This window comes from Bos mutus, chromosome 17, assembly GCF_027580195.1.
Source record: "Bos mutus isolate GX-2022 chromosome 17, NWIPB_WYAK_1.1, whole genome shotgun sequence".
NCBI lineage: Eukaryota > Metazoa > Chordata > Mammalia > Artiodactyla > Bovidae > Bos > Bos mutus.
The window spans coordinates 2,506,015-2,716,151 of NC_091633.1; the positions used below are offsets into that span (position 1 = coordinate 2,506,015).

The 210,137-nt window shown below is 46.5% G+C and overlaps 4 protein-coding genes, 1 non-coding gene and 1 pseudogene across 10 annotated transcripts; 3 read left to right on the forward strand and 3 right to left on the reverse strand.

Annotated features, from left to right (window-relative positions):
• Positions 1–5,897: 5,897 nt before the first annotated feature.
• On the forward strand, positions 5,898–33,243 carry PISD (phosphatidylserine decarboxylase). Of its 4 annotated transcripts, XM_070385819.1 has the most exons (10): positions 5,898–6,036; positions 12,473–12,552; positions 15,789–15,964; positions 27,447–27,664; positions 29,128–29,293; positions 30,511–30,747; positions 30,890–31,028; positions 31,180–31,326; positions 31,503–31,663; positions 32,034–33,243. In XM_070385819.1, exons 1-10 carry the CDS (start codon positions 5,975–5,977, stop codon positions 32,256–32,258), a joined length of 1,611 nt encoding a protein of 536 aa, XP_070241920.1. In that variant the 5' UTR covers positions 5,898–5,974; the 3' UTR covers positions 32,259–33,243. The 4 variants fall into 4 exon arrangements, with proteins under 4 accessions (XP_070241920.1, XP_070241921.1, XP_005908568.2 ...); XM_005908506.3 differs by lacking the exon at positions 27,447–27,664 and having other exon boundaries at positions 5,976–6,036; XM_070385820.1 differs by lacking the exons at positions 27,447–27,664; positions 29,128–29,293 and having other exon boundaries at positions 5,900–6,036.
• Positions 33,207–121,947, reverse strand: SFI1 (SFI1 centrin binding protein). The gene is given in 33 exon segments (XM_070386707.1): positions 33,207–33,400; positions 33,469–33,580; positions 34,045–34,373; positions 35,415–35,594; positions 35,702–35,722; positions 35,725–35,806; positions 36,312–36,574; positions 36,655–36,831; positions 36,922–36,996; positions 37,477–37,551; positions 37,973–38,133; positions 42,715–42,811; positions 43,886–43,988; positions 44,737–44,813; positions 45,186–45,281; positions 45,787–45,862; positions 46,566–46,744; positions 47,068–47,149; positions 53,592–53,722; positions 58,389–58,455; positions 59,619–59,716; positions 61,744–61,836; positions 63,679–63,749; positions 65,510–65,671; positions 67,845–68,001; positions 79,591–79,693; positions 81,547–81,664; positions 84,223–84,317; positions 90,276–90,386; positions 108,757–108,828; positions 110,287–110,460; positions 119,894–120,023; positions 121,796–121,947. Coding segments are annotated over 32 exon segments (3,840 nt in total). The 5' UTR covers positions 119,992–120,023; positions 121,796–121,947; the 3' UTR covers positions 33,207–33,295.
• Positions 87,146–87,623, forward strand: LOC138991415 (NADH dehydrogenase [ubiquinone] 1 beta subcomplex subunit 3 pseudogene; annotated as a pseudogene).
• On the reverse strand, positions 106,805–106,909 carry LOC138991525 (small nucleolar RNA U13). The gene has a single exon (XR_011467505.1). It is a non-coding gene; the product is annotated as a small nucleolar RNA U13 (small nucleolar RNA).
• A 6,151-nt stretch (positions 121,948–128,098) lies between the features above and the next one.
• On the forward strand, positions 128,099–167,129 carry EIF4ENIF1 (eukaryotic translation initiation factor 4E nuclear import factor 1). The gene is given in 20 exon segments (XM_070385822.1): positions 128,099–128,244; positions 128,881–129,000; positions 141,523–141,596; positions 143,581–143,708; positions 144,753–145,039; positions 145,339–145,540; positions 148,897–149,072; positions 153,857–153,992; positions 154,207–154,386; positions 155,027–155,172; positions 155,174–155,260; positions 158,128–158,199; positions 158,655–158,838; positions 159,770–159,849; positions 160,186–160,328; positions 162,437–162,521; positions 163,788–163,920; positions 165,046–165,390; positions 165,635–165,799; positions 166,321–167,129. Coding segments are annotated over 19 exon segments (2,958 nt in total). The 5' UTR covers positions 128,099–128,244; positions 128,881–128,907; the 3' UTR covers positions 166,563–167,129.
• A 4,375-nt stretch (positions 167,130–171,504) lies between these two features.
• On the reverse strand, positions 171,505–186,372 carry DRG1 (developmentally regulated GTP binding protein 1). 3 transcript variants are annotated; one of them, XM_005908509.2, is made up of 9 exons: positions 186,213–186,372; positions 185,309–185,432; positions 184,231–184,406; positions 180,112–180,181; positions 177,661–177,830; positions 174,372–174,502; positions 173,135–173,302; positions 172,750–172,872; positions 171,505–171,817 (listed from the first exon to the last, which is right to left on the reverse strand). In XM_005908509.2, exons 1-9 carry the CDS (start codon positions 186,252–186,254, stop codon positions 171,718–171,720), a joined length of 1,104 nt encoding a protein of 367 aa, XP_005908571.1. In that variant the 5' UTR covers positions 186,255–186,372; the 3' UTR covers positions 171,505–171,717. The 3 variants fall into 3 exon arrangements, with proteins under 3 accessions (XP_005908571.1, XP_070241925.1, XP_070241926.1); XM_070385824.1 differs by having other exon boundaries at positions 185,309–185,472; positions 186,213–186,348; XM_070385825.1 differs by lacking the exon at positions 173,135–173,302.
• Positions 186,373–210,137: the final 23,765 nt, after the last annotated feature.

A 210,137-nucleotide genomic window follows, 5' to 3' on the forward strand; every position in this document is an offset into this window, starting at 1 on the left:
ACTTTTTCTGTGAAGGGTCAGACAGTAGCTATCTCAGGCTTTGCAAGCCATATGGCCTTTACTGCAGCTACTCAGCTCTGTGGTTGTAGCAGGAAAGCCGCTATAGATGCTATGTGAACAAATAGGGGTGACTGTATTCCAATAAAACTCGATTTACAGAACAGGAAGTGACACCTCATTTGCCAGCCTTCACTCTGGAGGATAAGCATCTCTACCTGGACTCAGGAAACTCCTCTCCCCTTGGATTTTACCCAGGGACTCACCAATACAATGTGTTTCTACAGAGATGACTTAAAGGAAAAATGAGATGAAACAAAATCTGACAACACATGAAATCGGTATAATTGTCCTGACCAGAGGAAACCATTGTCAACACATATTTGGAAGCTTCTAGTCCAGTGCATGTCAAAGGGTTGCTGGGAAGTAGCCAGGGGGGTCCGGAGCAGAGGGTTCCATCTGACCATGGTAAAGGTCCTCAAGTCTGTCCCAGGCAACTACAGTGTTTTTTCCTCCTTTTTATACCACCAGGACCTGGTGTGACAGTAGGTGGGGTCCTAGGAGAAGGGTCGTGTCTTTTACTGTACGTGGGGCCTGGGCAGGCCACAATGAAGACGGGAGATCCTGTGTACTGCAACTAAGACCTGGTGCAGCCAAATGCCTTTTTTTTAATGGAGCTAGAGATGAATCCATGTACCTTTGGACACCTTATCTGACAAAAGAGGCAAAAATATACAATGGAGAAAAGACAAACTCTTTAACAAGTGGTGCTGGGAAAACTGGTCAACCACATGTAAAAGAATGAAATTAGAACACTTTCTAATACCATACACAAAAATAAACTCAAAATGGATTAAAGATCTAAATGTAAAACCAGAAACTGTAAAACTCCTAGAGGAAAACATAGGCAGAACACTCTCTGACAATCGTGTCCAACTCTTTGTGACCCCATGGACTGCAACACACCAGGCTTTCCTGTCCTTCACCATCTCCGGGAGCTTGGTCAAACTTATGTCCATTGAGCCAGTGATGCCATCCAAACATCTTATCCTCTGTCGCCCCCTTCTCCTGCCTTCAATCTTTCCCAGCATCAGGGTCTTTTCTAATGAGTTGGCTCTTCGCATCAGGTGGCCAAAGTATTGAAGCTTCATCTTCAGCATCGGTCCTTCTAATGAATGTTCAGGATTGATTTCCTTTAGGATGGACTGGTTTGATCTCCTTGCAGTCCAAGGGACTCTCAAGAGTCTTCTCCACACCACAGTGCAAAAGCATCAATTCTTCAGCATTCAGCCTTCTGTATGGTCCAACTCTCACATCCATACATGACTACTAGAAAAACCATAGCTTTGAGTAGATGGACTTCTGTCGACAAAGTTATGTCTCTGCTTTTTAATATGCTGTCTATGTTTGTCATAGCTTTTCTCCAAGGAGTGTCTTTTAATTTCATGGCTACAGTCACCATCTGCAGTGATTTTGGAGCCCAAGAAAATACAGTCTGTCACTGTTTCCATCATTTCCCCATCTATTTATCATGAAATGATGGGACCAGATGCCATGATCTTCGTTTTTTGAATGTTCGGTTTTAAGCCAGCTTTTCACTCTCCTCTTTCACCTTCAAGAGGCTCTTTAGTTCTTCTTCACTTTCTGCCATAAGGGTGGTGTCATCTGCGTATCTGAGGTTATTGATATGCTCCAAAAATCTTGATTCCAGCTTGTGCTTCATCCAGCCTGGCTTTTTGCATGAGGTACTCTGCATATAAGTTAAATAAGCAGGGTGACAATATACAGCCTTGACGTACTTCTTTCCCAATTTTGAACCAGTCTGTTGTTCCATGTCTGACTCTAACTGCTGCTTTTTGACCAGCATACAGGTTTCACAGGAGGCCGGTAAGGTGGTCTGGTATTCCATCTTTTTAAGAATTTTCCAGTTTGTTTTGGTCGACACAGTCAAAGGTTTTAGCATAGTCAGTGAAGCAGAAGTAGATGTTTGTCTGGAATTCTCTTGCTTTTTCTGTGATCCAATGGATGTTGGCAATTTGATCTCTGGTTCCTCTGCCTTTTCTAAATGCAGCTTGAATATCTGGAAGTTCTCAGTTCACATACTGTTGAAGCCTGGCTTGGAGAATTTTCAGCATTACTTTGCTAGCATGTGAAATAAGTGCAATGTGTGGTAGTTTGAACATTCTTTGGCATTGCCCTTCTTTGGGATTGGGATGAAAACTGACCTTTTTGAGTCCTGTGGCCACTGCTGAGTTTTCCATATTTGCTGGCATATTGAGTGCAGCACTTCAACAGCATCATCTGTTAGGATTTGAACTAACTCAGCTGAAATTCCATCGCCTTCACTAGCTTTGTTCATAGTAATGCTTTCTGAGGCCCACTTGACTTTGCACTCCAAGATGTCTGTCTCTAAGTGAGTGACCATACCATCATGGTTATCTGGGTCATTAAGATCTTTTGTGTGTGTGTAGTTCTGTGTATTCTTGCCACCTCTTCTTAATATCTTCTGCTTCTGTGAGGTCCATATTGTTTCTGAGCCCCGGCTGAGCCACTGGGGAAACCCAATTAAACTATACAACTCAGCAATTCCACTCCTAGGTATATACAAAAGAGAAATGAAAATATATGCCTATACAGTAAACCATATATGAATGTTTATAGCAGTATTTTTCATAATTGCTAAAAGGTAGAAATGATTAACTGTGATTGGATAAAGAAATGCAGTCTATCTATATAATGGAATACTATTCAATCATTAAAATGTGGTACTGGTACATGTTCTAAAATGGACAAAGCATGAAAATATGCTAAGTGAGAGAAACCAGTTATGCAAATGCATATATTATATGATTTCATTCATATGAAAATGCCAAATAGGGAAATCTATAGAGACAAAAAGGAGATCATTTATTGCTTGCATGCTCAGTCACTTCAGTGATGTCTGACTCTTTGCCACCCCATGCACTGTAACCCACCAGGCTCCTCTTTCCATGGAGCTTTTCAGGCAAGGATACTGGAGTGGGTTCCATTTCCTCTTCCAGGGAACTTCTCAACCCAGGATCAAACAGGGGTCTCTTGAATTGGCAGGTGGATTCTTTACCACCAACGCCACCTTGGAAGCCCCCGTTCAAGAAATGGCAACCCACTCTAGTATTCTTGCCTGGAACATCCCACAGATAGAAGAGTCTGGTGGGCTGCAGTCCATGGGGTCGCAAACCAGTTGGACACAACTGAGCAACTAAACAGCAGCAAGCACTTCACATAAGTGGAATTAAACAATATGTGTCCTTTCGTGACTGGCTAATTTTACTTACCATAATGTTTTCAAAGTTTATTCCTGTTGTAGCATATATCAGTACTTCATACTTTTTTTTAATATTTACTTATTTTGCTGTATTGGGTCTTAGTTGCTGCTCACAGATCTTTTTTCCAGCATAGGAGGTCTTTCGAGTGGTGTCTGGGATTCTCTCTCTAGTTATGGCTTGGGGGTTCAGGGGTTCCAGACTGTGGATTTATTAATAGCTGCCCAATAGCATGTGGGATCCTTGTTCCCCAACCAGGGATTGAACCCATGACCCCTGGGTTGGAAGGAAGATTTTTAACCACTGGACCACTAGGGAAGTCCCTTCATACATGTTTTTATAGCTGAATAATATTCTATTACACAGACATATCACATTTTTATTTATTCATCTATTGAACCATTTTTTTTGGCTATTGTGAATAATGTTACTATGAACATTGGTGTACAAATTTCTGAGTCTCTGCTTCCATTCTTTTAGGTTATACCTGGGTGCTTGATTGGGGCTTCCCAGGTGCGCTAGTGGTAAAGAACTCAAGTTAGGAAGATCTCCTGGAGGAGGAAATGGCAACCCACTCCAGTATTCTTGCCTGGAGAACCCCATGGACAGAGAAGCCTGGTGGGCTACGGTCCATAGGGTTGCAAAGAGTCAGAGTGAGCACGCACACAGGTGCTGGATCATATGATAATTCTGTTTAACTTTTTGAGAAACCACCAAGTCATTTTGCATAGCAGCTGTACCATTTTACATTGTTACCAGCAATGCGTAAGTGTTCTGATTTTTCAAAATCCTAGCCAACACTTGTTATTTTCCTTTTTCTTTGATTATAGCCATTCTAATGGGTGTGAAGTTGATATCTCACTGTGCTTGTGATGTGCATTTCCCTAATGATCACTAACACTGAGCATCTTTTATTGGCCTTTGGTATATTATCATTGGAGAAATGTCTGTTCAAGTCCTTTGCCTATTTTTGAATTGGATTATTTGTTGTTGTTGTTGTTGTTGAGTTTTAGTAATTCTGTATATATTCTGGAGACCATACCCTTATCAGATGTGTTTGTTTGCAAATATTTTCTCCCATTCTCAGGGTTGTCTTTTCAATTTATTGACAGCGTCCTTTGATGCCCAAAACTTAAATTTTGATGAAATCCAACTTTTGTTATTTTGTTGTTGCCTATGCTTTTGGTGTAATATCTAAGAAATCACTGTTGAATTCAATGTCATGAAAATTTCCCTTGTTTTAAGAGTTTTATACAGATGTAGTTCTTGGCTTTAGGTCTTTGATCCATTCTGAGTTAATTTTTGTATATGGTATAAGTGTTAGTCGCTCAGTAGTGTCTGACGCTTTGCAACCCCATGGATTGTAGCCCGTCAGGCTCCTCTTTCCATGGAATTCTCCAGGCAAGAATACTGGAGTGGGTAGCCATTCCCTTTCTCCAGGGTATCTTCCTGACCCAGGGATTGAACCCAGGTCTCCAGCACTGCAGGCAGATTCTTTACCACCTGAGCCACCATGTGAATATTCAGTTTCCACAAATGCACTTCATTTTGAAATAATCTCCCTCTCCCACTTCTTTTTTTACCCTGGTTTTGAGTTACTACTCTCAATGAATAGTAAAATCCATTCTATACTCCCCACCTGCTTCAGACTTTTGAAAACCATAAAGGGAAATGTCTCCTCTTCAATAGGAAATCCGATTTCTGTTAGGCTCCCTTTAGAGCCTGGTTATGTCCTAATTGAGCATAACCAACCATGTAGAAATGTCAATAATTGCAGGCACCAGGCAAATATCAAATGCCTGGTGAAGACAAGTACAATTAGCAGCTTAGGGAGGAAAAAGCGGAGCTATATTCCTTTAGTTTGGGGACCCATATTCAGCCAGATTCTAGGCAAAGGGCTTAAAAAGAAGAATGTTTAGTTCATGGGTTTTGGAACTAGAGATGTATGTTCAAATTCTAGCTTTTCTCTTTTATAGCAGTATGCCCTTTAGCATTCTAGTGGTTAGCTTTCCTGAGCTCTGATTTCTCTATCTTTAAAATAAGAATAATTCTCAGAGCTAGCTGCCGAAGGCAGATACTATTAAGTCTATTTTCACTTAAACCTGAAGGTCAAGAAACTGCAGGAGCACTCGCTGTCACATCAGTTACCTCGTGCAACGACTAATTGCATTTCTAGGTGATCCAAGACCTCTGGTCTCTGGACTCCGTGATAGTACAGCGATGGGAAGTGAAGAATGAGACACCGTGCACGCTGAGTCATTAGCACAGAGCTTGGCACTTAAGAAGCGCTTACTCAACGGCAGCTGAGCTGTGGACGCTTTCAGATTCCCCACCCGTAAAATGAGCAATTTAGCTCAACTGATCCATTCTCAGACCTTGGGTGAGTCAGATTTTCCGGGCACATGCGGAAACGCACGTCAGAGGGAGGAAGGAGAACTGGCAACCCGGCGCCCAGGTCCAGGTTTAGCACAGTAGGCGCAGCCACCTTGCTTACCTACCCGACCCGGCTCTGCAGGTGCCTAAAGGGGCGGGCGAAGGACCTTAGACACATAGCCCCGCCCCCCACACGCTCTGCGTTCTTCATTGGGCCCGAGAGTTCGAGGCTCGTTACGTCACATGAGTGCGACCCGCGTATAAAAGAGGGGGGCGTGTCCCGCCGAGAAGGAGGAGACAAGATGGCGGCGTCCGTGGGGCAGGGATGTCTGAGGTGGCTGCCCGGGGTCGCGTGGCGGAACAGGTACAACTGTTTGGGGAGCCTGCCTCGGGGCGAGGGACGGCCCGAGCCAAACAGGGGTCTAGAGAGAGGAGTCGTTTCTCTGTCGCGGGCTCGCCCTGAGGAATGCTCGAGTGGAGACGGAGCCACTCACCTTCACCTAGAGCTCGGGCGCAGGTGCGACTGCCTCCGCCTAGGACGGTCCGAATCTGGCCTAAACCTCTCTCTTTGTCCTTTCCACTCCACAAGGGACAAAAATATAAACAAAAAGCACCCACTAAACCAGGTGAAATGGGCTGCGTGTCCGCCACTAGAGCCGAGGCAGGGCTGGACGCTTCTTTCTCTGGGAGTGGTATTGCTGGGAGGGGCGCCGAGATGTGGGAAGAGCACTGGAGCTGGAGTTGGGCGGCTTTCACTTTGGATTCTTGGACTCTGAAGTGAGAGGATAGGATTCCGTAATCTCAAAATCGTCCATGATGGAAATAGGGTCTCGGTTACCCTGGTGACTGTCAACTCTTAGATTGTTGGAGGGGTCATAAATCCAGCCCTTTCTTTTTGGCGAGGTCGAGGCCCTGATAGACGGAGGGACTTGCTCAGTTCCACCCAGCCAGGTAGCAGCAGAGCTGAGACTCCTTCCCAGGTACCTCTGTGTCTCACGCAGGGACCTTTCCTTCAGGCTGCCCACCGTGAGGACATTCATTATTCGAAGTAGCTTATGTAAGAGCTAGCATGGGAGCATTTGGACTCTGGGGAAATGGATTAAAATGTTGGTTGCTGTAACTTAGAATCTGTCGCTCGGTGTCATTTCGAAGAGCTAAGATTTGCGAGACCCGCAACTTTTGTGTTTCGGACTGGCTTCATTTTGTCAGCGTGGACGAGGGCTTGCGCTGTGATTTTGGGAAGTAGAGACACTGGTTTCGGACAGAGAGGGAACAGAAAATGCCATTGCCCTGGCTAGGAGAGCTTCCCTCTTCTATTATTAACTACTCAGAAGTGGTGTAACTTCTCAGGAGAGGGCTCCACAGTGTGGTGATAACTGTTAGGATTTGAAGAAGAGGGTCTCTGTGGTTTTAATGTTGTTACCAGGTGTGCTGTTTACGAGTCAGTAGTAAAATGTGTCATAAGTTGGAAAGACTAAAAAAATGACCCTCATGTTTGTTTGTTTGTTTGTTTTTGAAACGATGGTGAGGAAGGTGACTTCACCCACTATCTTTTAAAAAGGGAAAAAAGTCGAAACTTTAGTACCAGTATAGGTAGATACAACTGGATTTAGGGCCACTGGGTAGGAGAGGTGAGGATTTGGGTACAGTAATTCAGTTTTCAAAGCTGTTACATATCCAGGTGGAAACTATATTGAGATGCAAAAAACCCCCAAAAGATAACATTTCCATGATTTTTAAGTAAAGCAGTGTCTGTTTGAGAGACATATATTTGAAAGCCTCATACTGCAGAGTTTTCCAGTAACTGAGTGATATGTGACAGGTGAGAAATAGAGAAAGTAATTATAAGTGATAATTTAGGACCATGTTTCCTAAATTTGATAAAAGAATGGAGTGGGTGTTTATTAGTAAAAGAGGTTCCCAGGTATATCCCCACAATGCTGCCAAATTCAGGCTCAGTAGGTGTAGGTTGGGGCCCTTGCAACTGTATTTTTTATGGGTGCTCTGGACGATTCTTTGGTTCAGGCACATATGAACCTAGTGCCTAGGGGGTGCGTGGTTGTGCAAGACCTTCCTTCAGGAGTATTTATGACATTCCTGCCACTGTCAACTACAGTGCCAGGGATCGGGGTGAGGGGGGAGGGCAGGAGAAAAGAGAGGAATTAAAAGATACAGGCCTTGCGTTGAAAGAACTTTACAGTTTAGTGGAAGAGAGAGGGAATACGGCTAAATAATATGAGATAGAACATGGAATAAGGCCTTAAGAAACCTGCCAGTTCATTTTCAGGAGAACTTTTCACAGCTCTAAAAAGCAGGAGGGACATAAGGACTATAGTTAGTGTTACCACCAGAGGTGATGTTAAAAATATTTTCAAACTGGGCTTCCCTGGTGCCTCAGTGGTAAAGAATCTGCCTGCCAAAGCAGGAGACATGGGTTCGACCCCTCTTCTGGAAAGATCCCATATGCCGTGGAGCAATTAAGCTCACGTGCCATAGCTGTTGAGCTTGTGCTCTGGAGCCCGGAGAGCCGAAACTACCGAGTCTTAGAGCCTGTGCTCTGCAGCAAGAGGAGCCACTGCAATTGGAAGCTCGAGCACCACAACTAGAGAGTGGCTGTCACTCCCCACAGCTTGAGAACTTCGCAGCAGCAAAGACCCAGCACAGCCAAAAATAATAAGTAAATCATAAAATAGTTTAAAACTCTGACAGTGTGGACACAGACCAGTTAGGGTGAACAGTGGTCACAGTTGGTGCGGCCACCCCATGTGCCAGCTGAACCTCACTTGTGTTACTTTTGATAAGAGTGATATGTAGCTAGGTACCAGGGCCTGGGATTCAGGTTTTATGTGATTGTCTCATTTACTCCTAATGAGGTGGGTCCTATTTTTAGAGGTGGAGAAACTGAGGCTTAGAATTAGTTAACAAGTGGCGGAATGGAGATCTGAGCCCCAGGGTCAGACTTAAGTGCTTAATAGTGGGCTTTAATTGCCTGCTTGCAGGAGGTACACGTGGGTTTACCATACAGAAGGTACATGTGATTGAACCTAGCCGTTCATTTCTCTGATGCTTAATCTCGCTGTTGAGATTGAGGTCTAGGGGGAAGACAGACAAACCCCTGTGTTTGTGGACAAGTACAGACAGAAATACGTGAATATATATAAAATCAGTTCATTTCAGGTAGTGAGAAGAAAAATAAAGGAAGTTAATTAAGGAGTTAGTGCTCCAGAGAGAGAACTCTTGGGCTTGTGGTCAGGAGGAAGCATTTGAGCAGAGAATTGAGTGAGGAGGGACTGAGCTGGAGGGGTGTGCCCCCCGGAGCAGACAGCACATGCAGAGGCGTGGGTGTGCAAGGGGGTGGATGCATGAGGAGAGGGGAAGTAGCAGGAGGTCTGGGGTTCAGAGGGCCACTTCTGTAGGGTCTGTTTTGAAAAGGTCAGTCTGGATGTTCTGTGATGAATGGGACACGGAGGCCAAGCAGGGAGACCAGGCTAGTGCAGCTCTTCAGCAGAGACCCAGTGGCTCAGGCCAGAAGAGAAGTAGGCAGATGAGGGTGTACTTTGAAAGTGGGGGCTTCGCGCCTTGTCAGTGGATTGAATATGGACAGTGAGAAAGAAAGGACTTGCAAAGGAGTTCTGGGGTTTCAGCCTGTGCACTGGGGGAGTTGTGGTGCCTTTTTTCTGGGATGGTGTATTAATTATAGCAGTGTTGGTGTGGTAACAGGTAAATTCTAGCATCTTGGTGACTAACACAGTGAAAGTTTTTGTCTCTATCATATAAGCCCAGGCTGCTTTTCATCGTGAAGGCACCATGATTTGAGGGCCCATCTCTTGCCATCGTAACACATGGCTGCCCAGGATCTGCATGTTTGTCTCCATCTAACAGGCCAGGAAGGGACCTGGGAAGTCTGAATGGTTCTCACAGTGGTTAGAACTCACTTCTAGGAAATCTCATCTGTTGGGCAGAGGAAGTGGGTTTAATAACCGGCTGGCTAGTCTCTGCCACAGATGGACAGCTCTGGGGGATGGAGCTGTTGAAGGGGAGTGAGGGAGGGTTGGGAATTCTGTTTTGGACAAACTTAGTTTGAGGCGTTTCAAAGTGAGGATGTTGGGTAGCCAGGTTGAAATATGGTCTGGAGGTCTCTGAAGTAGCAGTGAGGAGAGTCCTCTGCATCTGGCTGTTTAAAACCAGACTGGGTGAACATCTCTAGGGCGACAGCCTGGACAAAGCAGGTGTCTGAGCCTTGGGCATGGCAGCTGTTTGAAGTTAGGGAGACTGGACAGACAGGAGGAAAATCAGGGCTCCAAAGGCTCTATGTGTTTCAAGAAGGGCAAGGTGTGAAGGCAGGCATTGAAAGAGACAAACTCCCAGTTAAAACCGCCTGAGTCCCAGACACGCACGGCACGGTGTGGGGACTGCAGCTCCTGGGACTGTCTTGTATATTTGAACGTTGCTAAGAGAGTACTTCTCATCACAAGAAAAATCTGCAAATACGTGTGGTGAGGGATGTTTAACTAGTTTTATTGTGGGCATCCTTCCTCAATATATACAAATAGGGAATAATATCCTCCACCTGAAACTAATAAATGTTACATTTCAGTTATACCTCAATTGGAGGGGGAAAAAAAAAGAAGGGGATCACCTGTGACAGATGCTGCTGAGAGGTCAAATAACACGATGTCCAAGAAATGTGAGTAGGGGTTGGCAGCGTGGAAGAGGTGACCTTGGCAGGAGACGATGTGGTGGGGACAAAAGCCCGGTTGAGTGGGATTAAGAGAGACAGGAAGGCGAGGAAGTGATGGCAGCGAACGTTGCTCTTTCTGCGCGCCCGCAGTGGCGTGGGCAGTGTTGTAAGATCAGAAAAAGTGTGGTGTTGATATGAGAATAAGAATGACCCAGGGATGAAAGACAATCTGATGCAACGAGCTATTTGCCAGGCACTTGTTCCAGGAGCTAGGGCTGCAGCAGTGGATGGCGAGACCTTGACATTGTTCTTGGGAAGATGTGAATGCAAATCAGCTACCTGGGTGCTGTGCATTGGGTTACAGTAGATAAACCACGATCTCCCACTTGTATCTCCCCTAACCAACGCCCCCCGCCCCGGGGGGAGGGAAGAAAAAGCCTTATTCAACAGTCTGCAAGCATTCTTTGAGTTGGGGGCTCAGCAGCAGTTCTGGAATGCACAGTGCAGCAGTGTGCGCCACGCAACAATGCAGCCTTCAGTCAGAACGTACAGCGCTGGCTCTAATTCCACTGGGAAGGCAGAGTCTCAGGCGCTTGCTTTTGCAGTGGGAGTATCCAGTCTGAGAGATGAGCATTGTGCACTCTGAAAGGACATTCACCTACTGCAACACTCCCTCCTTTGTGTCAGTAGCTGTCCGTCCATCTGGCCTCTGAGGGGGTGGTGATGGTCAAGGTCCCAGACTTGTTCTGCATGCAGATCTTGCTTGCCTGTAGGAGAATCAGAGTCACCCTGTTAGCACCAAGCTGCGAGAGTGTCATTAAGGAAATTTCACAGGAGTAAATGAAGGTGTTTAAATCTGATAATGTTCACAGGATATTTATGTAAGACATAACTACTAAGAATCCATGAATGTAAATATTACTGTATGAAAGTCATAAATGCCATTCTGTTTTCCACAAAAATAGCAGTTTAGACATTTATAATAGAGTAAATTTATACTTTCATAAAAGACTCCAAAGGAAAAAAAGAAACCCTTACTAACAAGGACGTAGTTTCTTTACTTTAGATTTCAGGTCAGTATTTGGGAGAACTGAAGTGCTATCTGAATTGAAGGTGGGTTGTTTGCTCTTTGATTAAGGAGAGAGCCGGTTGTTTACTAAAAATTCATTAATGCTTTCCTTGCTCGCACAGTCACTTACTGCACTGGGGATGTGTCCTATTTCCCTAGGTAAAGAGGAAATGAAGAGCGACGAAGAATAAAATACCATTTCCTTACAGCTTGAAGCCATGAAAATGGTCATATTTTTTCTCAGAATGCTTGAAAACCCTTTTACCCTGTGAAAGTAGCTTTTGTGGCAAGATAGCCACAAATAATAATTTAAAAATTCCAAACAAGTTGAGCCTTCCAGACTCAAAGTAGATTAGAGTAGCTCAGCCTGATTTGTTTGCGTCATTCTTTCCCCAGGGTAAACATATAAAGTTTAAAAATTCAGGGTATTCTCTGGTGGTCCTGTGGTTAGAACCCTGTGCTTGCACTGCTGGGGCACAGGTCCAGTCCTGCGGGCTTCGTGGCACAGCCCAAAAGCAAAACAGTTAAAATTTCAGCACTTTATTAGGTTCTTTAATTAATAGGAGTTAGAAGCTACAAGGCTGTGTACAGCTGTTCTTTTGTGGTGAAGAAACGTATGCTTTTTGTGTAAGTGCAGCTTGACTGCTTATTATGGTCTTAAGAGTAATTCTTTTGTGAAAAAGTTTTAGACTTCAGAAAAGATATGAAAATAGTACAGAGAATTTCCAAATACCCTGTGCTCTGACTCCCCTGTTCAGCTGTATCTGCTTTATCACTCCCCCTTCTCTCCCTCTGTCTCTTTCTGTGAGTGTGTATATGTGTACACTTTCTGCTGAGACACTTGGTGCCCCTTTCCCTTTAACTGTTTGAGCCCTTTTCCTATAAGGACATTTTCTTACAAAACGGCAGTCCTGTGCAGTGGTCACAACTGGTAGATTAAGTGGATGCAATAGTATTATTGACTCTATAGATTGTATTCAAATTTTGGCAGTTGATCCTCTAATTTTTAATTAAAAAAATGTTTAACGACTCCTTTTTGCTTGATTATAGGCGTCCTCACTGTGAAGATGCTGCCTTGAGCCACTTCCTTCAGTCCTTGAGGAAGCCACCTCTGAGAACCTTTTCCACAAGTAAGTAGCGATTTACTACTTACAAAAGATTGGACTTCGCAGGTGACACAGTGGTAAAGAATCTGCCTACCAATGCAGGAGGCTCAAGAGATGTGAGTTAGATCCCTGGGTGGGGAAGATCCTCTGGAGAAGGAAATGGCACTCACTCCAGTATTCTTGCCTGAAAAATTCCATGGACAGAGGAGCCTGGCGGGCTGCAGTCTGTGGGGCTGCAAAGAGTCGGACACGACTGAGCGACTAAGCACAGCACAAGTAGCACTTAGAGACGGCACCGGCCTCTTGGCTTCAGTTCACTCATCAGTAAATTCACACAAACACAGCACCTATTTCACAGGGCTGTCGTTAGGATCAGATGGAATTGTGCCTGTGAGGTGCTTAGAGTACCTGGCACATAGGTACCACTGAAGCTTTAGCTGCTGTTATCCGATTATTTTTACTGGGTGCATGTGTGGTGTTCCGTCACTTGACTGTACCGTTTAGTGTTGGACATTGAAGTTGCTTCTAGTCTTTTGAGCTGTGGTGTTGCAGAAGACGCTTGAGAGTCCCTTGGATGCAAGGAGATCCAACCAGTCCATCCTAAAGGAAATCAACCCTGAATACTTATTGGAAGGACTGATGTTGAAGCTGAAATTCCAATACTTTGGCCACCTGATGTGAAGAACTGAGTCATTGGAAAAGACCCTGATGCTGGGAAAGATTGAAGGCGGGAGGGGAAGGGGACGATAGAGGATGAGATGGTTGGATGGCATCACTGATTCAATGGACGTGAGTTTGAGTAAGCTCCGGGAGTTGGTGATGGACAGGGAGTTCTGGCGTGCTGCCGTTCATGGGGTCGCAAAGAGTTGTACATGACTGAGCAACTGAACTGAACTCTTTTTCTATTACAGACAGTTCTGTAGTAACATATCTTTATGCATCCTCAGGATAAATTTGGTGACTTAGAATTGCCGACTAAAAAGGTTTGTGTATTTTATAACTTGGTATTTAGACCAAATTGCTCTTCAGAGAGGGTTGTCCCAGTTTACACTCCTGAGCAGAAAAGGCTCATGAGTACATCGGTTCCCCACACCCACCTCAGCACTGGGTTGTGAACTTTTTGGATCTTTTAAGCAGCTGTTTAAATCTGTACAAAAATGTGCGTTGTTTTTATTATCTAGATACCCTTTTTATTCTGTTGTACCAAAAGCTGTTTTTGACTGCCAAGTAATCATACCTTGGGAATAAAATGAGATGGTTAATGAGAATAAAAACAAAAAGCTTATTATTAAGGTAGTTAAATAGGAGCACATCTGGGTGTTACTTAAGTAGGACTTGCGCGTGGGAACATGTAAGACTCACTTGAAGGATGGAGGGGAGCCTCAGAAATGAAGTCAGAATGTCGCAGATCTGCAGAAAAACTGCTTTTATGACATGACAAACACAGCGGGGAGGCATCAGGAGTGAAGGGCACCCTCTGCTTACTGCCTCCTGTTAGAGGAGTAAAGAAAGCCGGTAGAGAAAGAGACCTATAACTGAAGCAAGGACCGGTGTAGCCAAAGCGCCGAGGAGGGTGTGACCCGGCCAGCCCGGGCCGCTGGCTAAGTACCGTGAGGCTGCGTACAGCAGGTCTCTCCTCACCAGACAATCCAGAAAGAGGGAAAAAACTGTTTCTTGCTTTCTGACAAGTTTTTCTGGTCAGAGGTAGACTAGTTAGTTTAAGTAGTAAGGGTTCTTTAGGAATAATCAGAAGATGGAAGAGATGAATGACATCCATACTTGCTCATTAAAAAAAGAAACAGCAGGGAATTCCCTGGCGGTCCAGTGGTTAGGACTTGAAGCTGTCACTGCTAAGGGCCCAGGTTCAATCCCTTGTCTGGGAACTAAAACCCCACGAACCTCTCGGCATGGCCAGAAAAAAAGAAAAACAAACAAATCCAAACCCCTCTTCTCACTGTGCTGCAGTCTTCTTCACTTGCTGCCTTCACCTCGCTGCCCTTGTCTTCAGATGGTCTTCTCCCTGTATGCGTGTCTGTCTCCAGGTTTTCTCTTTCTGTAAGCGGACAAGTCATATTATTAGAGCCCACTGTGGGGACCTTATTTTAACCTGATTCCCTCTGTAGAGACCTTCTATCCAAGAAAGGTGACAGCGGCGCTGGGGCTGGGACTTCAGCATATGAGTTTTGTGTGTGTGCGCGCTCAGTCACCAAGTCGTCTCCGACTTTGTGGGCCCTGGACTGTAGCCCACAGGCTCCTCTGTCCATGGGGTTTCCCAGGCAAGAACACTGCAGTGGGTCGCCACTTCCAACTTTAGGGGATCTTCCCGACCCAGGGATTGAACTCAAGTCTCTTGTGGCTCCTACATTAGCAGGTGGATTCTTTACCATGGAGCCACCTGGTTTGGGGGTACATGATTCAACCCATAATGCATGTTGAGCATCTTTACATGTACTTTCTGGCCATTCCTATTGGAGAAACATCTGTTCATATCCATAGTATGTTTTTATTTTTTTGTTTACTCATTTTTGGCTGTGCCGGGTCTCTGTTGCTGCGTGAGCTTTTCTCTGGCTGTGGTGAGCACGGGCTTCTCACTGCGGTGGCGTCTTCCATCGTGGAGCACGGGCTCTGGGCTGGCAGGCTTCAGTTTTGGTTCTCAGGCTCTAGAGCAGAGGCTCAACAGTTGTGACGGACATGCTTAGTTGCTCCCTGGCATGTGGGATCTTCCCAGACCAGGGAGAGAACCTGTGTCTCCTACATGGGCAAGCAGATTCTTTACCACTGAGCCATGAAGAAAGCCCTTAGTATGTTTTTTAATTGGGCTATTTGTCTTTTATTGTTGAATTGTAAGAGCTTATGAGATTTTGCCTTTGAAAGAATACTGCTGTCCAGTCAGAACTGGGTCTGGGTCATAAAAGTGAGATCAGAGAGCCTGTCCCTGTCTGGTCCTGTGGGTAGCCAGCAGGGCACCCTGGGATACTTTCTTGATCTCTTTACATTTGACGTTTTCATCTTAAACTGTGTAGCTGTGGTGGCAGTCGAGGTACATCGTTGTTTCATGGGGAAGACGCGTGAGTCCCCAACTAGGTAGACTCTGGAGGCAGCAGCGTCTCCGCAGTGACTCAGGGCTGCTCCTGCTCGTCAGATCTCTGGGGTCCCGTCAGCTTTCCTGAGGGCTTGTCCCAGCCTTCCTGTTGGTGCTGTGTTTGCATGACTCAGTGCTGTCCCTTCTCCTGGCTCAACGTTTTCCTGTTTTTTTACAGATGCCAGGAAAGTCCACACGGCCCCTGCCCGCACCTCGTCCCTGCTGCGCCCCCTGCCCATTCTGGTCGCCACAGGTGGCGGGTATGCAGGGTACCGGCAGTACGAGAAGTACCGGGAGCGAGAGCTGGAGAAGCTGGGCTTGGACGTCCCGCCCAAGCTTGCTGGTCACTGGGAGGTAGGAACCGGGGAGCCGCCCTGTGTCCTCCCGGAGCACAGTTCCTGTCCCTCCGTAAATCACCCCGAAGTTAAGCCGTCTGAGAAAGCGGAATGTGCTTTCTTGGAGCTCATGTCTCCAGTGGGTTTGGGGCGATGTAGAAGTCGTGTCAGGCTTCCCTCTGTCTTCAGACTCAGCCCTGGTCTTCCCAAGGCCTCTTGAAATCTTGGGAGCTCATGCCTTCCCCTGGGGCTGGCGTCCTGGCCGTCATGCTTCCTCAGTCTGAGGGCGGGCCAGAAGAGTTGGACTTGTGTGATGTGGATACGTTCTCACCAGGAACCAGACTGCAACCGTCCAGTCTCTTTACCATTACTGCTCAAAAAGGTCCTGGGCTGGGAAGTGAGGGTGTGGTTGGGTGTCACAGAGTGACGGCTGCGGTCAAGGGACGCCTGATGAACTCAAGGCACCTGGGCTTCCCACAGCACAGCGTCGCTCCTGACTCCTAGTGGACGTTCCGTCAACGCTGAAATTGAGTATAAAGGTGTGAGTTTAAAAATTGGTTTCTTTTCACCCTTAATTTAACAAATGAAATACCTGCACTGTGAGTAGACCCTGACCTGGGAAAGCAGAGACTTGATGGTATTTGGGGTGATGTGTGTGGGTTTCCCTGTGAGCCTCCCCATATCATTAATCCGGCCCGGCTGCCCCTGGCAGCCAGGGTCTCAAGTCCTGAAGGCTGGTTCTGTCTGTGCGCCTTAGTAGCTGTGTGGATTCAGACAGATCACTTTCCAAGTTTTCTGTTTTGGGGTCACATACTCCAGACTCCTTTTGGTGAGGGGTCATTGTATAGTATGTTAGTCACACTTTTTAAGTATGCTGAACGCTGCGTATTTGTTGTTGGTGGTTTCCTGTGTAAACATATCCTTCTCCTTCCAACTAGTGAAATACTTGTGAGACTGTGACCCATGACCCCACTGGAGTGTTAGACTCACGCTTTCTTCCCTCTGACCCTGAGCATCTGTCAGGCTGAGCCACCCTGTGACCTGCTCACCTGCTTTCAGGAAATCCCCACTCATTTCCAAGGAATCCCGAGAGAATCTGCGTGTGGAAGAAATCTGCTTCCTCATTCACAAAAGACCAACGTCAGTGGTTTTTTTTAGCATCCATTGTTTGTATAACTGGAATTCCTGCCACCTGTGAGTCAGTACCTGAAAGACGATTGTCTGTAAAGAGGACAGGGTTGAATTAGCTCATAAGCTCTGGGCTCCGGACAGTGACGGGACATGGGGGCAGAGCGGCCCGGTGCGGCGAGAGGCCTGGAAGAGCTGGGCTGAAGTCAGTCCTCCTTGCGCTCTCTTCCTCTGTAAATTTGTTGTTGGCTGTGCGGGCTCTCCGTTGCGGTGAGTGGGGCGGCACTTGGGCTGCTCATCCTGGTCTCTCTTGTGGAGGAGCACCGGCTCTGGGTGTGCACAGCTGAGTGGCCCCATCGCGTGTGTCATCGAACCCCAGCCCCCTGCGTTGGGAGCATGGCGTCTCAACCGTTGGACCACAAGGGAGGTCTCTCTTCTAAGAATTTTACAGCTTTAGGTCTGATGTTTAGGTCTCTGATCCGTTTGGAGTTGTTTTTTGTGTCGTGTAAGTCAGTGTCTGACTTCATTCACGTGGATGTCCGGTGTGCTCAGCACTGTTGGTTGAAAAAGGCTGTCCTTTCCCGGTTGAGTGGTGGTGGCCCCTGTCTGTAAATCAGTCTCATTCTCTCGTAAATGACAGAGATGATGTTAATGCTCTGACAGAATGTTGGAAAACAGGGAGGACACTCTTGATTCCCCCTCCTTCTCACTAGATGACTTGTTGCGTAATCGTGGGCTTTAGTTTTCGTGTATTCACTTCCTGTCTATCTCTGTTTTTAAACGGATATACAGTTGACCCTTGAACAATGTAGAAATTGGAGGCACCAACCTCCGTCCCTGCAGCAGTCAGAAATGTGCATGTAACTTTACAGGCCACCCTTGGGGTACGTGGCTCCGTATCCTCCATTTGCATAGTTCTGTAGTGCGTATTTATTGAGAACACTGCTTATAAGTGGACCCGTGCAGTTCGTACCTGTGCCGTCCAGGGGCAGCTGCTCCTATTTTGTGTCTTTAGGTTGGTGCAAAAGTAAGTGTGGTTTCAGATCATGAATTTTAAATCATTATAATTAGATTCAAACACAATCTTTATTAATCAAAATAGGAACCATTACAATCAACACAATTTTGCCAATGAAAAATAAATTGATCTATTCCTGTAGTGTAAAAATCTGTGCTTCAGGATTTGATAAATTCTTGGAAAGCATTTTCTGCCTCCTGCTGGTCATGGAAACGTTTTCCTTGGAAAAAGTTGTTAAGATGATTGAAGTGGCGTTTGGTGAGAGGTCAGTGAATGTTCAAGAGGTCAGTGAATATTGCAGATGAGGCAAAACTTTAGCAAAATTCATTCAACTTTTGAAACGTTGGTTGTGCGAAATGTGGTCGGGCGTTGTCATGGAGAAGAATTGGGCCCTTTCTGTTGACCAGTGCCAGCTGCAGGCGTTGCAGTTTTGGGTGCATCTCATCGATTTGCTGAGTGTATTTCTCAGCACTGAGAGTCAGAAAGCTGTAGTCGATCAGATGGGCAGCAGACCACCAAATAGTGACCATGACTCTTTTCGGTGCAAGGTTGGCTTTGGAAGGTGCTTTGGAGCTTCCTGGTCCAACCACTGAGCTGCTTATCACTGGTTGTCATATAAAACCCACTTTTCGTCGCATGTCACAATCCTATCGAGAAATGGTTTGTCGTTGTTGCTTAGAATAAGAGAAGATGACACTTCAAAAGAATTTTTTAAATTTTCGGTCAGCTCATGAGGCACCCACTTATCCAGCTTTCTCACCTTTCCGGTTTGCTTCAAATGCCAAACGACTGTAGAATGGTCAATGTTAAGTTCTTTGGCAACTTCTCGCATAGTCATAAGGGGATCAGCTTCGATGATCCTCTCACTTGGTCATTGTCAACTTCCAATGTCTGCCCATTACAGTCCTAATCTTCAAGGCTGTCGTCTCCTTTGCAAAACTTTGAATCACCACTGCACTGTATGTATGTTAGCAGTTTCTGGGCAAATGCATTTTGTTGCGAGTGTTCTCCACTGCTTTAAGATCCATTTTGAACTCACATAAGAAAATCCCTCGAATTTACGTTTTGTCTAACATCATTTCCATAGTCCAAAATAAATGTAAACTAAACGGCAATAAGTCATTAGCACAAAAAACATAAAGCGAGAAATGCACGTTAAGATGTTGTATAACACAACCTCATTTAAGAATGTATTCCAGTATCAAACAGCAAATTTCAACAATGCAAAAACTGAAATTGCATTTGCACCAACCTAGTATGATGACTTTGCAGACTCCACGTAAGTACGAACTTTAAGTGACTCTGCTACTGTGGTGGATTCTGGTGCACTGGTGGTTTTCACTAGGGTTCAATGTTGAGCACGTCTTTGCACGTAGGCCTGTCCGCGGGCTGAGTGCTGGCTGTAGAGTTGCTGTCTGAAAGGGTGTGGGGACCTGCAGAGTTTGTGCTGTGTGTTTGGCATCTAAGCCTCTTGTAGCCGTCTGTGATAGGCATTGTCCATTAGGCATAGGCTCATCGTACATGAACCACAGTGGGTGTTAGTGAAACCATTGTCACAGCAAACATCATTCCTCTCGTGTTTACTCCATACAGCAAATCTTTGCGCTCTTTCATGTGCCAGGCCTTGTTGAGCTACAGGGGGTTCACTAGTGAAGAGAACCGGAGTTCCCATCCTCAGAGAGCTGCCCTTATTAGGGGCTAAGACAGACAAGAAACAGGGACACATGGGCATGTCGAGGTGTTGAAACGCCATGGAGGAAGCACAGACAGGTACAGGGCACAGTGTCTTGGGCTGGGCAGGACCAGGGAAGGAAGGAAGGCAGGCCCGCCCAGAGCCGTGTGGGCTCCCGCGGCATCTGAGGAGCGGCGAGAGCCGTCCAGGCAGATTGGACAGAGCGCGCTTGTCGCTGTTGATGGGGAACAAGAGGTCCTGTGGCTGGAGGCCCGGAGGGCGGGAGGACCCAGGGCGCCAGCTCTGCCTATCTTTTGAGTGCACCCTGAGTGATGTGGGTTCTGATCCGACTGTCCTGGCTGCCGTGGGGACAGGTTAGGGGACCTGTTGGGAGGCTCTGACAGGATCCCAGCAGGAGAGGTGGGGCCTGGATCAGAGTGGGAGCAGTGAGGAGGGGAAAGGCAGCCTATGCTGTTGTTTTATCGAAGTGTAATTAACGTAGAATGTAAGTTACAGGTGTACAGTACAGTGATTCACAAGTTTTAAGGTCATGCTCCATTTATAGTTCGTATAAACTGCTGACTGTATTTCCGCGTCATACAGTATATTCCTGTGGCTTCTTTTGTGCCTAATAGCTTGCCCCTCCTACCCCCAGCCCAGGGTCCCTCCCTCCGCCCCTGGCAACTGCTCTGCTGGTACCTGTCTGCTGTGCTTCTGTTAGCTGCGCCAGGTCATTGGATTTTGTAGACTGCACATTCGATTCTGGGTATGTTTTGAGGGGAGAGTGCACAGGATGCACTGCTGGGTTGGATGTGGGGTGGGAGTGGAAAACGCCTGGTGAGTTCTGACTTGAGCAGGTGGAGGGGAGGGAATGAAGAGCCTCCAGACTCACACTGTATTACGCTCTGTTGTCGGCTTTTCTCTGAGCATGAGTCCCCATCAACATTTCTCATGTGTTTATTCTCTGCCTGTATTGGCTCAGTGTACTTGTCAGCTTAACATTTCAGTCTGATTGGCACGGACTAAGGAGCCCACCCTCCTGCGGCCCCGGTTGGATCAAGACACCTGCCCTCAGAGCCAGAGCTGTGGCTAGGCGAGGCAAAGACTCTTCCCCAAGTGCCTTTTCAGGAACTCATGATGTCCTTCCTGGGAAAGCTTTGGGTTCAGGGTCAAAGAGCCTGATCATTTTGGGCTGCTCAGGCCTGGTATTTGGCCTCCAGGGGGAGGGTGGTCGCCCCGGGCCTCTGTGGTGAGGTGGCTTTGAGGGGACAGATCTGCCCGGGGCTGGAAGGCGCCCCCGCCCCCCGTGCCCAGAGTGTCGTGCGGTCTGTGTCTGTGTGGCGGCTCTGATTTCAGATATGCCCTGCTTGTGTCTCCGTAAGTGCAAAAGGGGAAACAGACCTTCGCAAGTGCTTCTTACCAAGAGGCTGAAAGGTGTGCCAGCAGGTGACGTGGGTGGCAGGTGTGTGGAGGGAGCACATAGGTGTGCCCACCCCGGGGTCTCCTGTCCCACGCAGGGTGGCATCTGGTGGCAGAAGCCTCCACCCCCAGGTTCTGGCACTTCTGAGGTGTCCCTTTCTGACCGGGCCTGAGGACAGGTGTGGTCATGTGGGCGGGGTGGAAAGGGTGGCCTTTGGGGCAGAAGCTGGCACGTGTCCTCCTCCTGCACCAAGGAGCTGACTCCATGGGGATGGGGCCCGAGGTGCAGGGTGGTGGTTGGCAGCTGCCTCTCCCACCAGGCAAGGAGCTGCTGTGTGGACAGAGAGGGGTTCTCAGGAGAGGCACCGTGTGCCAGCCTGGTCTGGGGCTTTTCTCCCCAGTAGTAGAATTTAGAGTTTTTCTGTGGCTTAAACACAGTCTTCCAGTTTTTTATTGTGAGCATTTGAATAAGGCAGAAAAGTTGAGAGAAGAGGTACCCACACAGACCACTGAGTTCATGGACATTAATGTTTCGCTGTATCTGCTTCATTTCTGCGTGCATTTGTGGACTCCCCTCAAAGCCAGTGAAAGAACATTGCAGATGTTGTAAAATGCAACTTCATCCCTCGACACTTCAGTCCACATCTGAGCATAGGATGCAGTTTGTTGTCTCAGCTTAGCCATGGGGTGTTCAGGGAGCGGTCCCTGTGTTAACATCGCTTCCTTGTTTCCGGCTCAGTTTAGTATTTTTAAAAGGAAGGTGCGGCATCCCAGCTGTGAAAAGAAAGAAAGCCGGATCAGCCTGTCGGTCTCCCACGTGGCCCGCCCCCACCCACCACCTGCACTTGGCGTCTCCTTCCCTCCGTGAGCCTGGACAGTGTGGAGCTTGTTTTACATGCTTTTAAACTTCCGGTAATTGTTGTAGCTTCTTTATTGTTCCTCTCTGTGAACAGGCTGCTTTTCAATGAGAATGACACAGGTATAAATACCTGGTCCCATGCTGGCAGGGGGTGGGTATTCAGTAAGTGCTATTCTGCTTCTTACCTCATAGGTGGTGAGAAGACAACTCTGGATGTTAAGATGGGCAGACAGTCCAGTTGGTGGGAAGCAGAGCTGTGGCAGCGCCTCCAGCCCTTCCTCTCCCCTAGCCTGGGGGGCACCTGTGCCTGGAGCCCTGAGGGGGCAGGGAATGGATGAGGCTGGGCTCCAGCCAGGAGGGAGCTTTCTGCTGGGCTTCCTTATCTTCTGCACCCTGTTTGCTCTCCAGGCAGCAGAGAAGTCATCGGGCTGGTGGGACTGCTGGTTAACACTGGAGAGCCCCACGGGAGAATTTGGCAGGGCTGTGAGAAGCCCTTGGATCAAGAAGTCACCCGAGGGCGCTCTGTGCTTGTCCCGGCTCCTGCCAGGCTGATGACCTGCTGCTGGCTCCCTGTGCCAGCCTTGGGACGCCGGCCATCACTTTTCTTCCTCAGGGGCCTCCACTAGCCCCGGGCAGTGAGAACTAACGGAGGACACCTGCCACTCCCTGGCCCCCTGGCCCAGCAGGGCACGGTGCTCAGGGTGTGGGGAGGGGCCGGCACCGTCCTCAGTGCTCTGGCCGAGTGGCTGGGGGCCTGCAGAACCTTGCGGTGGCGCTAGGTGGCACTCCCGCCCAGGGGAGTCCAGGCAAGGTGGAAATAGAGGCCCAAGTGTGGCTGGCCAGAGGGGCCTCACTCGGGGAAAGTGCACCTGCCGAGGGGTTTGTCAGTCCCAGAAACCATGTTGAGTTTTGTCTGGAATACGGTCCAGAAGGCATTTCCCTCCTGAGGTACGCGTGGTGGAGGGCAGGTTAGAAGGCGGGAGAGCCGGTCTCAGGGCTGGTTTATGAGTTTTCTAAGCACTGACCAGCCTGAGAGTTTCGAATGATTCCAGAGGAGCTCAGGTCCACGTGGAGCAGCCCAGTTGGTCCTTTCACGGTGGAGAGCAGCAGCGCTCCGGGGCGCTCGGAGGATGAAAAGCTGGGCTCTTGGGCCAGGTTTGTCACACACACCGCCCCCCCCCCGCCCTGCTCCTTCGGGTCTGGGTGCACTGCAGGCTTTGGGGAAGCCGCGATGGTCTCCCCAGGTTTCTGGGTCTGTGTTTTTCTTGTTAGGATTGTGTATCAGCATCTTCTGTGCTTTAACTCCTTGTCATCCCATCGTGAGTGGTGTTTGGTTGGCGCTCTAAGCTCAGAGGGGCCTGGAGACTCACTGAGAATGCCCATGCCCCCCCTGCCTCCCAGCTCCGCCCCGTCGGTGATGGGGGCCGTCCCTGAGGGAGGAGCCTCCGTCTTCTCCCTCCTCCCCGCTGAGATGCCCCAGGCTGTGGTTTGTTGGTGGATCCAGATGCCGGCAGGTGTGTGAGCTGTGTGTGCCACTGCGCCTTCTCTGCATCTGGCGCAGATGGCCTTGGCTCCCCTGCCATCTCCTCACAAGCCCTAAGGCTTCCTGAAGAGGAAGAGGCTCTTCTAAATGCTCTGGAAAGTGAATTCCCCATGGTCAGAAGATGCTGGGGTGGTACTGCGTGCTTTCTGTGACTGAGTCGTGGTGGCGGTGCACCCCTGAAAACTGGCTCATTCCATCCCATGTTGACCAAGTGTTTTTGGTGGGCATAGGGGTTAGGGTGCTGAAGCCTGCAGGCTGGGGCCCCACCATCCAGTGGGGCAGGAAGATAGGAGGAGAATCACCCCACAGGTCTTGATCCCTGCGAGGAAGCCTGCGTGCAGGGCTGGGCGGACCTTGCCCACTGGGCCTCCTGTGCTGGTCTGCACTGGGGGTTTATGTGTCAGGGTGTATCTGCCTGGAGAAGAGGGGTTGGGGAGGGGAAGCAGCCTTTGTCCTCAGGGTTGGGTGTGAGAAGGAGCGAGGGCTTCGCTGCCTTCTGTCAGCTCTGAGGGCTGGCTAGAAAAGGTGGCTGGAGGCTGAGGCCCGCACCGCGAGGAGGCCCGGCGGTGGGGAGGGGCGTGTGTGGGGCCGCGCGGCGCCCCCAGCCCCGGAGGCGGTCCCCTCTTCCTGCCGCTCCTCTGCCCCGCCCCGCCCCTTAAAGGGACCCTGGCCGGGGCGGGCGCGGCCGAGCCTGGTGTCCGGCCCCTGCCCCCGCCCCGGCGGCCTGAGTGGCTGCAGCCAGGCCCCCGCCCGCCCGCCCGCCCCCTGCTTCCGTGGAGCGGCGCCTCCCGGGAGTTCAGTCGCGCGGGCGGCGCGGACGCGAGCGGAGCCGACCACCTGCGGGTGAGTGAGCGCGGAGGCCCTCGCCTCCTGGGCTGTGGGTCGCCCCTTCCCACCGGGGATCTGAGGAGCACCCCGCTCCCTTCCCCGGTCCTCACCGAGCTGTGGCTTCCCTGGCCCCACGCGGTGGGTCACGGGGCCCGGCGGATGAGCTCACTTCCTCAGCGTCTTGTAGCATCTCTTCGCCCCACAGCCCGGAAAAGGGAAACCGGGCTGCTCGGGGTCTTTCCTGCGCCCAGTTTCCTCAGTGCTGCCGGGGGCTGGGAGTTGAGGGGAGGGAAGCGGGACCACGGGCCTGAGGGGGTGAAACCCGCCCTTCCCAGAACCCCACTCCCGGCTGGTGCCAAGGACTGTCCTGGAGAAGGTTGCTTTCCTTGAGGGGAGCTAAGAACGACTCCTGCCTCCTCCCTGTACCTCCCCTGAAAGAGGCGCATCTGGACCTTTCTTTTTGCTTCCTCCTCTTTCACCGGAGGCTTCCCCAAGATGGCTTACCCATTTCTCAGGGAGAATCCATTTTCTTGGTTCCCTACTTCTGACATTTTGTCACCTCTAGCCCTGGCACTCACGGAGGAATCGTTGGTGGCCCCACCTGGACACAGCTGCCCTGTGACTACCCCACAGAGCAGGCGTGTGCACCGCAAGTCAGGCCAGGGACACGTGGTTTGGGGGCACTGGGGGTCACCTGCCGAGGCTTCAGGCCGGGTGTCTGGCACCCAGGGAGCTTTCCATACGGAACACCCTCTGCCCCCTCTGCCCCAGGCTGACTTGTGCAGGGTGTGAGGGGTGGGCAGGGATGTTGCGGCAGGGCTAGGGTTCTGTGAACCCCAGAAGAGCTCATCCTGACAAAGGTGAGCCCCTCCAACTTGGTCTTCTTGAGCCCGCCCTTCCTGCTCACATCATTGCTGCCCTGGGGTTGGGGCTCCTCTGTCCGAACTGCCTCCTCCGCCCTGTTCCTTCCGTCTTCCCTGTGAGAGCAAACTTCTGTCCTCCCAGAGCGTGGGTCTGAAAGGGAGGGGGGCCTCAGGAGCCAGGACTGCGGGATGAGGCTGCGCTAAGCTTTTGGGGGGAATGGAGGCGTGGGGTTTCCAAGCCTCCAGACAGGTGACCAGGAGGAACAGTCCTTCCCCTTTCAGATGAGGGGACTGAGATCTAGACAGCGCCTGCGGCTCGCCTTTCCCAGCGTGCAGGGTGAGGGTGGCGGGGGCATCCAGGGTCACAGCCACCAGATGGTCCCCGTCCCCCACCAGACCAACTCTGTCCACATGTTCCGCATGGCTGGCTCTTAGGCTGCGCAATGACTTTGAACTCCTACTGGTCCCAGCCCCATCTCATCCCACGGAGTGTCCTTGGGACTCTAGGGAGAGAGGGAAGCTGTCTGTACTTCTGTGTTTCAGAGTGCCCTCCTTGCAGAGTCCACATTCAGGCCTGAGTGCCCCAAGTTGCACTCAGGGAGCCAGAGAGGGAGAGAAGGCTCTGGCTTGGCCTCCAAAGGCCACTGTAGGCACAGAGGGCAGGGGGGCTCTGAAGTGGGAACACCCTGAGTGAGAAGGGCGGACCTCTAGGGACCCATTCCCGCCAGTGTGCAGCTCCCAGCTGGTTGGTGCTTGAGGGTGCTGGCCCATTTCTTGGGGGACAGCTGAACTCATGCCTGCTTCCTGGGGGCCTTTGGGGGGTGCACCGATGGTGATTTAGAAGAAATCTGACCCTGGTCTCAGTGTTCCATTTTAGAGGAGGCAGCAGAGTAGTGGCCGAGACAGGACTGAGGCATGCAGATTTCGGGCTCCTCAGGGCAGTTCTGGAGTGACTCCAGGATAGCAGCTCCTTGGGCTGGTCCCCCCAGAGCCCCTGGACTTAAGGCTCTGGGAGAGGATGCAGCGCAAAGGCACACGTAGGGATCTGCTTTGAGGGCCTGACGTTTTGGAATGAGCTGGGTTGGTTTGTGGGCTCCTGAATGTGCCTGACAACATGCAGAAGCGGTCATGGTCCCGCCAGGAGGACAGTGAGGAAATCTGCCCCAAGGAAGTCTGGCTGCTATCCAGGCCCACAAGACTTCACCAGCCCCCACCATGAATCCAGTTTTCTAGAGGGGGGTGGGGCATGGCTGGTGAACCTGGTCCTGAAGCCTAGCTCCATGCTCAATCCCAACTGCCCATCTTCCCACTGGGCCTGCTTCTCTTGGGAGCCAGCAGGCAAGTTTGGGGCCTCAGGTGGGGCAGGCTTGCTCGTAGGTGGGCAGGACGTCAGCTCAGGCCTGGCCCTCGGGCAGAGGAAGTCTGGGTGGGCAGAGGAAGTCTGGGTGGGCACCCTCTGGCCACTCAGGAGGGTGGCCTGGGGAGATGGGTGTCCTGGTTTGAGATAGGGTAGAAATTCAGTTGACCATCCAGACCCTAGTCGGCCTGGTCCAGCCCCATGGCCGCGGACTTTCACCTTCAGCGAGGTGGGTTTGCCCTGGGCGGCAGACGTCCAGGTGGTCCTAGTTGGGGCCTCTTGCTCTGCCCTGCTCGGTAGCCTGGGCGGGAGCAGCCCTAGGCCCCCATGTGTCTTCCTGTAAAGATGCCACCAGGCTCGCGGGTCGGCAGTGTGCTGGGCAGACGAACTCGGGGCTGCGGAATGTTGCTCCCCTGCCCGCTAGCTGCGAGGCAGGCGCCCTCGCCCCACAGTGCCGCTCCTCCCCAGAGAGAGGGGAAGGCGGGGTGGCGGGCTTCCCCGAGGGCGCCCGGCTGCCCCTCTAATGAGGAGGAAGGGGTGGAGGCCGCGAGGAGAGCCACAGCAGGCCAGACGCCGGGTCCCAGCGCCGCGCCCACATCCCTCAGATGCTACTTTGTCACCTGAAAGGAAAAATGGGTCAGGTCCTGGTGAGGGAGGGGCGGCAGGGCCGACGCTGGGTGCCTGCCCGGAGCGCAGGGCTCAGATTCCCGCTTGGGCCCGGCGGCGCCGAGTCCCCTCCCTGCCGGGAGTGGGCAGGTGGCCAGGAACACAGCGGGCCGAGCAGGTCCGTGACCCGCGCCTGTCTCCGCAACAGCCCCGACTTCTCACCTGCGCCCCCGAGCCTTCGGACCGGACCGAGCCGGGGAGCGGTCCCCCCAGCCGCCACCTCGGGCCGAGGAGCGGTGACAGCGCCGACCCGGGGGGAAGGGAGGAAGGAGGAGAGACAAAGGCGCGCCGGCCCCGCCTCCTCGCGCCGCCCACCATGTGTCAGTCAGAGGCGCGGCGAGGACCCGAGCTCCGCGCGGCGAAATGGTGAGATGCCCACGGCCGCGTCCTAACCCCGCCGCACCCCGCCGCGACCTCCGGAAGGTCAGAGTTCACGTCCAGCGGCTCCGCGGTGGAGGTGGTGGCGGCGGCAGGGGGCTAGGGGACCAGCTTCCGCGGCTAGAGGGGCCCACTCCGGGGGGCCTGAGTCGGAGAGCCCGCTTCAGGTATTGGTGGGGGCCAGCGGGCTGGTGGTCCAGTGTCCACGCTGCGCCCCCGCCCCGCTTGGGCGCAGCTTCTCTGGGATTGGTCCCCGCACTCCTGCAGAGAGCAGGGTGGGCGGGAGGAACCTGGGGTAGAGGAGTGATGTGTCTGGCTTGGCTTGGCCCCTACCCATTTCGTGGACCTTTTTAAAGGGACGGGAGAGAATGATCGCAGAGGGTCTGGTGAGCAGTGCAGAGTCAGCAGCTTCAGGGCCACCGCTGAGCTGCAGGGCCCGGCCTTCGGCTGTTCTCCATCTTCTCTGCTTTCCTATCAGCTGTGCTGCCTTTGTTCCTTGGTTTGTTGAGCAGCTGGGGGCAGAGGACCGAGCTGCTCTGAGAGCAGAGGCGCAGATGGAGCCTGCTGCTCCAGCTGAGTGTAGTGTTTTTGATGAAACCGAGGCTCCAGGACATTCTCCGAGCGGGTAGTAGTGTGGTCTAAAGCCCACACTGGGGCCTTGAGAGCATCTAGGTCCTGGGTCTGTGGCACGGCGACCTGGGCCTCAGTGTCACGACTCAGGATAGAACTTACCCTGGTCTCTGGCTCCCCTGAAGCTGAGCCTTTGCTGACTGTACTGAATTGGGGCTGGTGGGGTCAGAGGAAGGCCCACCTACCTTTACTGGAAGGGGGGGGCCTGGGTCAGGTGTGTGTGGCCCCAGCAGGCCTGAGGGCCTGCCACCACCCTCTGGATTGTTGTGGAGAACCTGAGCTGACGTAGAAAAGACTGCAGGGGGGATGGAGCAGTAGCCGTGAGGGGTTTGTGTGTGTGCACCTGCGTGTGTATGTGTGATCTTACCAGGCCTGATCTCTTATCAGATGAGGAAGTAAGAGGCTTGGTCCATGGAGAGAGTTACCCAGATCTTATGCTGCCAGAGGCTTGGGGGCTCAGCCTAGCTCTCCTTGAAGCCCATGTGAACAGAGCTGGCCTCAGGCAGGCGGGGACCGCCCCGTGGGCTCTGTCTACACTGCCTCCTTGGTGCTCGGCCCCAAGGTCCGAGACAGGGCCCTCGCCAGGTTCAGAAGCTATTCTGAGCAGTCTCAGCTGACATGCAGGTAGAGAGACTGGGAGGTGAGCGCTGACAGAGGCAGCCCAGCCCCCCGACTCAGAGTGCGGTTAGTGTGAGGAGGTCTGGCCAGTGTCACCAAATCCATGGAGAGGCAGGCAAGCTTGCCGAGGGTGCGGCGGATGGGAAGGGTGGGGCCCCTGGTCCTCTGCTGACCTCGGCCGTGCGTGGACATGTGCCCTGCAGGTTGCACTTCCCTCAGCTGGCCCTGAGGCGGAGGCTGGGACAGCTGAGCTGCATGTCCAAACCTGCCCTGAAACTGCGCTCCTGGCCCCTGACGGTCCTCTACTACCTCCTGCCCCTCGGCGCCCTCAGGCCCCTCAGCCGGGTGGGATGGAGGCCTGTGAGCAGGGTAAGTGTGCGGGGGCTGCCAGCCCTGCCTCCCCGCAGCAGGCTGGAGGGGGGTGCCCAGTTATCTGGGCAGAGGTAGTGCTGTGGGGCCTGAGCCCTTCAACAGATGCTGTTGGAAGGCAAGTTGGTGGAGGGGCTGGGCTGGTCGGTGGCCATGTGGGCTGTGGACAGGTGACTGGAAAGGCCCATCATCCACGGGCTGCTCTCTCTGCCTGCATTCCTGCCGTGTAAGTGCTCTGTTTCTGGAAAGAACCCACATTGGGCATTCAGAAAATGGTGTCTGTTTCATCTCCTGTGTTCAGGCAGAAAAAAGCTTAGAGGTGATTTTGAGAAGAATCAAATTTCTGGACGCCAGAGGGCAGTTCATACACGCTAGAGCCTGTGTGGCCTCTTTGGGTAGGGATGCTTTTGAGGACCCAGGAGCCCCCAGCAGGGCCAGGTGAGGGCCCTGAGCAGCCCAATGGGTGTCACCAGGCTTGGAAGCTGAGGGTACCTATGGGGCACTGGGCATTAGGCCTAGGGTCATAGGGCAGCCCTGGGCCACCCCCACATGTGGGTATCAGCCGGGAGTGCAAAGAGCTGCTAACTCAGTGCCTCTTTAGAGGTGTTTAAAGTTGGGAGTGGAATTGCTTTTGCACCCTGGGGACTTGGTCTTGGCAGTGTTCAGCAAGCAGCAGCCACCAATTAAAGCAGGTCCTGCAGTGGCACCTGAGATTTAAGAGCTTGGGCTGGAGGGTCTGACTGAGGTGCGGAGTTCCCTCTCCTAGAGGAGCTTTGGGTGGGGACGGCTGTGTGGACTGCGAGGCCCTTGGAGTATAGGTGTCAGTGCCCGGTACTTCTGCCCGAAAGCCCCTATGCTCAGGGCAGGCTGAGCACGTGCACTTTGGGGTGTGGACTCGCCTGAGCACCGAGAGCCGATTGTTCCCGTGCTGGTCTGGGACGCTCGCAGCAGTGCCCACCACAGCCTGTGTGTGACCACATCCGATCCTCGTATGCCCGTCCCCATCCAAGAAACGGGGTGGGAATGCTGCAGGAAATGGGTGATACCTGAGCTACTGTGTAAAGACTTGGAAGCTCAGTCTGGTTCCTGGTGAGAAACCACCATGTCACAAAGCCCTCGAGGGTCCCAGCTGCTCGGGCCTCAGAGCTGGTCCCTGTGGGGGGGTCCTGGGGCTGCGTGCACGGCGTGGCACACTCACCTGCCCTTGGGGCCTGCAGGTGGCCTTGTACAAGTCGGTGCCAACGCGCTTGCTGTCGCGGGCCTGGGGCCGCCTCAACCAAGTGGAGCTGCCGCACTGGCTGCGCAGGCCCGTCTACAGCCTGTACATCTGGACTTTCGGGGTGAACATGAAGGAGGCCGCCGTGGAAGACCTGCACCACTACCGCAACCTCAGCGAGTTCTTCCGGCGCAAGCTGAAGCCGCAGGCCCGGCCCGTGTGCGGCCTGCACAGCGTGGTGAGGCCCAACCCACCTCCCGCCTCTGCACCTTTGGGCACACTGGGCCTGGTGGGCACTGCTTCCAAGCTGGACCTCCAGGGGGGCCATGGCCCTGTCCTCCACACCCTCCCCTGCAGCGAGCCTCTCCTGACCCTTCCAGATCAGCCCCTCGGATGGGAAGATCCTCAACTTCGGACAGGTGAAGAACTGTGAGGTGGAGCAGGTGAAGGGGGTCACCTACTCACTGGAGTCGTTCCTGGGACCCCGCACGCCCTCAGAGGACCTGCCCTTCCCCCCAGGTGGGTCCTGGCCCGCGGTGCTGGGTGCCAGCAGGTGGAGGGGCGGGAGGCCTGTGGACAGGAGACCCTCTGCCTGCAGCTCAGGCCTCCCTGGAGCCGGTGTCCAGGCGGTACAGAGGGCTCTGAGCAGCTGGCCCACGTCTGCCCGCAGCCACGCCCCACAGCTCCTTCAGGAGCCAGCTGGTCACGCGCGAAGGGAACGAGCTCTACCACTGCGTCATCTACCTGGCCCCCGGGGACTACCACTGCTTCCACTCCCCTACTGACTGGACCGTCTCCCACAGGCGCCACTTCCCAGGTAGGCCGGGCCCAGCTGCCCCCGGGGGCCTCGGACAAGCGCCTGGGCTTCTTCCTGTCAGAGGCCGTGGGCTCCAGAGTTGGGGGCAAAGCTGGGTGTGGGGATGCAGGTTGGGGTCCAGCCTGTTCTGCATCTGGAATGACAGGCCAGGCAGGGAGTACACGTCTGTCCCACAGGCTCCCTGATGTCCGTGAACCCTGGCATGGCCCGCTGGATCAAGGAGCTCTTCTGCCACAATGAGCGGGTGGTCCTGACTGGGGACTGGAAACACGGCTTCTTCTCACTGACGGCCGTGGGGGCCACCAACGTGGGCTCCATCCGCATCTACTTCGACCGGGTAAGCAGGTCCCACGGCCATTCTGGGCTCCCTGCACTGTCTCCTGTGTGGCCAGAGCTGCTGGGGCTGCGACTTCTAGGAAGGCGGGTCTCCCACCCCGGTCTAGAGGTGGCTGCAGGGGGAGGGAATTAATCTCCGTGCTTGGCACTTGTTTCTGCTGAAAACCCAAGGGGAGCCCTTGTGTGTGATGGGCACAGGTGAACAGGCAGGTCATGCCTCCTCCATTCCTTCCAGCCCCAGGTCACAGCAGGTCAGGGGCTCTCAGCTCAGACCTGGCCCCTGGCCTGAGCTGCTGTTCCCACTTCCCTTCCCAAGCAGGGTGGGGGGCAGGGTGTGTCCACGGCCCACATGCTCTGTCCCCACCTCCCAGGACCTGCACACAAACAGCCCGCGATACAGCAAAGGCTCCTACAACGACTTCAGCTTCGTGACACACGCCAACAAGGAGGGCATCCCCATGCGCAAGGGCGAGCACCTGGGCGAGTTCAACCTGGGCTCCACCATCGTGCTCATCTTCGAGGCCCCCAAGGACTTCAACTTCAGACTGCAGGCAGGACAGAAGATCCGATTTGGGGAGGCTTTGGGCTCCCTCTGAGCCTCCTGCATGGCCGTGGCTGCTGAGGGTCCTTTCAAGGGGACTGCAGGGTCTTACCAGGCAGGACCTGGGTGACTTCCGTCCCTGCTTCTGGGGTGCAGACAAGGTCGTCAGAGCCCGTCGTGCCCTAGACCGCCGTCACCCCCTCTCCCACCCGAAGAGAAAGTGTGGGCCAGGATGATGGAGTCCCTCTTGGAGACTTTTACGTCTCGTAAAAACTGGCTCTTTGACCTCCCGGCCAAGCGTTCGGTTGGTCCCGATTTCCGTTCTGAGATACGCGGTAGTTAAGGTACCTTCTTGCTGCTCGTCCTGTCACTGCTTTCTGGCCTCCGCCTCTGCTTCCCCTGCACAGGGTGAGGTGCCTCCTGGCACTGACTGTGGGCCCCACAGCGGGGCCGGTAACGCAGCTGCTTTCTGTCCGAGTTTGCTCCACCTTGCTTGTTGGGAAAGGCTGTCTTCTCTCTTTGCACATGTGGCTGAACACGTCACCTGCCGAGACTGTCAGCAGCTTCCAAGGGTGGCCTTTGGTGGCTCGGTGCTTTGCAGGCCGTGGCGAGTGACCTTTTGGAGCTGGTAGGATCTATTATCGACCCCCCTAGTGGTGGCCCAGCTGGGACCAGGGGCGAGCTTGTGTCCCCTCCCTACATCCAGGCCTGTGTAAATATGCAGAAGTTGCTGCTATTGATCAGGGGCTTACACTGGAAACAAAGGAGCCTTGTTGATGTCTTTGGTGTGTGACGGAGGTGGGTGTCAGTGCCTAGAAAACCTGTCCCCAAATAACAGATACTAACAAACAGGTACGAAGTCCTGAGGGAGCCACTGATGGGGGGCGGGGGGAGGGCCAAGTTTCATGTTTCCTGGGGATGCTGTGAATTTCTCCTGCAGGAGAAGCCATTTGAACTTTTTCAACTGTATCAGTAGCACAGTATTTTTGTATGAAAAGTGGGAGACTTCTGAACAGTGATTCATTTAATTGCAACATTTTGAAATAAACTAAAAAACATTGCTGCTCTGCATTCTGTTCCTGGACGTGGTGACTAGCACAGAGCCCGCCGCAGGGCCTGGACCCGAGCGATGCAGGTGTGGACGGGCTGGCGCCGGGCCTGCAGCTCATGGGCCAGCTGCTGGATCTGCACCTCCACCTGGGGGGACGGGGGGCCAGCTGAGAGGAAGCCCAGCCCAGGAGCCGTCCCAGCCGCCCGCGCCTCACCTTCTGCAGCTCCTCCTCAACCTGCTGCTCAGCTTCCTGGTCCTCAGCCCGGGGCTCCGCCCTGCTCAGCTCTAGCCACCGCCTCAGGCTGTGTGCTTGCCGCTGGCAGGACCTGAGGGTGTAAGGCAACTGCTGCCTGGCTTTGCCCAGGCAGAGCCTGCAGCCTGGAGACAAGTACACCCGCTTCTGCTGGCATGGACGGAGGCAGAGAGGCTCCCCCACCATCCTCAGCCTGTGCAGAGCAGGCCTTGGGGGACCCAAGCCCTTCCGTCTGATCAAGGCTGCTGCCCACGTGGAGGTGCCTGGGCGTGGGGGAGGCTGGCTGTGGACCAGAGCACACGCAGGGCACCATCCCGAATGAGTGACAATGTACCAGGCAGACCACCGGCTTCCAGGGGCACAGCTGGGTGTCAAGTTCTGCTCAGCTTTTCCTGAGCATTACGCCCTCAGGTCCCTGAAGGTGAGACCACCCTGGACCTGAGTGGGGAGCTGCTCTGCCTGCCTGCGGGGCTGTCCCCGGGGACACAGCGCCCCGGTCGGTCCCCCTGCTGGGTGGCACAAGTGCCGTGGTCTCACCTGAGGTTCTGCCTCGTGGTCTGGTAGTCCTGCAGCTGCTGCCGGATGCCCTCAAGCTCAGCCTCCAGGTCGCTGTGGCCAGTGCCCACAGGAGAATATGCTTCATTTCGGCCAGCCTCTTGGCTCAGTCCAGGATGAGCTAAGCTGCCAGGAGGGGTGCCCCCTCTCGAGGCACTGACAGGCCCCTGGTACACACCTTCAGGGTCAGAGCCAGGCCCAGGCCTGGTGCCCCTGAAGTCCCCAGGAAGGAGCAGACAGGGGCTGGGGACACCGGCCAGGGACGAACGGACCTGGGATGGAAGCCCAGGCGTCACCGGCTGGGCTGACAACTGTAAAGGAAAGATGAACACTGACCAGGGAAGCGGGAGGAAGGTGCGGAGCCGGGGTTCCCCACGCCTGCTCTGGCCTTGCCCTCCTACTTCCGCACCCGACCCCACCAGAGGGCCCCCACCACTGGAGCAGCCACTGCCAGCTGTACCAAGCTTTCACCCCTTCTAGCAAAGACCGACCATTTCCCTGAGAAAGGTGCTCCAGCCCTCCTTCCCTCCTCCTGGTGACACCAGCCCCTGGAGGGATGCGATGCTCCCACCCCCTCTCCACCCCCTCAGGTCGCAGCCCTTCGGGCACAAGCTCCTGCGGGGCCAGCCCAGGGCACAATTGTGCCTCCTCACTTCCCCGTCCCAGCTCCTTGACTCTCACATCACAGGCCCCAGAGTGGCAACCCCTCCTCCCTGTCACCCCTTCGGTTCTCAGGGGGTTACCTCCAACCTGTGCTGCGAACTGTCAACTTTGATCTGCAGCCCTGACCTCGTTCCTGGAGGCCAGGCTCCATCTGTTGCTTTACCTCAAACCTGACAGGTTCAGGACTCACTCTTTATGTGTCACCTGGGTCCCCAGCCACGTCTTCCCTCTCGCAGTAAAAGAACTCATTATTCCCCTCGTTGTTCAGGTTGGAAACCCAGGAGCCATCCTGGACTCCTTCCCTTCCTCTCGCCAAACCCATCAGAGCGAGCCCTGCCTGCTCTGCCTCCCATGGCGTCCACGCACCGCGGCCCAGCCACAGCACCTTCTGCTGGACCCGCGTCCACAGCCTCTCGTTCTCCTAAGTCCAGCTTCTCCCTGGGGCCTGCATGGCCCTCCCTGGTCCACAGCCTCTACCTCTGTCTGCGTGTGGGGTTTCCTTTGGTCTCCACCTCCGTGTAAGCGTCACGAGCACAGGCCTTGGGGGCCATTCCCTGCTGTGTCCCCAGGATAGTGGCCCCTACACTGGGTACGTCTCCCAAGGCAGCGGGCACAGCTTTGGCTACGGCACCGAGTATGCGAGAAAGCAGCAGCAAAGGCCAGACCAGAACACGCCCCAGGGGTCTTACCCAAACAGGTACTTGGGCCCCACGTGGCGCAAAGGAGGATGGAGGCAGCAGCTCTGGGCTGGGGTGTGCCACGGGTGGTAGCTTCAGGCCAGGGGCGCGTGGCAGGGGGCTACTTGAGTCCAGCACTGACCGGGCGGGGCCCACTGGCCGGACCTGGTGTGGGCCGCACTCCCACAGGGCCTGGGACCTGAGTGGCGGAGCGGCAGGAGCCGGTCAGGCAGTGCCCCCAGAGGAGCAGGAAGGAAGGGAGCCAGGCCCCCTTAAGGCACCAGGACTGCAGCACCTACCCCTGCCTGCTGAGGGGGCCGCACCCCAGGGGCGCCTGGCTCTGCAAGGGCTCCACCAGGAAGCTTGGGCGTCGCGGCTGCTTCCGTGCCCAGCGGGCAGCATTGCTGGGAAGAAACAGGCTGTTTCTCCAGGCTGCCCAGGGCCTGGGACCTTGTGGGTGCAGTCATCCAGCCCGTCCTCTGAAATCGCTCAGGGAGACTGGAGGCCGGGTGAGGAAGGCCCTCGCCCCAGCTGCCTTCCTGGACGAGCAACTCCAGGGGCCTGCTGCCTGTGGGCGCCCCACCCACGCATCTCACGGGAGCCAGGCACAGGCTGCAGCAGCACAGCGTGCAGGGCCAGTGTGTCCCAGAGGGCACCCGCTCCTGGCTGTGCCGGGAGAAGTGGGGTGACTACCAGGCCTGGTGAGGAGGGGCTACCAGGGGGCCCATCTGGGAGGAATAGCAGCTGAGCCCCCGGTTAGGGCCCCACAGGAGCGGGGGCAGGATTCTGCTGCACAGGGGGCTCCCAGTGGCTCAGCCGTGACCCCAGAGCCCAGTGTCCTTCCCATACTGTCCAAGCTCTGCCCCAGGAGGAAGCGAGGAGAAGGAGGTGAGGGACGGGGCTACTCACAGCTCCAGGAGCTGGGGGTCCCCAGGGGCTGACGCCAGGCCATCCAAAGCTCCCCAAAGCCCACGAGGAGCTGGTGGCCTTTTGGTCTCCAGGGGGGCATCGCCAGCCCCGGCGGCAACGTGGCTAAGAAGGGGACACTCAAACGTCACTCTTCTGCTGGGCTCAGTGGATGCAGGGGACTGCGGCTCCCTGCCCTGACCCAGCGCCTTCTGTTTCCAGAGCGTGGCACAGCGACGCACTGTGCGGTGGAGACAGTGGGCCGCCTGCAAACGGCCTCCGGTCAGGGCGGTGCTGTGCCGCCCATGCCCACGGGGCTGGGGGGATGGGGACACCCCAGACCCACCTGCACCTGCTGCTGGGCGTGCAGCTGCTGCCGGAAGGCCTTCATGCCGGCCGCAAAGCGCAGGAGGCGCTCAACGCCCTCCCTGAGGAGCTGCAGCTGGTAGACCTGCACCGCCTGCTCCTCCCGCGCCTTCTTCCTCCTCGCCTCCTGCACGAAGCCCCGCCAGGCGGCCCAGGCCTCCAGGGAGAGGAGCAGTGAGGCCCAGCCGTCCTTGCTGAGGCCCCCTCCCGCCGGCTGTGGCCTCTGCTGGGACGGGGAGCCCGTTACCTTCGCCTGCAGGGAGAAGGCCCAGAACCACAGGGCCCGTGCCGTGCGCTGCTGCTCGTGCCTCCTGTCCAGCAGCTGCGGGCCACAAAGGCAGTGTCCCCTTCAGGGAGCCCCCCTGCGCGGCCCCAGTCACCCTCAGATCCCTCTCCAGCTGGGTCCCGCCCTGCCTGCCCTGAGGCTGGGGATCGAGGAAGCTGCTCGGGAAAGAATGTCCAGGAGCTCTGGGGGCAGGACTCCGGGCTCCGGGGAGCAAAGGGACCGGACCCCTGAAGGGCCGCCAGGCGGGACACAGGACGCAGTCTGCCCGGTGTCTCCGCAAAGCCTCAGTAAAGACCTGAAGTGGGTTTCCTATCAATTTCTACACGTTACCCTGACGTGTTTTCAACAGGACACTGCAGGAAGGGACTTGGCCTTAGACAGGTTCCCAGGGAAGGAAGCTGGCAGTGCTGGGCAGTGGTTGGCGGGGATGGGGGGCCCCGGGAGGAGGGTGACACCAGCAGGAGCTGGAGGCAGGCCGGGAGGGGCAGGACGGGGGGGCTTCTCCAGGGCGCCCACCTGTCGTCCCCACCGGTGGAAGTAGGCCCGGCTGAGCGTCTGGGCCCGGAGTCGGGCGGCCTGCCTCTGCCGCAGCTGGGGAGAAAGCACGTAGTGGGCTGTGGGCCGTGTGCCTGGGGCCGGCAGGTGCCCACACGCAGAGCCCCCGAGGGCGTCGTGGGCTCCAGGCCCACCAGCACCTCCTCCCAAGGGCCTCCTGCACAGGTGGGGTGTCCAGATGGCTCTGCAGTTCACCCAGTGCTGACAGGCGTGCTTCAGACTGAATGGGTTCTCTGCAGAGCCACTGTCCATCCGGGGGACAGGCTCCCGAGGCTGCTTCCCCAGCCTTCACTCACCAACCAGAAAGGCAGCCTTGCACCCACAGGACCCCGGTCACCACCGTCCACACTGGCTGCTGGGAGCGCTTCAGCAAAGACCTTTCCTCGCCGGAACGCGGTCTCCTGGCCCAGACAGCCCAGCCGCGTTGGGGAGCTCGTGGAGCTGCCCCCCGCCTCACCCTCTTCCTGACGCAGCCCTGATGGTGCGCCTTCCACCGGGCCAGGGCCTCCTGCAGCAGCTTCCGGCAACAATGTCGCACTGCCCGCTCCATCTGCACCCTCTGCTGGGCAGCCCTCCGGCTTCGGTCCCGCCAGAGCCGAAACCAGGTCCTGAGACGGCCTGAGACAGACCGGAGTCAGTCAGCTCTCGTGGAGGACGCACATGGACCCCTAGTGCTGTGCGTGCTAAGTCGCTTCAGTCGTGTCTGACTCCACGACCCCATGGACTGTAGCCCACCAGGCTCCTCTCTGTCCATGGGATTCTCCAGGCAAGAACACTGGAGTGGGTTTCCAAGCCCTCCTCCAGGAGTTCTTCCCAACCCAGGGATCAAACCTGTGCCTCTTATGTCCCAGCACCGGTAGGCTCTTTACCACTAGCCTCACCTGGGAAGCCCTCACGGAGCAGCAGGCAACAGTGAAACTTAGAGGGTGGAGAACCTGGGTGAGACTACTGCGTGTGGACATGTCCTCCGTGAGGACAGCTCTGGCCACCTTCAGAGGCTGCGCACACCCTGACGGGAACCAGGGCTGTTGATCGCTGGGCCCCCCACCCCACCCGAGCCATAAGCCTGTGCACAGCAGCCGCAGGTGTGCCAAAACCCCTGCAGAGCCGCCTGCAAGCAGCTGCTGGGCTTGAGGCAATGGGAGGAAACCGAGGCTCAGTGGCCCAGGCAGCCTGAGCCAGGCACGGCGAAGCCCGGCTCTGCTGAGCGCATGCATCCTCTGACGGCCGGGCTCCGCAAGCAGGTGGGTCGGGGCCGCGCCCCACGTGTCTGTCACCAGACTCTCTCGAGGGACCAAGCACTCTGTTCTGGTGCTGCTTTCCCTTTTGGAGTTTTTCCTTTTCTGTAGCCTGGAGGTGTCACATTAAGTGCTGCTGTTCCCCGGGTCCTGCTTTACACACGGACGTGTGAGCCTCACTGGACCCCCACGACCACCTCCAGGGCAGGTACTACCATTCCCACACTCAGCCGGCACACCGAGGCTGAGAGGAGGCCCTGCCTGAGTTACGCAGCCATTGATGGGCATGAGTGCCCACGATCCCTTACCCCTGCTCCGTCCTCCTGCAGCCCCAGCTGAGCCCTGGACCACCAATGTGTGCCTGAGACTCAGAGGCTCACTTATGCCAAGAAACAGCCCCATGGGTATGGTGAGCACACGTGCTGCGTGCTGAGAACACGGCATGTCATCAACAGCCCCCAGCGCCCCGCACCAGCCCTAATGGGCACAGAAGCCGAGGGCCAGCCACGTGCCACCAGCCATCTGAGGAAAGACGCTGCCGGCAGGCCCACAAGGGAAGCAGCTTCAGCTGTGTGTCACCCCACTGCAGTCACCCAAACCGGTGCCCGTAGCACCAGTCAAAGTCCTGACAGCAGAGACGGGTGCGGGCTGACCTGCATCTTTCCTGGGAATGACTAGAAACACTTAGCCTTGGTTTCTAGGGTGAGGGGCAGCCGTCCCAGCAGAGACTGGGGGCGGGCTGAGTGCCGCATCTTTCCTGGGAATGACTAGAAACATTTACCTTGGTTTCTAGGGTGAGGGGCAGTCTGAGGTCACAGAGGAGCGTGCTGGACCCTGAGATTCTGTCCAGGAGAGCATGGAACTGTGTTCATTGACACAAGAACCAGTCAGAACCAAACCTGAGTGGATTAGCTTTTGTCTCAGAGCAAATGCTATTAAGCCAATTTAACAGCTTGATCCATTTTCTCTATGGTCTGATTTAAACCATTTCTCATTCATTCTAACCAGCAGCTGTCTCCTCAAAGTGTCAGACGTGCCCCTGCAGACCCAAGGGTCCCTGTTTTCACATCTCTCTCCAGCAGCGGTCCCCCCAGGCCATTGGAATGGCAGGTCATGGGACTGCCTGGGGCCAGCTGGACAGTCCCTGCTTCCCAAGCAGACTAGGAAGCAGGACCCTGACAGGGAGGGCCCAACCTGACAAGCAGCTGTCACGGGCAGAACGTCCCCATCAAACTGCCTCCAAGACCCCATTCCAGCTCCAGGTCTTTACTTCTCTGTAGATCTCAAGCCTGGGCCTTTTCATTAATGGCAACTGGCTGGGAAAAGGATGTGAAGATGGACCAGTTTACTCCTCCCAAGGTCACATCCACCCCAGAACCTGAGCTAATGGTGTGTGGAGCAACTGACATCTGGAGTGGGGTGTGCCCTTAACCCAGTTATGACTGGTCTCTTAAGAAGAGACACAGACACGGATGATGTCGTGAGGAACGATAAGGCCGGAGTGACAACATGTCTACAGCCTGAGGTGCAGCAAGGGTGCCCAGGAGCCACCAGAAGCCAGCTGAGCAGGGGAGGAGACCACCTCCCCACCACTGCAAAGCCTTTGGAGGGAGCACGGCCCTGCCAGCACCTTGAGTTTAATCTTCACAGGCCGCTCTTCAGCTTCCAGACTTTTGCCAAGAGAACGTACTGGTCACAACAAACACCCGCTTCCAACAACAGAAGAGACGACTCCACATGGACGTCACCAGACGGTCAACACCAGAATCAGACTGACTACATTCTCTGCAGCCAAAGATTGAGAAGCTCTATACAGTCAGCAACAACAGACCAGGAGCTGACTGTGGCTCAGATCGTGAACTAACTCCTTATTGCCAAATTCAGACTTAAATTGAAGAAAAATAGGGAGAAGCATTAGACCATTTAGGTATGACCTAAATTAAATCCCTTACGATTATACAGTGCAAGTGACCAATAGATTCAAGGGATCAGATCTGACAGACAGAATGCCTGAAGAACTATGGAGAGAGGTTTGTAACACTGTACAGGAGACAGTAATCAAAACCATCCCCAAGAAAAAGAAATGCAAAAGGCAAAATGGTCCAAGGAGGCCTTACAAATAGCTGAGAAAAGAAGAGAAACAAAGGCAAAGGAGAAAAGGAAAGATACACTCATCTGAATAGAGAGTTCCAAAGAATAGCAAGGAGAGATAAGAAAGCCTTCCTAAGTGATCAAGGCAAAGAAATAGAGGAAAATAACAGAATGGGAAAGACTACAGATCTCTTCAAGAAAATTAGAGATATCAAGGGAACATTTCAGGCAAAGATGGGCTTGATAAAGGACAGAAATGGCATGGACCTAACAGAAGCAGAAGATATTAAGAAAAGGTGGCAAGAATACACAGAAGAACTATACAAAAAAAAATGACCCAGATAACCACGATGGCGTGATCACTCATCTAGAGCCAGACATCCTGGAATGTGAAGTCAAGTGGGCCTTGGGAAGCATCACTATGAACAAAGCTAGTGGAGGTGACAGAAATTTCAAATCCTAAAAGATGATGCTGTTGAAGTGCTGCACTCAATATGCCAGCAAATTTAGAAAACTCAGCAGTGGCCACAGGACTGGAAAAGGTCAGTTTTCATTTCAATCCCAAAGAAGGACAATGCCAAAGAATGCTCAAACTACTGCACAATTGCACTCATTTCACACGCTAGCAAAGTAATGCTCAAAATTCTCCAAGTCAGGCTTCAACAGTACGTGAACTGAGAACTTCCAGATGTTCAAGCTGGATTTAGAAAAGGCAGAGAAAGGAGAGATCAAATTGCCAACATCTGCTGGATCATAGAAAAAGCAAGAGAGTTCCAGAAAAACACCTACTTCTGCTTCACTGACTTTGCTAAAACCTTTATTGTGTGGATCACAACAAACTGTGGAAAACCCTTAAAGAGATAGGAATACCAGATAACCTTACCTGCCTCCTGTGAAACCTGTTTGCAGGTCAAGAAGCAACAGTTAGAACCAGACATGAACAATGGACTAGTTCAAAATTGGGAAAGGAGTACATTAAGGCTGTATATTGTCACCTGCTTATTTAACTTATATGCAGAGTACATCATGAGAAATGCCGGGCTGGATGAAGCACAAGCTGGAATCAAGACTGCCAGGAGAAATATCAATAACTTCAGATATGCAGATGACACCACTCTTATGGCAGAAAGTGAAGACGAACTCAAGAGACTCTTGATGAAGGTGAAAGAAGAGAGTGAAAAAACTGGCTTAAAACTCAACATTCAAAAAAAGAAGATTATGGTATCCAGGACCATCATTTCATGGCAAATAGATGGGCAAACAGTAGAAACAGTGACAGACTTTATTTACTTGGGCTCCAAAGTCACTGCGGATGGTGACTGCAGCCATGAAATTAAAAGATGCTTGCTCCTTGGAAGAAACGCTATGACAAACCTAGACAGTCTATTAAAAGTAGAGACATCACTTTGCCAACAAAGGTCCGTCTAGTCAAAGCTATGGTTTTTCCAGTGGTCATGTATGGATGTGAAGAGTCTGACCACAAAGAAGGCTGAGTGCCAAAGAACTGATGCTTTTGAATTGTGTTGGAAAAGACTCTTGAGAGTCCCTTGGAACACAAAGAGATCAAACCAGTCAATCCTAAAGGAAATCAACCCTGAATGTTCATTGGAAGGACTGATGCTGAAACTAAACTTTTAATACTTTGGTCACCTGTTGAGAAGAGCCAACTTATCAGAAAAGGCTGGGAAAGACTGAAGGCAGGAGAAGGGGACGACAGAATGAGATGGTTGGATGGCCTCAATGACCATGAGTTTGAGCAAGCTCTGGGAGACAGTGAAGGACAGGGAAGCCTGGCGTGCTGCAGTCCATGGGGTCGCAAAGAGTCAGACATGACTGAACCACCACCATCTAGCTTCCGGGCCCCACTTACCTCTACTCAGCACCAGCTGGGCCTCCCTGACAGCCCCGTCCGCCTGCTCTCGGTAATACACCTGCACAGATGCTGCCTCCCGCCACTCAAGCAGGACCTGAGGGGCAGAAGCAGAAGAGTGTGGTCATGGCACGTCCCCACTTCCTGGGGTCAACCCGGCTCTGTGGGTGGCTCCTCATGGAGTGAACGGCATTCATGTGGGCTCCAGGAAGTGCCCGCGGTCCACACAGACCCAGGCCACCTTGCCCAGGCCCCTCGCAGGAAGCCCTGTGCCCCAGGCGATGGGCCCAGATGAGCTGAACTTCACACAGTGCCGTGAAGACATCAAGGCTCACTTGGGCTCCCATCCTGTGTGTTAAGTGGAAGCTTCATGTCACGTGCGACATACGTGAGGCACACGTGAAACCACAGTAACAGGACAGAGGGTGCCTGCCGCCTGCTCACCACACAGTCACGAACTCCACTCCCCAGAGGCCGCCTCCCCTCCGAGCCCCTGACCGTCCTTCCAGAGCAGGGCGCTCACGCCGGCCTGTGAACTTCCCCGAGAGCAGACTGGACCCTGACCACGTGGAACTGCTGTTTGTTCACAGAGGCCCCAGAGCTGCCAGGACAGCCTCGGGCTCCCAGCAAACTGCCTTCTTCTGAAATGCCCTCGAGTCGAGGACCACCTCCACCACGGCATGTGCGTCCTGTCACATGACGTGACTTGTTCCCATGCACCCCCAGCATGTGGAGCCAGGGCACCAATTCCTGCCAACTGTGACCAATGACCTCACTTTCCAGGAGGCTCTACGGAAAGCCCCCGAGGCCATGAATCCCGCAAGGCCAAAGAGCAGCAGGGGTCAGGGAGGCCTCCCCGTGATGATACGAGGAGACAGAGGCGTGGCGTCCCAAGGGAAGGTTCCACGTGTGTGGGCAACCCTGGTTCTGGGGAGAGCTGGTTCACAGTCAGTATACACCCTGCCTTTGTTTTACGGATGTTGGTTCAGAATTCAGTAAAAGGAGTGAGTACACAAGCCCGCCTGCTGGCCCAGCTGTGTATGTGCAGAAGGGCGCTGTCTCTTGTTCTGGGCTCCTCGTTCAGTTCACACCTCTGGAGGCACTTCCAGGCCGCCCCCTGCCAGGAACGCGGCCCCAGCCCCCCGGCGGCCAGCTGGCCCACAGGGCTCACCTTGGAGCACAGAGTCCTCCTGTAGTGAGCTGCCGCCCGGGACATCTTGTTTGCTTCGTCTGCTTGGGCCATGGCGTTCTCTCTCCAGTGACGTAACACATGCCTGCGGGCACACGGGGGGACAGGGTGACCTGGGGGTGGACAGTGCGAGGCTCTTCTGCTTGGTCGTGAATCGAGGTCTCCCCACACCCGAGCGTGTCCGTCGCACGGACGATTTACGTTGACTGCACACCCCGCACGCGGCTGAGCGGTGCCGTGGGAGCACCACGGGCACCACGGCCTCGTGCATTCAGGCGCCACGGGGAACACAGGGCTGCAACCCGGTGACGACGACAGAGGCGCTGCATCCACGGTGAGAGAGGTGCAGACGGGAAGACTGAGGAAGGCACGCACAGCCCGGAACAGCAGGTGCTGAGCAGACGGAGGCAGGGGAAGAGCACCGCGCGGCTGAGGGGCGTGAGCGAGCCCACGTGCGAGACGCAGACGGGCCCAGAGGCTAGAGAGAGGCCTAGAGCAGGGGTGGGGGAGGGCAGGAGGTGGGCCTGGGAGGGAGCAGAGGTGACAAGGTACCTCCCGCAGGTCTGAACGGTCAGGGAAAGGTACTCAGATGAACAAGACACGCGGGAGATGGCACAGGTGCCTCCCAGAGGCCCCGCTCAGCACACAGCGTGGGTTCAAGACACGTGAGGCCCCAGTGAACAGCACCAGCACTGGAAACACCGAAGCCTTGCTCTCAGCAGCAGGAGGCAGCCAGGCGTGACTGCCAGACCCTGGCTGGGGTCCCCCCAACCTGCCGCGGTCTGCAGCCTGCTCCCCGGTCCCTGGGCTGTGCCAGGGACGCGCGGACTCACCGCAGCAGCCGCCTCTTGTGCCGGCTCTCCCTGGCAGCCGCCTCCTGCAGCACGCTCCGCACCCGGCTCTGATACACCTGCAGATGACCAGGAGGACTGGAGGACCTGGGCCGCAGCACTTGTCACCCTGGGGCAGCCGCAGGGGTACAGGGCCTGTGATGCCCAGAGCAGGCAGCACAGAGGGTGGGGGGAGGCCAGGAGCCCACCCAGGAACAGCGAGAGGACCAGCTATGCCCTCACCTGGTGAGTCCAGCCCCCAGGCCCCTGGCCCCCGGGGAAGGACAGAGAACTAGCTCAGGGGTGTAAGACCCACTGGCCAGGGCACTTGCTCTGAGTCTTGTGGAATTACTACCTCGGGAGAGGCGGGAGGAACAAGGAAGGGGAACAAAGTCTTCGGAATCCCCCTCCCTGCCAGCCGAGGAGGTCTGGGGGACCACGGCATCGCGTACCCCCCAGGTCTGCAGCGCCCTGTGCAGCAAGCTGTGCTGGTGGTGCAGGTCGGCTCGCGCCAGCTTCCGCCACTCGGCACTGCGCAGGGCCCGGCGCTGCGGAGAGGAGAGAGCCGGCCGCCGCGGGCCCAGGGCTGAGGGGGGCTTGGCCGTGCCTCAGTCTCACTCTTGGTTTGGGGAAGCTCGGGTAAAGTGGTTATTAACCCCAAGCCCAGCATCCTCCTCTGTAAACACGCAGTTCTTAGAGGGCTGTGAGGATGACATGGGGCAAATGCCTCCTGCGGGTCAGTGCGAACCAGCAGCAGTGTGAACATTTTTCGCCCTGAAGAGGACGTCTGTGAACCGTTAGACCAGGAACTTTAGACTCAGAGCGTCCAGGAGGGACAGCCTGGCACCTGCCACAGCGGGGACCTATGCCCAGTCGTCTCATGAAACCAGCTGGGCACTCACCCCAGCTGCCGCCCGGCCTCCCGCACACACTCAGGGGAAGGTGGTTTCCGCGGGGCCATGGAGGAGACCCTGTGTTCGCCCTGAGTCACCCTGATGAGGCTCCACCCATCCACAGCCCCAGGCGGGCAGTGCCCATGTGCCAAGGCCTCACCTCCCGCCACCTGGTCCAGGCCCGGCGCAGAAGCCACGCCGCGTGGAACCGTGCAGCCCGCATAGTGCCCGTCCTCCTGCAGGGAGACAGCTGGCACTCAGCCCAGACCCTGTGAAGGCCCTCTCGAGGGTTACCCCACTGCAGCCGGGACCCTGCCCAGGGGGTCTTAAACATGCAGGGGAATCAAGACCTTTTGGGAACAGCTGACAAAGGATTTGGGCGTTCCACCCAGAACAGCACTCATGCAGCCCGATTTTTGTGGACAAATTCACAGGGCTCTGTGTTCGTGTGGGAACAGGTAACTGAGGAGGAGGTTCAATGTGGCCAGAGCTCCAGAAGTGAGAGACCCTCGGAGCACAAAGCAGATCAAGAGAGAACCCAGGGCGGGATGACGCCTGCCGGGCACACAGGGTTGTCTGCCCTGGTCCCTGACTACGGGGTGTGGTGAAACTGCCATAGTCTGCCCTGGCCATGGGTGCTTCAAGTGGCCCCAATCAGTGAGCAGGATGGAGCTGACGGGCGGGACCTCAGGTCCATAGGCCCTGCTGACCAGCCAAGGTCCTGAGCCCAGAGATCCATGAGCACCCCAGGAGCCTCCCACTGCAGCCCCAGTTTTGCTTAGACGGTTTCAAGTTGAATTTCCGGGACTTAAGACCAGAATCCAGGCTGACACGACCACCTCCCCACCCCCCGGCAGACGCTCAGAGCTAACAGTCTGCCACTACAGTCAAAGCTGCCCCGAGTGGGTAAGGGTTTCCAAGGCACGAGTAGCCACTCACTCTGTTCTGAGCCCTCGGGAGCCCTCCCTCCAGACACAGAAGGCCTTCCTGAGCCGCCCGAGGTGGTGGTGGGCACAGGCCAGTGCATGCTGCTGCTGCTCCAGGCGGTGTGCCGCTGCCTGCTGGCGCCACAAGGACCATGATTTCTGCAGAAGGTGCTGCTCTGCATGGAGCACAGCCTGTGGCAGGAGAGACTGGAAGGGTCACAGAGGCGGCGGTACGGAAGCCAGGAAAAGTCCAGGCCACGAACGATGACCAAGGCAGAAGAGCTGGACATGCAGGAGCTGGGTGGGCCCAGAAACCATCTGCAGAGTCCACTGACAGACAAGGAAACAGATGCCAGGCCCTGCCCTGGCCTCGTGAAGCCTGGCTGCAGGCGGGTCGCCCTGCAGCATGGGTCTGTGTCCAGCAGCATCCTCAGGGGCAAGGCGCCAGGTGGAGACCTGAAGCAGGCCCTGAGTGTCCCAGCACCTCCCTGGGGGGCCCCGGGGGAGCCACTCACCATCCTCTCTGCCAAGCGGTGTTCTCGATGCTGAGACATCTTCTGACACCAGATGGCAAACACCTGCTTCTCTAACACCTCCCTGAAAGAGTGAATAACAGGAGAGCACTTAACTCCACAAGAATGATACGTTTCCAAATGACTGGGTTTTTCTCTTATATTAAGAGCCAAATAAGCCCAGGTGGGGAGCAAGGAAAGCAGACAAAAGCCAAACCCCCCAAATGACCTGACACATTCCACACAGTTTCCGGCCTCACCCACACGGCGTGAAGACGATTCAGGCCTGGAGACCCTGTTTCTTCCTGCGCCCCACGCTCAATTACCCACAGTGCTCGACGGGCGCAGGGAAAGCCCTTCCAGTCCCTGCTGAGCAGCCAGGCTGCTGCTACCCACGTCCTTAGGGCAAGCAGTTAAAAACAGAAGCCGGAAAACCCAAAGCTGAGCTGGGCCCCAAGAAAAAGAAGTTCAAATAAGTATTTCAGGTGAAGTGGACAGAGAGATGGTCTGCACCTCTGCCCAGGCCTACCTGCACACCGTGAGTGAGTGAGTGAGTGAGTGAAGTCGCTCAGTTGTGTCCGACTCTTTGTGACCCCATAGACTGTAGCCTACCAGGCTCCTCAGTTCGCGGGATTTTCCAGGCAAGAGTACTGGAGTGGGTTGCCAGATCCAGAGGATCTTCCCAACCCAGGGATCGAACCCGGGTCTCCCGCACTGTAGGCAGACAGCTTACTGTCTGAGCCACCAGGGAAGCAGCACTGGGACAACTGGTCAACAGCCTGCAGGGGCTGTGCCTTGGCAAAGCCATTAGGACTGATGCTGGGGGACGGGAGACAGCGACCCTGGTGTTTAACCCGTCGGATACACCACTCAGAACAAAGAGCTGCACTTCCTGCCAGGACACAGCAACCCATCCGTCCACGTGGTACAAACTGGGACAAGATGCACGAAGTTACTGTTTCCAGGCACCGCAGGTGTGATCATCGGGGACAGGGAACGTGCAAGGTGAGCCCCATTTCGCCTGGGGGGCACCTTCTGGACACTGGGGTCAGGGGAGGGAGGCCGAGGAGAGCACGACAATCTCGCTGAGCTGAGGCAGAGACCGCAAATTATTTCTGGGAATCCCCAAATCACAAATTATCAAAGGAAAAAAAAAATCAAGGAATTGGATCGTACTGAAATTAAACACTCCCGCTCACAAAAAAATGAAAACAAAACACAGTTAATTCACGTCAGTACATATATAATCACCTACTTTGCTCTCAGTTAAAATAAATAGTTAGAAAATGAAAAAGCCAGCCACATCCTGGAAGAGAGTATTTTCAATACCGTAGTCCAACAAAGAGCTGGTATCCAGAAAATATTTTTAAAATCTTCTACAAATCAGTAAGAGTTTTTAAAAGACACACAATTCAATTCTCTTAAAAACTAGGAGAAAGACTTGAACGGACACCTCCCAAAAGGTATAAAGTGGTCAGTGAGCATGTGATAAAGGCCAAAAGGATCAAAACCTGTCTGGTATTCCAAGGATGAAAATCAGCTCAGACTGAAAAGCGTAAATGCAGCCCGACCATGCATCAGGTCTGGAGGACTCCCACACTTGATGAAGCCAACCACAAGCCAAGCCTGCTTCTCCCTTGGTGACGCGGCAGCTGTCAGACGCCACGAGGACCCCCTTGTCCTCAGCAGTGATGCCCAGATAAGCTCTGCTGTGACCACTCACTCCCGAGGACACTCACGATGACAATGCTCCCAAGTGAGTCCCCACCTCTCAACCCGCCCCATCTGGCCTCAGAAACAGCGATCCATCCAAAAAGGAACCCTCTTTCTCTTAGAGCCTCCTCGGTTACAAATTCCCTTCCCTCGTGTACAGAGAGCAGCACTCCAGAGCTCCCTCCTTCCTGGCAGTCAATCTGACTTGGTCAAATTACACATGTCCTGTTTCTGGCTCATGAGCTTTAAGGAAGAGACGTCACTTTGCCGACAAAGGTCTGATCAGTCAAGGCTGTGGGCTTCCCCGACAGCTCAGTTGGTAAAGACCCCGGTTTAATTCCTGGGTTGGGAAGATCCACTGGAGAAGGTAGGCTACTCACTCCAGTATTCTTGGGCTTCCCTGGTGGCTCAGCTGGTAAAGAATCCGCCTCCAATGTGGGAGACCTGGGTTCAATCTCTGGGTTGGGAAGATCCCCCGGAGAAAGGAAAGGCTACCCACTCCAGTATTCTGGTCTGGAGAATTCCATGGACTGTCAGTCCATGAGGTCATAAATAGTTGGACACGGCCGAGCGACTTTCATGGTTTTTCCAGCAGTCATGTAAGGATGTGAGAGTTTGACCATAAAGAAGGCTGAGTGCATCACCAACTCAATGGACACGAGTTTGGGCAAACTCCAGGAGATAGTGAAGGACAGCAAAGCCTGACGTGCTGCAGTCCACGGGGTCACAAAGAGTCGGACAAGCCTTAGCGAGTGAACAGCAACAATCAGGCTTTAAAGAAATGCTGTACATCATTAGTCCTCAGGAAAATGAAACTGCTCTCCACATACCCACTGAAACAGCAAAGCTGAAAAGACTTCGAGAGCAATGTTGGGGCTTCCCTGGCAGTCCAGTGGTTGAGAATCTGCCTTGCAATGCAAGGGACACAAGTTCGAGCCCTGACTTGGGAAGATCCCACATGCTGTGGAGCACCTAAGCCCATGCGCCGCAACTAATGAGCCTGTGCTTTAGAGCCCTTCAGCCCCAGCTACTGAAGCCTGCATGCCCTCGAGCCTGCGCTCAGCAGCGAGAAGCCACTGCAATAAGAAGCCCACACACCGCAACTAGAGAGCAGCCTCCACTCGCCACAAGTAGAGAAAAGCCCACGAAGCAACGAACACCTAACACAACCAAAAATAAATAAAAAAATATTCTAATGTTGGTGAGGATGCTGGAGCAACCAGAATCCTCAGGTTTTCTGGTTTGAGCAGAAAATGCTATAGCCACCTACAAGATTAAGCAGATGCCCACCCTCTGACCCAGAAGTCTATTTCAAGGTATCGACCCAAGAGAAGCGAAAATGTGTTCCACTAAAACAGTGTCCACAGTAGCCTTAGGTACGACGGCCTCAAACTGGAAAACAACTCCTATGTTAAAACAGATCGAAACAGTGTCTTAGACCCATACAATTGAATACTACTCAGCAAGTTAAAAACAGCTATAGATACATGCAATAACCTGGCTCAATCTCAAAAACATTAGGCTGAACTTTAAAAGACTCGAAGACACAATAGAGCAGGTACTATATGATCCCACTGTGCAAAGTTCAAAAGCACACAAAAACGAACCTAGAAGGGCAGAACGCAGAACAGGGATTACTCGTGCGGGTAGGAACTGACTGGAAAAGGGCAGGAAGGAACTCTCCGGGATGATGGAAGCATTCTGTATCTCAGGTGGGGTGCTAGTTATCCTGCAACGCAATCTGTAAAAATTCAATCTACTTGCTTAACATCTATACCTTTTAGTGTATGTAAATTTTAGCTCAATTAAAAAAAAAAAAGGCAAATGGTATCGCCTCATTCTCAGTATAATGTTTCACTGGCTGGTTAATAAAACTATTTAGTCATAATTCATGAGATTCCACCATGAATTCAGTTTATATTCCTGAAATATTTTTTTAAGTACCCCAAGAATTATGGAAAGATAGAACATATGCTTTTTTTTTTTGGAACTTTGATTTGCTAAACTCGAAACCAAACCCATGGACATCAATTTACCTTAAGAGCCACAAATCAGTTCCAGGGGATGGATTATCCTACTCAATGGTCATGGCAACCCTGTGGGATATTATCACTTCATCTCCATTTTACATTTGAGGAAACTGGGGCTCAGAGAGACTGAGTGACTTGCCCAGAGCCACAGAGCTGCCAAGCGTGCAGTGTGGTCTGCACTCAGTCGGGCCTGTCGGCTTCTAAGCCAGGTTCCCAATCACTCCGCCTCCTCGTGAACCAGGAAGGCAGGAACCTGAAAAACTGAGTTTTCTAAAAAGATCCAACTAAACCCAAAGAAGTAAAGTCTAGATCTTTTTCGCCAGCCTTCAAGCCTCCATCTGACTCCCTACCTTGATTCGCCCTCCACACTTTTGTCTCAAGTGATGGTTCTAAACTCGCCCAAGGCTGACGCCAATCACATCCCTTTTAGGAGCTCCTCTGGGCTGCTTTGAAGGTGCCCTCGATTTCTGGTCCTCATAACATCCCAAAATACAAACAAGCAAGCAACAGAACCAGCTCATTTGTAAAGGAAACGTGTGTTGTAGGTAGTGAAGCCATTTGCTGAATGCCTCTTACATTAGACCTCAGTACGGAAACTAAGGCAAAGCCCCTCTCTGCAGCAGAGGGGGCAGAGATAAGTGCCAGCCCACGCCAGCCTCTCTGCTTCGTGGCCACCCGCTAAAAGCACCTCCTTGAACTTAGTGTACGGAGTCCAGGATTCTGGCTGACCCTCTCACACCAGCGTTCGGCGCCTCCAAAGCCAAGTGCAGGTCCACTTCTCCCGGAGCTGGCCCCGCCGTGTGTGCCCTAAGTGATGCGCACCGCACTCAGGGCGACATCCAAAGTGTCACTACTTCCACGCACCTGCCAAACACCTGTCCGCGATCTACCTCCCGGAGCTGGTCCCCCGTGTGTGCCCTAAGTGATGCGCACTGCGCTCAGGGCGACATCCAAAGTGTCACTACTTCCACGCACCTGTCAAACACCTGTGCGCGATCTACCTGCAGGATCAGGCGGCCTCTCAGTCTGGCCCTCCTCATCCCACCATCCACTCTCCCCCACCCACAAAGCAAGCCTCCCCAGGCACACCCCTCAGCACCAGCTCTGAGCCCTGGAAGAACCTGTGTTGACACTGTGAAGACACAGATGGTCTGTTCTTTAGGACTGTTCTCCAACTGTCCCTTAAGCATCAGTCTCTCCTCCTCACCAAGACTGAAAGTTCCTACCAGGTCCTAGGGCTCCAAAACCACCGCAGATGGTGACTGCAGCCATGAAATTAAAAGATGCTTACTCCTTGGAAAGTTATGACCAACCTAGACAGCATACTAAAAAGCAGAGACATTACTTTGCCAACAAAGGTCCGTCTAGTCAAGGCTATGGTTTTTCCAGTGGTCATGTATGGATGTGAGAGTTGGACTGTGAAGAAAGCTGAGCACTGAAGAATTGATGCTTTTGAAATGTGGTGTTGGAGAAGACTCTTGAGAGTCCCTTGGACTGCAAGGAGATCCAACCAGTCCATCCTAAAGGAGACTAGTCCTGGGTGTTCATTGGAAGGTCTGATGTTGAAGCTGAAACTCCAATACTTTGGCTACCTGCTGCGAAGAGCTGAATTCATTTGAAAAGACCCTGATGCTGGGCAAGATTGAGGGCAGGAGGAGAAGGGGACAACAGAGGATGAGATGGTTGGATGGCATCACTGACTCGATAGACATGGGTTTGGGTGAACTCCAGGAGTTGTTGATGGACAGGGAGGCCTGGCGTGCTGCAGTCCATGGGGTTGCAGAGTCAGACACAACTGAGTGACTGGACTGAACCAAGTCATAAAAAGACCTTCCTCCTGATCCAGCAGCAAATGTTTGGACTTTGGAATCAGGAAGACCTGAATGTAAACACTGGCTGTTGTTACACGGTGAGTCATTTATCACTTTGAACCTGTTCTCTCCGGGCTGCTGTGAGAAGGAAATTATTAGTGGAGATGATGTCGTCACAGGCAAATGGGCTTCTGTATTTTCCATTCTCCCCTCGCACCACACCTACACCTCTGTGGCCGCCAGTTAGTCATTAATGACCTCTTCACTGTACTCCACTAATGGGTGGCGCAAACCTGCTCTCGGCAAGGCTGCCCCCACGGGAGCTAAAAGGATGGAGTTCTGTCCATCCTAACTTTGCTGACAATATTTTCAAGGCTTCAAAAAGTCAGGTTGAGGGACTTCCCTGGTGGCCTAGGAGTTAAGAGACCGCCTTCCAATGTGAGGGACACAGGTCCCCGGTTGGGGTTGACAAAGGTCCCAGGCTGATCCCTGGTTGGGGAACTAAGATCCCACATGCCACGGGGCAACTAAGCTCACACTGACCACAACTAAAGAAGCACCCCATGAAGACCGCATCCATCGAGAGGGAAAAGATGATCCAGCAGAAGAGGAGCCAGCATTTCAGGGAAATCACGCTCAGGAAAGCCAGCCAAGGTGACGCGACGTCCAGCCACACCCCGATCCGGGACGCTGATGGGCAGCTTTAAAGCAGCTCACCGCGGCTCGTGATGCGGGAAGGGATATAAAACCAGGGCAGTTCTCGAAGCACTTGTACACAGATGGGCAAATGTTTCCCCAGGGGAAACACGGGCTGTCTCTTCCGGGCAGACAAGCTCAGTGAGCCTACAGTGTTCAAAATCCAGGAAGAACCCGGGCCGACGGTGCCAACAGGCTGAGAAACGAAACAAAGGGCTGCATGGGCAGCAGCAGACCTGGACCCGAGACACGTGGCCGGAGAAGAGCCGCGGGGTACCTGTGAAAGCACGCTGCCCGGGCCTCGAGGGCTCGCTGCTGCTGGCGCCACCGCCAGAGTCTCCTCCACGCCTGGAAGGCTGCAGGCAGGGCTCTCTGCTGGAAGTGGCCGTCTGCTCTGGCCTGCAACAGCTGAGGGGAAGACTGTGAATGACCATTTGCACTTTACGTTAAAAACGAAAAAAGTCTTTCCAGGTCACATTCTCAAAGGAGGACTGCTTCCGGTACAAACACCTTTTAAAATGAAAAACATGACTTCCAATTTCTGCCAACATGACAGGTGAAAAATGAAATAATAGGTGGAAAACTTTGCCTTTCATTAAAAGTGAATTAAGCGTCTCTCCCTACATTTGACCCCATATGCGTGTGTATGTGTATCTATCTAACGTTTTGTCCTATGGCCCAAGTGTTCATCCTCATTGCCCAGTTTACTGACTGTCAGCATTTAACTCAGTGACATATACGGGTTTTTTGAACCTTAAATTTATTAGTCCTCTGTCGTGTGTGTTATCAATTTTTGTTTCCACCCTGTATCTTTTGATTTTATAATACTTTTTTGAAATACAGAGTCTTTAAATTTTTATGTAATTATAAAAGGCTACTTAATCTACTATAGGATCAGTAAAATCTACCATGTGACCCAGAAACCCCACTACTGGGCATATACCCTGAGAAAACTATCATCAAAAAGGACACATGTACCAATGTTCACAGCAGCACAGTTTACAACAGCCAGGACACGGAAGCAACCTAAATGTCCATCAGCAGATGAATGGAAAAAGAAGTTGTGGTACATATATCAGAATATCACTCAGCTGTAAAAAAGAATGAATGAGTCAGTTCTAGTGAGGTGGACGAACCTAGAGCCTGTTACAGAGTGCAGTGAATCAGAAAAACGAACATATGTATGCATATATATGGAATCTAAAAAAATGATACTATCTGCAGGGAAGGACTGGAGATACAGATGTGGAGGATGGGTTTGTGGACACAGTGGGGGAGGGAGCGAGTGGGAGAATGGGAAGTAGCTTCCGCATATGGACACCATCAGGTGTCAGACGGATGGCTGGGGAGAAGTGCTGTGTGGCACAGGGAGCCCCGTCTGGCCCTCTGTGATGACCTAGAGGGATGCAATCAGGGAGGGAAAGGGGGGATGTATGTATGATTATGGCTGATTTGCACTGTTGTATGGCAGAAGCCAACACAAATTAAAATAAAAAACATGTATATTTAAATAAAAAACAGGAAGAAAAAAAGGCAACTACTGTTCTGTCCAGTTTTAAGCTGGCTTAAACTTCAGGACATTCAGAAAACTAAGATCACGGCATCTGATCCCAACACTCCGTGGCAAATAGACGGAGGAAAAAATGGGAAGATTGACAGACTGTATTTTCCTGGGCTCCAAAATCGCTGAGGATGGGGACACAGCCATGGAATTAAAAGACACTTGCTCCTGGAAGAAAACTTTTGATAAACCTAGACAGAGTATTAAAAAGCAGAAACATCACTTTGCTGACGAAGGTCCATCTAGTCAAAGCTATGGTTTTTCCAGTAATCATGTACAGATCTGAGAGTTGGACCATAAAGAAGGCTGAGCGCCGAAGAACTGATGCTTTTGAATTGTGGTGCTAGAGAAGACTCTTGTGAGTCCCTTAGACAGCAAAGAGATCAAACCAGTCAATCCTAACGGAAATCAACCCTCAATATTCACTGGAAGGACTGATACTGAAGCTTCAATATTTGGGCCACCTGTTGCGAAGAGCTGACTCACTGGAAAAGACCCTGATGCTGGGAAAGATTGAGGGCAGGAGAAGAGGGTGACAGAGGGTGAAATGGTTGGATGGCATCACTGACTCAATGGACATGAGTTTGGGCAAACTCCAGGAGGTAGCGAAGGACAAGGAAGCCTGGTGTGCTGCAGCCTACAGGGCCACAAAGAGTTGGACACGGCTGAACAACTGACAAAAACTACTATTCTATGGCTATTCTATGGCTACATCAGTAGGAAGATGTACCACTGACAGAATGATACATATGCCTCCATGATACAAAATCCTGGGGTGGCGGGGAAGCATACACATGTGTGGCGGTTTTTAAGATAGGGCTGGCTGCAGGGAATTCCCTGTCAGTCCAGTGGCTAGGGCTTCCACCACTGGGGGGCACGGGTTCCATCCCTGGTTGGGGAACTAAAACCCCCATGCCTCAGCCAAAAACGGTAACAACAAATAAAACAAAACCAAAAAACAAGACTGCAAACTCTTTGATCTTCCTTTCCTTGAACCTGGGTGGACAGTGACTACTTTGACCAGTGGTGAAAGTGACACTAAGTGACCTCAAAGGCTGGGTCATAAAGAGCCACATAGCTCCTGTCCTGTTTGTGGGAACACTCTGGGAGCCCTAAGCTGCAACACAGGAAGTCTGCTACCCAGGGGCCGCCATGCTGAAAGGAAGCCCGAGCCTCTGGGGAAGGCCGTGCATAGGCTCTCTAGTTAACAGTCCCAGTGGAGCCCTGTCTTTGAGTCATTCCAGCCCCAGAACCAGGTGAGTGAGTGAGGAAACTAAGCTAAATGACTCCAACCCCCTGCCACTAGAATCATACCAGCAGAGGCCCCAGCAACACGGAGCAGAGACCAATCATCCTTGCTATGTCCTCTCTATTTTTGACACACAGAATTCTTAAAACATAATAAAGTGGTGGTTGTTTTAATCCACTGAATTTGGGGTGATTTTTTTTTACAGAGCAATAGAAAATTTTACAGCATGCCTACGTGTGTGTTTGTGAATATATGGGTACACACACTCCTACTCACACAGAGGAAAAAAACTATCAGGTTTACTCACCAAATGTCATCTTAGAGGCAGGATTATGGGTGTTTTTTTTCTTTTTTTATGTCTTTGTACACTTCTCAAATTTTCTGTGATGTCTACCTATTGCTTATGGGCATTTTCAAGTATACAAAAGAGTAGAAGCAATAATAAAACAAATCCCCAGACTTCTCACCCAGCTTCAACAACAAGCAAACATTCTCGCCATTCTTTGTAATATCACTTCTTAAATAGAAGGAAACGCATAATAAATTACATGTTTATCTTTTCTTAAAATAAAAGGCACTGATGTGTTCCTGGATATCTGAACCAAGCAATAATACCCAGATTGTTAGCTACAGGTTTTTTTAAAACACAACAGCTGAGCAGGGCTCTTACTATTTTTCAGACCGTCCATTGTGTGGGCTGCGCTGGAGGCCTGCAGAGATAAGGACTCAACCCTTGACCTTCTTCCAGTGCTGGGCCCCAGGGTCGAGGGGATCCCTCTTTTTCAGGGAGAAATTCAATGAGACCCTTTGCTTCTTTTCCACCTTGAATAAACATAACCTTTCAACTTGGTGGCTCATGTTCTTTTTCTAAAAAGACTCTTTCTTCATATTCTGTTGTGCTTGCAGTAAATGACCTTGAGAGACCAGGTGGCAATGTCTTTTCCAAAACAGCCACATAATCCAAAGGGATGTCAAAGAATGCACCAATTCTAAGCCTTTTCCAGGTGTGGAAGGCAAAGGTGACGCAGAATCGACCCAGGCCCTGATCAGTCCCAAACATCAAGCACTGGGGTGGTCTTTGGGGTAAAGTCTGAAGCAGTCACCAGCAGCTCATCTGTTTGTTCACCTGTGTCCCTCGCTCATCCAAACACAGTCAGGGCCTGCCCTCGGCCAACAGTTCAGGAGATGAACGGGGCAGGGCAGGCTCTGTGCTCAAGGAGCCTAGAGCCTGGTGGGGTGGACAGGGTGGGGGCAGCCAATGCTGGGTGATGAGAAGGCTGTGTGTGGCACAGGGGCAGGGGCCAGGGCTGACACCTGAGCTGAAAGGGCAGTGGGCAGACTGGGAAACAGAAGCAGGCAGAGAACACCCAGGAAGGACTGGCAGCTGGACTGTGCACAGCTATGAAGGGCAGAGTGGAAATAGGAACAGGGAGAAGAGCAGACAGGACCAGCTCCCAAGGGAGTCAGTATGATGTTCAAACCAAGCAACCAGCCAAGCTCCTTAGATCCATGTGCCAGACTCGAGCAGCAGATAGATGAGGAGGTGGAGAGGGCAGCAGCAAAATAACCAGGAGAAGCCTGGTTCGTGTCCCGCCCGTTTTCACCGGGGGAAGGCCAAGCAAAGAGCTGAGCAGCCCATGTCCTACTGCGAGGCCCTGCAGACATCACCAATTGAACACACACTCCCCTGAGCCTGATGTGGCCTGGAAACCCACCTTTCTCAGTTCAGCGATCAGCCATCATTAGAGGCCCTCCAGGGCTGAACTACAAGCCCCGTGAGAGTAGGAACCCTCTGTGCTTTGTATCATAGCTGCATTCTCAGGGCCTGGCTTGGTCTCAGGCATAGCAGCTGTTCGGTAAGCCTTTCTCCACCTGCCTCCTCCCACCACCGCGGGCACCTGTGTCTCACGTGGTTTAGCTCTGGGATATGGGACTCAGGCTCTCCACCTTCCCCGGCATCTCCCGAAGGTCCCACGGGATGAAGGGCTGGCTGAGGACAGTCAAGATGTGAACAGAATGGCTTATACGCTCATCGCCTTCATAGAGCAGCTGTGCTGTCAAAGCACATGGAGGCAGGGATGGGAGTCATGCAGACCTTGACACTCCTGGAGGGCCCTGGGGCAGAACCTTGAGCTTTTTAGCGCCCTTGCCTCCAAACCAGAACACCAGGCCTCCTGACACAGGCCTTCCCTAAGAATCTCTCCAACACCAGCAGATCCAAGAACGTGCGCCAGCCAAGCCCGCTGAGCTGAGGAACTCTGTACCTGCTGGGATCGCCTCTTCTGGGTGGACTGTGACCACAGCTGGAAACACTTGCGAAGCAATGTTATTCTGAAACGAAACACAACACAAGGGAGTCACCCTCCCACTTCCAGGCTTCTAAACTTTTGTTTTGACTTTAAGGAAGGTGAATCTGGGTGCAGGTACTTCGGATTTCTGACATGAAATCCACCAACCCCTGATTTTGGACTGTGGCCCGATCCCCAAAATTTAACAGCTTTCTTGTAAACCAAACTGGACCACCAAGGACAGTGGACTTGGAATTAGGTAACATGTATGAAATCCCCCCAGTATGCTGAGCTTTCTGGTTTTATGGCCAAACTCTGGGGTCTTTTAGGACCATGTTGGTCTGTGACATGCCTTCACATAATACCAAGATTGAGAACCACACTCAGCTTTGTAAAACAGGACTTATAATAGTAATATACCCTGGCAGCTCCGATATGAGTCGGCTAAATACTGGGATTCTCACTGACTCATTAAAAAGTGCTCCAAAATTGGACCCATAGCTATGCAAATTAAGTTATACTCTTGGGGGAGGGTTTATTGAACATGTCTTGCAGCAAGAAAGTGAATAAAAAGTAATAAAAAAATTTTTTAGAAAAGGGGATTCCCTGGCAATCCAGTGGTTAGGGTTCCACACTCACTGCTGAGGACCCTGGTTCAATCCCTGGTGGGGGAATTAAAAATCCCACAAGCCACGAGGGGCAGTCAAAAAAAAATAAAAAGTGAACAGCGGTTCCCTCTGAAAAATAAGACTAAGCCGTTGAAGGAAGGCGTCCAGGCAGTCGTTACTTTTTACTTTCTATTTCTTTTCTATACATTCTGAGTTTTCCCTGTGGACATGTGATGCTTTTATTTACTTAATCTAACTGAATGTTTAACTGAGGACATGCTTCACAACCTCCAAGACCAAGCCACAAACACCCGCCTGCCTGGGACGTCTCTGTAACACTAACGACGCCCGAATCCCAAGACAGAACGTCACCGACGCCTGAGGCCTGAGGCGCTGCTGGCCGAGCACCGGCACAAGCGCTCCGCATCCCACCTCCCACCTCATCGACCGAACGGAAGAGGCAGGCGCAGGAACCACGGGTCCATGGCAGGGCCTTTCCGAATCTGCACAGTAACGTGGGGAAGGGCGAGTGATGACTCCTAGAGACCAGCAAGCAAGTCACAGCGGGCCCTGGGGAGCCTGCAGGCCACGTCCCTACCTGCGGTGGTCCCAGGCAGCACGCAGGAAGGGCAGCTGCTCTCTTTCCTCCCTCTGCTCGAGCCGCGACTGCCAGAGGTTCCAGACCCTGTGAAGCAGCTGAAGTGAAACAAGAAGGAAATGGAAGTGCATTAATGCAAAACAATCTCTCCTGACCCATTAGGTAGCGAATCTGTAACTCCAGAAGATGCAGGAATTACCTCAATTTGGAACACCCGACATGTAACAGACTTGAAAAATAATTATGGCCAAACTATATGGAACTATTCTGGGCCAACATAAAAAACAAACTGCTGAATCTATCAGATCTGTGGAAATAAAAATGAAGAAGCTGTTCCTAATCGGGGCCTCATGGAGGCCAACACCATTTTAGAAATTAAAATTGATCTTATTACATATTACTACTTATGAATCTTTTGTGACCCCATGGACTGCAGCCCACCATGCTCCTCTGTCCATGGGACTTCCCAGGGAAGAATACTGGAGTGGGTTGCCATTTCTTACTCCAGGAGATCTTCCCAACGCAGGGACTGAACCTGGATCTCTTGCATCTCCTGCACTGGCAGGTAGATTCTTTACCCTGGTGAAGGAAGCTCACTGTCTACCAAGTAGTCTTGCCAAAAAACATTTAACTTCAATCTAGTCAAGCCCTTAGATCTAATTTCCAGTTCACAAGAGCTACATAGGAAAAAGGGAAATCAAATGACATCAAAAGTAAACAGAAAAATGGAGAATAGGAAGACTGTACAAAAAACTGGTCTTCCTTTTCAAAAAGCCAATGTCATTAAAAACACATATATATATTACGCTAAGTGAAATGATACCGTCACAAAAGGGCAAAGTTCTATAAATATGAGGTACCTGGAACAGTCAAATTCACAGAGACAGGAAGGAGAGTGGTGGTTGCCAGAGGCTGGGGGAGGTGGAGGAGACTGGGATTTACTGTTTTGGTTCTGCAAGATGAAAGGATTCTGGAGATGGGTGATGTACACAGTGATGTTAATGTTCTTAATGCCACTGAACTGTACACTTAGTGGTTAAGATGAAGTTTTGTGTGTTTTACCACAATTAAAAAATAAACATGTTAAACAAAAGAAATGGGGGTGGGGAAGCTTATTGATTTACTAGAGTCTTAAGAGACATACCCCAATGTAGTAAGTCATAAATTTTTAATTGAATCCTGGCTTGTAAAAAACAACTATAAACACATTTGGGTCTGGGGCAACTGAATTTGAATATGGAAATTTCAACATGTGCTCGGTATTGGTTAATACTGGGCTCCTCAGGTGGCACTAGTGGTAAAGAATCCTGCCGATGCAAGAGATACAGGTTCAGTGGGGAAGATCCCCTGGAGTAGAAATGGCAACCCACTCCAGTATTCTTGCCTGGAAAATCCCATGGACAGAGGAGCCTGGCAGGCTACAGTCCAAGGGGTTGCAAAGAGTTGGACATGACTGCGTGAGCACACACTGGTTAGTATTAGAGCATTACTATTCGTTTTGTTAGGAATGATAATGATATTGTGGTTATAGAGCAAAATGTCCTCATTTGGGGGCAATGCATACTCAAACGTTTAGATGTAAAGTGTCAAAACATCTGTAATTTACTTTGAAATGACTCAGGAAAAAAAAGCAATTGTTAACAACTGTTGAACTTAAATGGTAAACTGAGGTTTATTATACTATTTTTTATATTTTTTCTGTACATTTGAACACTTTCACAATTAGAAAACCCCCTTCTATGCCCAGAAGCACAACTGACAAATGAAGGTAGAATGCTGGTTACCCTCAGGAAAATTAACCACTGAAGACGACAGACACACGGTGCAAACGGTACCAAAGTCCCTGGAACGCACGACTTAAGACTATACTCCCCAGGTCAAGGCTGAATCCACAGTGCTTGACCTCTGATTCAATCACCAATTTTTTTTCTTAAGCAAACAGATAAAAAACGGCATTATATAAGAGAAAAAAGTTTCTCTATCCTGTGGTATGGATCACTGAAGAATATGGACCTGAAGGTTTTGGAGTCTCAAGATCTGAACAAACCTCTAAGCACAAAGGTTAAAAAAAAGAGAGAAAGAAGGGCCATCAGAAGAAATGCCTTGGTACAGAAGAGGGCCTCACCATGACATCATGCTGTTGGTGAGCAAGATTCCTTCTTATCCGTTGGAGACGGGCGTGGGTCACGTTGTCTTTCAGGGCTTTAAAGCAAAGATGCTGTGAAAAGAACAGACACAGTCAACAGTGTGCCTGTAACAGTAAGCTCGACACCGGAGAAGGTGGTGAGAAGCTCAGCCATGGCTGTTCACAGATGCTCCCGGGTCCCAGACAGTGTTTCTCTGCTTTGAGATTCAACTGGGAGTCTGATGCAAGCCAGCCCACACAGTAGGCACTTAATAAACACTCCCTGTTGCCCACAGGTACTGCACACACAAAAGTAAATCACCCTCACCCCTGACCAGGAGAAGTCCCTGTGACCCACACAGAAACACCAGACAAAGGTCAAAATATCACCACTGCCTCTCAGAGAAGAGACAGACTTTCAGATTATGGTGGGTTTATTTTTTTTTACCATGTGGGGTCAACGTGTATATTTGGTTCAGTTGCTAAGTCATGTTCGACTCTTTGTGACCCCATGACTGCAGCACACCAGGCTTCCCTGCCCTTCACTATCTCCCCCAGTTTGTTCAAACTCATGTCCACTGAGTCACTGATGCCATCCAACCATCTCATCCTCTGTCACCCACTTCTCCTCCTGCCTTCAATCTTTCTCAGTATCAGGGTCTTTTCCAATGAGTCAGTTCTTCGCATCATGTGGCTAAAGTATTCGAGCTTCAGCATTAGTCCTTCCAATGAATACTGAGGGTTGATTTCCTTTAGGATAGACTGGTTTGATCTCCCTGCAGTCCAAGGAACTCTCAAGAGTCTTCTCTAGCACCACGGTTCGAAAGCATCAATTCTTCGGTGCTCAGCCTTCTTTATGGTCCAACTGTCATATCTGTACATGACTACTGGAAAAACCAGAGGTTTGACTAGATGGACCTTTGTTGGCAAATTGATGTCTCTATTTTTTAATATGCTATCTCGGATTGTCAGCTTTTCTTAATACGTTATCTCTTTTCTTTAATACATTATCTCGATTGAAGATTTTTTTTAAAGGAGTAAGTGACTTTTAATTTCATGGCTGCAGTCACCAGCCACAGCGATTTTGGAACTCCCCCAAATAAAGTCTGTCACTGTTTCCATTGTTTCCCCATCTATTTGCCATGAAGTGATGGGATCAGATGCCACGATATTCGTTTTTTGAATGTTGAGTTTTAAGCCAGCTTTTTCACCCTCTTCTCTCACCTTCATCAGAAGGCTCTTTAGTTACTCTTTGCTTTCTGTCATCAGGGTGGTATCACCTGTATATCTGCAGTTGTTGCTATTCCTCTTGGCAATCCTGTATATTTACACAACCGCAAATGCAGTTTTGCAGAGTAGAACAGAAGGAAAAGAAGTAATCTTTGGTGACTGAGGTCGGGGGACAGGGGCAAGACATGCTGGCCTGGCTCCAGCTCCGTCCAAAATGCTTCACGGGTGACTAAGCAGAGCCCATGCTCCACAGGCTTGCTTCAGTTTTCTGAGACAGAGAAGAAGCACCTAGGGGTTTTCACAGAGTGATCTGTGGGCCCCCAGAGGCTCCTGACAGTGTCTGGAGGCCACCTCGTGCGGTGAGGGTGGGGGAGAGCAGCCGGCAAAATGGACACTATTCTAAGACCTGGCTTCATCCACGCACCTCAACTTGGATTCATTTGCAAGACTAGGCCTCCACCATTTAAAGAGGGGGCCTGAAGTGCTGATACCCCAGGACTAGATCGCTTCTAAGGCTCCTCTGCAGCTCCCAACCCTTCTGACCCCACACCATCGCCATCTCTGATCCAAAATTAAAATCAGGACATGACAATGAAGGGGGCTTCCATGACAAATGGCAACCACACAACCAGATGCACTTAAAGAGCATGACGAGGGTCGGGCCCCCCAAGGAGGGATGCCCGAGCACAGCCACGGCGCCCTTACCAGCAGGCCTCGCCTGTAGTGTTCTCCTGCCGCCTTCCACCGCTCAGCTTCCTCTGCGCACAGCAGCATGTCTGCCCGAGTCAAGGCTTCTCGTCTCGACAAGGCCCCACCCCAGCTTGGTGCGACCCCAGTGACCCGTCCCAAGGGTCCCGGCTGCAGGTGACGACAGGTGAGCCAGGAGGGCTGGTGTCTACCTCATCTCGCCTGATGACCCAGGGAAGAGAGGATTGAGGGGAACCACGATGTGAGTTATTTATCTGCCTTTCTCCCCCTGTGATGCCTACTTCATGAGGGGCAAAAATAGTCGAGATAAACTGCTACCAGTCAGAGTAAACATTTAAAAATCTCAGCAGAACCTGAGACTCCCGCACTCTCTGTTTTGGCAGCACAATCCGGTCAGATGTCTGAGCTTAAACCCTTGGAGTTATTTTCAGTCCTTTTCTCCTCCTACCCCTCCATCTCTCAGCTGCCAAGTCCATCTGCTCCCCTCCTTGTCTCTGCGTTCTGTCCCCACCCCCAGCACTGGGCCGTGCACCAGACTGGGTCCCCTGTGCCAGCTTCACTCCCACCATCGAGCCTCATCCTTCCCAAAGTACAGATCTGCTGCATCGCTTCTCAAAAACCTGCAGGGGATCCTCAGAGTCCCGGGATGAAGCCCAGATTCCTGACCACCCACACAAGGGCCCCACGAGCCAGGCCCCAGCCTGTATCTGCCTGCCCCTAACACCCCACAACGCAATGCAGACCCTGGTCACCACCCCTGGTGCCCTTTCTCATCCACACCTGCGTAAATGCCACTCCTTACACCCGAACCGCCTCTCCCGATTCCTGTCGGGAGAAGGTGTCAGCCCGCAAGGCTTAAATTCAGCTCAAACATCAATTACCTCCTCGGCTAGGTCTCCACAGCAGCTCTAGCAGGACTTAATACAAACCTTTATGATAGTACTTATCAGGCCACATTTACACAGACTGGTTTTCATGTCTATTTTCCCCCAGTTGACAATGAGCTACTGTTAAGTTTCTAGGTTTCCCTGTATTCAAGAACTTGGGCAGGGGTTTAAAACAAGAGTTCAGTGAACAAATGAAAACGTGAGTGAATATCCAGGGCAGTCCAAACCCCAAACCCGGGCACAGACTGTGGCAGGGGGAGGGATTAAGAAAGTGCACTGGAGTCAGAAGCCTGGCTCTGCCAATGAGACTGAAAATCACTTAGCACCCCCGACTCTGCTTCCTCATCTGTGAGATGGAGATGGCGACACCCACTCCACCGGGTTGCTATGAGGATTAAGGAGATAATCACAATGTCTGCACATAGCAGCAGCTCAAGGAACGGAAGCTGGGATCGTAACAACATGGCCGCCAAGGACAGAAGGCTTTCTGAAACAGAAGTGAACTGAAGCAAGTTTCTGAAGCAGAAACGGCATGGCTGTTTCCACCATCTAATGGGCAGGAAGAGAAGGATGAAATGGTAACATCTAATGGGCAGGAAGAGAAGGGTGAAATAGTAACAAAATCAGGGCAGTGGGAATGCTTCTGAGAGGGAGGAAAGGGAATAGTCAGGGAGGAGAGGACTGCGGTGTGTGCGATGTTCTACTGAGTTGTGCTCATTTTACTATTATTCTTTAAACTACAAATGTTTGTTATAGGCACTCTTTTGTATGAGTATTCCCAGAATGGAACAAAAATTTTTTTTTAACAAGCCGACCAGAGTTCAGGACTGTCCGAAATTGCTGGGTAACTGTTTCCCATGTCTCCTGACTGTCTTACAGGCTGCCGGGCTCTCCCCGTCTTGGCTGGGCCGGAGGACAGGCCTGAGGAATGCAAAGGATACAGTGTTCCCAGTGCGTCAGGGCCCTCCGCAGCAGCGTCCTCCTGGCCAGGCCCTCCACCCGCGCGCAGTGGGCATGCAGGCTCTCCCTCCGCGCCCAGGCCTGCCGCCAGGCAGAGAAGTGCGTCTGGAGCAGGGTGGCGCACTGGACTCGCTCGGCCATCTCTGCAACAGAGAAAGGAGCTTCAGTGCTTCCCCGTCAAGGCTGGGCCACAAGCTGGAGGCATCTCTAGGATGGGCTGAAACCCACCACTGGCACACAGCTGGGATTTAAGGCTGCTGCTCCACAGAGAACGTTGGAAAAAAGGGTTTTGAATAGGGGAGGGTTACTATGGATTCCTTAGCTACAGTTCTGCTCTCCGCAGAAAGAGAAAAGGATTCTGTCGAAGGACTGAAGCTCCTGGTTAGTGACCGAGGATAGCTGTTTCTAAAGAAAACCCCATTTTACTCCTGCCTCTTTACCAGCATTTTGGGACTTCAGGAACGAGTCAGTGACACACGACTCGGTCGACACGCTGGCAGAGGCTTCTGTGAGCCATCAGCCAGGCTGATACAGGCCGCCAGCTCCATCTCCTTTTAAGACTAATTAGCTAATGGCCTGATGAGCTTAAAGCCAGAGAGGGGAAGGGCACTGGTCCTGGGATGAGAATGCCTTAGGTGGAGGCATGTATTAGTCTGCAACTCATCATTAAGTAGCTTCATGCCTTCATTGAACTTCCAGGCTTGGGCATCCAGACAGTGGGTCCCTCATCACTATTTTCAAGTGGGCACATCAGCTCTCCCAAGAGACAGTGCTGGTAGGCTAGGAATCCTGCAGGGAGGCCTGGGGAAAGCAGGGGAGCCTAACCCTGCGGCCAGGACTTCTGTGTGGGCTCGAGAAACTGAAGGACAAAAAGTACTGGCCTTCATGACCAATTTGTCGTTACTTCTGACCTACTGTGGGAAAACTAAACCTTCAGGATAGTGCTCAGAAAACGCAACATCATAAATCATGCATCTGCATAACTAGGGACAAACAACCCAAATATCTGTTTTCTCTTTCTTTTTTTGGCCACACCACACAGCTTATGGGATTTTAGTTCCCCAATCAAGGATCAAGTCCTCGCCCTCAGCAGTGACAGCATGGAGTCCTAACACTGGACTGCCACAGATTCCCCCAAATATCTATTAATAGAAGAATGACTAAGTATATTAAGGTAAGCGCCCCGTGTAAAACAGTCATAAAAAAAAAAAAATTTATGGGATTTCCCTGGAGGTCCAGTGGTTCCGACTTCGTCTTCTGGATAGTTAGAAGTCTGGGATGGATATATACACACCACTGCGTTTTAAGTGGATAATCAACAAGGACCTACTGTATAACACAAGGAACTCTGCTCAATGTTACATGGCAGCCTGGATGGGAGGCGAGTTTGGGTGAGAATGGATATATGTGTATGTATGGCTGAGTTCCCATCTGAAACTATCATAATGTTGTTCATTAGGCTATACCCCATAATAAAATAAAAAGTTAAAAAAAAAAAAACAGACTTCACCTTTCCAAATCAGGGGATGTAGGTTCAATCCCTGGTCAGGAAACTAAGATCTCACATGCCTCATGGCCAAAAAAAACAAAACATAAAACAGAAGCGATACCATAACAAATTCAACCACTTTAAAAATGGTACACACACACACACACAAAATCTTATAAAAAGTAACTTAAAGACACAGGAAAGCATCGATTAGTTATATGGAAAAAAGCAAGATACAAAACTGTGTATCATACTAATCATAATAATTGCAGCGCTCATAGCGTAATTAAAATCCTACTGAATTAAATACATTGAATAGGAGCCCCTTCTGGAGAACGCCGGTCCCTTGAGGGGAAGAGGACACAAAACGCCACTTTAAAAACAAGTCAGACACAACAAATAGTGTACGAAGCCACCTATGCGTGGGATCTAAAAACACAACAGACTAGCGAATCCAGAAAAAAAAGAAGCAGACTCAGCTGTGTGGAGAACAAACTAATGGTTGCCAGCGGGGAGGGGGCTTGTTATGGGATTATACAAAATCACGTGTGCGCAACTTCTGAAAACTGTAAAGCTCTATAGGATGTAAAGAATCTTTCATTCAATAAAAAACAATAATAAAGTAAAAAAAATTGAATAAAATATTGAAAAAAAAAAAACACAGAAGGAAATAACTTAAACGTGAATTCAGGATGCTTTATTGTCCTCCTCAATCTTTTCTTTCAAAATCTGTGCTGTAACTGTTACTACCCCCCGTAAATTCATGGCCACCCCTGGCGGCAGTGGGCATGGCGACCCTCCCTCTACCCCTGGCGCCCGGGACTCACGGTTCCGCAGCCTCTTCTCTCTACGCAGCTGCAGGTACTCAAGCCAGGCCCTGAGGGCTCTCCACTGCTGCCGACGCTGAAGGTGTGTCAGTGCGGAGACCGTCTTCCATCTCTCCCTCTGGACAAAGAGGAGCTGCTCCTGCCACCGTGACCAAGCCTGGAAACCAGAGAAAAGACAACCATTAAGGGAGGCAGGAAACCAGAGGTGAAATACAGGTAAGGGAAAAGAGAAACCCACACACTGGAGAGGGTGAAGTCAGAAAACGAGGAAGTGGCGATTCCAAAGCAGGATCATAAGTGATGGGGATGTGGGGTGAGAGGATCTTTGAGAAGGGCATTCTGGGACTTCCCTGGAGGTCCGGGGGTAAAGAATCCACCTGCCAATGCGGGAGACACAGTTCGACCCCTGGCTGGGGAAGATTCCACACGCCTCAGGGAAACTAAGCCTGTGCACCACAAACACTGAACCTGTGCTCTCGAGCCCCGGAGCCCCAAGGACTGAAGGCTGTGTGCTGCAACTCCAGAGGCCCACAGGCCCGAGAGCCCAGCCTCCGCAACAAGAGAAGTCACCCAACTGAGTCCACGTGCTGTAACTGGGGAGTGGCCCCTGCTCAGCGCAACCAAAGAAAGCCCTTCTTTCCTGGATTAAGAGGGGGAAAAAAAGAAGAGGAATAATAAGCTGGGACAATCCAAGGGGTGGTATAATTAATTCAGATCTGGGACAGGTGAGGCTCTGTCTTTTCTTCCAAAGGGGGAGGAAGCCTACGGTTGAGGCCCTTTCTCAGCACGTGAGTCCCCAGGACATGGACCTACAGAAACCGAGGGTCTGCGGACGGATTCCCTTAAGATTATCCATCTAGGGTACCCTTGGGAAGGTCTTCATGCACACCCAGCAATACACCTGCCCTACTCTGAAGGAAACTGTCATAGATGACTTGATACCTTCTTTTATACCTTCATACCTCTGTAAACCTGTGACACCCCTTCTCCCTTCCTTCCTCTCATCTGAATACCATTTTTTCTATTTCACCAAGAAAATAAAAGCAATCAAAAGACAATTTTCTCAAGCTCCCACACATCCCCCAGGGGCTCTGCCTTCTCTCCACACTCCCAACAAAGGTCACCCCTACCCTGCCCATCTTCTCTCACCTTCTCAAGTTTATCACTCTGGCAATTACCCCCATTCCCTTCCTGTGTCATCAGCTTTCACTCTCTGCTAGATTTTTAAAATCAGCATTCAAACGTGCTGTTATTTCTCCCTTTGGGGATGTGACAACCAAAAGCAACAGGTGACCTCTGATTGGGCCCTGGATCTGACACTAAAAAGAGCAACAATATACAGCTGCAATACAAACTGTAGTCTCGATATTATCAGATCAACATTACACAGTGAGGATGTGGTTACATAAGAAAACGTTCTTGTTTTAGGAGATATAAGCTGAAGTATTCAGGGTGGGGGCTTCCCTGATAGCTCAGTTGGTAAAGAATTCACCTGCAATGCAGGAGACCCTGGTTCTATTCATGGGTCAGGAAGATCCTCTGGAGAAGGGATAGGCTACCCACTCCAGTATTCTGGCCTACAGAATTCCATAAACTGTATGAGTCCATGGGGTCACAAAGACTTGGACACGACTGAGTGACTTTCACTTTCACTCAGGCTTAAACTTGATGTCTGCAACTTTAAAGCGACTCAGAAAATACAAGAAATACACCGATACACTTGAGAAAGCAAACGTGGGAAGATGCTAAGGATGGGTTAACCTGGTGAAGAGAAGCCAGTATCCAGCTTTTCTGTGATCTGGTACTTGTCAAAATTAAAAAGTTGAGGGAAAAAACTGCAGCCTAGTGTGACACGAGACTTCACTCTTGGCCCAGTAATTAAGAATCTGCCTGCCAGTGCAGGGGACAAAGGTTTGATCCCTGGTTCAGGAAGCTACCACAAGCCTCGGGGAACTAAGCCCGTTCCTGGGCCCGCATGCCTAGGGCTCATGCTCTGCAACAAGAGAAGCCACCACAGCGGGAAGCCCGTGCACAGCAACGAGGGAGCTCGGGTGCAGCAAGGAAGACTTGTCCATAAATAAATAAAGTTTTAAAAGACTATGGTCACACAAGTACTTCCAGAAGCGAATAGATCAGTGATCCTCAAACCAACCACCAAACACCCCTCTCTAGACCACTCGGCCACCCACCAACACCCAAGTGCTCTCCTTTCCTTTCCAAACTCTTCAGCAGGGCTGTCTACTTTCTCACTTCTCTTCCCCCAATAAGCAGGGAGATCCTCTCCTCCTTGGGTTCACTGAAACTGCTCTTATCAAGGGCATCGATGACCTCCACGTTGTTCAATCCAAAGGCCAAACCGCAGTCCTTGCCTGCCAGAAGCGTCTGACACAGCTCAGCTTCCCCACCGGGCCTCCTTGCCTCCGCCTCTCCTTTCTCCCACCACCGATTCCCGTCTCTTCACTGGGCAGGCTCAGTGCCACTGGCTACACCCACTCCCTCTGTGCTTTCACCATCTCATGGCTCCAAATGAAACCTGTGTGCTGAGGACTCCCGAGTTTACCTCTCTGGTGTGGACTCAACACTCCACACACACCCACCCAGCTCCTCCCTGACAGCCCCTCAAGGTCATGTGAAAGGCCCATCAGGCTAAAGTTATGGAGCCCAGGATGCAGCTCCTCCCCGTCTTTCCCCACAAGCCTGCCTCTGCCCTCACCTTCCCTATCTCAGTAAACAGCAACTCCACTGGCCCAGTGACTCGGGCCGAAGCGCCTGGGAGTCCTCTCAGACTTTTTCTCTGAAGGTTCACACCTTATCTGTCCAGCAGCAAACCCTGCTGGCAATTCCTTCAAAACATATCCAGAATCCAACACCATCTTGCTCTCATCTTGGCCCAGAGTCTCGCCTGGAACTTTGTAATCGTTTCCTAACTGTCCTCCCTGCTTTTACTCTTGATTTTCCGTCGTCTGTTCTTAGCACCGCAGCCAGTGGTCCTTTTTCATTAGTTATGACTGCTTTGTAAGTTAAATCTCTCCATTTTGCTATTTATTTTTAAATAACTATTTTTTATTTGGCTGCACGAAGTCTTAGCTGTGGCACTCAGGATCTTCTATTAGGTTGGTGCAAAATGATTGTGGTTTTCCATTATTGAACTTTGCCACTTGATACTGGAATACATTCTTAAATGTGATTATGCTATATATCATTTTAATGTGCATTTCTTGCTTTATTTTTTTCCTAATGACCTATTACTTGCTGTTTATATTTATTTTGGACTATGGAAATGCTGTTAGACAAAAGACAAATTCGAGCAGTTTTCTTATTCAAGTTCAAAATGGGTCTCAAAGCAGTGGAGACAACTCGCAACATCAACAACGCATTTGGGTCAGGAGCTGCTAAGGAATGTACAGAGAAGTGGTGGTTCAAGAAGTTTTGCAAAGGAGACAAGAGCCTTGAAGATGAGGAGCACAGTGGCTGGCCATTGGAAGCTGACAACAACCAGCTGAGAGGATCCAGAGAAGGCAATGGCAACCCACTCCAGTACTCTTTCCTGGAGAATCCCAGGGACGGCGGAGCCTGGTGGGCTGCCATCTATGGGGTCGCACAGAGTTGGACACAACTGAAGCGACTTAGCAGCAGCAGTTGAGAGGATCATCGAAGCTGCTCTCTTACCACTATACAAGAAGCTGGCAAAGAACTCAACATCAACCATTCTAAATCAGTTATTTGGCATTTGAAGCAAACTGGAAAGGTGAAAAGGCTCGATTAAGTGGGTGCCTCATGAGCTGACCCAAAATCAAAAAACTCATCATTTTGAAGTGCTGTCTTCTCTTAATCCACGCAACAACAATGAACCACTTCTCAAAGGGATTGTGATGTACGACAAAAAATGGATTTTATATGACAACTGGTGATGACCAGCTCAGTGGCTGGAATGAGAAGCAGCTCCACAGGACTTCCCAAAGCCAAACCTGCATCAGAAAAGGGGTCATGGTCACTGTTTGGTGGTCTGCTGCCCATCTGATCCACTAAAGCTTTCTGAATCACAGTGAAACCATCACATCTGAGAAATACGCTCAGCAAATCGAGATGCACCGAAAACTGCAACGCCTGCAGCCGGCACTGGTCAACAGCAAGGGTCCAGTTCTTCTCAGCACCACCACCTGACTGCACGCCACACGATCAAGGCTTCAAAAGTTGAACAAACCGGGTCCTAAGTTCTGCCTCATCCGCCAGACTCACCTGACCTCTTGCCAATCAACTACCACTTCTTCAAGCATCTCAACCTTTTGCAGGGAAAATGCTTCCATAACCAGGAGGACACAGAAAATGCTTTCCAAGAGTTCATCAAATCCTGAAGTGTGGATTTTTATGCTATAAAACAAACTAATTTCTTGTTGGCAAAAATGTGTTGACTGTAAAGGTTCCTGTTTTAATTAATAAAGATGTATATGAGCCCAGGTATGATGATTTAAAATTCAGGGTCCAAAACCACTTACTGCTGCACCAACCTTAAAATCTTTATTGCAGCGTGCAGGATCTACTTCCCTGACCAGGTATCGAGTCCCTGCATTGGGAGCTTGGAGTCTTAGCCACTGGATCACCAGGGAAGTACCTAAATCTCTCCATTCTGATGACAATTTCCCTCTCTGCCTTTTTTCTCTTCATGCTACTAACCTGTTAAGGAGAAACCAGGCCACGTACCCTATAAACTGTTCCACGTCTTAGATTTGGCCAACTGTCTCCTCCTGGTGTCTTTAAACTGTCCCTCCGATTCCTGTGTTTCCCACGAACTGATAATAAGATTCACGTTAGGCTTGGCTGGAGTCGTGTTCAAATTTTAGTCAGGGACATGTTTCAAGTGCTGTGGATTCCTTCCTGTTACGGCAGCGTGGAAGGCTGCCGTAGCTTTAGCGACTGTTCAGTGCCAAGACTGTTCAGTGGCTTCAGATGGCATCAGTCTGACCCCTCCCTTATATTTCTCTGTTGTCTTTCCGCTGGGTGACTACTGCCCAGATCCATTTTCTCACTGGGAGGAAAAACAACAATTTTCTAATTCTAATACTCCTACATTTGTTTATTAACTGGAATTCTATTTTAAAAAAAAAAAAGCCTTATTCTCTCATTAACCCTCTCATTTCTCAGAGAGTAGTCTGTACAGGAAAGGCAGGATAAATGCTTGACTTTGGTCTTCATTAATTTTCAAAGAATAGAATGAAAGCTCTAACAACCCAAAATTGTGACCAATCAGCTCTTTTTTCCTCTAATGAATGCATGAATTTTTATATGCTTTGTATATTTTCAACCCACTATAGTCATTACGCTTTTTGATGCTCAAATTGTTCTTAAGCCTGCAGGAGGCCTGCGGACACAAGCCCATCAAGCTCTTTATTTCTTCACAGTCCTGCACACAATCTCCTAGGACTTAGGCTTACGATGTCTGCTGCTAAGTCGATTCAGTTGTGTCCGACTCTTTTCGACCCCATAGACGGCAGCCCACCAGGCTCCCCCGTCCCTGGGATTCTCCAGGCAAGAACACTGGAGTGGGTTGCCATTTCCTTCTCCAATGCATGAAAGTGAAAAGTGAAAGTCAAGTCGCTTAGTCATATTTGACCCTTAGCGACCCCATGGACTGCAGCCTACCAGGCTCCTCCATCCATGGGATTTTCCAGGCAAGAGTACTGGAGTGGGGTGCCATCGCCTTGATGCTAGTTCCTGCTCTATTCCTGGAATCAGTCATTTCCCAAAAAAACACCTCAGTTCCTTTAGTGGCAAATAAAAGGAAATAAGAGACCATAGCTTAGGCACTGGGGATGCTAACTGCTGTATTACTGCCACTGCCTCTAAGTCTTTTCAGTCAATAGTTAGAATTCCACTAATTCAGGTTAAAAAAATAAAATCATGGGTCCATATTGACACTGGCATTTCTAATTTCAGATTACAGGGCTTTTGTTTCTTTGATTTTATACCTGTAATCTTTCCTTTTATACTGAAAATCTGCTTCTTAATGACACTGCCATGGTTATTTGCTTTATCTTACAAAGCAGCTATAATAGTTCAAGGCAACAATCCAAACCTGCTACTAACAATAAGACCACTGAATGCAACTTTAGATCTCTTAGTTCTCTGTGTCCTTAGAATACTCCCAGCTAGGAATGAAGAGTCAAAGTATCATATTTTAAAGTAATTCTTTTCTCTTTGTAGTCATTGCTACAAACTTGATATATTTGTTTTCAGTGTGTTCTAAAATCCTAGGGCTTGGTTCTTTTACTTATTGATTTACTTTTCTTTTTTAATTATATAAAATATTTACATGGTTCCCAACTTAAAACTGTGTAACAAAGCAAATTCATTGAATTTTGTTCCTATATATTCCCTCCCTTCCCTCATAGGTAACAACTCTTCCGTTTTTGATTTATATTTCCATTATTTCTTCTTGAAAATATAAGAAAACACACACTCTCTCTTCCCTTTCTTCCTCAAAAGGCAGCACTCAATGAACCAGAGGGAGCCTGTTAAGAGGGAAGTGTGATCATAGCTCTTCTCGACACAAAGCCAGGAGCTTGCCCCTCCCCCTGGAAAAAGAGCCTGCAAAGCCTTTGCGGGCACAGCCTTACTCAGCCCGCCTCGTTACACCACAGCCTAACCTTTCCTACTCTCCCTCTCACACTTATCAATATATCATGAGCTACCTCAAGTTCACAGGTGGGGAGACTATCATAAACAACTTTCTCCAATCTAGTGTGAAAAGTCAGTATATTGCAATAAAAATCCAAGTAGGCTTTGTTGTGGAACTTGATGAGTTGACACTAAAAGAGTAAGGAAGAACTGCCATGGCAATTTTGAAAAAGAACAAGAGTAAATAAGATCTCTTTCCACATATGAAGACTTAAGAGCTACACAGTAAGATCAGTAGTAGTAATAAACAGTTAGCATTTACTGAGGATTCCATAGTCCAAGCATCATTCTAACCATACTACATGCCTCATCACACTTAATCCTCAACAGCCCTGTTAGGTCGTACCATTATTATTTGCATGCACGATCAGTCGCTCAGTCATGTCCAACTCTTTTCGACCCCATGGACTGTAGCCCGCCAGGCTCCTCTGGCCATGGGATTCTCCAGGCAAGGATACTGGAGTGGGTTGCCATTTCCTCTCCAGGGATCTTCCTGACACAGGGACTGAACCTACCTCTCCTGCACTGGTGGGCTGATTCCTTACCACCGGGCTGGGAAGCCAACACCATTATTTACTTATAAATAAGTAAGGTACGGTATAAGGAGATTAGATAACTCATTTAAAAAGGGCAGGAAGCTAACAGGTGATGGCAGCAGAACGTCCACCCAGGTATTCTGATGAGAGAACCTTTGTTCTTTCTTACCTGCTTCATTAAATCATAATTAAAACAGTGTGATGCTGGCTTAGAGACAGACAGCTACACCAATGGACCAGAGAGCCCAGAGAGGGTCAGAACAGACCCTCAAACAAATGGGACCTTGCCCCAGATGGAAGTGGACTAATAAGATCAGTATGCTGCTAAGTCACTTCAGTCGTGTCCGACTATGTGCGACCCCACAGACGGCAGCCCACCAGGCTCCCCTGTCCCTGGGATTCTCCAGGCAAGAACATTGGAGTGGGTTGCCATTTCCTTCTCCAAATAAGATCAGTATAAAAAAGATAAAAGATGAACTACTCAGTAAAGAGTGTTGTGGAAATTAATTACCCATAAGGAAAATGACAAACTAAGACCCTGTCTCACACAACTTATAAAAATATAAGTTAGGCTACAACGAAATTACCAGCACCTGTATGGGGGTCTTCCCTAGTGGCTCCGTGGTAAAGAAGCCACCTGCCAGTGCAGGAGACACAGGTTTGATCCCGGATCCAGGAGGATCCCTGTGCCATGGAGCAACTAAGCCCGTGCACCATGACTGCCGAGCCTGTGCTCTGGAGCCCGGGAGCCACAACTGCTGAAGGCCATGCTCCCGAGAGCCCATGCTCTGTAACAACAGAAGCCACAATGAGAAGCCTTTGCACCATAACTGGAGAAGAGCCCCTACTCACCACAACTAGAGAAAAGCCCACGCAGCAACGAACCCACATCATAGTAAAATAAATACATAGTTTAAGAAAACACTTGTATGAAAAAAAGGCAGCATATATAAAGCAAAAAAATAAATAAGTAAATAAACTATAGGCTAGAGGAAAATACCTAATAGTTAGTGTACCTAATAGTTCAAAAGATTAGTAAGCAGAATCTATGACAATGTGCACAGAGCAGAAAAAGCTAGATAACCCAACAGAAAAAAGGAGTGAGGGATGGTAACAAGCTCAAAACCAGAAACCCAACGACAATCAGGCATCAGAAAAGATACCGGGCTTCACTAGGAATCAGTGAAACGGAAATTAAACCAACAATGAAGAACCACCTCACACATATCACATTGGTGAAAATGACCCAGTCTGGCAATGCAAAGTGCTGATGAGTCCCAAAGAAACCAGAACAACAATTTTAGCATGTAAACTGGCACAGCGGTGGAGAGCAAACGGGTGATGTTGGATAAGGATGACGAGATGATACCCAAAGACCCAAGAGCTTCACTTCCAGGAACGAGAAACTCTCAGACTCTCACACAGGGATGTGTGTTTAAGAATGCTCTCCGAGGCGGCTTCCCTGGTGGCTCAATGGTAAAGAATTTGCCTGCTAATGCAAGAGATACGGGTTCAATCCTTAGTCTGGGGAGATCCCACATGCCACATAGCAACTAAACCCGCAAGCTACAACTGCTGACCCCACATGCTGCAATTACTGAAGCCCACACACCCTGGAGCCCATGGTCCACAACAAGAAAAACCACCGCCATCAGAAGCACACGCATGGAAACTCAGAGAGTAGCCCCCGCTCACCACTAGAGAAGCCTGCAAGCAGCAACAAAGCCCCAGCTCAACCAAAAGTAAGCTCATTTAAAAAAGAACGCTTTCTGCAACACTTTGTAATTGTTAAAAAAAAAAAAAATCAGGAAGAAATAACACTTTAGCAGCAGTGAGCAGATAAACTGAGTCTTACTCAGCAAAATGGCTGAATGTATGCAGTTAATAGATCTCTGTATCAACCTGAATAAACCTCAAAAATACACTGCTGCATTAAAAACAAAAAGCAGCAAGCTGCAAAGTAGAGTATGATGCCATTCATAAATTTCCTAACAACACAAAGCCAGAACATTTATTCTCTATGTACATGTATACATACACTTTTACAAGTGAAAAAGAATATAAGAGAATAAGGATTTCAACATCAGGGTGGAGTTATCTCTAAGAAGGCAAGGTGGCAGAAGGAAGGATGGATAGGGCTTGAAATGCGAATTTAACTACATTAAAATTACATCAAATTCTGGAGCAAGGATGGAAAAATGCTAACAGCTTTTAAATTTGTATGTTGGAGATATGGATATGTTAATTTTTTTTTAAATTTTTCTGTTGTGGGCCATTTTTAAAGTCTTCATTGAACTTGTTATAATGTTGCTTCAGTTTTATGTTTTGGATTTTTGGCTGTGAGGCCTGAGGGATCTTATCTCCTGGACCAGGGATTGGACCTGCACTGAAAAGCGAAATCTTAACCATTAGACAGCCAAGGAAGACTCCTGTTAATATTTTTAACAAGTGTTTCATATTTCATGTTTTTATGCTTAAACCTCATTTTTTATAATTTCACATATGTCATGATGTCTGTCCTGACTAGTTCAGAGATGTGAGGATTGAGAGGAATGACTTAAGGTTCTTGGTAAATCATACGTACCAGACACAAGGATTTTATTTATAATCTGCAGCATAAAATTTGTCTTAAGAGTCTCACAAAGCTTTTGGTCCATATCAGTGTTTTCTTATTGCTCATGTTTTTCATTGATTTGATTCTGAATGACTTGTGTCTTATAAGTTAAATCCAACCTCAAATCATGAAAACCTATCACTGAAGATAGTCATTCAAAGCCGCTGTTGCAAGCTCCGAGGGCAAAAGTCAAAAGGGAATTCTAAAAGCGTGCTGAGCAACAGTGACACCCGCAGAACGAGTGTGCAGGCTCTCAAAGTGGCTGCTGAGAGGGACGAGCACGCACACAGCCCGAGTCCCTCAGTGACGGAAAACCAGCCTCACTCCGTTCCTGTGCTTCAGCTTTTTCACCTGGACCCCTCTCCCTCCTGAGAGCACCAGTCCATGAGGATAAGGCAGCATGATGGTCAAGGGACGACTCTGCACTTTTCAGGCTGCTTGGGTTCAAATGCTGCCCCTGACCTTTGCCAGCTGCACGACAAAGGTCAGGGCCCAGGTATCGGAGTTATTTAACCTGTAATTATCAGTTCAGTTCAGTCGCTCAGTCGTGTCCGACTCTTTGCGACCCCATGGGCTGCAGCACGCCAGGCTTCCCTGTCCATCACCAACTCCTGGAGTTTGCTCAAACTCATGTCCATCGAGTTGGTGATGCCATCCCACCATCCCATCCTCTGTCGTCCCCTTCTCCTCCTGCCCTCAATCTTTCCCAGCAACAAGGTCTTTACCAAGGAGTCAGTTCTTCACATTAGGTGGCAAAGTATTGGAGGTTTAGCATCAGTTCTTCCAATGATTATTCAGGACTGATTTCCTTTAGGACTGGCTTGATCTCCTTGCAGTCCAAGGGACTCTCAAGAGTCTTCACCAACACCACAGTTCAAAAGCATCAATTCTTCAGCGTACAGCTTTCTTTATAGTTCAACTCTCACATGCATACATGACTACTGGAAAAACCATAGCTTTGAGTAGATGGACCTTTGTTGGCAAAGTAATAATATGGGCTTTTAAAAATAATTTTGAAAATTCTGGTAACACATGTAAGGGCCTTAGTCCAGCATTTAGGACAGTAAGACCACAAAAACACCATTACTGCTCCTACTGTTCTTGTTACCACATTATCACTGGTAACAACTAAGTCTACTTCCTTCCTATTGCTTCAGAAGACCTTGTGAATTCAGAGGTCAACAAATTTTTCTCTTAAAGGGTGAGATAGTAACTATTTTAGGCTTTGCAGACCATGTGGTCTCTGTTGCAACTACTCAATTCGCAGCCTAGACATGAATGGACAGGTGTAACTGCATCCCAGTAAAATTTTATAACAGGCAGCTGGCCAAACCTGATCTGTGGCCGAGTGTGCTGACCCCTGACCTATGCTGTTTGCACACGATCTCCATGTATTGCATATACTTGCAGAGATGATGCAAAATGTTGTCTAATAAAAAGCTACTGGGGCGGGGCAGGCTTCCCTGGTGGTTCAATGGTAGAAAATCCTGCCAATGCCGGGCACACAGGTTTGACCTGTGGTCTGGGAAGATTCCACATGCCACAGGGAGACTAAACTTATGCACCACAAATACTGAAGCCCCCACACTCTAGAGCTGTGCTCTGCAACAATAGAAGCCACCACAGCGAAACTAGAGAGTAGCCTTCGCTCACCACAACTAGAGAAAGCCCGCAGAGAGCAACAAAGATCCAGAGCAGCCAAAAACAAATTAACAACAAAAAGTCACATCTACTGTATCCTTCCAGCAGCCTCTCTGTTGAAGAGTCCAGCCTTCCACGCTGCTTGTGCCTCCCGCCCCTGGAGCCACATGGAGGGCCCAGCACAGGCAGCAGCACGACGCCAGAAGTCGGGCGCGTGCTCTGTGGGTGGGGGCCTGATGACATGCACAGAAGACCCCAAAGCCCGAGTCTGCACACTCACCTGTAGCTGGAGGCTCTGGGCCCGGCGCTTCACGGCTGTGGCCTGGAGGGCTCGGCCTAGGCGGACCTGGCCCAGTCGCCATCTCCACGCACTCCACCACACCCTGCCGGAGAGCAAATCAAAGACGGGACCAGTCAGAGCACGGTCAGCAAAAGAGCAGGGAAGTGAGGGCTGGGCCTCAGACCCCCGGCTCAGGTCCCTCTCCCTAAGACCAACACCATTAGATCTGCTGCCAGAAAAAGCAATCAAGGAACAGTTCTAGAGCTGCCAGCTAAGGGTTGGAAACTGATGGTCCCTAAGGTCAGACCCCCTGGGGGAGGGCACGCAACCCACTCCAGTATTCTTGCCTGGAGAATCCCATGGACAGAGGAGCCTGGCGGGCTACAGTTCGTGGAGTCACACAGAGTCAGACACAACCAGGGTGGCATAGCACACAAGGTCAGACCAGCCTTAGACAATTGAGACACACTCTGTTTGGCCAATGTGGGTTTAAAAAAAATCACTGCCATCTACTTCAGGAGATCCCACAGGATAAACTGCTAAACTACCGGTGTTTCTTTGCAGCACTCCACGCAGCACGTGTGATCTTGGTCCCCGACCAGGGACTGAGCCCTACCCCTAAGCAGTGGAAGAGAGGAGCTCTAGCCACTGGGCCCCAGGGGAGTCACCCAATGATGGCTTTCAGATTTCCAGGCTTCATGGGTCCCTGCCCTTCCTCCTGTCCTTGCCAGGTTTCACTCTAGCCTTGGGTTCCTTCCGACTTATTCTCTGATTTGTTGCAGAAAAGCAGTAATGTGGAAAAGAGCATCTGCAACTTCTGTTTTTACCCTGGTCACTCTAACTCACCAATATCTTCTTCCTCCTAACTTAAGCCATGCTTAGCTGTATCTCTTCAAAATCTCAACCTATCAGGCATTACTACTTATCTTTTTAAGCACTTAGAGAAATTATAAATTCCCTGAATGTAACCTCTGGACTCAATCAGAAACATTCTAAGCCTGTAACAGATACTGAATAAATAAAATTATGTAGAAATATCCTCCATAGACTCTAGAGAAACTATGTACTTACTAAGCATTTACAAATATCTGCTGAATAAAGTTTAAATAAGAAACATTTTAAATTACTTCTTTATGTCCAGTGATGGTCTGGACACTAGGCTAATACTTCACAAATACTACCTTATGTATTTCCCATGACAACCTGAAAAAGACACCTCACGGTGTGAGGAAAGTGAGGCCTGGAGAAGTGAAATGACCCAGTACTTGTGAGAAGAGGGGTTTGAACCCAAGTCAGTGTAGCTGCAAGGCTTCTGCTCTTACCCACGCTACACACAGGGCCCCGCTCTCTTGGCCAGAACTGAGCTTTCAGTGCGCTGCCATTCGGGACAGAGAACCGCTGGGAACAGTGCACAGAGGCATCAGTACCACTATAAAGCAGCTCACTGCTACACACTTTTGGCTTTCAAAGTGAACTGACTCAGGTGGTCTCTCCAATGGAGGACGGTGCTGCTGAGATGAAGTGCAGGGCAGCAGGTAAAAGTGTGAGCTGTGGCATCAGAAAGATGGGAGGGTGAGCCTTAGTTTCGCTAATTACGACTCATGCACAGTAGAAACGTTGAGTAATTTGCCTGAGCTCATGTATCTTAATCTGTGCAATAACAGTATTTATCTTACAGTTTATGGTAAGGAGTAAATGGGACACTTTACATTAAAAAATCAACATACTCAGAAACTTAACACAAGGCTTAACAGTAAATACTCAATTAGTGTTACTTATGATTTTGTGAAAACCTGATCTTAATGCTGAACAAGGTACCAATAAATATTTACTATGTATCAATTATATTCAAAATGTTGTTTTAAGGTGGGTTTTATGCTGGCTTTCCAGCAGCATAAAGCAATGATGAGGTAAAAACGAATGTTGCTGATCTGTAGGGCCGTGCAGCACACTCACCACAGAATACTCCGCTGCCTGAACTCCAGGGCAGTGGTCTGCATCTCAAGTTTGGTCCTACGGAAAACCACGTAGACCAACCAGGACTTCCAGGCCCGTCGCATATTTCGCTTTGCATCTAGATGCACCAAAAAGATTTCCAAGAAGGGGTTAGGAAAGGTGGATTACTCTGGCTTAAGACAAAAAAGCTCAGAGGCCCTCAGACAGGTCCCTCTGCTGAGTATCTAAATTCCTCCGGTCTTCCAGCGCCCTCTGCTGGAAAAGTTGTGAAGCTCTACAAACTTAATAAAGATGCAAGATGCAAAGAACAGTTACGTAAGTGATGACATTTACAAAACATTTAAAGGAAAACCAATGCACTGCACTGTTCAGATATCTCTAAAAGTCCTTATTTTTTATAGAGTTATATACTCTTCAATATCTACACATGAAATAACAAAGGAAGCAGGGAAGTGAATGGGGATACAGATGTAACAAGACTAGTGAGTTGATAACAACTGGAAGCTGGGTGATGGGTACACAGAAGTTCATTATTCTACCTTTCCATTTTGTGGATTTTTTAAATTTCCATTAATATAAGGTTAATGGAGTAGGAAATGGCACCCCATTCCAGTATTCTTGCCTAGAGTATCCCCACGGATAGAGGAGCCTGGTGGGCTACAGTCCATGGGGTCGCAAAGAGTCAGACACAACTGAAGCTACTTAGCAATATAAGGTTAAAAAAGAAGTCATATTATAAAATTTGCTGTTTGAAACAATATTTGTAAAGTAGAATAGGCAAGATAAAAAGGAAAGGATACTATCTGTATTTATTTGTGAGACAAAATAAAAAGGGCCAGTAATGATCCCAGAGCAAAGAGAATTTACTACATACAGGAAGGGCAAAGGTCCACGGGCCTCCCTTTATAGTAAATTCCATTTTCACTGTGAGAGTCACTACTGGTGAAGTTTTTTTTTTTTTTAAAGAACATAAAGGAGAAAATAAAAATATGTAAAACATTTTCAGCACATTCTCTAAAATGTGGACAGGAGGACTATAGCTTTACTGTGTATTTCATAGTTGTTGACAAATCACATCAAAAGATGAAAAAGAATTTAATATGTAGCTTCCTTGGGCTTCCCTGGTGGCTCAGAAGATAAAGAATCTGCCTGCAAAGCAGAAGACCCAGGTTCGATCCCTGGGTTGGGAAGATCCCCTGGAGATGGGAATGGCAAACCACTCTAGTATTCTTGCCTGGAGAATTCCACGGACTAGGTGAGCCTGGTGGGCAACAGGTCCATGGTGTTGCAAAGAGGCAGACACAACTGAGCGACTTTCACTTCACAGTTTTCTGTGGGCCCACCCCAGCTCCGGAATCAGCACATCTCAGGCAAGAAGGACCAGCATAGCACTGCGGTTTTAGAGCACAGGCTGCTGAGTAAGACAAGCTGGGCCTGAGTACTGTCCTTGTCACTTAGCTAAGTAACCCCACACAAGTTCCTCACCTGCAAAATGGTGCCTCCTTTAGAGGTACATTTGCAAACAGGGAGGCCTGGTGTGCTGCGGTTCATGGGTCGCAAAGAGTCGGACACGACTGAGCGACTGAACTGAACTGAAATGAGATTATCTATAAAAAGGAGAAAACAAATGAAAAAAGATGAAAGAAGAGGGCCTTATAACATTTACTACCAGGCAGTGACAAAGAAGAATGCAAGTGACAGCTCAGGGAGCCGTGCCCTAAGAGAAGACAGCTGAATGCTGTGGGCATGGGGAAGCCATTCCTAAGTGAGGTCTCTCTTAGCTACAGGAAGAGCAGGTCTACCCAGGGTGCAGTGGACAAGGCGTCCGAGGGACCTGCTGAGTCTGAGGGGCCTACAGGGCGTTCGTGGTTATGAGAAATAGCAGGAGGTGACATTATCATTCAATATTCGTTTTTCCCTTAGATTTACCCAAACGGGTTTCTGAGTTCAACTCACAGAGGAACCAGATACCAACCAGAGCTGAACTGTCACAAGATCACTAAGGGTCAACCTGGACCAAGAAGATCAGAAGCCAGCAGTGTGATCTGACACACAGTGGCAAGACAGACAGCAGCCCCATGTGCTGTGGGAGAAACACGGCCAGCACGCTGCACCAGCAGGGTGGGAACCTGGTGATTTGTTCACACAAACCATGCTGACGTGAGTTGTAGGTGCCCAAACCATGCCGCATGGAGATAAACCATGGGGATATGATCACAGGAGCTCCTGCTGAGAAATCACACATCCGGGAAAACAGGAAGGGGAGTCAATCAACTCTTCCCTTTGACTCAGAGTTATTCTCTCTCAAAGACAATGTACTTGTCCTTCACAGAAGCTTCTATGAAAGTAAATCTGGGCTCTCAGTAAACTAGGAAAAGGGAGGGGTTTTACTCCACTTGATAACGAATATCTACAAGAAGCCTATACCATACTTAATGGTGAGGAACTCAAAAGCTTTTCCACTAACCAAGTATACAGCAAGGATGACTCCTCACCACCTCTGCTCAACATCCCAAGTTTCCCAACCAAGGGACTGAACCCAGACCACAGCAGACAAAATGTCAAATCCTAACCATGACACCACCAGGGGACTCCCAATAAAGTCTTAATAAAGGGGGGGGGGGCAAAAACAAGTAAATGGAGGCATTTTCTTTAGCATGTACTTCCTCTTCTCACCATGATTCTCGGCTCTCAGGTACTTGCTCCTCATCTCCCGTTGCTGATACACGTAGGTCTTCCAGGTCTGGAACATCAGGCTGTACAAGTAATACCTGAGGAGCCACACAAGCAAGCAGTGTTTCTTTAAAACAAAACAACTCTTAATCTGACATACCCAGTCCGTTCTGAACACAGGAAAAATTAACAGAACACTTCTGACACAGAAAAACCAATCCATATCCTAAGCTGGGCTTCCCTGGTGGCTCAGAGGTAAAGAACCCACCTGCCAAGCAGGAGACGTGGGTTCAATCCCTGGATTGGGATGACCCCCTAGAGAAGGAAATGTCAACCCACTCCGGCATCCTTGCCTGGAAAATGCCTTGGACACAGGAGCCTGGAGGGCTACAGTCCATGGGGTCATAAAGAATGACTAAAAGCTTAATTTCCTACAATCACAGTGAAATGTGTCCTCCTTGACAGAGAGTTGTTCTCCGCACCTTATGTTATCACTAAGGGGAAAAAGGCATGAATTACCTGATCGTGACTTCATCTTCAGCATCCACAGAGCTGCAGCATTTGGAAAGACAGTCATTTCTTACTCACCCACGCCATGGAAAACACCAGCTCTCCTTTGCACTTAAAACATGGTCAGCGTCCTCCTTTGTCTTTTCCTCCTCAATACATACATTATCCACAGGACTGTCAGTCCCTCCATCTCTTCACTATCCCATTTCCTAAGACTTGATTTCACACTCTGCCAGCTTACTAGAACGATTCAACGTTGTCTATGTGAAAGTGAAAGTGAAAATCGCTCAGGTCGTGCCTGACTCTTTGCGACCCCATGGACTATATATATAGTCCATGGAATTCTCCAGGCCAGAATACTGGAGTGGGTAGCCTTTCCCTTCTCCAGGGGAACCCAGCTCTCCCGCATTGCAGGCAGATTCTTTAGCAGCTGAGCCACAAGGGAAGCCCAAGAATACTGGAGTGGGTAGCCTATCCCTTCTCCAGCGGATCCTCCCAATCTAGGAATCGAACTGGGGTCTCCTACAATGCAGGCAGATTCTTCACCAACTGAACCACCAGGGAAACCCCTAATAAAAACATTGTCTATACTTTATCTGAAATATCCATAAATCAGAAACCCTACCCCAGAGAGCCTAAAGACGTGATTACGAGTGAATACCATTTGGAAAAGATACAATATGTGAGATATATTAAGTTTTTACTTTTAAAAAAGGTATAGAAAATACGTATGTGATAGAATTCCCAATTTTTACTTTTTTCACATCCCTGGGAATACAAATGTCACGGATTAAGAGTTTCTTCTATCACTAAAAAATAAATAATTTTTTAAAGTTTTTTCTCTTTCTTTTCTATTTTCTTTTTTAATTTAAACATTATTTTATTTGGCTGTGTTGTGCAGCATGGAGGATCTTAGTTCCCTGACCAGGGACCAAACCCATGACCCTTGCAATTGAGAATATGGAGTCTTAACCACTGGACTGTCAGGGAGTCCCTCTTTTCTGTTTCCTTAAAGTTCTATATTGGGCATATACTTCTTCCGAAGCAATATAAATTAAAGTAACTCTACTGGTTTAGAAAACAGAATTAGAAATTATATAGCAATGGGAGCTGGTGAGGAAAAATCTATTCTAATCATTAACATGATCAGTACATAATGGTTTACCTGAATTAGAGGGTTACCTCTGTGTGTATAAGTTCACATGCATACAGTACTGTGCCCTGGGTTTAATTTAGGACTCTGATCTTGCTTACTCTAAAAAGAATTTGAAGAAAAACAGAAAATAATACAAAACTCTTCTTACAAGGATGGTCCAACCACCACAAACTCAATCGATATGACACACCACGTTAATAGAATGAAAAAAAAAAACAAAAGATCATCAGTGTCTCAATATAATAAATGCCACATATCATGAGCCCACATCTAGCACATACTCAATGGAGAAAGGCTGAAAGCTTTTCCTCTGAGTTCAGGAACAAGACAAGGCTGCCTACTCTCACCACTCCTACTCAACATAGTACTGGAAGTCCCAGCCAGAGCAAGTGGGCAAGAAAAAGAAATAAAAGGCATCAGAATTGGAAAGGAAGAAGTAAGACTGTCTCAATTTGCAGATGCCATGGTTTTATATATAGAAACTCCTGAAGACTCAACCAAAAAACTTTTAGATCTAATCAATGAACTCAGCAAAGCCATAGGATATAAAATTAATGTAAAATATAAGTAGCACTTCTCTACAGTAACAACAAATTATCTGAAAAAGAAAGAACTAAATCAATCCCATTTACAATCACATAAAAAAAAAAAACACAAAATATTTAAGAATAAATTTAACCAAGGAAGTGAAAGGTCTCTACTCTGAAAGCTACAAGACACTAATGAAAGAAATCAAAGAAGATACAGATAAACAGAAAGGTCGTCCATGTTCATGAACTGGGAAAATATTGTTAAAATGTCAATACTACCAAAAGTCATCTATAGATTCAATGCAACCCCAACCAAAATTCCAATCTCATCTTTACAGAAGTAGAAAAAAAAATCCCAAAAGTTATGTGGAACTACAAAAGACCTCAAATAGTCAAAGCTATCCTCAGGAAGAACAAAACAGGAGACATCACACTTCCTGTTTTCAAGCTATACTATAAAGCGGCAGTATACAATGTCACAGGCTTCCCTGGTGGCTCAGACAGTAAACAATCCACCTGCAATGCAGGAGATTCGGGTTCGATCCCTGGGTTGGGAAGATCCCCTGGAGGAGGGCATGGCAATCCACTCTAGAATTCTTGCCTGGAGAATCCCCCTGGACAGAGGATCCTGGCAGGCTACAGCCCATGAGGTTGCAAAGAGTCAGACACGACTGAGCAACTAAGCACAGCACATACAGTGTTATGGCATAAAAAACACAGAGACCAGAATCTTGAGTGTCCTGAGAGGTCAGATTGCTGTCAGACATGGCCCACGGACATGGACATAAACATGGTCCTAGTAAAATGGAACTTCCAGATTATAAACAATGGAAGATAGAAGGGACACCATTAGAAACTGTCCAAGAGAAACTGGCCGCACGAGGACTAAGGGATCCATGGGGCCGCAGTGAAGCTTGGAGATACATGGGTGGCTTTGCAAATAATGTTTCCTTTGTTGGAGCATTATTAAAAGGATTCAAGTGGGGATTTGCTGCATTTGTGATAGCTGTAGGGGCTGAATATTACCTGGAGTACCAGAAAAAAGATAAGAAACATCACTGAAGATAATACCTGGAAATATCTTTTAATGTCTTAACTTTCTTATAAAAAGATTTCTTCACTGTAGCCTACTCACCTGTGTGTTTATTCCTTAAGGAATACTAGTAAGATTTAATAAAATAAGAAAACATGTAAAAAAAAAAAAAAAACACACACACAGAGACCAATGGAACAGAATCCAGGGCCCCCAGATCAACCCAAATATATACAGTCAACTAATACTTGACAACAGAGCCAAGAATCAATGGGGGGAAACACAGTCTCTTCAATAAAGGGTGCTGAGAAAATTGGATAGTCACATGTAAAAGAATGAAACTAGACCCCTATCTAACACCACTCACAAAAATTAAATGGAAATGGATTAAAGACTTAAATGCAAGACCATGGAATTCCCAGGAGAAAACATAACACAAGAAAAAAGCTCCTCCACATAGGTCTTAGCAATGATTCTTTGGATATGATACCTAAAGCACAAGCAACAACATAAAAAATAAACAAGTAGGACTACAGTAAACCAAAAGGCTTATGCACAGCAAATACAGTCAATAAAGTGAAAAAGACAACCTACAAAATGGGAAAAAATATTTGCAACCCATATATCTGATAAGGGATTAATATCCAACTATATAAAGATATATATATATATCCAAATATATAATTTGGATATAAATATATATATCCAAATATATAAAATCAATAGCAAAAAATCAAATAATCCAATTTAAAAGTGGTCAAAGGTAAAAGATAAAAGACTGAAAAGTGAGGTTACTTTTTTAAATAGATAACAACAATTAAGCTCTTGGGGTGCTCAAAAGTCCTATGGTAGGAAAAATAAGAATATGTATTAAATGAAAGTAAATACTGTTCCAGAATCCCCAATGTTTTCATCTTTATCCAATCTAAAAATTATACAACTTCCTTTAACCATTCTTTTTCTAAATGAGCATTAATGCAACGCATGTGTTTAATATACTGCTGCTGCTAAGTCGCGTCAGTCGTGTCGGACTCTGTGCGACCCCATAGACGGAAGCCCACCAGGCTCCCCCATCCCTGGGATTCTCCAGGCAAGAACACTGGAGTGGGTTGCCATTTCCTTCTCCAATGCGTGAAAGTGAAAAGAGAAAGGGAAGTCGCTCAGTAGTGTCCAACTCCTAGCAACCCCATGGACTGCAGCCTACCAGGCTCCGCCATCCATGGGATTTTTCAGACAAGAGTACTGGAGTGGGGTGCCATTGCCTTCTCCATTTAACATACTAATTCTCAACAAAAATAAATAAAAATGGGCAAATGACTCAGACATTTTCTCAAAGTAGATACACAAACAGCCAACAGGTGCATGAAAAGATACTTAAAGATAACTAGTCATCAGGAAAATACAAATCAAAATCACAATGAGATATCACTTCACACCTCTAGGCCATTACCAAAAGGACAAGATAGAATAATAATGCTGTGCATCTGAAATTTATATAATGCTATAAACCAATTTTACTTTAATTTAAAAAAAAGTAGGAAATTAGGTCTCCCTAAAATAAGAGATTAAAAAAGAAAGATAAATGATTATGAAGATATAGAGAAAAGGGAACCTTGCGGTCTGCTGGTACGATTTGTAAATTGGTAATAGCCACTAAGGAAAACAGTATGCAGGCTCTTCAAAAAATTAAAAATAGAACTACCAGACAATCCAGAAATCCCACTTTTGGGAATATATCCAAAGGAAACAAAAACACTAACTTGAAAATATATCTGCATGACCATGTTCATAGCAGCATTATTTACAAAAGCCAAGACAGGGCAACAAACTAAGAGTCCACAGATGGATGAATGGGTGAAGTTGTATCCATTAGGTTGGTCAAAAAGCTCATTACAGAAAAAACAGAACGAGCTTTTTGGCCAACCCAAATACATAAAATGGAATCTATTCAGCCATTTAAAAATGAGGAAATTCCACAAAAACTATATATATATATACACACATATACATATATAAAAGAAGAAATCCTGTCATTTTTGACAACATGGATGGAATCTGAAGGCATTAAGCTAAGAGAAGTATGTCACAGAAAGACAAACATTGATCTCACATGTGCATTCTTTAAAAAAAAAAACAAAAAAACCTGAGAAAAAGATCAGATTTGTGGTTTACCAGAGGCATGGGGTTAGGGGAGTGGTCAAAAGGTACAAACTTCCAGGTATAACACTAATAAGTTCTGGGGATACAAGGTACAATATGATGACTACACTTACCACTGTGGTATGATATATATGACAGTTGTTAAGAGAATACATGATAATTGTTAAGAAAATAAATCCTGAAAGTTCTCATCACAAGGAGAAAATTTTTTCCTCATTGTTTTTTATTGCAGTTATATGAGATGATGAATGTTAACTAAATTTATTGTGGCAATCATTTTACAATATGTAAGTCAAATATTCTGTACACCTAAAAGTCATACAGTAATTCATATATGTCAATTATATTTCAACAAAACTAGAAAAAAAAAGACTTATCTTCCTTTGATCTAGGATCATGCCAACAAGTAATTATTTGATAATGTGTACCAGTAAAATTCCCGGGTGGAACAGCTGATAAAGAATCCGTCTGCAATGCGGGAGACCTGGGTTCGATCCCTGGGTTGGGAAGATCCCCTGGAGAAGGGAAAGGCTACCCACTCCAGTATTCTGGCCTGGAGAATTCCATGGACTGTATAGTCCATGGGGTCGCAAAGAGCTGGATACGACTGAGGAACTTTCACTTCACTTCACCAGTAAAATTAAAGTAATATAACATGAAATCTGACCTGTAGTGACAGTCAGCTCGAACACGGAGTTTCCACTCTCGATGGGAAACCCACCACTCTTCTTTCCACTCTTCAAAGACCTTTCGCAGAATTTTTTGTTCATAGTAAAGCCTACAGCAGTGAAAAATAAAAAATCAGAGAGACACACCTGATGATGTTGGAGCTGATATCTATTCCCAAATTACTGTTTCCTATGGTCATTGCTTTCTCACAGAAAACTGTGGCTCATTATTCGATAACACCAAAATATAGATTAAAAATACACATATTTAACTTTTTCAGGTCAAAATCTTAGCTCTACTTAAACTAGAAATAAAGCTAAAAAATTTTATACTCTAGTTCTTATCAATTCAAGAGGTGAAAGTAAAAACCTCTGACTTTTCAAATACAGTGAGTTGAGAATTAACATTCTCAATTTTTTTTTCGTTCACAGGACTGAAAAATATTTGATTAGTAAAAGACAGCAGCTCTACTTCTCATTTACATACCCAGGAGATTAAAAGTTGTAAACTGAGCAAATGCCTAATGGCAGTCCTAGGACTTAACAGAACAGAGTGCATGAGTTTAACTGAAATCTGGCCAGGGGATTTATAACAAGAGCAAAACAGAAGCAAGATAAAATAAGAAGGGAAAACCTACTAAGAAAACAGCAGGGCAGTGACAGCGTACTGATGTTAACAGCGTGGTCAAGAAGACCGGTTACTCGGGAACTCTGACCTGTCAGTCACTCCAAATCTTTCCCTGCTTCTGCAGGTTACCTCACTCAGTCATAGGTTTTAAAAAACTGGCTGGCAAAAATATACATTGAGAAATTAAACTCCCAGTGTTCACTGCAGCACTATTAACAATAGCCAGAACATGGAAGCAACCTAAATGTCCATCAACAGATAAACTGATAAAGAAGATATGGCACACACATATAATGGAATACTATTTGCCCATTAAAAAAATGATATAATGCCATTTGCAGCAACATGGATGGACTTGGAGATCATCATACTAAGTGAGGAGACAGAGAGAGACAAATGTCCTATGGTATCGCTTATAGGCAAAGTCTTTTGAAAAATGATACAAATGAATTTATCTACAAAACGGAAATAAGACTCACAAACTTAGAGAATGAACTTTAGGTCACCAGGAGGGAGGGAGGGAGGGGGTGGAGGGATAGACTGGGAGTTTGGGGTGGACATGTACACACTGCTATATTTAAAACAGATAATCAGCAATGACCTATTGTACAGCACAGGGAACTCTGCTCAATATTCTGCAATAGCATAAATGGAAAAAGAATTTGAAAAAGAATGGAAAAAAGAGAAAATAAAGAAATTCACCTATTTTCATAATAATAAATAAGAGAAAATCACCACAAATACCTATCAAAAGAGAACATCTTAAATTCTAATCAATGTCAAATTCAATCAACGATGCATAGTCATTTTTCTATAAATAGAACTAAACATACTGAAATGGAAGGTACTCCAGAAAATCTGCTGGATGAAAAAACAAAGCTTGAGGCTAGGAAGAGAAGGGGGAAACAAAGGATGACATGGTTGGATGGCATCATCAACTCAACGGACAAGAGTTTGAGCAAACCTGGGAGATGCGGAAGGACGGGGAAGCCTGGCCTGGCGTGCTGCAGCCCACGGGGTCTCAAAGAGGTGGACACGACTGAGCGACTGAACCACCACCACCACCACCACCTCATGGTAGGTAAAATATGATATGTGTAACTTAAAAAAAAAGTTATTAGTAACTTTTGTATTTCCAGTACCCATGTTAGAATATAATACATACCAAATAAATATGTACAAAATGTATGTATACATAAAAACATGTCCATATGCATGTATATATGTGTACATAAATTATTGTATTATATATATTAAAATCCTGAAAAGACCTCCAGAATACCAAACTGTTACTAGCGGTTCTCTCTCAGGGAGGCATTACAAGAGATTGGTGTTTCCTGTATTACAGATTTCTTTTGTTTGAAAAAATTTTGAACAGCTTTGTCCATAACTTTTAATGGAAAAGAATCACACCCCTCTGCACAAGTACTTCCTTCTACCATCGACTCTCCATCTATTTCCTTTCTTTCCAAAAACCTCACTAAAATAACAGCAAATACTTTAAAAAGGTGTAAGCCCACAAAGAAAGAGACAAGAGACAACGATGTTAAACAAGAGATGCCAACAAATCTTAGAGGACAGAAAGCAGGCAGGAGGGTGGCAACTGAATCAACAGGTGAGAGAGAGAGAACTCAGTTTCTGGGGGGCAAGAGGCAAGTGCATGGTGGCACAGACCCAAGAAAGGGGTGGGAATGAGCGGCATCAGGAAGTGCGGAGTCCTGGGTTGGGATGAAAACACAGGATTGTTTTGCAAGCCTGTAAGAAGAGGCTGGATCCCCCTGGACCGCATTATTCACACGGGCAGAGACTCAGGCTTATCTCTGGAGAGAATGAACCTGAGTGGCACTGGACTCTTCAAAACCAGGCAGAGCTCAAGAGATGGTCCTAAACCAAGAGTCTACATACCGAACAATGAGACCCACATTCCCCTCCTCCGCCTGCCGCCAAGTCTGTAACCGCCGCCTCCACTCCACTCCACCTCAACCCAGAAGGAGTTTGGAGGATTCTCTCCTCTGGGGAAAGCTCATCAGCCTAAGGGAAAAAGCCTTCCGATACTGAAAGATGGAGGTCTCCCAGTGAAACTGTCAAAAGCCTAAAGGGAAACCCTCAATTTACAAGTCCCTATGCATACAAATATAATAGACGTATCTATCTTCTAAATTTGAGTTTTAGCGCCTAACTCTTAAACGTGGGCTGACAATAAAAGGATCTCTCGACGACTGAGGAAAGGCTCTCACATGTGAACAAAGGCACACACAAAAAAGCAGCTTAGAAGAGAGGGCAGCAATCTTAAAAACGAATCACTATATTAACCTCAAAAAGTTACAAGCCTCGAGGATGTCATTATTATTATTTTTTGAATTTTTTGAATGTGTTACCATATTGCTTCTATTTCATGTTTTGAGTTTTTGGCTGCAAGGCATGTGGAATCTTAGCTCTCCGACCAGGTATCAAACCCACATTTCCTACACTGGAGGGTGAAGTCTTAACCAGTGGTCCACCAAGAAGTCCTTTTCTTTTCAAAGGAACAAACATCAGTTCAGTTGCTCAGTTGTGTCCGACTCTTTTCGACCCCATTAATCGCAGCACGCCAGGCCTCCCTGTCCATCACCAACTCCCGGAGTTCACTCAGACTCATGTCCATAGAGTCAATGATGCCATCCAGCCATCTCATCGTCTGTCATCCCCTTCTCCTCCTGCCCCCAATCCCTCCCAGCATCAGAGTCTTTTGCAATGAGTCAACTCTTGGCATGAGGTGGCCAAAGTACTGGAGTTTCAGCTTCAGCATCATTGCCTCCAAAGAAATCCCAGGGCTGATCTCCACAATGGACTGGTTGGATCTCCTTGCAGTCCAAGGGACTCTCAAGAGTCTTCTCCAACACCACAGTTCAAAAGCATCAATTCTTCGGCGCTCAGCGTTCTTCACAGTCCAACTCTCACATCCATACATGACCACAGGAAAAACCATAGCCTTGACTAGACGGACCTTTGTTGGCAAAGTAATGTCTCTGCTTTTGAATATGCTATCTAGGTTGGTCATAATTTTCCTTCCAAGGAGTAAGCATCTTTTAATTTCATGGCTGCAATCACCATCTGCAGTGATTTTGGAGCCCCCCAAAATAAAGTCTGACACTGTTTCCCCATCTATTTCCCATGAAGTGATGGGACCAGATGCCATGATCTTCGTTTTCTGAATGTTGAGCCAACTTTTTCACTCTCCACTTTCACTTTCATCAAGAGGCTTTTGAGTTCCTCTTCACTTTCTGCCATAAGGGTGGTGTCATCTGCATATCTGAGGTTATTGAATTTCTCCCGGCAATCTTGATTCCAGCTTGTGTTTCTTCCAGTCCAGCGTTTCTCATGATATACTCTGCATGTAAGTTAAATAAGCAGGGTGACAATATACAGCCTTGACAAACTCCTTTTCCTATTTGGAACCAGTCTGTTGTTCCATGTCCAGTTCTAACTGTTGCTTCCTGACCTGCATACAGATTTCTCAAGGGGCAAGTCAGGTGGTCTGGTATGCCCATCTCTTTCAGAAATGTCCACAGTTTATTGTGATCCACACAGTCAAAGGCTTTGGCATAGTCAATAAAGCTGAACTAGAAGTTTTTTCTGGAACTTTCTTGCTTTTTCCATGATCCAGCAGATGTTGGAAATTTGATCTCTGGTTCCTCTGCCTTTTCTAAAACCAGCTTGAACATCAGGAAGTTCACGGTTCATGTATTGCTGAAGCCTGGCTTAGAGAATTTTGAGCATTACTTTACTAGCATGTGAGATGAGTGCAATTGTGCGGTAGTTTGAGCATTCTTTGGCATTGCCTTTCTTTGGGATTGGAATGAAAACTGACCTTTTCCAGTCCTGTGGCCACTGCTGAGTTTTCCAAATTTGCTGGCATATTGAGTGCAGCACTTTCACAGCATCATCTTTCAGTATTTGAAATAGCTCAACTGGAATTCCATCACCTCCACTAGCTTTGTTTATAGTGATGCTTCTAAGGCCCACTTGACTTCATATTCCAGGATGTCTGGCTGTAGATGAGTGATCACACCATCGTGATTATCTGGGTCATGAAGATCTTTTTTGTACAGTTCTTCTGTGTATTCTTGCCATCTCTTAATATCTTCTGCTTCTGTTAGGTCCATATCATTTCTGTCTTTTATCAAGCCCATCTTTGCATGAAATGTTCCCTTGGTATCTCTAATTTTCTTGAAGAGATCTCTAGTCTTTCCCATTCTGTTGTTTTCCTCCATTTCTTTGCATTGATCGCTGAGGAAGGCTTTCTTCTATCTCTTCTTGCTATTCTTCGGAACTCTGCATTCAGATGCTTATATCTTTCCTTTTCTCCTTTGCTTTTCGCTTCTCTTCTTTTCACAGCTATTTGTAAGGCCTCCCCAGACAGCCATTTTGCTTTTTTGCATTTCTTTTCCATGGGGATGGTCTTGATCCCTGTCTCCTGTACAATGTCACGAACCTCATTCCATAGTTCATCAGGCGCTCTATCAGATCTAGGCCCTTAAATCTATTTCTCATTTCCACTGTATAATCATAAGGGATTTGATTTAGGTCATACCTGAGTGGTCTAGTGGTTTTCCCTACTTTCTTCAATTTAAGTCTGAATTTGGCAATCAGGAGTTCATGATCTGAGCCACAGTCAGCTCCTGGTCTTGTTCTTGCTGACTGTATAATAGAGCTTCTCCATCTTTGGCTGCAAAGAATATAATCAATCTGGTTTTGGTGTTGACCATCTGGTGATGTCCATGTGTAGAGTCTTCTCTTGTGTTGTTGGAAGAGGGTGTTTGCTATGACCAGTGCATTTTCTTGGCAAAACTCTATTAGTCTTTGCCCTGCTTCATTCTGTATTCCAAGGCCAAATTTGCCTGTTACTCCAGGTGTTTCTTGACTTCCTACTTTTGCATTCCAGTCCCCTATAATGAAAAGGACATCTTTTTTGGGTGTTAGTTCTAAAAGGTCTTGTAGGTCTTCATAGAACCGTTCAACTTCAGCTTCTTCAGCGTTACTGGTTGGGGCATAGGCTTGGATTACTGTGATACTGAATGGTTTGCCTTGGAAACGAACAGAGATCATTCTTTCGTTTTTGAGATTGCATCCAAGCACTGCATTTCAGACTCTTTTGTTGACCATGATGGCTACTCCATTTCTTCTGAGGGATTCCTGCCCGCAGTAGTAGATATAATGGTCATCTGAGTTAAATTCACCCATTCCAGTCCATTTTAGTTTGCCGATTCCTAGAATGTCTATATTCACTCTTGCCATCTCTTGTTTGACCACTTCCAATTTGCTTGATTCATGGACCTGACATTCCAGGTTCCTATGCAATACTGTTCTTTACAGCATCAGACCTTGCTTCTATCACCAGTTACATCCACAGCTGGGTATTGTTTTTGTTTTGGCTCCATCCCTTCATTCTTTCTGGAGTTATTTCTCCACTGATCTCCAGTAGCATATTGGGCACCTACTGACCTGGGGAGTTCCTCTTTCAGTATCCTACCATTTTGCCTTTTCATACTATTCATGGGGCTCTCAAGGCAAGAATACTGAAGTGGTTTACCATTCCCTTCTCTAGTGGAAGGAACATTCATAGAACAACAACAAAAAAAGAACTCTTGGAAATTAAAACTATAATGGCAGAAATGAAAAAAAAGCAAAGATCCACAAATAGTTAAAACAAAAAAAGGTGACTGGCCTGTAAGTCACAGTAAGGACTCTGGTTTTTACCGTCCATAGGATGGGAAACAGCCCCTGGCCTGTGTAAAGAGACTGACTAAGGACAAGACTGGAAGCAGGAGACCAGGGATGAGGCTCCTGGAGTCATTCAAGGGAGACACGATGATGGCCTGAACCACCATGGTGGCAACTGGAGGTGCTGAAAAGCGCTCAAGTCTGCATCTATTCTGAAGGCTGAATCAACATAATTTTGGCATTTGGTACCACAGTTGGGGTATGAAGGAGTAAGAGCTAGCAGGGAGGACTCCCAGGTTTCTGACCCAAGTCTCTGGAAGGACGGGTGTTTCCTTTACTAGAAAGGGGAAGACTCAGCAGGGAGGTCTGTGAGGAACATCCAGACTTTGGCTATGGACACGCTGAGCTGTGACGTCTAGCTGGTGCAGGCAGCAATGTCACGCGGGCAGCAGTCCAGGGTTCAAGGGAGAGGGCTGGGCGAGTGCATACCTCTGGGGATCACCTGGGATTTGATGAGACTGCCATGAGCGGGATGCAGACAGAGAGGCAGTGCAAGGACTAGGGGTGGGGACTTGGGTGAGGAGGGACCAGGAGAAGAAAGTGGGAGGAGCAGAGGCAGAGGAGTGAGAGGGTGGCCACCTGGGAGCTGGGAGAAGAATGGGCTTCTTAGAGGAGAGAATGGTGGGCTGGCCAATGCTCCCTGGTGAGGCAAGTGAGAGGAAATTCACAACTGACTTTAGCAGAAGTAGTGAACTTACTAAAATCAATGGTGAATTCTTCTGAAATGAACGAGGCAAAGAAATAGAGGAAAATAATAGAATGGGAAAGACTAGAGATCGCCTCACAGAAACTGGAGATATCAAGGGAACGTTTCATGCAAGGATAGGCATGATAAAGGACATAATCAGTAAGCATCTAACAGAAGCAGAAGAGATTAAGAAGAGGTGGCAAGAATACACAAAAGGACTGTACAAAAAAAGGTCTTAATGACCCACATAAACACAATGGTGTGGTCACTCACCTAGAGCCAGACATCCTGGAGTGTGAGGTGGGCCTTAGGAAGCATAACTACAAACAACGCTAGTAGAGGTGATGAAATTCCAGCTGAGCTATTTCAAATCCTAAAAGATGATGCTGTTAAAAATCTGCACTCAAAATGTCAGCAAATTTGGAAAACTCAGCAGTGGCCACAGGACTCAAAAAGGTCAGTTTTCATTCCAATTCCAAAGAAGGGCAAGGCCAACAAATGTTCAAACTACCATGAAATTGTGCTCATTTCACATGCTAGTAAGTTTACGCTCAAAACCCTTCAAGCTAGGTTTCAGCAACGTGTGAATCAAGAACTTCCAAATGTACAGATGGGCTTTGAAGAAGCAGAGGAAGCAGAGGTCAAATGGCCAAGATTCGCTGGATCGTGGAGAAAGCAAGAGAGTTCCAGAAAAACATCTACTTCCACCTTACTAACTACACTAAAGCCTATGACTATGTGCATCATAATAAACTATGGAAAAGTCTTAAAGACATGGGATACCAGAACACCTTACGTGCCTCCTGAGAAATCTGTATTCAGGTCAAGAAGCAACAAGCAGAACCAGACATGAAAAAAATGACTGGTTCAAAACTGGGAAAGGAGTACAACAAGGCTGTATATTGTCACCCTGCCTATTTAACATATGCAGAGTACATCATGCAAAATAGTAGCCTAGATGAAGCACAAGCTGGAATCAAGATTGCCGGGAGAGATATCAATAACCTCAGATATGCAGATGACACCATCCCTATGGAACAAAGCAAAGAGGAACTAAAGAGCGTTTTGATGAAAGTGAAAGAGGACAGTGAAAAAGCTGGCTTAAAACTCAACATTCCAAAAACTAAGATCATGGCATCCAGTCCCATTTCTTCATAGTAAGTACAAGGAGAAAAAGTGGAAGCAGTGGCAGATTTTATTTTTTTGGGCTAAAAAAATCACTGTGGATGGTGACTGCAGCCATGAAATTAAAAGACACTTGCTTTCTGGAAGAAAAGCTATAACAAACATAGACAGGGTATTAAAAAGTAGAGATGTCACTTTGCCAACAAAGGCCCATATAGTCAAAGCTATGGTTTTTCCAGTCATCATGTACAGATGTGAGTTGGATCATAAAGGAGGCTGAACGCCAAAGAATTAATGCTTTCTAACTGTGGTGCTGGAGAAGACTCTTGAGAGTCCCTTGGACTGTAAGGAGATCAAACCCATCAATCCTGAAGGAAATCAACCTTGAATATTCATTGGAAGGACAGATGCTGAAGCTCCAATACTCTAGCCATCTGATGCAAAGAGCCAACTCATTGGTAAAGACCCTGATGTAGAGAAAGACTGAAGGCAGGAGGAGGAGACAGCAGAGGATGAGATGGTTAGGCAGCATCACCAACTCAATGGACATGAGTTTGAGCACACTCCGGGAGGACAGGGGAGCCTGGAGTACTGCAGTCGCAAACAGTCAGACACAACTTAGTGACTGAACAACAACAAAGTGACCTCACAAAAGTAAAAACAGTTTTGGTGGCAAGGTGGAAAACGAAAGCCTCATGAGGTAAATTTGAGCCTACAAAAAGAGGTGCTATAGAGCCTGGAGATGTTCAGGAGATGAGAGCTGAAGGGCAGCAGAGAGACAGAGAACTGGCTGCAGGAGGAAGCAGCATCAAAGAGATTTTTTTTTTTTCAGGATAGGAAAATAATAGCATTATATGCTGGTGCAAATGATCCAGTAAAGAGGGAAAAATTAATACAGAAAAGAGAGGGGGGGAAAAAACTGCTAGTGTGGTGGCCTGGTATAAGCACCGGAAAGTGCAGCACCAGAAGATCTTGCCAGAGACAAGAACCTGGACAGTTTATCTGCCTCACGGTAGGGAAAGCAAGCCACGTGGTGACAGACGCTGGCCGTGGGGAGATGCAGTGATAGTCTCCTCTGTTACTTCTATTTTCTCAAGAAAATAGGAAGCAAGGCCTCGGTTAAGAATGAGGAATAAATATTGATAAACTAAATACTCTAAATGGAAGTGATGTTTTTATCTACTTCCCAAATTAGCTGAGTAATTTTGTTCAGATCTTCTCTTCAGAAAGAGAAGTGACTACTTCCTACCTAAGACGGCCTTACCTAAGGACCCATACTATATTATTTGTGCCCTTACTAATTCAGTGGTTACTCTGGTTCCATATATTAATGTGGCTAAGTCACTTCAGTCGTGTCCAACTCTGTGCGACCCCATAGACGGCAACCCACCAGGTTCCCCCATCCCTGGGATTCTCCAGACAAGAACACTGGAGTGGGTTGCCATTTCCTTCTCCAGTGCATGAAAGTGAAAAGTGAAAGGGAAGTCGCTCAGTCGTGTCTGACTCTTCGTGACCCCATGGACTGCAGCCCACCAGGCTCCTCCATCCATGGGATTTTCCAGGCAAGAGTACTGGAGTGGGTTGCCATTGCCTTCTCCAGTGCATGAAAGTGAAAAGTGAAAGGGAAGTCGCTCAGTCGTGTCTGACTCTGTGACCCCATGGACTGCAGCCCACCAGGCTCCTCCGTCCATGGGATTTTCCAGGCAAGAGCACTGGAGTGGGGCACCAAGTAAAACATAGAACAACTACGGTTTATAGACGTCAAAACATTCTCCAAGCACATAAAGGCATTATTCTCAAACTTCTGGTGTGATATCATTCTCTCCTAATGTTCCTGAAAGTGAGAAATAAATAATTCAGTATGGGAAAAGACCAAAAAAAAGGGGGGGGGGTCAATACACCCAACCTTGCCCAAAGTTATAACCCATTTGATCAAAAAAGAGATTGCAAGCTGAAAATACCCACTCCATCACAAATTTCAAAGTCAATGAAAACACAGTATCAGAATTATAATTCTGGTAGATGCTTAGAGAACAAACTTTCTCAATTTTACAATTTGAGAAACAGAGGCCCAGAGTTGTAACTTAATCCCAGATCAAGTGATTATCTAGGGTCTGGTTAAGAACCGAAACTCGGGTCTCCTAAAACCCAGCCCAGTATTCTTTCCTCGATCCCTGCCACCACTCAAGTGCAAAGGAAGGAACAAGAGTGCAACATGAATGCTCTGATGCAGAGAGGCAGACGTGGGTCGCAGATACCCCACACCCCATGCCCAGCCTCTACTTCCTCACTAGCATCCACTAGAAAGGCTGGGAAGGTTTTTGTTCCAGCCTCTTCTGTAGCTAAAGAGTCCCGTGACAGAGCTATAGCCTATGAGACAAAAGCAGAATGCAGGTGGGGGTTTTAGGCAAGTTTTGCCTTCCTGATAAACAGACAGGTCTAGCTGATACCAACCTTCCTTGCCCTTTTTGTGCAAAGCCAGAACAGTCATCTCTGAGGATAAAGGGCCAATATGCTCAGGATGGTAAACTGAAAAGTATCTAAAAGTCTGAGTCTCTGATGACATCCCCAAACAGCTGTTGTTCAGTCACTAAGTCATGTCCAACTCTATGCAACCCCATGGACTGCAGCACACCAGGATTCCTTGTCCTTCACTGTCTCCTGAAGTTTGCTTAAATTCACGTCCGTTGAGTTGGTGATGCCATCAAGCCCTCTCATCCTCTGCACCCCCTTCTCCTTTAGCCTTCAATCTTTCTCGGCATCAGCATCTTTTCCAACCAGGCTGTGAGAAAAACCAAATCCTGATTTGCATAAGCCATCTTCTGACTTTCTCTAACTTGGAGTCAAATGCATTTCTAACACAATTAGCATCTCCCAATACTTGGTATATAAATAGATATTATTTGAAGAGGTTTCCAGTTAAATGAGTCAAATTTAAGTTATAAAAAAATTAAGCAGGAAAAGGATTTGGGGAAGAGAGTGAAGGCAGCCACATAGTGTTTCAATCTCTGAACCCTTATAAAACACACAGAGAAACCATGCAGAAAAACCAAAAACTTATGTATCAACTACAACAAAACCAGGTGACAAGTTAACTCTAAAAACCCAAAATGCAAGCAGGTGAGGACAAATCACCCAAGTCAAAGGACCACCATTCGTAGAGAAGAAAAGTGGGGTCCTGGCCACAAGGCCTTTGTGTCCTTCATTTCTTTGATTGCAGGAAACAGCCTTCATTCAGCTCCATGATCTTCCCTGGGTTCCAATGGGCAGATTCAAGCAGCCGTTAATCAGGGAAGGGAGAGGATGGGAGGCCAAGGAGAAAAGAACAGCCTTGGGGCAGGGTCCTGTTTCCCCATCAAAGGACCCCCATCTCTGAGCTGCTCTGTGGATATTAAAACCCACTTCAGGCGGAAGAAGATAATGACTAATACACAGCATGCAGACCCCAGACCAGCTGGACCTGAAGGTTGATGATGTGGACTCCTACTTGCCGCACCACCAAGCCATCAGAAGAATGTCCACGAGCTGATCACACCCTCCTTGAACAATTATTATAAAACCTGTCACTGTCTTCCCCAAGTTGGGACACTTGGTTTTGTGGGATTAGCCCACTGTGTTCCTCTCTGCCTGGCAAAGCAATAGAGCTATCCTTTTCTGCTTCACCTGGAATTCTGTGTCCAAGATTTGATCCAGCACCAGAGTACAAAGAAGCTGAGCTTTCATCATTGAAAGGAGCAATGAAGGTGGTATCTGAGGAGCCTGAGGACAGGAGAACCTAAATCAGCCGGTGAGTAGTCACTGCAAAATGTGGAGGCACAATTTGAGACCAGCAGCTGAAATACAGAGGAGTTTGGTGCTCTCCAAAATCACGGCTCACGTGAGAGCTGAAGGTGCTGACCTCAAAATCAGATAGGGATTCATGCCAAGGAGGAACTGCTGGGAGCAGAGTAGATACTGAGCAGGAAAAGGACAAGGAGACAAGGAAACAGAGGATCAGACCAGGCGTGGTTAAGAGGAGCAAGCCTCCACACCTGTGGACACCACGAAAGGGACAGAAGAGGGAGCTCTGTGATATTCAGATCAGATCAGTCGCTCACTCGTGTCCGACTCTTTGCGAACCCATGAATCGCAGCACGCCAGGCCTCCTTGTCCATCACCAACTCCCAGAGTTCACTCAGACTCACGTCCATCGAGTCAATGATGCCATCCAGCCATCTCATCCTCTGTCGTCCCCTTCTCCCGCCCCCAATCCCTCCCAGCATCAGAGTCTTCTGCAATGAGTCAACTCTTAGCATGAGGTGGCCAAAGTACTGGCGTTTCAGCTTCAGCATCATTCCTTCCAAAGAAATCCCAGGGCTGATTTCCTTCAGAATGGACTGGTTGGATCTCCTTGCAGTCCAAGGGACTCTCAAGAGTCTTCTCCAACACCACAGTTCAAAAGCATCAATTCTTCGGCACTCAGCCTTCTTCACAGTCCAACTCTCACATCCATACATGACCACAGGAAAAACCATAGCCTTGACTAGACGGACCTTTGTTGGCAAAGTAATGTCTCTGCTTTTGAATATGCTATCTAGGTTGGTCATAACTTTCCTTCCAAGGAGTAAGCATCTTTTAATTTCATGGCTGCAGTCACCATCTGCAGTGATTTTGGAGCCAAGAAAAATAAAGTCTGACCCTGTTTCCACTGTTTCCCCATCTATTTCCCATGAAGTGGTGGGACCGGATGCCATGATCTTCGTTTTCTGAATGTTGAGCTTTAAGCCAACTTTTTCACTCTCCACTTTCACTTTCATCAAGAGGCTTTTGAGTTCCTCTTCACTTTCTGCCATAAGGGTGGTGTCATCTGCATATCTGAGGTTATTGAGATTTCTCCCGGCAATCTTGATTCCAGCTTGTGTTTCTTCCAGTCCAGCGTTTCTCATGATGTACTCTGCATGTAAGTTAAATAAACAGGGGGACAATATACAGCCTTGACGAACTTCTTTTCCTATTTGGAACCAGTCTGTTGTTCCATGTCCAGTTCTAACTGTTGCTTCCTGACCTGCATACAAATTTCTCAAAAGGCAGATCAGGTGGTCTGGTATTTCCATCTCTTTCAGAATTTTCCACAGTTTATTGTGATCCACACAAAGGCTTTGGCATAGTCAATAAAGCAGAAATAGATGTTTTTCTGGAACTCTCTTGCTTTTTTTATGATCCAGTGGATGTTGGCAATTTGATCCCTGGTTCCTCTGCCTTTTCTAAAACCAGCTTAAACATCAGGAAGTTCATGGTTCACATATTGCTGAAGCCTGGCTTGGAGAATTTTGAGCATTACTTTACTAGCGTGTGAGATGAGTGCAATTAGGAAGCTTAACTAAAGCTCACTTCACTGTAAAAGTCCACAAAAATTAATTTCACATAAAAAAGAGCAACAGAAAAGTAACTGAGGTCAAATTCTATACAAAGTTACTGTAGGAGAAAAGGAGAGTAACAGGCCTATGGACAAAAGATTCTTGACAGTCCCCTGGAAAGAAAGGAGATGAAACCAGTTAATCCTAAAGGAAATCAACCCTGAATCTTCACTGAAAGGACTGATACTGAAGCGGAAGCTCCAGTACTTTGGCCACCTGATGCGAAGAGATGCTTACTAGAAGAGATCCTGATGATGGGAAAGATTGAAGGCGGGAGGACAGAGGATGAGATGGTTGGATGGTATTATCGACTCAATGGACGTGAGTTTGAGCCAACTGCAGGAGATGGTGATGGACAGGAAAGCCTGGAGTTATGTGGGCCATGGTGTCACAGAGTCTGACATGACAGAGCGATTGAACAGCAACAATGGACAAAAAAATTGTTCCAGAAAGACATGCCACAAAATGGGGGAAAAAAAAACAAACAAGAAAACCACCAACCAAACCTATAACCTATCTCAAAATGAGCTAAAAGACTTAAAAAAAAAAAAAAAATCCACACCCAGGTATATCATATTAAATCTTCAAGAAATAAGACAAACACTGAATCTTCAAAAGATCAACAGCATGCAAATGCAAGTCATGAGACAATGGAGTATCTTCAAAGACTGGGGAGAAAACTGGTAACGCAGACTTCCTATAACCAGTGAGATATCTTTCAAAAATGAAAGCAAAGTAAAAACATTTTTAGACAAAATCTGAGAGGATTCATCACAAGCAGACCTACTTTTGGATCCCTGGTTGGGGGAACTAAAATCCCACATGCTGCATGATGCGGCCAAAAGAAAAAAAATATTGTTCTGAGGATTTTAAAATGTAAACTGAATTAAAATACCTTACAGTAGGGCACATAAATGGGGACAGCGACAGGCAGAATTAAAGTGATCAAAGGAACCTTGTTTGGGGACAGGGTAAAAAAACCAATTAACATTATACCTGAAAAAGTTAAACAAATCTGTTAGGGCAGTCAGGAAAAGAAGAATGAAAGAGTACACAACTTCTAAGCTAACACAGGGAAGATAAATAAAATATTCAACCGAGTTTAAAAAAAAAAGAAAGAAAAACAAAAGACTTCCTGTGTAAGCCTGATTAGTTCTCCCAGTGGCAACAAGAAAGACAGACACACACAAAAAGATTTCCTTGAAGGCTGAAGAGCTCCCCGGGCAGTGAAGGGCAGGGCCAGGTCCAAGGGAAGGAGGAGGAGCAGAGGTGGACTATGCCTTACCCCTGGGCTGGGAGGAGCGGCCACCCCGGGAGCTTCACTGGTAAAGACCCGGGGAGAAGACGGGAACAGCAGGGCCCTCCCACCAGGTATACAGGGAAAAGATTTCAGAGAACACAGACAAAAGCTGCATTTGTTCGAGAGACTCTGAATCAAGAGACCTTGGTTTTCCAGATCAGGAAAGCTATTCTGTCAGAAAAAGGAGAAGGCATAGCAAGGAGAGGGGGAAGGGGTGAGAACCCGTAACATTCCAGCTTTTAAAAACACATTATAGAACAGGAAAGACTAGCAATCTCTTCAAGAAAACTAGAGATACCAAGGAAACACTTTATGCAAAGATGGGCACAATAAAGGACAGGAAACACCATGGACCTAATGGAAACAGAGGATATTAAGAAGAGGTGGCAAGAATACACAGAAGAACTGTACAAAAAAGGTCTTAATGACATGGATGACCAGAATGGTGTCATCACTCACCTTAAGCCAGACACCCTGGAGTGTGAAGTCAAGTGGGTCTTAGGAAGCATTACTATGAACAAAGCTAGTGGAGGTGATGGAATTCCAGTTAACCTATTTCAAATCCTAAAAGATGATGCTGTGAAAGTGCTGCACTCAATATGCCAGCAAATTTGGAAAACTCAGCAATGGCCACAGGACTGGAAAAGGTCAGTTTTTATTCCAATCCCAAATGCCAAAGAATGTTCTAACTACTGTACAATTGCACTAATTTCACACGTTATCAAAGTAATGCTCAAAATCCTTCAAGCTAGGCTTCAACAGTACACTTCATTTCACTGAAGTAAACAATAGTTCACTTCAACAGTGAACCAAGAACTTCTAGACGTACAAGCTGGACTTAGAAAGGCAGAGGAATCAGAGATCAAACTGCCAACATCCGATGGGTCATAGAAAAAGCAAGAGAATACCAGAAAAACACCTACTTCATTGCCTATGCTAAAGCCTTTGACTCTGTGGATCACAACAAACTGTTGAAGATTCTTAAAGAGATGGGAATACCAGACCACCTTACCTCCCTCCTGAGAAACCTGCATGTGGGTCAAGAAGTAACATTTAGAACCCTACATGGAACAACTGACTGCTTATCAAATGCAAATCAAAGCCACAATGAGGTACCATCTCACGCTGGTCAGAATGGCTGCCATCAAAAAGTCTACAAACAATAAATGTGGAGAGGGTGTGGAGAAAAAGGAACCCTCTTACACTGTTGGTGGGACTGCAAACTAGTACAGCCACTATGGAGAACAGCGTGGAGATTCCTTAAAAAACTGGAAACAGAACTGCCTTATGACCCAGCAATCCCATTGCTGGGCATACAACCCGAGGAAACCAGAATTGAGAGAGACACGTGTACCCCAATGTTCATCGCAGCACTGTTTACAATAGCCAGGACATGGAAGCAACCTAGATGTCCATCAGCAGATGAATGGATAAGAAAGCTGTGGTACATATACACAATGGACTATTACTCAACTACAAAAAAGAATGCATTTGAGTCAGTTCTAATGAGGTGGATGAAATTGGAGCCTATTATACAGAGTGAAGTAAGTCAGAAAAAAAAACACCAATATAGTATATTAACACATATATATATGGAATTTATTTATTTATTTATTTATTTTTTTACACGTCAGACGGGTAATGTGCCGGTGTTGTAACAAGGTTTGCAGGGAGGCACATGTCACGCAGCAGCATGAACACCCAATCATCATGCTCATGAACTACAAAAGGATCTATATATATGGAATTTAAAAGATGGTAAAGACAACCCTATATGAAAGACACCAAGAGACACAGGTGTAAAGAACAGACATTTGGACTCTGTGAGAGAAGGCGAGGGTGGGGTGATTTGAGAGAATAGCACTGAAATATGTATATTATCATATGTGAAATAGATGACCAGTCCAAGTTCGATGCAGGAAGCAGGGCACTCAAAGCTGGTGTGCTGGGACAACCCAGAGGGATGGAATGGTGAGGGAGGTGGGAGGAGGGTTCAGGACGGGGGGACACATGTATACCCATGGCTGATTCACGTCAATGGACGGCAAAAACCACCACAACACTGTAAAGCAATTAGCCTCCAATTAAAATAAATAAATTTTTTTTAATCTAAAAAAAAATTGGGAAAGGAATACAACAAGGCTGTATACTGTAACCCTGCTTATTTAATTTATATGTAGAGTACATCATGTGAAATAGATGTACTCTGATGAATCACAAGCTGAAATCAAGATGGCTGGGAGAAATATCAAGAACCTCAGATATGCAGATTATCCCACCCTAATGGAAGAAATCAAAGAGGAACTAAAGAGCCTCTTGATGAAAGCGTAAAAGGAGAGTGAAAAAGCTGACTTAAAATTCAACAACAACAAAAAAAGATTAGAGCATCCGGTCCCATCACTTCAAGGCAAACAGATGGAGAAAAAAATGGAAACAGTGGCAGACTTCATTTTCTTGGGCTCCAAAATCACTGCGGATGGTGACTGCAGCCATGAAATTAAAAGACACTTGCTCGTTGGGAAAAAAGCTATGACAAACCTAGACAGCATATTAAAAAGCAGAGACATCACTTTACCAAAAAGGTCTGTCTTGTCAAAGTTATGGTTTTTCCAGTAGTCATGTATGGATGTTAGAATCGGACCATAAAGACAACTCAGTGCCAAAGAATTGATGTTTTTGAACTGTGGTGCTGGAGAAGACTCTTGAGAGTCCCTTGAACAGCAAGGAGATCAAACCAGTCAATCTTAAAGGAAATCAACCCTGAATGTTCACTGGAAGGAGTCATGCGGAAGCTGAAGCTCCAATACTTTGGCCACCTGAAGCAAAGAGCTGACTCGTTAGAAAAGACCCTGATGCTGGGAAAGATTGAAGGTGGGAGGAGACAGGGGCGACAGAGGACAAGATGCAAAGGATAGCATCACCGACACAACAGGCATGAGTTTGAGCAAGCTCTGGGAGATAGTGAAGGACAGGGAAGCCTGGTATGCTGCAGTCCACGAGGTCAAAAAGAGTTGGACATGATTTAGCAACAGAATAACAACAACAACATTCTCAATGGTTCTCAGTTCTCTGAAACATTCCCTACACTGGCCCCTCCTGCAGTGTCCTGACCCCAGTGTCTTCCCCGTGTGGTCCACTCTGGGCACTGCAGCCATAATGATCTTCACTAACACCCACAGCAGTAGGCGGCAGCCTAGACAAACTGAAGCTGTGGGACTTACACTTGACTATATTTCACGCCCCTTGACAGCGTCAACTTTTCCCTAGGTTCTGCCCCAGACCAAGTCAATCTGTTACTCTCAACAGGGACCTGAAAGAGCTCATTTGCTTCTCCAGGGCAAATACTTCTTCCCCGAGAGGGTCTTAGCTGTCCTAGTTTATTTGTGGTTCCTTTATAACATTCATTCAGTCAGACTAGTAAGTGTTAGGCTACCATTATATCATCCTCCCCTCCTGGCGGCCGGGGAGGAGCAGAGGGGGAATGAAACACACGCCAGGATGAAGGTTACACACGGGCTTCGTGCAAAACAGAAACCCAGGATGAAACTCAGGGAAGTCTGGTGTTCTGAGCTAATACTACCTGGCTTTAGAGGGAAACACTCTTCCAAAAGCCATGCGAATCCACAAATGAAAGTACTTTCTGGCCACGCATCTGAAAGAGGGAGAGAAAGGACATACACATTTAAGAACTCCATCTGGTTTGTATCATCAATTTTCTGGAAAGGAGACGGAAATTTAATGGTCTCAGGGGGTGGGATGCTAGCGTGAGTCGAAGGTGAATCATAGATAATCCTGCATCAGACAGAAAAAAGGGGAATTTGCTGTATGGTACAGGGAACTCAGCCTGGGGCTCTGTGACAATCTAGAGGGGTGGGATGGGATGGGGTGGGAGGCCGTAGGGAAGTTCAAGAGGGAGGTGATAATATGGACACCTGTGGCTGATTCATGTTGATATATGGCAGAAACCAACACAATATTGTAAAGCCAATTATTCTGCATTAATATAAATTTTTAAAAAATAGCACAAGATGGGACAGATTTTAAAAGCTAAAATTGAGCAGATTATTTTTTAAAAATACTATTAATATACTCTGTCCATAAAGACTTCAGAATTGAGGAACAGGAAGTATACGCTAGTGCTTTTCTTCACATTCTTCTTGCCCGAAACACCTGGCAAAGGCCTGGCAAATGCCCGCTTACCCAACAAGGTTCATCTTCAACGCTCACTCCTATGTGAAGCTTTCCTGGGCTCTCCCCAACCAAACAGAGCAAGGAGCTTGGTACTCTCAGCCCTGCTCCAGCCCCCAGAGTAATGTTATGATGCAGAATCCCAGGAAACCGCTCACAGGGTGCCCATCATTCCCTCTGCACTCTGAGCCTGAGAGCAGGGACCGTGGCTCACAGTACCCCTAGCACGCTACCTGGAGCACACAGGAAGGTGAGCGTGTCTTGGCCAGTTAACCTCCAGGTTCAGCCTGGAACACTCTCCTTCCTCCTGCCCTTTACCTGCCTTAATCTTACTTATCCTTCAGGACTCAGCTAAACTCCACCTCTCCAGGAAGTCACTGCTGGCAATGCCGGGCTAGTGCACTGTTCTCGCCCCATGGGCCTGGGGACCACATCCGCCCTCCTCACAGCACTTACCACACTTCACTGTTGTGGCTTGTCTGCCAAGCCTACTTGACTTTACACTTCCATGAGCTCTTGCACTAGGAATGTCATATTCACCTTATACGCTCAGCATCTAACACCACACCTGGCCAGGCAGGCACCTGATAACTTTTTGCTGAATAAACAAAAGGATGCCTTTCAAAGACCTAATCAAGAGTAGCAGAAAATGATCATTTTCTTGGATCACGTTCAGACTTTTTCTGGAAGACTCTTTATAGCTTACACATTGTGGGGCACAAGTGGAGACCATGAATGAAAACACTCAATGATGGCTTTTACATTTGCATATTCCCAAATATTCTGAACATTCCGTCATGGCGAACAGGCATTGCGGTCTCCAATTAACTGAGATAAGAGAATAAGACTCACCCCCTTGTTTTAACCAAAAAGGGGGAACAATGACCAAGTCCCTGAGGCAGGGAACCCCTGGCAAGCTCACCTGACATGCAGTTCTCTTAGCCGGCCCCTTCGGGTCCGGGCCTGTGAGGGATGGTATTTCACTGGGTGACTGGCCCTAGATACCTCACTCCGGCTCCCAGAGAATGCAGAGGGCTTCTTTGTGGACAGTATCTTTGGAGAATAAGGTTTCTTTACTGCACTGTCCCTAAAAGACCTCAAATTTGAGGAGAAAAGGAGAGAACCAAATTATCTCTGCACGTGATGCAAATATCTTTAAACATACAAGTGAAATTAAAAAGATAAGCTCATCGAGACAGAAAGGTAATAACTCTACTTCAAGGACAATAAACTGCCCAATCTCTGACAAAAACACCCACCCCCCAGGCTTCCCTGGGGCCTCAGTGGTAAAGAATCCGCCTGCCAATGCAGGAGACATGGGTTCGGTCCCTGGTCCGGGAAGATCTCACATGCTGCAGAGCAACTAAGTCTGTTGTGCTCTAAAGCCCAGGAGCCACAACTACTGAAGCCCAAGCACCCTAGAGCCCGTGCCTCACAAGAGAGGCCACTGCAAAGAGAAGGCTTTGCACCGCAATTACAGAATAGCCCTCACTCACAGCAACTAGAGAAAAGCTCGTGTGCATCAACAAAGACCCAGTGCAGCCAAAAAATAAATAAAATTATTAAAATAAACAAAAAAAAAAAAGAAATGCCCACCCCATCTGGAGGTGGGCACTACTAGATCAGCTCTAGGCAGAAGCTACAGAGCTGCAGGGCACCTTGGAGACCTCAGTCCTAACACATACTTCTTTAACGTGTCATTTAAGGGGAATCATTTTCAAGTTAGAAATAGGTTTCTTCATGCAGAAACAACTAGGAATGATTTCCAGGTTATGTGACTTTTACATCAATGTGAAACTACACACCTTGACCAAACACTAAATTTATGACTTTTAATCCCATTTTAGAAACATTAAGAGATTTTCTTATTGGTATGAACTCATGATTCTGGAAAATCCCATGGACAGAGGAGCCTGGAAGGCTGCAGTCCATGGGGTCGCGAAGAGTCGGACACGACTGAGCGACTTCCCTTTCACTTTTCACTTTCATGCATTGGAGAAGGAAATGGCAACCCACTCCAGTGTTGTTGCCTGGAGAATCCCAGGGACAGGGGAGCCTGGTGGGCTGCCGTCTACGGGGTCACACAGAGTCGGACACGACTAAAGCGACTTAGCAGCAGCAGCAGCAGCATGATTTTCAAAAACACGTGTCAGAGATCTGCCTGCAGGAAATATCTGGTGGCAACAACATCCCACCAGGAATGAGCAAACGTAGAGCTCAAATACTGTTCTAAAATGTCACTGCCTACTAAGAGGAAGTGGCAGTGCCTGGAAATACGGCTGACTTTCAGGTCTGAGACAAGAAAAATACAAGACAAGCTGCACTATCTTACTGGATCAGACAGTAAAGAAATGTTCAAAGAATGACAGGAGAATGTCGAAAGGACACAGGAACCAGCCGAAAAGGGCTCCCACTGGCCAAATCTGGGACAATTTTGGCAGTAACAGACTAAAACCCACTGAATAAAACAGGAATCCACAAATCCATACTGAAGTAAGTAAATGAGTAAATAAATAGATGAAGAAAAATGGGAAGCTCTACTCTGCAGTAGAATACAACTAATAAACTTTTAAGAACCATCACAGGAATAACTGACTCAGCTAAGAATCATCAATGGATGTAAAAACAAGTGGGTGCCAGTCTGATGAGAAATAGGCTATTAATGTAGTTTCAACGTATCTCCCCATAAAACACTTATTCACTTCTTTATAGTGGAGAAACCTGACAGATATTATCTATACCAAGTGATAAAAGTTAACATCAATGGTAATAGGACCAAATCTCCTGATATTGACGTACTGAGAACACAGCATCATTTCTGTGAAATTCTTGCCAAAAATACATAACTTGAATTCATCATGAAGAAACACTGAACAAATTCAAATATATGCATAAAAGGTAAGCTAAACTCTTCAAAAATGTTAGGTCATGGAAGATAAGGAAATATTGAGAAATATTTCCAAATTAAAGGGGACTAAAAAGACAAAATGAGGGACTTCCCTGGTGGTCCAGTGGCTAAGACTGTGCTCCTAATGCAGGGGGCCCAGGTTCAGACCCTGGTCAGGGAGTTAGATTCCACATGCTGCAACTAAGACCCAGCAGAGCCAAATAAATGAATCAATATTAAAAAGACAAAATGAAAAGGGAAGTTTTTCTTACATTTTGTTGTTTTCTTTCTGCTATAAATATCATTTTGGGGACAACTGACTTCAGTTTACTCACAAAGGGCCCAGGGGAGGGAGGAAACACATAGTTTGATTCTCATTGTTTGTGGTAAGTTCTATAAAGCCACCATAAGCGCTGAGCTAGTGAATATACCGAACCACTGTCCCTACAGGAGAACACATAGTTAGCTTCCTGCCAGTCTTTAAAAGCATTCTCATGGGGACTTCCCTGGCAGTCTAGTGGTCAAGGCTCCACGTTGCCACTGCAGGGGGCGTAGGTTTGATCCCTGGTAATGGAACTAAGATCCTGCACGCCAAAAAAATATCATCAACTAATCAATACGGAGCCTTGTTTTCTGTGTGCCTGTGTTTAAAGACACCATACTTAATACATATGGAGAGTCTTTAGCATTGAACTCACAGCCAACAGCCCTGTAACTCATGCTTGGACAAAGTGCATCTAACATACACTTTTTTAAAAAATTATTTCCGGCTGTGCTGGGTCTTCACTGCTGTGCATGGGCTTTCTCTAGTGGCAGCCAGCAGTGGCTCCTCTTCACTGCAGTGCACAGGCTTCTCCTAGCAGGGGTTTCTCTTATTATGGAGCACGGGCTCTAGAGCGTGGACTCAGTAGCTGGGGCGCACGGGCTTAGTCGCCCCGTGACACGTGGAATCTTCCCAGACTAGGATCGAATCCGTGGTCCCTGCACTGGCAGGCAGATTCTTAACCACTGGGCCACCAGGAAGGCCTACACTTTCTTTTTTATTTTTGGCCTCGTCTCAAGGCCTGATCTCAAGGCCACATCTCAAAGACCCTGATCCTGGCAAAGACTGAAGGCAGGAGGAGAAGGGGACGACAAGAGGATGAGATGGATGGATGGCATCACCGATTCAACGGACATGAGTTTGAGCAAACTCAAGGAGATGGTGAAAGACAGGGAAGCCTGGCGTGCTGCTGTCCATAGGGTCGCGAAGAGTCGGACACGACTGAGCAAATGGACAACAAACAAGGCATGCGGGATCTTAGTTTCCCAACCAGGGATTGAACCCGCACCCCCAGCACTGAGAGAGTGGAGTCTTAACCTCTGAACCGCCAAAGAAGTCCCCTACATTTTCTTCCTAAGGTACATCACAGTCTTCCTGTACCAAGGAACACTGGACAGAACTTCAGTGCTCTGATTAGGGGCCACTTTAAACAGCAAAACTGTCAACAGAAAGCACAAACTGTGAAAAGATGGCAGTACACAGACTGGAGAAGGGTCCTCACCTACAGTATGAGCTGAAACGAGAAGGCAGAGCGTGGCCGTGTTTGAGTCCAGCCAGAAGCATGTGTATCAGGGACTAACATGCTTTGCCCCTCTGCACGTGTCTATAAATGACACAAAAACACTGAGAGGAGACAGACAGACGACGGAGATGCGGGGAGGAGAGAGACAGAACCAGATGAATGTGGTAAAAATGTCAACAGGAAAACCTGGGATGAGAAAGATATATAGTTCTTTGTCCCAATCTTGCAATGTTTCTCTAAATTTGAAATTATTTCAAAATAAAACATTAACAAAAAATTTTAAAATGAGGCTTTCATCCCACTCCTTTTACCATAAAAATAAAAGAGGCTCTAAAAATGTTAAGAGCTTATGAAACAGCAAACTGACGGAAAAAGTGCTAGGTCAGTGCCCTTCTGAAGTCCTGTTACGTCATAAACAGGTCATCAGACGGGGAGGCCCACGCCTGAAGTCATCCCTGACCACTGCTCTCTCCTTTCATCAGACTCTGGGCTCCCCCTCACCAGCTAGTGAGTCAAGCAGCAATGAACTATTTGCAGCTCTGTAAGTTTAAAGATCATAAGGATACCAACTCTGGTGTAAGTGAAGTAGCCCCAGAAATCTAAGCTATTCTAACACCGAAAGGAAGAGATCACAAACTGAAGCCACAGATTTGTCTCCATACATATATGCCTGTTTCCCATCACAAGGCCTCATGATGAAAGGAACCACTTTTATCTGCTAATATATACTCAGCCCCTAACACACTGCCAGGCACTCACAGTAGGTAGACATATAAAATGTGTTCACTTATGGAACAAAGGAAAGGCAGAAGGAAAGAAAGATGAAACAGAAGGCACTTCAAAAACAATACCAGAAACCCAACAATCATGAGGAACAGGGAGGAGCCTGGTTTAATTCAGAACACAGGAATACAATTGCTTTTTTGAAAAAAAAAGTCAATGGGAGGATGATGATTAGCCAAGAAACACAGAAAAATAGAAGTGAGGAGACAGAATCTGAAAATGTTCATTCAAAAGGGACAAGAAGAAAAGACAAAAACTCTAATTCAAAAAGATACATGTACCCCAATGGTCAAAGCAGCAATATTTACAATAGCCAAGACATGAAAGAAGCCTAAATGGCCATCGACAGATGAATAGATAGACAAGATGTGGTACATATATACACAATGGAATATTAGTCATAAAAAATGAAATAATGCCATTTGCAGCAACATGGATGAACCTGGAGATTCTCATACTAAGTGAAGTGAGGCAGATAAAGAAATTATCATACAATATCACTCACATGGGGAATCTAAAATATGATATAAATGAACTTATTTACAAAACAGAAACAGATTCACAAATACAGAAAACTTGGTGTTACCAGAAGTGAAATGGATAAATTGCGAGTTTGGGAGTAACAGATACACACTACTATAAAATAAACAAGGACCCACTGTATATAGCACAGGGAACTATATTCAGTATCTTGTAATAACCTCCAATGGAAAAGAATATGAAAAAGAACATATGCATATGTGTAACTTGATCACTTTGCTGTACACCTGAAACACACACACCGCAAATCAACTATACTTTGACTTTTTTCGACTTTTTTAAAATTAAGAAAAATTTAAAAAACAAAACAGTGCCCAGGGGAAGGCATGCCCTGACCAATTCATTTAACTATTTACTTGGCAGGTGCGCCCTGCAGTGTTCGTTTATTCTCTCAGTATCAAGCACCTACTGTAATACGCTCAGCAACACAGTACAGCCTGGGGCTTGCTGTCGTTCACTCAGTCGTGTCCAACACTCTTCAACCCCATGGACTGCAGCACGCCAGGCTTCCCTGTCCTTCAACATCTCCTGGAGCTGCTCAAACTCATGTGCATTGAGTCAGTGGTGCCATCCAACCATCTCATCCTCTGTGGCCCCCTTCTCCTCCTGCCTTCAGTCTTTCCCAGCATCAGGGTCTTTTCTAATGAGTCAGCTCTTTGCATCAAGTGGTCAAAGTATTGGAGCTTCAGAATCAGTCCTTCCAATGAATATTCAGGGTTGATTTCCTTTAGGAATGACTGGTTTGATCTCCTTGCAGTCCAAGGGACTCTCAAGAGTCTTCTCCAATATCACCAAAAGCAGCAATTCTTCGATGCTCAGCCTTCTTTATGGTCCAACCCTCAAATCCATACATGACTACTGGAAAAACCATAGCTTTGACTATGTGGACCTTTGTCAGCAAAGTAATTTCTCAGTTTTTTAATATGCTACAAAGACAAATGTGTATTCAGTGTGTTTCTCATGTCTTACAATCAGAAAACAAGAATATCGACAGCTTACAGCAAGCATAGGACACTGACACGCTCCCAGTATTTATCCTCTACTTGGCTGCACACATGGCTGCCCAGAATAAGGGCTACATTTCTGAGGCTCCCCTACTCCTACCTTCTAAAATTAAGTTCTAAGAGGATGTATAGGGGCTCATCAGGTGGCAGGTTCCTACGATCTGCCTTAAGGGCCAGCCAATGTACACTTTGTCTTCCTATCTTGCTCCTACCTGCTGCTCGGAATGGCTGCACGCTTGAACCAGAAGGATGAGGACCTTTCAGAGATGGCGGTGCGGACGGGGTAAGGTCCTGGGTCCATAAGAACCTTACTGAACATAATCATCGTAACCACCTGCCTCCAGACTTCCTATGTGTGAAAGGAAAATCACTTCCATCTTGTTTAGCATCCATTACTTTGGATTTCGGGCTTCCCAGGTGGCTCAGGGTAAAGAATCAACCTGCCAATGCAGGAGACATAGGTTCAATCCCTGGGTCAGGAAGATCTCCTGGAGAAGGAAATGGCAATCTGATCCAGTATTCTTCCCTGGAGAATCCCATGGACAGAGAAACCTGGTGGGCAACAGTCCATGGGGTTGCAAAGAGTTGGACACGACTCAGCAACTAAACAATAACAACAACTCTGGATTTCTTGAACCTGACCCAAACAACAGAGCTGGACAGCTGCAAACAGAGTATGAGGCATAGAGTGGTGAGAAATGAGGCTAGAAAACGGTCTGTGGAGACGCCTTGAAGGCCAAGTAAAGGAGCATGGACTGGAGCCCAAAGGCAACAAGAGTCACTGGAAAGTTCTAAGTAGGGAGGGGTGACACAGTCAGATTTGAATACTCTGCACTCATCCTGGAGGTGATGTATCAACTATGTTCCCACACTGTGATTTCAAACTTCCTAAGAAAACTTCAGAATATAATATGGCTTCCTGCAGCAGGTAGGCATACACTGCTGGTTTCCCTAGTTATTTCTCATTGTAAACAAATTAACTGGTACTTCATGCACTGAAATGAATGGAAGTAATTGGCATGCTGACAGGTACATCAGTTTAGAAAGCACAAGCCCATCTCCAAAAGACTCAGGGCCCATTCTCTAAATTGAGGGTGTGGGTGAATCAGAAGTTCTACAGCCTTGTGAGAATTTACACTCTGGGTTCTAAGAGGGTCAGGGAATCATAAGCCTTACAACTGGTTTAAGGCGACTGTGGAATAGTAATACACCAAGGAGAATAACAAAGGGAAAAGCAAACCCTTTAGGAAGGAAGGCACCTTCATAAACCTAGAGACAGTCCTGTAATGTACCGGGTCCAGCACACAAAGAAGCTCGACTCCGCGTAAGGTAACAGAAACAACAGATCCACAAAGGCTTCAGATACTAAAGAGGTGTGTATCTGTGTATGCTATACATGTATATTCGCACACATACACATACACTTTTTATTCACTCAGAGAAAGTTTACTGGACACTTAAGAGTTTCTCAAGAGTTAATGGTGTATCAAGACGACAATGAGAATACCAATCATTAAATGCCACGAAAAAGGTAAACTTAGTGTGTTATGGGAACACCCACACTGGGTGCCTCATCCACACTGGTGGGGAGGGGGAACAGGGTGGGAAGAGGCTTCCTAGAGACGATACTGGACCTGAGTTTGGAAGTATGAGTAGAAACTAGTCGGGAGTTGGGAACTGGAAAGAGCTGGTGTGAATACGAGGTATGAGCAGTGTAGACGTTCAAGGAGAGTAAAGGAACATCAAGGAGTCCTGCAGGACTCACACGGTGGATCTCAGACTGCTTTACAGCAGAATACCTAGGGAATCGATTCTCCTATCAAAGCTTCCCATCCTAAAGCTGCAGACTATTTGAGGAAACAGAGTTTCAATTTAAGGCCATGGTTAATTTGTTTCAGAAGCTAAAGGCAGGCAGGCCTGACAAGCTCTCTACGGATCACTGCTAAACACTGTCAGGGCATGGATTCAGCTTTTGAGGATGGATCCCTCAAAAGCTGTGGGATCAGCAGGGGTAGGACCTCAGAAGCTGTGCTGGGAGCTCCATGACCCTACTCCAAGAAAAACTTGATTAGAGCAGGGGGAGAAATTTGACTTACGTTGGACCAACCAGATTCATTCTCCTAGAACTGAATTTTGAGCTGAGACACAGTCTGTACAGGACATGGGGGCTGAAGTACAAAGATGGCACTACTCAGGAGGAAGGGACCAAACGCTACTGAATAGGTCTCTCCAGCTACGCTCGCTTCCACCTTGCCCAAGACCTAGTAGATTCTATTTAAAAAAAAAAGAAAGAAAGAAACTTCTGTATGGGGATTTCCCTGGTGGTTCAGTGGCTAAGACTCTGTGCTACCAATGCAGGGGGCCCAAGTTCAATCCCTGGTAAGGGACTTGGATCCTACATGCTGCAACTAAGACCCAGCATAGCCAAATAAATAAACAAAAACCTTCTGCATGTTAGTTAGGATGCAAGGTTGCTTGCTCCTTGGAAGGAAAGCTATAACGAGCCCAGACAGTGTATTAAAAAGCAGAGACATCACTTTGCCAACCAAGGTCCATATAGTCAAAGCTATGGTTTTTCCAGCAGTCATGTACGGATGTGAGTACTGGACCATAAAGAAGGCTGAGTGCCAACGAATTGATGCTTTTGAATTGTGGTGCTGGAAAAGACTCTTAAGAATCCCTTGCACTGCAAGGAAATCAAACCAATCAATCTTAAAGGAAATCAACCCTGAATATTCATTGGAAGAACTGATGCTGAAGCTCCAATAGTTTGGCCACCTCATGCGAAGAGCCAACTCATTGGTAAAGACTATGATGCTGGGAAAGACTGAAGCCAAAAGGCATCTTGCAGGGAGGGAGCCAAGGGGATAAACAGTCTGGCCTCACTTTCCTCTCTCTCTCCTCACTATCTTCTACCAGGACCTCACTGGGTCAAATTCAGTGGAAAGCCCTGGGTTATACTGAAGATAGCCAGCACAAAGAGGTAAATCCCTAGCTCACATACTTCCGAAGTCTGAACATGAGCCTTAAGACTAGAACTGGCGGCTCAAATTGCCAACTCTTCCTGCTTCTCTCAGTGTGCTGACCTGCGTACAGGGTCCCAGCCTTTGCAACATGCAGACTGCAGCAGCTGCCACTATAACCTCAGCACCAGGTGGGTCTCACTCTTCAAAGCCTGTCCCAGCTTTAGAGGAAAACCTCTGATTGGCCCCATGCAGTCACATGCCCAGCCCTGAACCAGTCCCTCTGTCTTAAGGGGCAGGATACTCATGAAGGGCCAGGTGCAAGTCACCACTATGAATCTGAGATTTGTTAGTAAATTGTAGTCTCTTTCTTGTAAATTCCCTTTTTCCTTGGCTAGCCAGAACTGAAGTCTCTTATTTTCAATCAAAAGAACCTTAGTGCAGGCTGAAAGCAGCCACGATCCAAAGGAGGAGAAGGAGAAAGCCAGCCTCAATATAACTTCTCAGGAATATCATCCTTATTTCTGCTCAAAGTAAGAATTTTAATGATGGATATCTCCACACACCCAAAATGGATTCTGACTGTAACATAAAGTACAAAATGTGCATTATACTCTATACCCTAGATGAGAGACCCAAAATATCAACAAAAAACTGTTACTCACTACTCCTGATTTTAGGAAAAAACTACATTTTAAGAATTTATTATTTTCACACAAAAAATATTTACAAGCTTTTAAATAAGCCATAATTTCAGTTATCTTTTTTGTCAAGTCTCATCACTCACCTGGAGTCAACCTTCCTCTCCATTCTCTGCTTAATCTTTTTTTGCTGAAAATTCAACCAGTGGCTTGATGCACACTTTTCAGTAAGCAGATTCTTCATGAATCAAAAATTAGTGATCTGTGCATGGAATACTAGGAAAATAAGAAAATAAGACAAGCATTAATTCTCAGAAAAAATGATGATATACAAGAGAGGAAGAGTTGCAATAGTCCACTTGGTTCAGCATGCGCCTTCCCAGATGGCCCAGTGGTAAAGAATCCGCCTGCCAACGCAGGAGACTTGGGTTGCATCCCTAGGTTGGGAAGATCCCCTGGAGAAGGAAATGGCAACTCACTCCAGTACTCTGGCCTGGAAAATTCCATGGACAGAGGAGCCTGTCAAGCTACAGTCCACAGAGTTGCAAAGAGTCAGATACAACTGAGCAACTGAGGGCGTGCACAGGCACATACATTTGGTTCAACAGTGAATATTTGTTATTTAACGTAAACACTATTAACAACAAATTACCACATAACCACGTTGATGGGATGAGGAAAGAAAAACTGAGCTAAGTACTTATTTCCCATGAATAATGGTTGACACAAGGTGTAAATTTAACAAATCAAAAAATATCACCTATAAGGTTATTTACTTCCAATTTACAAGTAACATGAGGAAGAACAGTTAGAAGAATGGAAACTGGAACTGCAACCTGGAGACTATTTTCTAATATAAGCTTTCAATATTAATTTTCTTTTGGCCCTGCCAGGCGGCATATGGGATCTTAGTTCCTGGGCCAGGGAGGATGGAACCTGCACCCCGGAAACTGGAAACTCAGAATCTTAACCACTGGACTGCCAGGAAAGTCCCAATACTAATTTTTTAATACACATGTTAATTTGAAAAATGCAAATCCAAGAGTAACTTAAAGAAGTTTCTACAGTATTCTGCAGCTTCTAACAATAACTGAGAAATGAGATCTTGCTAAAAAAGCAAGGAAATACCTAAATTTATATGCCATGTTGCAGAATAAATTTCAACTACTTCTTCCAGGAAGCCTTCCATGAGACCTCCAAGCCTTATGCTTCTATGGCACTTAGGTGGGTACCATGCCACCTAGAAAGTCTAGATTAGAGTCAAAATAGCATTCATGGAGCGGGTACTCTGTCCCAGGTACAGTATCAATACTGAGCACGTTTCATTAACTAGTTGCTTTAACACAACCACCTCAGCAGATGGTAACCATCTTCATTTTATAGATGAAGGGCCCACATCATCACTAAGTGGTACAGCTGGGGCTGGTACACAGGGACCTAACACCATTCGCTCAACAAATATTTACTATAATCCAGAGGCTAACAATAAACCTGAACTGCCTCCCATCAGATAAAAACAGCACCACGAGGCTTCCCTGGTGGTCCAGTGGTTAAGAATCAGCGTCCCAATGCAGAGGACCTGGGTTCCATCCCTGGCCAGGGAACTAAGATACCACATGCCACCAGGCAACCATAGAAAGCTCGAGCGCTGCAACGAAGACTCAGTGCAAACAAAAATAAACAAGTAAATTAGTTTGAACTAAAAAAAAAAAAGCACTAATCTCCCACTTGCGGGTGTTCGCCCAATTGGCCCTCGGGGCTCTGGTGTGGCCCCTAAGTTCTGCAAACTCTCCCTGTTAGCTCGGCCACACAGCAGGGAATTCGAATTCGCGCGCACCAATGAGCCCAGCACCGACGCGGCACTCGTACCCGCCCGGGTTCACCTGACGCGCGAGGAGGACGCGGGGCGAGAAGCGACGACGCCGGGCGCCGTCCTGCGCGCCCTTTCCACTCGCCTACTCTCTCCCACTTCAGCCCTTCGGGGAGGCAGCATCACCTGCACTTCCAGAGGAGGAGGAAGCGGACGCGCCCACAGAGTAGTCACCGACCTGGCTCGGAGGGACGTGCGCTCGCCTCTAGGCTCCGGCCGCAGAGGCCGAGCCTTCCCGCCTCAGACAAGTCTCGGGAGATACGGCCCCAACCCCTCGGGCCGTCGCGGCCCGTGCCCGCCACCGCCTCGCTTCCCGCGCCTCAGGACGCAAGTCTCGCGCCGGCCCCGCCCCCCGTCTCCACGGCAACACTGCGTGCGTGAGGGACGCCCCGCCCGGGACCCGGAGTTCGCGCAGCCTCAGTGCGGCAGAGGACGCGCCCACCCCCACCCGCCAACGCCACCTCTCAGCATCCGAAATGCGAGTTAGCCGTGAGGTGCGTGGAGAGACGCACCTGCCTCGGGCGGCCCCACGGAGGCCTCGGTGCCTCTGTGGCTTGCTCGCTTCTCTCAGAGCTCAGCTTTCTACCGCTTTTGGACAGGAGCGGTGGGAGCTGTTTCACTTGCTTTACGACATCAATGTTGGTTTGAACCTGTTTTGAGTGGATTCCCGAGTTACACTTCGCGGGGCAGGCACTAGAGATGAGCGAAGCTCCTGCGTGGAGGCCGGCGGGGGGGGGGACCGAGGTCGTCCTTCAGCCACCTCCGGCCTCGCGCGTGATGGGCGGCACTGTTCCACGGTTCCCGGGGAGCAGTGAGCCGGTACCGAAGCGCGCGCGTGCGTGCAGTGGGGAGATTGTCAGCGAGGACTGCGTGGGTGAGGGCACATGGTTGCCCAGCCGGGGAATTGAGATTATCCCAGGTTGATATCGTCTCTTAACCATTACTTTTAAAACGTAACTAACAAGCATTAATTATTAGTATCCCATAAACAGCCGTTAATTTTAAAATTTCGGCCCACTCATTATCTTTTTAACATGGGGATGGGAGACGTTAGGTAGGGCATTATTTTTTAATTGAAGAATAGTTTATTTACAGTGTTAATAGTGTCAGGTGTACAGAGAAATGATTCAGGTATATATTTTCAGATTCTTTTTCATTATAGGTCATTAAGGTAGGGCATTTTTGAATCCTTTCCTTCTGTGTTTTGTAAAACATTTAAAGCACCTGAGATTTCTGGTGGAGCGCGAAAAACAAAGGCTAGCATTATGAATATAAATACTTGAGACATGTTACGTTAAAAACATGAGGAAAAATAAGTTGAGTGCTTTGGGATTAGAATCACAGGTAATTTGCATTTTTGCTCTATTTTCTACTTATGTCAGTTTTTGTAATTAAAAGTGTTTAAAAGGAGAAGGTCCACTTTAGCGGGACACGGGAAAATCTTTTTATCTGATGTGGCCAAGTACTTTTTAAAATAATTTAGTGACTTTCCAAAAATCTTAATTAACATGGTAACTAGTATTTACTTACTGTAAAGTTACTTTTATAAGTATAAATATTTATGTAAATAATGTTTATACAAATTACAACTATCCAGGAAGATAAATCAGTAAGTATGCTTTTTAAATGATTTACTAATATTTTTTCATATGCATTTACCACCGTTGGTTTTGACTGATTTATGAAGGAATTAAAGCCATTTCTATTTGAATTATAATAAAATAATTAGTCCTCTTGGGAAGGATTAATCAGAATAACAAGAGATAGTGCAACAGCACTTGGTGGTGTCAGACTCTTTTAAGTACTTTGCATATATAAAGTCAAAGATGTAAGGTGCCAGGAAGGGTTTGTTGCTGCTGCTGCTGCTGCTGCTAAGTTGCTTCAGTCGTGTCCAACTCTGTGCCACCCAATGGATGGCAGCCCACCAGCCTCCCCTGTCCCTGGGATTCTCCAGGCAAGAACACTGGAGTGGGTTGCCATTTCCTTCTCCAATGCATGAAAGTGAAAAGTGAAAGTGAAGTTGCTCAGTCGTATCTGACTCCTAGCGACCCCATGGACTGCAGCCTACCAGGCTCCTCTGTCCATGGGATTTTCCAGGCAAGAATACTGGAGTGGGGTGCCACTGCCTTCTCCAGGAAGGGTTTAGGCTCTGCAAATAACTTGCTGTATGGTCTTCCAGAAGTCCCTTAATAATGCCTTTGTAATCCCCGAGTACTACAAAATCACTGCAGATGGTGACTGCAGCCATGAAATAAAAAGACGCTTACTCCTTGGAAGAAAAGCTATGACCAACCTAGATAGCATATTGAAAAGCAGAGACATTACTTTGCCAACAAAGGTCCGTCTAGTCAAGGCTATGGTTTTTCCAGTGGTCATGTATGGATGTGAGAGTTGGACTGTGAAGAAAGCTGAGCGCTGAAGAATTGATGCTTTTGAACTGTGGTGTTGGAGAAGACTCTTGAGAGTCCCTTGGACTGCAAGGAGATCAACCAGTCCACCCTAAAGGAAAGCAGTCCTGAATGTTCATTGGAAGGACTGATGTTGAAGCTGAAACTCCAATACTTTGGTCACCTGATGCAGAGAGCTGACTCATTTGAAGAGACCCTGATGCTGGAAAAGATTGAAGGTGAGAGGAGAAGGGGACGACAGAGGATGAGATGGTTGGATGGCATCACCGACTCAATGGACATGAGTTTGAGTAGGCTCCAGGAGTTGGTGATGGACAGGGAGGCCTGGCATGCTGCAGTCCATGGGGTTGCAAAGAGTCGGACATGACTGAGCAACTGAACTGAATCCTTGAGTACATGATGCCACAGCTGTGAAACTGTTCAAATCCTATTTTCTTGGAACTAGGGAGTACCCTTGGAGACAGAAAAGCTGATTAGGAAAAAGCCCATTTAGAAAGGTGGAGAGCAGTGGAGATGTAATCCCAACTTTATGAGTTGAAGCTGCTCTCAAAATTTCTAGGTTTCTAATTTCCATTTGCTTTTGTGCTGTTCTTGAACTGCTCATTTCCCCAACGGACTATAAAACAAGAATTTGAACCTAAACCAAGATTTTACAAATAATCTATAAGTAGAATAAATCATTTATCTCTTTCTTACTCTCTCAAAGGGATTTCCCATACTGATGCTTGAAAATTCATTTTAGTTGTAAAGGAGGCATTTGGAATTACAAATTATCATTTCTGCCAAAGAGAATAGCATTCAAAAGCTACAATGAAACAAAGATTTGCAAGCATCTAGCTTTACGGGCGGAGAAGGCAATGGCACCCCACTCCAGTACTCTTGCCTGGAAAATCCCATGGATGGAGGAGCCTGGTAGGCTGCAGTCCATGGGGTCGCTAGGAGTCAGACACGACTGAGCGACTTCACTTTCACTTTTCACTTTCATGCATTGGAGAAGGAAATGGCAACCCACTCCAGTGTTCTTGCCTGGAGAATCCCAGGGACGGGGGAGCCTGGTGGGCTGCCGTCTTTGGGGTCGCACAGAGTCGGACTAAAGCGACTTAGCAGCAGCAGCTTTACATGACAGGTGAAAGGAGCTCACAGATGGCTCTCCTTTAGTAAAAGATTGCCTTTATTCCTAGGTAATAATTGTCTCCTTTAATAAGGATAAATTAAGGCTCTGAGAGGTAAAAAGTAAATTGAACAAGATTCTACAATACATTAAAGAAGAGCCTGGCGGAGGAAGAGTACATTCTCACTAGGATAGATCAGAGGGCCAGGCCTCTAGCATAATAGCTACCGTGCCTGGAGCACATTTCATATATGACTTGTAATATGCCTGCAAATTCTGTGACACTCTTCCTATATAAAGGTGTAGTCTAAGTCCTCTTCCCTTAAATACAGGCCTGGCTTAGTGACTCCTATCTAAAGACTAGAATGTGGGATGTGGGGACGTCTCTGGTTGTCCAGTGGTTACTACTTTGCCTTCCAATGCAGAGGTTAGTGGTTCAATCCCTGGTTGTGGAGCTAAGATCTCACATGCCTCTTGGCTAAAAAAAAAAAAAAAAATATATATATATATATAAAAGGAAGCAATACTGTAACAAAGTCAATGAAGCCTTTAAAAACAGTCCACATCAAAAATCTTAAAAAAAAAAAGACTGGTATGGGGCAGAACATAACAATGAGTGACTTGGAAGCTAGGCTAGACAGTTTACGACTGTCTGGCCCTCTCCTACCTGGACATTTGCTCTGGGAATCTAGCCAGTAGTGTGAGGGAGCTCAGGCCACGCAAGAGACCAGGTGTTAAGTGTTAGAGCCAATAGCTTCATTGGTTCCAGCTGACAGCCACCACCAACCGTCAACCACGTTAGTGAGCCATTTGATGTTCCTAGTGCCCAACCTCGGAGAAGGCAATGGCAACTCACTCCAGTACTCTTGCCTCGAAAATCCCATGGACGGAGGAGCCTGGTAGGCTGCAGTCCATGGGGTCGCTAAGAGTTGGACACGACTGAGCGACTTCACTTTCACTTTTCACTTTCATGCATTGGAGAAAGAAATGGCAACCCACTCCAATGTTCTTGCCTGGAGAATCCCAGGGACGGGGAGCCTGGTGGGCTGCCGTCTATGGGGTCGCAGAGAGTTGGATAGGACTGAAGCGACTTAGCAGCAGCAGTAGCAGTGCCCAACCTTACAGCTGAAGCCGAAGGGAGTAGAGACCAGCTGTCCCAGCTAGAACCACCCCAAATTGCAGATTTGGTGTAAATGTTGGTTTAAGCCACTGAATTCTGGGATTGTTTGTTAAACAGCAAAAGATAACCAGAAGAGTGTTTTTAATGTTATCTCTAATTCCCACTACAAGCCTGAAAAGTAGGTACTGCTATTTCTTTTTGATAGATGGGTAAACAGGTTCCAAAGGTAAAGTAACTATGGTTTCACACTGTGAGGGTCAGGATTTAAGAGCTTAAAAAAAAAAAAAAAAAAAGGCCTGCTCCACTTCTCCATAGTGGCTTGCGGATAGAAGACTGTAAAAAAACACATTTTACCCAATAGACAAAAATAAAAAGTTTTCATAATTGTTTTCTCTGCTAAGACTCAGGACGGGAACTCAAGAGCTCAGTCACTGCCCAATGGGCTGATTTCACAACTGAAGCTTAAAGAAAGCAGGCTCATTGAAAGATATGTAGATTTCGCTATCCTTCCACGAGAAAAATTACGTTTCCCTCCACAGTCACGTATCATTTCACGGTCCCACGAGGCAGAAACGAGCTCGTGAAATTCCTGCAGACCAGGCTCACACGCGATCTCCGTTAAACCTTTCCTCCCAGCACGGCAGTTACTCTCATTGCTCACAGATGAGGGGAATCATACTGATATTTTTGCCTCTCTGTGGCCCTGTCTGCCGGTTCCAGCACTACGTACTAAGCGCTTGACATCTGCAATCTCATTTTCAGCCAAAAGCTCTTGCACTTGCCCTTCCCGTGCAGACTAAGGAAAGATTCAGGTTACGGGGCGGGAAAGAACATTTCAATGAATGTGTCAGTCGCCCGTAGCTCATTCAGAAGCAACCGTGGCAGTTTTAACACGGCAACGTGTAATCTCGCTTATTCCTCACACACATACATCATTTACAGTAAGAAGAGCGGAACTCAGTCAGAGCTTTGCCCAACATCACACCACCAGTTAAAAAAAAAAAAGTCGAGGTTCGAACACACTCCGGAAGGCTCCAAGCCCCCAGGTTCGCCTAACACAGAATCCCGCTGCCGAAGCCCCAGGGTTCTCCGCCTAGAACGGATCCTGCAAACGCAGCAGCCGCCGCGTTCCCAGGTTGCGGCCCCCCGATCCACTTCCCGGCCCCAGTTGTCTTCCTCGGACGGCCGCCGGGCGGTGATGGTGGGCTCCAAGCTCCGCCCGTCCCGTCCTCCCCGGCCGCCCCGCCCCGAAGCGCGCGTGGGAACGCGGCGTCCTCCCCGGGGCTGCCCGCGACGACTGCCTGCGCGCATCCGGGAGGGCTCTCCCGGCCCCCGGCCGGGTCTCCACCCGCCGCCGCCATCGCTTCCCGGCCTCCGCCTCCCCGCCGCCGGGCGCACGCAGGGGCCGGCGCCCTGGGAGCGCGCCGCCGTGTTTCCCTTTTCCGGCCGGCACCGCCGCGGACACCTCACATCCGGGCGCGCGGCGGCGAAGGCGGTGCTGGGGCCCGGGTGCGTGGAGGGAGTTATTAAGGGGGAGGGGGCCGGGGAGGAGGGGCGGAGGGCTGGGCCGCGGTTACGGCGGCTGAAGGGAGACAGCCCGGGCGGGTGGGGGGGGCAAGAGCGAAGGCCGCGCGGAGCAGCTCTCGGGCCGGCGCGGGCGGCGGGGAGGGGAGCGGCGGCCGAGGCAACCAGTAAGGGCCGGGCGGCAGCGGCGGGGTCTGGGGCTCCGCGCGCCTGGGCCCGCGGGGAGAGAAGGGGCGCGGGCGCGCTGAGCCCCGGGGTCGCGTGCGTGAGCGCGAGCGCCGAGGCGCGCGCGGGGGGCGGGCAGGGACCAGAGGCCAGCGGGGCGGCTGGCGGGCAGCGGGCGGGCTGGCGGGGCCCGAGCCGCCGGGCCGGGGCGGACGGCGGCGGGCCTGCGCCGGCTCCAGCTTGGAGCACCGGGGCTGGGGGATTCGGCCCTCCTGCTCGCTCTGGCCCGCCTCCCCTCAGTGAGTACTGTCCCCGCCCTTCCTCCGAAGGCGGCTGCTGGGCCAGGGCCTGCGCGAGAGGCCGGGGGTTGGGGTCGCGGCCCCGGGAAGCCGAGTTTTGGATCTGAAGCCGGCGCTCGCCCCTTGGCACGGGCGCCCCTGACATGTCCACAGGTGCGGCGGGCCGGGCGAGGGGACCTGTGGCCCCGTCCCCAGTCCCCTGCCTCCGGTAACAAGGGGCAGCTGGCGCCGTCCATTGGCAAGTGACAGGCACTTTACCACTGCTCCGCTTTCCCGATCCCAGCCCGTCTCCTACCTGCCCCCACTTCGGGAAACTTCCCCACTCCGCCGGACGGCCCTCACGAGTGGCAGCGACCAGGCTTGGTTTCTTTTTATATTAAAGCTGCTTAGAGGCTGTCCCCTGATCTGGGCACGTTCCACTTCTGCTTTCCTTACCCTGTTGATGCTTAGAGCTCTTTAGAGATGCTTTATCTCTTTATAAGAGATATCCAAGTACCAGTGGTTTTGTTTCCAGTGGGTTCTGGTTTACAGAAAGAGTTTTTTAAAGGGAGTCCGAGATCATTTCAGTTTCTTAAACAGTGAGGACTCTTTAAAATTTATTGTTCTCGGTGACAGTTTTGTGCTGATTTCTTACAGGTGCAAAAAACTGTCAACCAAGGAGCCATGGATAGAAGTGTGGGTGAAACAGAAAATGGAGATGCTTTTCTCGACCTGAAGAAGCAACCCGCTTCCAGATCCCCCCATCGCTATACAAAAGTAGGCTTTGTTACTAATGAAATAGTGTTTCTTTATAGGTGAGGAGATAAGTAACATTGTGCAGAAACTTCATTAGTATTGTTTAAAGAGGTAGTCTCATTCTGACTATGTGGACTAAATATTAACTAGATTTAGTAAAACATTGCTTTGAACTTTTTTTCTGAAAGTACAAACACCCAGACTTTAAAATTTGCCCCTAAGTAGGCTTCCACTGAGGAGAAGGCAATGGCACCCCACTCCAGTACTCTTGCCTGGAAAATCCCATGGACGCAGGAGCCTGGAAAGCTGCAGTCCATGGGGTCGCTGAGCGTCCGACATGACTGAGCGACTTCACTTTCACTTTTCACTTTCATGCATTGGAGAAGGAAATGGCAACCCACTCCAGTGTTCTTGCCTGGAGAATCCCAGGGACCGGGGAGCCTAGTGGGCTGCTGTCTATGGGGTCGCACAGAGTCGGACACAACTGAAGTGACTTAGCAGCAGCAGCAGGCTTCCACTGAAGGCTCAGATCCTCCCTGTGTGAATTTGTGGATCGGAATATGTTGGCACTTCCCTGGTGACTCAGTGGTACAGAATCTGCCTGCCAACGCAGGAGACCAGGTTTCGATCCCTGAGTCGGAAAGATCCCCTGGAGAAGGAAATGGCAACCCACTCCAGTAATCTTGCCTGGATAATCCCATGGACAGAGGAGCCTGGCCAGCTACCATCCATGGGCTCTCGAAGAGTCGGACAGGACTTAGCAACTAAACAACAGCAACAAATGTGTTGGCGCACACTCTGTGTAACAGCTGTGCGACTGGTGCGTTACTACTGACTTACAGGCCGTAGAGTAAGGATTCCAGCTCTGCGATGCCTCACAGACATCAGTGTCCTCTGTTGATGTTTCATTGAGAGGTGAACTCACAGGAGTACTCTTTGGTGTGCCTTCCTAGGGTAACCAGATTTTTTAATTGTTTTTACGTGCTGTTATAAAATGGATATGGACTCAAGAAAGTAAGACTTTAATCATATTTCCCTTAGCTGAAGACTTGAGGTGATTTCAATTCCTTTAGATACCTGCTTTTCCTGAGGTGGTTGGGGGAGGAATCACCTCAAGGTCATGTGTTTATTGAAGCTATTGCTTCACTGTCCTGTGGACTACTGACCATTTCTGAAGCAGTTGACAAGAGCATTGAATTCTTTCCTAGTTCCCTGAAATGTGCTTGGGACTGTTGGTGGGAAGGGTTATGCCCCAGTTGGGCCTTGTATCTTACTTCCCTTGTATGAGCCCAATCAAGGACTCTAATGTGGTTGTTGTCCCAGGCTTCCCAGGATGCTGGCTGGTTCGTGTTTTAAACTGGGGCCTTCTGTGTGCACTGATTCTGCTTCTTTTAACCAGCTTGTGTGTGCAGTGATGCTGCTACTTTTAACTAGCTAATTTTAATTCTCTAAAAATGAATATTACTCCAGTAACACTGGGTACTTTAACTACTTGATAAAATACCCAATGTTATTGGAGTAACATTCATTTTTAGCATTTAAAAAAAAAAAAAACAAACTTGAGGACAAGAGTGTTTTCACTTGTTAAAGGTTTTTGGTCAGCTTCTATCTTAAGCCAGTCTGTTTTGGCATAACAGAATATGCAGCGATAGAAAGCACGTGACTTCTTCATTCAGGTTTGGTTTTCCCAAATATAGTTTGTCTCAAACCTAAGAGTGCTTGAGTAGTATTTCACAACTTAAACTCGTTACCTAAAATGTGGACAAGTGAAATCTGAATGGAGAAAGGCTTATTAAAAGAAAGGAAAGTGCTTTTATAAACTCAAGTGAATTCAGGTCTCCCGGTTCTTTTTGAGTGAAAGTTCTGACTGGTGCATTATGTTGTAGAATCCAGGCATAGAGGCTGTTGAATTACTTTCACACCCTGATTAGAGGGTAAGGTGTATATTTCATTTTTTAATGCATATCTATCTTTATGAATAAGTCATTTTTTAGGAAGATATTATTAATCTGTTAGTGTAGAACTTATGAATGTCTACAATGTCTACAGTAAAGATTAAGAAACTCAGTATTGCCTGTATTTGGCAGTCTAGCCTCAGAATTCTGCCTCAGTTAAATAAATGTGCCTTAAAGAAATTTTTTCGGTTCATGACCATTTAGATTCAACGGTCTCTACGCAGGTTAGTTAGAAATAGTTGTACTTTGCGGCTCATTTAAGAGTTTTTAGTTAATGACAATTACAGGGGCTTCCAGGTGGCGCTGGTGGTAAAGCATCTGCCTGCCGTTCAGAAGATGCAAGAGACATGTGTTCGATCCCTAGAGTAGGAAATGGCACCCCAGTCCAGTATTCTTGCCTGGAAAATTCCATGCACAGAGGAGCCTGGCAGGCTTTGCAGTCCATGGGGCTGCAGAGAGGTGGACAGGACTGAGCACACACACACACAGTTTTAGGGTCGCAACTGGGTATTGTCGGGGTGTTAGGTTAGTGTTTCCATGTACATGTTTCTCAACACTCTGGTAATTTCATGTGGGATTTGAGGCAAACTAAGCCTTTTTTCTTTTGAAGGAAGTTTAAAACAGTTCTGTGTTCTGAGCACTATAGTAAATGGTCTGTTGATTCTACTCCTGGAATGATATTTGAGCCATCCTCCTCCCTATCTACTTATTGGGACCAAACTGTTGGAATAAACAAAGCATTTAGTGATGTTTCTGCCTCTCTTTAACCAACTCTTTTAATGAGACTTTTTAACCAACTCTCAGGTGGGGCCCATTCTGCTGGCCCACTGACCATGCTTTGAGTAACAAGGCTCTCGTCTTCCGTGGGGAACTTGAAATGTGGTGTTGATGTTGTCAAGGGACTCAGGTGCATATTACTCCTCAGGGTTCAGTTACTGTCTGCTGTGCCTCTATGAATGTCTCAGGAACTCATGTAAGAGTCACACTGGGAATTTTCAGGCCTCCTCCTAAGCCTCAGTGATTATTAATTTGGATGGTTATAAGTAGACTTATTATATCACTTGCTATTTTAAGGGTTTTGAGCCCTTAATGTGTAAACCTACTGAGGTCCATTTTGCTAGATTGGCATTTTCCTAAGATCAAAAGCTATGATTTGGTAGTATTTAAATGGTGCTTTTTTTTTTTTTTTTTAGTGAGTGCATTATGTTTAAGGACTTTGGGAAGTTATAGAGTGGGATCCCACATCAAAAGTCATGGATTAAAAATAGTTTAGACAATGGTTCTCAAAGTGTGTTGCTTGAAGTAATGTTTAGTGAAAACTAAAAGTGTTAGCTGCTCAGTCATGTCTGACTCTTTGCCACCCCATGGACTTTAGCCTGTCAGGCTCCTCTATGGAATTCTCCAGGCAAGAATAATGGAGTGGGTAGCCATTTCCTTCTCTGGGGAATCTTCCCAACCCAGGGTTTGAACCTAGGTCTCCTGCATTGTAGGCAGATTCTCTGCCATCTGAGCCACCAGGGAAGCCATGGTTTAGTATCATCTGGTAAACTGTTAGAAATACAAAATCTCAGGCCCCATCTCATAGGCATTGAATCAAACTCTAGGGGTAGGGCCAGCCATGTCTGGCTGAATAACAAGCAATTCAGAGAATTCTGACTCAGATTCAGGTTTGAGAACCATCCGTTTAGAAAACAGGAGGTAGTGAGGCTCACGAGTGGGAAAAGCTGGGGACCCGTTAGCTGCTGCTTACCTTCTTCAGAGGCCCTTTTACCAGCTCTTGAGATGTAGTACCTGCTCTTCAGTTAGTGGTAGCATCTTTTGCCTGAAACACAGAATAGAAATGCTTGGGACTATCTCACTGTTCAGATCCTTGGTTTTTTTTTTTCTTCAGGTGAATAAACTGATTCTCTTAGATCGGAGTATTACACGCTTTGTACTATTCCTCTTTTGCTCCTGTAGCTTGCCACAGACTCCTTAGTGAATGCTGTCACCTGCCAGTTGGACAGGGAATAAAAGCAGAGGACACTTAGAATATTCAGCTTGATACTGACCAATGTTAAGCCTGCATGTTAAATCTACCACCTGAAAAATAAGTGTTGGATTATCTGAGTTTCCTGTGTGCTCTTCATTGCCTTGACTAGTTATAAACCGGCACCCTTTTGTCAGGGTAAGGATCCTTAAAGGGAACCACGCTGACCTGTGGCTGAGGGGCAGTTGGTTACGGTGCTACAGCCACGTTGATGTCTCTGTTTTGCGTTTTGCTCTGTTTGCTTCTGTGTGCGGTGCTGCAGCCGCGTTGATGTCTCTGTTTTGCGTTTTGCTCTGTTTGCTTCTGTGTCATGTGCGCGTTTGTCTTGCCATGCCGCATGGCTTGCAGGATATTAGTTTCCCAACCAGGGATTGAACCTGGGCCCCAGCAGTGAAAGTGCTGACTGCCAGGGAAAATCATTAAGAAAACAGACAAGCAACTGAAGTGGACTGCTTTGAGTAATCATTCTGGCCTTCTTAGAATCAGTTGCGAGACTTGAAGTCAAGCCTTTGAGAATACCGTTTGATTTAAAGTCTAGGTTGAAATCAGTAGTCAGATAGTCAAGTCTTTACTAGACCGAGATCTCGTTCAACAACTTCATGGGTGCCTCATAAATTGAGTTAATAGGTGGCATTTCAGTGAGGCACTAAGCTACAAACTTTTAAGCCAGCATAAAAATAGGGGTGCTTGTTTATATTGGGGAAGGCAGATTTACGGTACAAAAAAATCACGATACCATGTTAAAGTTTCTGCTGTCCAGAAAACCTAACTGGAAGTTCTTAGAGGGGGCTGACTGATACCACTGCAGACACTGTCTTGCTAGTGCTCTTTCCTACCTGTTCCAATTCTGAATCATCTGGAAAAAGTCAGGATTCACGGTTCCCTGCCCCCTTGGGTATCCTCTCCTTGCTCGTGGTGGGAACTTCTAGCTAGATAAGGAGCCAGTCATTTCACAATGGGAACTTGGGACATAGACATCTGTGGGCAGGGCCTTTGATTCAGGAAAGGTTCTCTGAGAGGAGCTGGCCCAGGGGAAGCCTGTGCAGGGAGCTGGCAGTTTGTTCAGGGCTCCTCGTGGTCTCAGTGGACGGAGACAAACCCAGCACTGATGACGGAGCTGCTGGGAGGGCTTGGGTGTCTTCCTTCATCCTCTGGGAGAATCAGTGGAGAGAACAGGGAGCCGCCAAAACCCGCTGCCTGGTTTGGTATCCCCACTCTGCCACTCACTTAACCTGTGTTGCCTTCAGCCATATTCTCACCTCTCTGACTCTCATCCTTGTCCTCTGTGAAATGCAGATAGAACAGTGTCTACCCCATAGGATTTTTGCAGAGAATAAATGAGAAAATGGATGTCAAGTGCTTAGAAAAGTGCCTGACACACAATAAGTGTTAGAAACAGCTTATGATATAATAAGGGTAGGGGGAAGCACTAAAAGGTAGCTTCTTCAGATACCGACTTCAGATCCACATGCTTGCTTTCTGTACGTCACAGTAACCATTTCCATTTTAATATGAAACCATAAAGCAGTATTGCAGATATAGTGCTTCTACCCTGAAAATGATTTTTGTAAGTTTCTTTCTGTACTTATTTACCAGCTTACTTCATGTTCTACATTGCTTTTATCAGTTGTATAAACATGTTTAAAAGCCAAGGTTTATTTTTATTGTATTGGTCAGATCAACAGAAAAAGCAGGCTCTCCTATTTTTTTCCCTATTTCCATTTTCTTATCTTCACATGAATTCTTTCAATAGAAGAAAGTGTGTGCATCAAATCAGCCACCATTAGAGGCTTGGGTTGAATCCAGGTGCTGCATCCTGCAGGATGCTACAGGATCTAGTTTGAACCCTGACCTGCTTGTAAGACCTGCTCTGAATGGTGCCCCTTCAGCAAACTTCATGAGTGGGGGATGGGGAAGTGCATCCCACACACCCTGTTGGTCATTTACCATTGCCTGGCTGTCATCTCTGGATGCCAGTACCCCTTTGCTATTTTTAAAAGCTTTCTAAGCCTTTCAGAAAAGTCATGTGACTCCTAGGTTGAGATATCAGGTCAGTCAGCAACCATTTGAGAGCCTCATGGGCGAAGCCCAAAGTTAATGGGTGTGTGGAGGGTGGGGACCAGGAGAGGAGGTCAAAGGGGAACCCAGCCCAAATGCTGTTCCAGGGACATCTGCCCTCTTCAGAAAGAGCAGGCACACAGGTGAGGTACTGGGTCATTTCCAGGGTGCTTAGACAACTAACAGTGAAATAGAAATGTAAAGGGTAATCATAAAAAAATCGGGCTTTGGGGACTTCCCTGGCAGTCCAGAGGTTGAAACCCCTCATCCCAAAGCCAGGGGCACGGATTTGATCCCTGGTTGGGAAAATAGGATCCCTGATGCTGCGGGGCACAGCCCCTGCCCCCCCCAAAAAAAGCCTGGCCGTCTTACTCGTAGGAATTAAACTCAGCTCACAGAAGTAAAGAACACCTCTCTAAGTGACTTGTGTGAAAGTCTATGTCAGATGGTCAACAGAATGCATAGGATTTCTGCAGAAACTGTGTAAGGCTTTAACTATTGCTTTGGGTTTCTGTCATTTGATTTCTACTTTAATTCTGATCACTGAAAGCGGTGTCCATGTTAGTAGTTCCCAGATAGATTGTTTGGGAAAGCTTGACACGTTTTCTTTAAGGAAGGCTGCTAAACCTAAGAAAATACGTTTACACTTCTGTGGGCGTGGGACTCTTAGCGAATTAGCAGCGTATTCTTGCCCAGTCAGGTTTTAGTCACTTATGCAAAAAAGCAAGGTCTCAGATAATAACTCTTCTCTTGACCAGATGATCGTTTCAGTAAATCTGTCCACGATGCAAGTTTCTGTAGGTTATCAGAACTCTACAAAAGGGTAATCTCCCATCCCCTCCTGAAGTACTCATAGCGAAGGAACATACTCAGTTCAAAATGAGCACTCTGAAGTATTCTGCTTTTCGCCAAACTTGAAGGTTTTCTTTGAAAGTATCCCAAAGAGATTCCTTTCCAGGAATAATTGCTGTTAAGAACTCCTGAGATGGCGAGTTCAAGAAGACGTCTCTTGAGAGATTGGAGAGCAGTGGGGCCAGGGACAACAGTCATCTGCCTGTGCTAGCCACTAAGCCTGGCACACAGGAAGTGTTCTGTGGACAGTTATGAAAGAGCAGATTTTGTGTTGACTTAGCTAATGGCTTCTCTCCTCCCCACTTACATGGGGGATCCTCTCAGGATGGAAAACCATCTTAAGCAACCTGAGACATTGCTGAAGGTTAACAGGTTTAACTCTCTAAACCCCACGAGGATCTCATTTTTCCCCAAATGTTGGGGTAGACGTTGGGCCACATTTTGAGAAACGTGATTGGTTTAAAGTGCTACTTCTTAACCTCTTAGGGTCCAGTGGAGGTCTTTGGATCGCCATTGGAGATGAACACTTATTGCAGAAATTGTACAAATTTGTTTATATGTGGTTTCCTTGATGCTGTGAAACTGATTTTAGAAGGCCTACTCTCAAGAACAGTGTATAGTTTGACCTAGATGTTTAAAGATGTTATTTCCAGCAATTATTACAATCCAAGAATTGTTTTGTTTTCCCAGTTCTTGGCCTGTTAATAAAGTAAATGACTCTTTATCCTCTGTAGACAGGTGGACTGTGTTTTGGCCATTGCATTTGGTCAGAGGCATACCCTGGCACGGATGGTGCTGCTGGCATGGTTGGTGCCCACGTGCACCGACCTTCGTGCCCGTAACTCCGTGCATGTAACTCCCCTCCGTGCTCTTACATGCCTGTCAAGTTTGTGCAGTCCCTTGAGCGTTCACACCTAGTACATGCCAAGCATATAGTCAACAGAGAAAACTGGACTAATACGGGAGAGAAACATAAAACATTTGTACCAATCTGAGCCTCTTTTCTGTATCTGAGAGTCGTTTGTGTTTATTAATCTGTAATTAGAGTGATAAATCTGTAAAAAGAGAGAGTAAAACATTAACTTTTGGTAACTGAACCTCTTAGTTTGCTTAAAGTTTTTTGTTCTTGAGATAGAATTCACATACCTAAAATTACCCCTTTTAAAATGTACCATTAGGGACTTCCCTGGTGGTCCAGTGGTTAAGACTCTGAGCTCCCGATGGAGGGAGCATGGGTTTGATCCCTGGTTGGGGAACTAAGATCCCACATGCGGTGTGTCCAATAAACATTAAAAATATATATATACCATTTAGTGGTTTTTAGTAAATTCAAAAAGTTGTACAGCCATCACTACTATCTAATTTGAGATTGTTTTCGTCTCCACAAACACAAACTCTACCCACTACTAGTCACCCCACAAAGTTCCCTTCCCCCAGCACCTGGCAACCATCAACCTACTTTCCCATGCTATGGATATGCCCAGTTTGAATGTTGCGTGTAGAGAGAATCCCACAGTATGTGGCCTCTTGTGTCTGACTTCTTTCACTTAACGTAGTGTTTTCAAGGCTTATATTGCATCAGAACTTATTCTGTATTATTGCTAACTATTGCGTTGTATAGGTTTATAATTTTTCAGTTCTCTTTGGTATGTAACTAGTGGGGGAATTGCTAGGTCATGTGTTTAACTTTTTGAGGAACTGCCACCATTTTCCACAATAGCTGCACAATTTTCCATTCCCATCAGCAATGATAGAAGTTTCCAGTTTCTCTACATCCTTGTCAATACTATTTTCTTTTCTTTTTTTTTTAAACAGTCGTCCTGGTAGACATGAAATGGTATCTCATTTCAGCAAACAGCGATAGTAATAATAGAGAACACCTATCACTTGGGCTCCCTGTTGTTTGGAGTTAAAACATTTCAAAGCCACACTGTTTAGAAACTTTGTGTATTGAGAATATACCTATTTAAGGATGAAGTACATTGCCCTTGGTTTAATAGTATCCTGGGGTTCTTAGTTTAATATTGGATTTGTGAATGGTGAAGTGAGGGGTGTGTACTCATCTTTGGGCTGCTTCAAATAGCAGAAAATTGCAGTGTTTTTTTCCTGTGGTATATGTATAAGTATTTCCTATATTGCAAGGTCCTTCCTGTTTTTACTGGAAAATGTTTTAAGCCCTCCTGTTCTTAGGATTTCGGTGTTGTTATATCTTCTGTCATCATAACTACTGTTGGTCATCCACCCCGCCCCTCCCTCACCACCAGGCTGTGTCACTCCTACCTTTCTGACGTCGTTCACCACGCAGATTCCACTGGACTCCACTCGCTACTGCCAGTTTGCAGTGGTATGTCAGTGCTTTGACAGTTTTTTTCAGAATTTTTAGTAGCCTCTAGACATTTTCTTATATTTGGGATTCTGTGTATCTCAACATTCCCAATTTTTCTAGGTATTTCTACCCAATTAATAAGACACAATTCATAAGTGAATCATAAATAAATGTAAATGCCTGATTGATATCGTGGTATTAAAAGTAAAATGTCTTCTGCTTCTCAGGCATTTTGCTATCATGGAGAAAACATCTAGGTACCTCAGGTGTATGACGACACTGAGTGATTTCACGGCATGCTTCTATGCAGTGATGCCTAAAGGCTAAGAGAGTAACTCTGCCCCTTCATATTCTCCCCAAGACAGGGGAAGCGGTGATCAGACAAGCAGCAAGTGTTCTGTTGTGAGGCCTGTGACAAGGGTGTTGGAGAGGCCCTGGCACAGTGGTATGTGCTTTTTTGCAAAGCAGTTGTAGCATTTTACTGGTACTGAAGGTTTGGGAATCGCTATTTTTAGTTTACTTGAAGATGTTTATATAAAAAGGCGGCAATGGTTCTGTGTATATGCATCTATATGAGCAGGTGCGTGTGTGTGTAACATCAGTTCAGTTGCTCAGTCGTGTCCGACTCTTTGCAACCTCGTGGACTGTAGCACACCAGGCTTCCCTGTCCATCATCAACTCCTGGAGCTTGCTCAAACTCATGTCAATAAAGTTGATGATGCCATCCAACCATCTCATCCTCTGTCGTCCCCTTCTCCTCCCGCTTTCAATCTTTCCCAGCATCAGGGTCTTTTCAAATGAGCCAGTTCTTCGCATCAGGTGGCCAAAGTATTGGAGCTTCAGCTTCCGCATCAGTCCTTCCACTGAATATTCAGGACTGATTTCCTTTAAGATGGACTGGTTGGATCTTCTTGCCATCCAAGGGACTCTCAAGAGTCTCCAACACCACAGTGCATCAGTTCTTTGGCACTCAGCTTTATTTATGGTCCATCTCTCACATCCATACATGACTACTGCAAAAACCATAACTTTGACTGGATGGACCTTTGTTGGCAAAGCAATGTCTCTGCTTTTTAATATGCTGTCTAGGTTGGTCATAGCTTTTCTTCCAAGGAGCAAGCGTCTTTTAATTTCATGGCTGCAGTCACCATCTGCAGTGATTTTGAAGCCCAAGAAAATAAAGTCTGTCACTGTTTCCATTGTTTCCTCATCTGTTTGCCATGAAGTGATGGGACCAGATGCCATAATTTTACTTTATTGAATGTTGAATTTTAAGCAAGCTTTTTCAATCCTCTTTCACCTTCATCAAGAAGCTCTTCAGTTCCTCTTCACTTTCTGCCGTAAGAGTGGTGTCATCTGCATATCTCAGGTTATTGATGTTTCTCCTGGCAATCTTGATTCCAGCTTGTGCTTCATCCAGCCTGGCATTTCATATGATGTACTCTGCATATAAGTTAAATAGGCAGGGTGACAGTATACAGCCTTGACGTACTTCTTTTCCAATTTGGAACCAATCTGTTGTTCGTGTCCGGTTCTAACTGTTGCTTCTTGACCTGCATACAAATTTCTCAGGAGGCAAGTAACGTGGTCTCATATTCCCATCTCTTTAAGAATTTTTCCAAATTTTGTTGTGATCCACACAGTCAAAGGCTTTGGCGTGGTCAGTCAAGCAGAAGTAGATGTTTTTCTGGAACTCCCTTGCTTTTTCTATGATCCAGCAGATGTTGGCAATTTGATCTCTCATTCCTCTGCCTTTTCTAAATGCAGCTTGAACATCTGGAAGTTCTCGGTTCACATACTGTTGAAGCCTGACTTGGAGAATTTTGAGCATTACTTGGTTAGAGTATGAGATGAGTGCAATTGTGCGGTAGTTTGAACATTCTTTGACATTGCCTTTCTTTGGGATTAGAATGAAAACTGATCTTTTCCAGTCCTGTGGCCACTGCTGAGTTTTCCAAATTTGCTGGCATATTTGAGTGCAGCACTTCAACAGCATCATCCTTTAGGACTTGAAATAACTCAGTTATTCCATCAGGAATTCCATAACTCTGGAATTCCATTACCTCCTAGCTTTGTTCATAGTGATGCTTCCTAAGGCCCACATGACTTTGGACTCCAGGATGTCTGGCTCTGCTGAGGGATCACACTATTGTGGTTATCTTAGTCATGAAGATCCTTTTTGTATAGTTCTTCTGTGTATTCGTGCCACCTTTTCTTAATATCTTCTGTTTCTGTTAGGTCCATACTATTTCTGTCCTTTATTGAGCCCATCTTTGCATGAAATGTTCCCTTGGTATCTCTAATTTTCATGAAGAGATCTCTAGTCTTTCCCATTCTATTGTTTTCCTCTATTTCTTTGCATTGACCACTGAGGAAGGTTTTCTTATCTCTCCTTGCTATTCTTTGGAAGTCTGCATTCAGATGGGTATATCTTTCCTCTTCTCCTTTGCCTTTTGCTTCTCTTTTGTCATTTTCCAGGTATGTAACATACCTGGAAGCAAATGAGGATACCGAGTTACCAAACCTCGAATTCTTACACCATTCTCACTTAAAGGAACTTGGATTTCTCAGAGAAATGGCTGACTCTAAGACTAGGACAGGATGGGTACATGTAATGCAGAAAGTAAAAACGTGCTTTTTTAAAAATAATGGGGGACTTGTCTGGTGGTCCAGTGGTTAAGACTCTGTGCTTCTACTGCAGGGGGTGCAGATCGATCCCTGGTTGGGGAATTAAGATCCTTCATGGCAGGCATCGCGGCTTAAATAAATAAAAATTTAAAATGATGGGGTGTGTCAAAAGGATACAGGAGCCAGTTTGAAGAGGCTCTCAGTTTGAGCACCAAAACAGTTAAGGAGAGGCATTGTGAATGTTAAGGACACGTACACCAGATAAGTGGTACATGGGTGTTTGGGACGCTTTTTTCCCTTGCAATTTCACTATTCAATGAAAAGAAAATCCGTCCCCTTGTACGTTGGATTCTGATGCATTTAAGACTAGTCAGGTTAGCTGAACGTTTTGTATCAGCCTGAAGCTACCATGCCTTATCAGCGTTCAGTGTGTGGAGTATATTATTGGATGGAAGTTTATGAGAGAATGTGTTTTAGCAGTAAACTGATCACTTACATCATTTGCCAATTACGCTTGAGTGCCTGTTGAGGACCTTGAGCCGACTTTGTCCTTTCAGGAGTAAGCCGGGGTGTAAGTAAATAAGAACTGTGTGAACTGCTTAAGGTAGACACTAAGTTACTGGTAACAAAAGTAAGTTGAAAGTATGTGACCCAAGAAATACTGTTCAAAATCACCATATGATTTCTCTTTCTAGGAGGAGCTCTTGGATATTAAAGAACGCCCTCATTCCAAACAGAGGCCTTCGTGCCTCTCTGAGAAATATGACAGGTATTTATGGGGGTCAGCTTCTTTTGGTATAATTTACTAAGTTATACCAAACTTAGTAAATTAAGAGTTGTATTGTTTTGCTAGAATTAACAAGTGGGGAGATTTCAGGGGTTTCCACACGGATACATTGCAAGTAAGCTTGAACAAAAGTGGCATCTCACTGCACTGTCTTCTTTATCAGCTTCATGATTGATTCGCTAAAGTTCAGAGATAGAAGCTGCGGGGAACTCCAGGGACAACTGAACCAGTTCCCTTTCAACTAACTGGTGTTGAAACTAAAACTAGAAAATGCCTTGGTCCGAGGCACACAGTCACAAAGCAGGGTTGACTTGAGCACAGGAGTCCCAGCCAGGGTCTTTTCTCTCTACCAGTGATGTTTTGCACATGCTTTTGAGGGTCCTTCTTCAAGGGCCTCGGGTAGGATGATCAGCAGAACTCTGAGCCTTTTATCAGCCCCCTCCCCACCAAACAGGAGAACCATTAGGCCAATCAGATTAGCCCTTTTGCATCTTGGGCTCCCTCCAAAGAAGTAGAAAGCTTTGGTTTGAGAAGGCCATAGCTACAATGGTCTGAAATTACAATAACCCTCCATTGCATTTCTTACGGTTATCTTAAGACTCTACGGTCACTTAAATATCAAGGTAAATACTTCATATTGGCCCACATTTTTTAAAGAATATAAAGTGTTTAATTGTTTGGTAAAATAGGACATGTTTTTTTTTTTAATTTTGTATATGGATGGTTCATGGGGTGCTGAATCTGGACTCCACGCCACTTACCCCCTGGTAAGGGTGATCCTTGAAAAACGGCTTTTCCAACTGGTTAGTATTTTTTGCTGAGTCTCAGATGAGCTTGAGTTTTGGTTTTTGGTTTTTTTTTTTTCTTCATTAAAGCTGTAATGGGTTTTTTATGCCTCAAGTTGAATTTTCTTGTTACAGCTATTCCTTGGCATAAAATAAAGTTACCATGGGCACACGTACTCGCTTTAATCCTGAAGTGGAGACATTGTGCCTAATAATATTGATAATGATGAAAAGAAGAGACAGAGGAAAGGGCTTCTCATTCTGCTATTTCTTTTCTCTCAGAGAATTAAGATTTATTGGGTTCTTACACTCCAGGTGATCCTTGATAGGTAATACCTCCTTTGTTAAAGGAGTTTGAGGCCCAGAAGGTCACTGACTGACTGAAGAGGCGTTGCACTGCTGCCCGCTGTGTGGCGAGTGCTGGGTGTCAGGTGCTGTTGAACACCGTGCTGTCATCCTGGACTGTGGGCCTGCGCCAGGGCACAGATGCTCCTGAGAGCCTGTCGTGCCCACCATCACGGGTTGTGGAGGGCAAGTGCAGGGTGCGGTGCTAGTGTGCAGCACAGCCTGGTCTGACCCGGGGGCGCAAAAGTCCTTTCTGGACAAGGCTAAAGGACATAGCTCAGTAAGGGGTCCGGAGGGCCCAGTCAGCGGTGGCAGAGCTGGAGTTTCGTACCAGATCATTAGGCTCCAGAGCTTCTGCTCGGCACACGGCACCGCCTGCCACCCCATCATTAGCATGGGAGTAACAATATCAGACCTAGACTACGCACCTTTGAGGGAAAACCCAAGACTGTCCATAGAGATTCTGGAAGAATATACACCAAGCATTCCAGGAGCTGCCTCTAGTGAGAAGATTAAGGGACTTTTTCCTCCCTGTACTTATCTTCAATAAACTGAGTAATCAATATTTAGGGAGCATTTGTTTGTATAGGACAGGGGTAGATACACTTCCTCTCAGACCACGGCTTTTCACGTCTGTTGCTGCTACATGAACAACAGCAAAGTACTGCAGAATTTGTTATTGTTTTTATTTTGAAAGAGGGAACCGTTCTGATGGCCACCATGAAGCTTTATAGTGCAAAGGCGTTTCCCTAACCTGGCACCTGCAGTAGTAGAAGGTAGACTACCTGTGTAGTTTGTGGTGCAGGAGCTGAACCATGGTGCCCTTTGACTTGCAGTGATGGTGTCTGGGACCCTGAGAAGTGGCACGCCTCCCTCTACCCAGCTTCAGGGCGGAGCTCACCGGTGGAAAGCCTGAAGAAAGAGCTGGACACGGACCGGCCTTCCCTGGTGCGCAGGATAGTAGGTAAGCAGTCTCCAAGAGGTGGGAGCCGCGATTTCAGAGGCAGTGCCCTTCGCTTCTGGCTTCATTCATAGCTGTGAGAGTTTTAGGCGTTGGGAGAAAGTACCATTATCAGAAAACTGACTGAACAGTTCATTTATGATTACCTGGCAAGTAAAATCATAGCCCTCCTGTGTGGCCATGGTGCATAGATTTGCTTTTGTCTTCTCTGAACAGTAACTTTAAAAGAGCAGAAGTTCTAGATTTTGATCAAACTCAGTTTATCATTTATTAAAGTAGATCGTGCTCTTGGTGTCAAAGCCTAAGAAAATTGTGCAAAGCCACTGTCATAGATTTCCTTCATATATTCTTCTAGAAGCTTTGTAGTTTTAAGGGTCACATTTATATCTGTGATCCACTTTGAGTTAATTTTTATATGTGATAGCAATGTGAAGATAAGGCTTTCTTGGCATATGGATAGTCAGCTGTTCAATACCATTTGTTGAAGAGAGACTTTAACTTTTAAAGTAGTTAGTTTCAAATACTGACACCTACTATAGTTTATTAATTGATGAAACATTTGCTAATAATTATACAGATAAGAATTTAGTTAAGGGACTTCCCTGGCAGTCCCGTGGTTAACACTCTGCGTTTCCCCTGCAGGGGGTGCATGTTTGATCCCTGGTCCGGGAAATCCCACGGACAGAGAAGCCTGGCAGGCTGTGGTCCAGGGGCTCACAAAGAGTTGGACACCACTGAGCAACTGAACACACACACCAGGACTAAGATCCTGCATCCCATGCTGTACAACCCCAAAAAAGAAAGAATTTAGTTAAAAGGACTGTGGAGATTAATCATGGAAAGTTACTGATTATGAAGTACATTTCTCCCTCCAGAGATGAAGCAAAAGGCCCACCCTTTGTTAAAAATATGTGAACTCTCTGGCTGTTTCAGTGGTGACTCTTTCCCAGGACCCCAGTGGCCACCAGTCACAGACACACCCCTACCCCAGGGAGGAGAACTACCCTTGCTGGTTCACCTGACTCTCTCTTTCTGGCATCTTTGCAGATCCACGAGAGCGTGTGAAGGAAGATGACTTAGATGTTGTTCTCAGCCCACAGAGACGCAGCTTTGGAGGGGGCTGCCACGTGACGGCGGCCGTCAGCTCCCGGCGCTCAGGAAGCCCGCTGGAGAAAGACGGCGACGGGCTCCGCCTGCTTGGCGGACGCAGGATCGGCAGCGGGAGGATCATCTCTGCTCGGACCTTTGAGAAGGATCACCGTCTTAGCGAGAAGGACCTGCGAGACTTGAGAGAGAGAGACCGCGAGAGGGACTACAAGGACAAGCGTTTCAGGGTTTGTCTCCTCGATCCTCTGGCACCTCGCGTGTGCACTTCATTTATACCAGTGTGCTGTGTGACGCTGGGTGGACACGGCCCATCTTAGTCTAGAGGGAGGAGCCGTGATGCTGGGTGAACACAGCCCATCCTAGTACAGAGGGAGGAGCCGAGAGCTGGGGTGGGGAGCAGCGTCAGGCCACCACAGAGCATCTTCATCGCGCTACCGAGCATCGCTTAACTCATCAAGACTTGGACTGAGGTAGAAATGCCTTGACTAGAATCTTACTTTTTATTTTGCATTGTGTACTTTTCCAGAGGGAGTTTGTGGATAGTAAGCGTGTCTTTGGTGAGCGTAGAAGAAACGATTCCTACACAGAAGAAGAACCAGAATGGTTCTCAGCTGGACCCACGAGTCAGTCCGAAACCATTGAGCTGACTGGCTTTGATGATAAGATCCTGGAAGAAGACCATAAGGGGAGAAAAAGAACGCGGCGACGAGCAGCCTCTGTGAAGGAAGGTCAGCAAGACCTCTGGGAGGGAAAGCTCACTCTTCTGAAATGAGACATGTTTATAGTTGGCTTAACTACACTTAGAGATAGGCAGCAGTGTTAGAAGTGGCATGTTTTGAACAGTGAAGCTGCTTCCTGTGCGTTAGTTCACTGTGTAGGCCGTACGTCTCCTCAACTTGTGTCCTGCCTGCAGGGCTAAACAGAGCAGTCTCCCCACCCAGTAAGAGCACTGTGTACACGAAAGGGCCCCCCAGAGGTAAGAGTATGTGATAGAAATAATAGGGGTCTCGTTTATTGAGCCTACGTATACTGGACATGCGATAAGCATTTTGTCTATATAATCCTACTTCTAACAACCCTGTGCGGTAGAGGCTGTTGTACCCATCTTAGAGCAAGTGGAGACATAGGTGGCTCCATAGGTGGACGTTGAGGAAGTGAGTAGTGAAGTTGAGCAAGGTGCTCGTGCTTCTGAGCCAGCCTCCCTCATTGTGGTGGTAGGCCTTCCTAGTCAGCTGTCACTTGGCTTCTCCCAAACTCACTTTTTCAGGCACCTCCCTGGCTAAACTAAAGAAGCCAGAGCTGAAGTATGAGGCATGCCTGCTGCAGGGTGGAGCTCATAGTCATGTTCAGGGCAGTGATCAGGCTGGTGGTCTTGGGAGGAAGCAGTGAAGAGGCAAGTGGGCAGCTTGAGAGACTTTGAAGTTAAACTGCCTTTGAGAGATGCTTTTGTCTTGTCTCAGTTAGGTGAAGGCAACGCCACCAAGTGTGATCTGTTCACCTGATTGTAAAGATCAGGCTTCTGGTGAGAAAAAGCCAATCTTTTTCTGAACTAAGATGAAATATGAATTTCAGCCATTGCTGTATCAACAAAGAAGGAACCAAAAGTAGCGAAATATATCAGTAGTGTCACCTCCTCAGCTCACAGATGCAAAAAGAGACAGGCCTGGAAAGAGGTGACAGCGGGGCCCCGGCCCCGTGGGTTGAACGGCAGAGCCTCAGGCAGCATCCAGGGCTCCTGGCTCTGTCACCGGCAGTGGTTAATTGCCCTACCAACCGTCTTTAGGATGAACGTGTCCTGTAGTTGCCTCTTGGCTGCAGGAATGAAAAGACAGGGAGGGCCGATGAGTGCCTTTGAGCCCATTTACAAGTGTATTTTAGCTTTCCATTGAACTCCATGTGTTGAGTTCCTTGCAGGCACATCACAGTGCTAGTATAGCCATCAACAAAACAGATGTGTTCTTTGCCTGCGTGGTTTTAACACAGTGTGTGTTGAGCACCTAGCATAGAGGGCCCAGTGCTAGGTATTGTATATATGGTGATGAATGAAAGTTTGAATATATATTGCACTTACAAACAGAAAAAAATTATCTGGAAGGAGGAAATGGTTAAAGCTCTCCATTGATAGAAAATTTTAATTTGTGTTCTCTCTAATGAAAAATCTGTATTCATTCTGTACTTCCCTGGCTGCCCAGTGGTTAAGACTCCTCCACACTTCCACTGCAGGGGGCATGGGTTCGATCCCTGGTCAGGGAACTGAGATAATCCCACATGCTGCACTGCAAGGCCAAAAAAAGAAAAGCATATGTTCATTCTGAAATATGATAAAACCTAACTTTAATTATCTTTCCTGGGTCCCTGGCTTTGGAGACCATCATAATAAATGGCCAGTTGTGTTCGTCTGCTAGAGCATATTCCTACCCACTCTCAGTTGTTAGACCCAGTTTGCTCTCAAGCTGGCATAAAATTACACACAGGGCACTTCTGCCGCTTGCAAAAGCCATTCATCTGTTAAGAGATGCTCTCATCTCCACACAGGAGAACAGGAGAATCACTAAAGCTTTTCTGTGAGCATTTGAACTAATTTCAGACTCTGCTGGCTCTCATTGTGAAGTAGGCAGACAGGTTCCAGTAGGTTCGATGAGTTAGAAGCTGCTCTAGTGGAAAAGAACACAGACTTGGCACTGATTAGGCTGTTGTTTGCCTTTTCTAGGGTTTGGTTTCTTTGTCTATAAAATGAGGAAACTACCTCCACCGAAGTAGTAGTTTTAGTTAAATGTCAGTCAGCCTCTGCTGTCTGGCAGTATGTGTGTGCTGACCCACTGCCTTGTCCGAGGCACAAAACGCCACCTCGCTGGGGCCTTAGGCCCTCAGGAGGCCCAGGCCCTGAGGGGGCGGGCACCTCTGCCGCCTGGGCACAGCACGGAGCACCACGTGGTGGAGCACTGCTGCCGCCCTGGCTGCCACCCCCGCCTGACAGTCATGACCTGGGTCATGACTCACCTGGGTGAGTGGGTCCCCCCACCTTTCAGTCGCTGTAGCCCCTGCCTTGCTGTCTAGCTTTCTGAAGTGTTGTTGGAACCAAAGCCGACGCTAGCACGTAGCCTCTCTTGGTCTAGAATATCCTGGCTGAGTGATAACGAGACTGCAGGCCTGTGGGGGCCTTTCGAGAGGGGATGGGCACTCTTGTTTCCCCCTAAGAGGACTTCGTGTCTGCTGTGATCTTGACACCATAAGCAGCTCTTCCAGAGGTGCTTTACAGGGAAGGGCTTTGGGAGCTCTGTCCTTCAGCTTAAAAGGTTGAGTTTCCTGCGTCTCTCAGTGCACTTATTTTAAAAGAAAAAAAAAGGGTTTGTTTTTATCTGAAGGATTTTGTTTTATGCCCCGTCCTCTGGCTAAAACTAAGATGTTAGCTTCCCTTATCTTCCCATCCTCACATCTGGACGTAACTGTGTTTTACACGTACCAGGCACTGCACAGTAAGGCAAAGCCGACGAGTCTCATCAGACTTTAATATAGTGTGGTATGTACTCTGAGGGATAGCACACATATTACAGAGAAGGCGGTGATTAATTTTCTGGTAGGGTAAAACTGGGTAGGCAGGACATACGGAATTCCCAGTGAAGGTTTGAACTTTGCCTTGAAGGATGAACTACAGTCAGTAGGCAAGTGAAAATTGCCCTTGGACTAGGTTTCACGTAACTACTCTAACTTAAAGTGTTAATGCAGGCGCATGGGTGAAAGCAGAGCCAAGTCAATTTGGTTCCACTCGTATAAGATATGCTTAAAGATTGTCCTTTTAAAAAAAAAATTAGAAGAAGATCCACTGCATTATGGACAATTTGAAGACGGGGCAGAGGAGGGACCATAGCCCTTGCTGAGTCAAGTTGGTGTTGTGGCTTGGTACTCAGGCTTTCTCCTGCCCTGGCCCCCGTAGGAGCCATACGTGGCAAGTGCTGCACCGGTACAGGAAGTCTGCTTTTAAAGTCACCCGCGGCTCTTCTGCATTCGTGATCGTGCCGAGGCCACCGAATACCTCTGGAGCAGTGTGCTTGATCAGACTGTCTTTGTCCGGTTTTGCTTTCAGGCATAGTCGAGTGCAATGGAGGAGTGGCTGAAGAGGATGAGGTGGAGGTCATCCTCGAACAGGAGCCTGCTGCTGATCAGGAAGTGCCAAGGGAGGCCGTCTTGCCCGAGCAGTCCCCGGGAGAATTTGACTTTAATGAATTCTTTAACCTTGATAAGGTGCCATGCTTGGCTTCGGTGAGTGTAGCAGCATGCTTATAATTAATCACAATTGGATCAGCCAATTGGGATTAAATTTGACCTGAATCTTTAAGATTCTATTTAAAAGTTTTGTTTTGCTAGATGATTGGGAGGTTTTTTTGACTTTTATTCTTAAATATTATTTGAATTTTTGTTGGCTTTGTTTTGAGAGGCTAAGTAGAAATGATTGAGTGAGGATTCTGTACCAGTTAACTCTTTCTCCAGGCTGTTAGCATTGGACTAAGAATTCTTCAGATGTTTAAGAACATTGCTTCTATTTTTAAATAGTCAAGTGTTTGTTGTAAAAAGTTACTGTGGAGGTGGATTTTTATAACTGGTGGTCAGTACCACACTGATCTGCATTCCTCGGGTATGGCTGGTTAGGTGGTACCTGTGTGATGTGATGGTTCTGAAAACCTTTTGTGGAAAGGAACGTGGGACACCATCACTGTTGCTGTTAAACTGCTGAGGTCTAATCTTTCTCGACTTCTAAAATAGAAACAATAAGATATCCCACATCTGCTCTTCGTCCCTGCCCTTGCCCCGTCCCCTTTGACCACTTAGGGATTAGCAATGCTTCATCAAATTTTCAGAGAAAATACGAAACTGTGACCTATGTCCTCAGAACTCTGTAGTTGTTGAAACAGTGCATAGGACTGATGAGATAGAATTTTTAAGGCCATTTGACCAAGAGCAACTGTACATCTTAGACATCATTTATAGGACATGAAATACAGCTAGTAAGTTTGGCCAGTCCTTTAGAATTATTGGTTCACAGACTTTAACTTACTTGACTCCTCAACTACAACTGCTTCCTGGTCGATTATTACATGAGTGGACAAAACTGGGCATGACCAAGCAGGCTGCGCTGTCCTGTCTCCTTTGTCATCTGCCTGCTGCCCAAAGCCTAAAAGATGCCCACCCAGAACAGGTGAGCAGACATTGCATAGCACTCACAGGTGTAGGGCCACAGGTGAGTGCTAGGGCTGCTGCTGCTGCTAAGTCGCTCAGTCGTGTCCGACTCTGTGCGACCCCACAGACGGCAGCCCACCAGGCTCCCCCGTCCCTGGGATTCTCCAGGCAAGAACACTGGAGTGGGTTGCCATTTCCTTCTCCAATGCATGAAAGTGAAAAGTGAAAGTGAAGTTGCTGAGTCTTGTCCTACTCTTTGCGACGCCATGGAATAATGGGCCTATGGAATGCAGCCCACCAGGCTCCTCCGTCCATGGGATTTTCCAGGCAAGAGTGCGCTAGGGCAGTAGAGCTTAAATTCTCTATGGTGAGGACCAGATATTGTTTCCAGTCCACTGAGGACCAATACTTTAGTATAAAGTAAAAATATCACAGCAATGCCAGATGGCTACAAAAGTTTCTAAGCACTTACTGCAACTCTCTGAACTTACCTTATTGTGGACCAGCCTGGCCCAAGACCACACTTGTCCACGGTGCTGGTCAGGAGCAGGTGGAGGGTGGCTGCAAACCAACTGGCAGCTGCCTGGCTTTGCTGCTTAAGTTCTAGCACAGTTTTAACTGTTAGTCTCCTAGTCAGATATCTCGCTTACAGTGAGCTGACTAGTAGTCCTTTGGCTCACTGAGCAGAAGGGTTGCATCCAGATGTGAGTTTAATTTACCTGATATAAAACCGAGTGGTCTTTTCAAATTCTTAGGGGACAGTAATTTTTTTATTTTTACACCAATTGTGTTTAGTGACTTTTTTTTTTGCATTCTCTTAGAAGACAATGGAAATCTTATTGTAAAAAGTTTTCACAGCTAAAGGTCAAAATTTAGAGGCCTGTACTTGGCTCCCACTGTGAGCACCCGTGAAACTTACCTGTGTGTCTTGACAGAGAGAGAATTCAAAGCTGAACGTGTAATGATAGGTAACATGCATGCTGTGCTGTTTTAGGCTCTACATTCAACAGGTCATTTAATCCCCAGAAAAACCTTGTAAGTTAGATTACAACTGTTCCCATTTCATAGATGAGGAAGCAGGCACAGAGAGATTTAAATCACTTTTCTGAAGTCACATAGCTAATAAGTAGTGGAAACTGAATTCTAGTTTTTGTACTTTGAGTTAAGAGTTCTTTACTCCAAATTCCCCACAACTGTACTGCCTATAAAATATAAATGGGAGGAATGGGAACTGAGCACCGTCTTATCCTTTAGCCTCACCCTCAACCAAAACTTGGTTAATTCTGAATAGGAACCTAGGCTAGGAATTCTCTCCAGGTTTTTCATGGAGGTACTTACTCACTAAGGTATGTATTCTACAATAGGTTCACTTAAAAGCAAAGCTGGGATCAGTAAAAAGAGATGCTCTGTTTGTGCTTTATAAACAACTAGACTCATAATTCTCAGAAAATGACCAATCAGTTGGGGAAGATAAGGGCAATATAATGTTTGAATATCAACAGACAAATTATATAAAATGTTTGAGATAGTACCTGGCACTTAGGCCCCATAAATATTGGGTAGAAATTGGCATAAAGAGAATTGCACCTATATTTGTAAGTTATATTTACTAGCATTACAATACATTAGAAGCTGACAGCCACAAAAATCTGTACAAAATGAAAATTTGGATCAATGTGCAAATAATTTCAGTCAAATAAATAATGAAAAATAATTTGATTTTAGATCTGCACCTCTTAACCACAGAGCCTGACACACTACAAGTACATAGAACTGTCAAATGAAGGAAAACGAAATCAAGACAGAAATCCTAAATCACTTAGTGATGAACAGGAATGAGACAAAGAAAAACCTTGGTGGTATAGTCAAAAGTATGCTAAGAAGAAAACAGGTAGCCTTAAATGCATTCATTAGAAATCCAAAGAAAAATCAAACTAGAATGAAGCAAATACAAAAATATAGACGTTTCAATGAAAGTGGAAAGTAAGAAAAGCATTGATCAGTAAAAGCTAGTAATTGTCAAAGAGCAAAAATATTTCACAGTATCTGTATCAGCATAATATGAATCCTAGGATATGAGCAGTCTAAACAACCTCTGACAGACCAAACTAGCAGTCGTATGGGTGACTTTAAACATGCTATTAAAAATGTCTAGAAGGAGCATTTGAAACATACCAGACTGCAGTTCACAGCCTCCTCAAAGACTTGATTAGAGGAGGATGTGGGATGTAGCAGCATTCAGCTGAGCATTGTAGCATCCCAGCTGGCCCTGTGGTAAAAATGACTGACCAGATTGACTCTTAGGATTCTTTTTGGCTTCAAAATGTTCTAGTTCTTGAAATTGGCATTTCCAGTAAACATGAGTAAAAGCGACTTTGTTTCTGCGTATGTTTTAGCTATAATAAAACTAAGCTTCTCTAACAAAGTTGGTCACTGATCAAAGTATGGAAATGAGTTTCTCAACACTTACTGTCAAATCCTTAGAAAATATCCAGATACCTTATATTCACTTTCTTTACTTTTTCACGTTTTTCCTGTGTATCTTCTGGCTTTTCTCCTATACAGTACGATCAGAGGAAATAAAAACAAAGTACAGTGCTAAGCTATTTTTGCTGTTTGTAAAATTTCAAACTCTTTCTAAAATTAAAATATTTTAAATAGCTGTAGCTTTTATTTTTAAAAATAACCATTTTTCACCAAGGCGGTTGTGTTTTGGGTACAGTTCCCAATTTTTCACAGTGAAACATCACTTTATAATGTTTATCTTAAAATTTAATGATTGCAAATTAGTACACTTGAAAGTCGGCATTATTCAAGGTGTGAGAGTTTACAAGTGGAATGTGATTGAATCTGCTGAACAATACCTGCGAAGACAGAAGTATGAGTTCTAGATTTCAGATAAAACAAAGTCCCTAACTCCGTCATATATGTACAAGTCTTGGGGAAAAACCTGTTTGCTGTTTATGCCTTATCGTCAAGAATGGGCCTCATTTTTGGATTGATATTTGCTTTATCTTGTCTTTTCTAAATATTGATCAGAGCACTGCATAAAGATCAATTTGGGTATTTAATTAGATTTATAATAGGGTATAACTGAAAATTTCTTTCCAAAAAATGCTTAAATCTAGTTTTCAAGAAGGACTGGTAATAGAAATTACTGTTAAGAAACACTGTTGAAAAATTATTTCTGATCATAATGCATCATTTAATCACTCTTATTAAACCAAAAACTATGGAGGTCAGATTTAAAAGAAAACAAACACCTGAAACTTTCCATGAAGTTCAAACAGATATTAGAGATCATTTAAAAGTCTGTCTTTCACATTTTGACACTTCTTAAACTTTGACTTGGAAATATGAGCTCTGCTTTTTTAGCTTTTGGGTTCTGAAATTAGCAGCATTGGATTTCACGGTGTTTATTACAACCTTGAGGGTGTTGAAGTTTGAAGCAAGGGTTTTCTTTCATCAGCTCTCCACACCTGATGCTTAGTTAAAGGCCACTCAAGGTTGGCAGCGGAATGCTTTACTTTGGTGCTGATTTTGATTTTGAAACTGTGCCCTCTTAGAACATTCATGGATTTTCTAATGAGGCAAATGATAGAAAATCAGAACACTTTCTGTGGCAAAGAGGTTTTGCTTTATATGCTTAGAGAATACATGGTTATGCCCAAGTTTGGGTTACTCAGAAACGATCCAGGAGGGGAAGAGAAGTTAAAGATGTTCAAAATCCTAAGTTCTGAGGGTGTTTGCCTTCAGGTCAGCAGCATCAAAGGAAGTTTCAAAGTAAGTGACCCTTCCTTAAATTTTGAACCTTCTTGTCCTTTTCACCTGGAAACTGTTATCTTAGCTTCTTTCATTTCTCCCTTTAGATGATAGAAGATGTTTTGGGAGAAGGTTCAGTCTCCGCCAGTCGGTTCAGTAGGTGGTTCTCTAACCCGAGCCGATCAGGAAGCCGATCCAGCAGCCTTGGGTCAACACCTCATGAAGAACTGGAGAGACTTGCAGGTACAGTTGCTTCAGATTCTGTCCTGGACATAGACTTGAGCTTTCCTTAATATGGTTCATTTCATCCTTATTAGTCAGGGGTCCATTAGCATTCATGGGTTTCTGGATACTGAAAAATACCCTTCAATTTGTGTCATTTTAACATTGTTGAAGATGTGTTTCTGTGCTTTTTTGAAGACCAGTTAATTATACATATATTACCTTGCCATGTTAGGTCTGGAACAAGCCATACTCTCTCCTGGACAGAACTCGGGGAACTATTTTGCTCCTATACCATTAGAAGACCATGCCGAAACTAAAGTGGATATTCTAGAAATGCTACAGAAAGCCAAAGTGGATTTAAAGCCTCTCCTTTCCAGCCTTTCTGCAAATAAAGAAAAGCTTAAAGAGAGCTGTAAGTGTCTGTTAGAGTCTGTTTTAGGTATTTAAAACATTTGGATGCTCAGTCTTAATTAAGGCAGAATCAGTTCTAACAGACTGCTATTTCATCAAAAGTCAAATAGATGGTGGGTTTTGTTTAATGTTCTTCAAAAACACTTATCAAACAGTACCACCTCTTTTGAGAATCTACCAGATCAGCAGGTCATTGAACTCTGTGGCAAGAACTCTTCTTCTAAGTCCTGCTCACCTGGAGCCTGAGTAGAGCCCTCCAGTGAATATTCAGTCCTCCTGAGCATAACTTGGCAGCTGCTCACACCTCTGCCCTGGGTTGCCGTGTTCTTGCTTAGGTTATAAGCCCTGAACATGCAGCCTTGATGCTAGAATAACCATCGTGCAGGTAGCACTCTCGTTCTTGTTGGGCTGTCTGGGATTCCTGTCCCTCATCACGAGTCTCCAGAAGACTCTTTATAATAGACATCCTCCTGCAGGATCTCGGTGCCTTCAGTTTGTCTGTATTTGTTACCAGTCTTTCCTGACAACTTCAGTTCAACTGTGAAATAAATCATTTTCACCTTATCCACCACAGAGTACAAAGAGAGTTCCTACCACATATTCCTTTGCTTGGCTGAACCTAGACTTTCTCAACCTTTCAGCACATTCAGGGGTTGTGCTTTCCGTGGAGGAGGTGGAAGCAGGGCTCAAGGGCTTGAAGGTTGACCAGCAAGTGAAGAATTCGACTCCCTTTATGGCAGAACATTTAGAGGAGACCCTGAGTACTGTGGCCAGCAATCGACAGCTCAAAAAAGGACGGCGATATGACTGCGTTCAACAAGCTAGTGAGCACCATGAAGGCAAGTGGGACTTTGCCTTCTCAGCCTAAAGTCAGTGTAAGTATTTGGCACAGACCCCAGCCTTTTCTCCTTTTCTCTCTTTCTATTCCACGTCCCATCCAATAAATGGATTTTTTAAAAGGTACTCTGAGTAAGTTGGAAATTCTTTAGTAGTCACTTGATCCTCGATGCTTTTGTGTCTTCTCCAATTAGCACTGTTCTGTTGTTACTTGAGAAAGCAGGTTTATCTGTATGTATTGTGCATGACAGTAGAGAGACTGATGGATTCAGATATGACTTGCTTATCTTAACTCAGTGCTTAAAAAAAATGGTGTAAAAATACCTTTAGGGATGAACTCTAGAGAGAGTTTTCTGTTTCTTCAGCTGTTTGCTGTTGTTTAGTCGCTAAGTCGTGTCTGACTCTTCTGCAACCTCGTGAACTATAGTCTGCCAGGCTCCTTTGTCCATGGGATCTCCCAGCGAGAATACTGCAGTGGGTTGCCATTCCTTCTCCAGGGGATCTTCCCTCCCCAGGGATGGAACCTGCATCTCCTGCATTGGAGGATTCTTTACCATTGAGCCACCAGGGAAGCCCTTATTCAGCTACTTAAGTTAAAATAATGTTACCATATTTTTATAGTAAAATCTTTTCACTACTCCTAATTGCTCCCAGATACCTGGGATTATTTGCTTTCTTGATTAGGTAGTTGACAGATATACATGGCATTTGTAAAGTATCTAAGATGGATTTTTCAAGACAGTTGCATTCTGTTTATTTATTAATAGAAAAAGCTGTGACTCCAAACTTATAAAACACCTTTAGGCATGAAGTTGGGTTACAAGGTGATTGTATGTCAGTAAATTACAGGTGTGTAGCCTACACTAGTCTTCCGCATAACACATTTAGAGGGTGCCTCTTAGCCACCGTCTGTGTGTTACTATTGCTAACCCTTGATGATTACAGAGTGAAAGGGAAATAGTAAATCAAATAATATTAATTAAAAAAAAACAAAAAACATAGACTTATTCTAGTTGCTAAGTTATCGCAAATTTACCAAATTGAGTTTTGCCTGTTTTTCTTGACACCTTCTTGTCTGGGAACTACTGGTTAACCATGGGGGAAGCATGTGTTTCATTGTGCCTGGTACCAGGGGAGAATCAGCTGGTACCTGGTACCAGCTGATTTTTGATATTTTGAATCTGACTAGCTGTTAGTGATAAATCCTAACAGAGATACCATTGTTCCTGGCCTACCTACCTGACTCTCTACCTCCAGAAGGGGACATTGCAGATAGGTAGAGTTATTCCTGTGTATCTGACCACACCATGCCAGTTACAGGGGAATGTTCCTTGTAAGCTGCTTTAAATAATTTCCATGCAAGGAACTATTAGATGTAAATGCTCTCAAATGAGGACCAGATCACTTGGCTGTAAACAGTCCTGCTCTGCTTTCTTGTTACCTTCTGTCTTGGTGATTAGGTGCTGACCACAGCAGGGTGGGTCAAATCTTGTAAATAGCTTCTTTTAGTCTTAGTAAAGAAATGGGAGCGGGGGTGGGGGTGGGTTCAACTGTTTACCCAATGATGCTTTTGAACATTTTGTTTTAGATATGATTCTAGGATTTGATATTAACACAGTTGCCCCTAAGCTGTGAAGATAACTTGCTTGATGTTGGGGGTTCAGTGCTCTGAAATATATCTGGCTTCAGCTGAGGGAATGAGCCTCAGACAGATGCATAAAGGAGTGGATGATAGGCAAAGGGGAACATAAACTCAATCTAGAAAAACAACAACAAGGAAATAATCTATGAAGTGCACCAGGCATCATCCCAAAATACTGCTTAATTTGCATGTTGCTGTTTGTCAGGGACTGCTTCCAAGCCGTTAGTTACTACAGCTGTGTGTGTTGCATATACTATTTCTGATCTGCCTCCAGCCATTTTGGTTCAGTCATATTGTTTATCCCCAAAAGAGGACATATCGGTTCAGTCTAAACTCTATTCCAAATTAAGTTGTAGACTCTATCCTCCAGATATAGCAAGCCATCTAGTATAAAGTTGTGCGTTTGTTTTTGTTAGTTGGAATTAAATGACTCTTGAGGAGATCTTATTAAAATCACTTACAGTCCTTTCCAATTCCAAAACCAACAATGAAACACTTGCATATTTGGGGCTGTTTGTCATGCCTGAGGACACTGCTGTGGACCTTCACAGGTCCAGCTGGTAGAAGGGAAACTTGACAGAGAAACACTTCAAGCAGAGCTAAACGGACACACAAGGGTTTTCTGAAGCACCAGAGGTAATATAAGTTGGATGCAAAGTATAACTGCTACTGCATTAAAAGAATTGAAAGTGGAAGATTTTAATTTCGCCCTGAATAGGAGACCCACTTTGGAATAGCTGCTTAAAAATAATAAAATTTAAATTTACTAAAATATGAAACTGAAATATGATGATTTTGGCTGAACTCACATTTTTTTGATACCATCTATGATCTGTAAATCTTGTTAAAGATAATAGCTAGCAAAGGTTGCCGTGAACATTAAAATCTGTAAATTATCAAAATTTCCTACTTGTGGCTTCTTACTAAAGTGTTCCCCCATTTCGCCATTTTCTTTTTCCCTTCTTTTGGATGCAATGTTAGAAATAGTGAAATGGACTTAGGGTTACCAGAGAGGAAAAGACCTTGTCTGAGGGTCTCTGAGTGGACTTTGCATATATATGTGAAAATTCTTCCTGTTCCAAGATCTCTGGGACCTGTGTGACAAGTGGGGCAAGTTGATCTAAGTTTTCTGTGATTTGGATATCATTCTGCTGTTAAGTGCCAACTCCCTGGGGAGTTTTTAATGCTTCCTTGTGGTCCCCAATTAATCTATAAGTTAAGTATGTGAGAAGGTTAAAACCAGTTTTCCTTTGACTTTTTTAGCGAACCCTTGAAAGCCATTTGATGTCCCCTGCTGAGATTCCAGGCCAGCCTGTCCCTAAGAACATCTTGCAGGTACTTAACAATCTTATACCGAGGCCTTGGAGTCCTGAACAGTAGTCCTCCAAACTGGTTTTGTGTAGTGGGCCAGCTTTGGGCCGTAGAGAATGATCCATGTTGCCTGGCAATGAAGGATACGGTTTTGCTGCCTGACATAGTTCTCTGTAGCTATAAATGTGGGGTGGGTTGGTGGGTAAAAAAGATGATCGAGTAAAGCCTTGGTTTCCCGTTTGCAGGTTTGCAATTTCTGTGGAAATTTAAAGTATCTAACCTATATCTATAGCACTAACTTAAAGGAAATCTTGGTAGCTGAACGTTCAGAGAAATTCATTGCATGTACATGTACCAAGTCCTTCAGTGAAGCAGGAGGGAGATTCATCATTGGCTTCCAAATTCATAATCCACAGCCTCTGACTAGGAGGAAGAAAGGACTAGGTTTGTTCACAAGGATTTGACTTTTCTGCCTTTAGGAACTTCTGGGCCCACCTGTTCAGAGACCTGCTTCTTCCAATCTCCTGAGTGGCCTTATGGGGAGCCTGGAGCCTACGACATCATTACTGGGCCAGAGAGCACCCTCTCCTCCATTGTCACAGGTGTTTCAGACGAGAGCAGCCTCAGCAGACTATCTTCGTCCCAGAATACCATCACCAATTGGTAAATGCTCTTGTGCATAGGTGTCCATCTGTCATTTCCCTTCTCCTTCCCCTAGGGTATACCCATCTCCTAAAACTGGCAAAGTCTTTTTCATTGGTACCCTGAAGAGTTTAAAAAGAAATGTGCTGACTTGTTACGCTTTTTTCAGGGGGTGGTAAGGACACAAGTGGAAGATAATTACCCAGCTGCCCTTCTGGATAAATAGGTTTATGTCACAGTTTTGTATTTTTTTCTCTGGAGAACTAAATTGGATCCAGCTCTTTAGTCATCTTCCTTATTGGGAAAATTCAACTGAAAAAAATTAATTTGGCTCCTTAGGTTTTTCCTTCATGGAGAAGTCAGACTAGTGGCTCTCTGCCAACCTGATGAAGCTATACACAACCAACTGTGAGGTATTACGGCTGATTCAGAACATGAATGGGAGAAGCACTTCCAGAAAGCTGTGTTAGCAAAAGTGTTGTGCAGAATCTGTGTTCCTGTACCCTCGACCACTCTATGCTGCTGGCTGTTCTGACCCCTGCCAATTATATTGTGAGAGAAAGTTTTTGTAATCTTTCCGCAGTTAGGGAGATCTAATGGAAACAGTGTGAATCTCAGAACACTGGTGTCTGCTTTGGTACCAGCTGGTGTGGTTACAGAGAGCCAGATCACTGGCTAGAAAAGCTCTTCTCTCCCAGATAGAGGTCTCGGCTCTGAAGAGACAGCTTAGTGGGGGATGGATACCCCAGCAGCTTGAATCATTAAGTGCTCAGATAGAGGTCCGTGAGGTCCCCACTGTAGGGGCACGGAAGAAGAGCGACATCATCAGCCCAGGAAGTCAGTCCTTCATGAAAGAGATGATGCTCAGCAAGGCGCATCATGTAGTAGAGATAATGCCTCTGAGGGACAGGTGCTCTCTTGACACGCCCTGAATCTGTAACCTTCCCAACAGGTTTCACGTCAGGACCACAGCAGCTTCTCGGAGATCCATTCCAAGGCATGCGCAAGCCCATGAGCCCAGTCACGGCCCAGGTCTGGCTGAGTTTTTCTCAAACTTGTTTGCTTTCCACCCTTGTTGTTGCTTGTGGGATACAGAATTAAGTGGCTGTAATGCTTGAAAGTGGTTTTGAACTGTAACTCAGGCTCAGTGAAGGCTAGAAAACTGGTGAAGTTATTGCATCATATAAAGTCATAAATCACTAACATCCAGTTCAGTGGATGGCAGCACAGTTTAGGCAGGTTTGCAGTATCTTAGTTTCTCTTAGCTGCTGCTTAAAACATACCTCTTCTGAAAGATCAAAGAGAGACCTTTGTAGAAGGTGCACTGGCTGTCATTCTGCTGACTCCCACTCTGCCACATCTGTCCAGCAGATGAGCCAGCTGGAATTGCAACAGGCAGCTTTGGAGGGGCTGGCCGTGCCACATGACCTCGCGGTGCAGGCAGCAAACTTCTACCAGCCTGGTTTTGGCAAACCGCAGGTGGACAGAACCAGAGATGGATTCAGAAACAGGTAAATTTCTAATCCTACCCTTGAGATTTGCAAATGAATTATCCACAGTATCATTTCTGTTGTACACACTGATACACTGTACAACACATGGTGACAAGTCTTACCTACCGAGTGTTCAGTAGAGGAAATTGTATAATTGAATTCTGTTGCAGGGGCATAGGCTTTTCATCCTATATAATTTTATTTATACTCTTCATTTAAAGGATTCATTTTTACAGATGAAGCTGGCATAGCTACTTATTTGCAGTTATACTTATGAAATGATGGAACGTAAAACTCCACCTTGCTTCCTCACCCTCAGGCTCCTTGTTGAGTATCAAACTGTCCCTTGAGTCAGGTTTGTTGATCAAATAGTTCCTGACTTCACTCTCCTCCCATCCTCCCCAGCAGTTTCAACAGGCAGTGAAATGAAATGAACCATAAGTTGGGGAAGAAAGAGTAGCAATATTGTCCTTTTTTTAATTGTAAAATAAAACAGGCAGAAAACTGCATGAAGCAAATGTATAGCTTGTTGTAAGGCAGACTCCCTTGTCAGCTCCCCAGAAGCCATCCCTGTGCCTTGTCCCAATACCCCTTTCTCCAGAAGTGACCATTGTCCAGTCTCTAAAAGAAAAGTAGTCACCACCTTCATATTCTTAGTTTTATCACCAAAGTGGGCATCCTTAAACACAGTACTCCCACCGTATATAGTATTTGGTACTTGAAACTTACTTGTTTTGATGTGATTATTAAAAATGCTGCCTCAGTGTCTTACTTTATCTGGTCATATGTTGGCACTTTCAGAAAGCACTGGAACTAGTAAGCACCCTGTCCTCTTGCATAAATGTGCCCACCCTGAGAGAGCCCTCCAGGCTGTACAGAGAGCTCACAGCTGCTCTGCTGAGCCCCTTCACTGGACTTCTCTCTACAGCATAGCAGTTTGTTGACCTTCAAAGCACTTTAGATATCCACAACTTAATTTGCTCTTGGCAACAACTCTGTGAGGTAGATGGGGTAAAGAACGGCATTTGACAGATACAGACACAGGTTTTTCAAATGTGACTTAGTTGAAAGCAGCAGGTAGATCCAAGACAGTGTCAATTTTTGGATCAGATGGTAGGCCCTCCCTGCCTGTACACTCTGTGTACAGTCGTGGCCCCCAACAGACACGGTTTCTCCTTGTCTTGCCTGTTTTTTAGCTCTTAGTCACTCAGAATACTCTCTCCCCTCGCTGTCTTACTTGGTCTCAGTGTGGCAGCACTGGGGCTTCCCTGATACAGACTGGAAGGCAGCCAGGAGTTTAGGGTTCCCTTCTGCTTATGAGTCAGTGAACTTCAGAATCATTGACTGTCCTGAGGCTTTGGCCTTTGCAGTACAAGGTCTGACATCACTGAAATGCAGTGAAGCTTTGATTAGCCAGTGAGCTCATGTAATTCATTCTTCTCTCAGCCTGTGTGGTCATCAACTCTTTCCTGTTTTCTTCCAAGAGAGAATAAGTAGAAAGTCTGGGGAGAGAAGGAAGTCTGCTCTTTTAAACTTTATTTGGGAGGCCCGGGGCCAGCCCTGTGTACAGACCCAGAGTGGCAGGGAATGCTCCGGGTGACTGGGTCCTGAAAGTAGCTCAGTCCTGGTGCCCTGTCTGACTTGACCTGGTGTCTCTCAGAGCCTCAGTTCTGTGCCAGGGACTGTAGTACTTGGTGTTGCTCCCTGCCCTACAGAATGCAGGCCCTCTCCAGCCTGCCTCACTGGCATAGTCAGCAACAAACTACACATCTGCCCTGGATAACCCTGCACTCCCAAGACCTTCCCATGTCCCTGTACTTGTCCCCTCTGCCCCTCGCTTTCCCATTGTACTCTGCTGGTACCCTTGACATGCCACGTTTGCCCTAGATTAGTATCTCCCTCATTAGATGACAGCTCTTACAAGACCCAGGACTATGTGTCATTAAGCTTTTGTCTCTCCTCAGAACTTGGCATATAGTTTTGCACATGTTAGACACTTATTAAATGCTTGGGAAATTGAAGAAAGGAAATGGGATGTTTCCTGGGCTGGCCTTGAGTTTTATGCAGTTTAAACTTGGAGTTTGAGCAGCTAGGGACTCACACGGATAACTGGTTTTTGTTTACAGGCAACAGCGAGTGACCAAGTCACCAGCACCCGTGCACCGAGGGAATTCCTCTTCCCCTGCCCCAGCCGCCTCCATCACAAGCATGGTCAGTGACCTCTGCCCTTATGAATGACTCCTAGGCTTCTCCCTGCTTGGCTGCTCCTGTGTCACTAGGTACCCCAAATTCTCCTAGAGCGCCTTCCACAGGAGTCAGTGATGTAATAGACGTTTACACGTGCCTGTTAATTAGGGCCTCCCCTTTCAGGATGTAGTCTCTTAGGATTCTAAGTTCTAGTGAAGCCCCCATGTTGGGGAAAGTGTGTTCCAGCAGACAGAAGAGTCAGGGCCAGGGCATACAGGGTGGTGTGGTATGTTCCGATGAATGATCACTGGAGTGGGGAGCAGAAGAGGGATGAACGTGAAGGATGGGAGGTGAGGAAGATGGGTGATGGGAGCTAGAGCATGGGGAGTCCAGTAAACCATGGTGTGAGTCCACAAATTTAGATTCAGGTCTCAGAGTTAAGGCTGGGACAGAGCGGCTTGCTCATTTGCAGTGACAAGTCAAGCTTTACAACTGACTCAAGAACCAGCATCATTTATTTTTTTAGGTTTCACTCACCCCACAGACCTTTATCACCTATTCAGGGCTGATAAGATGAGGGTAAAAGACTATTATTCTGTACTTCAGTACCCCAAGTGGTCTTTGCACCAAGCACCTTGAAGGCAGGATCTAGGAGCTTTTCTGTGCTTAACTCATGCCCTGTCTCCTGTCATCAAGGATACAGGGTTGTTTAATGAGAAAAGTTGCATGCACAGTAAAAACGTCAGTGTAAAAACGGGCAGTAAAGAGGTGGGAACAAATGACCCCAAATGGTGAGTGCTGGTGCGGAGGAGACCGTCAGGAAGCTACTTGGGTTTTCTGGTAGCCAAGTAAGGGTAGGAAACATTAAGAGGACAGAGAAGTCTAGTTTCTGTGGTTGCATCTGAAATGTCCTTTCCCAGCTTAGGGGAGGGGGCCTGCTGTTGCAGGGTTTTCTCCCGGCCATGTTTTTCCCCCTTCCCAGCCTAACTCTGGCCTGGGGAATGGCTGGAGCAGAGGCTGCAGAGGCAGGTAGAACTTTCTGTGCTTTAACTAGCTGTGTGCTAGCTGCATCTCAGTTTTGACTAAAGTGAACTGCGAGCAAGGGACGGCACATTGGGGACGCTGCCTGTTCGGCTCATCTTGATGCTCTTCTTTCAGCAGCTAGAGGCCAGAACGTTGGAGCTGGCCTCTGCCACATGCTGTGAAAGGGGACTCTTCAGCTTCAGTAGTTTGGCCACTTGATTAGGGAGAGGCAATTAAAGAATGTGTGAATACTGTTTTCCTCTACAGCTTTCTCCTTCCTTCACTCCTACCTCAGTGATTCGTAAGATGTATGAGAGCAAAGAGAAAAGCAAGGAGGAGCCAACCTCTGGAAAAGCAGCTCTTGGTGACGGTAAAGAGGACACCCAGAAGCCCAGTGAAGGTACCTCAGAGCCGTTGAGTGTGTGGTGGAGCACCAGCAATGTGTGCGCCAGCGTGCAAAGCCTTGGGCAAGGCCCCTGCTGCTCCGGACCTCAGTTCTGGGTCTAACAGGAGGAGTGGACCAGCTCATAGTCACTTAGCCACTTGAAATTCTGACCAGTCTAATAGTGCCTTGAGTGCTGGCATTAGGAAGAACAAGCATTCAGGATCCTTATTTAGGCTTGAATTATGAGTACATTTATTTGGCAAATTAATAAAAGTTCAACCAGTTTTATTTCTGAAAGGTGCTCTCCAGTCTGGAGACTAATTACCCAGTAAGATCTGTGCAGTGAGTGACGCATATAGGAGGTGTGTGAGGCTTTCAGAAATATGTGGAAAATGTAAGAGGTTTTTAGGGGTTGCACAGCTCAGATTAAGGACATAGTGAAACAGATTCTAATAAGTGAGGTTTGCATAGGTCTAGGTATTGATCTAAGAGCTTTCTGCCTCTGAGAAAGCTTCTGGGGAAAGGAAGGAAATCCTGTTGGTCCTATTAAAAGGCAGTTCAGAGTCCTTCACCAGACAATAATTGCTCTGTAGGCTTTCTGTTGTGATGAATTTGCATAATTTTACTCACTTTTACTCTTAGGCTGAAAAGCAAGTTAATCCCAAGCACCCGACTAGGACAGGAGCAGCTCCCACACAGAGTCAGAGCACAGCCCTAACTATGGACAGAGCCAAGTGCCCGACCAAGTCAGGCCACCAGACCCGATGTGCCAGCCTTGCTTGCCCATAGCTGTTCTTGGATTGGGAAGAACAAAGATGGATCCTTTTTATTTTTTTAAAGTTATCTCATTTACAACTTCAGAGTCTTTGGATTTTGAGAGTGTAGCAAAAATAAACTCTTCCAGCAAGGTGTTGGAAGACTGGAAAACCTGGGATCTACTCCAGGGTCTGTCCCTAACTACCCATGACCTTGACTAGGCCAGTTCATAAGACAAAAAACAGTGGGCCCCACTGTGCAGTCCTCTAAATATGTTGAGGGGATCAAATAAGGATTGTGAGCTTTCTAACAAATGAGTTACTGGTTCATCAGGAAGACAAAAAAGTTTGTGAATACCAAAATATTCTGTCTGGATCCTTACAGAGAACCTCCTGTCATCCAGCTCTGTGCCCACTGCTGATCGGGACTCTTCTCCCACCACAAATCCCAAATTGTCAACCCTGCAGCGGTTTTCCTGTTCCACCCCACTGTCCCAGACCAACCGTTACACCAAAGAACAAGATTATCGACCTAAAGCAACGGGGAGGAAGACACCCACCCTGGCATCCCCCGTTCCAGGAACACCTTTTCTCCGCCCTGTCCACCAAGTCCCCCTGGTCCCCCACGTCCCCATCGTTCGGCCCGCTCACCAGCTTCACCCGGGGTTGGTCCAAAGGATGCTGGCCCAGGGAGTACATCCACAGCATCTTCCAAGTTTGCTCCAAGCTGGTGAGTTTCTAACTCTAGCATGAGTTGCTAGAACTGATGAAGTGCTGTACCATTGGAGGGTCTTATCCCTAGAAAGATAGTCCATTGGGTCCAATCTGATCTAGTCCTTAGCCCACTGAAAGATTAGGAACCTAGCTTGAGCAGTCTTCATTCTTAAGGAACTTTCAGATCAGCAAAACTGTATAGTCAAGCTTGAAAATTTTCAGGTACATTATTTCTGATGTTTCTTCTTTCTGCCCAATAGGTGTGCTTCCCCCTGGGATGGACCTGACCCATTTACAGGGACTGTCTGGCCCAATCCTGAGTCAACCCTTTTACCCTTTACCTGCCACTAGTCACCCTCTCCTAAACCCTCGTCCTGGGACACCTCTGCATCTGGCAATGATGCAGCAGCAGCTACAGCGCTCAGGTAGGTTCAGGAGAGGACCAGATGAGCTAAGGATTAGGAGTTTCTGAACCAATTTCCAGTGAAGGGGATAAAATGACACTATTTACTAATACATCCTAGCAAGATTGGATTGGGAATTCCTGTGAAGACAGTTGGAAAGCCAGGTATACCCTGGCTTTTTTTTTGGGGGGTGGGGTATGTTTGCCTCTTTGGAGAAGAGAGGCTGAGAATCCTTCTGACAGATTTAGCATAGGCAGTGCCGAGAGTAGATACTCTCCCTGGCTTGGGTCGTTGCTTCTGCTTGTTATGGGGAGTAGGGGGTGTGTCACCTAAGATGGACTGTCAGTACAAATGGCTTCTGAATAGTTCAGCTTTCCAAGGTACTGTTCTGGCATTTTGGAAAGGAGTTTCCAAAAGAAGCCTAGAATCAATCACCTTGTTAAGAACTGTTCACAGTTTCGTGCACAGTGAAGCACGGCCTAGTGGAGAACTACTTCCCCTCCTTGTGCTCTGAATGAGAACCTTCCTTCGTATCTCCACAGTTCTTCATCCTCCAGGCTCTGGTTCCCAGGCAGCTGCTGTCAGCGTTCAGACGACTCCTCAGAATGTGCCCAGCCGGTCAGGCCTGCCGCATGTGCACTCCCAGCTCGAGCACCGCCCCAGCCAGAGGAGCAGCTCCCCTGTGGGCCTCGCCAAATGGTTTGGCTCAGATGTGCTACAGCAGCCCCTGCCCTCCATGCCCACCAAAGTCATCAGTGTAGATGAACTGGAGTACCGACAGTGAGCAGGGCAGGCGGGGCTCCCGCGCTCACCAAAGCCTGGACCTGCGGCGGCACCTGCTCAGGACTCTGCTTCCTCCTCTCACGTCGGTTTGCGGCTTTTACTTTGTAGCACTCTTGTGTGAAGCTGTCTAGGGCACCCAGGCTTCTGGTGTGGTCACTCTTGTGTGAAGCCGTCTGGGGCACCCAGGCTTCTGGTGTGGTCTGCGTTATGATGGAAGGAACTTAACCAGTCAGTGGAGTCTACATGGTTTGAATACAGGATGCAGTATTGTCAGTCCTAGAAAGTCTTTTTTTGTAAGATATGTGAATGAAGTGTTGGTGTCTTCACCAAGAGGTGGCACCTTAAGGGTTCTGAGGAAATAAATGTATAGACCCTTATGTACAGACCTGTGTATAAACAACTTTTGTACATACATATAGGATAGCTTTTTTGAAATTATACAGCTGTACATAAAAGTAGCTGGTGTTAGGTAAGCCTGTGTCAACATTTTGGATTTTTTTTTCACTTGTACAGTTGGGGCTTTTTCTTTTGGTTGATTAAAGTTGCATATGCTAAGTGTGTGAATGAAGTGAATGCCACTGCTGTGTTTTCTTCTTCCTGAATCCCTGCCTCTTCAGTAGGTTCTTGAGGGAAATTACCTTGAGTTTTTTCTGTAGGACTCATGGACCTGAACTCTGACTGGGAGGAGGAAGCCATGGCCCTCTTTCTTGAGCCTAATGACTCCAATGGGTGAGTTTAGACTGAGCTGACCCTATAGGTAGTCTTATGGCTAATATCAGATGATAATGTGTAATTTCTAAAATTAAACCCAACTAGAGAAAATAATTTATTGGGTAATCAGGTATATGGTCCTTTGTCACGTTTACTGGGGCAAAAGTCAACAGTTGGCTTCCTGGGTCTCCAAGTCAGAGTCCCCAATAGGGAAAAATGGAGCCTTAGTATTCTGATTCATTCCAGAATTTTTTCCATATAGAACTTCCCTCAAGACTCTGGTGCCTGTGTTAACTTCTTCTGTGTTCTTACTTCTCCGTTCCGTTATTCTGTGTACCGTAACTACATGCACAACACTGGGGAAAAGGAGTCTACCAGAATAACTATGGCCTTGAGTCCCCTTTCCTGACTGAAGGTTTTTTATTCCTCCCAATCTGAGGTGACAAATCTCAAGCTCCTCGACTTAACTCAGCCGATTTCTCAGTTCTTATCCATTTAGGGCCCTCAACTCTAGTTTGACTTCATAGTAGAGGCTCAAATAATGAGACCATTCTGGTTCGGCACAAGTGAAGTTAGCAAGATGACTGGATTTTGACTGAAAGGTTAAAAAAACAGCCTAAGGGTTAGGGGTGCAGCCTATAAACCTGGAGCTGCCCACCCTGCCCTATACTTCCAAGAACAAATAGCAAGTCGCTTTTCAACAAAACCTGGCTTTGTGGATTGAGCATGAGGTCTGCCTCTTCATAGTACTTCAGCTTCACCCCTCCCTCCCTGCAGTGGGACCTGAGTGAGTCAACTTCAGAAATAAGCCCTGTTTAGAATTCTCACAAATGCTTTGTTTCATAAACAAAAAATCTGGAAAACAGTCTCAAGCAACAGTGGCAAAACAGAAACCTGGATCCAATTCCATCTAGTGTGTCCTTTCACTTCCTTTCATATTGAACCAACAGTCCTAGGTGTAAAGTGGGGAGGGTTGGTTTGAAGCTGCTAGTGAGGAATTCCTTTTTAGGCTAGAAGCTAATACGACAGACATGAACAAATGTAGGCACCAAGCAAAGGGCAAAGCCAGTAGCTGGTGAGATGGGAGTCAGAAGAAAATAAAGGAATGCTGCTAAGAATAGCACAGCAGAAGCTAAATGCATAGATCTTAGAGCTATTTTGGTGAATGGAAGTAGAGGCAAAAAAGGAAGTGAATACAGTCTTCAGAAACTAAGAGCCAGCTATGGAGTAAGGAGAGCATGATGACATGATGTCTCAGCTAATAAGCCCTCTTACAGGGAGCAACTCTGGGGAGTCTAGCAGGCATGAGACAAGCTTAGAAGCAATCAAAGCTGGAAGGATGTGCAAAGCCTCCTCAAAGTAAAACAGCAGAGGGCCACAGAGAATCTCGTGGAAGTTGAGGGGTCAGGTAGGAAAGAACATTGCCTCCACCCCTAAGAAAGCAGTTGAGCAACCAGTACTTTGAAAATTAGTAATAATGAGAAGTAGGGGGAAAATGGGAAAGTACAGGAACTTCTGTGGTGGTCCACTGGTTAAAACTCCACACTCCCAGTGCAGGGGCCCTAGGTTCAATTCCTTGTCAGGCAATTAAGATCCTGTGTGCTATGAGGCACAACGAAAAAAAACAAAGCTTTTTTTTTTTTTTTTTTTAATGGGAAAATACAGCCAGGTCTTCTTATAGGAGATTATAAGACAGTCTCTTATAAGGTAGAAAGAAAGTCAGGTCCACTGGCCTATAAATGAAAGGGATAAACTCCAAGAATGAAGATAACATACTGGAGTAAACAGACTCTTCAATATTCTACTCCCTTTACTAACAGCTGGTTCAAGAATGGGTATGAGACACTAAGAGGAATTGGCTGTGCAGCTTCTGGGAAATGGCTTCACCAAAAGTTAAGACTCAGCCCTCTTAGGCATCCTCTAGATACTGGTATAAAGCCCAAGGCTATAAAGATATTCTTCGACTGTGAAGGGCGCCATTTGCCCAGCAAAGCAGTGAACAGGATGGCATCATGGAAAGAATTTGGATCTTCAGTGACCCACCAGCTAGCCCATCTGAGCTCCAGACAACTTATGTGAGAGACCAAGTTTTCTTCCTTTCAGCCAGTTAAGTTATTGTCCGCTATTAAACACAGCTTAATACTTTTGGCCACCTGATGACAAGAACCGACTCACTGGAAAAGACCCTGATGCTGGGGAAGATTGAAGGTGGGAGAAGGGGATGACAGAGGATGAGATGGTTGGATGGCATCACCAACGCAATGGACATGAGTTTTAGTAGGCTCCAGGAGTTGGTGATGGACAAGGAAGCCTGGCATACTACAGTCCATGGAGTTGCAAGGAGTCAGACACAACTGAGCTGAACTGAACTGAAACACAGCTAAAGGCATTTGAAAAGAAAAATGGAAATTCAAGCTATGTTGTGACAGTCAAACAACCCTAGTCGTGGAGTTCAGGAAGAGAAAGCTTTGCCCTGTAGGAATAATGCTCCTTGGTGGCCCCACCCCAGGCAGCATTCCAAACACAAAACTGTACCTCTCCCAGAACTCCCAAGTCTGAGCTCAGAAAGGAGGTAGGGTAATGCTCTCCTCAATCACCAGGGGGCCACTGATGGGGGAAGGGGAAGGTGTGGAAGGATGGAAGCAAAGCCCATTCAAAGCATATCCTGAAGCCTTGGAATGAACCCAGATTTCAACATCTTTCTCAACATTCTGGCATTTCATTGCCCAATGAAAGTGAATTTGAGGATTCCTCAAAACCCAATATAAGCTCTGCCTGGAAAGTAAACCTTGCTGGAAATCCCATATCTCAGAAAGCCAGTATCTCTGAAAAGCCAGAGTAGACTCTAAATTATGGCCTCTATCATGAATGTACCAGTGATATCAAGATCTACACCCTCCAAAGTCACTAGGATACCAGGCCTGAGAGGCTTATCTCCTGGGTCTGGGGACAGTGTTAAGCCCAAGCTCTAGGAAGATACGAGAGGGAAACAACTGTCACTAAGATAACAAGAGAAACAACTCCTGGAAAAGGCTGAGTGTGTAAATAATCCCACATCCTCACTGCTCACAGCCTGCTAGAAGCTCTAGTTCACCTCATCTAAAATCAAATTCTGTCTTCCTGTAAATCTGTTTCCCTTGCTGACTTTCTCATGGACCACCCTTCTCTATCATCCGTGCAATCCATAATTATATAGTCTTTGACTTCTCTCTGCAAAGAGCAGGCCAGTTGCCAGGTTTAGGTCTCTCCTCCTGTACGCCCACACCCTCTGTCTCCCATATTCTCACTAATCACTCCAACACACAGATTTTTGCCAGTCAATTTTCCACTATCAAGAAAACCCCTTTAAATTCCCTTATTAACCTTTAATGATGTCCTTAGTACCCTCTCTAGCAATCCTGACTCCATTACTTCTTATAACCTACCCTCCCTCCCACCTCCATACAAACACACAGGTGTACCCACAAACCTGCTCTGATCAGACTGGTTGCCTCACTTGCACTGGGCTACCTCCATGCTTTCATCCAGGTTATGTGCTTGGGGCCAGGACTGCCATGGGAAGTCCTGAAGTCAAGAAGGGCTGGGTTATGGCAAAGGAGACAGTGGCATGCAGCTGGCAGCACAGTTCAGCTCAACATTCAGCCCAACACACAGCTGTGTATCAGCCCGATACACAGCTGTGCTCTAACTAAAGGAGAGGAACCAGTGAAAACAACAGCCAACATTCACCAAGTATTTACATATCAGACACTGTGCTAATAAGCATTTTACAAGTACCATCTCTTAACACTAAGAATCTCCATTCTAGAAGGTGTTATTACCATCTCCATGTTACACGAGGAAACTGACACAGAGACCAAGTAATTTATGCAGAGTTCCACAGCTAATTAAAGGTGGGCTTGCCACTCAAAGCCCAATGTGTCTGGTCGGAGTATTTTACTGAACCACCATCTCCCAAGTGGGCTAGACTTGCAGGGAATAATCACTTAACTTACATCAAGTCCTTCCTTTCTCCAGTATCATTAGAGAAAGACCCCTTGAAAGGACTGAAAGGACCACATCCAGTTGGAAGCATCTCATGACTAACCACCAGATGAAATGCTGCAGTCATATTTTTACCCATTTCACATTCAATACCAAGCTCCCAAGGACCTCTTCTGCAGCTGCCTCACTGTACATAACCATCCTCATTCAATCCATCTCAAAACAAATTCTGACAATGACACATGAACTGTACATAGTCAGCTGGCCTACCAGGTCCTTTATGCAGCTCAACATATAAGGTGACACCAAGTTAAGACAAGTGAAGTTCCAATTTGGGTGCTTCCATCTCCCTCCCTGACCCTGATCCAGTGCCTGTCAAACCCAGGAGGGGCTTGGAGTCAGGTGTTTGATCGTGGAGAAAGCTGCTAGGCTTGGCCCAGCAGATGGGGAAGGGGATGGCATCACTTCTTCACAATCTGAATGACATCCTCGTCCTCCAACGTATGGTCTTTACCCACTTTTTGAGGATTGTGTTTCACAGACAGACCCCACACCAGAGCACTGTATGGAAGGAAAAAAAGAACATTCAGTGTAAATAATCACCTAGCTTCTAGCTACCTAGGTGTCACTTTCTGTTTAGAGTTAGCATTCCAGTTCTTAAGAGTCAAAGGCCTGCAACAGACAAGGTTCCCAATCCCCAGTCAAAGCCCAAAGGCTTTAGCTTCCCCTGAAGTGTGGCACACTGGAGCCTTCACATAAAATGTGGAAGACTTAAAAGTTATGTGGTTCCCCATGCTCCAGAGCCAATTTATGAAAGTCAAGCAAAAAAATACAAATGAGAAGTGTGACAAGACTAATTTAAAAATAAAAGGAGAAAGCACAGACTTGTTACAGAGAAATACCCTGAAATAATTGACTGGAAATTGATTCCTACAAATGCAATGTCAGTTACAGGATACTAGTTTTCATTGGGCCTATGAACCATCAGTGGTTACTGGTAAGAAACGTAGGATATCCTTCCTTAGCCATACTAGGAGAACTCTATCAAGAGAGTATTTGCTTATCCAAAAGGTTTAGGGGGGGCTCAGTACCCAGTGAAGCCCAATATGATGCTGGCAGGAAGAATTAACATTTTGTGTTTGCCAAGAGGAAAATGAATTAACAAGAGAACCTCAGAGCAATTTGTATTGTCAGCCCTCCCAACTTGAAACGGTGTTTAGGGCTCTTCCTGCTCCAAGTTGGCATGGTGTCACTTTCTGTTTTGATTTAGCATTTAAGAAGACATTGCAAGGTTCTAACCAAGCAAGCATTTCCTGATGCCTAATTTCTATAACAGGGAGGCCTGGCGTGCTGCGATTCATGGGGTCGCAAAGAGTCGGACACGACTGAGCGACTGAACTGACTGAATTTCTATAACACTATCCTAAGAATTATTCATTAGAAGAATCAGTAGCTCACAGGGAAAAGAAGGCACCACATGCCATCATACTTACTATTTAAATTCTTTGATAAGATTTTTGTGAATCTTCATGCAGAAATCCTCCACCGTGGTCCTGGAGTAAGGCAGCACCACTGGAGACGTGTAATCAGGCAACTGGCCCTTGGGTTTGGTGTAACTAGAACACAGAGGGAGCAAGGCTGCTTACTTCTTAGAATGCTTCATGTGTGAACACAACTCAACCCTCCATCAACCCAGACCAGACATGGATAACCTCTATCTTGAGGGAGAAGGTGCCCTCAATATGGCCTTGCAGATGATAGGAATTAATTTATTTTTATCTCCAAAAACAGATTATGTTAATGAGCTCTAGCAGGTATTATTTTTGGACAGTCTGCTTTAAGTCCTACAGTAATAACACCCTCTCCACTAAGACTTACATCCTCACTAGTTTCAGATAGTCCCAGATCTTTTCCAACAGGTCATCAAAATTCCAGCGGTGATGGGCAGAGATGGGTACACAGTGTGGCACCTTATAGATAATATCCAACTCCTCAATGGAAATCTGATCAATCTTATTTAACACATAGATACAGGGGATATAGACTCTACAGAAATAGAAAAACAGTATGTTAGTCTAGAGCTGTGGACAAGACTGTCAGTCTGATTCAACAGCCCCTCACCCAGGACTCAAAATCAGAGACTCTAAACTGGAATCATGAGGAAGTCAGCCAAAAAAAAGAAAATGTTTCCTATCAAAATAAGGTAGAACATGCAAAAAGTGAATTATCAGTTAAGAAGTAACGGAACTCAAGCCACAGTCCCTAATCATGCAACTAATTATTGAGAAAGCATGTTGCAGTGTAAATAATATAAGCTTTAGAGTCACACAGAATGTATTCCCAGCTCTGTCACTTTCTAGACATGTGTCCCTAGGCGATCTCAGAGTTAATTTCCCAGTTGTTTTATGAACTGTAAGAATGTAAAACACTTCTAATAGTATAATAACTTCAAGAATTAAAAAAAAAAATTTTAAACACAACATCTAGCAGTGTCACAATCCTAACTGTTCAATCAATAGGGCAGCTAAGGTTACTAATAATTAGGCCAGCTACAACTTCTCAGGCTTCAGTTGCCTCACTTATAAAACATGTAACTCAAAGCACCAGTTTTTGTCTGTTTTCAAAATGCCAGAAATAACTTAACAGTAGTTTCAATTATTAATTTCAAATAGTACTGTCTCATGTTATGTAAGATCTCAGTTATGTACTCTTAGAGAACAGATACATCCCAGTCTGCTCTAAGTTCTGCAGAAGAGCCTACAGAATTTCTCAGATGGATTAATTCTGTGAGAGCAGACTGAGAACCTACTCTCTTGAACCATCATACAACACAGAGCTTAGGGGATAGTCTAGTTCATAGCAAGTAACTGAAACAAGCAATTTGATAATCATCAAACTTCAGAGCAAAGAAGGATGTTAGCAATCAAGAACAACCCTTCATTTTATCAAGAAAGCAAGGAAAAAAAGAAGAAAAAAAAAAAAGAAAGAAAGCAAGGCCCACTATTATTAATAAGAGCACAACTGGAGTTAGAACTGCTGTCTGCCAGGTTCACAATCCAATGCTGTTTCCATTACAAGGCTTCAAATTCAAACTCAGGCACCATTTAATCAGTACCTGTTTCCTTCCACCACATCAATGAGGTCATCTGCTGTGGCGTCACTACGCAGAGTCACATCAGCATTATGGATTTTGTACTCAGCCAGAATGCTCTTCACAGTTTCAGCATCCAGCTCACTCTGAGGGCACTGAATGGGCACAGAAGACAACAACTGGTCAGAGAGCAAAAAAAAAAAAATCTCCTAAAAGTATCTGTTGATAGACCCAGATAATTCTAGATAAAGGGCAAATTTATTTCTAAAGACCATTATCCTAGATAAGACAGGCTTTGAGTAGGAAATACTTAAAATCTAAAGAGGTAATTAAATTAAAATGTCATATGGGTGGGCCCTAATCCAATATGACTCATGTTCCCCCTTACAAGATTGGAACACAGACACACAGAGGGAGGATCATATGAAAACACAGGAAAAGACAGCCATTTATAAGCCAAAGACAGAGGCCTCAGAAGAAACCAGTATGGCTCACATCTTGATGTCAAATATCCAGCCTCCAGAATTAAGAGAATTATATTTCTGCTGTTTACACCACCCACTCTATAGTACTTTACTACAGCAGCCATAGCAAAAATACAGAAAGAAGCCTCCAACTCAAACATTATGAGAAGATAATAGGAAAGATCTTTGGGGCAGGACAGCTTAAGTCTATGCCAGTCAAATAATTTGGACCTCTAGCATATTAGATGTTATAGGAAATTCTCAATCCTCAATTATATGACTTAGAAGGAGCATTTGATAAAACCGATCACTCTACCAATCTGAAACACTTTCTTTAATTGGCTTTCAGGATTCTAAACTTCTCTGATTTTCTTTCTTGACTGAGAAGTTTCATTTGCTGATTCTTCCCATCTCCTGGCCTCTAATCATTGTGAGAGTGTGGAGGAAGGTATCACAAAGCTCAATCCTTGGAACTCTTTTCTATTTATACTCCCTTCCTCAGCTAAGTGATCTCAGCTAAGCTCATGGCTTTAAAATTGATAACCAATAAATTTATACCTGCAGCAAGATCTTTCATCAAATGCCTACTGCTACTGCTAAGTCACTTCAGTCGTGTCCGACTCTGTGCGACCCCACAGACGGCAGCCCACCAGGCTCCCCCGTCCCTGGGATTCTCCAGGCAAGAACACTGGAGTGGGTTGCCATTTCCTTCTCCAACACATGAAAGTGAAAAGTGAAAGTGAAGTCGCTCAGTCATGTCCGACCCTCAGCGACCCCATGGACTGCAGCCTACCAGGCTCCTCCGTCCATGGGATTTTCCAGGCAGGAGTACTGGAGTGGGGTGCCATTGCCTTCTCCGATCAAATGCCTATTTGACAGTAATATTTGGATATCTAACTTGAGTGTTACTGGCATCTTAATATCTGATCTTCCCCTCCCTTCCAAACCTATTCTGCACTTAAATCCTATCATTTTAGTCACGAGAGTCCGTTTTCTAGCTCATAACAAAAACTCACCATCACCTCTTTCTCTCACAACCCACATCCAGTTTAGCTGTAATTCCCACCAACTATTTCCAAGATCTTTCCACAATAACTACTCCACATCTCCTCCACTATTACAACTCTGATCTAAGAAACAATCACCTCTTGCCTAGATTATTTTAATAACCTCTTAAATGGGTTCTGTGTTTCTGTTCTTAACCCATTTCAGTCTGTTTTCAACAAACAGCCAGACTGATTCCATTAAAACCTGAATCAATTTTATTCCACAGACTGGAACCCAACCATCTTCTGCAAAGTAAAAGTATGTACGGCCCTATGCCATGACTTCGTTTCTTAACTATTCTTCTACTTGCTCATCCTGTTGGTCTTCAAACAAGCAAAGGCAAGCTCTACCTGTCTTGCACTTGGATGTTCCCTCTACATGAAATGCCCTTCCTCAAGATATTCATTTGGTTCACTCCTTCTTGTCACCTCAGTGAAGATTTCTCTGATCAACCTACTTAGAACCACAACCCTTCCACCAACACTCTCCATCCTCTTTCCCTAGTTAACTTCTGTCCTTAGTTTATCCTAACATAATACGCTGTAATAGTGCAGCAGGTAGCACTCAGACTCATAATATACTATAATCACTCATTAATTTTGTTTGCTACTTACCCATTCGAATATAAAGCCAGGAATTTTTGCCCCCTCTTCCATTTCCAAATAGGAAAAGGAGTACATCAAGCCTGTATATTGTCACCCTGCTTATTTAACTTATATGCAGAGTACATTATGAGAAACGCTGGGCTGGAGGAAGCACAAGCTGGAATCAAGATTGCCGGGAGAAATATCAATAACCTCAGGTATGCAGATGACACCACCCTCATGGCAGCAAGTGAAGAAGAACTAAAGAACCTCTAGATGAAAGTGAAAGGGGAGAGTAAAAAAGTTGGCTTAAAGCTCTACATTCAGAAAACTAAGATCATGACATCCGGTCCCATCACTTCATGGCAAATGGATGGGAAACAGTGTCAGACTTTATTTTTCTGGGCTCCAAAATCACTGCAGATGGTAACTGCAGCCATGAAATTAAAAGATGCTTACTCCTTGGAAGGAAAGTTATGACCAACCTAGATAACATATTAAAAAGCAGAGACATTACTTTGCCAACAAAGGTCTGTCTAGTGAAGACTCATGAGAGTCCCTTGGACTGCAGGGAGATCCAACCAGTCCATCCTAAAGGAGATCAGTCCTGGGTGTTCATTGGAAGGACTGATGCTGAAGCTGAAACTCCAATCCTTTGGCCACCTGATGTGAAGAGCTGACTCATTTAAAAAGACCCTGATTCTAGGAAAGATTGAGGGCAGGAGGAGAAGGGGACGACAGAGGATGAGATGGCTGGATGGCATCACCAACTCAATGGACATGGGTTTGGGTGGATTCCGGGAGTTGGTGATGGACAGGCTGGCATGCTGTGGTTCATGGGGTCGCAAAGAGTTGGACACGACTGAGCGACTGTACTGACTGAACTTCCATTTCCCCGGAAAGCCTAAAACAATGGTGGCCCATGGGAGGTGCTTTATAAATCTGTGTTGAATGAATGAAAATAGATGATATAAGCAGCCATCTACTTCATGCAAGCATAAGCTTTAGTTCCATACCACCCCAAAGAGGAAATAAAGCCACAAAAGTAGTCTGAGACGGACTCCTGTCCTACTCTGTCAGTCATTACAATGTCATTGTAGGACTTCAATTAGCTCTGGGAGAAGCCAAGCAATTTCCAAATGTCAGTGTCCACGAACCACAATCCACTCTCCACCCCAGTCCCTTCAACAACCTACCCCATATACTTTCTTCACTTACAGTGGCTGTGAGATTAATGCCTCCTTTATCCTTCTTCTTAAAGCCAATGTTGGGGGGTTTGCTGTTCAAGCGAATGCCAAAGCCTTCCAGCTCATTTTCAATTATCTTCTTATGTCCCAAGGGTTTCAGGACATCCAGAACAATCAAGATCAAGTTACACGTTCTGGCCACTGAAGAATTGAAAATAAAAAAATCTTTTTCAAAGATCATTAAAGACCTGCAAATGCAGGAGATGTAAGAGACGAAGGTTCGATCCCTGGGTAGGGAAGGTCCCCTGAAGGAGGAAATGGCAACCCACTCCAGTATTCTTGCCTCAAAAATCCTATGGACAGAAGAGCCTAGTGGGCTACAGTCCATAGCGTCACAAAGAGTCGGACACAACTGAAGTGACTTAGCATGCATACATATACACACACACATGAAGTTAAGGTTTCCAAAGATTTATGCCAGAGTCACTCTGCAATGTATGCTTTGTTTTCTGTTAGTGCATGGAGAGATGTGTCTAGATCTAGATATACTAGCATTCTAGATACACTAGCAGAAAAATAATTTGGAATGAAGATACAAACCAGGTAATAACCTGAATCCCTGAAAAAGTTCAGAAAGATTTAAAAGAAAAGTTATCCAGTTCGCATATTTTTTGTCAACTTTCTTGAGCTATAATTTATAAAAAATAAATAGTACCCATGTTAAGCATACAATTTGATCACAAATGTATACACCTATGTAACCACCATAGCAACTGAGATTCGGAACATTTCATCATCTCCAAAAGTTCCCTTGTACCCCTTTGCAATCTCTCCCTTTCAATTCCCAGTCACCCACTGCTCTGTCACCATAGGTTAAGTTGCATTTTTAAGAATTTTCTATAAATGGAATCATACAAAATATAGTCTTTTGTGCCCAACTCTTTTCATTTAGCAAGTTCCTAATAGTCATCCATGAATGACTTCAAACCTATAATTCTATAAATAGCTAAATTATTACTTTAATGTAAGGGTGGAATAAAAATACTTTCAAACATGAAAAAAACAAGAACAATTTACCTATCATTCACTCTTTTTCGTTAAGTTTCTAAATAATGTACTTCAGCAAAACATGAAAATAACCCAAAAAAGGTAAGACAACAACTCTAAGAAATAGGGGATCCCATACACAATCTCAGCCATGCAAAAAATCTGGAGCTGGAGAAGGAAATGGCAACCCACTCCAGTATTCTTGCCTGGGAAATCCCATGGACAGAGGAACCTGGTGTGCTACAGTCCCTGGGGTCACAAAGAGTCAGACACGACTGAGCAACTTCACTTTCACTTTCAAGAAATAAATAAATGTATCTATAAAAAAAAATCTGGAGCTACACTGTCCAACACAGACTCCACTAGCCACCTGGGGCTATTCAAATTTAAATTAAAATGATAAAATTTAAAATTCCATAACTCAATTGCACCAGGCACACAAAGTCCTCAATAGCCACTGTATTCAAATATCTAGAAAAATACTGATTGATAGGCATTTGATCTACTGGAACATTTGAAAACTATTAGCAAACAGAAAAGCAAACAAAATAAGAACCAATTATTAACTCAATGAAAAACAAATTTAAAAAGCAGATTTCAAGATTAAAGAAATCAAGTCATAATACAGTACTTATCTCAGCACTGAATAAGTTACACAGTCATTACATAATAACATAAACCATGACTGATGAGTTAACTAAAAATTATAACTTGAAAAAATATATTTGAAAAAATAGAAGAGATATGGAGTATGAGAGAGCTAATTTCCTACCATAACATGAAACCAATAGATGGTATTTAAAATTAATTAACCATGAAACAGTAATATAAGCATAACATTTTAAAATATGAAGTAGAATAAACAGTTGAAGACTTGACAGTACTTGCCAATGGGGAATGACAGTAGAGATGAAAACAGATGGAGTAGCAGATTAGTGCAATTTATGATTAGTCTTTTTTTTTTTTTTAAAGGTTGCATCATGTGGCTTGTGGTCCTTGACCAAGGATTGAATCCACTCCCTAAGCAGTGAAAGCATGGAGCTCTAACCACTGGACCACCAAAGAATTACCCTATGATTAGCCTTTTATAACATTTTACTTTATTTATTTTTTTGTATAAAATTTTACTTTAAATGAAAAAAAAAAAGAAGAAAAGGCATGAGTGGGAGTCAGGAAACCTGAGGTCTAGCTCTGAATCTGTCACAACAGGGCAACATTCTATCAAAGCGCTTCACTTCTCCTGTCCTTCCTTTCCCTTCAAATGGGGGTCTGGACTGTTCTCTGAATACCTTCAAGTTCCAACATTTTGCTCCAGTGAGAAGTCAGGTAAAACTACTCCCTTCACTGTGGTGCCAACTCCAAGCTCCACAGTCCCTAAAGGAACAGCACCCAGTGAAGAGATGATATACCAGGACGGTGGCCCCAGAATACCCACCTGCAATGACTTGACGGCCTCTACCTTTCCCATCCTTGGCACCCTCAATGATACCTGGGAGATCCAGAAGCTGCAAGATTAAGGAGAGAAAAGGAAAAGTTGGTTATAAATCTCAACAGATTAAACAGAATGATTTAAGTATTCAAAATTCAGGAGATCCAAATCTAACCTTCCTTGTAAGTCAATGTGTAAATCTTACTTTTACTAAGCATCTACTAAATACCAGCTGCAAGCTTCTTACATACTTTATCTCACTCAAAATACGTAGCAAGTCTGTGAATAAGGATATTAGTTGAAGTTCAGAGAGGATAAGTGGTTTGCCCAAAGTCACAGTCCAAATAAATCAGATTTTAATCCACATCTTGGGGACACAAATCCATAATTCTACCTTAGTATCTTTCAATATTTTCCCACTTTGCAGAAAGTTGAGCCTCCACACAAATTCTTTACTATAGATAATAACTGGATCATGATATTCACAAGTGATAAATCCTGAGACCTTTGCAAATCCTCCAATTCACAAAAATTTCTGCAGCCATTCTTAAGCAAGCACACAAGAATCGCCTATAAAACAATTCAGAATGCAGATATTTAAGCCCTATTCCTGCAAATTCTACTTTGCAAGAGCCAAAGTAGGATTCAGATACTGATGTGTATTTCAAAAGGCTCCAAGGGTGACTCTGATGTGTCCTCAGTTGAAAATAACCACTCAATTGCCCGGGAAATGCAATAAAGTAAAACTTCACATAAGTCACAGTGTATGTACCTAATGATAAGAACATCAAAACCAAATCTGTAGCACTCATGATTCAAATTCATAAACTACAGTTACAAGCTCTTAAGAGTCCGTTACAAGCATATGTAAAACCTGAAAATACCAAGGGCCATGGTACTGAATGGCCAATACTGAATTATCTACATGAACAGACAGGGATATAGTTAGAGCTTATCAAAACATCATTTAAAACTAGTCTTTGCTGGGGAATTCCCTGGCAGTCCAGTGGTTAAGACTCTCCACTTTGAATGCCGAGGGCCTGGGTTTCATCCCAGGTCTAGGAACTAAGATCCTACAAGCTGTGCAGCATGGCCAAAGGGAAAAAAAACAACTATCCTTTGTGGTAAGCATATCTGATATTACAGAAATATACTTCACATTAAATAAACCACAAGGAAAAAGAACAAACTCGGGAGGTGTTTAGAGTTCAACTTTTCCATTCAAGAACCTGCTCAAAAGCTCCTCTCTATTCCTCACTACATAATAAATAACATCACCTCCTCTAAAACTGGGACTAGTGAGCACACCAGATCTTGATTTCTAAGTACCTGTCTCCAACAAAAGGGAGGAACAGCTCCTTCAGAAGTGGTTCATTGCAGGGCTGGGGCAGGGAAAATGTAAGATAAGCCTGGGGACCTCCCTGGTGATCCAGGGGCAAAGACTACACTCCCAATAATTCAGGGGGCCTAGGTTCAATCCCTGGTCAGGGAACTAGATTCTGCCTTCTGCAACTAAGACCTGGCACAGTGCAATAAATAAAATAATATTTCCTTTAATATTAAACTGAGAAAAAAAGAGCAAGAGCTTTCTAACTGTGGCAGCTGAACATGTTGGAGAAATTTATTGAGGCCCCAACACACATAAAAGCAAGTTAACTTAAGCTTTTCTTGAGAGGGAAATATTTAAAATTACATTAAACTATTTAAATATTTTAAATTACACTGAACTATTAAAATGTGGCAACTAAATTTCACCCAATAAAAACAGGCCATCCTTTACATATATGAATTTCAGATTACAACTAAGAATTGAGAAAAGAAAAAATATATCTTCAAATCACATAACTGTAGGATTTTAAGATCTGGATGCTAACCTACTTTAAATTCGAATGCCTTTAGAAGTTAAAGCAGATATATGTGCATGTCCATATACACAGATACACAACACACACACACACACATATATATGACAAGAGTCCTAGGGACTCTGGCAAGGTGAAACATAAGCCCCATAATTTTTAAAGCACTGTACATCCACTTTGCAGGCCAATCTGTGACAATGTGAAACATCAGTTTTCTTCTAACATCACTGGTTAATTGGTTAGTTGGTGGTTCAGCTACTAGTTGAACATCTCCAGACACAGTAACTAATTACCTCAAGAGGTACTATTCCATTTTTAGGCACCTTTATTGTTAAAAAAAATCTTCCTAACAACACCACCAACAACAAAAACCAGAAATCAATCTCCTTATAATTATTAGATGGTTCTAATTTTGTATACCATTCCCCAGAGAATCACAGATAATGAATCCTCTGCCACAAAAGAGCCTTTAAAAAAACATTTTGAGGGCAATCATTTTAATCCAGTTAAACACACCTACTAGTATGCCTACTTAACTTGGTTTCTGGAGAAAGTTGAAAGGGAAGGAAAAACAGGCAGAGGGCACAGATGAAAAAGAAAGCACCATGAAAAAAAGGAAGAAAAAAACCTGAAAAGGTCAAAAGAGACTGAAATAAATAAAGGTTTTGAGGAAAAGACAAGAAAAGAGAGGGGTTTTACCAAGCGTTGCCATAACATCTCTTCAGGAAAGAGGTTACTCTCTGAACTGACAAAACTGACTATCAATAAGATTCTGAAATCCGATGAAATTAAGAAATGGTCCAGATATGCCCAAGTGTCCTCATTCTTATTATATACATTGGCATGGAGTCCTAGAAAGGCATGTGTTCTAATGGAACCTAACCAGAAAGAAAAAGTCACTGAAAATACCACCAGGACACTGGTCCCTCCTTACTTCAGACTCTGTAATAAGGAAATATGAATGCACTTCACAACTCACTCTGTAACTCACTGTTTAGAGGGAAAACAAATGCCTACACTAAAGAGTTTTTAAATGTTCTGCCAAGGCACTGGGGGCATTCTGATTTTCAAGACAAACAGCAATTCTCAGTATCTGTCAACCTACTAGATCCAAGAAGCTCACAATTTCACCATTAGATTCTACTACACCGATGTCAAAAATAACAGATCCAAATCTTTGGAAAGTTGGATTTTTCAGAGATTACTATGGCAAAAATTAAGCAACACACAAAAATAAGGGTGGAAAAAGAAACAAATGTGGCAGTATTCAATCTGACTCCAAAGTCTGAGAAGTTACATGGTACCTAACAGTGTCCATATCCCATTAGTAAATAACTAATTGTTATTTACTTACAGCTACAGTAAATGTAGCTGTAAGATCATAAATAATTGTTTGGCTCTAACTGTTAAAGTAACAGGTTACTTCTCTTGGTCTGGAGCACCACAAAAAATTACTAGGAACAGAAAAGTTGTCAGGAAATAATTACTAAGACACTGAGGGTATGAACCTACTGAGACACTAAGGGTTTGGGAACCTCTAGCCTAGATTCAAATGTCATGAAATTCAGAACCTTACCTTCTTAGCTGCGGAGCCAAAAAGAAAGTGTTACATCATATTTTACACATATCTTTCATACCCAAGTGGACTCCTCATTTGGGAGCCCTAAATCTATCATCTATCTGAGAACTTTTGAAGACAACAACTTCATTAAGCCTCACAGATAAGAATTACCTTCTAAAAAGGGTCTGATCATGTTATTCTTTATTAAGAAGTTTCTAATGGCTCCCAGCTATGTACAAGATAAAATTCAACTTCCTTGACAGGCACATAAGATCCTTCATAATTCAGCTCCAATCTACCTTTCCAAATTCAGTTTCTACTACTTCCTATCCACAGCTAAGCTCAAAATGCAGGCTGTTCCCCATTACAGCTGCCTGAAATTGCCCTTTATATTCTCCAGCTGATAAAATTCTAATAAACATCAAAACCCATCTTACTGTCACTTTCCATGTAAAGCTTTTTCTGTCTTAGCAGACCTTCCCTCACCCCATCCTCGGGTGGAAAAAGTAGTCCTTCCTTTCTCCGTGTTTTCACAAACGATATTTTTATTTGTGTGCACTGGTCTTCTCTGTCTCCCCTGCTAGCCAAAGAGGTTCTGGTAGATCAAATACGAGGCCTGGCATACAGAAAGTTCCAAGTAAGTTTTTTTAATGAATGGAAGAACTGACTTCTTCCAGTCCTTGGCCTGCAGGCCTAACTTACCTGGATCTTAGCACCTTTGTATCTGATGACGCCAGGCACAGTGGTCAGGGTAGTGAACTCATAGGCTGCCACCTCAGAATATACCCCTGCCAGGTTACTGAGCAGCGTTGACTTCCCCACAGACGGAAAACCCACAAACCCAATTCGAGCATCACCCGTCTTGGCAACATCAAATCCTAAAATATCAATAAATATAAAAAGAAGAATGTTATCCTGGGAGCATTGAGACTCAAGCAATTCCTTTTACATTCTGGTCGCCTACCCCTCTAAAACCTATTTCTCCAACTTTTAACAGTTTTATCTCTAGGGTAGAACTTAAGCACACAAAATTCCCCCATGGCAATTCACAGTATTTAATGGATTGTTTGATGGAAAAACTTTATACCTCTAACTGTTGTTATATACCTATGCACAGTATTTAGGGCCCAAATATTATACAATAATTGATCTAAAAAACTTTTTTTTTTCCCTACAAACTCTGGGAACTGTGTGACTAGCAGGAGTTTTCTTTTCTTACAATTAGTTGCAAACAAATTCAAAGCCAAATTTGTGGCCTTTCTCTAGAAGTGTACAGACCTTGTGACATTACTTTTCATACCAACTTTCTCTTGGCTTCAACTTACTCTTCCTACCTTCACTTCCCTTTGCAGGAACTTCCTTTATCTTGTCGACTCTTTATATATTTCACTGAGCCAACATAAATCTATTTTGGATCAGGACAGGATATACATAAACAAAACCCTAGTTCACTTAGAGAGAATATTCATTAACCTTTGAAATCAGCAGAATTGGGAATTCCCTGGCAGCCCAGTGGTTACAATCCTGCACTTTCACTGCCAAGGCCCAGGTCAATCCCTGATAGGGGAACTAAAATCCCACAAGCAACATTGTATGGCCAAATAAAAAAAAACCCCACACAAACCCAGAAATCAATAGAATAAAAATAAACACAATTCAAGAATTTAAGCTTAGAAAACATAAATCTACTTTGATAGACATTTCTAAACTAGTTTTTACCTTTACTACTTTCATAAAAATTACACACACACAAAAGGAAAAGAGAAACCCAAACACAAACCTTCTCCTGGTCCTCCACCACCACCACCTTTTGGAGTAATGAGCTCCCTGCGAAGCTTAGCAAGACGAGCCTTAAGCAACCCTAGGTGGTGTGCTGTGGCCTTGTTCTTCTGAGTCCGAGCCATCTATTAGGGAGGAATCACAGCCATAAATCAGAAGCAGTTCCTACAAGGTAAAACATCCAGAATGAATGCTCCCTCAGCTCTGAGAAGGATGTTTTCTTCTAAGTCCTCTAACGTCACTATACCCATTTTAAGTCAGACTTTGAAAGAGTAAAAATCCATTCTCTCCATCACCCAGTCAATTCGCCTCATTACAGAGCAAACAACTGAGGCCCAGAGAAGAAATGTGACCAAAATCATTACAATCAGCGTTCACAGATTAGACTACAACTCAACTGCTGAACCCTTTTCAACTGCTTGTACCCCGTGTACCCCAATCGATTTTAAAGAACTCTGAGCCCTTCAGACAGAAGAACCACACAACAATCCAGGTGAAATCAAACCTACCACAGGTGACAATTTACTTCCAGATCCTATTCCCGGGAGCAACACTCTGGGAAAGGGGGTCACCAAAGCAGAGACTAGGGAAGAAGGGGTGTAAAGAAAGATACTGAGGTTCGTGAGCAAGTCAGGGCTAAAGTGAGGAGATATGATTCCGTGCTGCTCACAGAAAAGAAACAGAAAACTGAAAGTTCAGACAGAAGCCGAATGCTGGGAGGGGGCGCCAAGTAAGGTGCAAAAGTAAGTAGCGCAGGCCCGGGCTGAGGGGAGTCAAGAAGAGCGAGCACAGGCTGAGGGGAGGCCGGCAACGCGGCCCCGGGCCTGACACGTCTGAGGGGAGCTCAGGCGGGAGCAACGCCGCTTCAGAGGAAGGCTAGGACGGAGCGTTCGAGCGTCCGTTACCTCGGCTTCGATCTCCGCGATCTTAGCTAGGGTGCTGCTCATGGTGGCGAGTTGCGGGGGACTCAACGGCCTCCACAGGAGCAGTTCCCCGCCTCACAGTCGCCGGCAGACCGGCCACAACCACCAGGCGCTACAGCAGTGCGCAAGCGCGGTATTTCCTGTTTCTCACGAGAGTTCCCCGCGTGGCTCACCGCGAGATTTACAACGTGAATTGGTTTCCTCCTCCTCCTCAGCCCGCCCCGCCCCGTCCCGCGAGCCAGTGCGGTGTCATAGAGCCCGCGGGACTGGGGGCCAGAGAGGCCGCCCCGGTCCTTACCTCCCCGAGCGCGCTGAGGGTCGCGCGCCGCTCGGCCCCGCCCCGCCGGACGTGCGCTCCGCGCAGGGCTCCGCGCCCAGCGCTCGGCGCGTGGTGTATGTGGAGCGACTCCTCGCTGCTGACCCGCAGCGATCAGACTCTCTTTCCTGAAAAGGGTACCCACATCTTCCTCGCCAGCACCGACGGGTGCTGGGGCCCCTTTCCCTGCTGGGGAGACACCCGGGGGACTGCTTGGCCTCCTGGGTTGATGTGGAGACCGATCTTCAGCCTGTCTTGTCCTCTTGGGAAAAGAAAATACCCCCTTTCCATCACTCAAAACTATTTTTAGCTGTCTGTTTTGTTTACCCCCCCCAACCCCGAGTAAAGTGCGTGGCACATGGTGAGGCTGCAGTAAACGCATGCTTGGATAATTCCCAAAGAACCGGTCCTTGGAACATTGCTTGTAATACTGAAAAACTCTAAACTGTGTTAAGGATAATTAAATAGCGGTACCTCCATGCTGTGAAATACTATTTCAGGCATTAAAACGTAGATCTGTGTGGTCTTAACTGAAAGGATGTCCAGGACATAGTGTTTCAAGAAAAAAATGGTAGCAAGACTGCACCTACGTTGTGATCCCAATTATGTTAAAGTTCAGTTCAGTTCAGTTCAGTTGCTCAGTCGTGTCCCACCCTTTGTGACCCCCTGGGCTGCCGCACGCCAGGCCTCCCTGTCTACCAACTCCTGGAGTTTATTCAAACTCATGTCCATTGAGTAGGTGATGCCATCCAACCATCACATCTCATTTCATCCATCAGAAGAAGACCCAATTTCCCCCTCAGTCAGTCTCTCCCATCAGGAAGCTTCCATAAGCCTCTTATCTTTCTCCATCAGAGGGCAGACAGACTGAAAATCACAGTCACAAAAAACTAACCAATCTATCACATGGACCACAGCTTTGTCTAACTCAATGAAACTAAGAGCCATTCCTTGTAGGACCATGCCATGTAGGGCTACCCAAGATGGACGGGTCATGGTGGAGAGGTCTGACAAAACGTGGTCCACTGGAGAAGGGAATGGCAAACCACTTCAGTATTCTTGCCTTGAGAACCCCAATGAACAGTATGAAAAGACAAAAAGATAGGACATGGAAAGATGTTAAAGTTCAGTTCAGTTCGGTCACTCAGTCGTGTCCGACTCTTTGTGACCCCATGAATTGCAGCATGCCAGGCCTCCCTGTCCATCACCAACTCCCAGAGTTCACTCAAACAAATCCATCGAGCCAGTGATGCCATCCAGCCATCTCATCCTCTTGTCATCCCCTTCTCCTCCTGCCCCCAATCCCTCCCAGCGTCAGAGTCTTATCCAATGAGTCAACTCTTCGCATGAGGTGGCCAAAGTATTGGAGTTTCAGCTTTAGCATCATTCCTTCCAAAGAATACCCAGGACTGATCTCCTTTAGAATGGACTGGTTGGATCCCCTTGCAGTCCAGGGGACTCCCAGGAATCTTCTCCACCACCACAGTTCAAAAGCATCAATTCTTCGGCGCACAGCTTTCTCTCACATCCATATGTTTACATAGTTGTACATGGTTAAATGGTCTGAATTAAGGGATACAATCTCAAACAGTGGGATGGATGCAAGGAAAAGTGGAGAAAGACTTTCACTTCTTACTCTGCATTGCTGCTGCTGCTGCTGCTAAGTAGCTTCAGTCGTGTCCGACTCTGTGCGACCCCATAGACGGCAGCCCATCAGGCTCCCCAGTCCCTGGGATTCTCCAGGCAAGAACACTGGAGTGGGTTGCCATTTCCTTCTCCATTGCATGAAAGTGAAAAGTGAAAGTGAAGTCGCTCAGTCGTGTCCAACTCTTAGCAACCCCATGGACTGCAGCCTACCGGGCTCCTCCATCCATGGGATTTTCCAGGCAAGAGTACTGGAGTGGGGTGCCATTGCCTTCTCTTACTGTTGTTCAATTTTTTTAAAAAAAGATTAATGTATCCATGCATTATTTGTGTAATAATAATAAAATTTAAAATTTCAAAAGGCTCCTCTTCCCCAGTGTCTTGTGCAGAGGAAGCCAGGACGCCCAGAAGCTGTGTGCTGATTTTGAAAGCTGCTTCCTGCAAGATCAAGGAATTCTTGTTGATAGATTGATTGATCCATTGGGAGTCCGCAGGCCAGGCTTAACCTGCAGGCTGGCCTCCACTCAGCCCTGGGAGGGAAGTTTATTTATCTAAATTTTTAAGTAAGAACAATTCCAACTTGCCAGAGACGCAAAAGGAGGTTTTATTCCGTGTAAGGGAAGGAATGGAGAAAGGAAAGCTTTTATAGAAAGTCCCGAAGGACTCAGAAGTTTCTGTCTTTTTTTCCTTTAACCTCAGTCTTTTCATAAATAAATTAAGGGGTGATGAGGTAATTAGATCATGCACCGTCTAATGGAGGAGGGAAGGAGAGGAGAGGAAGTCCAGCTGGAATGGGATATGATCAAAGATCAGTCTTAAAAGACAGATAAAATCAAATCAGCATGCCTTTGCTAACTTAGAGTACTTAAGGAATTAATTGGCTGACAATATCAAGGGCATGATGCTCTGTGAAGAGGTTCTCCTTAGCAAATCTGTCATAGGAAGCCTGCAGCTAAGTTAACCACTTCATTGACCAAAGACACCCCAGGACCCACCTGGGGGGCCCCAACTGTCAGGATTGTGCTGAAGGGTAATATTGATCTCTGTCAGGTCCTGTGGTGGTTTGGTCACTAAGTCATGTCCTACTCTTGTGATCCCATGCACTGCAGCCCACCAGGCTCCTCTGACCATAGGATTTTCCAGGCAAGAATACTGGAGTGGGTTGAAATTTCCTTCTCCAGGGGATCTTCCCAACCCTGGAATCGAACCCATGTCTCCTGAGCTGCAGGCAGCTTCTTTACCAACTGAGCTACCAGGGAAGCACTCCCAGGTCCTGGGTGGCCGTCTTCTTCATCCAACAAATAGTAACTGAGCTCCGATTGCTTTTTGGCACTGTACCAGGTCTGAGGACAGAGCAGAGTGACTAAGACACTGTCCCTGTGCTGAAGTATCAAGGTTGGGAGGCCGAGTGTGTGTGTGTGTGTGTGTGTGTGTTTTAGTCACTGAGTCGTGTCCAACTCTTGTGACCCCATGGACTGTAGCCTGCCAGGCTCTTCTATCCATTCTCCAGGCAAGAATACTGGATTGGGTTGCCATTTCCTTCTCCATGGGATTTTCCCAACCTAGAAATCGAACCCGGGTCTCCTGCACTGCAGGCAGATTCTTTACCGACTGAGCTATTAGGGAAGCCCTGGGGAGGGCACGGCCAGGCCTTAAAGCTCAGCTTCTAAGAGCCATAGCGAGCCCAGGTCTGCTGGGTACCAACCACAACAGAAGGCCTTCTTGCCCTAGGACTAAACTACTAGTGCCTTGGCACTGTGTTTCTTTAAAAAAAAAAAAAAGGAATAAAACAGAGGAAAGACAGAACAAGCTTTGTCTCTTGACAGGACCCCCCAAGCATTTTGAAATAACTGCAGTTCTTCAAATGTGCAGGTGTTCTCTGCACTGTGTTTTCTGCTCAGTATACTTTGCTCCCACCCTTTCCTTGCGCCGCCTGCATCTGGATAACTCTTCTTCAACCTCATGGTCTTCCAGGCCCTACAGTCTCTGAAAAGCTTTCCTTGAAGCTTAAGACTGGGTGGAGAGCCGCCAGTGGCTGCCCCAGGTTTTCACCGCATCAGAGCAGCAATCACTCTACTTGTTTACTCCTCTGACTCCCCACCAACCCCTGAGCCTGTGAGGATATAAATCTGCAACACCAGCATGGGGACAGCTACAGGCAGTCCTTGAAACATATTTATTAAACAAATGTAAATAATTCTAACAGTCAAAGAATACAGGTTGTACACCAGGAAAATAAAATGGAAATAAAAACAAGACAGGGGGAAAATTTTTTTAAGAAGAAGCTTAAAAGATATGTAACTTTTCCCCTAAATGACCATTTATACTTTATCTACAGACACAATAGTAAGGTAAGCTAAACATCTATATCTGGTTGATGGCAGGAGAAATAACAGGATAATGATACATGAAAAATCCATGTTACCACTTTTTTAATTGCTTCAAAATTCCCAGATACAGAAAGAAAAAATAAAAAATTCCCAGATACTGTGACAGCAGAGGATGGGAAGCCCTCCATGAAGGATGGGTATTAGTATCACTAGTGAGTGACGTGTCTTACTTTTAGAAGGGAATGTGCACATCTAGGGCAGTCTGAGCAAACTCCAGGAGATAGTGAAGGACAGGGAAGCCTGGCGTGCTACAGTCCATGGGGTCACAGTTGGACATGACTGAGCAACTGAATAAAACAACAGAGCATGATGGAGACAATTCTTCTCTACAAACACGTTCTCTCTTAAATGCAAAAAGAAAAAAAAAAGAAAATACACAAAAGTTTTCACTAAAAGTCTGCCTCTTCTGCCATTCAAGTGGGTGATTCCTTGATTTGCACAATACAGTCTAGTCATTTCTGTTCAGTATGAATTATGAGCCAGGGACTGTGGTAGGCACTGGGGATGCAAAGATAGGATATCTTTTATCCCCCAGGAGAGGGGTAAAAGTATGAAAATACCCCAAACTCATTAATACAAGACCCAGTGAGCAATGCCAAGTGTCAGAAGAGGTATAAACAAGCTACCTTGTGGGGTTCAAAGAAGGAAGTGCTTACATCTGGTTTGGGTCAGAAAATGGCTTTGAAAGAGACGTGCCCAGGGAAATGGAGATGGAGATGAAAGAAAGGGAACATTCCAGGCAGATGAGCAAAGGCAGGGCAGGGGAAGCACTGTGGCTTCGAAAGTGCCATTAGGCTGGAGCAAGTGTGTGGGCTAAGGGTGTCTCAAGAAAGGAAATTATTCCTGAACACCAGCATACATCCTGCTCATCTGAGACGGTGAATATGGTCAGGGCGGGCAGTCATTTGGGGGCAAAGAGCAAACAGTACCTTGCTAAAAGAACACTCACTTTCCTCCCTTAGTTTTCTTCTGAGAAAATTGTAAAAATATCCAAAAACTTGTATTATTTATTCTAAGTAAGTATGCTCAAAACAGAAGAAATGAACTGAGGAGAAATCTTATTAAAACCCTAGACTATAAATGTCAATCTAGTTTAGCAAAATGGAGGTAGGTTGGAGAAATACACGTACCTCCAAAGCCTTAGTCATATTTAACTGTGGTATGTTAATAAAGAAATGTACATTTGATTATGATGTCAGCAATGGGAAGGTAAGAAAGTAGAATCAAAAAGTATAGAAGAGCTTCTAAAATAACAGGAGGGATAAAGAATATGATTAGGCAGCAAAGTAATGAAAAAGAGAAAGAGGAAATAATAAAGTAGTATAAATAATAAACATAAAATAGAATGAAAGGAATAACATCCAATACATCTATTCATACAACAGAAAGACTGAATTTCAGGGACAAGATAGAGGTGCAGGATCAAGAGATATAAACTACTATGTATAAAATAAGTATGCAACAAGAATATATTGTACAGCACAGGAAAATCGAGCCATTATTTTGTAATAAATTTAAATGGAGTATTGGGAATTCCCTGGCAGTTCAATGGTTAGGACTCTGAGATTTCACTGCCAGGGGCAGGGTTCAGTCCCAGATAGGGAAACTAAGATTCTGCAAGCCACACAGTGTAACCAAGACTAAAAAATTTAAATAAAATAAAGAAATAGAGTATATACTCTATGAAAACATTGAATCACTATGTTGTACAGCTAAAACTAAAACTAATATAATATTGTAAATCAACTATACTTAAATAAATAGTGAAATGTCAAATTATGTATAACTTTATGAATAAAACATGTCATACAAAACCATGGTAATACTACAAAAACTGTACTCAGGAAATTGTGTCGTCTTAAAGGTTGTAATTATTTTTAAAAAGATAAATGAGTTAAATATTCAATTTTAAAAATTAGTACAAGAACCACGTAAAGTAGAAAGAAAATTCTAAAAATAATTTAAATAGAAAATGAACAAAATAACAATTTGTCAAAATAGTTGAAAGGATCTGAAAGGCCCAATAAAATCGAAAGGAAAAATATCCTGGCAAGTCTGACACATGGGTAAAAGATAGAAAAATAATAAATAAACGGTAACTGTGAATCAGAAATGACATATAACCACTAATAAAAGCAATTTAAAATGATTACAAAAAGCTATTCTGTATAACTCTACATCAAATAGTTAGAAAATCTATGGGAAACACCATCATTCCTTGCAAAAAATAAAATAAAATAAAATACTACAATTTCCCCAGGAGAGAAGACTAGACCTAAATAGATTAGTATATTAACTGCTTAGAGTTTGTAAAAGTAAGTATCAATCATTTTTAGGAGGCACCAGGTTCAGATGGTTTTAAGCTGAGATGTCTTCAATTCTAAAGAACAAGAGGAAACTTGGGGGTTATAGATATGTTCATTATCTTTATTTCTTTATCGTGGTGATGGTTCCATGGGAATATACATAAATAAAAGCTCATCAGTTGTGCATTCTAGGTTCTCCCCTGATGGTCCAGTGGCTAAGAATCCACCTTAAAATTCAGGGGACGCAAATTCGACCCCTGGTCAGGGAACTAAGATCCCACATGCAGCAACTAAAGACCCAAGGTAGACGAATAAATAAATATTTTAAAAATTGTACACTTCACATAGGTACAACATATTATGTCAATTATACCTCTAAAAAGATGTTTACAAAAAGACAGAGAAAGTAGGACTTCCAATGATGATGAACTAATCCTTTGATCCTCAACAACATCTGTATCAGACTGGACAAAATCAGAGGCAATCGGTTTCATGCTTTGGAAAAGAGGCAAGGCAGACTGTGATCCCTGAGAAAAGGGAGGTACACAAGATGAGTCCCATGTTTGCTGGTTTTCACCCTGGTGACAATTTCCCAACTGCAGGGGATCCCAAGCAAAGGAGTGACTTTTCCTGAGCTGAAAAGTCAGAAGGCAGTATTTGGGGCCGCTGATGCAGCAAGAATTTGCAGGCCAGGGTATCGGAGCAGCACAGCAGGGGCTGGAAGGAGGCAACAGCCTATGTGGGAATTCCTCTTGATCCTCCTGCTGAGGAAAGCTGGCCGACAGGCTGTGTGTGTTCAGAATGAGACCCCGTGAGGCTCAGCAGAGACAGCTTCTCGGGGCTGAGAGCTGAATAGAGGTAGCAAAGTTTGTTCAATATTGGAACATGCAGTTCAAACCCAATCAGAATGTACATCCTCAATATCTGAGTTATTCAGTTGAGACTCCCCAAAGGCCATGCTTTAGGAGTAAGAACTAAGCCCTAGAGTAAAGGTCATGCCCAAGGACTAAAGACAAAACCAAAAAAGACTCTCCCAGACACAACTCAAAACCAAATCTGGTGGGACTTCCATTATCGGTCCAGTGGTTAAGAATCCGCCTTGCAATACAGGGAACACAGGTTCAACCCCGGGTCAGGGAACCCCGGGTATTTAACTACCTACCAGACCCAAACTCAAAACCCTTGAATGCAGCGAAATCCAGACTCCCTACAACGTATCACTCATATCCACCACACTATACAACCTGCACACAGAAGGACAAAGGAAAGTGAGATAGACAACCTGGAGAGAGAAAAATCTACAGGAGAGGACCTAGAGGTTGGAATGAGCACGAAGGGATTTAACAGGACTATTATAAACATATTCAAGGATTTAAAGGAAGCAGCAGACATATGAGGAAACATCTTAGCAGAGACATGGGAGATATTTTTTCAAATGGGATTTATAGAACAGGTAAGCACCACATCTGAAATGAAAATCTCACCTTATGAAGTCAACAAAAGATTTTTAAAGTGCAAAGAAAAGCTAAACCAAACTTGAAAAATCAACAAAAATTATCTAAATTGAGAAACGAAGATAAATAAACTGGGGGGAAAAATGAACAGAGTCTTAGTGTTCCATGCTGCTAAGTCACTTCAGTCGTGTCCAACTCTGTGCAGCCCCATAGATGGCAGCCCACCAGGCTCCCCCGTCCCTGGGATTCTCCAGGCAAGAACACTGGAGTGGGTTGCCATTTCCTTCTCCAATGCGTGAAAGTGAAAAGTGAAAGTGAAGTCGCTCAGTCATGTCCGACTCCTAGCGACCCCATGGACTGCAGCCCACCAGGCTCCTCTGTCCATGGGATTCTCCAGGCAAGAACACTGGAGTGGGTTGCCAGACGACACAAACGGTGCGTCAAACGGTGCATGAGTAGCCCAGAAGGAGCAGCGAGATAATAGGGTAGAAAAACCATGCAGGGAAACAAGGGCCAAAATCTCCCAAGTTTGGCAGAAAACACAATCCCGTGGATCCAAGAAGCTCAACAAACCTCAAGTAGGATAAATACAAACACACACCTAGGAACACCATATCCAAAGTGCTGAAAACCGTAGCTAAAGAGAAAATCAAGCAGCAGCCAGAGGAAAAAAGACATATGGAGGAAATCAGTACAAACGACAAGTCCTGTCTCATCAGAAACAGATGAAAGAGGACACCAGTGCGAGGTCCTTTACGCGCTGAAACAGAGAACCTGTTCTCTGCAATAGAGAACAGAATTCCATCCAGTAAAACTATTCTAAGAAAGCGAGGGTGTCAGTGTCATGCGGCAGCCTAAAGGAGAGCGGGGCTTGGGGGAGAGTGGATACATGCATATGCATGGCTGAGTCCCTTCACTGTTCACCCGAAACTACCCCAACACTGTTAATCAGCTGTATCTGATTACAAAATAAAAAGTTTAAAGTTTAGGAAAAAAAGAAAGAGTGAAATAAAGGGGCTCAGATAATTGAAAGTTAAGGGAAGTTCACTGCCAGCCACAAGAAATGCTCAAGGAAATTCTCCAGATGGAACTCTGATGAGCAAAAGGACAAAGAGCACTGGAAATGAAAAATATGTAGATAAATATTTTTTAACTTGTCTTTTAAATTACACATTAACTGCGTCTCAGTAAAACTGGAAATTTTTGGTTTTATATTTTTTTAAAAAGACAACTGTTTAAAGCAAAATCAGTATTGTATTGTGAGTTGTGTACAGACACATGGAATATGACCATCATAGCACAAAGGACAATATTGGGGGTGTAAATGGAATTATATTATTGTAAGAGTGTCATGTTTTACATGAAATGGTACGATATTAAATCTTTTAAAAATGACCACAATCAAAAAAACGTGAAAAAAGCATTTATAAAAACTTGGGTGAGTGGAGCCTCCTAAAATAAGACAAACCCGGGGGCCTTAAAGGAAATGACTGGCAAATTTAACTACAAAACAACGTATTTTTGGACAAACACCCACAACAAAGCCAAATATAAGTAACCAACTGATAAAAGAAATATTTACAACACGTATGAAAAACAAAACTTTATCATTCTTATTGATACTATGCTGCTGCTGCTAAGTCGCTTCAGTCGTGTCCGACTCTGTGCAACCCCATAGGCGGCAGCCCACCAGGCTCCTCCGTCCCTAGGATTCTCCAGGCAAGAACACTGGAGTGGGTTGCCATTTCCTTCTCCAATGCATGAAAGTGAAAGTGAAGTCGTTCAGTCGTGTCCAACTTCTAGGGACCCCATGGACTGCAGCCTACCAGGCTCCTCCGTCCATGGGATTTTCCAGGCAAGCGTACTGGAGTGGGGTGCCATTGCCTTCTCTAGCAGTTTGTTAATGGAAGAAAGGAATGTCTTAAGAATCAGTAAATATATGAAAAACAGTTTATGGGTCTACTGACCACAGGAATTCTAACTAAAGAAATAAGGAGATAGCATTTTGTCCCCATTATATTGATAAAAATAGAGAAAAGACATCCAGGACTAGTAAGAATGTGGAAAAAAGGAGCACTCTCATTCCTTGTTACTTGAAAGGTGAATTGTGATAATCCTTTTGGGAAATAAAATGACAGTATTTACCAAAATTTAAAGCATACATGCCTTTTGACCCTGCATTCCACTTTGGGGAATCTATCTTATAACTTCTGAATAAGTACAAGAATGTTTATGGCATATTGTTTGTCATTGCAAAAAAAAAAAAAACTGCAACAATCCAATGTCCATCAGTAGCGGAACAGCAGAATCCATTCTGTATATGAACAATACAGAATTAGGCATAGATACTAAAAGGGAGGGCTTCCCAGGTGATGCTAGTGGTAAAGAATCCTCCTGCCAGTGCAGGAGACATAAAGGATGTGGGTTTGATCCCTGGGTCAGGAAGATTCCCTGGAGGAGGGCATGGAAACTCACTCCAGTATTCTTGCCTGGAGAATCCCATGGACAGAGGAGCCTGGCGGGCTACCATTCTCTGGGTTGCAAAGAGTCCGACAGGACTGAAGCGGCTTAGCGTGTACACACAGACGCAGTTTACCTAATTTTTATGAAAACAAAACCAAAACAAAAAAAACTCACGTAAAATCCTATAGATACAAGCTCCCAATGGCCAAAACTAGAACAATTTGAGCAATAAGGTAAATAAAGAAGTACATACACAAAAAGAAAGAAAGAAAAGATAGTGCTAAGTCGTGTCCGACTCTTGCAACCTATGAACTGCAGCCCGCCAGGCTCTTCTGTCCATGGGATTTTCCAAGCAAGAACACTGAAGTGGGTTGCCACTTCCTTCTCCAGGGGATCTTCCTGACCCAGGAACTGAACCCAGGTCTCCAGCATTGCAGGCAGGTTCTTTACCGACTGAGATTTGCAGGAACTCCACATATACCCAAAGGATAAATAATAAATGTTCATGAGTCCACATCGGTGGAAACGATTGATTAATAAGTACATGGGAAAGGGACTTCCCTGGTGGTGCAGTGGCTAAGATTCTGACCTCCCAAAGCAGGGGGCCTGGGTTTAATCCCTGGTCAGGGAAGTAGCTCCCACATGCTGTAACTAACACTTGATGTGGTCAAATAAATAAATGAAATAAACGTTTAAAAAGAGACATGGGGCAAAGAGACAAATCTGTGCACAATTCCAAATGATTCACACAGCCACTCTGTCCATGAGGAAGGGGAACCGAAGTCCCTACTACACAGGTGCCCGCTGTGCACAGAGACCCCCTTCTAAAGAGTCCAGTGTGTGTGCGAAGAGAGGGGACAACTTGACCTTGGGGAAAACACTATTTCAGCCAGGTGATCATGGTTAACAACTGTGATAAATCCTGCAGATGGTGGGCGCCCTGGATATGATGTGATGAATGATGCTTTACCTCTGTGGTCTTCCTGCCCTAAAGCCATAACCTCGGTCTGATTATGAGAGAAACATCAGACCACTCCCAGTAGTGGGGCAGTCTGCGAAATACCTGGCAGGGACTCCTCAAAACTGTCAAGGTCATCAAAAACATGGAACGTCTGAGGAACTGGCACAGCCAAGGGGAGCCTAAGGAGACATGCCAATTCAGATATAACCTGGTGGCACGTCCCTGGTGGTCCAGTGGTTAAGACTCCTCCTTCCAATGCAAGAGACACGGTTCAATCCCTGGTTGGGGAACTAAGATCCCACATGCCCCGGGCAACTAAGCCTTTGTGCGCAACCAGAGAGAAGCCCCTGAGGCCGCAACGGAATACCCTGCATGCAGGGCGACTAAGACCTAATGCAGCCAAAAATAAATCAATAAATGTTTAAACAAAAACAACTATAACGTGGTGTCCCGGATGGGATCCAGGACATTAGGTAAAAACGCAGGAAACCTTAAGCCATGATGAATTAATGCGATTATTCTCAGCACCTCACTTTGTGTGTGTGTGCTCAGGCGTGTCCGACTCTTGGCGACCCCATAGACTGTAGCCCGCCAGGCTCCTCTGTCCGTGGGATTTCCCTGGCAGGAATAGAAGGACTCCTTTCCCTTCTCCAGGGGATCTTCACCACCCAGGAATCAAACCCATGTCTCTTACGTCCCCTGCACTGGCAGGCAAATTCTTGACCAGAGTGCCACCTGGGAAGCCCTGCAGATAAGTGGATGAATGTGGATAAAGAAATAGATACATACTGGGCTACAAACCTGCTTACATTCAGGGGGTGGAAAGAGAGGCCAGCGGCAAGAGACGATTAAGAGAGTTTCACCTGTTAAAACAAGTATGAACAGGGTATTACCTTGAAACTTAAAATTATATGTTAAAAATAGTAACACAAATACCAGCCGTGTAAGTGTACGTGTCTTAAGGTAGCTTATTACAAGATACTGAACATAGTTCCCTGTGCTATACAGTAGGTCCTTGTCGTTTATCTATTTTACATATCGTAGTGGACGGGGAGCCTGGTGGGCTGCCGTCTCTGGGGTCGCACAGAGTCGGACACGACTGAAGCGACTTAGCAGCAGCAGCAGCAGCGTGTATCTATTAATCCAAAGTTCTTAATTTATCCCTCCCCACTTCCCTTTTAGTGGTAAAGAATCCGCCTGCCAATGCAGGAGACAAAAGAGACGTGGGTTCGATCCCTGGGTTGGGAAGATCCCCTGGGAAAGGCAATGGCGACCCACTCGTGTATTCTTGCCTGGAGGTCCCATGGACAGAGGAGCCTGGCGGGCTACAGTTCGTGGGGTCACAAAGAGGCACGACTGAGCGACTGAGCACACACAACACCCGTCTCCTTTGGTAACTATAAGGTATTTTCTATGTCTGTGAGTCTATTTCTCTTTTGTAAATAAATTCACTTGTATCATATTTTAAATTCCACATATAATATCATATGATATTTGTCTTTGTCGGGCAGTGTGATAATCTCTAGCTCCATCCATGTTACTACAAGAGAATCATTCTTTATATTGTTTCATACCACTCTTTCTTTGAGCTCAATATTATATCATGAGGAACTTCTCTGTTCATTAACAATTGTGGTTTATCAGAATCCCTTTGGGAAAATACTCCTGGGGTTTTCCGAGCACTTGCTTTGAGTGACAACCAACACATCGTCTGGCCTGGAAGAGCTCACAGTGGAGTAAAAATGGCGTGGCGTACAGTAACGCAAACACACAAATCAATATACAGTCAAAATGCGGGCTCCCTGGTGCCTCAGTGGTAAAAAATTCGCCTGCCAATGCAGGAGATGCGGGTTCGACCCCTGGGTGAAGACCCCTGGAGAAGGAAATGGCAACCCACTCCAGAGTTCTTGCCTGGAGAATCCCAAGGACCAAGGAACCTGGTGGATTACAGTCTATGGGGTCACAAAGAGTTGGACATGACTGATCACAGCACTGATACATGGAGAACGGATCCAGCATTCTAGATGCTCGGTGGGCACAGCTTCCGGTGGAGCCATGCTACATGGGAATTCAGCAAGCCCCAAAGCAAGTACAAGGTCAAAGGGTTCCTCTGAGGGGAAGCGGGGACACAGCCCTGAGCGGCCATGTCTTCCGTTTGAATTGGGACTCGCCTGAACGCAGAAAGAAGACACTAACACTTTAAGAAAGATGAATGACCAAAGAGCCCGGTTGTATTCTCTCTCACTCACGTGCCTTTGTATCAGCCAAGTACTTATGCTGAAAATGACGACAGGAGAAAATGCAAAGACAGAGCAACCCAGAGTTTCTTTTCCTCCCAGTCTGCCCTGACTCATCAGTAAGCTGTTGCTGGAACATGTGTGTCTTGAGAAGTGAAATAAAAACAGTTGAGTGTGTTTTGTGCAGCACTTCCACTGCTGTGGCAAACACAAAACACAAGCCTGTGGACAAGTTACAAAATGCAAATTGTGTAATTTGGTAACTCTTTGTGTGAGTTAGACTCTCGTAGATTTTTGCGTTTAAAACTGGCAATGCACAATGTCAAGGGGAATAGTAAAATTCATACTAATAATTAAAAAAAATTTTTTTTTCTCTCTTTGGAACTATGTTAAATATGAAATGAAAAACACTGTAAGTTGAGACAGATATTAATAGAAAGAGTGATCACAGAAGAAAGGGAAAAGCCTTACTTGCTGTTACTTTCAACACCACTTTCTTCCTGTCTTGTGTACAAGGGGGCCCTGAGTTTTCATTTTGCACTGGGTCCTGCAGATTAGCCTAGAGAAAAAAAACTTAGGATCTCTGCTTCCGTGTGAGGCACACGAGATAAAAGAAGAGGAAAAAACCCGGCTGAGACAGCAGCACGGTTTATTTAGCTTTAAAACAAAATGATGTTAGCAGCAACATGTACCTGGATGTGTTAAAAGATGATGCTCAACTTTTTCTTGTTTTTACATTTGCCTTTGTCCCTTCTATTCAGAGTCTTTAAGATGTGTTTTAAAAATCATAAGAGAAACACAAGCTCTACGTAGTCAATTCAGGCACTAGCCAATGAAGCAGTGTGTGAACATTTCCTTTGGCTGCTCACTGGAATCCCCAGCTCCGAGGATTTATCAGCAGTGAGTCCCTGGTTCCATGGAATACAACTTAAGAGGCAGCCAGTCCTTTTTTCTGGGGCTCAGAGAGGGGAGATGAACCATCCACAGTGACCCAGCTCGTAGATGGAAGGTTAGGTACTTCCTTCCTATTCTGGAATACCCAGAGAATATTCATTAGAACGACCGATGCTGAAGCTCCATTATTTTGGCCACCAGATGCGAAGTGCCAGCTCATTGGAAAAGACTCTGATGCTGGGGAAGATTGAAGGCAGGAGAGGGGGGTGACAGAGGACAAGATGGTTAGACAGCATCACAAACTCAATGGACATGAATCTGAGCAAACTCTGGGAGACAGGGAGAAGAGAGGAGCCTGGTGCTGCAGTCCACGGGGGGCAAATAGTCGGACACGACTTAGCGACTGAACAGCAGCAACAACCCAGATGAATGTGTGTCCTGCACTGAGTGTGTTCCCCTCCTGCTCTCAGCAGAAGTGCTAACAACACGACAAGCCAAGGCAGACACTGGAGCGTATCACGAGGGTGTCTGGCCCAGATTCCGCTCCGTAATGACAGGCCTCTGCGGCTGCTTGGGAAATCCCAACCGGATATTAATTTCACCACCGTCAATGGCCTTCATAATATTTTGTTTAAAAAAAAAAAGATGATTCAAAGTAAGGAGATCAAGTACATTATTAGTTCCTGTGATCTCAACTCTCAGATGAATTCATGCAATTTAGTGCCTTCTGATGCAGTCATATGGAAGTTGCAAAGCAGGCTGTGTCGGAAATAACAGATTTCTAAGTGAGCTTGACTGATACAGACACAATATTGCGGGCGGGGGCAGGATCTCCAGAGCTGAAAGGATATCTGATCATCTTTGGATGGTCAGGACCCAGCAGGCAGTCTAGCTCACGGTGCTGGCCAGTCTGATTAGTCCATGTGCAGAAAGGTTTCTAGTCCTGAAATCCTTAAAAGGAAAAGACTCAGTTTCTCTGGTGTTTCAATGGAACACAGATAAGCAAGCCCCTTCTTTGAGAAAACGTTTTCAAGCTTAGCAGTTTAGCAGCTACGACATGATGGAGTTGCATCAGGAAGAGCCCTCATTTTGTAAGTATCTGACCAGTTCATAACAATCCACATTTTCTGAGAACTACCCTCTCCCCACAGGGGAGTCATCTGTTAGGACAGGACTCTTTCCTTTCTCCTGGCCACAGGCATGGTGAATAAGAGATTTGAACTGGACTCATCCGGTTTTCTTTGCAAAGGACTCAACGTTGGACTTCAGCAGCTCTAGTTGGTTAGTGTGCCTGGGATAAGGAACATGACAAAATTTGGCTTCCCTGGTGGCTCAGAGGGTAAAGCGTCTGCCTGCAATGTGGGAGACCTGGGTTCGATCCCTGGGTCGGGAAGATCCCCTGGAGAAGGAAATGGCAACCCACTCCAGTACTCTTGCCTGGAGAATCGCATGGATGGAGGAGTCTGGTGGGCTACAGTCCACGGGGTCGCAAAGAGTCCAACACGACTGAGCGACTTCACTCACTCAATGTAGCCCTCTTCTGCCATGTGCTTGGAAAGATAGAGAAAGCCAATCTGTAGAGGGCAAGATTGCTTGGGGGAAGAAAGAGATGAGGGCTGGCTCCTGGCAGCCACGTTTGCACCACATGATCTTGCCTTTGACCACAGCTGACTGGACCCACGTAGCAGTGGATCCAAGTCTGGCCAGTTAGTCCTTCCCCCAGGAATTCCTCCATGGCTGGAGCTATATCTGCCCTCAGAGGGAATTGCAAGAGGCCTGACAGGGGTTTGGCAAGTGTGGACGGTGGACTGCAAGTTTCTGCAGGTGTCATCTCCCTGCAACCCTGCATCCCAGCCCTGGACTGAGGTACTCACCAGTCCAGTTAGAATCACTACTGACCAGTCTGGATTGACACCCCAAATTTCTGAGCCAAAGTGGACCTGAGGCTCATTTATGGAAACTCCAGTAATTTACATGAAAATTCTTATTTTAAAATCTGTTTTTCACTCTTGTTGTTGTAAGCCCCCTGCCCAAATTCTACTTATCTCTCACCTTCTCTCCCAGTAAAAAAATGCCTTGAGAAAGCACTGCTGGCCCGACAAGCTGTCTTCCTCTATTTTCAGCCCAACGTACAAAATTAGATGATCATTTAGAAACTCACACTATGTGTGATGTGCAAAGATGTTCATCTCAGTGCTGACTCTAACAGCAAAGAAAAATAAAAAGAACACAACCTAAAGGGCCAACATAGAAACTGATTAAAAATAAAAAGACAACCATCCGTGCAACAGGAAACTCTGCATCGAGTGAAAGTGTTTGCTTATCTTATATTTAATGTTTATATAATGACTTGAAAAGTACTCACGACATTATGGAATCTTCATTGCTTTTCAGATTACAAAAGCAATCCCTTTTCATTACAAAAATAGAATGAAACACTAGAAATCCTTAAGGTAAAAGGTGAAGCTGCCCCACAAACATACTTACCTCCAGCCCCAGTGGTAACATGCAGGGTATTCATGACATATTGGTACATTTAAGAAGCAGCATAGTGACTTACCTGGTGGTCCCGTGGCTAAGGTTCCACGCTCCCAATGCAAGGGGCCCGGGTTCAATCCCTGATGAGGGAATTCGATCTCATGGGTCACAACTGAGAGCCTGCACGCCACCACTAAAAGAAAAAAAGAACGAAGAGTGACCATCTCGTGTGCACCCCAGTGAGGATCTGCTGCAACCAAACAAAGAAATTAAAAAAACAGAAGCAGCAGCAAGATTAAATTGTATATATTCATTAGTATCACTGTGACACTTAAAAAAAATCTACAGGTTGGAATGGGGGAAAAAAAGGCTATTTATACATCCATGTTCATGGTAGCATCATTTACAATAGCGAAATAAGGAAGTAACCTGTGTATCCATCAATGGATAAGTAAGACATGGTTCATACATGCAGGGGAATATGAGGCAGCCTCAAAAAGGGAGGAAATTCTGATATCGTGGATGAACACCGAGGACATTATACTAAGTGAAATAAGACCCAAAAAAAAGACAGATACAGTATGATTCCATTTACATGAGGTACTTAGAGGAGTCAAAATCATCCAGACAGTAGATTGGTGGTTGCCAGGGGCAGCGGAGGGGCGGGAATGAGGAGTTATTGTTTAAAGAGCACAGAGTTTCAGCTTTGCAAGATGAAGAGAGCTACAGAGACGGGTGGTGGTGACGGTTGTACCATTTGTTGTCGTTTTTTAGTTGCTAAGTTGTGTCCAACTCTTGTGACCCCATGGACTGTAGCCCGCCAGGTTTCTCTGTCCGTGGGATTTCCTAGGCAAGAACACTGAACCCGGTTGCCGTTTCCTTCTCCAGGGGATCTTCCTGACCCAGGAATCGAACCCACATCTCCTGTATTGCAGGCGGATTCTTTACCGCTGAGCCGCTGAATGTATTCAAAACCACTGAATGGTGCATTTAAAAATGGTTAGGATGGTGAATTTTATGTTAGTTGTGTTTTACCGTGATTAAAAAACTGGAAGAAAGGGCTAGGCAAAAAATAACATTTTAGTACCTCTGTTGGGATAATGGGATTGTGGGTCATTTTTTTCCGTCTGCTTCTCACTTCCAAATAATCCATTTTGGAAAAATGAACAATAAAAATAAAAATGACCTAAACCAGGCTGACCACCACCATGGCAAGCCGTGATAACGAGAGCTAACTTTTTTGAGCCAACTTCTTGGTAAGGAAACTGAGGCTCAGAGGAGGGCGGTGGTCTAGGAAGAGCCCGAGATAGAGACCCAGCACGGACTCCCATGGCGGGTTACCCTGTGGTCTCTCCATTGAGGTCAGTTCACTTCAATAAACATATTTTGTTTTGAGTTCCAAGGGCGCTCCTGGCTCTGTGTCCTGTGCCAAGGGCTGGGGAACAGGAGCGTCCCAGGACCATCCTGCCATACCGTCTGCCGTATAGTGATGACAGTTTTCCAAGGGAGCTGGTGGTTGGGCCACACTTTACCACGGAATCTTCAGCTGAAAGCTTAACTCAACCCAAAGGCTGTCACTTTTTTTTCGTGCAAACAGCTGATGGTTTCCAGTTGTCAGCGTTAGGAGCGGTGCTCCAGTGAACATTCTTGAACCCATATCTTAAGAGCACAGCTGTGCTTATTTCATCAGATTTCATCAAATGAAATTGCTAGGTCAGAGGGCAAATGTATTTCCTAGGCTTTTAGAACATTGCTTTCCAGAAAGTTGCAGGAGGCACCATCAGAGCATGAGAACACCAGGTCCTTCTGGGCCCTTGCAGCCATAATGACAGCTAGCAAAACATTGGATAATTTGATTGCCCAAAATGGCCTTTTTCATAGATTCATTCAACAAGCATTTATAAGTCACATGCACGTACTGGGCAATGGAGATACTGTGGGGATGAGATAAGACGATTCTCTGCATGGGAGCCTCTGTCTAGCAGGGAAGAAGACGACTTAAGGGGTACTCATTACCTGAGGAACGCTGGTGTCAGAGGCGTTGTGAAAATAAGAAAGGGGCAGCTTCGGGCACCGCTGGAAACATAGTGACCGTTCACTATTGGGTTGGCCAGAAAGTTTTTTCAGTTTTAAGTAAAACTGTAAGACGTTTTAAATTTTCACCAAGGATGTGTCTTTTTCTTAAAACGGAACAAACTTTTTGGCCAATCCAATACTTAGGCTGTCTGGGGAAGCCATATTTAAATGGAGACAAACTAGTACACTGGAAAGAGTATCTGGTTTTATAGGACGCTTCATTTCCTCTTTTTGTGAGTTGCCTGCTTGTGTCCTTTGCACATTTTTTCCTTTAGGATATTCTTTTAAAAATTAACGGATTTGTATCCAGAAAGAGAAGAAATGGAATATAAATTAGAGTGCTACCAATAAATGCTCCCCCAATGGTAACTGGCTTGTTGTTGGTTGGGATGATGGTTGTTTTTAAAACAATTTTATTTCTATATTTCTGCATTTTGTAGCAATCATTTACCTTTTGTATAATTAGGTCATGACAAATGTTGTGTAAAACTAAACCAACAAAGCCTACTAGACGGATGGAAAGAAAAAAGAAAAAAATTTTTAAATTGAAGTAAGATTCACATAACGTAAAAGGCAGCATTTTAATGTGCATAATTCAGAGGCATTTAGTACGTTCACAATGCTGTGTGCTTCAGAGTTCTTTTTTTAGTTAATTCATTTATTTTGAAAAATCTCAAGTTCACAAAATGCCTAAAACACAGTACAGCAAATATCCTGATTTGAGGGATGTTTACGTTTTAATTGATCTTTAAGAATTCTTTCTATATTAAGGATATAGACTTTGGCATCTGGAGCCAGCTTTCTTCAGGTGGCCCCCTGTCTTTCACGTATGTGGGTGTGCGCACGCGTGCAAGCATACACACAACAGCTTATCATCTGCCATGCTTGGCCCCTTGTCTTTCACGTATGTGGGTGCGCGCACGCGTGCAAGCATACACACAACAACTTATCATCTGCCATGCTTGGCCCCTTGTCTTTCACGTATGTGGGTGTGCGCACGCGTGCAAGCATACGCACAACAGCTTATCATCTGCCATGCTTGGCCCCTTGTCTTTCACGTATGTGGGTGCGCGCACGCGTGCAAGCATACACACAACAGCTTATCATCTGCCATGCTTGGCCCCTTGTCTTTCACGTATGTGGGTGCGCGCACGCGTGCAAGCATACACACAACAGCTTATCATCTGCCATGCTTCCTGCACCCACGTCACCAGTGGCACTAGCTCTTTTTCAACTAGTTAGGAGCAAGAAGAAAAATTCTCATAGATTTGCATATAGGAAAAAAAATAAGATAATTACATAGAAAGGCTTTTTGCTTTTTTTTTCATTCCCGATTAACCAAAAGAGACAGAAAGTCCTGCTGGTGACAAAGCGGCAGGAAATATGGCTGATGATAAACCCCAGCCTGCAGGGTCCCTGTCGGGCCCCGGAGACCACAGCACAGAGAGGCCGAGATAAGCTGGGTGGGGGTGGAGGCAGAAGCTCTGGGGCCTCTTGCAGGATCCTCTGTGAAGGGGCAAATGATTTGCATGCTCTTCCCAGGCACGAAGAAAACCCAGCTGTCAAGAAAGAAAAGAGGCCTAGGATTCGGTGCTAAGAGACTGGCTGCTGAAGTCAGGGACGCCCGCTCTCGACTTGGACCCCACCCTCCACGAATGCAGGCTTGGACGAACCACCTCGTTTCCCAGTAACCTCACCTATAGAAAGAGGGCCATAATCCTACCCTCAGAGGAAGGCTGGAAGCGCTAAATAAAGTTCTGGCACAGTTCACCCAAAACGACACTGTCTGTCTGGCTCCAGATTCCGTGCTCTGCTCCTGCATGAGATGCCATCGTGGCCCAACGAATGACCCTGTCGACACAGCCCAGCACTGGGGAGCCAGCAGGGGAGGCGCGTTGCTGTCACAGGCCTTCTAAGCAAGCCCGATAAAGGTGTGAAGGGTGCTTTCTGGTTGCCTGGCAGAAACCAAGGTGCCTCTCTGGCTTACTTCTCTCCATCACCTCCTCCCGTTGGGTCCCTGGCTCCAATTGCTCGGCCAAAGCCTGGCAGTCTGGGTTTGTGGGGAAGGCCCCAGGAGTGGTCGGGGTCCAGGTGTCACTCTGCTTTATGCATAATCAGCCACCCCGGCCCCTTCCTCATCTGGCTGTTCCCCAGTGCCCTCCTCTGCAAAATGAGAATCCCAGAGCATACACCTCATGGGGGAGTTTCGAGAATGACAGACGGTAGACCAAGTTAACGTCCTTAGTGCCATGCCTGGCAGTTACTGTTCAATAAATGTCCGCTGTTATTATCAACACCCTGTTCCCAGACAGGAACACTGAAACATGCTGGGAAGAAAATACATTGCTATGAGACCAGAGCATAAAGCAGTATGTAAAATAGAACCCAATTATGTTTAAAAAACAAAAACATTATACGTGCGTAGAAGGAGAAAAAGACCAGAAGGAAGTGGCGCGCTTAATTCTTGGTAATGAAATTATAGAGGATCTTTCTTTTTTGTTGTCTTTTCATGTATTTTCTACATTTTCATGCAATGCACATATCACTTTTCCAATGGTGAAGGGGAAGCACTGTGAGAGACGAGAGGAGTTATTACTTGGATCTGGGCTTGTGGAGAAGATGTCCCAGAGGAAGTGGGATTTGAGCAGGGCCTGGAAGGATGGGAGAATTTGAAGAATGGGGGAGGAGAGGCAGGAGAAGTCTTTTTGATGTCCTTTTTTTTTTTTTTTGGTCTGTCTCCTTCCCTAGGCTGTGGGCTCCTTGAGGGCACGATTCGTGGTCTAACTTGCTCACTGCTGTATCCCTGGCATCTAAAACAATTTTTGAAAAACAAACAGACAAAAAAACTAGTGCTTAGTAGGTGCTCAGTAAATATGGATCTAGTGAGCAAACAGCCTTGACAGCTGACTTAGCCTGGGAGACGAGGATGCTCTTGATTCGCCGTCCAGCTGTGCACTGCCAAGATGGAGGCGCGTGGTCTCCACAGAAACAGAAGTGGGCCCACCAGGCCAGCAGCAGGATGCAGACACAGGGATTACGAGCTCTGCATCTTTTCAAGGTGTGATCTGGAAACTGGGAACATGGTGGTGGGATCTTTGGACAGATGCTGAGGGAAGAGGAGGAGCTGCACCATAGGGTTGATTTAGCCGTTCACTGGACAGGTCTGTCAAATCAGTCATCGGATGCTCAGGCAAGTAGTTCAGGTCTTTGAAGGTGCGTAAGAGACTCTTCATGGGTGGAAGGCTAGGGACTCAGGAAAATGTGATTCTAGTCTGAACCTTGCTGTGTGACCTTGGGCAAGTTACTTAACCTCTCTGAGCCGCAGCATGCTTATTCATAAAATGAGAGGTTTGATCAGTCTAAAATTGCTCATAAAAAGACATGTGTGGTAGTAATGTAAAATGGTGAAGCCACTTTGGAAAACAGTTAAACACAGAATTATCATAGATTATCATATGATACCAATTCTACTGATAGGTATATACCCAAAACAGGTACTTAAGCAAACATCTGTAATTGGATGTTCATAGTGGTACTAATCCAGAGAAGGCAATGGCACCCCACTCCAGTACTCTTGCCTGGAAAATCCCATGGACAGAGGAGCCTGGTGGGCTGCAGTCCATAGGGTCGCTAAGAGTTGGATACGACTGAGTGACTTCACTTTCACTTTTCACTTTCACGCATTGGAGAAGGAAATGGCAACCCACTCCAGTGTTCTTGCCTGGAGAATCCCAGGGACGGGGGAGCCTGGTGGGCTGCCGTCTATGGGGTCGCACAGGGTCGGACACGACTGAAGCGACTTAGCAGCAGCAGCAGCAGTGGTACTAATCACTGTAGCCAAAAGACCACCAACCCGATGAACAGATAAGTAAAAGGTAGTATATCCAGATGGTGGAATTCAGCCATAAAAAGGAATGATAGTGCTACAGCGTGGATGAACCTCGAAAACATTATGCTAAGTTTAAAAAGCCAGACTCAAAAGATCAAATTTTGTGTGATTCCATTTATATTAAATATCTAGAACAAGGAAATCCATAGGAACATAATGGAGACTGGGGGTTGCCAGGGGCTGGAGGAAGTGGGGAGTGGAGACATAATTTTCTTTTAGGGTAACAGAAGTGTCTTGGAACTTGGTAAGAAGTCTTGTTTGTACAACACTATGAATGTAATAAGTCCTGCTGAATTAGACACTTTAAAATGGATAATTTTATGTGAATTTCATCTCAATTATATCGAAAAAGAAAGAACCTAAGAGATAGGCAAGATGAAAAGTTCAGCCATAGATGAAAATGGGAGACCATCACAGGCCAACTACACAATTATTCTGCCCAGAGGATATGCAGAAAAAAGCTCCCAGTAGCAGTCAGGACTGGGATCTAGATGAGTCTCTGGCCACTTCCTCATAGTGGGATCATGGGCCACTCACTCAAGTTCCCTGAGCCTCAGGCTTCCTATCCGCAAAATGGGGCTGATGCATCTTGTTTTCCTCAGAGCACTGTGGGGCAGAGTTCTGAGAGCACTCTGAGAGCCCATGTTCTCAAAGTGACCCCTCCAGGATGATGTCTCAGCACCCTGTTTTCTAAACACAGCAGACTGAGAATCAGTTCCTAGTTCATGTGGAGACACTGAGGAGGGTTCAGGACCCACTGACTCCGAAGGGGCACACCCAGGTAGATTCCTGGGTCCAC

Coding starts and splice junctions, on each gene's coding strand:
- PISD (XM_070385819.1), top strand. CDS start 5,975: ATGGCGGCGTCCGTGGGGCAGGGATGTCTGAGGTGGCTGCCCGGGGTC. Junction 27,665..29,127: donor GAGCTCCGCGCGGCGAAATG/GTGAGATGCCCA, acceptor TGTGCCCTGCAG/GTTGCACTTCCCTCAGCTGG. Junction 31,664..32,033: donor TCCGCATCTACTTCGACCGG/GTAAGCAGGTCC, acceptor CCCACCTCCCAG/GACCTGCACACAAACAGCCC.
- DRG1 (XM_005908509.2), bottom strand. CDS start 186,254: ATGAGCAGCACCCTAGCTAAGATCGCGGAGATCGAAGCCGAG. Junction 173,303..174,371: donor GATGTGGTGGAAGGAAACAG/GTACTGATTAAA, acceptor CTATTTCTGTAG/AGTCTATATCCCCTGTATCT. Junction 172,873..173,134: donor TATCTGAAACTAGTGAGGAT/GTAAGTCTTAGT, acceptor TCTGTGTTCTAG/TTACACCAAACCCAAGGGCC.